This window comes from Lepisosteus oculatus, chromosome 14, assembly GCF_040954835.1.
Source record: "Lepisosteus oculatus isolate fLepOcu1 chromosome 14, fLepOcu1.hap2, whole genome shotgun sequence".
Classification (NCBI taxonomy): domain Eukaryota; kingdom Metazoa; phylum Chordata; class Actinopteri; order Semionotiformes; family Lepisosteidae; genus Lepisosteus; species Lepisosteus oculatus.
The window spans coordinates 2,577,961-2,866,318 of record NC_090709.1 but is presented as its reverse complement, the minus strand read 5'-3'; the positions used below and the strand labels follow the sequence as shown (position 1 = coordinate 2,866,318).

At 41.8% G+C, this 288,358-nt stretch overlaps 1 protein-coding gene, 2 long non-coding RNA genes, 1 other non-coding gene and 1 pseudogene across 8 annotated transcripts; 4 read left to right on the top strand and 1 right to left on the bottom strand.

The window, feature by feature from the left end:
• Positions 1–2,418: 2,418 nt before the first annotated feature.
• LOC138242694 (uncharacterized) lies at positions 2,419–5,419 on the top strand. The gene is made up of 4 exons (XR_011191655.1): positions 2,419–2,483; positions 3,782–3,882; positions 3,969–4,082; positions 4,782–5,419. It is a non-coding gene; the product is annotated as an uncharacterized lncRNA (long non-coding RNA).
• A 22,453-nt stretch (positions 5,420–27,872) lies between these two features.
• On the top strand, positions 27,873–46,326 carry LOC107075998 (uncharacterized). Of its 5 annotated transcripts, none has more exons than XR_011191652.1 (5): positions 27,873–28,236; positions 28,704–29,404; positions 29,584–31,112; positions 31,286–31,357; positions 46,188–46,326. It is a non-coding gene; the product is annotated as an uncharacterized lncRNA (long non-coding RNA). The 5 variants fall into 5 exon arrangements; XR_011191651.1 differs by lacking the exon at positions 46,188–46,326 and having other exon boundaries at positions 28,704–29,085; positions 29,175–29,404; positions 31,286–31,849; XR_011191654.1 differs by lacking the exon at positions 46,188–46,326 and having other exon boundaries at positions 29,584–29,870; positions 30,107–31,112; positions 31,286–31,849.
• Positions 46,327–53,195: 6,869 nt separating this feature from the next.
• On the bottom strand, positions 53,196–176,850 carry LOC102692793 (zinc finger protein 180-like; annotated as a pseudogene).
• Positions 104,479–104,560, top strand: trnas-acu (transfer RNA serine (anticodon ACU)). The gene has a single exon. It is a non-coding gene; the product is annotated as a tRNA-Ser (tRNA).
• Positions 176,851–257,590: 80,740 nt separating the features above from the next.
• Positions 257,591–274,679, top strand: LOC102693190 (uncharacterized). The gene is made up of 2 exons (XM_069198251.1): positions 257,591–258,328; positions 271,234–274,679. The coding sequence occupies exons 1-2, from the start codon at positions 257,959–257,961 to the stop codon at positions 272,946–272,948; spliced, it is 2,085 nt and encodes a 694-aa protein (XP_069054352.1). The 5' UTR covers positions 257,591–257,958; the 3' UTR covers positions 272,949–274,679.
• The last annotated feature ends 13,679 nt before the right edge of the window (positions 274,680–288,358 follow it).

The window sequence follows — 288,358 nt, the reverse complement described above, 5'->3', positions numbered from 1 at the left end:
CATAAAAATGCTCTTCATGCAGTAGAACAAAAAGTATTTTAGAATTTGGTGGTGTGGGTCCCGTTGTAAAATATTTCCAATCACCCTGGTCGTGGTACAAAATTTTAATAACCACCTTTAAATGTTTTTCAAAAGCGGTAATGTCTGACAAACTAATTTTCCGATTCTCTGGAAAACCCAACTCTTTGTGCATTCGTTTAGCACCCTGTAACATTTCCCCGTCGGTACAACCCTCATTCAACAAACCGTACACACTCCCGGCGAAACACAGATTACCGCCCGTGTAATGTAAGTCGATAAGGTGCGCTTTTTTCTGCGCAATTACCCGGCTGTACAGAACGGATTTAAATCTTCGGCGGGCACCCCCCTGCATATTCCTAACTATCGTCACCACTAAGCGGAGGGTGTCATCGGTGAGAACCTCTGTGTGGCTCTGTAAGAGGTCCGAGATGTGGCTTAAAAAATCGGCCGCATTTAATTCTCCGGGGTGTCTCCTGTGTGAGAACAAGGGTTTGTTAAAACCACCCGCTGTCAAACGCAGCTGTACAAAATCATTCGCCCCGATGTTTGGAGAAAGTTCATCCAATATTCTCTGGACTGCACCATGCACAGCGTCTATAGCCTGTACATACGAGGTTATTCTGTCGAGATTAACAAAACGAAATTCTTCATGGTGCTCTGTTGCTCTTAAAATTATTATAAGACCTGTTATAACGACGTATACACTCCAGGAAAACCATGGGGTCTCTATTCACCCCGGCACCGCCACCAACCTGATTCAGATCGTTCAGTACAACCGGTTCTGGGTTACCACCATCCTGTTCTGCCACAACAACCTCGGGCCTTAAGTTATTTTCTACCACTGCATTTTCATTGCGTGGCTCGGGCGACCCTTGGGAAATCTGATGCCTCGCTCTGAATCTTTGACAACGCAACAAACATGCTTTTGCCAGTTTAATTCTTGTATTTATGTACAAAAGCTTGCGGTTGGCAAGCGGTTGGTCTTTTAAGCACTTTTTAGACCGCATGTTTAGTCATTTATCACCGGGGATTTGCACCGATGAAGCATGAAATAGCATCAACAGGTTCTGAAATCCAGAGGTTAGATCGGCATCCTCTTTAGAAATTATATCTAAGAGGTTAGCGGTGAAAACCTGGATCAGTTTTGGAAACAAGGTCTGTACACCGGCTAAAACCGCTCTTAGACGCTCTAAAGCTCGTTTTTTGGTCACCTCACTAGTGATCGCCGTTGTTAGTGTCTGTGTAATACCGCGCACGGAATCTAGCACATCACCCAACACCAAGTCTTTAGGCGCGTTATTATTTCGCTCCGCAGGCTTGACATGTCTGGCTTTGGTCGACGTCTTAACAGTCGTCTCGGATGCAGTCACCACCTTGGGTTCCGACGTTTCCACCGCATTTGTTTCACCGCGCGTCGATACAGATGCTGTGTGAAAAAATAAGACTTTTTATTACCACGCCAATGCTCCACATCTCAAAATCTGAAAACAACACTGTGATAAAAATAAAAGGCTTTTCAACACAACAATCAATGAAATCTAAACTGTCAAAGTCAGAAAACTACGATAACTATGATAAAAACGCCACGCATATGGTGCATCCTTACACAAAGGGCTGTGGGTGAATGGAGCAAGATACCCGGCCATGTTGTTACACCGGTTTCCTTGACGTCGGTGGTGGCGCTACTGGGTCAAGCGGCGTGCTAACGGCCTGTAGACCCTCGCACACACCAGTCGCTTTTAACTTTAAAAGCTAGGCAGTTTTAAAATAAGGTTTTTTAACACCCCCAAACAGAAAACTCCGCGAAGTAGGATCTTTCAGCGAATTAACATCCTAACAAAAGAAGTAACGTTTACCGTAAGTGGATCATAACACATCTTGACCACGCTTAAATTATATTAACCTTTGCTTGTTGGTTTCAGCCGTTTTGAGCTCGATGCCCCAGTTAACTTGTTGGCGCGCCGCAGTTTATTTTTTGAAGGTCCGGGGTCTGCACGGAGTGGGAAAATACCATTAGTGAAAAATATAGAAAAACGGTATGTATTTTTATTATAGACACGTTTAAATGACCAGGCTAAAAGAATGTTTTATATAATACCAACCTCTTCTCTCAGGCGCTCTGATAATATCCACCGCACCGTCTGGTATGATGTGAACATCGGCCTGTGTCACCACAAGGTTTTGGGTTGGTAATGCAAACCCCAAACGGATTTTTTTAAATGTGTAGCGCCTTGTCCCCTCGCCCGCGTCTGTGGAATAGACACATACGCGTTTTGGTGCGGCGTATATACCCCTGTGTCTTTAAGACTCACATGGGCGTAAAGCGTTATTCAAAACATTGTCGTAATTACTCACCAGTGTTGGGTTGCGCCGTAACTGGTCTTTTTACACCCGTGGTTTTCGGGGCTATTGGAAATGAATGGATACACACAGTCACGACCACATTACGGCCCCAATCCCCGGTAATTCCATTATATTCATTCAATATTACCTAGTATACAAATATTATACAACGTTTTGTAACTATAGCTAACACGAGACATGCACCGCGACGTTGTAATTGTCTCACAATAAGCCAGATATACATACCGCTGAAATTCGTGGAATCCGCGGCTTCGTCTATCAAGTCGAACAGTTCTAATTCTGTAAACAGACTATCTTCAGACTGTTGCAATTGATCGGCGTGGTCCATTCTGACGAGTTAGGCGATAACGTGAGACTGTAGGAATTGGAATGCAGCTTAAACTTCGCCTGTTAAACCGCTGGTACTTATACTCAAGCCGCTAAACATTCTCTTCTAAGAAACACACATGGTCCCCCCATAAAACCATTAATCTTAGGTATCGTTGGGGGGTGCACGTACTGGTCTGTAGAAATTATTTTAAGAAGCATTTTAGAAAACGTTTTAGACCGTTATAATGTTAAAATCTATATTATTTTAAGACATACAACGGTGTCTAAAATTTCATAGCTGTTAAAACGTGGTGAAAACGTACCGCGATGTCTTTGTTTGATTCACCAACAGACCGCTAAGAATATTATCAAGCAAAATGTTTTTTATTATGTATCTTTATTCTTTATAGGGACGTGTTCACAAACCAAGCTTGACGTTTTGAGGTTTTATTTTTCCGCGCTGCGCTGTTAAGAACATTTTTGCGTGAAACACATGTGGTGCTTGTAAATTAGAAAACTTTACATGAATTTAAAATGTTTGTAAACTTTCACTGGTGTCAATTTTAGCACCCCCTTGGCATTCCGGAGCCTGTAACCCCCCCCCACTCGGCATTCCGGAGCCTGTAACTAACCCCTCCCCACACCCCGTCTCCAATATCATCACAAATCATCTCTACCGGGAAACAATTTTAAAACTTTAAGAACAATCCGTTACAGTCTGTAGAACAACACCCCACCATTTGTTGTCTGTTAACACCTTAAAGACTTTTATGCTGGCGCTGTGTGGAAATTTATCCCAAACTTTCGAAAAAGCTGTCGCGAATGTGTTATTAAAAATAAACTGTGTCTTATTACGTTATTTTAAAAACTTTAAGACCAACCCTGCGTGTTTAAAATTTCTTTTCGGGTGAAACACATCATTTGTGTTTGCGTTGTGTGTTTATACTTTAAAACTTATAAACTGATATGCGAATACTTTTCGCTCTCGATAAATCGGGGGGGGGTCATCACAACCAATTGTAAAATGTCTTGTAATGTAGGCGTGTTACACCATTGGCGCATATTCTTAAACGCTCCGACCTGACAGGGTCGCAGTGCGTGCTTGGAGCTGTCAGACACCACAGAGCTGCTGAGATGGCTTCTTTGTGTGGAGAAACAACGGGGTCCGCTACTCTACAAAGTGAAGAGGTAGGCGGCTAAAATATTTTTCGGCTCGTGGAATTGTTGTATCGGTGCTTAGCGTATGTCATTTTAATACTTGGTCTTCTTTTTAGCAAAACCCGAAACCACCCTCTGAACCCTGTGACAGCGGCGGGGGTGTGAGTTGAGCTGGGGTACCAGATGTTGAAGAACAGCCGGGTGCTAGCGATGATACCACGCTACAAATGGTAAATATTAACGAAAAACCTTAGCTCAAAAGTGTAAATGCTCGGTATTTTAGGTGCAAAGCATGTCTATTTTGTTAAGCCTTCCTTTTCTTTTTCCTTTAATAGAATAAAGAGGATGTGGACGGGTCAATCTTCAGCCTACCGACACATGTGAATGTCTCGTGTCTATGCTTGTGTGTTCGCCCAAATGTTAATAAAGCTGATGCCCCTGTCCCTAATGAACCCGATGTTATGCCCCAGATTGTGAAAGCAGTAGTTTATTGCATCTTCAAACACTGTTTAAAGGGGGTCCTGGTTGATGACTGCCCGGCCTGTTTGATTGACCATCCTGGGCAGCGGGGCCACACATGTCTGTCTGTCGGCTACACAGATGGGTTTGAAGATGTGACGTTTGCCGCTTTAGAAATTTATAAGTCTCTCAGTTTAGCCCGAATTTTATCGGTTGTTCTGTACACCGCCCGGTGTCTGGGTTCGTACACCATTACAAATGACACTGAGCGGGGCATAAAACAGTTGCTAAAAAATATAATTGAGGACCACTCCCCATACGAGCATGTACACGCCACCCTTGAACAGCTGGATGAAAAATTAGTAGACGTGACTTTTGATGTGTTGCAAAAGAAACACTATTCTTATTTTTACAGACGCAAAAAAAAGATCTATGTAAAATGTGAATACAGATTTCACTCTGTTTTACAGACCCGGGTGTGCCATCGACCGAAGAATGAAGAATTTCGAATGTATACGTCTGAATTCTTACTAAGATTGCTTTACACACTTCTCTCTACAAAGCTTGATATGCAAAACAAAGAGTCGAATGCTAATGTCCTTAAATTTGTTAAAGAGATAGATGCGTATGTCGAGAACTTGAGTGAAATTATTACAGATCTGATGTTTTCAGATCAGAAAAGGAAGCCTGGGGGGTTCTACAGTGTGTATTCCAAAATACAGCGTGTTTTGCACAGAACCTGTGGTAACACTATCCCGCTGGTTACACAGGCAAATATTTTTGCCCTGCTCGATCGGATCGCCCAGTGTGGTTCGCATGGCTTTAGACACGGTGAGCGGAAGGGGGTTATGAATGCTTTTTCAGATGCCTCTAAGTTTCTCAGCAGTGTGGGGGTGGTGGTTACGCGTACCGAACTAATTTTCCGCACCAACATTTAATTGTTGAATGCAAACAGGAGCCGGTAATGCATGTGTGCTGCGTTGTTTCACTGTTTGAAAACCCCTGTTGAAATAAAGCGGTTCACATTTCACATACTTGCAAACTGGAGTCTGTAACTTGTGTAAAAAGTGCTGCTGCGCTGTTTCTGTGTTTGAAACCCCACTGTTGAAATAAAGCGGTTCACATTTCACCTGGTGTTTGCCCTGCGATTTCTTTCCGTGAGACTTTACGCAGACAGTGTGTGTGTGTGCTTGCACCCCGGCTGTTTTGGAGACACGGCTTCTGCAGCATATAAGCAACCACAGCCCAAGCGTATTTAGACAGCATGTCTATACACATTAAGATGTAACAGAAACCGTCGTTGAACGCGTGGTGTTCTCTCATATCCACCAAGTCGGCCTGCCACTGCCAGTCCATTTCGGACACCAGCGTCCTGTTTCTCTTAAAACGTACACGCGCCGGCTTGTGCAGCGTATAAGCAGCCTGGCCGGACAGCCACTCGACCACCCGGCCGCGGCTGGCGCCGCGCACACCCCGGGATCTCGCGGCCCGCAACAGACCCCCTGCGCCGCCGTAACTGCCCGATTTCCTAGGGTTATAATAGAGCGCACTCAACCCCGCGGCAGACATGCTCCCCATTCCAAACCAATACACACTCGCACACACCCAGGGATGCACCGGCTGGGGGCTTTGGGACCCCGAGGCGCCGGGGCGACCGACCGGTGTGGGGTTCCGACCCACACCATTGGCTCCTGAGGGGGCGGGACATGCACAAATAACAACACGCCATTGGATGGCTGGGGGGCGGGACAACCAAACACCGCGGACGACCATTGGATGGAAAAGGGGGCGTGGTACCTGTCAAAAGTTTAACGAAAGGTGTCGCTTTATACTACTCAGGCTAATGCAACATAAATTGATACAGTATCTTTGTCTTCTAAGTATCTTAATAAATTTTCAGCATAGCTTTCTACCCGTCAAGATTTATATTTCTTGGGATTTTGGGATCAAACGTGGAAGGATGAGATTGTAATCGTTTTTATTTGTCAAATACGTGATTGTATTTCTGAATGTTATGTGACACCTACAGTAGTTCACTGCTTTAAATACATCGAATTAAGAAAGTTATGTGTAGCACTTGTGTAACCAGGGAAAATCTGATCATGTTTCTATATAACAATAATAAAAAACTTTGTTTTACATATTGCCTTTAAAAGTGGCATCTCAAAGCAATACAGTAGATCGAAAAACAGTTAAAAGGGACCAAATTAAATACCAGACAATCACAAACGCATTTTCAATAAAATTATTTTATTCATTCAGCAGAGAGTGAGAGGGACATCCAGCAGAGAGAGACACACACACCAGTTTTCATTGACAAAATTGTTTTTTTTCAATTCCTCTTGTCTAACAGGAATGTTTTGTTTGTGGACAGACTGTTAGACTAGAGGAAAAGAGCGCCATTAATCGTGTATCTAAGGAAAATTGCAGTATACCTTTGTTCATGCACATCATTATACAGTATCTCATTTTGTATTTCGATAAAAAAAATAGTTTGCCCAGCCACTATTGTTGTTATTGTTACATTATAATTTGGGTGTCTCCTCTTGCCAGAAAGCTCTAAATTGCAACGTAAATTGCAAAAATGCACTTGGAATCTGTTCAAGCCCTCATATGAAAATTATTTAAACTGCGACACTGATCATTCATCTCTATATAAACTTTATTTTATATAGCTTTTTAAGCGAATAGGTAATTAGATTGCTCATAAACCTAATCGCTTTTTCTACATAAACACAGCGTGATTGCTCTCTGAAAATGCTTTTCCTTTATATTTAGGCTCAGATTTCAACTATAGATCGTATTATTATAAACTTTCTTGGAAAAATGTATTTTATGTAAACCATGTTTGCTATTAATTCATTTAGGGCTAAAATACGTTCATTGTCTTCCAATCGAGTCAAGTTGACATTGGAAGCTTGCCACTCCCGGACTGTTACACCAATGCATTAGCATGTTAAAGCGATTCCATTGAGGAGCCCAGCTACCAGTTATCTGTACTTCCTACTTTGAAAATACCTGTGAAACCAGTTTAATTCGTCACAGCCAGCACTCCGGCAGAGAGGGGGTTGTACTCGTAAAGTAGAAGTAGGCGAGATTTCCAGCGAAAGACACCTCCCCCCCCCCCCTCAAAAACCCAGTAAGCAGTAATGCTTTAAGTTGAAAATCGAGGTAGATTTTGAGAATGATAAAGAGGATAAACTGGGATGGGAGGAGGGTTTGGTTTTGCATAGGGGCGGGATTATGATAATTGGAGGAATTTGCGAGAGTATAATTTGATTTTGTATTGTGGTCGTTATCTATGTTTTTGGTTGGTATTATGTTTATATGGTTGTTTTTGTTGGTTGGTTGTTATTATGGTTATTAATAATACGATCTATAGTTGAAATCTGAGCCTAAATAAAAAGAAAAAGCAAGTGATTAGGTTTATGAGCAATCTAATTACTTATTCGTTTAAAATGCTATATAAAATAAAGTTTATTATAAATTTGCTAGACAGAGCGGTGAACATTATTATGCATAAGACAAAGATAACGAAATCTGTGTACACTGTAAGGTTTTTACTTCTTAAACTTTTAAAATACATGTTTGGAACAGAAAGAAATCCTCTTCCTGGTACAGTACTGTATGTATAGCAAACCAGCATGTCTTTTTTCTCCAATCAGAGGGGTGTCAGATGGTGTCAGCCAATCATCATTCTGAAGCCCTACCATAATCTCTGGTATGGGGAGACCCCAGAATTCTGTCCCATAGTTTAGACAGATGATAGATACTTTTATCGATCCCGTGAGGGAAATAAAGTAAATCATTTTCATTTTAGGAAATTATTAAACGCTCGGTTAAAAGCAAAGGAGATTGTCTGTTATAGTGGACATAAAAACAAGAGTTCGCTGGCATTATATCCTAGAAGACACAGACCAGGAGAATGCCCGCAGCGTAAAACAAAATGCCAGATGAACTGGGCGTTTGCCCAGCGTAGTTATAGTGGACATAAAAACAAGAGTTCGCTGGCATTATATAATTATACGAATTACACGAATATAATTATATCTTATTAATTTCTTGAGATACGCGATTCTTTTAATACAGTCTTTGCTGTGCTCTAGAGGATCCTTGTGATATTTTGAGCTCTTGGTGAATGATAATTGTCGCAGTTTAAATCATTTTCGTAGTTAGAAATTATGAAAAGCCCTGTTAAAGGCAAGGAAGTTTTTATGCCCATTGAAGTAAAACAAAAAGCCTGACAAAGTATGGCTTGGACAGATTCCAAGTGCTTGTACAAATGTGCTAAAGAAATTATACTTTGAGTATACAGCTTGTCCAAAGTCATCCATTATTAATACTATTAGTAATATCTTCAGTAAAGTCTTTGATGCATAAATATTTCTGATAAAGGTAGGTTGTGTACTTTTGTCCAACTGAGCAATCTTGCTTTCATAAAATATACCAACATTTTAATGACTGATGATTAACATGCTGTAATACACAGTTCAAAATTAAAGGCTCAAATGCTGTACATGAGAGGTTAAGCTCCCCCTGGCGGTTTTACAAGGTGACGCCGGATAGTTTCCGGCAGAGCGTCAAATGACGCGCGATTAACCACGTGACACCACGTGACACTGCATGATACCGCGTGATACCGCGACACGCTCACCGGGGTATGCCGCAAAATACCTCACCCATTTTGAATGGCTGCATCTGTAGGTGGGCTTCAATGAGACTCTGATTTATGGGATCTAACAGCTTTTGTCAGGAACAGTTCTTTCCGGGCCCTATGCGGACGATCCGGAAGGTGAAGAAACAATAGGGAAAAATATCATGCAGGAGTGGGTCAGGAGACAGGGGGGCGTGTCCAAGGTGAGCAGGTGTCCAGGGGAAGTTAGTCCAGGGCGAACAATCCAAGCATAAATCCAAAAGGGAAATCTAATACGGGAGGCAGAGTCCAAGACCAGGGGATCCATCCAAAGTAAGTTAAAACCAGAACCGGGTCAGGACCGGCGGGGCAGGGAATCAGGAACAGGAAACTAAAAGCATAATGGAGCCAGATGCAGCAGGACCCCAGGCTTTCACGAAACAGGATTCAATGAGAAGCCTCTTGTAGTATTCTCAAGTGCGCGTTTCCAAGCCTTTTGACTGATCTCCTGTTACGAATCTTCTGCTTACGCCTCTTGACCTCGCCTTCTGGATTTTGACTTTTGGATTGTTTTTGGATATCTCTCGTTACTGGACCCTTTGCTTCCCTTATCGACCCAGCCTTTGGATTTCGTCTTTCGGATCGTCTCTTTGCTACTTGCATTCTGTGGGATTCCGGTCACGCATAAGGATCCTCTAATTCTACCTATAGGTTTCTTGACAGCTTTATTGGCTAATATTGATCTCTGCAGTTGGATTACTCGGGATAATCCCCATCCCTGAACTACCTCACCCACACTGAGCCCCCTGTCTGTAGCCCCCTTTCCCTGAAGTGGGGTCTCCCTCACTGTCCCCCACATCACTGTATCCAGAGGGTGTCTCATCAGAGAGGAGTCTCCCTGTAAACAGAAGAGCAGGTCCAATAAGAGACCTCTTCTCTTCCAGTTAGTGTTTATTTTCTGGTGTGAAATTAGTCTGAGACTCATTTCTAATGACAAAGGCTTATGCAGGCTGGTACTACTGAGTCTTATTTATAATAACTCACCTGACACAGTCTCTGGACTTTGGGGCACAGTGATGGCATCATCATAGCAATCTGGGGCCTCTTCTTCCACAGAGGACATCAGGTCTCCTGAACCACAAAGACAGTTTTACTGTCTCACATCAGATTTTAAATACAGACAATTAGGGAACTTCAGTATATATTACATTTCAAACTAATTCTAGTTCTTTTATTATTTATTGAGATGGAAACAGTGCAGCCTGTATCAGGACAGAGAGCACAATGCTGTGAACCCTTGTGAAATATATGAAGAGGAGCTGGACACCAGCAGCAGAATAACCCAGAGAATACTTCAGACTCAGTGTGATGTGCTGTGCAGTGCACAGAGGGAGAGAAAGAGAGACTCACTGGGTTTGGTGCAAGGTTTCTCTTTGGGACTGAAATGAAATAACCCACCTGACAACGTATCTAGGCTCAAGGGCACAGTTACAGCATCATCATAGTAATCTGGGATCTCTTTTGTCACAGGGTACATCAGCTCATCTGAAGAACACAGAGCACAGATTCACTGTCACACATCAGAACACTGACTCATGCTGGAGTTCCTCAGAACCCACTGATTAACTGAACATCTTGCTAGAACTAAAACATCAGACTTTAAATACAGGAGATCAAGGAACCTGATTTCCACTATTATTCACTTCTGTAATTAATTTAAAACTATGCCTAGATTTTGAACAGTGAATGATGGCTGTATTTGGACAGAGAGAGAGGTGTTGTGCGCACTGTGAGATATCAGAAAGGGAGCCGGACAGCACAATAACACAGACTGAGTATGCAGGGCTGAGATCACACAGATAGAGTCAGATTCAAATAACGGGTGCAGAATAACACACAGACTTAGTAATCAGAGGCTGTGTTCAAACTAAGAGAGAGTAGAGAGAGTCAGACTCACTGGGATGGGTGCAGAGTTTCCCCATTGCACTGGACTAAAATAACCCACCTGACAAAGCATCTGGACTCTGAAGTATAGTTATAGCATCATCATAGTACTGTGGGGCCTCTTCTTTCACAGAGGACATCAACTCTCCTGAATCACACAGATAGACAAAGAATTTACACTTTAGGACTCTGACTTACTTAACCACAGTGCTGCAATAACTTTAGTCTTTCATAACACTTTGATGTTCATGTGAACTAAAAAGTACTGTAACTAAAACTTGTTTTTTATTTGGTTATTGTAAAGTGCAATTTTAAATTCTTTGTAGTGTATAATTAAGGAAAGACTCCAGGGTTGTTGATTTAACATTTACTTTGAAAGACAATTTCTACTGCATAGCATACTACTCCCCAGTCATCATACTGGGACACTTCTACTGAACTTTGGACTCGAGGCTCCATCTCCTGCTCAATCAACACTATTAGAGAAGCATCTTGACTTTCCCTTAAAGGTCTCCATCCCAGTATTGACCAGGTCTAGTTTTGCTCAGCCTCTGTGATCTGCTGAGGCAACACCAAAGAGCAGAAGTTATAAGCTATCAAACACATGTGGTTATATTTGAAAGATTCAGGATTTTCTACAGGAGTTCCCTATATGACACCCTGGTTTGAGATGAGAGTGAGTACTGGACTGAAGATCCCCCATTCCCATACTGGCACCTGTGACTCCACCCCCTCTTACCTGCTACTGGGTCTCCCTCACTGTCCTCCATGTCATTGTATCCAGAGGGCAACTTGGCAGAGAGGAATGTCTCTGTGAACAGAAGGACACATCAGTTAAACTCACAGTCAGACTGCAGCCGCACTGTTCTGTTTACTTTTCCCACTGGGAGTTTGGGACTGATAATGCAGGTCAGGAGCTATTTTTGCTCACTGTAAGCAAACTAAAATCTCATATCAGCATGACATGAGGTCATGGCTGTACTTTACATGCTGTACTGGGTTTTTCCTGACTCTTTCCTCTGCTCGTTTCAAGAGCGTGGCTATAGAATTACTAGTGTGAGAGATGTGTGACTGAGAGGAAGGAGCAGCAAGAGACTCAGCACCTCAAAACTGAATTGTTTAATTAATTTAATTAATTTACATCTAGAATTGAGTAGTTTGTGATATTGAGGTGATTGTCCTCTGCATATGCAGTATGTGTCTGTATTTGACAGTCTTTGCTATGAAGGGCTATACAGACCCTCTGCTGGGACCAATCATGTCTTAAGACTCTGTCCACTCACCTATCCTGGGAGCACTGTAGGTTCCCTCTCTGGCCAGTTTGTACTCTATTTCCTCATAAAGAGCTTCATGCCCCCTTGTAGCTGTATTTGTGTTCAAGAACAGATATTTACCTTCCTGCTTTTAATTTTATCTTCTGTAATGTGGCTGATTAAGTGGAAGGACACTGAACCACCATCTAAAAGTTGTGCTTATAACTCTAAGTAAAATTTTATTTATGTTTCTTTTTTACAATTTTGTAAATAGAAATATTTTTTTCTTCTGTGGTGATTTTAGGTTTAACGAGTTTTTCTAGTGCAGGAATTGCTTCTGACTGTTCTAGAGTGTTCAGTACCTAATTTATCCATTTAATCTCAAAATTTGCTTTAATAATACAATGTTGTATTTTCTATCCACAGTTTTGATTAGTTCTATTTCCAGGATAAACATGGTTCAGGTTTGTTATTTCTCTACCTTTCCTCAGCTTCCTGTTCTGGATCAGCTGCCCCACTAACAGTAACAGCAGCACGAAGAACAGAGCCCCCAACAGCAGGAGGACCTCTGCAGTGACAGACAGGCCTGCTGGGAGCTGATGATCCAGGATGAGCATGATATGTTCAGAGCCAGGTTTTCAGCATGGATTAAATAACCTTGGCCTGGCACTGTCTCACAGGTGGTGTTAGTTTGTGCCTCAAAAGAAACAATGAGGTGGTGACATCCTCTGCCAGTGACACACTGAGCTTCACACAGCAGGAAGGAGAAACAAGCCCAGCATCTACAGTGAGAACCTGAAGCAGCACAATAATTTAACAATGAGGATAAATCAATTACAAAATAAGGAAAAATAAATTAACTATTTTATGTACTTGATCTCACTCCTGGATTGACTGTTGCCTTTGGCAAATGCGAAGAAGAAAAAATTGAGTATTAATTTATTTCCTTTGTTAAGGCTTTCAGATACATTTTAAAGGCAAATAAACCTGACAGGGTCTGACAGGGTAAGCCTCTCAAGAGCATTGATGGATTCTGGCCAGTGTCATTCAGCTAAAGTATAATAAAGACGGCAGCGTATTTTAGGTCAAATTAGTGTTCACTTTCATTAACCTGCTCAGTCAGATTAAATATAGAGGTAATACTGATAAAATGAAAACAAAAGCAAAGATGAACTACCATTTAGATAATGCTATTACCCAGAGATGTCAAGGCCTTTGAAACCAAGACTCCCTCACCTACACAGACAACCCCAGCATTTTCCTTGTGTCCACAGTTGGCCTCATTCAGAGGAAAGTGCCAGCAGTCACATAGGTGGTGCTCACTGACTGCCCCTGCAGTTCACCTTATATGGCCAGATGGTGCCACTGCCTTTTCCGAATTCAGCATTTCCAACTGCTTTCATTGCATCCCCACAGCCCAGTTGTCTGCAGACCACCTGGGCATCCTGCAAGTCCCAGGAGTCGTCACAGACTGTCCCCCAGGAGCCCTTACACCACAGCTCGACCCGGCCAGAGCAGTTAGTGCCTCCAGCCAGGCGCAGAGGCAGCGGGACTGAAAGACAACAGAGAGGTTATTGAGTGTCCTTGGCTCAGTGACTGTAGAAGAGAGCAGGGCTGTGGTGCGATTGACAGTTTTACTGGGTGAACTGACCTGAGCATTGCTCCAGATTAGGTAAATCTGGACATGGCCTTGGAGTTCTTTGGCTTGTGAAGAAAAAAAGTATCAATAAATGAAAAAAAATGGATTCCAAAGAAGCTTAACTCAATTTAATCTGTTTAATAAATAAACTTTGCTTAAACATAATTTGGCTACTGGTATGGTATATTATATACATGTTTTACACTTGCAGGAAGTATAGGATACAACTAATATTTCTGAAAAATAATGCGAAGTGCATACATGTATAATATTTCAAAACAAACAACAATAAAATTTTGTTCGTCTTAGTATTGATCATTAACATAATAGAACTTGTGTTTTTTAAACTTTAAAAAACTAGAAGTCAGAAATTTTAAAAAAGTTAATAAATTCAAGAACTGCAAAAGATATGGCCAGATGAGTGGCTGCTTGGCTGCTTCCAATACAACTAAAAGTGGCCTGTGAAGAAAGATTTCAGAAATAAAAATATTCAAGTCCAGAGAAACTGGAAACAGGGACATGACATTCTGGAAAAAAAAAATTGAAGAGATACCTCTCTCTTTGATTATATGTTCCTGTAATTTGCACCTGTTTCATATGAAATGACTATTTTCTATATTTTACTTTGTTAGAACATTTTGTATCCTTGGTTTAATACATGGTGCCTTTCAGTTATCAAGTGTGGAACTGTGGTCAATTGGTCTTGTAGCGAAAAGTTAACTTAATGTGTAGATTTCAATTAACCCATGCATAGTCCTAAAAAACATCTTTAAATGCAATATTTGAAATGCCAGCCTTGGAATACATCACTATAACTGACAGGGCATCTGAGGATAGCACTGATATAAATTGATAAACATTACATTATTTTAAAATAAAATACTTGTTTCAGTATACTGCTTGACACCTGACACATTTAAATGCCTGCATCAACATGTTAGCTTAATGTCATATAAAGCATATACAGTATTGACGTACTGTCTTTGGAATCCATTATTATGATTGACAAGGGCTGCTATCAAAGTGATGTGTGATTGTTAAATAAAACAAAATTACAAAGTAACAGATATCAGACACGGTTTTAAATTATGGAAAAAGTCCACAAACCTACTGTGGAAAGACAGAAGAAGCCTTATTCAACTTTGATCCCCCTGACTATCACTTAACATTTATTTTTGGATGTTTAACGACAATAAAAACTTTGAACTACTATCAGTGTTACACCAAACAATTACAAAAGCATTAAAATTAGAATTATTTTACCTGAACAGGTGATCTTAGCGGCTTCAGTGCTCCAGCAGTCATTCTGACCCCAGGGTGAAAAGGGACACTGCCACAGCGTGGAATCGTGCTTTCGACACTGAACGTTATCCAGCCACCGAGGGCCAGCACGGAGCCTGGACACCGTCTCTTTAAACTTAACCTTGTCTCCACAGCCCAGCTGCTAACAGATGATTGCAGCTGTAGTGTCTGTCATGTCGTTGGCACAGACGCTGCCCCAGGTGCCATTGTAGTAAACCTCTGCCTGGCCTGAGCAGCTTCCAGACAGCCTGAGCGTCTTGAACTCTGTTTAGGACATGGGATACTAAGAACAAGAAATTGCACAAAACCAAATAAATACCTTAATGTCTTTTCCTACAGCACATCCGCTGTCTGGGTTGGAAATACTCTCAAACCCCCAAAATACCCAGTGCCTGTCCATTACTAGACTGGATTTCCAAGGCTGGGAATCCAAGGCTGTCAAAGTCCCTAGTGGTGTGTTTTAGTCTAATGAGTTAAATGAAGAAAAAAAGCTACCTTCAGACACTATTGTTAACTGCATTAAGTAGATTGAAAGATATGAATGTCTAGAGCATTTAAACAACATAAAAGGAATGAACATAAGACACAACAACACAACGTCATTAGCATGTAAACTCCTTAGACAATGGTAGATTTTCGATGGAAATATTATGGTGTCAAAAGGGCTAGTTATTATAATATGCCACTGAGTTAAAGAATGTATATATACACTCATACCCCGGTATCCAAACCTTATTTGTTCCGGGAAACTGTTCAGAAGGCAGGAGATTATAAATTGAAAATTAAAATTCCATTATTTATTATGGGGAAAATCCCACCCCATTCCAAACTGAAGACATGTTCTCTCTAAAACCACCCTAAACATATAATACTATACAGACTTTTATAGCAAGCTTAGTGAACAACACGGTTCTACTCAAATAAGCAAACAATAGCTGTAAAAAAATTAATGATATCATATTCACATTTTTCATTCTTTCGTTATAGATCCTTATCCAAGCGATTGGCTAGAAGAATGTGTATACTGTTGTTGACTATTACGCTAAATAATCTTTTTCTCTTCCTTAAGACCCTATAATGAACTGCAACTACAAAACAAACACAAAAATAGTTTGAAAATGAAAGCACTGTGATTGAAAATGAACACACAGTGAGTTAAGACTGTAATTGTAAACAAAGCACTGCTGCTTCACGGTGTCCTTAACCACAGTGTCTTGCACCCACACAGAAACAAACAGCTGTCTGTTGACACTTAATTCAAATGTTCACAGAAGGTTCTTAGCCAAAATCAGTCAGTTTTGAGGTCTGCATTAGCAAAATTTAGTTCTTGCCACGCCTTCATCCCACCACATTCTCACACGGAAGCGTACTCGCACTAATCACACTCCAGCCCTGAGCACTTCTGCCAAACAGCCAATTACGACACTCCATCAATCAGTGCGCCTTCTTCCTCGCACAATACTTAAACCCTCCAGAAGCTCCTGTTCATTGTTTGGTTTTGGTTGTTTGTTCACCTACCTTGCCTTTGATTCTCTTTTCCTTCTTGCTCTTTGTTACTTACCTCAGAACTCACTTTTAACTCACTACTGTCTTGCCCCTTTGGATTTGGAAGCCTACTTTTATCTGCCTTCTTGACTACGACCTCAGCTTTGCCCTTCTCTGGATTGGAAACCTTCTCTCCTGCCTTTGCCTTTTCCTACGATCCTTGGAACCCAACTCGGACGTCTCCTCTTGCCTAGCCCCCTAAGGTACCGCATAGGGTCCATCCTCCCGTTTCTTCAGCGGGTCAATCCTGACAGTTCTTATTACAAATTAGAAGGTCCAAATTTTTCATGTTTGGATAAGCAAAAAAATCATATACCAAACATTCTTATACCAAGGTATGAGAATATGTACATTGACACCTGAAGAAGGCTCCATTGTCAAAACATTGTTTTTTCTTCTCTTTTCAGTATGAAACAAACATTTACTTGTCCCTGTATGTGTGTGTGTATATATATATATAACTTGTCATATCCAGAGGTAATATTTTTAAGTAACTTGTGTAACAATTGCCCTACAGTTATGGCAGATTCAATATTGGCAGGAACCTCTACTGAATACATCTATAATAATATTGCTCTGAAACTCCAAAAAATATACAAAAGTAAAGAATTATAATTGAGTCCAATATAGATTTTCTTATTTGGAAAAATCCAAATGATGTCCCTGCCCAAGATTTTTATTACAAAAACTCATGACTAAATTAACACTGCAGATAACGGTGAACAGGTGACACCAATTATAACCCAGTTTGTTGTCGTGGTAATTATTTAACCTTTAAATGTTGTTGATGTGATTTACTGCTTCTCTGGCAAGAACACAAATACAGGATGCACACATTCTCTGGTAAATTCAGCAGATGCTGTCTTATTGTCTCACTTGAGCCTTGGTCTTCCAGCTAGCAGTTATATTGTTTCTGCTTGATATAATGTAGTTGCTGTCAGATTGGTACAGAAAAGAAACTTTCTTTATCAGTTACATCACCGATACAATTTGTTCTTTGAAACTCCATTTTTTATTAGTACCTGAACACACTACTGTCACGTCCTCATTGTGTCCACAGTTGTGCTGTCCTCACCCTGCTGAGGGACACTCCCACAGAGACGACTCATTCCCCAGACAGCCCACCTCGTCCAGCCAGATGGGTCCAGTTCCCTGGGTGAAGCAGGACGGCACTGAGGGCCATCCCACACTGGAGCTGCCTGCATACCACCTGAGAGTCTGCCATCACCAACACCCTCCAGATCCTTGCCCTCACACTGTCTTTCTCTGCAGCAGAATATGTGCCCCAGTCTGGTCAAGATCATAGCATTTACTATTCACAGAGTAGGCTCCCTCCTGAGTGCCACCATGTGCATAATCGCTGGAACCCTACACTCCATACCCACTCCCCTGGAACCCTGTCCTAGCAAACATCGCTCTGCCACCCATCCGACGAGTCTCAATCACCCACAAAATGCTGAAAAAGTCCGAAGTGGCTCACCTGCCACCATACCCACATGACTACCTGCACAAAAACCAATCTGGAATAACCCTCCCCAGCAAGACTTCACTGTAGACTCCAACTGAGCTTAAGAACAGGAATCACAGGACTTCTCACATTCAGGGCTGCTCATGATCCATGTCTTCCCAGCCTCTATAGATGGAGATCAGCACAGCCCTCTACGTTCCTGTGGGATGGAGAAACTATGCAGCACATCCTTGAGGACTGCCCAGTCCACAGACTGAGGAGAGGCCTACACACCCTCAACTATGAATGCAACTAGGAAGGCCTAGAATGTATTGCACTGCTCAGAGAATTTACATTTGCTAAATAGTCATTCAGAATGTTTATTACAGCTTGGTTAACGTGTGTGTACGTATACTGAGAGGTAAGGAGAAAATATAGTAATGAGCGCATGTCATGCTTTTCAAGGATGTGTTTCAGGTGAATGGATTGCATGGTTTAAATAAATTCAGATATATTGTTTTCCTATGTATTCCTCTAGAGGATACTAAACTACAGGACTAAGTACAACTCTTGTTTTAGACTTAAAAATTCACAAGTCATAAACAGTGTTCCCGCAGTTCCAGTGGTGGCCAGGCTCCACAGAGGCAGAGCTTCTCTTTTTGGAGCAGTTCCTTTCATTCTTTGCACTTCACACTTTTGAGTGAATGTTTTTCTTGGCCTTATTTGTAAATACATTGTTGTCCTCTATGCTGTATTTTCATATAATATTTGTATTTATTATAAAAACAATAAACAGTCTTTCAAACAACTATTTTATACTTTTATCAAATATTACAACTTAATATTTAAAACAGTAATCAAAAACCAGAACACAACACCCCCTCCTACCGCACTCACCCATCCTCCTACATCAGTAACCCCCTGATGAAGAAAAATAACACATAATCGTAAAGCCCACTTCTGTAGCAATGAGAGGAACAGAATACACATAAAATGCATACTGCACATATAAAACTAAATGATTTGAATGATTTAACTAAGATAACTGCTGACTCCAATGATCTGATTGTCTGCATCTTAGGACCATGGATATGGGCTGAAGCCTGTCTGAACTGACTGCTTCTTCTGTGCTGATGAAGATAACTATGGAGGCAGCACAATGAATCTTGAAGTTTACCAGAGCTCATCTAGAGTCAATGACATGATCTCTATCCCTATCATATTATGTATTTTACACTAGGAGCTGAAAGTAGCTGCAGTAAAGTCTGGAGTCTGGTGAGCTGAATGAGTTGCAGATTTCATGAAGTTAACATCTTAAAGGAGTTTGTGCCAAATATTTACACTCTGAAGTTTACTTAAAAGGAACAGAATCCCAATACTTTTGGTGAATTAATCTCTGCATTAAAAATATAAACAAAAGAATTGCAGGTACAGATTGGTAAAAATGTTGACAGTAGACAGTGGGTCATGCAGGAGTATGTTTATTAAATAAGTAGAATAAGCACACTGAGCTATATTGTAACATGAAAAAAACAGTGTTCTTCCAAAAGCCTAGCCCTGTCCAAGCTACAAATACACGATAAGCAATTGCTCTACAAGCAACTGGGCAACTTTGACTGCCCCAAAGCAATTATAAAAAAACTCATTATCTCTTTGTGACTCTTGGAAAAATTCACATCACTCCATAGTCTTGTCCTTCACTCACTATCCTCCTCTTATAATCAGAAACAAACAAGATTATCAGTCCCTTTTCTACTACCCCATTGCTCACATGATGGCAGGTCATTGCCCATTGCACTCTGGGGAATGTGGTTCAAATCAGTGCCTCCATTTGTCTGAACCTACAGTCCTCTTATAATATTTTTTTTTACAAATAAAGAGCTCTGCAAGCCACTATATTCAGAGATATACCGTGTGACTTTATAAGGCTACATGCACCATTGTGACTTTTATCTGTACACATGTACTCTTATGATGGTCCAAACAGCTGCATACATGAGATACTGCTATAGACAGAGAATATACAATTTCTGCTCATAAATACAACAGCGGTGGATTTTTCATGCTAAATAGTATATATTGAAATCATTGTTATTCTTTTAAAAATAGTCTGTGAAATTATAAACGGCTGATTATTCAATGTGAGTTTTAAGGATGTAAAAAAAAGGTCAATCACACACTATTACACACACGGCTTCAGTTGATGAGCTGCTATATGTCCATGGGTGTATGCAATACATTATGCCCAAGTAGTGCAGTATGCTGAATACAATGAAAACTTTATGTCCATGTAGCCATTACGGGTGATTTGTTATTTAGCAGTTGTATTGCCTGGAGGTAGAAGCTGTGAAATAAATAGGTACAGTATGTGACCTCCTCTCTGGTGCTTCCTATAATCCACAATCATCTCCTTAGTCTTACTAATGTTCAGAGATAGTTTGCTGCCAGGGTTTCAACCTCCTCCCTGTACGCAGACTCTTCACCATCTGTGATCAGGCCGATGACTGTTGTATCATCCGCAAACTTGATGATGAAGTTTGAGTTATGCCTGGCAACACAATCATGGGTAAATAAGGAGTAGAGGAGAGGGCTAAGCACATAACCTTGGGGGGCTACATTGTTTAGAGACAGGGTAGAGGATATGTTGGTGCCCACCCTCACCACATTCGGACATTCCGTCAAGAAGTCCAGGATCTAATTACAGATGGAGGTGTTCAGTCCCAGGTCCCGGAGCTTGATGACAAGCTTTGAGGGCACTATGGTATTGGATGCTGAGCTGTAATCAACAAACAGCTTTCTCACATATGTTCTTTTCTTATCCAGGTGTGAGAGGGCAGTATGGAGGGCAGTGGCAATAGCATCTTCTGTTGACCTGTTCTGGTGATACGCAAATTGCAGTGGGTCTAGGGTGTCAGGCAGTGAGGAGGTGAAGTATGCTTTGACCAACCGCTCGGAGCACTTCATGATAACTGATGTGACTGCAATGGGGCGATAGTCATTCAGGCAACTGACTCTGGGTTTTTTAGGAACAGGACAATGGTGGTTTTCTTAAAGCAGGAAAGAACTATAGACTGAGCTAGAGAGAGATTGAATATGTCCAAGAAGACACCTGCCAGCTGGTCTGCACATGCCTTCAGAACACGGCCAGGGATAGCATCAGGGCCAGGAGCCTTGAGTGGATTGGTCTTTTTAAAAACTTACACACATCCGCTCTGGGTATGATCAGTGGGTATTCGCCCTGGATTTCTGGAATCCTCCTGGCTGGATCTGCGTTACAGACCTCAAACTGAGCATAGAATGAATTTAGCTCATCAGGAAGAGAGGCAGACTTTTGTGTGATATACTGCAGCTGGGTTGCGCTTTGTAGTCTGTAATTGTGCATATACCACTACAAATGGTATATCTTCCTACAACGCCATCTTCTTCCAAGTAGAGGTACAGGTGAGACACAACAATTATTGCTGACTATTAATTCCAATCTGATCTTTTTGTCTAATCTGGACAAGGAGCTCTTGCCTTCCCTCTTCTCCTGTTTTTCTTTACTCTTTCTTTAGTCTATACCCCCATCTTCTTCTGTAATTGTTTTAAGCTTTGTTCCTGGACTGTTGACAATTAATCATTTACCACAAACTTTATTTAATAGGTACTAGGTAAACTAGGTAAACCAAGGTAAACTTTATGATTGTTTTGGTCACTGAATTTGGACTCTAGCAACTATACTAGATATTACTACTACTACACTGCTGCTGCTACTACTACTACTACTACTACTGAAGTGACTGCAATGGGTAGTACTACTACTACTACTAGTAATAATAGTTTAGGAGGTCTTAATTATTAAAAAGAATTACATTCTGTTCTGCTCGCCAGACACCCAGCAACAACACAGCCCCCCGCCCCGCCAATCACACACAGCACTGCCTTTTCAGACTGACAGCAGGAACCTCTCACACAGGCAGGACGCCAATCACACAGGGCCCTTTCAGTCTTCTCCATATATATCAGAGACACATCACTGTTTCCTCTCCCTGAAGACACTCCCAGAGACAGGAGCAGCTCTGTGTCTCACTGGAGGAAACACACAAATACAGACAGCGGGGCTGCAGGTGCAACAGTATTAAGATCACTTACAGAGCTGTTTGTGTTACAGAAGTCAATATTTTCATAGACTAAACTAACATCATTAATATGAAACCATGCATTTCTAAAGAATGTGTGAAATTGTACATAAATGTAAATTCTGATTTTTAAGAGTGCCACTGTATTTCAAATGTACCTTTGTACCTTATCATAAAATTGCAAAGGGATGATGTTATTACTAGTTTTAATTAAAATGTAAATTTCTAAAGAAATAGGCATTTCTTATTCCATTAAAATTCAGATTCTTTTTTTTCCCATGAAAGACATTTTTACATGTTTAAACAAAATATGCCATTAAAACGATACACCATCAAACTAAGAAGTGCTACTTTGCAAAATAGAGAATATAAATGCATTCAGGTTTGGTGTTAATAGTCACACTGTACATAATTCTGACCAATCCATTAAATTCAATACCTCAAATTGACTTTAAGACTCCAAAAGTAGCATAGTACACATATATATATATATTTAATCAGAATTGGGTGGACTGTATTGGGATTACAGGTTGCAGCACTGATACATGTTCTTAATTTAATTGGATGATTTTATGGGAGGAAACTGGAACAGCCACAGAAACAAAAAACAGAAACACATGTGAAGAACATGCAAACTCCACACAGAAAGTGCATATATCAAGAAAACCCAGTCTGATACAAGAACATCGGAAACCCACATACAGTGAGAATTTTTGCCACTCATTAACACAAGGTACTCTATAATGTCAAAGAAAAAAAATATTCATACATTTTGCTAAATTAATTAAAAATAAAAAAAATGAAAATATTTTTTTCTCTTGAATTTTTTTTAATTATTATTTAAAAAGTCTGGATTTTTTTTACTTTGACATTAGAGTACTTTGTGTTGATGAGTAGCAAAAATTCTTAGCTAAATACATCATGGTGCCATGCTGTAACACAATAAAATGTAAAAAGGTCCAAGGGGGTGTAGACTTTATATAGGCACTGTAAAAGATGAACAGGAAACCCTATTCATGCAAACTCCACACAGAATGAAAGCAGTCTAGAATCAAACACATAGCCTTCAGAATATAGAGGCAGCAGTGTTAACCACAAGGCAAAGTCAACTCTCAACTCAAGTCAAAAAGAGTGCAAGAATTCTGTTTGCCTACAAGACATCAAACACCAGTTAAGCAGTAACCTGTAGCCTTAAATTAAACCAGACAGACGCACACAGTTACATGCTACTATGCAAAGAAAAAAAGATGTGTTTACACAAATACAACAATATCATATATATAATGCACACCAGTATTATTTGAAAAATGTTTTGAGAATATAACCTAAAAGTTTTTTGAGGAAAAGAAAAGCTGTCACAACTTAAACCAAAAAAAAAATATTTAATGTTTCCTTACATTTCTCTAGGCTAAAAAGAACACCATAAATAGTAGTATGTGAAGCACTACAGAAATGAGTTTGAAGACACTTTAGGTCTTAATTGTTAACAGTAAAGTAGATATATAACTATTTTATATGAAATAAAACAAATAATGAACACTCATATGAGATGATCAGTCATAAATAGTTAACCCATCTTCTAGAACATCGGGGGTGGCCTTTAAAAACACCCAGCGTCATTATTTTAATAAATTTTATTACTTGCTGGTCAATGTTTTTACTCCTGGCTATGGGTCAGGTATTATTAAAATAAAGCGATTTTGAAATGTTCTGGTCATGTACAGCAAAGCAGTGCCCGATTCAGTAAGAAATACACTGAAAGCTCTCTGCCTAATTCCTCGGTCCAGATGCCAGGAGTTCAGGAGGGACCTGAGGTCCTTAGTCTTAGCCCTTTCTCTGCTTCTCTCTCCTGCTGAACACTCAGAACTCAAGACTGCACTAATGAGCCCGGGCCTTTTTCCCGTCTCGCCGCTAGGCATATGGGTCTTTTTCTGCTCTCCTGCTCCCCACGGTTAGTCCCTTTGGACGTCCGTGACAGGCAGCTCTCCATTGTCATCAGGACAGAGCACAGCTGAGGCCCCTGTCTTCACCCCTGAGCCCACAGGGCAACTGAACTGCTGCTCCACACCCCAGACCCCCAGTAACAACACAGCCCCCCACCCTGCCAATCACACACAGCACTGCCTTTTCAGACTGACAGCAGGCGGGATGGCCAATAAGACAGGGCTCTTTCAGTCTTCTCCATATATATCAGAGACACATCACTGTTTCCTCTCCCTGAAGACACTCCCAGCAGCACAGAGGAGAGGAGAGACAGGTGCAGCTCTGTGTCTCACTGGAGGAAACAGAGATACAGATACAAACAACAGGGCTGCAGGAGCTGCAGGGGCAGGAAAGGATCAGATAAAAATAATTTGCACTTTTCTCTGATTTAGACAAGTTATGTAACTTTAAATAATTATCAAGTTATTCAATTTTAGATAGTCTCAGAGACTGAGACTATCTAAAAATACAGTGGAGCTGATACACCCCCAGGCTGAACAGAGTGAGGACACAGCTCACCTCCTCCTCCTTATTATTATTAAAGGTATTAGTAGTTATGCTGTATTACAAAAATCTCCTGTTCAATATAGCAGAGCTCCTGTGTTACAGCTTCACCGTAATAACTGCAGCATTAGGAGCAGCAGAGCAGGAGTCAGTTTCAAATTTGAAAAAGCAACAATATAATGAATTAAAAATAAACAGTCCTTCTTAATACAGCCTAACAGCAGTGATATAAGGCAGAGCTTTACTGGAGCCTCAGGTCAGACTCTGCAGTGAGTCTGAACTTTGCGCTCTTCCAGGACAAGAAGCCAGGCTGTACTGTGAGGCTGTGGGTGTGAGTGTGATGAGGCTGTACAGAGACAGGAGAGCCCACTGTTAAGAGATCTAGTGCTGTATAGGGGGACACAAAAGGAGTCATGTGTTCAAAGCTCCAGTGCTATACAGGGTGGCAGGTCCTCTCCCTACACAGCTCTCTCATAGTGTCTCTCAGGGCTGAACAGGAGGGGCTGTTCCTGTCAGAAAGGAAGCTGACTTTCAGAGCTCCAGTGTCAGTATGAGGAGAAGCCTCTGAACCTGAGTGGCCATGAGCACTGAGAAATGCCTCCTGTCTCCTGTGGTCAAAGTGTGGTTGAACACCTGCACTGTCTTCCTGCTCCTTCTCCTCTCTCTCTCCCTTCCTGTCTCTCTTGCTGTGTGTGCTCTTATCTCTCCATCTCTCTCTCCTCTTCTCTCACTCTGACAATCTGTGCAGAGTATCTGAAGGGGATGTAACATCACTTGGCAAAGGAAAAAAAATTATCAGAAGCAGAATAAAAAAAAAACTCTTCTCAGTCAGCTTCACAGCTCAGACTCACACACAGAGCTCTGGGTCCCTCAGTACTTTACCCAAACTCCTCTTTCCAGAACAAACAGAAGCTCATCTCCATCCTACTCTTTATCCTCACAATCCAGAACCAGATATTCAGACAATCAATGCTGCTACCTGAATAATATCAGACAGAACAGCCTGGACTCAGGTCACATCTCCCCCTTTTCTCCTTCCTCACAGCCTCTTAGAGACAGAGAAGAGCTCCTGGTTCTCCTCTCTGTGAACTGGGCTCAGGGGTCACTGATCTGGCAGCTGTGGGCTCCGTTCCAGGTAAGAAGCAAGAAACTTCTATTAACCCTTTCCAGGACCTCCAGCCCTTCAGTATTACTGCCCTGACTGATTGTCTTTACTGTAAGTCAGACTCCAAACATATTTTAGAAACGTTTTGACAAATAATTGAACAGCAGTCTGATTATGTAATTATTGTAAATATTTTGTACTTATTATTACTTACTTATTTCAACCTCCAAACATCTGTCAGAAATGTTCTGACTCACAATTGAGCAATATGCAATTATTATTACTTATGTAATGAACACCAGTATTGATACTCTGATCAGTGTATTATGATTCTCAGCAGCAGCAGACCAATGGTCGTGTCTACAATAGTGACTAGTTGACCAGTCTGTAGCTCTGAGCAGTGGGACTCAGATCACACAGAAGACCTGTCTGTGTGTGATTCCACACCAGCCCTGGGATTCAGCGTCTCTCACGGAGAGTCTTATAAATATACAGTTAAACAGAATCTGATAACAGTTATATAGATAATTAAATCATCAAATAGGTTGAGTAACTGAGTGCTTGAGTGGAAATAAAACCAGGAGATGCACTTCTACCTCCAGGATCAGGAGTCTAATCCTCCTGGCTTCTATTCTGTGGAGATTCGTGTAAAACGCTTAAAAGCGCTTATTACAGTGACTTGTGCTTTTTCTCTTCTGCTCTACGGGAGTACGCTATACGCTATACAACGCATTAGTCTGTGAAGTAAACTATTTTTTTTGTTTAATGAATTTAATTCCCGTCTGTCGCTGTACTTCTCCAACTGTTATGAATCGCTTCTCTTCACAGCCCGGTGTGTTTTTTTTTGGAGATGTTATATCTGTAAGAAAAGCCCCCCAGGCTCCGGACTGGAGTCTCCTCCAGCGGAGACGCGTCCTGCTCTGTCAGAAAGAGCGCTGTGACGTCACAGACACCAGCCAGAGCGCCGGGATCAGAGAGCGAGACCGCTGGAGGCGCGCAGAGCGCACGGAGAGTTATTGATCACTTATCTATCGACAACCAATGAATTCAACTGAATAATCGATTAACTTCACCGATTGGTGAGTACTGATTCTTTTCTTGACCCTGGTTTAAAAATCTAGAAAACAGTCAATACAGCCTGTATCGATCAATAAGGAATTGTATCCTAGAGCTAGAAAAGTATATTCCTAGTTGATAAATTTGTGTAGGCAACTGTTTACAAATCATAAGTATGGTAACCACAGCAACACGTGCCACATCACTGTGTCCGGCTAGGTCTCGACTTTGTCACAAAGAGTTGCGTGACGTCACGGACAGCAACTAGTACTAATGCTAGTGTATTCATGTTAATATTAGTGTGAGTACAACTTGTAGTTTTAATATTAATGCCAGTGTTCATGTGAGTATTAATGATGATAGCGCTACTGATTTTTTAATGCTAGTATTTATGTTAATATTAGTGATAATTATAGAGTTACTGTTAGAGTATTTACACTAGTCGTCATGTTAATTTTAGTGATAGCATTACTGTTATTAATAGTATTAGTAGTGTAGTAGTAGTTTGTGTCAGTTTTAGTGGTGATGACGATAGTGTAAGTCTTAGTGATAGTGTTACTGTTGTAATGTTAGTGGCATTTGTGTTAGTGTTAGTTATAGTGTATTATTATTAGTGTATTAACAGTGTTAGTGTGTGGGTGTGTGTCTGTTATACATGGGGGTGACCAAACTTGCCCAAACTTATATTTGCCCAAACGTGTTTATTTCTGCTGAAAATACTGTCCCATCAGATCATTAAGGAGACGATTATTATTAATCAAATTATTAATCTATAATTATATATATATATTAAGGAGATATATTTGCTATATATGTACATCCTGACATTTGTATATGTGTGTCTCGCCTCAGGATGCTGAGAGCTGTAAGTCTGTGAGCATGATGTGTCTGTGAAATCTGTCAAAAGTTTGCTCACAGCAGGGTACTGTGATTGCTGGGAGACCAGAGGCAGGGCCTTGTCCTCCTAGAGAAGACCCTCTCAGTTTTCTGTCTGTGCTTTCATGCGGTCTCTGTGCCCCTGTCCCCTCAGGCCAGCCAACAAATCACCAAGCAGGAGACCAAGACCCAGCCATGGGACAGCTCGAAGGGCATGGAGAGGGACAGAGGGACAGGCCATTGACCTCCTCCTTGGACATACCAATACTCCCTCATGTGCACCCTCTAGAGCACCCCCTCACCTACCTGCTGGCACGCCCACTCACCCCAGCCCGGCCCTGGCTGCCCTGTGGCGGCTCAGGGAGGACCTGCGGGTTGAGCTGGAGGGGCTGCTCTAGGTGGAGGAGAGCCGGGTGCGGACCTGGGCTCAGAACACGATGTCCTCTATCCAGCTTGACTACCTGGAGCTGTACGATGAGGTCCTGGCTGAGTTTGGATTGGAGGCTGCTTAGTGGGATTGGTGAGTCCCTGAAACCCCTCCCCCTTGTCCAGCTCGCACTGCAGTACGCAGGGGCTGGGACGACTCTCCTGTCCCCTTCAACTTTCTAAGATACCTCTATCACCCCACTCAACCTGGTCCCCAGGAAATCTTCCAGATCCAAGGGGAGAGAGACAGGAGCTGGGCTGGGACTCCAGCTTGCTGTTATATCAAGTGGTGAAAGACACACTGCTTACAGATCAACACTAGGGGGCATCATAGAGTAGGTGGTGAGACTCTAGGTCATCAATGGCAACAGCGGGGCTCTATTAATAGTGGGGAGACTTTCCAATTCTCCTTAGGCTCTATAAACAGTGGGGTGACCCACCTCCCCCCCTCTTTTGGCTTTAGAGACACCACAGTTCCACCCCTAGGTTGCATCTCCTGTCTGGCGCTGTAGAGGTATGATGATGATGGTTCACTGTCCTTGTTCTCCCTCTGTGGTACAGGAGTTGGTACTGAGTTAGTGGAGTTTCATGGAGGAGATGATAAGAAATTTGACCCAATCCCAAAATTAAAACAGTGAAGACAACAGGCAAAACGACGGGAGCTCTGATAATGGAGGTTTGGTTTGACAGCAGCAGACCTGGTCAGGAGATCTTGCCTGTTTCTCACTCCCCTTATTCCCAGGATTTTCCCTTCCAGAGCGCAGGAATCATGAAGCAGTACGACCACAAGGAGACACTGAAGTCCTAATTCGAAAACACAAAGGTCAGGTGTGACTTCTCCGAGGTGGACAAGTGCTTCCACCAGGTTGCAGCCAACGTCGATGTCGACCTCATCCTGCAGAAATACCTGGGAGACGCTGTGACCGAGATCTGTGAAAAGCAGGTTTATTTTTTCTCTTTGTAGTAGTCTTAGGACAGTCTGACCTGTTGTGGGACTCAGCAGGAACAGGAAGGTCTTCTGTGTGTCTTCAGCCTCCACAGCCCAGGAGGCACATTATCCAGGTGGACGAGGCTTTCAAAGAGAACCAGCTGTCCACCCCTTCCTTTCCTGGACCTCGGCGCCCCTGGGCCCTCCTTCTTCACTCACCTGTGACCCCCCTGAGCTCATTAAACTCCCTGCCGACTGCTCCATGCCGCCCCATCAACCCCCGAAAGAGTCCTCTCCTTTGAGGAACATCAGAGCTCCTGAGATTCAGAAACAGGTGAGATGAACAGAACCTCTGTCCTTGTTTAGAGTCAACTGTACAGACTCTTATTGGACACACTGTACAGACTCACCTGTACAGGATCTTATTACAGTCACAATGCATATACTGAGGGTATATTAAGAATAAGAAGTCAAGAACTGACCCCAGCAGCAAAGACCTGTGTCTGTCTTCAGTGTCCAGGTGCAAAGAGGCGTGCTTTCCAAGTCAGCCCTGAAAAGATGAAGAGGACAACATGTCCACCTCTTCCAATCCTGACACTGCCCCGTCCCAGGTCACTGCCCCACTGTCCAGCCAGCTGCCTGTCCACAGACCCCTCCATCACCTCCCTCCCATCACCTCTCAGTAGAAGACTGAGGTGAAGAAGACTAAGAAGAGGAAGAAGAGGCAGAGGAAGCAGGAGAGTCAGGAAGGTCCGAGTACTAAAGACAAGGCTCCAGAGTTGCTGAAAGTCAGAACACAGGTGCTGAGACACCTAGAGGACCCTGTAGCTCCTGTGATTCTAGGAGAGTTGAGGAGTGAACCTTTACTGTAGTGTCCAGTCAGTGTGTCTGTATGAACCCCTCTCTCTCTCAGTGCAGTGTTAATGTACTGGAGTGTCCAGTCAGTGTGTCTGTATTAACCCCTCTCTCTCAGTACAGTGTTAATGTACTGGAGTGTCCAGTCAGTGTGTCTGTATTAACTCCTCTCTCTAAGCAGGTCAGCTCCTCCCATTCCTTCACCAGGATGCTGTGCTGTTCCAGGGTCGATGAGTTATAAGAACAACACTACAGAGCTGAAGAGAAGGAAGGAGCCACAAGGGGGCAAGAGGACAGCGGCACCAGAGAAAGTCATGAGTGTCTGGGTCAGGAGGCACCGGTCCCTGAACACCCAGGGGGGGATGAGGAGAGGAGGCGGAAGCAGGAAGGGTGGTTGATGGAACGGAGACAGGAGGTGCAGGAGGAGAAGGAGAGGAGGAAGCTGGAGGAGGAGAGGATGAAGGTGGAGGAAAAGAGGAGGAAGGTGTTTGAGAAACAGGAGAGGAGATAGGAGAAGGAGGGGGAGGACAGGAAGAAGGTGCTGGAGAAGGAGAAGAGGAGACGGGAGAAGGAGGAGGAGAGGAGGAAGGTGTTTGAGAAACAGGAGAGGAGACGGGAGAAGGAGGAGGAGCAGAGGAGGAAGACTGAGGAGAAGCTGGAGAGGAGATGCACCAAGGCAGCAGATGCGATGAGGAGGATTGTGGACAAGGAGGAGAGGAGGCGGAGGAGAACAGGAGGGAGCAGCGGAGCAGGAGGTGAGATGGGAGAAGAAGGAGCAGAAGAGGTGGAAGGCCTACGCTCGGGGGCTGGAGAAACGCCTGCAGCAGGAGGAGGAGAGGAGGCAGAAGGAGAAGGAGGAATGGAGGTGAGCTCAGGAGGAGGAGAGGAGGAAGCAGCTGAAGGAGGAGAATAAGAAACGAGCAAAGGAGGAGAAGGAGAGAAGGAGATTTTGGGAAGAGGAGGAGAGGAAACAAGCGAAGGAGAGGAGGAAACTGTTGGAGAAGCAGGAGAAGAAACAAGCAAAAGAGGAGAAGGAGAGGAGGAGAGTTTGTGAAAAGGAGGTAAAGAAACAGATGAAGAAGGAGGAGGAAAGGAGGAGAGTTTTGGAGAAGCAACGATTGAAGGAGAAGATGGAGAGGAGGAGAGTTTTGGAAAAAGAGTGTGCCCCAGAGTCCAGACGCTGTCAGGTGAGTTATTGTAAATAAGATGCAGGAGTACACCCTGTACCAACCTGGATTAACCTTTGTCATTAGTTTCAACCTAATTTCACACCAGGAAATAAATACTGACTGGGAGAGAAGAGGTATCTGACAGGCCAATCTGTGTCAGAGCCATTACTGACCTGCTCGTCTGTTCACAGGGAGACTCCTCTCTGATGAGACGCCCTCTGGATACAGAGATGCAGTGGACAGTGAGGGAGACCCCACTTCAGGTAAAGGGGACTACAGACAGGGGACTCAGTGTGGGTGAGGTAGTTCAGGGATGGGATCCACATTGACACTGTGACCTGAGTCCTGAGACATGAGTCCACTGCACTCCACTGTTTCCACACTGACACTGTCTGTGACCTGAGTCCACTTCACTCCACTGTTTCCACACTGATACTGTGACCTGAGTCCACTTCACTCCACTGTTTCCACACTGACACTGTGACCTGAGTCCACTTCACTCCATTGTTTCCACACTCTCCTCAATGTCTGTATCTGCACCTTGTGTTCTACAAAAGGGAGGCTTGAACATCCCATTTCTTTTCCAAATTCTTTCTACAATTTGATGTTTCAGAAATAAGAAATGAAGCCATTCATTGATGTAAATTCTGAATGTAACAGTTTTGATGGGAACACTTTTTTATACATTTTATTGAAGTTTTTTTGCAACAAACTTTTTAGAACCATTTTATATGTGCTTATAATGTCTAATTTATGATATTAAAACTATCAATTAAAAATGAAGGAGCTCTTGGCAACTCACAATGAAAATATCAACCCCAAGGGAAAGGGAAACTTAAATGTTTGTTATCAATATGTATACATTGAACCACACAAAGGAGAAAAGCCACTGTGGACAAATCCAGACACAACATGAGACATCCTGAGTGTTATGTACATTTCCCTACAAATCAAGAGAAATTATGGGTCCTTGTCCTGCAAGAAGGGACGGCTTGTTGAAATATACAGCATCTCTAGACCTAGAACTGCAGAAATGTTATAGCTACAGACAGTTACAAAGGCATCTGGGTTCAAATGACAGGAAAGATGAAAGTTCAAACAATACACACTTTGACAGGTGTGACAAAATGACATTAGAAAACTCATGATCAAGAAATTCACTTCCTCAAATGATATCACAATGTTTTTGGGCTGTGGGAGGAAACTGCAGCACCTGGCGGAAACTCCAAACAAACATGGGGAGAACATACAAACTCCACACAGATAGAACAACAGGTCTGCATGGTAGCATTGTTAACCACAGTGTCACCTGTAAAATAAGTATACTTCCAAAACAGCAGCATATAGTTTAAAACAATATTCTATAAACTTTCAGTCTGGATCTTTAAAAATTCATATAATATTTTGTCTGCTGAAAATGTTAGGCTGCCTGCTTTTAGGGGGGGGGGGATATATTTTTTTTCAAATTTACATGTAGTTATTAAAATAACATATTTCCACATAAATACAATTATAATAAAATATACAAAAAAGCCTTATTTTCTTTAATGATGAGTTCTACAATACTGATACAATATTGTACAAAATGGTAGGATCTGAAGAATCGCCAGAGCACAATGTATCAATTTGGGTGACACTAACAGAAGAGGGACACAACATGGAAATCCACAAGGTTGATTTTCAACAACAAAAATGTGCTGGAAAATAATTTGACAAGGAGGAAACCTTACATGCATGGATACCAGTATTTCCCCAGTAGGTTAAAATGCAGAACAGTAAGACAGAAGGTCAGTGTCACTTGATATTGCATCACAGAGGCTGATCTCTTCTACATCATATCCACCACTTCCAGAAACCCAGTACACATAAATGTGAGGGTTTCAATTCAAAGAGGGAAAAACAAATTCACTAAATTACATTTTATGCTGCACAAAGAACCTCACATGTATGTGATCAGGTAGCTCAGTTGGATCGATTGTCGTGCTAATAATTCCACGGTGTCAAGGCGGGGCTGACTGTGTGGGATTGGGATCCTATGCGGTGCTCTTCGGTAGCCTAAGCGATAGCCGAAGGTGTAGACGAGGAAGCAGGCGCGGTTCAGAATCCGGGAAGGTGTTGTAGTAGCTTTGATGTTGAATCAGAAGGCAAAGGCATAGTCGAGGAAGCAGGCAGGTTCGGTATCCAAGAGAGCGTAGTAAGGGCGTAGGTACAAAGTCAGAAGGCAAAGGTGTAGTCGAAGAACAGCAGGGTCAAGATCCAGGAGTAACACAGTAGAGTCGCAGAATGAGTAAGTAGAAACGAAGCTCCGGGAGAAAATCTCAATCGTGAGCACTGAAAGAGGGTCTGGTGAGGGTTTAAATAGAGGAGAGATTGGTACATGCACGTTTGGTATGGGATGAGCTTGTGGGAATGCAGGTGCGCTTGCCTGCATGAGAGCAATTCATGACACACGGTTGTAAGTTTGATCCCTTACAGGCCAGAAGATCTCCTTATCTTTTGCCAAAACCATTTGATCTTTCAGTCCATGGTAAAATATATTGTGTTGAAAAGATGCCACAAACTGTAGACAAATGAGAGGGCTGCAGGTGAAGAGAAAGCATTCAAAGTTTCTTATGTGGAGCTAAAATAAAGTGTCACCATTTGCATATGTGAGGCTTCCAAATCAGCTCTCTGTAAAGACTGTCAAATCCAGCCTTAGAAGTCTTAGAACCTGATGATTGGTTCATTACCTAAGTGAAGATAACCAATTAGAGAACTTAGATATTTCTATTAGTATTATTTTAAAATACTAATAGCTGCTATTTACAGCATATTTTACACAAGGGTTTCCCTAAAACAAATGGCTGTAAGAATGATAAGAAAAGACATACAGAAGGTAATGAGAAGTTAATTGTATTCTAATAAAAGAAATATTATAAAATTTTCCCCCATACCACCTTTACTGTGACTTTGCAGGTCACATATTCTTTATTAAAATAATCTTTCATACACGATCAATACCCACTCCGGAAAAATATCAGAAAGCAATGGCCTGTGTCTAAGGAAATTCATGCAGTACAGGAGTGACATTATCACACAGACGACATACTCTGTTGGCTGTTTTTGTTAGTGTGGGAATGCAGGTCCTTGCAATAAGAGAAAAGAAGAACAGTGTAAAGACCACACAGCCTCACCATTCCGTGCGTGATGCAAGCAAAGTGTAGTCCCTGTCTTTATAGCGCACTTGTTAGACACTTAGCTGGCACCTAGAGTACTGCAGGGTCTGTTTACTGAGACTCAGTGGGTGTTCGACATCAGGACTGATCAGATCCTCAATCAAGCAAACTCAATAAGCAAGAAGCAGAAGTTTTAGATCTCTGCACACAAGATGACAGCGCAGTATTAGAATCAGTGTTTTCTTGACTGATTTAAACTCATTCTCAGGGGTCCTGATAACTTTGAAGCAGAGGAAAAGCAACACAGAAAGTACCCAACTCAATGAGCGAGCACGTTGTTGGCTCTTGCTCTTAAAGCAAGGAGTTGTATTTTTCTCTCATTAATCATTATTAACCATTAACAGCTAGAACAGCTGGTCACATTCGTAATAATGTCACTTCTGCACTTCAGAAGCATTGGAATAAGAGGGTCTTGAGGAAAAGAAGAGTCCAGTTTGTGATTCGGGCTGAAAAATGAAAGCAGCGTGTTAGACATGGACGCTACAGAAAGGAACAAATGACACTGTGGAACAAACTGCTAAAACTTGGTATTAAACCAGGTAAACTTAATATCTTCAATTTAACAGTCTTCCAGCTGAGCTATTTCAACTCTATGGAGAGTATCTCCTCCAGGATCTCAGCCTCTTGCAGTAGCCTTCCACTGTTCCAGCATGAGTGCACAAAGAGGAGTGGTGGAGTGTTACTGCAACATCATTCAGAAGGGATGTGATCCAGCTCAGCTCTCTGAGGTCTGTCAGATACAGTGCCTTGCGAAAGTATTCGGCCCCCTTGAACTTTTCAACCTTTTGCCACATTTCAGGCTTCAAACATAAAGATATACATTTTTTATTTTATGTGAAGAATCACCAACAAGTGGGACACAATTGTGAAGTGGAACGAAATCTATTGGATTTTTGAAACTTTTTTAACTAATAAAAAAATGAAAAGTGGGGCGTGCAAAATTATTCGGCCCCCTTGCGTTAATACTTTGTAGAGCCACCTTTTGCTGCGATTACAGCTGCAAGTCGCTTGGGGTATGTCTCTATCAGTTTTGCACATCGAGAGACTGAAATTCTTGCCCATTCTTCCTTGCAAAACAGCTCGAGCTCAATGAGGTTGGATGGAGAGCGTTTGTGAACAGCAGTTTTCAGCTCTTTCCACAGATTCTCGATTGGATTCAGGTCTGGACTTTGACTTGGCCATTCAAACACCTGGATACGTTTATTTGTGAACCATTCCTTTGTAGATTTTGCTGTATGTTTGGGATCATTGTCTTGTTGGAAGATAAATCTCCGTCCCAGTTTCAGGTCTTTTGCAGACTCCAACAGGTTTTCATCCAGAATGGTCCTGTATTTGGCTGCATCCATCTTCCCCTCAATTTTAACCATCTTCCCTGTCCCTGCTGAAGAAAAGCAGGCCCAAACCATGATGCTGCCACCACCATGTTTGACAGTGGGGATGGTGTGTTGAGGGTGATGAGCTGTGTTGCTTTTAAGCCAAACATATCGTTTTGCATTGTGGCCAAAAAGTTCGATTTTGGTTTCATCTGACCAGAGCACCTTCTTCCACATGTTTGGGGTGTCTCCCAGGTGGCTTGTGGCAAACGTTAGACGAGACTTTTTATGGATATCTTTGAGAAATGGCTTTCTTCTTGCCACTCTTCCATAAAGGCCAGATTTGTGCAGTGTAAGACTGATTGTTGTCCTATGGACAGACTCTCCCACCTCAGCTGTAGTTCTCTGCAGTTCATCCAGAGTGATCATGGGCCTCTTGGCTGCATCTCTGATCAGTCTTCTCCTTGTCTGAGCTGAAAGTTTAGAGGGACGGCCAGGTCTTGGTAGATTTGCAGTGGTCTGATACTCCTTCCATTTCAAGATGATTGCTTGCACAGTGCTCCTTGGGATGTTTGAAGCTTGGGAAATCTTTTTGTATCCAAATCCGGCTTTAAACTTCTCCACAACAGTATTACGGACCTGCCTGGTGTGTTCCTTGGTCTTCATGATGCTCTCTGCGCTTTCAACAGAACCTTGAGACTATCACAGAGCAGGTGCATTTATACAGAGACTTGATTACACACAGGTGGATTCTATTTATCACCATCAGTCATTTAGGACAACATTGGATCATTCAGAGATCCTCGCTGAACTTCTGGAGTGAGTTTGCTGCACTGAAAGTAAAGGGGCCGAATAATTTTGCACGCCCCACTTTTCATTTTTTTATTAGTTAAAAAAGTTTCAAAAATCCAATAGATTTCGTTCCACTTCACAATTGTGTCCCACTTGTTGGTGATTCTTCACATAAAATAAAAAATTTATATCTTTATGTTTGAAGCCTGAAATGTGGCAAAAGGTTGAAAAGTTCAAGGGGGCCGAATACTTTCGCAAGGCACTGTACATCTACCTCACATGGATTCCATCTTCCGAGTGAAGTCCTGTGATGCGTCTGTCTTTGGGCTCAGACGTGCACCACATCAACCTCGCTTTGCCTGCTGGGTGATGAGTAAAGTAGGGACAGCTTCTTCAGCCTGAAGGAGGGATTTGCATTTCGACAGCAGTATCTACTTGAACAGTAGCTTCAATGACCTGATTTTATCAGGTGGCTTTGAAAAGCATCAGAAGGACGTTTTTCTGAGTCTCACAGTTCAACTCTCCATTCAACACTGAACAACACTTAAACACTGAAATGGTTTGTCAGCTCCGCAGTTGTCTTTTCAGCTTCGATATAAAATCACAGCACTCTTAAACAGTGTGGCCAGGAAATAATTAACGTCTGTCTTGGCAAAACAGATCTCCAAATGACTAAGTAAGATCCTGCCACGGTATGAGGTCAGTGTGTTTGCTTTACTCAATTGTAAAGTGATTCCCCAAAAAGAAGCTTGTGATCAAGGTAGGAAGTACTTTTTGAATGCACTGAAAAACTGACTGACCACACGTTGTATCCTGTGGAAATATAAGAAATTATAAGGAAAAAAAAGTCGCATTCAAACTTCATGTCACTCTGAGCAAATTTATTGCCTATTTTTACATCGTTTTATACACCACCACACATGGAACAAAAGCACTGCTTAAGAGTGTCCTGAACCGATGGACAATTGTGCGTACATTTGTACAATGTACAATTGATGTACATTCCATCACATCACATCTTTTACAGAGAAAAAGGATAATGAAACACTTATTAGCAAGTGTGTTAGTGGTTTAGTGAGTAATTTCAATTATATGAAGCTTTATGATTTCAATACGTAAATACGTTAACTCAGTCAATTAAATAAAAACTTTGAATGAGCATTACGCAAAATAACAAGCTTGCGTCGTAAGTGCTTTGGTATAATAATGGTGAACATAGCTGCCTTCCAAACAGTGAATCCTGGTGCGATTCCTACCTGACGCATTGATAAACTTATTCCAATGAATAATTGACTGATATAAAAAACTCTTGAAGCGTGTAGCCTAGGGAAGAGGCACTGTTTGAGTGGACTGTGAAAATGCACTGTCGGGCTCCGTGCAGTTCCAGTAGAGCAATCGGTTAGCAGCGGTACTCATACCGCAGACGGCAGCGGAGTCATGCCGGCATTGTGAGATCGAGCTTCACCTATCGCACAATGGCTATGTTTTCAGCTAAGAAAACTTCCTGTTGACTTTAAGTTGGTCTTTGTGTTGCTTTTTCTGCTTGATGGAGCTGTATTAATTCAGGCAGACATGCTTCCACGGCAAGTTATTTTATTGCTGCTCACAAACCAACATACTGCAGACACCTCTGATACTGTCACTGCTTGTGGGCCAAGTGTTCCTGTTGTACTGAACTTCACAAGGGTGAGATTTACACCCACGCTTGCAAAGCACAATGGATTAGTAGTCCATCACCTTAACCACTCCACCATCTCGTCACGGAAGTTAGCCTCTCGACATGAGTTAGCGCTCAAGATGGTCGTCTTTCCTCTACTCAAGGATCATTTTCCTCTTCCACCTGTGATTTCACCAATTTTCTTGAAGATGTCAAACATAAAAAGCATGTTGAGCTCCTTGGACATGAAATTACCAGATAAAAGCCATTTCTCATCACTTGCTCAGCGAGCAGGCTCAGCGCACACAGAACGCAGGTGTCTCAGAGCGGTGTGTCCAAGTGGCTGTAAAAGGATAGCGCTCTGCCAGTGCTGTGGCTTAGCTGGTTAACGCATGTGTCTCATAAAGAAAAGATTCTGGGTTCAAGACTTCTTCTGTTGCCATGCAGAGTTTGTTGTCATGGACAGCAACAGGTGTCTGCCTTAACTTTAATGGAAGTGTTCATTTCTGGAACAACTTGTTTTTTCAAAAAAGCCACACATATTGCGGTAGATAGAATACTAATCTTCCCTGTTGGTGCAGAATAATTAGTGCCAGCTGGCAAGAAAATGACAATGATATTTTTTTGTCTTTAGCCTAAAACCTGTGAATGTAGAAGAAAAGATTATGTATGTCAGTTTTTATGGCACTGTGGGCGTGTTCTTCAGTCAACCACAACGTCCGTAATTCAAACACACCTAAAGACAAACATCAAATTAGATTTGACCTAAATACTATCTATTCTATATGTGATTAGGCTTCTTTCCACATCCTGATATATGCAGAGAATACAAGCTTTTGGCAAGAGTGAATATAAATATAAACATAAATAATATTCAATATATTGCAATTTTGTTGTATTTTAACAAATATTTTAGCTGGGGATCCTCAAATCACGAGTGTAGAAAAGAGCACCATTAAACACTGTCGTGAGTGCAGAACATGTGATAAAAGTGTTCTTTAAACAAAAAGTGAAAATACTGTATTTGTCTTTCACTTAGACTTTCATCGAAAGCTCAGTAAACGATAAAGCAGAGGCTTGTGTTCTGCATTCTGATCTGATCTGATTGTCTTGCTTTGACCTTTAAATTGTACACTGCGTTGACACTTCACTCTTCCTAACACAATTAAAGAGCTGCAGGCAAACGTACCTCTCAGGAGTTTAGTTCAGTGGTAGAGCACTTGCATCACATGTATAAGGCTTTGTTTTCTATCGCCACTCTGGATTTCTTTTTAAACGCGACATCTTATCTGTGATTATCTTTCGTGTGAGGTCCCCCGTGTGTGAATTTCAGCATGACACATAAAACCGTTTGAGATGCTTTTTTTAAAAAAGATCAAATGAAAGACCTAGTAGCTAAATACAAGTAGAAAACCCGTGAATCTAATTGAGAAAATTTGGACTGGAGCGATGTATAGTATTGTAACGCTCCGGGGTTCAGGCGGGCACCTTCGCCATTGCCACTTAAGTTGGCCCTCCACTGTTGGGAACTCAAACCCCCGACCGCCAGCATAGCTCAACAGGGACCCAGGCGCTTGAGCTTAAGTGCAATCTCCCTTTAGCTCAACGGGCTGGGTCCCTGTTGACTGATGCTGGAGGCCTGGGTTTGAGTCCCTGACAGTGGGGGGCTGACCTGATGTGGTGGTGGCAAGGATGCCCATGTGAACCCTGGAGCGTTACATTGGTGTTAGAGGTGGGATGGGATAGCCCTTCACTGAGGTTGGCGAGTTAAGCGGGGGAGAGTGTAATGCATACGGCCACCATTGAGTGTGTAAGAGCTGGCTTACCAAAGCGGTGATGTCACTGCCCTTCCCTGTAATAGCAGGGCCACAGCCGCTGGACTAAAGGGAGATTGTTCTTTAGCTCAACATTCTGGGTCCCTGTTCAGTGATGCTGGAGGCCTGGGTTTGAGTCCCTGGTGGTGGAGGGCCGACCTGATGCGGTGGTGGTGAGGGTGCCCACGTGAACACCGGAGTGTTACAGATTTGAACTCTGTCTGTTCCTGTTTAGTTTACCAAGACTTTCCTTTATGTAAGTCGTCAATTGTCTTGTAGAAATCTTTGTATTAAGAAGAAAAGAACTATCAGTAGTATTTATTAATCCTTCTGTTGTTCTAGCATAATCTTCCCTACTTTTGAGTTGACAAAACAACAGGTGCATTCAACACACCAGTCTCCACTGCATGTCAGGATGGCTGAGTGGTCTTAAGTGATAGACTCAATGACTCAATCATGTGTAGTGACAGTTTAATTTTGTTCACAACACGGATTTCCCTTCATGTTCATTAAGATGTGTAATTTGTATGTTGGTTGTATGAGAACAGTTTCTTCAAAAGTCCCATCAATTAACAGTGGAGAGCTAGCCGACGTACACCTTCATGAAGACTCTCTTTAAGGCGATTCCTCTTGAACAGTCTCTTGAACAAAACTGAGTCATATTTTTATAATAGTTTAGCTCAAGATGCAACTGGAGTATAAATGAATTATCCCCCACCCCATTCCAAGATAAATCTCCATGTGTGAATCTTATTTTTCTTGATGTTGGTCATTATTGGAAATGCCCGGTGATATCGCCTCAGGTACTCAGTTGTTACGTGCTGTAATTCGATACATGCAAAGCATTTGTATTCCCTCCAAGTATCGATAAGGTCAATGCTCCAATATTATCTGGTCTCACCTCGTATGTTGAGGATTCCTGGTTTTCATTTAAAAATGAGCAGTGCAAACACTTTAAAAAAACACTGAATGCAACACGTGTGATGAAAGAAATCTCCTGTTTCCCCCTTTTGTCTGACATTGGAATTTTTGAGTTCGACCGCCTGGTGCGTCTTTTTTGGACGCATAATGTTTAAATACTAAAAGAAGAAAAGACATATCTGATTACCAAAATATAGAGAAAGTGCTTGTGTTTTCAACGTTATATGAGCTGTGATGTACCAGACATATCTGTTATTATAAAAATACTATAATTACTACAGGAGTTTATTAGCCTATCTGACACAGTCTCAAGTAATACAAACCTACTGTACTACTTTACTGCACTTCTCCAGGAACCAGTTTAGCCTGGACAGTTGAGCTACTTGGACATGAATAGTGCCAGATAAAAGCCATTTCTCATTATTTCTCTTCATGTCGGTCATGCTATTGTAAAGGAGGCAACTTGCTTGGTGAGCAGACTCAGTGCGCACCGAACACAGGTGTCTCAGAGCGGTGGGCCCAAGTGGCTGTTAAAGGAAAGCAAGCTACAGGTGCTCTGGTTCAGTTGGTTAAAGCACCTGTCTCGTAAACAGGAGACCCTGGGTCTGAATCTCAGCTATGTCTTTCTTTCTGTCTTATACAGAATCCATTATTATGGACAGCAACATACGGCTTCATTTCCTTTATGGAACAGCTTGGTTTAAACAAAATCATATAGCTTCCAAAGATGAAAATCGAGCGAGGTTTTTTTTTCACTTAAAACTTTTAAATGGGAAAAAAACTATGTGTCAGAGTCTCTGGGGCGCAATTGGCTACTGCGTTCTGCTGTTAACCAAAAGGTTTATGGTTTGAGCCCACCCAGGAACCACCCTCTTAAAAGAGTAAACATCATCTATTGACATATACAGATATAACATCACAATTATGATATTTGCAGCAATCTCTAGCGTTTACACGTGCAGAATTGTAAGAAGTAACAATTGAGTACCAGAGTCAACATTACCGGTAATTTCCAATAATTACCGACATCAGCAACCTCCAAGAAAATCATATTCACCCTTGGAATTTTCTGTTCTAATGGGTGGCAGGATAATTTATACTCCCGTTGCATCCTCAGCTAAAGTATTTTAAAAATGCAATTCAAAATTGTTTGAGAACTAGACAAGCAAAAACGACATATCGCCGGCATTATTAGGTTAGTGCTGTGGAGTGTATTTTAATATGTTGGTATATTTACCTTAACTTTCATATAAATATTAATACTGTTTGACATGTTGTGATTTTGTTGTATTTTAAAATATTTTATATGTGGATGCAAGGGGAGTATAATATCTTGTGAAACATTCAAGACAATTGTAAAAGAGGCCGGTTTTGAATAAAATTGGCGATCAAAAGAAAACCACAATTTGCATGGCATTAGGGTCTATATCCCTCGATATTGAAATTCAGATGAAGAATTTGAAGAAAATATGAAAGATGCAACAGTAATATCAGAGAATAATCCATTTATTCTGGAACGAAGAAAAGGTAGGTATAATGGATGTAGCAATAATGAAAGTAAATCAAAGAGACATTTTACTTTCACTTGCAATTGATACTTATGAGCGCTGCTCTGTAGTAACATGAAGCTCATCTGTCCTTGCTTTTTGTCGTTCGTTTTTTGTCTTGTGTTTTTTTTTCCTTTCTTCTACTTTTTTTTGCATATCACTCATTTTTATTTGATGCTCTTAATTGCAAAATGAGCAGCAAATTCAAGATGATTAAACTCGCGGTGCTCGCTTTGCTGTTGCTGCTCTCTGTAGACTACCTGGCCCTATCTCTTAATTCCTCTTATCCTTAGGGTTCAACCATTTCCAATGAATGATTTAGGGAATCGAAAAAATCATTTTAAAATCTACAACAACTCATATGAAAAGAAGTTGGGTAAAGTCTCTTCGTTGTAACAACTATGTCAAAACTATTCAGGTACATCACTTGACTGGTTTGTATCCAGTTATGTGCATTGGGGAAGAAAGGGAAACATATGTAGATTTTAATAGGTTTTAGGAATCAGGAAATTTATTTTTACAAGTTGCTGCTTTGAGCAAAATCTTCAGGGGGTTTGTTTTTTCTGCTGGTGACCTAGAACAGAGAGACTCTGTACCAGTTCACAGAAATGTCCGGTAGTTTTCTCTGTTTCTGCAATTTAAAAAGGATGTTCGAAGGTTATAAAGGGGAGTTTATTTTTTCGCTGGGGGGTATGAAGGCAGTGTAGCGAGGCGGTGGTGTGTGAAGGGAGGAGACACGCAGAATGAAGCGCAGAGCAATGAGCCGCACCTGCTGCGCGCTGAGTCCTGTCCTATATAACCGCTGAGCCCGGACACAAAGAGTCTCCAGCCAGCGTTGGAGAATTACACTTCATTCTGAGTGGCAGGGAGAGCGTTTTGGCCAGAGGAGAGAGAGATATAAGCACTATCTGCTGTATTTAACTGCAGCTGAATCTTGGTTTCAGAAAGATTGAGCTTGAGAGGTTCTAATCTTCTCTTGTTGCGGAAGTTAAGGGGTATTGGTGTGAAAACAGTAGATTGGGTCTGACGGTGCATGTTATTGACCTTTTTCAAGGAAAGTGTACAGGTTTATATACTCGGGGCACCCTCAGAGGCTACGTGAGTTGAGGAAATAGTGCCCCCTTGTGGTGCATCAAGTATACACCACTGATTAGAACCATCTTCTTCAAAAATCACAGAACTGGAATTTGGGCAAGAGCAAATAATGGACTGTTGGAATTTATGGAGTGGGGTAGAATTGCAGGAGAAACTGGGAGAGGATTGTGGTTCAGGAGGTCTAGACCTCTACAGGAGGTCCAGCACATTCTCTGTTTCATCTCTTGTTACCACACCTTCCAAAGACAACAGTCCAGTCCAGGCTGGAGTGTCACAGACTGCTCTGTCAGAGACAGTGAGAGGCTTTTCTTTTGTCTCTTGTCCTGCCAGGGTGTAAGAGATGGTGATCCCTAAGTACAGGAAATTTTACCTTTTGTAGCTGATTACACCACCTGGCAATATTGAGGGGTGCTGGGGACCGTCAGTGTGCCCACAGTCTCACAGAGACACCGACCAGTTGAAACAAACCTGCAGTCAGCACAGCACTGACCCCTGTTGTATCACCCAAGTCTTCACTGTGAGACAAGGATTAATCCAGCTCAGTCTGCCATTTCTTGTCCAGATTCCTGTGTTACAAAATATTAATGAGGACCCTATGCAGAATAATCAGGACGAACTTCAGAGGCATAGTCGATTAAACAGTCTGAGGTCTAAAAGCCGAAGGCAAACAAGCTGGTGCAAAAGTACAAAATCAGAAGTGGAGCCGTGAGGAAGCTGAGAGTCTAAGCCAGAACAATAATCAAAACAAAACCAGAAGACGTAGTCGGAGAACAAACCAGGGTCAGGAAGCCAAAAAACCAAGACATAATTAATCACAGGAAGACGGGAAAGCTAATACTGAGCACTGGGGAGAGTGTGAAGCAACATTAAGTAGGAATGCTAAATCCTACGGGGGTGTGGTGTAACAGCCTGCTGTAAGATCACTGGATCAGTTAGCTGCCAGACATGGGATAAGAATATATTCAGCCCATCTAGCCTGTCACTCCCTCACCTCTCACTCTGGGGATAATCTCCTCAGGAGGAGGATGGGCCTCTGTACTCTGCAGACTCTTATGTCGGGACAGACGGGTTTAGAGATGAAGACAGGTACAGGAACTAACCTGTCAGTACCTGAGCAGGCTGTCTCTCCAGTGTCACTGACAGATAGATACTTTATTGATCCCGTGAGGGAAATTGCAGTGCAACAGCATCTTAACATAGTCAACACAGCACAGTGTAACAAATTATACAATTATAATACAATACAATCAGTACAGTCAGTGAGAAGTGCACTATGAAGAATTACTCACAGTCCAGAACATACAAAAAACAAACACAAAAAGTTGTATTGTGCAATACATTTTTATTTATATTGTGCAAGTCCCTGGCATATATTGCACAAAAACAGTTATAAACGGGAAAGCCAGATGTAGCAGAAAGTTTACTGTTTAGTCCAAAAACAGGTCAATGTCAATGTTCCCCTGTCCAGATGCAAAGTGGATGCCAAAGTCTTATGGCAGAAGGAAAGAATGACCTCCTGTAGTGTTCCCTATCGCCCCGCGGATGGATCAGCCTATTGCTTAATGTGCTCTTCATTTCCACAAGCGTGTCATAGAGGGGATGGGAGACGTTGTCCATGATGGCCTCTAGTTTGGACACCATTCTCCTCTTAGCCACTACCTCCAGGGGGGTCCAGGTCAGACCCAATGACAGAGCTTGCTCTCCTGATGAGCTTGTTCAGCCTCTTAGAATCCCCTGCTCTAATCCCAGAGCTCCAGCATACCACCCCGTAGAAAATAGTGCTTGCCACAACCGACTGATAGAACATATGTAGCATCTTGCTACATACATTGAAGGACCTGAGCCTCCTCAAGAGGTAAAGTCGGCTCTGACCCTTCTTGTAGATGGCCTCGGTGTTCTTAGACCATTCCAGCCTATTGTCAATGTGCACTCAAAGGTACATGTATGAGTCCACTATCTCCATGCCACTCCCATCGATGTAGACAGGAGTAGGTTGGACCCTTTTCCTCCTGAAATCTATCACCAGCTCTTCGTCTTTCCACATTCAATTGCAGGTGGTTCTCCACACATCACTCCACAAAGCTGCTGACATCCCACAATTGCAGAGTCGTCTTAGAACTTCTGCAGATGGCACGACTTTGAGTTCTATTTAAAGTCCAAAGTATAGCAATGCAATTCTCTTGTTTTGTTGATGTTACCCTATTTCAGCCCAGAAAACAATGTAATTGTTAGAGGAATCAGGAGCTCCTCTGTTTGCTTCTTCTTAGTCTCCTCTATCACACCATCTTTTGGAGAGGATAGCCCCGGCATCCAGCTGCCCCAAAAACACAGAACCAACGTGCTTCTGCCTCCCTCCACTATTTCTGTGAAAATTAGATTCTTCAGAAAGGGAGGGGCAGCTTGTGCTCCACTCCTTCCTGTGGTCCCTCTGTACCAAGAGCAGCAGAAGCTCCTCTCTCCTCATCAAGGCCTCAAGGCTGCAGTACTGGCAGCTATTCCACAGTCCTGGTTTCCCAGCCAGGTGTAGCTCTTGTCTTTTTGAAGAGGCTCTACTGACTGCACAGGCTTCTACACCATAGAGCTTCCCTATAGAGAGAGTGGAGAGTCAGACACCAGCCTGCACCAGTACTGCCCCCTACATGGTGGGAGAAGTAGCTCACTGTGCATTAGCACTGTTTTCTGTTAACATATGTGTGAACTGAGAGAATTGTGGCTTGTTAATACTATGCTTTGCTCCAGGGTCTCTACCAGATCTACCAGATGCCACAGCAGAGAGCTGCCCTCCAGTGGCAGAGACACCTGCTAACACATCCTAGAAATCATCACAGTCACAGGTTTTCTTTTGCTATGCATTTACTCTTAGAAATTAAAATGAAAAGGGCAAGTTTCTCAAATATGTCGTTTAAATCTTTTATAGCCTTTATTTATGCCTGATCCATGTTTTGTTCAAGTGGAAGGTAGTTAATGATGTCTGAATTTTCTGGTTGTTTAGTGCTCTGGTACCCCTGTTGAGAGCTGCCAGGCTTTGCCTCTCTTGCTGATGATTGTGTATGTCTTGCCTACAACTGTGTGCCAGGTGTTCAGGTGCTCAGTAAAAAAAAGAGCAGACCTTTTTTGCTTTATTTGTGTTAGTTGTGGTATTTTGAGGCTTTGGTGGGGGTCAACCCCAGACTGCTGTACAGTATATCTGTAGTTCAGTCCCCAAATTTGACTGAACTGAAAGAGGGGAATTGGCTCAGAACTGTTGTACAGTGCCCTTTGTCCAAAACTCATTTTAGTTTAATCAGACTGACTGGTCCCACCTCCTTATTTTCTTAATGCCTCTCCTGGTTCTTTGAGCAGCTGACCACAACTCACAAAAACTTAAAAAAAGATCTGATGAGGGCAAATTACATAATGACATTAGATTAATTCTCATGTGGAACTACTAACTAGTAAAAATTTCAGGGATTAGATACAGATTCCAAAATTCAAAACATGATTTGCATATTAGCAGTGCGTTCAGGTTTTTGCAGGAAAAAAAAAGTTGTTTACTTTAGATGCTTATAAAATAATTCTCAATATTGCAAATATTGATGGTAAAGATGTCTAATAAATGTCTGCATCACTCTGATGCCAAACATAAGCAATAAAAATGATTATTCTCAGGCATTAATATAACGCTTATTGTCTATCACTTATACCAAACTGCACATTTCCCTAGATATTTCTTTGGCTTCTCCCAGAAATGTACAAACCACACAAGTGAAACATGAAATACACATAAATTACATGAGACACATGAAATCAAAACAGTAGAAAATATGTAATGAGGGGGGATTACATTTGCATTAATTCATTGAGCAGTTTTATTGTAGAGGATACAAAGCATTTATTATAAATGTTTTTATTTGATACTTTATACTGTAGCGGCGATGCTTGTTAATAAGACTTAATTAAGTGTTGCTGTGCTTTCCCAAATGAGGCCCCATCTCTCTTTTCATCTCTGTGGTGCAGTCACAGAGAAGCTATTCATGCAGGCTGATTTGAGATGTTTTCCTTTGATAAGGGACAGCTCCCAAAGGGGGATGCACTAAGCTAAGCCTGGCTATCATGATCAATGGTCATCCATTGGTGCCTATCTGTCTAGGGAGTGCCAGATGGACATCTGGACTGCATTCCTAGGTGTCAGGAGTAAGTGACTCATATCTCACCTTGATCAACCAATCAGGGACTGGTAGGGCCGAGTAACCCACGTGGGACTCTGATGCCCATGGAACTTTCAGCCAAAGAATGAGCTGAAGTTCCTCCAGGTAAAAACAGGCAACACAGAGCTCCAAGACTTTTCGAAGGACTTTCTAAAGAGAATTCCAGGGGTGCGAGACAATTCCAGGGCAGGACGGCCCAGGAGCAGAAACGCTCCCAAGGGCAGGACATTTTCGCAGCGCGCCTCCTGACCATCCTGAGACTCAGCCCGGACCACCACGGAATGGCCAGTGTGTCCGAGTGCCAGAACTTTCCTTTGTTCTAAGAGTCTAGAGTGTAGGTTGCCAGAGAGTAACCCGAGGATCCACCCGAGGTTAGCACCAGCAGCAAGCCTCGTGAACAGGTCGGAACTGTGTACAGCTGAATCACTATTCAGAACTAGCGCTTCATCAGGAACGAACCGGTCCTCTTCCTGACCTGCTGGGACCCACAGTCATCTTTTCTCCTGTGCACAACTTTGCTAGTTAAAGCCAACACTAACTAGCGAGTCTTCAGAGAGCATCAGCAGCGCACTGTCGCAAGCCGCACAGCACAGCCTGGCACCGAGCCAGAGAGCGCGGATTGGACAGCAACAGCCTGCAACTGGTTCTTTGTGCCCGCAGGAGATCTGAATCCCCAGAGATTGGATGAGTATTCAACTTCAATGTATTACAGCTCGAGAATTCAATTGTTATCCCAACCAGTTGATATCAATGTAATTCCTAAGAGTTATGTACTTCTTTTGAGTATCCGATCTAGAAGTTATAACCAAGTTCATTTAGGAAACGGTCTAAATGAATGATATACTGAACGTATGTCCTCTTGATATATGTAACTCTTTGTAACTGATTGAATATATACCTTTTGTATTCTGATAACCCTCTCGATAAGATCTGTTAGGTTTATATGCACATTTTATGTATTAATAAATGTATCCTCGTGTATAAGTACCTTTGTGTTAGTGTGTTGTTTGAGTTATATCGCATGGTTGGATTCTAAAGCCATTAAAATAATTATTTTGTGATTTACGGCTACAATTAATAATTGTCCCCGTAAATGCCCAAACCCTACAGAACTAGTGCCTTCAGAGAGCACACTACAATACTGTCTCCCTGATGGGGACATTATGAATTGTGGAATCAGATGTGATGTTCCTTACCTTTCTGAGAACTGTATTATGATATAAATCAATGATCTTGGGACTGCCATTTTCACTATCCTGGACAGTTTAGTATGGAAACCTGGGATGGAAAAGTAAAATCAAATCGATATTAAATGCCAGGATGATATCATCAAGACATATGCCATCTCTAAGACAGTTTGATTAATGTGAAAGTTCTTTAGTCTTTGAATTAAAAACAGCCTCTACTTTGCTTTCTTGAAAGTAGTCTATATTCTCAGTGTAGCTCGACCTATGGTCAATATGTGTTCCCAAATATTTAAAACTCTCTACAACATCTACAGACTGATCATTGAGTACTATTGGCTGCATCAGTTGCAACATTGGAAAGAAACTCTTTAGTCTTGGTCACATTTATTTCCAGTACATGGGATTGGCACCAGTTAAGGACACTGATGTGTTCAAAGTAAGTTTCCTCACTTAGAGGTTGGTACTTGAAATGGTACCATAGTGGAATGGCCATGTTTTAGGGGCTTTGTGTTTTTTTGGAAGGAGGTAGAATATTCTCATTCTGGGTGATTCTTCTCCCCTTGTTTCTTTGTGAGGTATTTTTGTTCTATTCATATTTATAGGATTTGCTCTATCTCTAGTGCTGTTTTTTTGTATAGGGGTTCTTCTAAACTAGCATAATGTTCCTGATTATTTAATCCTCTGTGTGCCTCTGCAATGCATCTCTCCCTGTCCATGATGACAACTGCACTCCCTTTGTTTGCTGGTTTTATGACTGTTTATTTTCCTCCTTTATGGTTTCCTCCTTTGTTATGTTGTGTGAGTTTCCTTTGAATTCTTGTTGTCCTCTTGAACTATTTCCCAGATTTCTGTTGGAAGGTGGTTTTTGCATGGTTCTTGGCTGGATTTAGAAAGGAATGGGATTTTTTCTATGTCTTTATTCTCAAAGAAGGCGGTCAGTTTCAGCTGACGGTGTTGTACGATTATATTTTGCATATCTTATTCACTAATTTTGAGGCAGAAAAGGCTTGCTGTTCCTCTTCTTGACAAGAGTTCTTGGCTCCTCAGTCTCTTTCTCCAGGTTGTCTTCCTCAACTCTTTTTTTCTCCAGCTCCCTGCTGTATTATCTACCACAGTTTTCTGCCACCATGTCCTTCTTCAGCAACTCAGTGACCTGAGTGCGGACACCTCTGTTCTTGTTGTTGAGAACATGATACCTGTTTCCACATTTCTCCACTTGCCACTGAAGCTTCTTTCCTCCTCTCTCAATGTGCTGCTCAATGCCTGTGTCTCTCAGCTCATCCCCCCAGGTGAACAGCACTATTGTGTTTCTCCAGAATGACTCATTGAAGAGTTCCAGTTGCTGCTTCACTGATGTAACATGTTATTCTGTAAATGATGGGGCCAGTGCAGGAATCACAAGGAGGACAACATGAGGTCCTGGTGGACATAGCTGCACACTGTCCACAATCTGCTGAACCTGCTCTGGAGACCTTGAGGTACTGACCACAGTGACTTGCCTCCCAGCTACTTCATCCTGGCTCTTCACACACTGGACAGTTCCTGCTCCTCCAGTCCCAAACTCCTTTCTCCCCAGGCTGGTGTTTCCTGCAGAACTCTTTCCAGACCATTGTCCCCCGAGCAGCACAATCCTGACCTCTGAGATACACTGAGCCTCATGGGGAAACAGCCTGTGTATGTGAAGCATAGTAGAGCAGTTCTGAAACAAAAACATTTCCGAGGATTCACAAATAAATGATGTGACAGTCGAATTATATTTGTTATTTATTCTAAAATGCGACCTTTAAAATTAGTACACTATACAATTCATAACTTATAACTTATTAATATGCAGAAATGGATTGCAGTAAGCTTTTAGTATGGTAATTTTATAATTATATAGGGGTATATTCAATGGTTTCAGAAACCTGTAATTTCTGATAAAACAAAGCATTGTAACTCTGCAGAAGGGAGGATAAATGTGAATTACAGATCGCCTCAGAGTAGAATCACTATTGCTAGTGTTTGTGTGCTCAGGGATATTATTAACACAACCCCCACTTAAACCCTACAATTCTGTACTCTTCTTTCTGTACTGTGCTCAATTCCTCAAGGTTCTGACACAGGGACACAGACAATGAATATTTTAATTTGTAAAGGTTATATTTCTGCATATCCATTTGTTCCCAAATTCCACCGTGGATCTGCACTCCTGGCTCCAGTTCCACACGTGCGGTACTATCCATGTGTGTGGGTTTCTTCCCAGAGACATGCTGGTGGGTTAAATTGGGGCCTGGGGTGAGATGGTCTGTGTGTGTGAGTCTCTATGTCTCGTTGTTTCTGCCTCGTTTCTGTCCGTGTGTGTATGAGTCTCTGTGTGAGTCTCTTTGTGTGTCTCTTCGTTTCTGTGTCAGCCTGTGTGCCTCTGTGAGTGTGACCGTGGCAGTCTGTGCATCTCTGTGAGTGCGAGTCTGCGTGTGTCGAGATGTAGCTCTGGAATGGATGAAGCGGAAAATGGATGGATTTATTTAATCTCTTATCTGGGAGATGCTTCTGTGTCATTTGGTATAACAGTAATAGTATCAGGAAATCTTCATTCCTCCCTGCAGTCTCATTCTCTTACAATGTAAAATAAATGCATTATGACATTATTCATAAAAAATATATTTCTGGTAGTAGCTGATACATTAATGCTGCACACTGGTACCTTCCCAGGAGTGAATAAGATGTGCATATAAACTGGGCATCATGTGATACCTGTCAGTTACACCTTCAACAGGCTGACAGGGTTAGCTTGAGAATACCAGCAGTGTTAGAAGATGAGTGTTAGTTTTTGAGAAGGAGGGTTATGAAGTGGTTTAGCTTCTTCTACACTCTACAACAAGGTTGTGTTAAATCCTGCTGGACATTAAGATAGCTTTTGACTTGTGTTTTTGTGTGTGTGAATTCCCTGAATTAGGGTCTTGTTACAGAAGGTGAGTGTATATACAGTGCCTTCAGTAAGTATTCACCCCCTGGATTTTTTTTGCATTTTGTCCCCGTTATACCACCACATTTTAACACATTGAAATATTTTTCCTCGTTTCAAGAGCACAATAAATTCAGCACATTTATGAATCAAAAATAGTTTTTATTCAAGAAGATTCGTTTTTCCAAACTGAAAGATTTACATTTCTCATTTACAAAAGTATTATATAACAAGAGATTGTTCGTGTCTGCGGTTTCTCCCATTTCTGCCAGAGAGCTCTGCAACTCTGTCAGTGTTATAGCTGACATCTTGGTCACTTTTCTGACAATCACCCTTCTTGTCCGGTTGCTCAATTTGGTAGGAGGGCCTTATCTTAGTAGTGTCTGGGTTGAGCCATGTTTTTTCTATTTTGTTACAATGGGCTTTTACGGTGCTCCTAGGAAGGTTCAAAACTTTGCCAATCTTTTTATAACCTTCTCCAGGTTTTGTCCTCCTAACAACTTCATCTCAAAATTCCAAAGGCAGCTCCTCGGTCTTCATGACAGAAGGACTAATCTGATCTGCTGTTTCAGTTGTGAGACCTGACAGTGATAGCTATTGTGCAATCAAGCAATTGAACACCAGTGAATTTGAAATGAACACAGGTGTACCTTGTTAACATATTTAGTGTGATCTCTCAAGAATATTGACCCAAATTAGGTTGTTAAAACAAAGGGAGCGAAAACTTATCAATTACATTTCCATTTTTTTAAATAGATGTCTTCAGAATTATAAATACTTAATTTCATTTTAACATTATAGAGAATTGCTTCTACAGGAGTGGGAAAAAACATTTAAATATGATTTAATTTGACTTTGCAACACAGCAGAACGAGAAATAAACAATGGGGCGTGAATACTTTCTGAAGACACTGTATATATCGCTTGTCCTGTCTTGTTTAAAAAACAATAGTTGCATTGAAAAAAAAATGGAATTATTACTAACGGTGCCAAAATAGATTTTCTTATTAAAAGAGATTCATTAAGTATCTTATTCTTTATTATTATTCTTATTTACCCTTTAATGCATACATATTTCTTGTATTTGATATATATGCTCTCTTATCCACATAAATTAAACTCCATGACAAGAACTATTTCTGTTTTAGTCAACTGTAAATAAGAGTATGGTCAGAATGTAACTGACCAGAGGAACTCAAAAGTGGGTGACTACAAAGTGACTATGGCTAATCGACATTTTGGGAACAAGTAAAGGTTTGTTCCATGCTGAAAAGAGAAGAAAATAAACGTTTCGGCTGTGGAGCCTTCTATGGATGTCACATGCTGACGCATCTACCTACTTGAACTAAAAGACATTTAATTTGACTTGACTGGTGACTAAACTGGTGTGTTTTTAAGTTACCTGACTGGATAAAACTCTTCCACACTAACTGTAGCTGAACAGTGTCTCTCCTGTGTGAATGCACTGGTGGGCTATTAAGCTACTTGACCGACTAAAACTCTTCCCACACTGACTGCAGCTAAATGGTCTCTCACCTGTGTGTATCCACTGGTGGGCTATTAAGCTACTTGACCGACTAAAACTCTTCCCACACTGACTGCAACTGAATGCTCTCTCCTGTGTGAATGCATCGGTGGGCTATTAAGCTACTTGATTGACTATAACTCTTCCCACACTGACTGCAGCTGAAAGGTCTCTCTCCTGTGTGAATGCGCTGGTGGGTTATTAAGTTACTTAACTGACTAAAACTCTTCCCACACTGATTGCAGCTGAATGGTCTCTCTCCTGTGTGGATGCGCTGGTGTGACTGTAAGTGGCTTTTCAGACTAAAACCCTTTCCACACTGACTGCAGATGAACGGTCTCTCTCCTGTGTGAATGAGCTGGTGTGTTATTAAGTTACTTGACTCACTAAAACTCTTCCCACACTGACTGCAGCTGAATGGTCTCTCTCCTGTGTGAATGCGCTGGTGTGATTGTAAGTGGCTTTTCAGACTAAAACTCTTTCCACAATGACAGCAGCTAAACGCTCTCTCTCCTGTGTGAATGTGCTGATGTCGTTTTAAGTGGTGCGAGTGACTAAAACTCTTCGCACACTGACTGCAGCTGAAAGGTCTCTCTCCCGTGTGAAGGTGCTGATAGGGCTTTGAAATGCTAGACTGACAGAAACGCTTCTTCTCCCTGTGCCATAATATCAGTTTGTCCACTCCATCTGAGCAAGGCCTTGAGTGATTCTTCCTCATCCCCTGATCGTGCTGGGGTCTCTTATTCTGCAAATGCTCCATGGAATGGCCTTGCTCTGTGTGCTGAAACCGAGCTGTGTTTTCTCCACCGTGTCCTTCAGTGTGCTGCTCACCAGTGTGAATCATCTGGGGCTCCTTCTCCAGCTCTCTGAAACTAAAACCATCCAGTTCATTCAGTTGTTCCTCTCTTTGCCCAAGAACAGACATACTCTCCAGTTCGTTAAAACTTTCAACGATTTTCTCAGTAACCAGATTATTAAACCTGTGTGTAAAGCCATCAGATACTAAGGTATCATATGATTGTTTGAGACTCTTGAATGACAGTCTCTCCACTTGAACAGAACAAGGCCTAATTATTATCAAGCCCTGTAGGAGCTGCTGTTGCTCCTCCCTATACTGACTCTTCTCAGTGTGCTGTGACTCAGTACTGTTCTCTTCACCAGGTACATCAGTCTGCTGCTCTGCAGAGTCAATCAACTTGGGCTCCATGTCCTGCTCTGTAAGATTTAAAATATCCAGTTCTTCACTGTGCTCTTGTACAGAAACACAGCCCAGTTCATTACAACGCTGTGTAATATTGTTTGTGTCAAGATTATTAATCTTCTCTGTAAAATCATCACATACTAAGAGCCCAGGTGTCTCACTCTCAGGTTCTTTCTTCATCATGGGCACAGAGTCCAGATCTTTAACAATCCGTCTGCTCTATGTGTGCTGCTCACTGAGTGTCTCTTTCCCTTCTGCGGCAGTGAGCTCGGTCTCCTGCATCAGACTGAAGCCCCACTCCTCCTCACTGTGCTGCCGTTCGCCATAGTCAGAGAGAGCACTGGCCTCTGAGCCTGTAAACAAAGGACAAGAAGACAAGACCTTTATTATAATAATAAACTTTATTTTATATAGCACCTTTATAGGTGGCTTCTCAAAGCACTTTACAGAAGGCCAACAACAAAAAATACACAATATAAGCACGATGAGAATACACAGTTAGACGAGACAGCAGATGGTGGTACTAAGTACAGTAGGAGCAGAGGGGTAAAGAACAGTTAAATAAAGGCTCTTCTGAAGAATCTGAAGAACAAGGTTTTGAATCTGGACTTGAAGGAGTTTAGAGAAGGTGACTCTCTAATATCCTTGTGGAGAAAGTTCCAGAGCTTGGGGCAAAACAGGAGAAGGCCCTGTCACCCATAGAGCGTAGAGGGAATGGGGGGACAAATAGTTGAACACAATTAGAAGAGTGAAGGTTGTGAGGTGGGGAGTAGGGTGATAACTCAGACAGGTACTGAGGTGCCAAGCCATGGAGAGCCTTATAGGTGAGCAGGAGGATTGTTAAGTCAACACGAAACTTGACAGGAAGCCAGTGCAAGGAATCCAGGATAGGAGAAATGTGAACACTTGCACTAGACCTTGTCAGGATTCTGGCTGCCGAATTTTGGACATATTGGAGTTTGTTCAATGTGGATTTAGAAACCCCAGAGAGTGTAGTGTTACAGTAGTCGATTCAAGATTAGATAACACTTTTCAGCCACAGTTAGTGACAATATAGGGCATAGTCAAGCAATATTTCTGAAGTGAATGAAAGATGTTTTGACAACATGCTGCACATGTGGGTCGAATGTCAAATATCATCCCCATGTTTTTCCAATATAGACTGAAGCTCAAGTATAAGACAATCGATGGATAGTTACAGCATTGGTTTTACAAAGTTGATGAGTGGTGCCAATAAGCATGACAGTTGTAGTTCAGGTGGGTAGCTGCGTCAGCATGCGTAGGCTGCAAAGGAAAAAGTAATAGGTTTAATCCATGCTAAAAAAAAGAAGAAAGAGAACACAACGTTTCGGCTGTGGAGCCTTCTTCAGGTGTGAGCTCATCTTAATTTTCCAATTAAGATGAAGGACAATTTGAGTCATCCAAGATTTTATATCAGAGATGCAACTAAATAGAATAGAGACAGCCACATCAGCGTCAGGTTTTGTATGGATGTATATTTGAGTATCATCAGCATAGTAGTGAAAGCTGAGGCCATGTGATCTTAAAAGCTTTAAACTACACACATGTACTAATACACTCACAATCAATTTCGGTTGTTTAAACATAGCAGAATACATGGGTATAAGGGGATGTTCTGATTTAGATGGGTAAATACAGACACTGACTGGACATAACAGTACATTAACACTGTACTAAGAGAGGTATTAATAAATGCATACTGACTGGACACTGCAGCATATTAGCACTGCACTGAAAGGAGTTAATACATACATGTTGACTGGACACTACAATGCATTAACACTGCAATGAGAGAGAGGTGTGAATACAGACAGACTGCCTGGACACTCCAGTATATTAACTCTGCACCTAGAGAGAGAGGGGTTAATACAGACACACTGGATTAATATTCCAGAGGAGTTAATACAGACACAGACCCTGGAGGACGGTAATATCTAAACAAATCAAAATATTTTTTATTTACACAATCATTTGTATACATAAAAAATCTAGACCGATACAACGTGAATACAATATTTATAAATGGTGTTTCCTAATGACGTTGGATTACAAATTGATTGAGTGAAACAATTGTTGAATCTGAACGAAGTGTTTTCAGCACCGTAACCGGACAAAACAGTTCAGTTTCCACTCAAGAATCCCGTTGCTACATCACACATGTCTTTCCCACTTCACTCTGAATCTTTCCACTATACTCTCACCTCTTTCGGAAAGTTCATACACGATCGATCTGAGAAAAACCTGCATGAAAGAGTCAAGCTGGGTTTGCAGATTTAACAAGCACTCCGCCATCTTTCTTCAGAGTCGGTCAGAAACAAAGGCTGACTTGCGAAGTTTAAACAGAACAGCTTCTTTATTTTTATTCCTCACAGACTCTGTTATCAGGGCTGTGCTCTGTTCAAGCATAAACACAGCCGACGAGACGTTACGTATTCAGAACCTGAAGTCAAGAAAAACAACAACTTTCTTTATCTAAAGAAAAGAAAATGATTCAGTCAACCACATGTGGGTGAATTACACGCAGTATGATGACGTCATTCGTTAGCGCGGCTGCGGCTTCAAGACAACCGAGAAGCGGAGCTGAGAAAGAGGAATTTCTGCAGCCAGATATAAACTTCACTGCACCTCCTAGCGCCACCCAGAGGAGTGAATCACCTGCGACCTTCGCCGTTCGTAACGGAACAGATTCATTTTTTTGCCCTTTCACAACCCTCCTCCCCAACGAAAACGTCTCAAGCGGATTTTTGTTCTACATCTCCCTATGCAGGTTTTTGGTTAAAGAAAAAAAAATGCTGTCGTTTTCTTGCCAACTGGCAGTATTTCTCCTGCACCAATAAGCAAGATTTCTATTTCATATTTCACAAATTGTTTGAATTTTTCTAAAAACAAGTGGTTCCAAGAAAGGAAATAAATACTTGCATTTAACAAAATCGAGCCCTGTGATTGTCCTTAATGAAACATTCTGTATGACAAGACAGGAAGAAAGGCACCTCAAGATTTTGGACACAGGATCTCATTTACTTTTTAACAGTTTCAATAAGATCGATGAAAATTGTTGCCCTGCTTTTTGTCGTAAATACACAAGCTCTTTACGTCATGTGTCGGAAAAAAAAACTGCATGAAATTCGTTAAAGCAACAAAAAGCAAGCGCCACAAAGAGGTCAAACATTTGAGTTTATGGTGCAATATTATCTCGTGTCTTTAAAATGACTTTAAACGCAGTTTGTTTTTCTCTGTGGCTCTAAGGCTTTCTTATTTAGCTGTACTGTTTTCTTCTACATATTGTAAAAAAATCATACGAACAATAAAAATTCCAATTGTAAACAACTGACCATTCATATTCCTGAATTTTAAACCCATGGAGTATTCATACCTTGTCTTAGTATTTGTGAATATTACAGAGCTCCTTTTCAAAAATTATTTGAAATCTCTAAATCACCCAGGCGGACTGGGTTCGACTTCTGGTATAGGAGCGCGTCTGTTGCCTTTTGGATTTCAAACGAGCAGCTCAGTGCAGAAGAGAGCCCCGTAAAACAGCATGCGGAGTGCAAAAACGAGTAATAATAGTTATCGCTTTGGTGTGTTAAGAGAGATACATTGCGTGAGGAGGGGAGGGGTGACTGGCAGAGAGTGCTGACCTTCGAAAAAAGGACTCGTCTCTGTAAATATAATTCCTCATCCTGAAGAGGAGGTTATCCCCATTTCTCTAGTCGGAACGCCTCTATTGCTAGAGAGCTGTAGAATGTGGAGTCTTCTATCCTGCTCTGGGAGTAGGGTGTACTGTCGTTTCCGTAGCGTGGTGGTTATTACGTTCACCTCGTTTCTTTGGCCTTCTGATAGGCATGTTTTTTTTTTAAGAAACTCTTCTGTATAAAAAATAGAGAGGAGCTAAGATACCGATAATGGTTGCGATAATGAACAGTGTTTTTCTCATGCAATTTCATACTATAATGTGGCACATACTGTATTAACTGCGTTTATCTGTCCTAGTGTCTGGTGAAAATTTGTTGAGAGCAGAGTCCTTTATTCATCTACTAAAGGAAGGAAAGAGATTTGCTTCTTGATAATCATTAGTTGGACCAAATACATGCATTGCCATTTAGTGCTAGGTACCATTAAGGTGGTTAAAGACCAGCGGGAACTTGTGTAAGAAAATGACATACACTGCAGCCAACATGGGGCTGGAAACCACGACGCTGGGATTAAGAGTCTCAGGCTCTACCGATTGAGTTAGTCAGATGATGACGCCTGAGTGGATCTTCTGTCGTCACTTTGAAGAGGTAGCTGGCTTATAATTATGTGGTGATCGGGATTCTAGTGTCTCTCACGGTATGGTGTGTTGATTATTCAAAACAGAGCAAATGTCTGATTATTCAAAACAGAGCCAGCAGCTCTGCAACTCACCTTGCAACTCACAACTGGGAACCCACTGAAGCTAAGCAGGTGTGAGCCTCGTCAGTACCTGGATGAGAGACCTCCTGGGAAAAACTAAGGTTGCTGCTGGAAGAGGTGTTAGTGGAGCCAGCAGGGGGCGCTCACCCTGCGGTCTATGTGGGTCCTAATGCCCCACTATAGTGAGGGGGACACTATACTGTAAACAGGTGCCGTCCTTCGGCTGAGATGTAAAACCAAGGTCCTGACTCTCTGTGGTCATTAAAAATCCCAGGGCGTTTCTCGAAAAGAGTAGGGGTGTAACCCCGGTGTCCTGGCCAAATTTCCCATTGGCCCTTACCAATCATGGCCTCCTAATAATCCCCATCTATGAATTGGCTACATTACTCTGCTCTCCTCCCTACTGATAGCTGATGAGTGGTGAGTGTTCTGGCGCACTATGGCTGCCGTTGCATCATCCAGGTGGATGCAGCACATTGGTGGTGGTGGAGGGGAGTCCCCATTACCTGTAAAGGTAATTTGAGTGGAGTGTCCAGAAAAGCACTATATAAGTGTAAGCAATTATTATTATTAAATGTCAGTAGTCATTGAAATTAATGGTTGTAATCAAAAGCGGTTAATTCTTTCACACAGTAACAGATACGCATATAACGTGGGAAGGTCCTCATTGTGTTTTCTGTGTACGATACTGGACAAAATACCAAGAGGCAGCAGGCAATATGAGAAATACATTTTAAATACCGAAAGTATTACCCGGGTCACCCTGGTGAAATCGAGGAATACTAACCGCTAGACTATACGAGAGCACGCAGCCTCACCATGCCGTGCATAACGCAGGCAAAGTGTAATTCCTGTCTCTACGGGGTGCTTGTTAGAGAGCTAGCTGGCATCCAGAGGGCTGCAGGGTCTACTTACTGAGACTCAGTTAAGTACAATGTCAGGATTTTCCGGTTTTCTGTCACATGATGAGATCCCAGCATGTGTACAGTATGTCGGAAATCTCAGTAAAGTGCAGAAATTATAAAACCCTAAATATTTTTTGTACAACATACCTTTAAATAGATGTAACTGAAAATCAATGGTGCAAATTGGAGTGTAGTGAAAGATTTAAAGCACACTTTATAAAAAGTGATATACTAACTGCATGTTAAAAAAAACCTAAGTATAATTTAATAAGGTAAAAAATAGGTTTAAAATGTATGATCAATTATTAATTTATTATGATGGGTGTTGTTTGTGTTTCATGTGATTTAGATTAAAAACAATCATTAAGAAATACATTCAAAAGACAACAATGAAATGAAGTCTCTTAAAGAGACCTTCTCTTAACAACTACTCTTCTTCTAAATTTTCTCCATTCATTGGAAGTTTCATTTCACACCTCTCTACAGCCATTCTGACTTCACACCTCTTGATTGGCCTCTCTTTCTGTCCCCTGCTCCCGCCTCTCACTCCTCCTCCCTCCCAGCCTTTGTTCTCCCGCTGCATTACCTTTGCCTACTGCTTTGTCTCTCTCACACCTGAAGAAGGCTCCACGGCCGAAACGTTGTTTCCTTTCTTCTTTTTTTCAGCATGGAATAAACCTGTTACTTGTTCCTTTGCAGCCTACGCATGCTGATGCAGCTACCCACCTGAATTGTTACTGCATATATGACCTTCTCTCCTACTCTTCTTTTCTATATTCTAACATAGTGGGTCAATATCAGCTTAAGTGTACAGATGCAGCTATTCAAAATGGGTGAGGTATTTCGCGGCATACCCCGGTGGGCGTGTCGCGGTATCACGCGGTATCACGCATTTCACGTGTGTCACGTGACTAACTATCCGGCGTCGCTTTGTAAAACCGCCAGGGGGAGCTTAACCTCTCATGTACAGCATTTGAGCCTTTAATTTTGAACTGTGTATTACAGCATGTTAATCATCAGTCATTAAAATGTTGGTATATTTTATGAAAGCAAGATTGCTCAGTTGGACAACAGTACACAACCTACCTTTATCAGAAATATTTATGCATCAAAGCCTTTACTGAAAATATTACTAATAGTATTAATAATGGATGACTTTGGACAAGCTGTATACTCAAAGTATAATTTCTTTAGCACATTTGTACAAGCACTTGGAATCTGTCCAAGCCATACTTTGTCAGGCATTTTGTTTTACTTCAACGGGCATAAAAACTTCCTTGCTTTTAACAGGGCGTTTCATAATTTCTAGCTACGAAAATGATTTAAAATGCGACACCTATCATTCAACTAGAGCTTAAAATATCACAAGGAAAAATACACACCGGTATTCCATTTCTCCCTAAACATTGTAAGCTTCGAAGTCTTTAACTAACGTGATACCGGAGTCAACAAGCATACTTTTAGAATTTGATTAAAAGGGAATATAATATGGAATCGCGTATCTAAAGAATTTAATAACGGTATGATTATATCCGTGTACTGCGACAGGGCTGTGTAGGGCTGTTTCGCCTGGCTGATTATGCGAGCTGTCTTGTAGCCTACTGGTCTAGGTGCGTGACTACCAACTGGCAGGTTGTGTGTTCGAATCCAGCTGGTGCTGGACTTTTCATTTTTATTTATTTATTTTTTAATCCCGTAACATAAACATATTACCGTATGCAAACTGTACTGTATACAGTATGTATATGTATATTTAATGTCTTAACTGTGCCCATTTAATTGAATTTAAAAAAAATATTTAACACGAACATTAAGCTGTTTACATCTTCCGCCTGAGAACAGTTACCCGTTGCTACCCAACGCAGAATGGTGATTCGCTGACACTATCTGACACCCCTCTGATTGGAGAAAAAAGACGTGCTGGTTTGCTATACATACTGTACCAGGAAGAGGATTTCTTTCTATTCAAAACGTGTATTTTAAAAGTTTAAGAAGTAAAAACCTTACAGCGTACACAGATTTCTAAACTGATCAGGATCGTTATCTTTGTCTTATGCATAATAATGTTCACCGCTCTGTCCAGCAAATTAATAATAAACTTTATTTTATATAGCGTTTTAAACGAATAAGTAATTCGATTGCTCATAAACCTAATCACTTGCTTTTTCTTTTTATTTAGGCTCAGATTTCAACTATAGATCGTATAATTAATAACCATAATAACAACCAACCAACAAAAACAACCATATAAACATAATGGTGGTGCTGGACCTTCCAGTTTTATTTATTTATTTTTTAATCGCGTAACATAAACATATTACCGTATGCAAACTGTACTGTATACAATATGTATATTTATATTTAATGTCTTAACTGTGCCCGTTTAAGTATTGAATATTCATATCTAATTTTACCACTGAAGGGAAATCTTAACATAAACATACAGTATATGGCTTGTCTCGGTACTTTAAAGAAAAAAATACACACCGGTATTCCATTTCTCCCTAAACATTGTAAGCTTCGAAGTCTTTAACTAACGTGATACCGGAGTCAACAAGCATACTTTTAGAATTTGATTAAAAGGGAATATAATATGGAATCGCGTATCTCAAGAAATTAATAACGATATAATTATATTCATGTTGCAAAAGAACTGCAACGGACATAAAAACTCCCTTGCATGGTTTCATTATGACCAGAATTGGTCTTGAGATATTTTTAACTTGATTTACAGTATTTGAGAGGTATGTCTTAACACCGATACTACAGTGCTTAAGTACTGCTCACGTATATGTTTCTAGGTTTATATTATGCATTTCATACAGTCAAATTACTTTTGAGCAACTAATAAGAAGCGCCAAACGGTATACGTTTTAGTTTCGTTTTGTGCTGGGACCCGTGGATTGATTAGAGATATCAAGTACATACAAGTCATTTTTTAAATGTTGTAGTTCGTCTTGAAAAAATGTTACGAGTACATCATCTATCAACAATTACACAGGTTCTGTTTCCATATTGCCGATTTTGGTTACGTAATATTATTTTCTAGATTTCACGTTGTGAATATGATGGGATGTCTGATGGGATGTTTCTAAAAATCCATCCTCTGTAAAACGTCTTCTTTAGTTGTCCTCCATATGTATTCGCTAATGAAGCTGTGTGTTCTGAGCCTGGATCACTACATTTCTGTATGAACCAGCTTAGAGGGCTAAAGACAGCTTGTGTTTAAATTGAGTGTAAGGCAATTTATGCTTCTAAAGTCATGGTCAGCATTTATTTTTGTACTGTGCTGTAAACTTGTTCTGTGCCAAGTCACATTATTTTATAGCGTTTTTATAGCGTTATCAAATACGGTGTTACTGTAGTTTACTGAGTCCCATGTCACATGGTCTGTGATTGAAACCTGTAAAACCGGTTTAATTCGTCACAGCCAGCACTCTTCAGGTGTGAGGGTCTTCTGCTCAGAATGAAACGCTAAAATGTTTGTGTATATTCTAATGGTAGTGGGGGCGGGGTGTGTGGGAACAGGTTTGGTTGAAATTGCATTGGAGATCTATGTTCTTCACACCTGAAACATTTTCTCTGAAAGCATTTTCTTCGCAGTTTAACCGATCTTGTTACAGCATGTTACAGTTTACTATTATTAACCATATTAATTTTAAGTGCTTAATGTAAAATCTTGTAAAAATATATTTTCATTGTTCAAATATACATTAATATACATTAAGTCTGACTATCATATAATAAGTTAAATACAAAACTAAAGAAAAAATAAGGTTAAATATAATTCAAAATATTTTGCTAACAATGTTAACTGTTTATGAATAATAAAATGTATTAACTAAGGAGTAGGATGGCACAGTTGTTAGTATGTTTTTTGTTTTGTTTCTTTTTTCATAAATACAACAGTAGTACCTGATGTCTCAGTGGCTTTCAAAATTAAATTATGCATGCAAACCTGTGAACTAGAAAGATAACTAAGATATCCATCCATTATCCATAATATCCATGAAATATATGGCGCTGAAAAACAATATGTGTGACGCATAAAAGACACCAAGGGATTGGGTGAGCTCCCATCACAAAAAAAAAAAACTGCGAACCTGCACTACAGCGACCATAGTACAGTATGGAGACCAAGGCGTTTTACGGGAATAGACGGGGTGCTTCTGCTGCCCCAGCTTCCAAAGAGCGAAGGGTAAGCAAATACAGCAGACTTCATCTGAAATACACGATTACAGCGCATATTACAAGGTATTATTGCCGTTTTGAATTTTAAATTCAATTATAATTATTTCTTCGTAGCCTGTTCTTCAAGAAAACACCGCACGGACGAAACGATCTACCACCAGGAGAGTAAAAAAGAAAGCGGTAAGACGGAAAAAAAGAAAAGTTTATTTTGACTTCTGTTCCGCGACTGATGAGTACTACTGTGTGACTTTATTTCTTACATGAATTATGTTATTTTGCCACAGGCCGTGGGTCTCTGCTCTCGGCCACTGGCCAGGGTGCCAACCTGTAGAAGCAGCACCTGTATGGAGACATTTCAGCAGCAGCGGGAGCATTACGATGCATTACTGGGGAGGATTGGGAGGCTAGAGTTCCAGCAGTCAAACAGTTGAGCAGCTGTCTCCCGAAAAGTGCCTCTCCCCGCCGCGCAGGCTGCAATGCCTGGCGGAAGCTCTGCCCCCCGCAGAGCACACACCGCCTCAGGACACTCCATCCCGGCCTCTCAGTTCACCACCGCGCAGGAATCTGTTGATGCTGTCCCCGCCGGCTATCTCCCCCCAGGAAGCACAGCGGAATTCACAGATGCCTGTGGGACGAATAATTCTCCCAGATGTCCAACTGCTACCCATCACCCAGGAGATGGAGGGGGGGTTGTACTTGCAGTGCATCGGCATAGACGGGAAAGCAAGAGCCGACCGCTACGCCACCCTCGTGTTTCGAAATCTTGTGACTTTACTGGGGGTGGACCACGTCTGTAAATTTCGATGGGTCCAGAGGCAAAAGTGCCTTGCCTTGCAATCTCCGGGAAACAATTAGTACGATGGTGAATCGGAGATTCTCAACCCTTGCTGCGTACGACTGGAAAATAATTCGTGATCGGATCAACGAAATGCTTCGTAGGAGGAGGCGGTCTTTTCCTCTTGTCTAACAGTCTGTCCACAAACAAAACATTCCTGTTAGACAAGGGAAATTGAAAAAAAACAATTTTGTCAATGAAAACCGGTGTGTGTGTCTCTCCCTGCTGGATGTCCCTCTCACAAACTGCTGAATGAATAAAATAATTTTATTGAAAACGAGTTTGCGATTGTCTGGTCTTTAAATTCTTGAGATACGTGATTCCATATTATATTCCCTTTTAATCAAATTCTAAAAGTATGCTTGTTGACTCCGTTATCGCGTTAGTTAAAGATTTCGATGCTTAAAATGTTTAGGGAGAAATGGAATACTGGTGTGTATGTTTTCTTTAAAGTACCGAGACCAGCCATATACTGTATGTTTAAGTTCCAAAATTAATATCGTTTATGGGCTTCACACGCGTTGCAGTATGCTCAGGCACTAAGTAAAAGGAGATGCTTCGTATTGCTGGACTAATTTTAAAAACTAAGTTATAAATGCAGACGCTCCCTCGATGCGCTGCTCTAGTGCGTCGGCTCCTACACAGTGCCTGTCTGCCGTAAGCGTTACAATATACTAAATGCTAAATACTAAAGCCAATACTGGCTCAATGGGCTTTGACGTGCTAATGCGTTGGTTTAACAGTCCGGGTGTGGCAGGCTTCCAATGTCAACTCGACTCGATTGGAAGACAATGAACGTATTTTAGCCCTAAATGAATTAATAGCAAACATGGTTTACATAAAATACATTTTTCCAAGAAAGTTTATAATAATACGATCTATAGTTGAAATCTGAGCCTACTTTAAAAATAAAGGAAAAGCATTTTCAGAGAGCAATCACGCTGTGTTTATGTAGAAAAAGTGATTAGGTTTATGAGCAATCTAATTACCTATTCGCTTAAAACGCTATATAAAATAAAGTTTATTTAGAGATGAATGATCAGTGTCGCAGTTTAAATAATGTGAGTCAGGAAACTAACACAGCGCCACCGGATTTAATAACGCAATAAAAACGCTATAAAATAATGTGACACAGTACAGCACAGTACAATAATACTGACCATGACTTTAGAAGCATAAATTACCTTACACTCAATTTAAACACAAGCTGTCTTTCTGTATGAACCTCTAAGCTGGTTCATACAGAAAATGTAGAAATGCATTAGCCTGATAATGATTAAAAACACATAATTAAACACGCGTTTGCGATTTAAATCAGAACACGATTTAAATCAATATAAATGTTTATATTGTAACGCATACTGTCCAGCCTCCATTTCTCTATAAAAATTTACTGTTGCACACACACACACAATAGAAGCAGGAACCGCTGTCAGAAGGGAAGATATGTTCAAAATATCGCAAATATCGATCATGTTGCAATATATTGAAATATAAAAGTCAATTGATTGTCCATAATATCGCTTACCTATTTTTTCGAAGAAATGTTTGTTAAAATAAAAGTCCAGCACCAGCTGGATTCAAACACACAACCTGCCAGTTGGTAGTCACGCACCTAGACCAATAGGCTACAAGACAGCTCACATGATCAAGCAGGCGAAACAGCCCTACACAGCCCTGCCGCAGTACACGGATATAATCATACCGTTATTAAATTCTTTAGATACGCGATTCCATATTATATTCCCTTTTAATCAAATTCTAAAAGTATGCTTGTTGACTCCGGTATCACGTTAGTTAAAGACTTCGAAGCTTACAATGTTTAGGGAGAAATGGAATACTGGTGTGTATTTTTTTCTTTAAAGTACCAAGACCAGCTATATACTGTATGTTTACGTTCCAAAATTAATATCGTTTATGGCCTTCACACGCGTTACAGTATGCTCCTATTCTTTTTATGCTCAGCTACTAAGATTTCCCTTCAGTGGTAAAATTCAATATCTACAACGGGCCAACGTACCACGAGTGCCCCTGTCGGTCAACCAATCACGCACCGCGGTACCCCGTGTCATCATACCTGCGGTACGTGTCTGTACCGCTCACTTTGAATGGCTGCATCCGTATGTAAGGTTTTTTGTCAACTTCTCTTTAAGCACATTTTTGCAGTTGAAAATAAACCCTGTGGATTTCCAGGTTTTCTTCCTGTTTTGTTAGTGTCACTCATATTGATAATAATAATAATAATAATAATAATAATAATAATAATAAAAATAAACTTTATTTTATATAGCACCTTTAAAGGTGGCTTCTCACAGCGCTTTACAGAATGACAATAACAATAAATAAGAAGACTACAACAATAAATAAGAAGAATTCACAAGATAAGACACAATTACAATTACAACAATACAACAATAACAATATACAGATGCAGCTATTCAAAATGGGTGAGGTATTTCGCGGCATACCCCGGCGGGCGTGTCGCGGTATCACGCATTTCACGTGTGTCACGTGACTAACTATCCGGCGTCGCCTTGTAAAACCGCCAGGGGGAGCTTAACCTCTCATGTACAGCATTTGAGCCTTTAATTTTGAACTGTGTATTACAGCATGTTAATCATCAGTCATTAAAATGTTGGTATATTTTATGAAAGCAAGATTGCTCAGTTGGACAACAGTACACAACCTACCTTTATCAGAAATATTTATGCATCAAAGCCTTTACTGAAAATATTACTAATAGTATTAATAATGGATGACTTTGGACAAGCTGTATACTCAAAGTATAATTTCTTTAGCACTTTTGTACAAGCACTTGGAATCTGTCCAAGCCATACTTTGTCAGGCATTTTGTTTTACTTCAACGGGCATAAAAACTTCCTTGCTTTTAACAGGGCGTTTCATAATTTCTAACTATGAAAATGATTTAAAATGCGACACCTATCATTTAACTAGAGCTTAAAATATCACAAGGATCCTCAAGAGCACAGCAAAGAGTGTATTAAAAGACACTTGTATTTATCAACGCTTTCTTTTCCGTATACCAGATTTTATGGAACCACTTCAGAGGGGTGTCAGCCAGTCAGATTCCAGGAATCGGAAAAATACACACCGGTATTCCATTTCTCCCTAACGATTTTAAGCATCGAAGTATTTAACTTGCATGTGAAATAGCGTGTGAAAAAGTGGTAGTTTTAAGCTTTTCTGCTAATATAATATGGAATCGCGTATCTAAAGAATTTAATAACGGTATTCGTGTGCTGCGACAGGACTGTCTAGGGCTGTTTCGCCTGCATGTTCATGTGTGCTGTCTTGTAGCCGACTGGTATAGGTGCGTGACTGCTAACTGGCAGGTTGTGTGTTTGAATCCAGCTAGTGCTGGACTTTTCTTTTAACAAACATTTCTTTGAAAAAATAGAATAGCGATATTATGGACAATCAATTGACTTTTATATTTCAAAATATCGCAACATGATCGATATTTGCGATATTTTGAACATATCTTCCCATCTGACAGCGGTTCCTGCTTCTATTGTGTGTGTGTGCAACAGAGTAAATTTTTATAGAGAAATGGAGGCTGGACAGTATGCGTTACAATATAAACATTTATATTGATTTAAATCGTGTTCTGATTTAAATCCCAAACGAGTGTTTGGGATTTGAACCAGCTTAGAGGTTCATACAGAAAGACAGCTTGTGTTTAAATTGAGTGTAAGGTAATTTATGCTTCTAAAGTCATGGTCAGCATTTATTATTGTACTGTGCTGTAAACTTTTTCTGTGCCTAGTCACATTATTTTATAGCGTTTTTATTGTGTTATTAAATCCGGTGGCGCTGTGTGTTAGTTTCCTGACTCCCATGTCACATGGTCTGTGATTGAATCCCATGGAACTATGACTTTATTTTTTAACAAACATTTCTTTGAAAAAATGAAACGTTTCCCTTGGTCAGAGATTAAATAAAACCTCACTCGCACCAAACAAATTTATATTTCTAAATATCACAAAATACGTTCATTGTCTTCCAATCGAGTCGAGTTGACATTGGAAGCCTGCCACACCCGGACTGTTAAACCAACGCATTAGCACGTCAAAGCCCATTGAGGGTATTGAGCCAGTATTGGCTTTAGTATCGCCCCCCTCTCGCCTGAATTAAAATTCAATTCAAGGTGTTTTATTTGCATGACAAATGGGTACAAACAGTGTTGGGTATGTTTATTGTAACGCTTACGGCAGACAGGCACTGTGTAAGAGCCGGCGCACCAGAGCAGCGCACCGAGGGAGAGTCTGCATTTATAACTTAGTTTTTAAAATTAGTCAAGCAATATGAAGCATCTCCTTTTACTTTTAAGTCCCTTAAATACATTTACACCATTTCCTTTTTCTGATCACTCACTTTCTGGATACACATCTCCCCTGTCCTGTTCTTTGTTTTCCTGGTTTGCTGATTATGCCTGCTGCGGTCCACTCCTACCCTCACACCTAAAGAGTACTATTTTAAATTTCAGTTCATTAACCCTTGTATGTCCTGTCCACGCCCAAAATGCAATTAAAAAAAAGTAAAAAACCGCGCTCAAAATGCAATTTAGAGCTTAATAAGATACACTCCACAGGCAAAATTAAAGACAAAATTAAAGACGATTAAAATCTGTAATCTTTCCACTTGTACTGTGAGTCAACGGACAGTTTCTGCTTTGTGTAAGGATGGTGAGAAAGCTGTGCATAATGTATTTAAGGGACTTAAAAGTAAAAGGAGATGCTTCATATTGCTTGACTAATTTTAAAAACCAAGTTATAAATGCAGACGCTCCCTCGGTGCCCCGCCGGGTGTAAATATCAAAGTATACATTCCCAACAAGAATTGTACCCATCTGTCATGCAAATAAAACACCTTGAATTAAATTGAATTGAGGGAGAGAGTGGGGTAGTGGGACAGATATACTGTAGACAGACTCAAGGCAAATAAGATACTTATGGGTACGCAGGCATTCACCACAGCAACATACGAAACGTTTGCACGTACTGTATAGTTAAGTTATTACTTGGTTTTCAAAGTGCAATGAAATACAATATTGTTGTTGCTGCTGTTCTGGTTGTTTTTATCCCGTAAAGCGTTTTGAGAAGCCACCTTTAAAGGCGATATATACTGTAAAACCGCTGATTCTTATGGAATGTGTTCCGCAGGAGATTCAAATTTTTATTTATTTATTTTTTAATCGCGTATCTTAGGAAATTATTTATTGTCTTCATATTTGGCCAGGGCTTTAAAGAGAAGGCGCGCCAAAAAATGTCGGTGCCGTCGTCTCCGCTTTAAAGGTACCCCCGTGCTGGAAGAATTTGACCTCAGAACGTTTGCCCAGCGTAGTTATAGTGGACATAAAAACAAGAGTTCGCTGGCATTATATCCTAGAAGACACAGACCTGCGCCAGACCGGTAAATGCTTGGTGAACTAGGGATTGGACAGTTTCCAAGTGCTTGTACAATCGATGGAAATGTTCAAATAAATGTGCAAAAGAAATAAACAAAATAATCATTTATTTCTTTATCATATTGGCTAGCTAATGTCCTCTCTTTGCTAGTTAGTGGCTGTGTTTCCGCGTTGGGTAGCAACGGGTGACTGTTCTCAGGCGGAAGATGTAAACAATAATTAAATGTGATAAAGTATAGTTTGGATGTTTATACATTCATGTTAATCATATTCTTGATTTATTTCAATAAGTGTTCATGTTTCATTTGCTAACTTAGAGCATATTGTGCAATGAAGAATAAAATAGCTGCATGACAAGTGACTTCCTTCTCTCAGTGGAAATTAAAAGGTAGCCTGATAAATTATAAGACAGTAAGAAAGGTTCTAATCAGGAGGAGACAATTCTTTCCATTTTTTTTGTTTGATTGCTGGTAGCAAACTGATCTGTGGATATTCTGAGTGGGACAGATACATTATTTTATAGCGTTTTTATTACATTATTAAATCCGGTGGCGTTGTGTGTTAGTTTCCTGACTCCCATGTCACATGGTCTGTGATTGAAACCCATGGAACTATGACTTTATTTTTTAACAAACATTTCTTTGAAAAAATGAAACGTTTCCCTTGGTCAGAGATTAAATAAAACCTCACTTGCACCAAACAAATTAATATTTCTAAATATCACGACATGATCGAATTTAAGTCTTTTTAATAACAATGAATAGTCACCTATGCGTTACAAAATATACATTTTTATTGATTTGAATCGCGTTTTGATTTAAATCGTGAACGTGTGTTTAAATATATGTGTTTAAAGGCGATATACTGTATAAAAGCACTGAAGGTGTTTTATTTGCATGACAGATGGGTACAAGCAGTGTTGGGTATGTATATTGTAACGCTTACTCCCGACAGGCACTGTGTAAGACCCGGCGTACCAGAGCAGCGCACCAAGGGAGCATTTGCATTTATAACTTAGTTTTTAAAATTAGTCAAGCAATATGAAGCATCTCCTTTTACTTTTAACTCCCTTAAATACATTGAGCACAGCTTTCTCACCACTTAAGATTGTTTTTGATACCATCCTTACAAGGGAAATCTTCTGCCCCTTATGCAAAACCAAACCCTCCTCCCATCCCAGTTTACCCTCTTGTAGCGGCGAGGCTTATTAATAAGGCAGAGTTAAGTGTTTCTGAGCTTTCCCAAGTTAGGCCTCATTTCTCTGTTCATCTCTTTGGTGCAGCCACAGAGAAACCATGCAGGCTCATTTAGGGTTCCTTTGATAAAAGACAGCTCCCAAAGGGGGATGCACTTAGCTAAGCCTGGCTATCATGATCAATGGTCATCCATTGGCGCTTATCTATCTAGGGAGTGCCAGTTGGACATCTGGACTGTATTACTAAGTGTCAGGACTAAGTGACTCATATCTCACCTTGATCAACCAATCAGGGACTGGTAGGGCCGAGTAACCCACGTGGGACTCTGATGCCCATGGAACTTTCAGCCAATCAATGAGCTGAAGTTCCTCCAGGTAAAAACAGGCAACACAGAGAGCCTACAAGATTCAGATTCAACAATTCTAAAGGGAATTCAAAGGAGAATCCCAAGGGCAGGACATTCTCGCAGCGCGCTTCCTGACCATCCTGAGACTCAGCCCGGACAACCACGGAACGGCCAGTGTGTCCGAGTGCCAGAACTTTCCTTTGTTCTAAGAGTCTAGAGTGGAGGTTGCCAGAGAGTAACCAGCAGCAGGCCTCGTGAACAGGTCGGAACTGTGGAAAGCTGAATCACTATTCAGAACTAGCTCTTCATCAGGAACGAACCGGTCCTCTTCCTGACTTGCTGGGACCCACAGTCATCTTTTCTCCTGTGCACAAACTTTGCTAGTTAATGCCAACAATGAGCATCAGCAGCGCACCGTCGCAAGCCGCACAGCACAGCCTGGCACGGAGCCAGAGAGCGCGGATTGGACAGCAACAGCCTGCAACTGTTTCTTTGTGCCCGCAGGAGATCTGAATCCCCAAAGAAATGATGAGTATTCAACTTCAATGCATTACAGCTCGAGAATTCAATTGTTATCCCAACCAGTTGATATCAATTTAATTCCTAAGAGTTATGTACTTGTTTGAGTATCTAATGTAGAAGTTGTAACCAAGTTCACTTTACGAAACGGTCTTAATGAATGATATACTGAACGTACAGTATGTACTGACCAAGGGAAACGTTTCATTTTTTCAAAGAAATGTTTGTTAAAAAATAATGTCATAGTTCCATGGGTTTCAATCACAGACCATGTGACATGGGAGTCAGGAAACTAACACACAACGCCACCGGATTTAATAACGCAATAAAAACGCTATAAAATAATGTGACTGGGCACAGAAAACGTTTACAGCACAGTACAATAATAAATGCTGACCATGACTTTAGAAGCATAAATTACCTTACACTCAATTTAAACACAAGCTGTCTTTCTGTATGAACCTCTAAGCTGGTTCATACAGAAAATGTAGAAATGCATTAGCCTGATTATGATTAAAAAACACATATAATTAAACACTCGTTTGGGATTTAAATCAGAACACGATTTAAATCAATATAAATGTTTATATTGTAATGCATACTGTCCAGCCTCCATTTCTCTATAAAAATTTACTCTGTTGCACACACACACAATAGAAGCAGGAACCGCTGCCAGAAGGGAATAAGGTGACTATTCATTGTTATCAAAAATGACTTAGAATCGATCATGTTGCGATATTTTGAAATATAAAAGTCAATTGATTGTCCATAATATCGCTATTCTATTTTTTCGAAGAAATGTTTGTTAAAAGAAAAGTCCAGCACCAGCTGGATTTGAACACACAACCTGTGCATTGTTAATCACACACTTAGACCAGTAGGCTACAAGACAGCTTGGATGAACAGGCAGGCGTAACAGCCCTACACAGCTCTGTCGTAGCACACAAATATAATCATACCGTTATTAAATTCTTTAGATACGCGATTCCATATTATATTCCCTTTTAATCAAATTCTAAAAGTATGCTTGTTGACTCCGGTATCACGTTAGTTAAAGACTTCTAAGCTTAAAATGTTTAGGGAGAAATGGAATACTGGTGTGTATTTTTTTCTTTAAAGTACCAAGACCAGCTATATACTGTATGTTTACGTTCCAAAATTAATATCGTTTATGGCCTTCACACGCGTTACAGTATGCTCCTATTCTTTTTATGCTCAGCTACTAAGATTTCCCTTCAGTTGTAAAATTCAATATCTACAACGGGCACAGTAAAGACATTTACAGTAAGTCTTTCTACGACAGACCAACGGACCACGAGTGCCCCTGTCGGTCAACCAATCACGCACCGCGTCATGATACGCGATACCGCAGCCAATTACCTGCGATACGTGTCTGTACCGCTCACTTTGAATGGCTGCATCTGTAGGAGACCGTGGAAGGTGGTACTAAGAAGAGCAGAGGGGTGAAGAATGGAACCAGTTAAGTAAAGGCTTTTCTGAAGAAGAAGGTTTTGAGTCTGGATTTGAAGGAGTTTAAAGAAGGTGACTCTCTGATATCCTTGGGCTAAGAGTTCCAGAACTTGGGGGCATAGCAGGAGAAGGCCCTGTCGCCCATACAATGTAGACGGGCTTGGGGGACAGTAAGGAGGGCAGAATTTGAAGAACAGAGGTTGCGAGGTGGGGAGTAGGGTGATAATAGTTCAGACAGGTATTGAGGTGCCAAGCCATGTAGAGCCTTATAGGTGAGCATGTGGATTTTAAAGTCTACGCAGAATTTGACCGGAAGCCAGTGCAAGGACTCCAGGATAGGAGTAATGTGAACACTGGAGGCATTGCACAAGACCTGGTCAGGATTCTGGCTGCTGAATTTTGGACATAACTGCAGTTTGTTCAGAGTAGATTTAGATACCCCAGCGAGTAGAGCACCGCAGTAGTCAATTCGAGAGAATACAAATATGTTGATCAGCTTTTCAGCCACAGTTAATGATAGCATAGGGCGTAGTCTTGCTATATTTCTAAGGTGAAAAAAAGATGTTTTGACATAATGCTGTACTTGTGGGTCGATTGTTAAGCCAGAATCGAATATAACCCCAAGGGTTTTCAATTTTGATTGAAGCTCAAGTACAGAGCCATCTACAGATAGGGTTACAGGACTGGCTTTACGAAGTTGATGGGGGGTACCAATAAGCATGACTTCGGTCTTGTCACAGTTAAGATGAAGGAAGTTTTGAGTCATTCAAATTTTTATGTCAGAGATGCAATTAGAATAGAGACAGCCACATCAGTGTCAGGTTTGGTATGGATACATTGTGTTTTGGCGATTTTTCAGACTATAGCATTTAGAGGGGGTCAGTTGAATTAGTTTAGAGAAAGTGCTGGTGTTTTCATTGTAATAAGAATAACAATGCACAAGAAATGTTTCCTGTTGTAAAAATATTATAATAATAACAAGAAGTTATCAGCCATTCTGACACAGTATCAAAAACACAAACCTTCTCTCTTACTGTACACACACCACCAGGAGCAATTTCATCGCACAAGGATCTTCGATCATACAAAAGATTTAATTTATATCAGGTTGGCTCTGGAAAGGGAGTGGATCTGACATCACATTTGCCACAACACACTTCATCCCCACCTTGAGTGCAATCTCGGGGTTTGAACACAGAAACGAGACACACCCCCATATAGGATTGAGCCCCAAATTCCTGTCTTAAAAGGCTAATAAACCGCCATTCAGACATACTTTTTACATCTAAGTTCTCTGATTGGCTATCTTCACCGACGTAATGAGCCAATCAGCTGGTCCTAAATCTTAATAGGCTGGATTTGAGCTTCTTCACGGAGAGCTTCTTCACGAAATCTTCTTCATGATTTGAAAGCCTCACTTATGCAAATACTAACACTTTCTGTGCTCCACATAAGAAACTCTTAAAATATTTGGACACATTCCTCTTTACCTGCAACACTCTCGTTTGTCTGCAGTATGTGGTGTTTGCATCATATTTTACCAAAGAAAGATTAAAGGGTTTTGGCAGAAGGGAAGAAGCTCTCCTGATCAGTATGGGAATTGCACCTGCACCCTTGGTGTTACTAGCACCATGGTCTAACCACCTGAGCTAACCGGCCTCAGGAACGATGGTGCTTTCTGCGCATTTCTTTCTACTCTGAACTGTAACCCTCCTGATTAAATGTGCAGGCTCTCTGGAAGTGGACAAAATATTCTGAATTGGTGATTTTCTATCCCAGTCCTCCTTGGAAGAGGGAATAATTGCAGCTCACTGTGCAGCTTGAAAGGTATTTTAGAGCTTTTTTTCTAATAATTGATACCCTTGCAATTACGTACCCTTACTTCCTGGAGGTGGATACAAGTGGTCTAAGTTGCTTCCCTGTGAAGTGATTGGAGAAATAAAAGAAAAAATGGACACAAAACTGGAGCTGTAAGGTCAGTGTGTTTAAAAACAGTCTCTTTAACTTCCTCACTGGTGAGAATATAGTGTAGAGCTGCAGAGTGAAGTGGGAAAGACTTGTGTGGTGTAGCAACTGGATTCTTTACTGGAAACTGAACTGTTATTGTCTGGTTTTGGTGCTAAAAACATATGTAAATAACAGTAACAGGATTGAAAACACCTTTTCAAACACAATTACTGTATCAGCATTATAAAACTCAAATCATTAAATAATATTTGCATATGTTATTATTGTGTTGAAATATATTCTGTTAATAATTGCTAATTTCATTTAATTTGGAAAACTCTTTTCCCCCCAAAAGCTCGCAGCCTAACATTTTCTGCAGACAAAAGGTTAAATACATTGTTAAAGGTCCAGAGTGAAAATATATAGAATATTGTTTTACACAATCTCTTAGTTCTTCACAAATGATATTAATTTTACAGGTGGCAACGTGGTTAACATTGCTACCATGCAGTGCTGGAGCCCTGTATTTCATTCCTGACCTGTGTGCTATCTGTGTGGAGTTTGTATGTGTCCCCATGTTTGCATGAGTTTCCTCCAGGTGCTCCAGTTTCCTCCTTAACTCCAAAAACATTCTGACATTATTTTAGGAAGTGAGTTTAAAAGGCCCGTTCTATCATGATCATGAGTTTTGTAATGTCAGTTTGTCACACTCATCAAAGTGTGTATTGTTTGAGCAAACTTTTAACTCTCCTGTGTTCCTGTCATTTGAATCCAGATGCTTTAATAGATATCTGTAGTTATAACATTTCTGAAGTTTTAGATTTTGGGATTCTGTGCCTTCTTGTAGGGAAATTTCAATACCAGGTTGTCTCATGTTGTGTCTGGTTTTGTCTACAGTGTCCTTTGTGTAGATCAATTTATATGACTACGTTGATAAACATTAACATTTCCTCTTCCTGTGGGGTGGATATTATCACTTTGAGTGGCCAAGGGCTCCTTAATTTTTTATTGTTACTTTTAATATCATACATTAGAAATAACACACAGATAACAAAAATGGTTTTAAAAAGTTTATTGCAAAACATCATTTTAATAACATTTATAAAAAAATGTTACCATCAAAAGTGGTACATTCAGAATTGTACAGCAATGAATGGTTTTATTTCTAATTTCTAAAACATCAAAATAAAAAAAGAAGAAAGACTGAGGAGAAATGGGAAGTTCAAGCCTCCCTTTTCTAAAACACAAGCTGCAGGTACTGTAGACACAGACACTGAGGACAGTATGGAAACGGCTGAGTGAAGTGGACTCAGGTCACAGACAGCGTCAGTGTGGAAACAGTGGAGTGAAGTGGACTATGGTCACAGTCAGCGTCAGTGTGGAAACAATGGAGTGAAGTGGACTCAGGTCACAGACAGTGTCAGTGTGGAAACAGTTGAGTGAAGTGAACTCAGGTCACAGACAGTGTCAGTGTGGAAACAGTTGAGTGAAGTGAACTCAGATCACAGACAGTGTCAGTGTGGTAACAGAAGAGTGAAGTGGACTCAGGTCACAGACAGTCTCAGACAGTCTCAGTGCTCAGAGCTGCTCAAAGACTGTGTGACTCTGTTGGTGAAGCTAATCTGTGTCTAGACCTGCAGGAGGAGCTTCTCCCAGACAGCCCTGTCAGTGTCACAGAACCCATCCCTTCCCTGAGACTCGTCCCCAACATCATCATAGTCAGTCCTGTCTGGGGCAGGGGCTCCTTCTTCAGAGGGCAGTGTGGGCAGGACCCTGTCCACTCCAGGCAAGTGTGGGGGACACCTGACAGAGAGACAAGAGACAGGCAGTGGGCAGCTGATGGACAGGGTCGACACTCTAAGCTGATATTTTTGGTTTAGTAAGTCAATTTTTAATCATGGGTACAGTATGCATTTTTTTATTGTATATGTGCGATTTTAAAACCTATAGGAATTAATTGCCTATAAACAATGCTAGAAATAGATAGTATCCCAAAATTAATACTTTATACTAAATACTAAAATTATATTACAAATTACAAATAGGGGTTATGAAAATAGTGAATATCAGAAATGACAGAGTAGATAAATTAATAATTAAAAAAATCATAGCCCCCACCTTGTAAAAATTGTTAAAATTTTGCTAAGAATATACCCGAGCTCTTGGTATAGTTAAAGGCAGATGAGTTCTTTGTTCTTTGGTACAGCTTTGGGAAAGCAAGTTATATTTCAGACACAATGAGTTAAATATTTGTTAACAATGACAATACTCACACTAAACAACACACAGAATAAACATACATCACACACAAATTGTACAAATTTACTAACAAGGTGTTTTTAACAAATACATCTTAACCACCCAGAGAAACCACAAAGTGTCACCAAGTATTTAACTTTTACAGAACACCTACACAGGCCAAAAGAAGAGATATACAGTAGCCGCTTTTTTAAAAATCAAACAGAATATGACCTACAGTTAAATCTCTCTCTTTATGAACACGGATGCCACAAAATCAATGGCAGCCTATACCCCTGTTCTAAAATTGCTCCCACTAGTTGGGAGAGGCTGTGTTTAGCTAAGAGAATCTCTAAACAATAAATTAAAGTTTCTAAAAACAACAGAATGGCAAGCTCTCTTAATGAGGTTCAAATATTAAACTCCAACCTGGTCCTTCCAGTTGATCTACAGAAGGATTTCTTACCTTCTGCCTTTCCTGGACTGTTGATTGACACTTAATAATTTACCCGAACATAGTTAACTAAGGTAAAACAAGGTAAACTTTATGGTTGCTTTGATCATTGAATCTCACACTATATCTCAGCATACATCTCCTTTCTTTGAAGCCCCTGAGAACTGGAAGTGTTTTAAAAAATCTAGATACACCTGGCTATTGTCAACATTTCCAGTCACAATAGTATAGTGAATGGATGTCTTAACTTGCTGTAACAATTGGAAATTGTAACACTAAATTGCAAGTGTACTGGCTATCTTTTATTAACCACTCTAAATAAACAGTATACAATTTATTGATATAACATAACATGCAGAACAAACAACAAGCAACAATAGAATATATCTGAAGAATGATCTGATGTGATACAAATGGCTGTTAGTGGAGAAAGAGTTGGAATATACAGAACAGTTGTTACAATCATTTAGTCAAAAGCCTTGAATAGCACATTTTTCAAATCAAATTGTATTTTTTAGGAAGAGTTGGTGATTCGGTGCAGATTACAATTATGCTTTTTAAGTTCCAATGCTCTAAAACCAGTGAGGAAATCCTTTGACAGTATTTTCTGGACTAATTCTCTCTGCAGTCAGAGAACAGAATTCCTAGTCTTGGGGAATCCAGAGCTTTGCTCTGCCCAGACCTCACTATCTCATAATAGATCAGCAGCTGATCAATCACAAACATCTGATTGGCTGGGTGTGTCAGTTTTTGGGATTCAACGAGACTCTGATCTATGAGATCTAATCCTGTACCAGTACAGTCTCTCAGCCTGCAATGCCGAATATTGATCCCAAAATGCCTGATGCCCCCTTGTCTTGAATGAGAGTGTCACCGACATGGATTGCTGGGGGTCATCTTCCCCATCCCTGAACCACCTCGTCCATACTGAGCCCCCTGGCTGTAGTCCCCTTTACCTGAAGAGGGGTCTCCCTCACTGTCCCCCACATCACTGTACCCAGAGTGTGTCTCATCAGAGAGCAGTCTCCCTGTGAACAGAAGAGCAGGTCAGTAATGTCTCTGTCATTCTGACACAGACTGGCCTGTCAGAGACCTCTTCTCTTCCAGTTAGTGTTTATTTGCAGATATAAAATTAAGTTATTAGAGTAATTTCAAAAGACAAAGTCTACTGCGGGCGGGTACAGGGTGAACTCAAGAATCTTATTTATTTTAATTCACCTGACACAGGACTCTGGGGCACAGTGATGGCATCATCATAGTACTCTGGAGCATCTTCTTTTACAAGGGACATCAGCTCACCTGAAGCACACAGAGCACAGTGTCACTGTCACTCATCAGAACACTGACTCATCTAAAGTGCAGGACTGCTGGACCTCATCAGAACACACTGATTAACTAAACATCATCAATCAACTGATTAAAACACCTGATTTCCTCTCCTATTCATTTCTGTCATATATTTAAAATTAATCCTAGATCTTGAACTAAGATGTTGAGGGACAACAGGGCAGTGCGGATGTATTTGAACAGAGAGCAGTAATGTGAGCCCTATAATCCAGACTCTGTGTGATGAGCTGTGCAGTGCACAGAGAGAGGAGAGAGAATCAGGCTCACTGGGATTGGTGCAGTGTTCCTCTATGGGACTGGACTGAAATAACTCACCTGACAAGGTATCTGGACTCTGAGGTACAGTTACAGCATCATCATAGTACTCTGGGGCCTCTTCTGTCACAGGGGACATCAGCTCTCCTGAACCACAAAGAGCACAGATTCAGTGACACATATCAGAGCACTGAGTCATCCAGAGCACTGGACTGCTGAAGCTCCTCAGAACACACTGATTAACTGAACATCACATTGGAACTAAAATTCCAGACTAAATATAGGAGATCAGGGAACCTGATTTCTAATCCTATTCACTTCAGTGATATATTTAAAACAATTCCTAAATTTTAAAATAAGATGTTGAAGGACGACAGGGGAGAGAGGTTGGTTGTATTTGGCGAGAGAGTGACACTATGAGCAACTAAAGAGGAGCTGGACAGATTCATGTGACTGGTGCAGGATAACACAGACTCCGTATTCAGAGGCTGAGATCAAAGAGAGAGTCAGACTCACTGAGATTGGTGCAGAGTTTCCCCATTTGACTGGACTGAAATAACTCACCTGAAAAAGCATCTGGGGTTTGAGGTACAGTTACTGCATCATCATAGTACTCTGAGATCTCCTCCTTCAGAGAGGTTATCGAGTCTCCTGAACCACAGAGAGAGACAGAGAATTTACACTTCCGGACTCAGACTTACTTTGACCATATAGCTGCAAAGTTATTTTAAAGTGTGATTTTAAATGTTTTGTGGTGTATAGTTAAGCCAGAACTCTAGGGTCGCTGATTTATCTGATATGAAAGGCAGTTATTACAGCATGCTGTTCCCCAGTCTCCTTTTCTATCAAAACCAATTAGAGCAGCACCCTGTCTACCAGGTCTAGTTTTGCTCAGCATCTGTGATTTGCTGAGATAAGGCTAGTGTGAGGAAACACTGAAGAGCAGACTTTACAAGGTATCAAACACATATGGTTATATTTGTATAATTCAGGATTTTCTACACAAGTTCTCTAAATGTGAGCCTGTTCTGAGGTGACAGTGAGTTATGGACCGAAGACCCCCTACACCCACACTGAGCCCCCTGACTCCATCTCCCCTCACCTGATGCTGGGTCTCCCTCACTGTCCTCCTCATCATCGTATCCAGAGGGCAGCTTGTCAGAGAGGAATCTCCTTGTGTACAGGTGGACAGATCAGTAATACCTGCAGTCAGACAGCAGCCTCATTGTCCTCTACTGGAAGAGAAGCCAGGGTGTGTGTTTGTGTAAAGAAAACTCTACAAGTTTAAAAGTAAAACATACTTTTTTTATAAGACAGCACAGGGACAGCGATGTGATGATTTTCTTAACCTAACTTAACACACATCTTGAGAAAGAAAACTACTGTCTGAAACCAGTTGAGTGAGATATTCTAGTTTTAAGTCCTCAGATCTTCCTCAGAGGGTGGAGATCAATCACACCTGAAGACTCTCTCCACTCACCTCTCCTGGGAGCGCGGTAGGTTTCCTCTCTGGCCAGTTTGTACTCTATTTCCTTGTAGACAGCATCATAATAGGGGGAGAGTGCTCCCTTAGATAGGGCTGTGTGAGGAAACAGACACTCAGGGTTAACATGCAGGGAGAGGAGTACAAGATCAAACATTGACTACTAAACCTTCTTTGGACATTTGAGCACATAAATGTTATGCTTCTGGATTTCCAAATTTCCTGACATCTCCATCTGTAATTGTTGATAATCTTTCTTAAACTTCAAATGGTTTTCTCTACCAGGTTTATTCCTCACGGTAATTATATAAATATCGGTTCCATGTGAGTAACAGAACTGACCACTAGAGGTCACTATGTGGATGGAGAGTTCCCTCCCTACCTTTCCTCAGCTTCCTGTTCTGGATCCGCTACCCCACTAACAGGGCCAGCACCACGAAGAGCAGAGCCCCCAGCAGCAGGAGGACCAGGGGCGAGGCGGACAGGCATCCCAGCGGCTGTGTCTGGGGTGTTGTCCTGGTTCTGCCTGAGAGAGAGAGAGACAATGGATGAACAGGGACCAGGAGAGGTGCTCTTGGGCTCATGTACGCTTCGACAGATGGAATGTTCTGTCCTCCCCCATTTCCCATACGGTGCTATGATGGCTTCAGAATCAGGTGCGTAGGGGAAAGAGAGGCACTAGATCTACAATGGGAATCTGAAAACACTGATCTTCACTCTGAGAGAGGAGAGGAGATATTACAGCTACACTGGGAATCTGAAGAGACAGAAAGACAGGAGTTATCAATGACAAGGAGGATTTCTGTTCACCTGTAGCTGTTGCTGGACTGGATGTTCTCTCTGACAAACCTGTAAAAGAGATACAAGAACTGTCATTATTTTGTCTTTGGTTTTATAGCAAGCTGAATCCAGAGTGGTCTTAATAAAATAAAAATCTTTACATGTGTTCCTTGAGGTCAAATGTAGGATTGCAGGATGAATGGTGTCTTGCTCAGAATTAAAGTCTAGTGCTGTTCACATACACAGGGCTACACAACATCCGATCTTGTGACTGATGATCTTAGCTGGTTCAGTTAGATATTAAGCAGTCAAAGAATATGTGTAACAGTGTATCTTCTCCATCAATCTCCTACTTTGTTCATCTACAGTTCTAAGACTCTCCTCACCGTTACAGGTAACCCCTGCATCCTCCTTGTGTCGACAGTCACTCTGATTCAGTCCAGAGTGACAGTAGTCCCACAGGTGAAGCTCACTGCCTGTGCAGTCCAGCCAGATGGCGCCACTCCCTGGTCCGAATGAGGCCTCTATTGCTGCACTCACTGCATCCCCACAGCCCAGCTGTCTGCAGACCACCTGGGCATCCTGCAGGTCCCAGAAGTAGTCACAGACTGTCCCCCAGGAGCCCTCGTACCGCAGCTCTACCCAGCCAGAGCCGTTAGTGCCTCCAGCCAGGCGCAGAGCACTGAGATGAATATATCCCCATTCACTAGTGGAGGGGAATTCACGTTCAATGCCAAAGTTTCTTTCTTTCTTATTTTTGCTGGGATGTGAATATGTGCATTCCCAGCTGTATCATAACTATATCTTAGTCTCTTTTTACAAAGCTTTGCGTGATCTTGGCCCAAAATATTTGAGTGATCTTTTAGTCCCTTATAATCCCTCTCGTACACTTCAATCACAAGGAGCAGGTTACCTAGTTGTTCCTGGAATACGAATTGTTCTGGCAACAGAGCATTTTCTTATAGAGCTCCCCAATGATGGAATAGCCTCCTCGCAGATGTGTGGAATTAAGACGCACTCCCAGTGTTCAAATCTGGGTTAAAAACATTTGTTCAGTCTAGCCTTCGTATAAATATTTAGGAAAAGCAAGCCACGCAACCTACCAATTTCTGTTTTCATTGTCATTCACTAATACTTTATTTCTTGTCTATCCATCCATTCTGAGGTGGACTGTTAGGAAGCCGAGGCCCAGAATCCAGCTCCTTCTACCTGTCGAACTCAACTTCCCAGAGAAATTTCAACCAAAGGAAACTACTGAACATTCCAGACACTGCTGGACCTCACTACACATTACTGAAATAAAAATACTATCTTTTTCACCATGTCTGTTCATTTTAATTAACAGAGGAGAATAGGCTCCCCCTTTCGAGCCTTGGTTCTTCTCACGGTTTCTTCCCACTATAGTCTAGGGGAGTTTTTCCTTGCCACTGTCGCCTTAGGCTTGCTCACTGGGGGTTCAGGCCTGGAAATCTGTAAAGCTGCTTTGTGACAATGTCCATTGAAAAAATACAAATAAAACTAAATTTTATTGAATTGAATTTTCCTCAACAGGATATATTTAAGCACTCCAAATGCAAACCATATCCACGTTGTGGAATTCGAGAATATGGATGATTTTTTTTTTTGTTCGCTTACCTGAACACAGGATTCTCACATCCTCCTTGTATCCACAGGCATGCAGTCCCCACCCTGCTGAAGGACACTCCCACAGAGACGACTCGTTCCCCAGACAGTTCCTCGTCCAGTCAGATGGGTCCAGTTCCCTGGCTGAAGGAGGCCGGCATGGGGCACTGAGGGCCGTCCCACACTGCAGCTGCCTGCACACCACCTGAGAGTCTGCCAGGTCCCAGGAGTCATCGCAGACTGTCCCCCAGGAGCCATTGTGATAAGCCTCCCAGCACAATCGCCTCCTGCTCCAACCAGCCTTAAGGAGCGCTGGGCTAGGAGAGAGGCAGGACCAAGTGATAAAGACACATTCCTTTAAACATAGTAGTTCAGGTGGGTAGCTGCGTCAGCATGTGTAGGCTGCAAAGGAACAAGTAATAGGTTTATTCCATGCTGAAAAAAAGAAGAAAGAAAAACAACATTTCGGCTGTGGAGCCTTCTTCAGGTGTGAATTTCTATAAACATTGCTGATACAATTACCTCCTACTTTACCTCATCTAGCCTGAGGGAGTGCTGGGCTAGGAAAGAGACTTATATATATCATAATGGCTGGAGTGGTGCAATTCAAGCTAACGTTGACTCTTAAAATAAAGTTAGGAGTCTCAAAAATATTAGTTTACAAATCTGCAGAACTGGTAAGCACAGAGGAACAAAGTGAATCTTTTGGTTTACTCAAATTACCTCCTTATTAGAGTTGTCATCAGACTAAATTCACAGGATAAAATATAAACAAAGAGAAAGAAGAGAGAGGTAACTGAAGGAAGGAAGAGAGAGGAGGCATGTCAGACAAGAAGAACTGGAGATAAAATTCTAGTTAAATAATGTGAACCTTGTTTTAAAGACATTGCAGTCTTGTAATTTAAGAACATTAAAAAAAATTCAGGTTTCCTTTATTGTGCTATACTCAGGCTAAAGGCATTCTCTCCTAGTTGGAGGTTTAGAATAGAAAGTAGATTTTCATTCACGTTTCTGCATGATATTAGTGAGAACATATTCTGTTCATTTATGATGCAGGATAATTCTCTGGTTAGCCTGTTTATGCATCAAAGAGGATTTCAGATTATAGAGTTATAAGGGAAAAACATTTTATATAACAAGGGGTAAACTATGGATTTTTACCCTGTCTTCAAACTAAGTGTCTGTTGAAAACCTGAATAGAAATAGCTATTAGTCAATGAATTCTGACCATTCGGAGGCTTAGAGAGATATCATTGCTGTTTGTGCTGTTTGCTTAGAGAGATATCGTCTGCATGTCAGTAAAGTGAAGATCAATCAGATTCTTATTTGCTAGCAATCAGTTTGTAAGAAGTCTTCTTTTTTACTGCTTAAATCCTATATATAGCCTCTCTAGCACCGCCTATGTCACTAAGACATACGAGAAATGTGATGATTCAGGTTTAATATCCAAGGGTTTAGCTTCAATTCAAGCCTTGGTCCAGGCCTCTACTGTCCATACTTCACAAGATATGGCACCCCAAGATGTTTAAGGGCACTTTCTTCCAGGCGGAAATTTCCCCTGGATTCTGTGACAACCTGAGACTCCATCTCCAATGGATTTGTTAAGATTCTGAATGTTTTCATGTTTATTTTCTTGTTATATCAATGGAAATCCAGCTCATTCAAGATAAAACATTATATATCATTAACACAACTAAAAGATTGTTTTTATGGACCTAATAAATCAGTACTTTTCAATGCTTATGATGTAGTAAGTGCATCTACATCCATACTTTCCGGTAATGGCACCCGATCATTGTTTTAAAAAAAGAAATAGATAAAATGTTTGTTTCCTTAGGCTGTAGAGTTTCATTTTTCTTAATTAATCTATTGACTTGTCATGCAAATATTCTCAGTTTTCATCTCTGTTGCTCACAACTGCAAGAAAGGAGATCAGCAGTGCATTAACCTGATGACAAAACATTGCATCTCTACAGAAAGGGATGATTGGATCAAACAATATACAGAGCCTCTTCTACAGACATGCTCAAGTTTCAGGAAACATTTATCCCAGCTTTATTACCAGTCTATATTAATGGACCAAAGACTTAAAATAGGAACAAATATCACTTCATACAATATTTTAACTCTTAACAGGTCCAGCTGTTATAATTTGTGACAAATCTTTTAGGGTTTGTCTTTTATGTCCTACATATCAATCTGCATATGATAACAGTCACAAATACTTTGAATGGCTCCTACCTGAGCAGAGCTGGGCAACATCCTGTCCAGTGTTGCAGCTGATTGTATGTGGAGATGAAGCAGTTCACCAGGTGAGACTCATCCCCGGAGCGCTTAATACCTGTCAGACACACAGCACTGTCACTGTCCCATAGAGAGAGGAGTTATAAACTTGTACTACAGAGCACTGAATACCTGTCAGACACACAGCAATGTCGTCTGTCTCATACACAGAGGAGTGGTATATTTGCACCACTGAGCCACAGCCTAGCTCTCTGCAGACCATAGAGGCCTCTCTGTAGCCCCAGGAGTGCTGGAGGAGTGTCCCCCAGGTACTGTTGTAGTGAACTACCACCCGACCATCACAGTGACGCTCTCCTCCTGACAGCCGGACTCCACCATCTAGAGTTGACAAGGATGAATCTAAAAAAATGAATGAATATCACGTTTTATTGTCAGTCAGATATCAGTACCATAAAACCAACCCACGGAGATGGAGAATTTGTTTTGTCCAGGTGAAAGGATGGAAAATTTGTTCATACCTGACTGATTTCACCATTATCTTTTGGTAAAATTAACATGACACATCCATGTGTTCAACATCAAGAAGCATCGTTTTTAAATAATAATAACATCACTTTATTAACCCTTTACAATTTCTTGCATTAGGAATTATCTTTTCATATATCCCAGCTTACTCTCCATGAGACCTACAGACAGGGAGAGAGCATGGGGTCAGAGCACAGGGTCTGCCATTGTACAGTACCCCTGGAGCAGTTGGGGTTAAGGGCCTTGCTCAGGAGCCCAACAGAGTAGGATTCCTCTGCCAGCTACAGGATTTGAACCAACAACCTTCCAACCACAGGCAAAGAGCCTTAGCCACAGAGCCACCCCTCCACCCAATGTTAATCATTAACAGTTTTACAATAAAATGTTTGGACATCATGTTTCAGTTATTGGATGGCATTGTGGTGCAGTACTGTAGTTAACATTGCTGCCTCACAGCACTAATGACCTGCATGTTCTTCCCATGTTCACGTGGGTTTCCTACCACAGTCCAGAAACATTCTGACAGGTTAATTAGATTTTGGGATAACTGCCCCAGGTATCAGTGTGAGTTTGTGTCTGTGTGTGCACTGTGATGGACTGGTATCACTTTCTCCTGTTGCTTGCTTGTTTAGGCTCCAACTCCCCCATGACCCTAAATTGGATGAAGCTGTTAGAAAATGGTTGGATTGAATTTTAATTTAAAAGACAATTTTTCACTAGGATCCAACAGATTGATGGAAGGGGAGCACCAGCAATGTGTCAAAATCACATTTACATTCTGCATATAATGGCTGCATGTGCCGAGTTCATATATTTTTAGTAGTTAACATGTTTAATTATCAAGATGTAAATTGGTTTGATAGTTGCATTCTCACCAGAGCAGATGACTCCTGTGTCCTGTCCATGAAAGCACACTGCTCCCCCCCATGAAGAGACAGCACAGTGTGAGAGACGGCTCTCATTGCCCCGGCACTCAAACACATCAGCCCATACTGGTCCACTGCCCTGTCCAAACCAGGCTGTTACGAGTTTGGTAATAGGGACCGAACTAGTGAGTGAACCCACTTGCAGGAGCGAACAAAGCAAGTCGTAAACCGAAAGTAAACCGTAATCGTAGGAACGAGCCGAGAGTCCAGGGGGAGCAAGATATCCGAAAGGGAACGTGTACCGAAGCCGAAGTGTGATCCGAAGTCGTAGTCCGTAGAGCAATCCGAGAATCCAGAGGTAGCCAGTTATCCAAGACAGAGCGAAAGTACCAATCCAAGCCGAGATCCGAAAAGCCGAAGTCCAAGACAAACACAGAGTAGAAGAAGCGCAACCAGGAAGCTCGATAGGGAAAACCAATACTGAGCAACGAGGTAGGGAAGGACAGGTGTTTAAGTAGGATGAGACGGGGGTGTGGTGGTGAATGGGAAAACTGATAGGTGAACTGATGGATAGGGGCTACACCTACTTCTGCCTCCTCCGTTGCCGAGAGGCAGGGATCGTAACACAGGCCTGTCGTTGTGCTGCTACAGCCTTCCCACAGCCCAGCTGCTGGCAGAGAACACTGGCATCTTGCAGGTCCCAGTATTGGTCACACACAGTCCCCCATTTACTGTCGTACTGCAGCTCCACTTGTCCAGAGCAGGAGTCCGACCCATTCGCCAGCCTGAACCCTGTGTATTCCGCAGATAGGAAAGAACTTCATCAGCATGACACCATAACAGGGCACATGATTACAAGATGAAAAAACTATAACATCCAGCTCTCAGTGACCGAGAGACCAACAGAAAGCTTTGACTAAGAACACATATTGTGATGGAACAAGTAATAGGTTTATTCCATGCTGAAAAAAAGAAGAAAGAGAACACAACGTTTCGGCTGTGGAGCCTTCTTCAGGTGTGAGCTCACACCTGAAGAAGGCTCCACGGCCGAAACGTTGTGTTCTCTTTCTTCTTTTTTTCAGCATGGAATAAACCTATTACTTGTTCTTTTGCAGCCTACGCATGCTGATGCAGCTACCCACCTGAACTACTACCACATATTGTGATGCCATGTTAAGGCATCTTCAAGGCATGTTACTTTTCCCAGGGACTCCTTTATTTTTGCCAAGCTTTCCCAGTACCTAAGATAGTGATGTGAAGCTCACAAGAGACAATGTGCTCCCTGCTCCAGGCCTGATGAAACCAGGAAGGACAACCAGGAGAAGAAGACGCAGAACAAATATTGCCCGATCATCAGCCTCCAGGCTGAAGGCTTCCACTTTTATTTTTCATCACTACAACCTGAGCCTTAGATCTGAAGAAGAGTGTTGTTTTATGCTCTCACCTAGCCTTCCCAAAACTTAGAGAGTGTGCGGGTGTGCCCATTGTGGCTAACAATGAACCACAAAAAAAAAACAAACAGCACTTGTGCCTGTTTTTGAAAAAACAAACCAAAGTACTAGTTTATTTGACAATCTCAGGTACAATGTTAGTTAACTAGTATCAGTTACACGTGAGCTCCTATCAATAAGAAAAATAAAAAAGTAACTAGCTGTGAAACCAAAAACACTACAAACACAAAAAGGAAAGTCTTTGGCTAACTCCCTGTCCTAATCTGACTGACAACTACGAAAAACAAAACAACTAAAATGAACAAATCCAAGACATTAATAAAAATAAAAATAAAAACAAATCCGGAATACAACAAAAACAAAGTCTCAATAAAAAAAATGTCCTGGACACTGGTATTCTATTTTACTCCTCATGTCTCACTAGATCTCTCATTTACCTATATATAGGCCAACTGGAGGTCCACAGCTGATATTAATTAAGATGTGACCTACAGCAAATACCTAACAGATGAGAAAACAGACTGCAATACAGGCAGATAGCGAGATAAGGACGACCCACAAGTAACATTTGTATATACCTGTAACAGCCACTGCCATCACATAGACCTTTCTCAGCCTCAGGGCTGAAGAGCAGCTACCTGCTACAGCACCAGCTACTTATTTTTCCACCCACTTTGAGGGCTGAAGGACAGGCTGCTGCTATTAAAACAGACTTCAACACAGCATAGGCTTGGAGCTGTATCCAGCCTCAGGGCTGAGGGGCAGTTGTGGCTACAGCAGAGGTTGAATGTGTACACAATACAGCCTAGGGAGAAACTTCCATCACCTCAGCCATTATACTGTGCTATTTTCTTATACCCCTTTAGGGGTATACAAACCAGGCGGACTAATGGAACAGTGACACAGGGACTGTCCGACATCAGTGCTACACTAGTCCGACACAACTCTCATACACCGCCTCTCCAATACCCTGGGTTGTGTCACAAATGACAACAACCTCGCCTTTAGTCAAGTGATCTTATCTTACCTGTGCAAGTGAGACCCAGAGCTCTGCTCTGGGAGCAGCTCTGCTCTGGCCTGGCTGCAGTGGGGCAGTGCTTTAGCTTGGACTCTTGTCCTGTACACTGGAATTGCTCTGACCCGAGTGGACCCTGGCCCTGTCGGAAATGAGCCCCTCTGTGTATCACTGAAGGAGCCCCACAGTCCAGCTCCCGACAGACAACCTCTGTATCCTGCCAGTCAAAGTCAGAGTCGCACACTGAGGTCCAGGTGTTCTTGTGATTCACCTCCACTCTCCCAGAGCAGAGACTATGTCCGTTCACCATCCTCACAAAACCAGCAATAGAGAACTACAGGCTGTCAGTCTGAGCAGGTAATCTCTCATAGTGCAGCTCATTGCTCAGTGTCACTGAACGTGGTGTCTGTGAAAATTAAACTTACTACCCTATGAAAATAAATTAACTTCATGCAAAAAACAAATCTCAGTTTAAATCTTGACTTCTTATTGTTCCACTCATAAATAGATTTACACCTATGATTAGGCGTAGAATTACATTCTATAAATGCATATACTGTTACAATTATATGTACAATAATGCAGAGTGCTTTCAATAAGAATATAGATAATAGGATAGATATAGATAAGAAAGTAGATAGGCTATAAATAAAAATGAAATGAGAGAGGAGAGTCGGAAGAAAATCTGAAAGGTCAACATCAAATAACTAAACCAAAACCAAAACGTTGGGGCTGAATGTTTTTATTTAATGTAAAATTGATTAATTTCCTCCAGACATAATGTAGATACATGTTAATCTAATAATTTTAGATGAATGTTAAACTCTGTTGTGAGCAAAGACTCTAAATCATCAATCTCCACCTCTGTGCTTCAACATGTGCTTCTGAAGAAGGTGTTCAGTGCTTTATTAGCTGTACACTGGGGCAAATACTAGATACAAAAATCAGAGACAATAAATTGATCAGTTTGTCGAATATTACAAATAAAAATATCACCATCATTCCAGCTGTCCCACATGTTCATAGCAATAACCACAATGCTGAAGATGCCACCTGTGGAACACAACAGTGAGCCCACAATACCATTAACACACACCTGAAACTGGCCAGATCTACTGACGCCTGATACCAATATACAATTAGCACACACCTGAAACTACTGACCAGAAACCACTGACACCTGACACCAAACTACCATTAAATCACACCTGAAACTGGCCAGATCTACTGACACCTTACACTAAGGGTATGGGATGGAGTGTTTTATGTGGAATTGGAGAGTCACTGTATGATAACTTTCATTGATAATTTAAATAATATGCTGGAAATTTGTGAAAAAAACGGAGTAATTGAGATTTACAGTGTTTGTACTGCAAACTGTGACAGATTCTCAAGACTCTCATAGTTCATTGGTGCTCAAAAAATCTATCACACCACATAGACTCTAATTTCCACAAAGAGTCTCTGTTTCTCTCTTGGAAAAACCGGCTTCCTGTCATCAGACAGTTGTCCTTTAGGAACTGGTTAGGTGACTGACAGCTTTCTTGGAAAAATAGTTCAGGCCAGATCCTGAAACTTATGTCATCACAAAATACAAAAACATTTCTCACAGACAATACCCTAGTGTATCCTAGTTTACAATGATAGAAAAGAGGGAAACAGATGGATACATTTGGTGTCACAATTAATACTGTGAGATATATTTGGGTTAACACGTTCAGTGTTTTCTGTGTGGTCATGTGCTTGGAGTGAGTGAAGTTTTATTTGATCTCTGACCCAGGGAAAAGTGTGGACGGCTGAGGAGAGAATGCAGGCTTATGCAGGTGTCCGTTATTTTTTTTTCTTTTTCTTTCTTGGTTTGCTGGTTTTGTTTTGTTTTTATCAATAAAGCTTGATAATCGGCCAGTGAAAGCTCTGTTTTCCGTCACATGAATGCCTAAAACTCTAAACCGAACCCAGGATTTTACCATACTTATTTCGAATGAAATTAATGTACAGATGCAGCCATTCAAAATGGGTGAGGTATTTCGCGGCATACCCCAGTGGGCGTCGCAGTATCACGTGGTATCACGCAGTTAACGTGTGTCACGTGGTTAACTATCCGGCGTCGCCTTGTAAAACCGCCAGGGGGAGCTTAACCTCTCATGTACAGCATTTTAGCCTTTAATTTTGAACTGTGTATTACAGCATGTTAATCATCAGTCATTAAAATGTTGGTATATTTTATGAAAGCAAGATTGCTCAGTTGGACAAAAGTACACAACCTACCTTTATCAGAAATATTTATGCATCAAAGCCTTTACTGAAGATATTACTAATAGTATTAATAATGGATGACTTTGGAAAAGCTGTATACTCAAAGTATAATTTCTTTAGCACATTTGTACAAGTACTTGGAATCTGTCCAAGCCATACTTTATCAGGCATTTTGTTTTACTTCAACGGGCATAAAAACTTCCTTGCTTTTAACAGGGTGTTTCATAATTTCTAATTACAAAAATGATTTAAAATGCGACACCTATCATTCAACTAGAGCTTAAAATATCACAAGGATCCTCAAGAGCACAGCAAAGAGTGTATTAAAAGACACTTGTATTTATCAACGCTTTCTTTTCCGTATACCAGATTTTATGGAACCACTTCAGAGGGGTGTCAGCCAGTCAGATTCCAGGAATCGGCACTTTAAAGGAAAAATACACACCGGTATTCCATTTCTCCCTAACGTTTTTAAGCATCAAAGTATTTAACTAGCATGTGAAATAGCGTGTGAAAAAGTGGTAGTTTTAAGCTTTTCTGCTAATATAATATGGAATCGCGTATCTAAAGAATTTAATAATGGTATTCGTGTGCTGCGACAGGGCTGTGTAGGGCTGTTTTGCCTGCCTGTTCATGCAAGCTGTCTTGTAGCCTACTAGTCTAGGTGCGTGACTACCAACTAGCAGGTTGTGTGTTTGAATCCAGCTGGTACTGGACTTTTCTTTTAACAAACATTTCTTCGAAAAAATAGAATAGCGATATTATGGACAATCAATTGACTTTTATATTTCAAAATAGCGCAACATGATCGATATTTGCGATATTTTGAACATATCTTCCCTTCTGACAGCGGTTCCTGCTTCTATTGTGTGTGTGTGTGCAACAGAGTAAAGTTTTATAGAGAAATGGAGGCTGGACAGTATGCGTTACAATATAAATATTTATATTGATTTAAATCGTGTTCTGATGCGTGTTTAATTATATGTGTTTTTTAATCATAATCAGGCTAATGCAACATAAATTGATACAGTATCTTTTTCTTCTAAGTATCTTAATAAACTTTCAGCATAGCTTTCTACCCGTCAAGATTTATATTTCTTGGGATTTTGGGATCAAACGTGGAAGGATTAGATTATAATCGTTTTTATTTGTCAAATACGTGATTGTATTTCTGAATGTTATGTGACACCTACAGTAGTTCACTGCTTTAAATACATCGAATTCAGAAAGTTATGTGTAGCACTTTAGATCTTTTTTCTGAACCAGGGAAAATCTGATCATGTTTCTCTATAACAATAATACAAAACTTTATTTTACATATCGCCTTTAAAAGTGGCATCTCAAAGCAATACAGTAGATCGAAAAACAGTTAAAAGGGACCAAATTAAATACCAGACAATCGCAAATGCGTTTTCAATAAAATTATTTTATTCATTCAGCAGTTTGTGAGAGGGACATCCAGCAGGGAGAGACACACACACCGGTTTTCATTGACAAAATAGTTTTTTTTCAATTCCTCTTGTCTAACAGGAATGTTTTGTTTGTGGACAAACTGTTAGACAAGAGGAAAAGACCACCTCCTCCTACGAAGCATTAATCTAAGGAAAATTGCAGTATACCTTTGTTCATGCACATCATTATACAGTACAGTATCTCAATTTGTATTTCGATAAAAAAAATTGTTTGCCCACTCCACAGGCAAAATTAAAGACAAAATTAAAGACGATTAAAATCTGTAATCTTTCCACTTGTACTGTGAGTCATCGGACAGTTTCTGCTTTGTGTAAGGATGGTGAGAAAGCTGTGCTCAATATATTTAAGGGACTTAAAAGTAAAAGGAGATGCTTCATATTGCTTGACTAATTTTAAAAACCAAGTTATAAATGCAGACGCTCCCTCGGTGCCGCGGCGGGTGTAAATATCAAAGTATTCATTCCCAACAAGAATTGTACCCATCTGTCATGCAAATAAAACACTTTGAATTGAATTTAATTGAGGGAGAGAGGGGGGTAGTGTCTGTCTGTCTGTCTACAGAGATACTGTAGACAGACTCAAGGCAAATAAGATACTTATGGGTACGCAGGCATTCACGACAGCAACATACGAAACGTTTGCACGTACTGTTAAGTTATTACTTGGTTTTCAAAGTGCAACGAAATACAATATTGTTGTTGCTGCTGTTCTGGTTGTTTTTATCCCGTAAAGCGTTTTGAGAAGCCACCTTTAAAGGCGATATATACTGTAAAACCGCTGATTCTTATGGAATGTGTTCCGCAGGAGATTCAAATTTTTATTTATTTATTTTTTAATCACGTATCTTAGGAAATCTCAGTATAACTTTGTTCATGAACAGTGGCATGTTACATTATCATTTGTTTTTTTAACAAGGCTCGCCAGCTAATGTGAATCTAAACCTGTCTTGCTAGCTTTTAAATTCGTGCATGTGTAAACTGTACTAGAGGGCATGCAAGTTACTCTGCCCCTTACAGCTGCAGGGAGTCCCTCTGCTGCAACACACAGCAGACAGAACGGGAGACTATTGCCTTTCATATCTGACACCAGTGAAGTAAAAGGGGTGTCTAAAGGGGTGATTTCAGACCACATTTTAGTTACTTTATTTTGTTTACTTTTAACATTTCTGTAATTTACAGTAGATGTCACAATAGAAGCCCGAAGCCTATTATACTCAGTCTAGCCTTGGATCCTCTGAGTCCCATGACTGAGTCTTGTCTGCTTTCCTAGAATAAAACCAGTTAAGTCTTGTGTACTATGCAATTTATATTTTCCGATTCCATGCATTTCCAGTGAACAGTTGCTGTAATGAGTGCACAACTTCAGAGAGCTCTGGTGCTGAGATGCATTTGATGCATATATCCTCATTCTCTGTGTGAACTGTGAACAATGTATTTCTTGCCTTAACCTCTCAACATCTAAATTGAACACATGATTGTCTGATTAAATTATATTAAAGCACAACATTTTTCAACAATAGCAGTTAGGTTTAACACAGACACACATACTGTGACTATATTATTGTGATGTTGTCTTGAAAAACTGCTCAAAAAACAAGTCCTGTGGTTATGAATTTCTAAGGAAATCCTGTTTAATTTTTATATTTTTAAGTCATATGATATTATGTATTAATATTTAATTTGTATTAACCTTACTTAGGTACTTGCATTTTATTCATTTCTGATGCACACAACAAATTAGAAAACAAGTGTTATTAAAACTTCACAATTTACCAAAAATAAGCCTTGTCACCCTGTCTTTACGTAACTAAGACACATCTAAAACAAAAAATTAAATTATTTAGCTGTGAAATTGCAGTCAAATCCTGTATAAATATAAACCACAACTTCCATTTTTAAATTCTTGTTGTAATATGACATTGTCCAGCGACTGTTATATTATTCCTTTACACATCAGTTTCTTATAAGACCCCAGTTGCTAATAATACACAACTTATATTAAATTCCGTATTTTCTAACTTCTACACCAGTAAAGAATGTGACCTTTTTCAGTACAGCATGTCTCTTCAATGTCTTAACACAGCAAACCTTGTCTGCGTGAAGCAGATAATACTAATATCAATTTTAACAGTTTAAAAACTACAAGAGCCAATTGTCCTAAGATTCCACTATTTTATATTTTCAGTATTTTATATTTTTCATGATTATATATCTGTATAAGAAGGAATATACACTAATAACTTTCCATCACAGTGGAACACAAGTTTTTATATAACCTAGAGGAAAGGTTTCTTGTTTTCACAGCAACTCAATGTTCCACACCCACACCCCTCTCTATGTAAAGAAGTGCCTCCTGCTGTCATTTTTAAATGCTCTTCCTCAAGTGTTTAATACTGTTTGACTAAGAATAAACCTGTCCCGACACACATAAACTTGGTTGGCTTCTACTGGTGAGACTAAAGCAGTCAACTTGCTGACAGGTCTCAACAGAGACAGACGTGACCCTGAAAGGCCAGAGAGGGGCAACCGATACTGAGGCTGTGAGCAAAGACTCTTCCAGAGTAAGACAATCAGTGTGCTCTGCTCAGGATGATGATGGTGATGCAGATTATAGTGAAGATAATGAAGGTGATCTTGATGAAAAAGGATATGGTGATGAAGATGGTGGAGTTGATCATTTATTAGAATGGTGATGAAGATGATTGTGATGAAGATAGTAGAGATTGTGATGGTGGAGGTGATGATGAAGGTGACACAGTAATGGTTGTGTGCGAAAGGGGAGGTGGGGCTGGATGAGGTCTGTCGGAGGAAGAGGGAGAAGACTCCCCCTGTGTCTCTCCTCAGGATGCCGAGAGCTGTGAGCTGTGAGCCTGATGTGTCTGTGACATCTGTCAAAAGTTGCTCTCAGCTGTAATGATAGGGACTGTGATTGCTGGGAGACCAGGGGCAGGGTCTTGTCCTCCTAGAGACGACTCATTTGGTTTTCTCTCTGTCCTCCTCATGACATCTCTGTGCCACTTTCCCCTCAGGCCTGCCCAAAAAATCACCAGGCAGGAGACCAAGACCCAGCCAGGAGGGCCCAGAGACGAATCTCCAGAGGGACAGCCCAAAGACCTCCACCTTGGACACCCCAATACTCTCTCATGTGCACTCCGCACACACCCCCTCACACCCCCTCTTGCACACCCGCTCACCCCAGCCCGGCCCTAGCAGCCCTGTGGCGGCTGAAGGCGGGCCTGCTGCAGGTGGAGGAGAGCCAGGTGTGGACCTGGGCTCAGAACACAATGTCCTCCATCCAGCTCAACTGCCTGGAGCTGTACGATGAGGTCCTGGCCAAGTTTGGATCTGAGGCTGCGTACACAGGATTGGTGAGTCCCTGAAACCCCTCTCCCTTCTCCAGCTTGCACTGGTGTACCGGGGCGATACAGGAGCTGGGGTGACTCTCCTGTCTCCTCATCATCACCTTGTCCAGCTTGCACTGTGGTACGCAAGTCCTGTCCCCTTCAGCTTTCCAAGATACCTGCATCACCCCACTCAACTTGGTTCTGAGGAAGTCTCCCAGATCCAAGGGAAGAGAGACAGGAGCTGGGCTGGGACTCCAGCTTGCTGTTATATCAAGTGGGTGGGTGAAAGACACACCACTTACAGATCACCACTAGGGGACATCATAAACTGGGTGGTGAGACTCTTGGTCATCAATGGCAACAACAGGGCCATCCCTGGGTGGGCTCGAACCACCAACCTTTAGGTTAACAGCTGAACGCGCTCGCCAATTGCGCCACAGAGACTGATGAGAGAGGCTTTGCTCCATTCGCAAGTTTCCAATCAAAGAAAAAAAAATTGCTTGAATTTTCTTGCCAGCCAGCAATATATCTTCTGCACTGAGAGCCAAGAATTGAATTTCATTTTTCAAAAGCTGTATGAATTTCTTGAAAAACAAGTTGTTGCAGATAGGAAATTAATTAATGCGTTAAACTAAATCAAGCCCTATGTGGTTGTCCAAAATGGTACTTTCTCCACAACAAGACAGGGAAAAAAGCACAGCTGGGATTTGGAGCCAGGATCTCCCATTAACGAGACAAGTACTTAAAGCAACTAAACCACTTCGCCGGCAGAATTCTCCTCTTTTACAGCCGCTTGGACACACTGCTGAGACACCTGTGTTCAGTAAGCGCTGAGTCTGCTGGCTGAGCAAGTTGCCTCCTTTACACGGAAAAGGAGCCTCGACTGTAAGAGAAACAAAGAGAAATGGCTTTTATTGGGCACTTTTCATGTCCAATGTGCTTGACATCTCCCAAGGGCGATAGAGTTCATTTCCTTTCTTTCTTAGTTAACATGAAAAGTGACCTAATTTACCAGAGCAAATGCTCACCTAGCAAGATCTGCATTGCTACAAGAGCGAAGTAGAGTGAAAGACATGATAATTTCACGCAGTTGTGGAACAAAACGCTTTTTTCTTTGAATTCTAAATCAATTACAAATTCAGAGCGACACATAAACGCTTTGTCTGTTCAAAAGTGATGATTTTTTAAAACTGATAAAAATGTAGAAAACGCGTCTGATTTCGGTTTATAAGATTGTCGATTCGACTTCTACCGGGGTTGTGTGATTTAAATCAGGCTCCTCAGAAATAGTTATGTAAATGAACCGCACCTGAAAGCAAACGTTGGGTCTGGTTTCCTATCTTTCCTGCATGAAATAGCAAATCGTTACAAAAAACACCAGCTAATGTCCAATAGCGTTAGTCATTTAAGCAAACATGAATATACCGTAGGTCTTGGTACATGGGAGTGGATTTCAACCACAATTAAAAAAGGAAAAATTATAATTACAGGCTTCAGACACTTTTTCATACAAAAGTGACCAAATACTCCCTAACTTTCAGGTTTGCTTGAACCTGTAATAAGAAAGGGGTCTGAAAAATGTCCGTTCTCATCTCTAAAGTCGGACATGATGTTTCGCGGATCTGCAGTGTGCCTTTTCTCTTGTCGTGTTCAAGATGACAAAACAATCCCAGACATCTTTTCTCCACCATCAACAGACTGCTCAACCCAAACTGCCCTACCACATTACCTGCCTCATCACAACTTTGCAACACATTCTTAGATTTCTTTAGTTCTAAGATTGACAACATCCGGCATCACACTATCTCCACTACGGATATAATTTCCATACCTCCTCCCTCCTCATCCAACTTCTCTGGTTCCCGTCTATCCAGCTTCTCTCTTCTTGACTCAGCATCCCTAAACAAACTAGTTACTAGTTAATGACTCAAAACATCCTTCATCTTAACTGTGACAAGACTGAAGTCATGCTTACTGGTACCCCCCATCAACTTCGTAAAGCCAGTCCTGTAACCTTGTCTGTAGATGGCTCTGTACTTGAGCTTCAATCAAAATTGAAAAACCTTGGGGTTTTATTCGATTCTGGCTTAACATTCGACCCACATGTACAGCATACTGTCAAAACATCTTTTTTTCACCTTAGAAATATCGCAAGACTACGCCCTATGCTATCATTAACTGTGGCTGAAAAGCTGATCAACATATTTGTATTCTCTCGAATTGACTACTGCAATGCTCTAATCTCTGGGGTATCTAAATCTACTCTGAACAAGCTGCAGTATGTCCAAAATTCAGCAGCCAGAATCCTGACCAGGTCTAGTGCAAGTGTTCACATTACTCCTATCCTGGAGTCCTTGCACTGGCTTCCAGTCAAATTCTGCGTGGACTTTAAAATCCTCATGCTCACCTATAAGGCTTTACATGGCTTGGCACCTCAATACCTGTCTGAACTTTTATCGCCCTACTCCCCACCTCGCAACCTCCGTTCTTCAAATTCTGCCCTCCTTACTGTCCCCCAAGCCCGTCTATATTGTATGGGCAACAGGGCCTTCTCCTGCTACGCACCCAAGCTCTGGAACTCTTTGCCCAAGGATATTAGAGAGTCACCTTCTCTAAACTCCTTCAAATCTAGACTCAAAACCTTCTTCTTCAGAAAAGCCTTTACTTAACTGGTTCCATTCTTCACCCCTCTGCTCTTCTTAATACCACCTTCCACAGTCTCCTCTATTGTTATTGTTGTATTTTTGTAATTATAATTGTGTCCTATCTTGTGAAATCTTCTTATTTATTGTTGTAGTCTTCTTATTTATTGTTATTGTCATCCTGTAAAGTGCTTTGAGAAGCCACCTTTAAAGGCACTATATAAAATAAAGTTTATTATTATTATTATTATTATTATTATTATTATTATTATTATTATTATTATTATTATTATTATTCACTGCATAAGCTCCTGACTTTGTGTTCTGTACTGCTCTGTTATTTCGTTCAGATTACCTATGTAGTTTACCAGTAAAACACCGGGGTAAAGTTAGCTTGAAGTTCAAAAACGATTTTGGCACGCCTGTAGCGTTTACACGAAACCTCTTAGAGTTGTGAGAATACTTGCTTTGTGTATTAAATACATTGTGAATGCTTTCTCAGCCTTCACTTTGTTGTTTTTATGACATTTTTTTGACCACGCTCGAATACTCTTTTGTCCATACCTTCGCAATGGAGCCAAATGCATTTTAAATACCATGACTTGTGGCCTCTACATCAAACTATCAATGAGCTAATTATCTTTTTTTAAACCTCCGGTTTTTCATCGATGCGTAATTACACACTATCTGGAACCCGGGGGACCGCTGTGTGCACATGTTCACAATGCGAGAAATACTTGTAACGCCCTTGCCTGGTGGTGAGGAGGAAGCGCCCCTAGGTGTTCGTAGTACCGCTGGGCATGCTGGGAGTGGTAGCCGGGGAGAGTCTGAGGGTCAGCACGATGACCAGCAGCTGACCCTACCTGTGTAAATAATGTCCTAGTAGTTCTAGTGCCCTGTGTAGTCTTATAAGAGTATAGCGTGTTGTTAAGTAATTACCACCCTAAATACGTGTACGTGTTCCGTCAGTCTCCTCATGTGCGTGTATAGGTTTTGTGTGGTTGTTAATGAATAAAGCTAGTGTTTGAGCAAAAAATTGTCCCAGGCTGAGACTAATTATGATGTTAGAGACTGAGACCTACTGGCTATCAAACTCGCCCTGGAGGAATAGAGACACTGGTTGGAGGGGACTTTACACCCTTTTACTATTCTTACGGATCATAAAAATCTCTCTTACCTACAGACTGCCAAACGTTTGAACCAACGCCAGGCCCGCTGGTCACTTTTCTTTTCTAGGTTCCATTTTTTCATTACTTATACACCTGGATCCAAGAACATAAAGGCTGACGCCCTATCTAGCCTCCATGATCCTCCTGGCTTTTTGAACCTATTATTCCCCCTGAGAGAATGGTTGCTATTAGATGGGACCTGGAGAACCAAATCAAACATGCACTTCACAATCAAACCATTCCCCCCCAATGTCCTCCAGACAGACTCTTTGTTCCTGATACCATATGCTCCACTGTTCTTCACTGGGGTCATGACTCACTATTTGCAGGTCACCCCGGTGTAAACGTACCTTGGAATTCATATCTAGACATTTCTGGTGGCCTTCTATTCGGACTGATGTTACTGGGTACGTGCAGGCCTGTCCCATCTGTGCCATGTCCAAATCCTCCCGTCTTAAGAAGCCCGGTTTACTCCAACCACTCCCAACCCCTAGAAGACCTTGGTCCCACATCTCAGTTGACTTTCTTACGGATCTTCCTGAGAGTCAAGGCAAAACTACCATTATGGTCGTGGTAGACAGATACTCGAAGTCGGCTCATTTCATTCCTCTACCTGCCCTTCCATCTGCTCAAGACATGGCTGACCTCTTCATTCTTCATGTCTTCAGACTTCAAGGCATTCCTGCGGATATCGTATCAGATCGAGGACCTCAATTCATTTCAAGATTCTGGAGAACTTTTTGCAAATCTCTTGGGACTTCCACATCTCTCACGTCTGGCTACAATGAGCCTGAATCCAATGGACTGACGGAAAGAACCAACCAGGACCTTCTTACTTACCTTCTATCTTACATCTCTGCTTCTCAAGATGACTGGGTCTCTCTCCTCCCCTGAGCTGAATATGCCCATAACTCTCTCTCTTCCTCCACCACTGGGATGTCCCCCTTCTATTGCTCTCTAGGATACCAACCCTCTCTCCTCCCTGACTCTATCCCTGATTTGGATATTCCCTGCCTTCAGACGCGCCTCACTTTCCTCAGGAAATTTGGAGACAAGCCAGATCCGCCCTCCTGAAGACCTCCTTGCGGCAGAAGACCACTGCTAACCGTCATCGACAACCTGTGCCCAGATTACGACGAGGACAGTTTGTCTGGCTGTCTACTAGAAACTTACCCCTTAGACAGCCTTCACATAAGTTGGGACCCCGTTATATTGGACCTTTTTGCATCCTCTCCCAGCTCACCCCTGTGTAGCGGCGAGGCTTATTAATAAGAAAGAATTAAGTGTTTCTGAGCTTTCCCAAATTAGGCCTCATTTCTCTGTTCATCTCTGTGGTGCAGCCACAGAGAAACTATTCATGCAGGCTGATTTAAGATGTTTTCTTTTGATAAGAAACAAGCTCCCAGAGGGGGATGCACTTAGCTAAGCCTGGCTATCATGATCAATTGTCATCCATTGGCGCCTATCTGTCTAGGGAGTGCCTGTTGGACATCTGGACTGCATTACTAAGTGTCAGGAGTAAGTGACTCATATCTCACCTTGATCAACCAATCAGGGACTGGTAGGGCCGAGTAACCCACGTGGGACTCTGATGCCCATGGAACTTTCAGCCAATCAACGAGCGGAAGTTCCTCCAGGTAAAAACAGGCAACACAGAGAGCCTGAGAGATTCAGTGAGATTCAGTAAGATTCAGAGGGGATTCAGGAGAATTCTGTGGACTTTTCTAAAGGGAATTCAAAGGAGAATTCCAGGGCAGGATGGCCCAGGAGCAGAAGGCTCCCAAGGGCAGGACATTCTCGCAGCGCACCTCCTGACCATCCTGAGACTCAGCCCGGACAACCACGGAACGGCCAGTGTGTCCGAGTGCCAGAACTTTCCTTTGTTCTAAGAGTCTAGAGCGGAGGTTGCCAGAGAATAACCAGAGGATCCACCGAGGTTAGCACCAGCAGCAGGCCTCGTGAACAGGTCAGAACTGGGGACAGCTGAATCACTATTCAGAACTAGCTCTTCATCAGGAACGAACTGGTTCTCTTCCTGACTTGCTGGGACCCACAGTCATCTTTTCTCCTGTGCAAACTTTGCTAGTTAAAGCCAACACTAACTAGCCGGTCAGTGAGCATCAGCGGCGCACCGTCGCAAGCCGCACAGCACAGCCTGGCACCGAGCCAGAGAGCGCGGATTGGACAGCAACAGCCTGCAACTGTTTCTTTGTGCCCGCAGGAGATCTGAATCCCCAGAGATTGGATGAGTATTCAACCAATGCATTACAGCTCGAGAATTCAATTGTTATCCCAACCAGTTGATATCAATTTAATTCCTAAGAATTATGTACTTGTTTTGAGTATCTAATGTAGAAGTTATAACCAAGTTCATTTACGAAACGGTCTTAATGAATGATATACTGAACGTATGTCCTCTTGATATATGTAACTCTTTGTAACTGACTGAATATATACCTTTTGTATTCTGATAACCCTCTCGATAAGATCTGTTAGGTTTATATGCATATTCTATGTAGTAATAAATGTATCCTCGTGTATTAGTACCTGTGTGTGTGCGTTGTTTGAGTTATGTCGCATGGTTGGATTCTAAAGCCATCAAAAGAATCAACTTTGTGATTTACTGCTACAATTAATAATTGTCTCAGTAATTGCCCAAACCCTACAGAACTGGTGCCTTCAGAGAGCCACTACATTTAATTTTGCTATGGCTATGATTACATATTTGGCATCCCTGAGCTGTTTTTTCTTACACCTGTAACTTATCGTCTTGCTCTTCCTCCAACTCTCAGGGTGCACCCCTCCTTCCATGTCTCTCTCCTGAAACCCTACCACAGATTCCCCCTCTCCCGGCCTCGGCCACCTCCGCCCCCACCAATACTCATTGACGGTCTTCCTTCCTACACGGTCAATAAGATCTTGGATGCCCGCTGGCTCCGAGGCCGCCGACAATTTCTAGTCGACTGGCAGGGCTATGATCCTGAGGAACGTTCCTGGGTCTGTGAGAAAGATATTTTGGATCGCAGCCTCATCGATGACTTCGTTCGTACTCACTCTCTGGGGTCGTCAGGAGCCGACCCTAAAGGGGGGGGTACTGTCACGCCCCACACTCTAACTCGGAAACGCCGTTCTGTCCCTGTCACATTCCACACTCTCCTTCGCAAACAACGTTACATTCCCGGAACCTCTGCTTCACAATCTCATCCCTGATTGAACCCATCACATTCTCACATGCATCAGATTCTTCAAATTCTCAATCCCTAACCAATCATCCAATCACACCCCTTTCCTTTCAATATTTAAATCCCCTTCGCACACGTGGAGTGTGCGCTGAGCCTGCTCACCGAGCAAGTTGCCTCCTTTTCATGCACTAGCAGCCCCGGAGATTAAGAGAAAGGATTAGAAATGGCTTTTATCTGCCACTCCAAGGAAATAATGTGCTTTCCGTGTACAACAGGATGTCCTCTACACCTGTCACTGAAGCACAGCACACACTTGGTGGCTTGACATCTCCCAAGGAAAATAGTGGCAAGTGGAAGAGAAAAATGTCTGGAAGAGCTGACTTTTTCGACAAGGTGGCTGAGTGGTTAAGGTGATAGACTACTAATCCATTGTGCTCTGCACACGTGGGTTTGAATCCCACCCTTGTTGGTTTGAGCATTTGACTTGTGTTCTGTTTCTAAGTTGTGTTTGTGTTCTTTTGTTACTGTAGTAGAGCAGTAATATTTCTATGGTTGGCTGAACATGGCTGACAGCCAATAGTCTTTTAATATTTATGTTATTAATACATTTATGTTTTGTACTGCTTTCACCTGATATTAATAGTAGTCCATGGGACATGGTGCATATTGAAAAATGTTCTTGTTAATTTGAGTTTGGAAAAAATGCACTCACCAGAAACCGGAACTGGTCATGTTTACATAATGCGCAATGCCATAGCAACGTTTGGATTTGGAAACAAAAGTCTTGCTATGAGTCCTTACCTGTTACAGGAGGCATTTTAGGACTTTTTTAGATCAGATAAAGCTATCAATTCATCTTACATTTCTACTCCATCAATATTAGCAATGTTATCTTTCCTTATCTTTCCTTTCCTTAGCTCTAAATAAATAGAAATTTTAAAATATATTTTAAAATAAATGCTATTCCATATATTGTAACTTTGTGGTATTTAGTACAAAACACGTGAATCTAATTGAGAAAATGTGGACCAGGGCGATATATTACTAGAAACAGCTCTGAGCTCAGCGTGTGCAGTTGGGGAAGCTGATATGAGGTCCAGTGGTGCAATGGATAATGCATATGCTTACGGCGTATGTTTGACTAAGAATAAATAATACTACAAATCTATTGAGTTAACACCCAGATGTGGCAGAACACATGTAAGACTTACACCCCCTTTAAATATGTATTTCTTTAATATATGTTCTCTTCCCTCTCTAGGATACCTGATAATTCACTATCACATATTGAAGTCTGTGCATGCATTACCTGTAATAATACACTGAAGGACACCCTGATTGATTGTGCTAGAGAAACTGACACACATTGTCTCTTTTCTACATTCACAGGTTTTTGGCTAAAGACAAAAAAACATTATCATTTTCTTGCCAGCTGTCAGTAATTCTTCTGTGTTTTATCTTTCGCAATGTGTGGATTTCTTGAATAACAAGTTGTGCCAAAAACGAAATGAACACTTCCGTTAAACATAATGCAGAAGCATGGTGCTGTCTATAACTATAAACTGTACCGCAAGACAGGAAGAAAAGCACTGCTGGGATTTGAACTCAGGATTTCCTGTTTACTAGGCAGCTGATTTAACCAACTAAACCACAGCACTAGCAGAAAAAAGCCCTTTTGCAGCCACTTGGACACCCTGCTCTGAGACACCTGCGTTCAGTGTGCACTGAGCCTGCTCATCGAGCTAGTTAAGAAAGGATGTGAAATGGCTTTTATCTGGCGATTTCATGACCAAGGAGCTCAATATGCTTTTGATGTTCTTCAGGGTGTCCACGGTAGCATGACATCGCAGATGGAAGAAGAAAATGACCCTTGAGTACGGGGAAAGATGATCATCGTGAGGCAACTTATACCTGGACAGACTGACTGTGGTCGAGTACTTAAATCAATGGAATGCGAATGTATTGTACTCTGTACACGTGGGTTCCTATCCCATCCTAGTCAACTTCGGGTTTCGACAAATGTGCTTTTTTAAAGTGAGTGAGCTCTCGGTTTGTCTTTCGCTCCTGTACTGGAATTGGTAATGTTTGTAGACGTGCAAGAACTTGGTATAGTAGGCTGACAGCAGGAACACGTGGCCCACAAGCATTGACAGTTTCAGAGGTGCCTGCAGTATGTTGGTTTGTGAGCAACGATAAAATAACTTGCCATGGAAGCAAGTGTGCCTGAATTAATACAGCTCCGTCGAGTGCAAAAAGTAACACAAGAACTGACCTAAACGCAACAGCAACTTTTGGAAGACAAAAACACAGCCAATATTACTCCAGGCAAGACTCGAACTTACAACCATGGTATGACTCCACTGTGCACTGTTGTATAATTACCATAAATTGACAAATTGTGCTACTCAACACCCGAGCACATTTTCTCAGTGCACTCAAACAGCACTTCTTCCTTAGGCTACCCGCTTCAAGAGGTTTTTTTAAATCGATCAAAGACTCATTGGAAAAGGTTTGTCGATAGGTCAGGTGAGAATTGCACACGGATTCACTGCTTGGAAGGCAGCTATGTTCACCATTATACCCAGGGCTGGCGCCTGGGGAAAGCTCTGTAGGGGAGGTGTCTGAAATTCTGAGCGGGGCGGAGATATTTGGGTTGAAACGGACCCGTTACAACTACCCAAGCGATTTCTCGCAAGCATGCCAGTGATTAGTGTTTCATGACAGAAGATAATGACGAGCAATCTGGTATTTAGCGATGAAGTACAGTTTCACATTTATCAACACTCTAGTGATTATTATTGCCTGGAGAGACAAAATATCATACGTGTTCATTTTTGCAACTACATCGAAGTTAAAGAGGTTCTGAAAATAGTTGTAAAACCAACAGAAACACAAACTTCTGTAACTACAGTCCTAGTTATATAACGATTGTAAGTATAAGGATAAACTACTGCAAAGAATCAGTCCACCTGAGCAAACAAGTAATAATGTTGGCACCCAATAAGGTAGACACTATGTAACATGTGCCATTCCTGGACAGATAACCCTCCTGAACATCGAACAGTCCGATGTAGCAACTGTTTTAAATTTGTTATTCCTTACAAATTAAAATGAAAAAAGCAGAAGTCTTGCATTTGCAGCAGAAGAAAAGTTAAAAGATTCTTAAATATCTGGAGTGAAAGTATATAGAGCTTTGCATTTCACAATCTTTTACTATTTTGGAAACGCCATATTAACTCTAAAAGGGGCGACACAGAGGTTAGCATTGTTGCTCCATAGTGCTGTGGCTGTGGGTTTAAATGCCCACCTCGGTTTCTGTCTGTGTTTCTATTATCTCTCCAGGTTACCCTGATTCTTCCCACAGTCCCATACAATACTGACATCAGTTTGGGAGGAGAGTTTAAAAATATCTGATCCTTCAGGATCATAAGTTTTGTAAAATAAATGATGTCACAGTTCTCAAGGTGTGTTGTGTTTTAGCCAACTTTTATCTTTCCTGAGTTCTTTTTATTTGTATCCAGATGCCCTCTGTAACTATTTAGTGCTCTGTACTGGTCAGTCTGGGTGCTATAAAATACCTATGGTTTGAGGTGCAGTATAAAGTGAATATTGGGGTGTCTCTAGTGCTGTGGGATGCTGTGTTTTACATTAAGCAGCTCCTGACGGCAGGACAAGGGAAATGTAAATAACAGCCAGGTTGTCTCTTTGGTGGTGTTGTTCCTTGTGTGGATTAAGTCATACTTATGAATTGATCACAAACATTCAGGCATTCTCTCCTTCTGGGGTTGATTTTATCATTGTGAGTGGCCAAAGGCTCCTTATATATTTTATTAATAGTATTTTAATTGTACAAAATTAAGAAATTACAAATGAATGACAACATGGTTTTAAAAAAGTTTATTTTTAAAAACAAAACTTTAAGAAAATGTATACAAATTTCTTCCCATCAGAAATGTTACGTTCAGAATTCTACATCAATTAATAATTTTATTTCTGAAACATATCATATTGTACAATAAATAAGACTGAGGGGTATAGGGAACTTTAAGGTCTCTGTGTTATAAAACACAAACTGCAAGTCCTGTAGACAAAGTCAATGAGGATAGTGACTCATTGGTCAGAGCACTCAGGTCACAGACAGTGTCAGTGTGGAAACAATGGAGTGAAGTGGACTCAGGTCACAGACACCGTCAGTGTGGAAACGGTGGAGGGAAGTGGACTCAGGTCACAGACAGTGTCAGTGTGAAAACGGTGGAGTGAAGTGGACTCAGGTCACAGTGTCAGTGTGGAAACGGTGGAGTGAAGTGGACTCAGGTCACAGACAGTGTCAGTGTGAAAACGGTGGAGTGAAGTGGACTCAGGTCACAGTGTCAGTGTGGAAATGGTGGAGTGAAGTGGACTCAGGTCACAGAGCTGCTCTAAGACTGTGTGACTCTGTTGGTGAAGTTCTTCTGTGTCTAGATCTGCAGGAGGAGCTTCTCCCAGCCCTGTCAGTCTGACAGAACATATTGTCACGCCCTCTGCAGCCAGAGGGCGCTCCTTCTCTGTCCTGTCCCTAGGTTCCGGTCTGCTGTCCTTCCTGTCCCTCTCTTTCCCTTGGGCTATATATTTCCGGGTCTTGCACTCTGTCCTCGCTCAGCATTGACGTTCGGATGTCCTGAGACCCGCCTAGCACCAGGGCGCCCCACGTCCGCTCCCTGAGGGCATAGGTTTCTATACGGCATTCCTGAACTCTTTGCACTAATGAGCCCGGGCCTTTTTCCCGTCTCGCCGCTACGCATATGGGTCTTTTTCCGCTCTCCTGCTCCCTACGGTTAGTCCCTTTGGACGTCCATGATAGAATGCTGAGCCATCTTCTGACCCCGCGAGCGGCGCCTTTTTTTTATCTTGCCGCAGTTTTTTTTTCTTTTTTTCTCTGGGCTGTTTTTTTTTTTTTCAGTTCCTCTATTCTAATCACTGGATATCACTCCGACCTTCCGTGCCTGTGAGCGGGTCCTGCACCTGGCTTTCCTCGGGTAGATCACTTCGATATCAGTGATTGAATGTTAAGCTGGCTTGCCTATTCTTATTACTGGAGCTTCTGTGTCTGGAGCGGGTTCTCGTGCCTGGCTCTTCCTGGTCTTGCTCTCTCCGATATCAGTGATAGAATGGTAAGCTTTCTGCCGTTCCTCCATGCCTTTCGCTGGATATCACTCCGGGCATCTGTGTCTGTGAGCGGGCTTCGGTCTGGCTTTCCTCAGGTTGTCCACTCCGATATCAGCGTTAGAATGTGAACGTGCCATTTGCCCAGTCTGCGGTATTTTTCCCCGGGGTTTTTGTGTTTTTTTTTCTTGTTTTTTGCCTTTTGTTTTGATTTTTTTCTTCCTGGTTTCCCCTCCTTTTTGGTCCCCCCTGCTCTCTGTGTCTCGGAACTTTGGTTCCTATCTGTCTTGTGTGGTTTGTCTCCCTGGTCTTTCCCAGGTTTTTGTCTGTTGGGTTTGTGCTTGTGTACTTTTTTGTTTTTTGTCTCCGGAGCTCTTCTCTACCCCCCCTTCCTCCACCCAATAAAGGTTTATACCCCGGAGGAAGGGGTAGCTCTCAGCCGTGGATTCCCGGAGGTTTCCTTTCAGTTAAATGAGGTTTTTCCTCCCCCCAGTGCTGTGCAGCTTATTTATTTGTATGGGCGTCGGGAGCCACCCATGAAGGGGGGGGTACTGTCACGCCCTCTGCAGCCAGAGGGCGCTCCTTCTCTGTCCTGTCCCTAGGTTCCGGTCTGCTGTCCTTCCTGTCCCTCTCTTTCCCTTGGGCTATATATTTCCGGGGCTTGCACTCTGTCCTCGCTCAGCATTGACGTTCGGATGTCCTGAGACCCGCCTAGCACCAGGGCGCCCCACGTCCGCTCCCTGAGGGCATAGGTTTCTATACGGCATTCCTGAACTCTTTGCACTAATGAGCCCGGGCCTTTTTCCCATCTCGCCGCTACGCATATGGGTCTTTTTCCGCTCTCCTGCTCCCTACGGTTAGTCCCTTTGGACGTCCATGACACATATCCTCTCTCTGCGACTCGTCCCCAACATCATCGTAGTCAGTCCTGTCAGGAGCAGGGGCTCCTTCTTCAGAGGGCAACGTGGGCAGGACCCTTTCCACTCCAGGGCCAGTGTGGGGGACACCTGACAGAGAGACACAGACTAAGAGACAGGCAGTGGTCAGCTGATGGACAGGGATGACTCTCCTAGATGACATATTTGGTTTAGAATTGGACCCATGAATTTATATGCATGGGTACAGTATGTTTTTTGTATATGTGTGATTTTAACAACCATTAATTATATAAACAAATAATCTTAGACAGGATCATTAAATGTTATAATTAAGAAAGGTGAATATGATTTGCCAGATGAATCAATTATTGAAATTATATTATAATCCAAAGCCTTTATAGGAATTCATTTGAATTAAAATTAAAAATGTATCTTTAAGAACAAATTTATGATAACTTCAGATTTTACTTACCAACAATGTTCCAGTGTTCTAAAACCAGAGTGCGGAAAAGCTTTGACAGTATTTTCTAAAATTAGTTATTCTCTTTGGGTATCTGAAGACCTCTGTGGTCAGAGTACTCCTGGTACAGAGTGTACTCCTGAGTCTTATTTATAATAACTCACCTGACACAGTGTCTGGGCTCCGGGGCACAGTTAAAGCATCATCATAGTACTCTGGAGCCTCTTTTTCACAGAAGACATCAGCTCTCCTGAAGCACACAGAGACAGTTTTACTTTTACACATCAGATTTAAAATACAGGGGATCAGGCAACCTGATTATATAATACATTTCAACCCATTCCATTTGAGATAGTGAAAGACAACAGTGCAGCCTCTATCAGGACAGAGAGCGCAATGCTGTGAATCCTTGTGAAATATCTGAAGAGGAGCTGGACACTGGTAGCAGAATAATCAGACTCAGTGTGATGTGATCTGCAGTGCATAGAGAACGGAGAGGGAGTCAGAGTCTCTGGTCAGATCAGTAGGTGATCTCAGGCCTCTAGCAGGGCAGAAAAGGACAGGGAAACACTAGGCTGACATGTAGAGTTCAGGACTCCTAGTCTGGGATTGGCTGGACCATAACCAGAAAACACTGAAAGCATCCGATTGACAGGGTGTGACAGTGGGTGGGTTTTGCTGAGACCCTGATCTAAGTGTTTAAATCTTGTGGCAATCAAGACTCGTAATCTGTATTAGCTACTATTGGTCCCTGAACGATAAAGCACATTTTGAGCCAACGCTTAGACCTGGTGCCCTCTTGTCTTGGATGAGAGTGGCGCAGAGTTGTATTACTGGGGGTCATCTTCTCCATCCCTGAACTACCTCACTCATACTGATCCCCCTGGCAGTAGCCCTTTTACCTAAAGTGGGGTCTCCCTCACTGTCGTCCACACTGTATCCAGAGGGTGTCTCATCAGAGAGGAGTCTCCTTGTGAACAGAAGAGCAGATCAGTAATGTCTCTGTCATTTTGACACAGACTGGCCTGTCAGAGACCTCTTCTGTTCCAGGTATTGTTTATTTCTAATGACAAAGGTTAGTGCAGGCTGGTACAGAGTGTACTACTGAGTCTTATTTATAATAACTCATCTGACACAGTGTCTGGACTCTGGGGCACAGTTACAGCATCATCATAGTACTCTGGAGCCTCTTCTTTCAGAGAGGACATCAGCTCCCCTGAACCACACAGAGACAGTTTTACTGTTACACATCAGATTTAAAATATCAGTGATCAGGCAAGCTAATTATATAATACATTTTAAACCCATTCCATTTTAAATTGAGATGGTGAATGACAACAGTGCAGCCTGTATCAGGACAGAGAGCACAGTGCTGTGAATCCTCGTAAAATATCTGAAGTGGAGCTGGACACTGGCAGCACAATAAACAGACTCAGTGTCATGTGATCTGTAGTGCACAAAGAGAGGAGAGAGAGTCAGAGTCTCTGGGATTGGTGCAAGGTTTCTCTTTGGGACTGGACTGAAATAACCCACCTGACAAGGCATCTGGACTGTGAGGTATAGTTACAGCATCATCATAGTACTCTGGAGCCTCTTCTTTCACAGAGGACATCAGCTCTCCTAAAGCACACAGAGCACAGCTTCACTGTCACACAGCAGAACACTGAGATCAAAGATAAAGTAGAGAGAGTCAGACTCACTTAGATTGGTGCTGAGTTTCCCCATGTGACTGGAGTGAAGTAACTCACCTGACAAGGCATCTGGGCTTTGAGGTACAATTACTGCATCATCATAGTGTTCTGAGATCTCTTCTTTCAGAGAGGTTATTGAGTCTCCTGAACAACACAGAGAGACAGAGAATTTACACTTCAGGACTCTGACTTACATTGATGTACTTTGACCACAGAGCTGCAAAGTTATTGTTAAGTGTGATTTTACATGCTTTGTGGTGTATAGTTAAGCCAAGACTTTAGGGTTGCTGAGTTAACATCTGATCTGAAAGGCAGTTCTTACAGCATACTGTTTTCCAGTCATCAATCTGGACCTGAGGCACCACCTCCTTTTCTATTAAAACCAATTAGAGCAGCACCCTGTCTACCACCCCAGTATTGACCAGGTCTAGTGTTGCTCAGCCTCTGTGATCTGCTGGTTAGCGTGAGGCAACACCGAAGAGGAGAGTTTCTAAGGAATAGAACATATTTCGTAAGATTTGTAAGATTCAGGATTTTCTACTCAAGTTCTCTAAATGTCAGCCTGGTTTGGGATGAGAGTGAGTAGTGGACTGAAGACCCCCCACTCCCACACTGAGCCCCCTGACTCCACCTCCCCTCACCTGGTACTGGGTCCCCCTCACTGTCCTCCACATCATCGTATCCAGTGGGCAGCTCGTCAGAGAAGAATCTCCCTGTGAACAGGAGGACAGATCAGTAATACCTGCAGTCAGACACCAGCCTCACTGTTGTCCACTATGAGAGAAGTCATGGAGTGAACAGTAACACAGAGTTTGTGTTTACAAGGCAGATCAGCAACAGTGCTGAGCTGATTTTCTTTACTCAGTTTGTCATACCTCTTGAAAAAGACAGCTCAGCTGAAACTGGTATGGTGAGGGTTTCTACAAGTGTAAGTCCTCAGATCTTCCTCAAGGGTGAAGACTAATCACATATGAAGACTCTCTTCACTCACCTCTCATGGGGGCGCTGTAGGTTCCCTTTCTGGCCAATTTGTACTCTATTTCCTCGTAGACGGCATCATGATAGGGGGCGAGTGTTCCCTTAGATAGGGCTGTGTAACACTCAAGGTTACAGGGACTACAAGCAAATCAATTCACTGCTAATCGTTTTTGGACATTTGGATATATAAATATTATAATTCTACACATCTGAAATTTTCTTAATATCCCCATCTGCAATTATTTATTCTTTCCTAAATTTCAACTGTTTCTCTACCCTATTAAAAATGTTCACATTCGACATCCACATTAAATTAGACATACTCAAAATAATAATTTAGAGCAGATCTTTTCCTGAAGTTCAATATAGATCAGTTCTGTGTTACAGCAGTAACCACAGTAACAATTACAGCAGTATGTGGACGATGAATGCCCTGTCTACCTTTCCTTAGCTTCCTGTTCTGGATCAGCTGCCCCACTAACAGGGCCAGCACCACGAAGAGCAGAGCCCCCAGCAACAGGAGGACCAGGGGCGAGGCGGACAGGCCTCCCTGTGGCTGAGTCTGGGGTGTTGTCCTGGTGATGTCTGAGGGAGAGGGAGATGGAATGAACAGGAATAAGGAGATGTGCTCTTGGGATCAACAACAAATGGTTAAGAATTCCCAATCAAACCCATAAAGATTGTCAGTAAATCAGTAAATCAGTCAGGAAAGAGAGAAGGCACTGGCACTAGAGCTACACTAGGAACCTGAACCTGAAAACACTGATCTTCACACAGTAGAGAGGAGACACTACAGTTACACTGAGAATCTGAAGAGACAGAAAGACAGGAGTCGTCAATGACTGTTCACCTGTAGCTGTTGATGGAGTGACTGTTGTCTTTGACAAACCTGTAAAAGAGATAGGAGAACTGTCATTATTTTGCCGTTGGTTTTAGAGCAATTTGAAACCATAGTGGTCTTAATAAAAATCAAAAATTACATTTGTTCCTTGAGGTCAAATGTAGGTTTGCAGGACAAAAGATGTATTGTTCTGAATTAAAGGCTTGTGTCGTTTACACACAAGGAGCTACACAACAGCCCAATCTTGTGACCGATGATCTTAGTTGGTTCAGTTAGAAATTAACCAGTGATAAAATATGTGTAACGACAGTGTATCTTCTCCACCATTCTGCTACCTTGTTCATCTACAGTTCTAAGACTCCCCTCACCTGTACAGATAACCCCTGCGTCCTCCTTGTGTCGACAGTCACTCTGATTCAGTCCAGAGTGACAGCAGTCCCATAGATGGAGCCCACTACCACTACCTGTGCAGTTCACCTCGTCCAGCCAGATGGCGCCACTTCCTGGTCCGAATGAGGCCTCTATCTGTGCACTTACTGCATACCCACAGCCCAGCTGTCTGCAGACCACCTGGGCATCCTGCAGGTCCCAGGAGTCATCACAGACTGTCCCCCAGGAGCCCTCGTACTGCAGCTTCACCCTGCCAGAGCAGTTCATGCCTCCAGCCAAGCAGGAAATCCAGCTTATTTCCTTTAGATACCTTTCAGGTCAATAGAGTCAGGTGTGATTTATATAATCTGAATTCCATTGCCTCTACTAATAATAATAATTAAGTGAACCTTACTAGAACAGGTGATGTCAGCAGCTTCAGTGTTCCAACAGTCATTCTGACCCCAGGGTGAAGAGGGACACTGGCACAGTGTGGAATCATGTTTTTGACAGTGAATGTTATCCAGCCACCGGGGAGCAGCACTGAGCCCCCCTGTCTCTTTAAAGTCACCCTTGTCTCCATAGCCCAGCTGCTTACAGATCACTGCAGCTGTGGTGTCCATCATGTCGTTGGAACAGATGCTGCCCCAGGTGCTGTTTTAGTAAACCTCTGCCTGTCCTGAACAGCCTGCAGACAGCCTCAGCTGCTTCTGCTCTGGGAATGAAACAGGAAACTGTCAGAGCAACTGAACCATTATGTATGAAAGACAGTTGTTTAACATCCTTTCACAGAACACCAAGAACACAGCACAGACTGAATATGAGAAAGGTTATAAATAGGAGCCCTTCAGTTATTTCTGATCCTATACTTAGTTTTCATTTGTGTCCTCACATCCTTGATTTGATGTTGATTTCAGCACTTTGGGATATTCAGTAGTCAATACGTGAATCAACACTCCATATGTATTTCTACACTGCAGAGAAAAAGTTAGTGATAATGGGAATTATTAATTTCTTAATATCATATTTTTTATTTTATTATTTTTTTTTCTAAAACCTCAATTTTTTAGATTTATCAATTGATGTTTTTGTATAGAAGTGCATTGCTGCCACGAAGAAAAAAATGCCCTAATTAATTAATGTCATAATTAGAATTAAGGAATTATCTCTGAATTAAGAAAAAAAGTATCTAGTAATTTCGAAATAGTAATTCTCGTGTACTTTATGAACTACAGGCGGACTTACAGTTTTAAGCTGTGGAACTGACTGCAAGTAAATTGGATATAAAAAGTCTACACAACCTTATTGAAATTGCAGGTTTTTGTGATGTTAAGCCAGAAATCAAAATAAATAATGCCAGACATTATTCCATCTTTAATGTGACCTTGCACCCAACAAAATACAAGAGAAAAACAAATCGATAATTATTAGGAAAAATAATTGAAATAAAAAAACCTACAATACTCTAGTTGCATAAGTGTGCATATTCTTTTATTTCAATAGGGGTGTGTAGACTTTTTATATCCACTGTATAACTGTTCATAATCATCACTGCTTTTATCTCTAAACTCCACAAAACTGGCCCTTATGCTTAAAATTATTATGTTTTTCTTTGATAAAAATGGCAAGATTCCATTATGAGTAAACACCAGTCGAAAGTAAATCCATACAAATTCTGCAGTGCTGGACATTGACACGATCATTAAACCGAAAGTGCCAGCCAAGTTCACAATAGCTTCTAGATGGATTCACTGCACAATGAAACAGGTTGTATATACACTGAAGTAATCATTGCTGTAATTATGAGGTAATTCATTATCTCGTAATTATGAGATAAGGGGATATATTTTTTTTCCCTTGGTAGCAGCGATGCCCTTCCATATTTCTTAGATAAAATGGTGAAAAAAGTAGAAAACAGTGAATAATGAAAGGTCAAGCCTGTGAAATTAGTGTTACCTGAGTTTATTTGCCACAAAGGAATAATTAGAATCAGGTGGTTAAAAAATCAGGTAACAAGTAATAAAGCAGTTACATTGGACAGGACTGTCCAAACTATTGGACAAGAGTTGATATTTATCAGTCTGGACATGATTGCAAAACCCTTTCTAATCATTATGGACATATATTATTGACCACCGAGACACTACCCAGGAGCTACCAAGATATCCCCAAGAGTAGCCCAGAAAATCACCCAGGAGGCTTTTTACTCAAAGAACTCTAGAGTAGTATCTGAGGATCTGTAGGCCTCTCTCTCCTTGCGGCTAAAGTTAGTCTCTTCACCATCAAGAAAATTCTGAGCAGCAATGGTTTTTATGAAAGGATAGCCAGGAAGAAAACATCCATCCATCTTCCAAGTTTCCAACTGAGGGTTGCAGGGTGCTGGAGTCTATCCCTACAAGACACAGTACACCCTGAATGAGACACCAGTCCATCACAGGGAAAGGAAGAAAACTTTTCTCTCTAAAAAGTATGGTGCTGCCCATCTCAAATTCACTAAAGAGCACCTGGATTACATAAGACTATGGGAAGTATATTTTCTGCACTGAAATGTATGGACCCATTAAGAAATGTTTAGTGTATTTCATATGTGTCAAGAAATGTTGACTGTTGACTGACTGAAGCTGAGAAGAAAATGCGTCAAGAAAGGTATGCTAAACAAACAAGCAGACTTACGACACAGTGGCTAAAGCAGAAATGTCACGTTTCAGATCGGTCGAGTCAAAGTCTGGATAAAAATCTCTTTGAAAAGTTGTGGCAGGACCTGAACTGAGCTCTATAGGAAAGACAACTCTCAAACATCACTAGTTTGCCTGAAAGCCAATGAAAGAAACTGATAAGAGGTTGGTTATAAGAAACATCTAGATGAAACTGTTGCTGCTGAAAGAGGTGCCAGTAGTTACGGAATTTAAATGTTTGTAAGTGCGTTCACACCCAGATATTTACAATTGGATCATTTTGTTAAATAACTCAGATATTTTATGTCTTTGCATTATGTATTTAATTTTTTGTGAACATTTTTATACATACACACCTACACTACTTAATATACTCGATATAGACCTGAGCAAGATGGCCGCCAAGGAGAACCAGCTGACCTGCTGTTGGAAAAGGCCTGTGCAGTGAAACAATGAGACACAGGTGAGCTACATCAGGAAACAGAATATAAATGCCCCAGAAGCTGTGAGTCAGTGCGGAAGCCGATAAGGTTTTGCAGGAAGAAGAGCATTAGGATTGTGGTTGAAAGGGTTAAGGAATAACGGACTACGGTTTATGGTTTACGACTACGGTTTACGGATTACAACTTGATTACGGTATGGATTTGGGTGGACATACGGACTTTGGAATTTGGATTGTTTAAGGATACTGGAAACGGATTACGACTCAGAATTGGAAAACATACAGATAAAGAAACGGAGAAGATCAGTGTGGTGTGAGAAACATCCCTTTTACACCTGCTTTTCCCCCGGCGACACCACATCTGGAACAGCCTACAAGTACAATCAGATTTAATCTGATGCGTGCCAAACACCTCACACCTCTCAGGTCACAGTCATAAACCAGATGCCCAGACAACACTAGTTAGTGATCTTGGGATAATTGAGAGTTACATCACTATCAGGCCAGTTATATTGGAGCCTCATGTCATCAGAATCTCATCTCCTTGTTGAAATAAACCAGTTTGGTATTCTATACCTGAACATAGGACTGTCACGTCCTCCTTGTGTCCACAGTCATGCAGTCATCACCCTGCTGAGGGACACTCCCAAAGAGACGACTCGTTCCCCAGACAGCCCACCTCATCCAGCCAGATGGGTCCAGTTCCCTGGCTGAAGGAGGCTGCCATTGGGGCACTGACTGCCGCCCACACTGGATCTGCCTGCACACGACCTAAGAGTCTGCCAGGTCCCAGGAGTCATCGCAGACTGTCCCCCAGGAGCCATTGTGATAAACCAGCAGTCTCCCAGCACAGTCACCTCCTGCCCCAACCAGCCTGAGAGAGCGCTGAGCTAGGAGAGAGATTGCATCAATTGATACAGACACATATTTTAACATGCTGTGTTGTGTGTGTTAAGATGCTGTTGCATTGCAATTTCCCTCACGGGATCAATAAAGTATCTATCTATCTATATTTATAAACATGACTAACACGTATGTTTCCTGTCTTTACATTGTGCACCAAAGGATCACTGGAAAAGTGATTCTGACTCCAATACAGTTGTACACATATGCTTCAATACACAACTAAAACACCTGATCGCCATGGACCTAATAAAAAACTAATGAAAAAAATCAAATAGATTGAATAGCAGAGCAGAGAAGGGTCACATCCTGTCCAGTGCTACAGCTGAATGTCTGTGGAGAACTGCAGTTCACCAGGTGAGACTCATCCCCAGTGCACTGAATACCTGTCAGACACACAGTACTGTCACTATCCCATACAGAGAGGAGTGGTATACAGTATTTACACTACAGAGCCACAGCCCAGCTGTCTGCAGACCACAGAGGCCTCTCTGTAGCCCCAGGAGTGCTGGAGGAGTCTCCCCCAGGTGCTGTTGTAGTGAACCTCCATCCGGCCATCACAGTGACTCTCTCCTCCTGACAGCTGGACTCCACCATCTAGAGCTGACAAGGATGAATCTAAAAAAATGAATGAACATCACGTTTTATTGTCAGTCAGATATCAGTACCATAAAACCAGCCCACGGAGATGGAGAATTTGTTTTGTCCAGGTGAAAGGATGGAAAATGTGTTCATACCTGACTGATTTCACCATTATCTTTTGGTAAAATTAACATGATACATCCATGTGTTAAACATCAAGAAACATTGTTTTTAAATAATTATTAACAGTTTTACAACAAAATGTTTGGACATCATGTTTCACTTATTGGGTTGCATTGTGGTGGTTAACATTGCTGCCTCACAGCACTAATGACCTACATGTTCTTCCCATGTTCTTCCACAGTCCAGAAAGATTCTGATAGGTTAATTAGATTTTGGGATAACTGCCCCAGGTATCGGTGTGTTTGTGTCTGTCTGTGCACTGTGATGGACTGGTATCACTTTCTCCTGTTGCTTGCTTGGGTAGACTCCAACTCCCCCATGACCCTAAATTGGATGAAGCTGTTAGAAAATGGTTGGATTGAATTTTAATTTAAAAGACAATTTTTCACTAGGATCCAACAGATTGATGGAAGTGGAGCACCAGCAATGTGTCAAAATCACATTTACATTCTGTATGTAATGACTGCATGTCCCGAGTTCATATATTTTTAGTAGTTAACATGTTTAATTATCAAGATGTAAATTGGTTTGATAGTTGCATTCTCACCAGAGCAGATGACTCCCGTGTCCTGTCCATGAAAGCACACTGCTCTCCCCCATGAAGAGACAGCACAGTGTGAGAGACGGCTCTCATTGCCCCGGCACTCAAACACATCAGCCCATACTGGTCCACTGCCCTGTCCAAACCAGGCCTGTCGTGGTGCTGCTACAGCCTTCCCACAGCCCAGCTGCTGGCAGAGAACACTGGCATCTCTCAGGTCCCAGTATTGGTCACACACACTCCCCCATTTACTGTCGTACTGCAGCTCCACTCGTCCAGAGCAGGAGTCCGAGCTGTTCGCCAGCCTGAACCCGGTGTATCCTGCAGATAGGAGAGAACTTCATCAGCATGACACTATAACAGGGAAATACAACAATAAAAACATCAATAAGATGAAAAAACTATAACATACATATTCTCAGTGACCGAGAGACCAACAGAAAGCTTTGACTAAGAACACATATTGTGATGCCATGTTAAGGCATCTTCAAGGCATGTTACATGTTACTTTTCCCAGGGACTCCTTTTTTTTTGCCAAGCTTTCCCGGTACCTAAGATAGTGATGTGAAGCTCACAGGAGACAATATGCTCCCTGCTCCAGGCCTGATGAAACCAGGAAGGACAACCAGGAGAAGGACAACCAGGAGAAGAAGACGCAGAACAAATACTGCCCGATCATCAGCCTCCAGGCTGAAGGCTTTCACTTTTATTTTTCAGCACGACAACCCCAGCCTTAGACCTGAAGAAGAGCATTGTGTTATGCTCCCACCTAGCCTTCCCAAAACTTAGAGAGTGTGCAGGTGTGCCCGTTGTGGCTAACAATGAGCCGCAAGAAAAACAAAAACAAACAGCACTTGTGCCTGTTTTTGAAAAAAAACAAACCAGAGTACTAATTTATTTGACAATCTCAGGTACAACGTTAGTTAACTAGTATCACAGTTATATGTGAGGTCCTATCAGTAAAAAAAAATAAAAAATGTAACTAGCTGTGAACCTGAAAACACAACAAACACAAAAAGGAAAGACTTCGGCTAACTCCCTGTCCTAATCTGACTAACAACTACAAAAAACAAAACAACTAAAATGAACAAATCTAAGACATGAATAAAAAAAACAAAACAAAGTCTCAATCAAAAAATTTTCCTGGACACTGGTATTATATTTTGCTCCTCATGTCTCACTAGATCTCTCATTTACCTATATATAGGCCAACTGGAGGTCCACAGCTGATATTAATTAAGACGTGACCTACAGCAAATACCTAACAGATGAGAAAACAGACTGCAATACAGGCAGATAGCGAGATAAGAACGACCCACAAGTAACATTTGTATATACCTGTAAGAGCCACTGCCATCACATAGACCTTTCTCAGCCTCAGGGCTGAAGAGCAGCTACCTTCTACAGCACCACCTACTTATTTTTCCACCCACTCTAAGGGCTGAAGGACAGGTTCCTGCTATTAAAACAGGCTTTGGCACAGCACAGGCTTGGAGGTTTATCCAGCCTCAGGGCTGAGGGTCAGTTGTGGCCACAGCACAGGTTGTAGGTGTATATTTCACAGTACAGCCCAGGCAGAAACTTCCATCACCTCGGCCATTATACTACGCTATTTTCTTTAGGGTTTACACACCAGGCGGGCTACTGGAACAATGACACAGGGACTGTCCAGCATCAGTGCTACACTAGTCCTACATAAGTCTCATACACTGCCTCTGCAATACCCACAAATACTCACAAATACTACAATACTCACAAATGATAACAACCTTGCCTTTAGTTAAGTGATCTTATCTTACCTGTGCAAGTGAGACCCACAGCTCTGCTCTGGGAGCAGCTCTGCACTGAACTGGCTGCAGTGGGGCAGTGCTGTAGCTTGGACTCCTGTCCTTTACACTGAAACTGCTCTGACCCGACTGCACCCTGGCCCTGTCTGAAATGAGCCCCTCTGTGTATCACTGAAGGAGCCCCACTGTCACGCCCGACATCCCTCCCTAGAGGGCGCTCCACTGCTCTCATTATTGTTCGTGTCATTTAGCTCTCCAGGTTTACCCTTTTAGTTTTATTATTTAAAGACCAGCTCCTCCAGTCCTCGGGGCTCATCATTAGGGTAAGATGTCGCTAGGCTTGCCTAGCACCAGGAAACCCTACGTCCGTCTCCTGAGGGCATAGGCCTCATCCCCGACACCTCCCGTTTCCTGAGCCCGGGGTCTGGAGGATCTCGCCCCGTCACCCTTGGACCTCCATGTTTCGTTTGTCCGTGTGCTCCCCCCTCCCAGGGATTTTAACTTTGTCGCGTCCCAGGATGGATTTCCAGTTGATGGACTTTCGGACCGTGCTTTGAACTGCCCTTGGACCCGTTTGGATTTGGATGCCGTTTTGTCTTCCCCGTACACTGTCTCACGGACTGTCACTATTATTTTGTGCACTATTAAACCCCCGTGTGTTCCTTTTTACCACGCCTCCTGTTTTCTCCAGCTCTTACCGCATCGCATAGGGTCTTCTACAAGATCTGACACGGATTGCAGTCCGTGTCCGTTACAGAATGATGAGCCTACGCTAGACCCCGCGAGCAGTAATCTGGAACACCCTGACCCTCATCTGGACCTTTTTCTTTTCAAGATGCCCTTCCTGTTTTCCTGTCAAGATCCATTCCTGTTTCACTGGACAAGGTATTTTGTGTGGATTTTTTTTTTAAAGGAATTCTTGGATTTTTTTTTCCTGGACCGTTTTGTTTCTCCGTTTTTTTTCTTTCCCCGCTGGAACTATTTTGAGAGTGGACAGCCCTACCGTTTTGTATATAGTATTCTCCAGTTTTATCTCTTGTGTATATAGTGATTCTGAATTTCCTTCTCTGGTTGTATATAGTCTGTGCTTGTGATATTCTTGTTGATATTCACTGTCTCACGGACTGTCACTATTATTTTGTGCACTATTAAACCCCTGTGTGTTCCTTTTTACCACGCCTCCTGTTTTCTCCAGCTCTTACCCCATCGCATAGGGTCTTCTACAAGATCTGACACGGATTCCAGTCCGTGTCCGTTACACCCACAGTCCAGGTCACGACAGACAACCTCTGCATCCTGCCAGTCAAAGTCAGAGTCGCACACTGAGGTCCAGTTGTTCTTGAGATTCACCTCAACTCTCCCAGAGCAGAGACTGTGTCCGTTCACCAGCCTCAGGAAACCTGCAATAGAGAACTACAGGCTGTCAGTCTGAGCAGGTAATCTCTCATAGTACAGCTCATTGCTCACTGTCACTGAACCTGACATCTGGGAGAATTAAACTTACTACCCTATGAAAATAAATTAACTTCATGTGAAAAAATAAATATCATAGATTCTCAATTTAAATCTTGACTTCTTATTGTTCCATTCATAAATAGATTTACACCTACGATTAGGCATAGAAAAATACATTTTAGAAATACATACACTATTACAATCAATTGTACAATAATGCAGAGTGCTTTCAATAAGAATATAGATAATAGGAATAGATATAGATAAGAAAATAGAAAATAGGAAATAAATAAAAATAAAATGAAAGAGAAGAGAGTCGGAAGAAAATTTGAAAGGTCAACGTCAAATAGTTTAACCATAAAATCTTTTGGGGCTGAACGTTTTTACTGAATGTAAAATTTATTATTTTACTCCAGAAATAATGTAGATAGATAATTTTACATGAATGTTAAACTCTGTTACAAACAAAGACTCTAAATCATCAATCTCCACCTCTGTGCTCCAACATGTGCCTCTAAAGAAGGTGTTCAGTGCATTATTAGTTTTATACTGGGGCAAATACAAGATACAAAAATCAGAGACGCTAAATTGATCAGTTTCTGTCAGTGCCCAAGTGAGACAGTCCTGCTCCAGCAGTGCCAGTCTGTGACAGTCCTGGTCTTGTCCAGAGTGTCTGTTGGAGCAGGACTGCCTGACCTGGGCACTGACACACACTCTGGACAAGACCAGGACTTTCACAGCCTGGCAATGCTGGAGCAGGACTGTCTGACCTGGGCACTGACAGACACTCTGGACAAGACCAGGACTGTCACAGCCTGGCACTGCTGGAGCAGGACTGTCTGATCTGAACACTGACACACACACTGGACAAGCCCAGGACTGTCACAGCCTGGCACTGCTGGAGCAGGACTGTCTGACCTGGGCACTGACAGACACTCTGGACACATCCAGGGTTGTACTTCTTCAAATGAAAGCAGATCTCAGAGAATGACACACTCTCATGGAGTTCAGCTCCACGTACACACAGCTGGGTCTAGAGTCAGCTCCTGGCTATAGTGCATCACAAGAAAATACATGACCATCAGTGCCTTAAAGAAGGCAAAATATAGCAGAGCAGTTAAGAGGTGAGAGATCTAATGTGAAATATCAAACCTAACATAATTGTATTACATAGATGAGCCAACAGAACTATTCTCTTTCTTCTCTATTTATATCCAAAGCTGCATTGAAATCTCACATTAAATTATTAAATTCTTAAATTCTGGACTCATCTGAATCAGACTGACAGTCACTCCACCACCAAGAATCAACCAAGAACTCCACTACAGCACTGAGCCCCACAAGACCATTATAACACACCTGAGACTGACCAGATCCACTGACACTGACACCAACATACCATTAAAACACACCTGAGACTGACCAGATCCACTGACACTGACACCAAAATACCATTAAAACACACCTGAGACTGACCAGATCCACTGACACTGACACCAAAATACCATTAAAACACATGAAAATGAAAAGGCATTTCACCCAACAGCACAGTGGAACCACAGCAGATTGTCACTTCACCAGTGCTAAAACAGTAAAGACACAGTGAAGTAGATACAGACTCACTGAGCACAGCCTGCCTGTTTAAACTGAACAACACTGAAGTGCCTGGATAGAGAGGATGAGCTACAGGCTCAGTGAGACTGTATAAACACAGAGGAAACACAGAAACAAGACACTCTAATCAAATTAAATATATTATGTTTATAACATATATTGCTTTGAATTATTATTATCATCATATTATCAATACTAGATTTTAATTCTTTTAATTTTAATTAAATGGATCATGATTATGGACTCTAGATCAGTGGAGGAGTTTTCATTGTCCTCAGTGCTGGAGACAAGTCTGTGTCTCTTACCTGAATACCTCACTCCAGCATCATAGTCATGAGGAACGCTATACTGTTTCATTTCTTGTTTTTCACAGTCCCTCAGCGCAGACTCTGACCCACTGCACTCGATCCTGCCCAGCAGGACTGATCCAGACCCTGGTCAGAAGTGAGAGCTCTTTGGTGCTGAAACAGCAGATCCACAGCCCAGCTGTCTGCACACCACTGCAGCATCATTGAGATCCCAGCCACTGTGATAAACTGTCCCCCACTCTCCTTTATACTGGATCTCCAGTGTCCCTTCACAGGGACTGGCACCATTCACCAGCCTCACATCAACACTGCCTGTAGAGAGAGAGAAACAAAACTTATCGTCATGTCTACTGGATATTTTATTTTAAGACATTTTAGAAACACACCTGCTTTTTTTATTTTGTTTTACCTGTTTGATTGGATTGCTAGTCCCTTCCATGGGGAACAAGAGACAGTGGCGTGACAGGAAGTCCATCAGCAGCCATCTCACCTCTCCCTGCACACACCTGTGTCCAGATCATGTTATATATCTCTCTGTCCATATCACTGTGTGACTGCAGAGGGCTGTTCCGCTGTGGTCAGTACAGTGGACAGTGGCTGTAAAGACTGTGCTCATGTGTTTCTGGAAGCTGTGGTCAGTATAGTGGTCAGTGCCTGTAATGACTGTGTTCCTGTGTTTCTAGAAGCTGTGGTCAGTACAGTGGACAGTGGCTGTAATTACGGTGTTCCTGTGTTTGTAGAAGCTGTGGTCAGTACAGTGGACAGTGGCTGTAATGACTGTGTTCCTGTGTTTCTGGAAGGTGTGGGCAGTACAGTGGACAGTGGCTGTAATGACTGTTTTCCTGTGTTTCTGGAAGGTGTGGGCAGTATAGTGGACAGTGGCTGTAATGACTGTGTTCCTGTGTTTCTGGGAGCTGTGGTCAGTAGAGTTGACAGTAGTTGTAATGACTGTGTTCCTGTGTTTCTAGAAGCTGTGGTCAGTACAATGGACAGTGGCTGTAATGACTGTGTTCCTGGGTTTCTGGGAGCTGTGGTCAGTAGAGTGGACAGTAGCTGTGGTGCAGAACCTGGTTTGGTGTATCTGTGTCTCAGGCCCCACATGTACTTAACAGTGGACACTGACCACATGTCTGTATCAATTAAGAGATTTAAACACTAATAAGTCTTTTCAACATTCTACTTTGAAAATAAGTTATAAAATCCAGAACAGAATCAATAAAAATATTTTCTTAATAGATGGGTGCTTTACAAGCTGAAATATGTGAAGTGTGATGCTGCAGAAAGTTGGAAAATCTGTAGCAGGAGATATAATTGAAACCCAGGCGCAGGACTTTGAGCTCTTTCAGAGTTTGAATGATCAGGGAGTAACAGATCGAATGCAGGCTGCTGGGCTGAATGAAAAAGGTGAGCAGAAAGAAAACATAAAGAAGGAAGCCCATCTTCCAGCTGAAATAAAGAAAAGAGAGGCTGGCGAGTCAGAGCAGAAAAGGGAAAAAATTAAAACAGAGAAAATATTTCAGGATCGAAGAGTAGTGAGATATGAAAATAACAGAGTAATAAACTTGACTATGAGAGGAATGCAACCGCTAGGTTCGCAAGGTTTAGCTCTAACGATGGAGATTCAGTGTTCTGAACAGTTTCAAATAGAGAGGTGATTAGTGTGACTGGGAGCCTGATTGAAAAACTGAAGGTTTAATTGAAAGACATCCCGACCCAGTTTCAATGACAGGGTAAATGTCTGAAAGAATGTCCAGTTTGAATGACAGGGTGAGCGCTCAAGGGAATGTTGCTGTTGATGCGAGTCAGTCCCATCCCAGTCTGTACATGAAGTGTGTATACTTACTGTCCAGGGCACATTTACAGTACCTAGATTTACAGTACCTAGATTTGTTCTTTTTGATTAAATGTTCATCCACCGTCAGTTTGGAGTGTGAAATATTTTTTTCCATTACACACTAAAATTCATTTTAACACTACTTTTTATTCATACATGTTTTTAGCTATGATAACATGATAAATATGTGAAAAATGTGTTTTAGCTTTTACCTCTCAAGATCTTCATACATAATTTACTGATTGAATTATAGTTGCATTTAATAAAATATATTCTAAAAGCACACAGATAAAATTAAAGGTTGTTTTTATTAATCATTCTTTTTAAAATTCCATGATGTAAGAAAAATGACCCCTATTATTAGTTATCTAAGACTTAAAAACAACAACTCATTTACCTGTGAAATATCAGTCAAATGCAGAATAAACATGGAACAAGAATTAAACCTTTATCTCCTTACAATGAAGGACTTCCAGGTCAAATACATATTTCTTCCGACATAACAGACCAATTTCTCTAATAAAACTCCAGTCTGAACAGATCCCAGTATCTAGTAACTGCCAGAGGAAATATTTGTTTTCACAGCAACTGAGTCTCACACAGCTTGAGGAGAAAACTTTGGGCTGTGTGAAAACACAGGAGCAATAATCAGAGTTAATAGATCTTAAAACAGTTGTTTAAATAACTACAAGATTTGCCTCAGGACTCCTGTGTTGTTACTGGAACTGGACACTGTTGTCTAAAAGCATCCAGTTTGGATTTAGGTCAGCAAACTACAACACACTGCAATACAAATACCTATCACCTGAACTTGACGGTATAATATTTATAACAAATAAACACAACCATATGTCTTGTCCTCAGTCATGTTACAATTTTAGATAATTCTGCAATAAAATAACCATAGTCTCTAAAACTACTGTAATAAATAACCCTGGATAAAAATATTTGAACAATACATTTGCCTTCAATATTCCCATTTGTATTAGCACATTCACCTCCAATAGGGCCACACTTTCTAATATTATTTCTTAATCAGAAACTGTCTCAAACATACCTTTATCTCTGATCACCTGGCTGTAATAGTTCTTTGCGCTAAAAATGTCACCTTCTCTCAAACTACTGTAATCTTTAATAATGAAGAAGATAAGAGAGACAACAACATTTCCATCTCTAATAATAAAGTAAAAATAAACTTTGTCAATAATAATAATACTGGAGTCTCAATAATACTCCACTGTTTAATAATACTTATAAATTATTTTATTAATTCCTTTAATAAAACCTATAATTATTAGTATGTATAATAAAATATGAGTCTGATCAATACATTAGTGTTTAAAAACACACTGATCTCTGTTAACACACTAGTCTGTTATTATACCCTTTAGAGAGGGCAGAATTGAACACAATGGAATAAACAACCTCTGGTAAATATCGGTGAAGACGCTGTATTATTGTTGAAACATTTTTACTTATTTTTGTAAGTAAGAAAATTTCCACAAGTTCTAGCACATGACCCAAATTACAGCCAATAATTTTAATTTTATTATTATGGTTAAGGGGTTGTCAAGTTTTATAACATTTTTGTTAAGGCTTATCAATATCTACTATTATTTGTTATATTAATTATATGTTAGTACAAAAAACATTATCATACAGTAATACTGTATGTCTGCATATAACACTATTAATACACCTTTAATAGAAAATAATTTACAAACATATAAGCTGAATTGACATTATGATTATTTGTAGATTGTGGAGGTGAAATTCTTGTTAATACTACAAATTGTTGTTGTAACAGAAGAAATAAGGTTCTTGATGTGTTGATTAGCTTTTGAGTAATCAACTGTGAATCGCCATGCTCTGCTGGCTTTCTTTACGGGCCATATTGGACTGTTGCTTGTACTATGTGTTTTTCGTACAATGCCTTGAGTCAATAGTTTTTGTATTACTGGTCGAACCCCTTCCTCCGCCTCTTTGTTGATTTTATATGGCTTTGTGTATGGCAGGGATTTCCCAGTAAATGTGGCGGGTTCCATATCCAGAAGCCCGCATTCGTCCTTATCCATAGTCCAAATTGAATGCCCTTTTAGTTCGTCTTCTTGGAGGGACCAGATGTTTACCTCCACCCTCTCCTCATGTACGGTTAATGTAACCCCTTGTAGGTATTTCAGAGTATCCCATCCCAACAGATCTGGGGTAGATCCTACCCACATGACAGCATTAAATGTTACCTCCCCATCTCCTAGTCTAATCTTGAGTTTTTGAGTTTCTCTGAGTGTTATTCGATTACCCCCTACACCAGTGGCCTCCAGCTCCCTCCCTGTGAACATGACACCACACCGTTTGGGTGACTGTTCAGATAAACCCGATAATTGAGCCCCAGTGTCCCATAAAAGTGACATTTGAATCCCATTAATCGTGCATTGTAATTTGAGCTCTTTTTCACTCAGTTCCTGAGATAGGCGTAGGGAGGCCACTAGGGGGAGTCCTAGTTTAAAAGCTCCCTGATAGCGCGTTTGTCTGCTTCGCTCAGATCCTGTAATTGTGACAACAGTTTTTTTTGCCCCTCTCGATTCGAGGGATTGAAAGGGGGATCTCGGTATCTTCCAATCCTGCCCTCACTGGCTAATCGCTTTTTGCAATTCTTTTGCCAATGTCCGAAATGTTTACAATAATGGCACCGAGTTGTAATTTCGCCTTTTGGATTTCGTCGGGTGTCAGAGCCAGCTCTACCCTTCAGTATGGGGGGTGTCCACCCTGTTTGTATTGCCCGCACCTTAGCATACATATTTCTCTCGATTTGCCGTGCCATTTTAACTATTTCCTCAAATTGTTTAGTCGTATCTTGCCCTATTTCGGGCTCTTTTAACTGAAGGGCTTTGGCTATATCAGGCTTAAGACCGCCCAAATAAATTTGTTTAATCACAGCAGAGGCGTCGCTATTCACATCATCTTCGTCACTCAGTCCTGAGCATTCCAGCCAGAGTGTGACGAAGCGGTCAGTGAAGTCAGCCACATCCTCGCTTTCTTTTTGCTGACACGCTCTTTTTCCAATCTGTCTTTGGTGGATAATTTTGTTTAAGCCATCGCCAAACCCATTCCCATCGCCCTCCCCTGCCGTTATCCTCACACAATTGTTTAAGTTCTCCGACACGCTTTTCCCCTGTCCTTCTGAGGAGAATAGCGGCAGTCATGGGGGGAGATACCATAAGTATCTTTTAATTCCTGAAGCGCACTCCAGGTTCGCTGCATCCCTAATTTTGGGTGCGGTACTTCTCTAGCCCACCGGTCAATATCCTCCGGTTTTGGATTTGATCGTATTGGGGGTTCAGAGAAGGTAGGTGCGAGAACGGACCCCCTCGGCGGGGTGCGAGACGGAGTTAGAGTGGCGCTGTCATCAACGGCACCAGCCCCTGCTACATCAAGTCCTTTCCCACTTCGAGTGAGAGTACAGACCTGCGGGCGCCCTCCCTCTAACAGGGGAGACCCTGATCCGTCTTTATCACACTCATACCAAGTATTATCCCAATCAGACCCCCCATCTCCATATGGCCACTGTGGGAATTGATCCCAATTATTTTCGTTTCCTGCCTGTTTGTTCCCCTGTGGGAGAGCAGGATATAACTTAGTCGCCGGCTGTAGCACATTAACCAGTGCAGCGTGACCAGGAGTTAATTCCTTCTTTAGTTTCTCATTCTCCTGTACTGCCTCTTTTAGCTTTTTTTCTAGTACCTCTTTTGCCGCGAATAAATTATCTTTCCTCTCATTTAACGCTTTTATTTTTTCTGTGAACTCCTTCTCTTTTTTATCCCATTCTGATTTCTCCTTCATGCTAATCTGCCACCTCAGGTGTCGGCCGATCACCAGGGCTGCAGCTAAATCTTTGTTTTTGTTCCAATGTTCATACGCTCTTTTACAGGCATCTTCGCCCCAAACTCCTTCTGACAGACTCAGCTTCTTCCTATATTTCTCTTCCCTTTCAGTCAATTTACACTTTTCCGATATGTAATCAGATACTTCCACCACATTCTCAAACACCCAATTAGCACACATGTTTGGTTTCTTTAAGATTTACTTTTGTCGTGTGTGAGGTAACAGCTCATTCAGTAGGGGGATGTTTTCACTTGGAAAAACCTGTGCATTACTGCACTCATTCAGCTAAGGGCGTCTGTTACCTCCAGATCTAAATGCCTCTCCGAGACTTTAGAGAGGACTTACACCGCACTGTTCACAGGTAAGAAACGAGACCTCGAAAACCCCCTTTCTTGATCAGTAATTCACCATCCCCAGAACGCCAGCATCGCTGCTTTTGCCCCGGTGTGGACTTACGCACTGAGCTCAATCAGGGCGATTCTCGGGTCTCAACGTCCTTTAAATCCTGCTACTTAATGCTTCACTCTTTTATTATGAGGTGTGTTTATGTTAGTGTCGTGCGTGTGTATATGTATTTCACAAACAAGGAAAACACCAAAAACATACATACATATATCTCTTCTACTCCTGTTTCCTTTAAAACAAAAAAAAACCACGCCACGCCAGAAACCACGCCACTCCAATCTGTGCACGATCAAGGCGTAGCTAATCTCAGGACCCCGGGCGTAATTAAAGCCCACACCAATCCTGGATTATACGTGCATTTAATGCACCACTTGCTCTAGAACCCCGGGCCCAATTAAGGCCCACACCGATTCTGAGCCTCAGAACTCCGGGCGCAATTAAGGCCCAAACCAGTTCTGACCTTCAGAACTCCGGGCGCAATTAAGGCCCACACCAGTCCTGAACTTCACGGTAAGGTTCCAAAACCCGTTCAAAACTCCACGCATATTTAAGGCATACACCAGCTTCGAACGCCTGTACACAATACCGCGGAACCCCTGCCAGACCAAATTCTGGGCTTACAGCAAACAACCCATTACATACACCGGTGTCTTCCCCGGGCCAGAGGAATTCAGAAACTCACGTTTACTCCATCATCTCGGGCGATTCTCGCAGGGAGCAGAGATTTCCCAATCGATCAGGGAGAGTCGGGACTTTTAAATAAAAGAGGAGTCCTTACCTCTTAGTTATGTGCGCGCTGACCGTCTCTCCTGCCGCTGGGAAGTTCTGCGCCTTCTGGAGCATCCGCCGACTACGCCAAATTTGTTGTAACAGAAGAAATAAGGTTCTTGATCCCGAGATGAAGTAAAACAGATGAGTTTATTGCATGCAAGGAACAATAAAGCCGAAGTCTTGTTTCCCGCAAGAAACAACAAAACCGAAGTATTGTTCCACGTACTGTTACAAACTTTTGGGTTATATACAGTTTTCTTCTCCGTTTCTGACGTCACTCGGTCTGATGGTAAAGAGGGGGGTTCATGGTATTTGGCCAGTTTACGATGTTCTGGGCAAATGGTCAGTTTAACATTACACCCAGGGGGGTTCCTAGCTTGCATCTGCAATCCTTATCAGTTAACCCCCTTTCCTGCCATAAACCCCAGCTTGTGACTTAGAAGTCTAAACCCCCTACAGAAAAGATTAAATTCAAACCCCCATCTTCACATCTTTCTTCATTGTTTACTCATTATTTTTCCTTATTTATAGCACCAGAATAAAATCAATTATAATTTTAATGACATTATAATTTTATGGAATATCCATAAACCTGAGTTTTAAATTAAACAGAAAAGCACTTCTGGGTGCTGTGGTCACTACGTTGGGCAGTGGCTGTAATGACTGTAGAACCTCAGATGGCTGGTCCTGGGTTCCAGGATGCTGTGGTCACTATACTAGACATTGGCTGTACTAACTCCAAGTCCTGGAACCAGTGTTTCTGTGTTACTGGAACCTGTGGTCACTACAGTGTTTAGAGGCCAACATGTGCTTCACATATTGTGCTGAAATGTATGTGAGGTGTACAGTATATTCCCATTGTCTTAACACATGATTATCTGATTAAATCATATTAAAGGACAATATTTAAAAAAATACCAGACAGGTTTAACATATAGACACAAATACTGTACATTTATTGTGATGTTGTCCTAAGAAACTGCTCACAAAACTTGAGTCCTGTGATTACGAATTATTTTTTAAATATTGCATTTGTAATGATAATATGTAATTAAATATTTAAATTGTATTACTCATACATATAATTGCATTTGATAAGAATTAAAGATTTCTACTGTAGAAAAAAACAATAATGCATTCTTATTAAAACTTCACAATTTACAAAAAACCCTGTCATTAGATAACTAACCTAAAAACACTAATTAAATTATTTAGCTGTTAAATAATAGACAAATCCTGTATAAACACAAAACACAACTACCATTTTTAATTCCTCTTGTAATGGCACAATGTATTGTAGCTGTTAAATTATTAATGTTACACCTCAGTTTCTGATGAGACCCCAGTTAATAATAATACACCTACAATACTAAGAATTTCCACAATTGTGTTAATATTTTTCATTTTATAACTTATAAAGCAATAAAGAATGTAACCTTTATCAGCCAGTCCTTTTCAATGTGAAAACAAGCAAACCTGGTCTATATGAACCAGGTAATACATATATCAATTTTATTTTAACACTATAAAAATATAAGAGCTAATTGTCCTATGAATGAAAATGTTTTTTTCAAAATGTAATTGTAAGTCTTTAAAATGAAGAATTCACACTCATAACTTCCTATCATATTGGAACACATATTCTTATAACACCTAGAGGAACTACTTGTTTTCACAGCAACTGAATATCACACAGCTTAGCGATAGAAACCTGGACTGTCCGAATACACCAAAGATATAATGGCAGCATTAAAACTCCAGTCTTAATTATCACTTATATATAAAGTTTATTATTACAGTAACCAGTAAGTTAAATAACTTTTTAAAGATTTTATACACTTCATGTTTTCACAAATATGAATAGAGGGTGATAATAGCCAGCCTCCGCTCTATCCATCAAAAACATTATTATTATTATATAACATTTAGAAATCTTAATAATATTTTAATAAAATCCAATAAAAATTAAAAACAACTAATTATATTTCCTTATTTACAGACCAAGATAAAATACAGTTATAATATTTTTGATGAATACTCACAAAGCTGAATGTAAAATAAACATTAAAAATTGTTCAACCCACTTATTGCTCCATTTACATAAAACATCTAATTAATTTAATTCCAGTTGTCTGTCTGTCTGGACAAAAGAAGACTGGACACTTACTGGCTGAGCTGTGCAGCACCAGGACAGCGAGAGAGAAGATGGACAGGCAGCTCTCCATTGTCATCAGGACAGAGCGCAGCTGAGACCCCTGTCTTCACCCCTGAGCCCACAGGGCAACTGAACTGCTGTTTCGCATCCCGGACCCCCGGTAACAACACAGCCCCCCACCCCGCCAATCACACACAGCACTGCCTTTTCAGACTGACAGCAGGAACCTCTCACACAGGCAGGACGCCAATCACAGAGGGCCCTTTCAGTCTTCTCCATATATATCAGAGACACATCACTGTTCTCCCTGAAGACACTCCCAGCAGTGTGGAGGAGAGGAGAGACAGGAGCAGCTCTGTGTCTCACTGGAGGAAACACAGATACAGATACAGACAGCATTGGCCGCAGGTGCTGCAGGGGCAGGAAGAGGTCAGATATTGAACTAAAAAAAATTGTAGACAAGTATTATATTTTTAAATCAGTATCAAGATAATCAATTATGTATACATGGTCCTGTAATTCTTGCTGTCTGTACTAGGAAGTGTCTAGAATGTGGTCCTGTCTTGCTGTCTGTGTCAGGCAATGTCCAGTGACTGGTGTCCTGCAGTGACTCACAGAGTTGTTGTGTCTCCAGACAGTAATGTCTTCTGGTTCTGGTCAAGGACAGTGTGAGGAGAGCCTGTGCTCAAGGTGGCAGTGAGGTCACTCAGGTCAGCATAGGAATACAGAGACAAGGTGGACTGAATAAGAACTGGCTGTCCTGTGACTGTGATCAATAATTTAAATGAAAAAGAATAGCCAAGCAGTGACTGTTCCCTCTGTACTGAGCCTGTTGGACAGCAGCTCTTCCAGTTGGCTCCCTCAGACCCTGAGTCTGTCTCTGTGCAGCTACAATCCAAACAGGTGTTCCAACCCCTCCAGTTGTGACCCCAGTGTCTCTCTGTGTGGAGCCGACTGTGTGACTAAGACTCTCTAACAGCACAGTGGAGCTGAAATGATACTGAAAGACTGATGCACCACCAGGCTGAACAGAGTGAGGGCACAGCTCATATCCTCTTCCTTATTATTATAGGTAGTAGTAGCAGTAGGAGCAGCAGTAAAATAGTAGTAGTAGCAGTAGTATCAGTGGCAGCAGCAGTTGTGGTAGCAGTAGTAGTATTAGCAGTTATGCTGTATTTAAGCTCTCCTGTTCAATATAGCAGAGTTATTGTGTTACAGCTTCACCATAATAGCTGCAACAGCAGGAGCCTCAGAGCAGGAGTCAGTTTCAAATTTGAAAAAGCAACAAAATTATGAAAAAAAAGTTTAGTCCTTGTTAATACAGCAGTGATTTAAGGCAGAGCATCACTGGAGCTGCAGGTCAGACTCTGCAATCAGTCTGCGGTTTGTGCTCCTCCGAGCTCCTCCAGCACAGGAAGCCAGGCTGTACTGTGAGGCTGTGGGTGTCAGTGTGATGAGGCAGCTGAGAGCTGAGCAGTACAGAGAGACACACAGGGAATCCAGTGTTCAGAGCTCTAGTGCTGTATAAGGACACCCAGGGAGCCCAGGGTTTAGTGCTGTACAGGGTGACAGGTCCTCTCCCAAAACAGCTCTCTCACTGTGTCTCGCAGGGCTGAACAGGAGGGGCTGTTCCTGTCAGAATGGAGGCTGACTCTCAGAGGCAGCTGAGAGCTGAGTAGGGAGACATACAGTGCAGCTCCTTATTAGTAGTAGTGGTAGTATAGGAAGTGTCAGTAGCAGCAGAATTAGTAGCAGTAACAGTACTACTAGTAGCTTTAGAAACATTAGTAGTAGCAGTAGGATAGCTGTAAAATCTTATTAGTTGCTGTTGTATCAGTGGCAGCAGTAGTAGTAGCTGTAGTAGCAGTAGTAACACTAGAACCATGAGCAATAGTAACAATAGTAGTAGTAGAAGTAGTAGTAGTTATGCTGTATTTAAAATCTTTAGTTCAACAATATAGTAGAGCTGTGTTGGAGCTTCACTTTAATAAATGCAGCAGCAGGAGCAGAAAAGCAGGAGTCAGTTTCAAAGTCGGAAAAACAACAAAAAGAAAACATCAGTACTTGTTAATAGACCGAGGCTGAAAAAGTGAAAACACGGCTCTCATCCTCCTTTTTAATAGTAGTAGAGGTAGAAGCAGTGGCAGCAGTAGTAGCAGTAACAGTAGTACCTGCAGCAGTATTAACAGTAGTACTAATAGCTTTAGTAGTAGCAGTAAAATATTACTAGTTGCTGTTGTATCAGTGGCAGCAGTAGTAGTAGCTGTCATAGTTGTAGTAACAGTATTAGTAGTAGTAATAGCACTAGTAGTGTTTGTTGCAGCTTCACCATAATAACTGCATGAGTCTGTTTCAAAGTATTAAAAAACAACAAAATGAATAACTAGAAACAATCAGTTCTTGTTCATACAGCTGAACAGCTGTGATTTAAAGCCACAATTCCTGCTGGGCTAGCATGAAAAATGTTCATATAATGACATGACAGCATATTTTTAGAGAGGGACATATTATCTTCAGTAAAACTGCACTATCTCTTCACTCCCCTGTCTTTAGGAAATGGGCCTGTTGCAACAGAGCTTTGCTGGAACTGCAGGTCAGACTCCACAGTGAGTTTGTGGTTTGTGCTGTGATGTGCAGTGCAGTGTGATGAGGCAGCTGAGAACTGAGCTGTACAGGAAGACACATGGGGGAGCCTTCCTGCTTCTTCTCCTCTCTCTCCCCCTTCCTGTCTCTCTCGCTGTGTGTGCTTTTATCTGTCAATCTCTCTCTCCTCTTCTCTCACTCTGACAGTCTGTGCAGAGTATCTGAAGGGGATGGAAAATCACTTGGCAAAGGAAAATTATCTGAGACAGAATAAAAAAAAACATTCCCTTCTCAGTCAGATTCACAGCTCAGACTCACACACAGAGCTCTGAGTCCCTCAGTACTTTACCCAAACTCCTACCTCCTGAACAGACAGAAGCTCATCTCCATCATTCTCTTTATCCTGGTAATCCAGAACCAGAGGACATTCAGACAATCAGTGCTGCTACATGAACGATATCAGACAGAACAGCCTGGACTCAGGTTACATCTCCCCTTTTTCTCCTTCCTCACAGCCTCTTAGAGACAGAGCAGAGCTCCTGGTTCTCCCGTCTGTGAGCTGGGCTCAGGGGTCACTGATCTGGCAGCTGTGGCCTCTGTTCCAGGTCAGAAGCAAGGAGCTTCTATTAATCCTTTCCAGGACCTCCAGCCCTTCAGTATTACTGCCCTGATTCATTGTCTTTACTGTAAGTCAGCCTCCAACCATCTGTCAAAAGTGTTTTACTGAAAATTGAGCAATATGGGATTACAGATGCAGCCATTCAAAGTGCACGGTACAGACATGTACCGGAGGTAATTGGCTACTGCGTCGTGCATCGTGACGCAAGATGACGCGGGGTACCGCGGTACGTGATTGGTTGACCGACAGGGGCACTCGTGGTCCGTTGGTCTGTAGTAGAAAGATTTACAGTAAAAGTCTTTACTGTGTCCATTGTAGTATTTAATATTTATATGGAATTTTAACTCTGAAGGGAAATCTTAGTGCCTGAGCATAAAAAGAATAGGAGCATACTGCAACGCGTGTGAAGTCCATAAACGATATTAATTTTGGAACTTAAACATACAGTATATGGCTGGTCTCGGTACTTTAAAGAAAACATACACACCAGTATTCCATTTCTCCCTAAACATTTTAAGCATTGAAGTCTTTAACTAACGTGATACCGGAGTCAACAAGCATACTTTTAGAATTAGATTAAAAGGGAATATAATATGGAATCGCGTATCTCAATAAATTAATAACGATATCATTATATTCATGTTGCAAAAAAACTGCAACGGACATAAAAACTCCCTTGCTTTTAACAGAGCGTTCCATAATTTCTCACTACGAAAATGATTTAAACTGCGACACTTCTCATTCACCAAGAGCTCGAAATATCACAAGGATCCTCTAGAGCACAGCAAAGACTGTATTAAAAGAATCGCGTATCTCAAGAAATTAATAAGATATAATTATATTTGTGTACTGCGACAGGGCTGTGTAGGGCTGTTTCACCTCTGTCTTCATGTGACTCGATTCAAAAGCCATTTAGCAAAGAGGGGATGAGAAGAGTGACAAACTAGTATACGGTACAGTACTAGTATACGGGGAAAATCTGATCATGTTTCTCTATAACAATAATAAAAAACATTGCCACACCCAGACTGTTAAACCAACGCATTAGCACGTCGAAACCCATTGAGGAGCCGGGCGCAATAACTGTTTTGTCCCTTGATTTACTGATCTGCATTAATTACAGAAATCAAGTTCCTCCTCTTTGCAGAGGAACTGGTCCTGCTGTCGCCCAGAGAACAGAGGCTGGAGCAGCACTGTCAGACCTGGGCGCTGACAGTCAATCTGGACAAGACCAGAGTTATGGTTTTCCAGAAAAAAAGCCAGACCCCCATTAGTCTTCCTGAGATCGTCGGATTATGAATGAATAAAAGCATCTTATTAAAAACGCGTTTGCTTTTGTCTGGGTATTTACTTTGTAATAGGCTGGGCAAACGATTTTTAAAATTTAAAAAAAATAAATAAATAATGAGATATAATGATGTGTTCCTGCTTAACTTAGACATTGCACGACTTTAAAACACATAAAAACAGGTTTCGAGAGTGAAAAAACACTTTTTATGCGCAAAAAATGGGTGATTTTTCTTCCTCGTGATCAGCTCAGAATCTTTGTGTACGCTGTAAGGTTTTTACTTCTTAATTAAACATTTAAAATACACGAATTGCATAAAGACAACATATGTTTCGAAGAGAAAAAATCCCATTCTTTTCTCTTCCTGGTGTGTGAAACTGATCAGCAGGTCTTTTTTTCCCAATCAGAGGCTCTGAAAATAGCGTACCGCCCACTGGGCTCCGTCAGAGAGGGGCGCGGCACCGAGAGAGGGAGGAGGCGCGGAGCTCAGCAGTACAGAACGAACGTTCTACTGCCTGGAGCGCTTATGGCAGCAATCGCGTCTGCATTTATAACTTAGTTTTTAAAATTAATCAAGCAATATGAACCATCTCTTTTTACTTTTAAGTCACTTAATTATCATTAAGCACAGCTTTCTCACCACTTAGACTACTTTTTGATACCATCCTTAGACAAAGCAGAAACTTCTTGTTCTGTCTAATGACATTACAAGTGGAAAGATTACAGATTTTAATCGTCTTTAATTTTGTTACGTTATACATTTTAGAAAAGTTTCATCCATACAAACACCACAAAACTATTCTCGATTGTATTTCTGAATGGTATGTTACACTTAGTTCACTGTTTTAAATACATCTAATTAAGAAAGTTAGGTGTTAGCATAAACTATTAGCAATCAATATTAAATTTAGCACTGTAATAATTTGTTGCACTTTCCCCCGCATCTTGTAAAAATATATTTTCATTGTTCAAATATACATTAAATCTGACTATCATATAATAAGTTAAATACAAAACTAAAGAAAAAATAGGGTTAAATATAATTCAAAATATTTTGCTAACAATGTTAACTGTTTATAAATAATAAATTGTATTAACTAAAGAGTAGGATGACACAGTTGTTAGTATGCTTTTTGTTTTGTTTCTTTTTCATAAATACAACAGTAGTACCTGATGTCTCAGTGGCTTTCAAAATTAAATTTTGCATGCAAACCTGTGAACTAGAAAGATAACTAAGATATCCATCCATTTATAATGGTGGCAAAGTGGTTAGCATTGCTATCATGGAACACTGGGGTCCTAGGTTCAATTCCTGCCATCCTATGTGTGTGGGGTTTGCATGTTCTCTCTGGGTTACATGGTTTTTCTCCATATGTGTGATATGACTCCCTCTCGCACTCCAAAACATACTGGTAAGTTAATTGGTTTATGGGAAAACTGTCCCTGGTATGTGTGTGTTTGTGTCTGTCTGTCCTGTGATGGACTGGCGCTACAGATGCAGCCATTCAAAATGGGTGAGGTATTTCGCGGCATACCCCGGTGGGCGTGTCGCAGTATCACGCGGTATCACACAGTTAACGTGTCACGTGGTTAACTATCCGGCGTCGCCTTGTAAAACCGCCAGGGGGAGCTTAACCTCTCATGTACAGCATTTGAGCCTTTAATTTTGAACTGTGTATTACAGCATGTTAATCATCAGTCATTAAAATGTTGGTATATTTTATGAAAGCAAGATTGCTCAGTTGGACAAATGTACACATTCTACCTTTATCAGAAATATTTAAGCATCAAAGCCTTTACTGAAGATATTACTAATAGTATTAATAATGGATGACTTTGGACAAGCTGTATACTCAAAGTATAATTTATTTAGCGCATTTGTACAAGCACTTGGAATCTGTCCAAGCCATACTTTGTCAGGCATTTTGTTTTACTTCAACGGGCATAAAAACTTCCTTGCTTTTAACAGGGCGTTTCATAATTTCTAACTACGAAAATGATTTAAAATGCGACACCTATCATTCAACTAGAGCTTAAAATATCACAAGGATCCTCAAGAGCACAGCAAAGAGTGTATTAAAAGACACTTGTATTTATCAACGCTTTCTTTTCCGTATACCAGATTTTATGGAACCACTTCAGAGGGGTGTCAGCCAGTCAGATTCCAGGAATCGGCACTTTAAAGGAAAAATGCACACCGGTATTCCATTTCTCCCTAACGATTTTAAGCATCGAAGTATTTAACTAGCATGTGAAATAGCGTGTGAAAAAGTGGTAGTTTTAAGCTTTTCTGCTAATATAATATGGAATCGCGTATCTAAAAAATTTAATAACGGTATTCGTGTGCTGCGACAGGGCTGTGTAGGGCTGTTTCGCCTGCCTGTTCATGTGAGCTGTCTTGTAGCCGACTGGTCTAGGTGCGTGACTACTAACTGGCAGGTTGTGTGTTCGAATCCAGCTAGTGCTGGACTTTTCTTTTAACAAACATTTCTTCGAAAAAATAGAATAGCGATATTATGGACAATCAATTGACTTTTATATTTCAAAATATCGCAACATGATCGATATTTGCGATATTTTGAACATATCTTCCCTTCTGACAGCGGTTCCTGCTTCTAGTGTGTGTGTGTGCAACAGAGTAAATTTTTATAGAGAAATGGAGGCTGGACAGTATGCGTTACAATATAAACATTTATATTGATTTAAATCGTGTTCTGGTTTAAATCGCAAACTCGTGTTTAATTATGTGTTTTTTAATCATAATCAGGCTAATGCATTTCTACATTTTCTGTATGAACCAGCTTAGAGGTTCATACAGAAAGACAGCTTGTGTTTAAATTGAGTGTAAGGTAATTTATGCTTCTAAAGTCATGGTCAGCATTTATTATTGTACTGTGCTGTAAACTTTTTCTGTGCCTAGTCACATTATTTTATAGCGTTTTTATTGCGTTATTAAATCCGGTGGCACTGTGTGTTAGTTTCCTGACTCCCATTATTTAAACTGCGACACTGATCATTCATCTCTAAATAAACTTTATTTAATATAGCGTTTTAAGCGAATAGGTAATTAGATTGCTCATAAACCTAATCGCTTTTTCTACATAAACACAGCGTGATTGCTCTCTGAAAATGCTTTTCCTTAAAGCGATTCTATTGAGGGAGTAGCCCAGCTACCACTTAACACTGTACTTCCTACTTTGAATACCTGTGAGACCGGTTTAATTCGTCACAGCCAGCACTCCGGGAGGGAGGGGGTTGAGTAGTGGAGGCAGGCGAGATTTCCAGCGAAAGACACCTCCCCCTCAAAAACCCAGTAAGTAGTAATGCTTTAAGTCGAAAATCGAGGTAGATTTTTAGGATGATAAAGAGGGTAAACTGGGATGGGAGGAGGGTTTGGTTTTGCATAAGGGGCAGAAGATTTCCCTTGTAAGGATGGTATCAAAAGCAATCTTAAGTGGTGAGAAAGCTGTGCTCAATGTATTTAAGGGAGTTAAAAGTAAAAGGAGATGCTTCATATTGCTTGACTAATTTTAAAAACTAAGTTATAAATGCAAACGCTTCCTCGGTGCGCTGCTCTGGTACGCCGGAGCCTGTCAGCACAGTGCCTGTCGGCAGTAAGCGTTACAATATACATACCCAACACTGCTTGTACCCATCTGTAATGCAAATAAAACACTTTGAATTGAATTTAATTGAGGGAGAGAGGGGGGTAGTGGGACAGATATACTGTAGACAGACTCAAGGCAAATAAGATACTTATGGGTACGCAGGCATTCACGACAGCAACATACGAAACGTTTGCACGTACTGTATAGTTAAGTTATTACTTGGTTTTCAAAGTGCAACGAAATACAATTTTGTTGTTGCTGCTGTTCTGGTTGTTTTTATCCCGTTTTGAGAAGCCACCTTTAAAGGCGATATATACTGTAAAACCGCTGATTCTTATGGAATGTGTTCCGCAGGAGATTCAAATTTTTATTTATTTATTTTTTAATCACGTATCTCAGGAAATTATTTATTGTCTTCATATTTGGCCAGGGCTTTAAAGAGAAGGCGCGCCAAAAATATTGGTGCCGTCGTCTCCGCTTTAAAGGTACCCCCGTGCTGGAAGAATTTGACCTCAGAACGTTTGCCCAGCGTAGTTATAGGGGACATAAAAACAAGAGTTCGCTGGCATTATATCCTAGAAGACACAGACCGGCGCCAGACCGGTAAGTGCTTGATGAACTAGGGATTGGACAGTTTCCAAGTGCTTGTACAATCGATGGAAATGTTCAAATAAATGTGCAAAAGAAATAAACAAAATAATCATTTATTTCTTTATCATATTGGCTAGCTAATGTCCTCTCTTTGCTAGTTAGTGGCTGTGTTTCTGCGTTGGGTAGCAACGGGTGACTGTTCTCAGGCAGAAGATGTAAACAATAATTAAATGTGATAAAGTATAGTTTGGATGTTTATACATTCATGTTAATCGTATTCTTGATTTATTTCAATAAGTGTTCATGTTTCATTTGCTAACTTAGAGCATATTGTGCAATGAAGAATAAAATAGCTGCATGACAAGTGACTTCCTTCTCTCAGTGGAAATTAAAAGGTAGCCTGATAAATTATAAGACAGTAAGAAAGGTTCCAATCAGGAGGAGACAATTCTTTCCATGTTTTTGTTTGATTGCTGGTAGCAAACTGATCTGAGGATATTCTGAGTGGGACAGATACATTATTTTATAGCGTTTTTATTGCGTTATTAAATCCGGTGGTGCTGTGTGTTAGTTTCCTGACTCCTATGTCACATGGTCTGTGATTGAAACCCATGGAACTATGACTTTATTTTTTAACAAACATTTCTTTGAAAAAATGAAACGTTTCCCTTGGTCAGAGATTAAATAAAACCTCACTCGCACCAAACAAATTTATATTTCTAAATATCACGACATGATCGAATTTAAGTGTTTTTAATAACAATGAATAGTCACCTATCATTCATCTCTAAATAAACTTTATTTTATATAGCGTTTTAAGCGAATAGGTAATTAGATTGCTCTAAGACCCGGCGTACCAGAGCAGCGCACCGAGGAAGCGTTTGCATTTATAACTTCGTTTTTAAAATTAGTCAAGCAATATGAACTCCCGGAGTGCTGGCTGTGATGAATTAAACCGGTCTCACAGGTATTCAAAGTAGGAAGTACAGTGTTAAGTGGTAGCTGGGCTACTCCCTCAATAGAATCGCTTTAAGGAAAAGCATTTTCATAGAGCAATCACGCTGTGTTTATGTAGAAAAAGCGATTAGGTTTATGAGCAATCTAATTGCTACAGATGCAGATGCAGCCATTCAAAATGGGTGAGGTATTTCACGGCATACCGCGACACGCCCACCGGGGTATCACGCGGTATCACGTGTGTCACGTGACTAGCTATCCGGCATCGCCTTGTAAAACCGCCAGGGGGAGCTTAACCTCTCATGTACAGCATTCGAGCCTTTAATTTTGAACTGTGTATTACAGCATGTTAATCATCAGTCATTCAAATGTTGGTATATTTTATGAAAGCAAGATTGCTCAGTTGGACAAAAGTACACAACCTACCTTTATCAGAAATATTTATGCATCAAAGCCTTTACTGAAGATATTACTAATAGTATTAATAATGGATGACTTTGGACAAGCTGTATACTCAAAGTATAATTTCTTTAGCACATTTGTACAAGCACTTGGAATCTGTCCAAGCCATACTTTGTCAGGCATTTTGTTTTACTTCAACGGGCATAAAAACTTCCTTGCTTTTAACAGGGCGTTTCATAATTTCTAACTACGAAAATGATTTAAAATGCGACACCTATCATGAAAAGAAAAAAATACACACCAGTATTCCATTTCTCCCTAAACATTGTAAGCTTCGAAGTCTTTAACTAATGTGATACCGGAGTCAACAAGCATACTTTTAGAATTTGATTTAAAGGGAATATAATATGGAATCGCGTATCTCAAGAATTTAATAACGGTATGATTATATCCGTGTACTGCGGGAGGGCTGTTTCGCCTGCCTGCTTACATAAGCTGTCTTGTAGCCTACTGGTCTAGGTGCGTGACTACACACTGGCAGGTTGTGTGTTCAAATCCAGCTGGTGCTGGACCTTTCAGTTTTATTTATTTATTTTTTAATCGCGTAACATAAACATATTACCGTATGCAAACTGTACTGTATACAATATGTATATGTATATTTAATGTCTTAACTGTACCCGTTTAAGTATTGAATATTCATATCTAATTTTACCACTGAAGGGAAATCTTAACATAAACATACAGTATATGGCTGGTCTCGGTACTTTAAAGAAAAAAATACACACCAGTATTCCATTTCTCCCTAAACATTGTAAGCTTCGAATGAAACCACTAAATAAAGACATAAATATAGAAATCTTAAGATTTGTTTTATTTAATGTTGGTAGCAGGATGAACTGTCAGAGTGTATATTTTGTCGCAAAGTTGCTACAAGATGTTAACAGTGAAAAAGGTATTTAGAAATGAGTTATTTCAAGATGAAAAAGAAAACATACACGAAACATGGTTTCATTACGACCAGAATCGGTCTTGAGATATTTTTAACTTGATTTACAGTATTTGAGAGGTATGTCTTAACACCGATACTACAGTGCTTAAGTACTGCTCACGTATATGTTTCTAGGTTTATATTATGCATTTCATACGGTCAAATTACTTTTGAGCAACTAATAAGAAGCGCTAAACGGTATGCGTTTTAGTTTCGTTTTGTGCTGGAACCCGTGGATTGATTAGAGATATCAAGTACATACAAGTCATTTTTTAAATGTTGTAGTTCGTCTTGAAAAAATGTTACGAGTACATCATCTATCAACAATTACACAGGTTCTGTTTCCATATTGCGGATTTTGGTTAGGTACAGTATTATCAAATCCAGTGGCGCTGTGTGTTACTTTACTGAGTCCCAATCTGTGATTGAAACCTGTAAAACTGGTTTAATTCGTCACAGCCAGCACTCTTCAGGTGTGAGGGTCTTCTGCTCAGAATGAAACGCTAAAATGTTAGTGTATATTCTAATGGTAGTGGGGGCAGGGAGTGTGGGAACAGGTTTGTTCTTCACACCTGAAACATTTTCTCTGAAAGGATTTTCTTCGGAGTTTGACCGATCTTCTTACAGCATGTTACAGTTTACTATTATTAACCATATTAATTTTAAGTGCTTAATGTAAAATCTTGTAAAAATATATTTTCATTGTTCAAATATACATTAATATACATTAAGTCTGACTATAATATAATAAGTTAAATACAAAACTAACGAAAAAATAGGGTTAAATATAATTCAAAATATTTTGCTAACAATGTTAACTGTTTATGAATAATAAAATGTATTAACTAAGGAGTAGGATGGCACAGTTGTTAGTATGTTTTTTGTTTTGTTTCTTTTTCATAAATACAACAGTAGTACCTGATGTCTCAGTGGCTTTCAAAATTAAATTATGCATGCAAACCTGTGAACTAGAAAGATAACTAAGATTTAAATACTAATTAAATGACCGCGGGCTCTTCCCACCCCCTCTACATTCTCAGAGTAGAACAGACTAACCTTCTAATGAAAGACGGTCCACCCCCCACGGACAGGAAAAGTGCCCACAGGCACAGTAACATGGTAAGAAGGAGCACGTACAAACGTTTTCGAAATAACCACATGTAAGACTCTGATCCTAAAAATGTTTAGGGAGAAAGTGGAATACTGGTGTGTATTTTTTCTTTAAACTACCAATACCAGCCATATACAGTCTGTAACGTAGGGATTTCTATATGTCTTTATTTAGTGTTTACATTAGTGACAAAGGCTAAACTTTTAGCTTCAGTAACGTGTACATATCTCCCCTTTTTATAAAACGACTTGGCTGAAAACTGTTCCAGAGCCACTGTTGTTTCATCAGTGAAAAGTACATCATGAAATGCCTCTCCCTGTTCAATCCACTGGAAAGTGTTTTTTTTTTACTCCCTGGCAGAAACTGGCTTCCAGAAGAATCAGTATGGCTCAGAGATTAAATAAAACTTCACAGACATTAACGAAGAGCATAACGCGTGTACTGTATACACTGCAAGTACAACCCAAATCTCTGCAGGAGTGCTGGCTGTGACGAATTGAACCGGTTTCACGGGTATTTTCAAAGTAGGAGGCGAGATTTCCAGCGAAAGACACCCCCCCCCCCTCAAAAACCCAGTAAGTACAGTACTTACTAGTTAAAGGCTAGGCTCCCGACTACGGCAAAAGGAACCCTTCTTTCATTAGAAGACAATGAACATATTTTAGCCCTGAATGAATTAATAGCAAACATGGTTTACATAAAAGACATTTTTCCAAGAAAGTTTAGCCTTTGTCACTAATGAAACCACTAAATAAAGACATATATAGAAAAATCTTAAGATTTTTAAAATACATGACTTTGCTAAAATTTATTTGAAAATAAAAACAATTACAACCGCCAGGGGAGAGAGAGAACAGGGGAGGGATGTTGGTTTTGCATAAGGGGCGGGGCTATGGAAAGTAGGTATGTTTGGGAATGTGTAGTTACATGTTCTGGCTGTTTGTGAATTATCGTTGTTGAGTATGGAGTGTTGAGGTATTGATTTTGTGTAATGCTTTATGTTGAAAATTGAGGTGGATTTTGTTTATGATAAACAGGATAAACTGGGATGGGAGGAAGGTTTGGTTTTGCATAAGGGGCGGGATTATGATAATTGGAGGACTTTGCGAGTGTAAAATGGTTTGATTATTTGATTTTGTATTGTGGTTGTTATCTATGTTTTTGGTTGGTATTATGTTTATATGGTTGTTTTTGTTGGTTGGTTGTTATTATGGTTATTAATAATACGATCTATAGTTGAAATCTGAGCCTAAATAAAAAGAAAAAGCAAGTGATTAGGTTTATGAGCAATCTAATTACTTATTCGTTTAAAAAGCTATATAAAATAAAGTTTATTATTAATTTGCTGGACAGAGCGGTGAACATTATTATGCATAAGACAAAGATAACGATCCTGATCAGTTTAGAAATCTGTGTACACTGTAAGGTTTTTACTTCTTAAACTTTTAAAATACACGTTTTGAATAGAAAGAAATCCTCTTCCTGGTATAGCAAACCAGCACGTCTTTTTTCTCCAATCAGAGGGGTGTCAGATGGTGTCAGCCAATCACCATTCTGCGTTGGGTAGCAACGGGTGACTGTTCTCAGGCGGAACATGTAAACAGCTTAATGTTCGTGTTAAATATTTTTTTTTAATTCAATTAAACGGGCACAGTTAAGACATTAAATATACATATACATACTGTATACAGTACAGTTTGCATACGGTAATATGTTTATGTTACGCGATTAAAAAATAAATAAATAAAAATGAAAAGTCCAGCACCAGCTGGATTCAAACACACAACCTGCTGGTTGGTAGTCACGCACCTAGACCAGTAGGCTACAAGACAGCTCGCCTGATCAAGCAGGCGAAACAGCCTTACACAGCCCTGTCGCAGTACACGGATATAATCATACCGTTATTAATTTCTTGAGATACGCGATTCCATATTATATTCCCTTTTAATCAAAGTATGCTTGTTGACTCCGGTATCACGTTAGTTAAAGACTTCGAAGCTTACAATGTTTAGGGAGAAATGGAATACTGGTGTGTATTTTTTTCTTTAAAGTACCAAGACCAGCCATATACTGTATGTTTACGTTCCAAAATTAATATCGTTTATGGCCTTCACACGCGTTACAGTATGCTCCTATTCTATTTATGCTCAGCTACTAAGATTCAATATCTACAACGGGCACAGTAAAGACGTTTACAGTAAGTCTTTCTACGACAGACCAACGGACCACGAGTGCCCCTGTCGGTCAACCAATCACCCACCGCGGTATCGCGTGTCATCTTACCTGCGGTACGTGTCTGTACCGCTCACTTTGAATGGCTGCATCTGTACCTATTAGCTTAAAACGCTATATAAAATAAAGATTAGAGATGAATGATCAGTGTCGCAGTTTAAATAATGGGAGTCAGGAAACTAACACACAGCGCCACCGGATTTAATAACGCAATAAAAACGCTATAAAATAATGTGACTAGGCACAGAAAAAGTTTACAGCACAGTACAATAATAAATGCTGACCATGATTTTAGAAGCATAAATTACCTTACACTCAATTTAAACACAAGCTGTCTTTCTGTATGAACCTCTAAGCTGGTTCATACAGAAAATGTAGAAATGCATTAGCCTGATTATGATTAAAAAACACATAATTAAACACGCGTTTGCGATTTAAATCAGAACACGATTTAAATCAATATAAATGTTTATATTGTAACGCATACTGTCCAGCCTCCATTTCTCTATAAAAATGTACTCTGTTGCACACACACACACACTAGAAGCAGGAACCGCTGTCAGAAGGGAAGATATATTCAAAATATCGCAAATATCAACCATGTTGCGATATTTTGAAATATAAAAGTCAATTGATTGTCCACAATATCGCTTACCTATTTCTTCGAAGAAATGTTTGTTAAAAGAAAAGTCCAGCACCAGCTGGATTCAAACACACAACCTGCCAGTTGGTAGTCACACACCTAGACCAGTAGGCTACAAGACAGCTTGCATGAACAGGCAGGAGAAACAGCCCTACACAGACCTGCCGCAGTACACGGATATAATCATACCGTTATTAAATTCTTTAGATACGCGATTCCATATTATATTCCCTTTTAATCAAATTCTAAAAGTATGCTTGTTGACTCCGGTATCACGTTAGTTAAAGACTTCGAAGCTTACAATGTTTAGGGAGAAACGGAATACTGGTGTGTATTTTTTTCTTTAAAGTACCAAGACCAGCTATATACTGTATGTTTATGTTCCAAAATTAATATCGTTTATGGCCTTCACACGTGTTACAGTATGCTTCTATTCTTTTTATGCTCAGCTACTAAGATTTCCCTTCAGTGGTAAAATTCAATATCTACAACGGGCACAGTAAAGACGTTTACAGTAAGTCTTTCTACGACAGACCAACGGACCACGAGTTCCCCTGTCGGTCAACCAATCACGCACCGCGGTACCCCGTGTCATCTAACCTGCGGTACGTGTCTGTAACGCTCACTTGAATGGCTGCATCTGTATGTCCAGGGTGTATTCTGCCTTGTGTCCGTTGCTTACTGGGATAGGCTCCAAATCCTCTGTACTGGATAAAGAGATTAGAAATGGATGGAAGTAAAGGCACTGTGTGGATGGAACTATACACAGTGTTAGAAACCCACTATGAAATGGCAGCATCTCACTGAGAATAAAATATTTTATAGTGCTGGCTTAAGGAAACAGCCTTTCCACCTCTCTTGCACATCAGTATCCATACCTAGTTATTTAAACAAATTGCCTCTAATTATAAACATTTTAATATGCTGGCTCTGTGGATCCGCATCAGCTATGTTTGCCCATTCCTTCAATTCATGTGCATCCAACACACAGTTCAATGCTAGCAACTACACAGAATCTAAAATACAATCCTCATTTCAGTATCTATGTAAACATACAGTCTGTTAACTTCATCATCTTCGTCAAAAGTATGCCTAACCCCATTAGGAAGTGTTCTTGTTATCAGTGTATTCCTCAGCTATCCCAAAATGATCTTCTTACCAACATCTCTAGTTTTTTTTTTCCTGCAATAACTCAGCCAACACTTAAATCTCCAAAAGCTGCTTGTGTTCATTTCTTTAAATCACAAATATCATGTGTAAATACTGGCTATGTAATACTCTGCATTGTGGAATAATAGTTTATTTTAAAGGGAACTAGAGAAACTAAGAACTAGAGAAATCAAGAAAGGCTTTTTTTTCTAGAATTAATAAATGCACATCCTGTTCACTGGGGAAATTAAATCCATACTGAGCAATCTTCAATATGTTCAGAATATGACAGCGAGAATCCTATCAGGGATGCATTACACCTGTTTTCAAGTCCTTGCATTGGTTACCTATCAGGTTTCGAGTCAACTTCAAAATCCTCATCCTCATTCAGTGCCTACAGTATATGGCTTATTATCTGTCTACTCCCCAGCTTTGTCCGTCTGACTCTGGTCTTCTAGCTGTCCTCAAGAACATCTACATTCTGTGGGTGACAGGGACTTCTCTAGCTGCACCCCAGAGCTCTAGATTTGTATCCCCAGTGATATCAGAGTCACCTACCCCTAGTGCATTTAAATCTTACCTCAGAACCTTTCTTTTCAGAAGACTTAGTGTCTGTATCTGCTTCATTTTCTAATTTTGGTAGCACCTCTAACTGCTTGTCTTTCTTATATGTATTTACTTTGTAATCTGTGGTCCTTTTATCTGTTTTTACATCTACTGTATTGCTTTGAGATGCCACCTTTAATGGTAATATATAAAATAAAGTTTTTTATTATTGTTATAGGGAAACATGATCAGATTTTCCCTGGTTCAGAAAAAAAGATCTAAAGTATACTAGTTTGTCACTCTTCTCATTCCCTTTGCTAAATGACTTTTCATACTAATCTGATCAATCTAACTGCCAGTTTTCTGTGCTTTCTCTATCCTGCTAGATTTGCAATTATTCTGAAAATTTTCATCTTGAAATAACTCATTTCTAAATACCCTTTTCACTGTTAACATCTTGCAGCAACTCTGCGACAAAATATACACTTAGCTCAACCTGACAGTTCATCCTGCTACCAACATTAAATAAAACAAATCTTAAGATTTCTATATTTATGTCTTTATTTAGTGGTTTCATTAGTGACAAAGGCTAAACTTTCTTGGAAAAATGTCTTTTATGTGTTGCGGAAAAAACTGACTTGCTTTAACAAAATATGTTTACAAGTCCCTTCACCTGGCAGTTTACCTAAATGCCCAACTATCTGAGAAGCCCTCCATGAAACAATAGTAGCTATTAATTCATTTAGGGCTCACTGACAGAATTGCTGTTTTTTATGCATGCTAATTTCTGATTCCTCACTCTTCTTTCATGTTTAGAGATAAGACTATTGATCGCGAAGGGAAATTGATGTACATGTTTGCATGTTCTTTTGTAACATACACCTTTTTGTGATTTTTTTGTATATCTAAGCAAGTGTTCCTGCATCCCTCTTCTGCACTATAGGCATGGCTTTTATTCTGTTTGCTCCATTTCTAAAACTTTTTGCTCATGTGCATTTTTGTATTTTTTTACACCTCTAGCACTTTAACGTCCTGAATTTTCATTTGCCTTAATTTGTAGAATGAATTTGAGTTTTAGCCTTAAAAATCTTAAGTTTTCACTATCTTTTGTTTCTTAATTTGTAGAATTTTCATTTGCAAATTAATGCAAATTTGAATTTTCATTTGCCTTAATTTGTAGAATGAATTTGAGTTTTAGCCTTAAAAATCTTAAGTTTTCACTATCTTTTGTTTCTTGTCCTACAACTGTTATTATTGATCACCGAATTATTGTACTTGACATGACTTCATTCAGCCTTTCCTTAACGTCTATGACAGGCAGAGAGAGTGCTGTTTCTGGTGTGATCTTTTGCAGCTGACATTTCACTGTTTAAAACGAACAAGAAATTAGATTGCTCATAAATCACTTATTCTATATAAATACAGCGTAATTGCCCTCCGAAAATCCTCTTTTTCTTGTTCGTTTTAGAGACCTTGACCGAAGCTGATTTTAGATGTCAGAAAGGATTTATTTTCTCTGTATTTCCTACATTACTTTGTCGACATTTTAACTTTATATTTAGGCTCAAATTTCAACTATAAATCGTACACTAATTAATAGCAGTAAATACTGATGTTTTGCTCCCTCTTACCACAAAAATATATCTGTTTTGTAGCTGGGATGAACTTTATTTCGTAGGCGTAGCTTCTGCGATTTGGACACGAAGCGGTGAAAGATGGCGGCAAATCAGACACCCAGAGAGGGGGGGGCGTCCTCTCGTCTCCATAACTAAAATGCCAAATAGGAGTGGCTTAAGCGACATACACAGTCATGTAACTGACAGTTTGAGGTAGCCTATCGTGTAAATTTCGCTTTGTTGCTGATAGGTTAAGCTTTCGAAACTCTGCCCCAAAGTCATGTGACTGATTTTTCGCCCTGTTTAGTTGGTTAAACGCAATGATCACAAGCACCACCATGGTAACTGGGATGTGTAGTTTTTAATTCTGGGACATAACTGTACGTACTGTCTTCATATTTGGCCAGGGCTTTAAAGAGAAGGCGCGCCAAAAAATTCCGGTGCCGTCATCTCCGCTTTAAAGGTACCCCCGTGCTGGAAGAATTTGACCTCGGAAAAACAGATTCACAACGCAAAGCTGTATCGCTGTGTAAAAAAACCCGGTTTGTAATGAGCTGCTGAGCTAAGAATAGGAATGTTCTTGCTGGCAGAGGGGGTGGAAAGTGCCTGCGGTCATTTAATTAGTATTGCAATTCGCACTGATTCCCTTGCGAAAATATGGACTTAAGAATATTCGTGCCTGGTCAAAAAATGGCATTAAGCACTTAAAATTAATATGGTTAATAATAGTAAACTGTAACATGCTGTAACAAGATCAGCTAAACTGCGAAGAAAATGCTTTCAGAGAAAATGTTTCAGGTGTGAAGAACATAGATCTCCAATGCAATTTCAACCAAACCTGTTCCCACACACCCTGCCCCCACTACCATTAGAATATACACAAAGCACTGAAATCTTTCGAGCTAATGATCAGGTGACCTGAGAGAGAGCGAGAGAAACACCAAGGGGTGCGGAACCAGGGAACTATTTACATGGAAAACGGGCGATCTCCCCAGACTGTCTGCCCGTTTCACTGTTACCTGGATACCTCTTTATTTAGAACTCACTAACACTGATTTTTAGTTTAGAAGGATTCAAGTAGGGTTTTAGATGAAAGGCAGCGACCTTAATCTCTGACTAAGGGAAACGTTTCATTTTTTCAAAGAAATGTTTGTTAAAAAATAAAGTCATAGTTCCATGGGATTCAATCACAGACCATGTGACATGGGAGTCAGGAAACTAGCACACAGCGCCACCTGATTTAATAACGCTATAAAAACGCTATAAAATAATGTGACTAGGCACAGAACAAGTTTACAGCACAGTACAATAATAAATGCTGACCATGACTTCAGAAGCATAAATTGCCTTACACTCAATTTAAACACAAGCTGTCTTTAGCCCTCTAAGCTGGTTCATACAGAAATGTAGAGATCCAGGCTCAGAACACACAGCTTCATTAGCGAATACATATGCAGGACAACTAGAGAAGACGTTTTACAGAGGATGGATTTTTAGAAACATCCCATCAGTGACATCACTGAAGTCAACTCCTAGGTACTGTAACTGTCGTGTGGATAGTTTCACAAGAATCAGACAAAGGTTTAAGCATCGCTTGTTCTAGATAAAACTGCAAAAAAAAAAACAACAACAACAACCCATAATGTACTTCTTTGTGGCTCTGTTTGCCCAAATCATATATTCACAACGTGAAATCTAGAAAATAATATTACGTAACCAAAATCCGCAATATGGAAACAGAACCTGTTTAATTGTTTATAGATGATGTACTCGTAACATTTTTACAAGACGAACTACAACATTTAAAAAATGACTTGTATGTACTTGATATCTCTAATCAATCCACGGCGACATTGTTAAAAGCAGAGTCCCAGCACAAAACGAAACTAAAACGCATACTGTTTCGCGCTTCTTATTAGTTGCTCAAAAGTAATTTGACCGTATGGAATGCATAATATAAACCTAGAAACATATACGTGAGCAGTATTTACGCACTGTAGTATCGGTGTTAAGACATACCTCTCAAATACTGTAAATCAAGTTAAAAATATCTCAAGACCGATTCTGGTCATAATGAAACCATGTTTCGTGTATGTTTTCTTTAAAGTACCGAGACCAGCCATATACTGTATGTTTATGTTCCAAAATTAATATTGTTTATGGCCTTCACACGCGTTGCAGTATGCTCCTATTCTTTTTATGCTCAGCTACTAAGATTTCCCTTCAGTGGTAAAATTAGATATGAATATTCAATACTTAAACGGGCACAGTTAAGACATTAAATATACATATACATACTGTATACAGTACAGTTTTCATACGGTAATATGTTTATGTTCCTAAATCAATCTCTTTTATGAGCATGTGAAAGGCATGGTGAATCGGAGATTCTCAAAAATTACTGTACTTTGCATTTGGAAACAAATGCGTGATTGCGAAATGCCGTGGTGTTACTTTTACAAAGACGGTCAATGAAAAAAAGAATGTTGACCAGGGCAATACTTTGAGTTTACACTTACAGCTTGTCCAAGGTCATTCATTATTAATACTATTAGTAATATCTTCGTTAAAGACTTTGATGGCCACAGCTCAAATATGAAAGGTTGAGCTGTATTAGCTCCACCATGCGGAAATTCCAGCCACTATTTTTACTTATTTAATGAACAGCAATGAACAGCAGTATTGCCACTCTTATAAGTGTAATATGATTATCAGCAGCAGCAGACTGATGGTCTTGTCTACAATAGTGACCAGTTGACCAGTCTGTACCTCTGAGCAGTGAGACTCAGATCACACAGAAGACCTGTATGTGTGTGATTCCACATCAACCCTGGGATTCAGCATCTCCCTCACATCTCTCACAGACAGTCTTATAAATATACAGTTAAACAGAGTTTGATAACAGTTATATAGTTAATTAAATCATGAGGAACCGAGAACTCGAGTGGAAATAAAACCAGGAGATGCACTTCTACCTTCAGGATCAGGAGTCTGATCCTCCTGGCTTCTATTATGTGGAGATTCGTGTAAAACGCTAAAAAGCGCTCAGTACAGGGACTTGTGCTCTTTCTCTTCTGCTCTACGGGAGTACGCTATACAACGCATTATCTGTGAAGTAAACTATTTTTTTCTTTTTAATGAATTTCATTTCTCGGTTTGTCGCTCTCCTTCTCCAACTGTTATGAATCGCCTCTCTTCTCAGCCCGGTATGTTTTTTTTTTGGAGATGTTTTATTTGTAAGAAAAGCCCCCTGGGCTCCGGACAGGAGTCTCCTCCAGCGGAGACGCGCACTGCTCTGTCAGAAAGAGCACTATGACATCACAGACACCAGCCAGAGCGCCGGGATCAGAGAGCGAGACCGCGGGAGGCGTGCGCGTGGAGTGCACGGAGGAGAGTTATTGATCACTTATCTATCGACAACCAATTAATTCAACTGAAGAACCGTAGAATAAACGATTAACTTCACCGATTGTTGGGTACTGATTCTTTTCCCGTTATTGACCCTGTTTAAAATATCTAAAAACAGTCAATACACCCTGTATCGATCAATTACCATAGTGTGTTTAGTGTGAATAATATTCAATCCGAAATTAAATAATTATTATTCAAATTACTATTTAGTAATTGTATCCTAGAGCTAGAAAATTATATTCCAGGTTGATAAGTTTGTGTAGGTAACAGTTTAAATGTATTTTCCCACTGTTTACAATCATTAAGTATGAATCTTAATGATACATAATCAATCATTATGTATCATTAAGCACTGCAACAGGCGCCACGTCACTTTGTCCGGCTAGATGTCCCGCCTTCGTCACAAAGAGCGGTGTGATATCACGTACAGCAACTAATACTAATGCTAGTGTATTCATGTTAATATAAGTGAGAGTACAACTGGTAGTTTTAATATTAATGCCAGTGTTCATGTGAGTATTAATGATGATAGCGCTACTGATAGTTTTAATGCTAATGTATTCATGTTAATATTAGTATAGCCCGGGAAAGAACACACCGTACTACAATAAACTTAAATGAGGATTATTTTTATTCTGGATCTGCATGAAATCATACAAATGAGTGGTTGTATTATTTTTTGTTACAGAACTTAGATTGGATGCAGTATAACCTTTAACCCGAAAGATTCACATATATATACATGGAGATATACACACACCAAGATCTACAAAGTGCTACTAAAATAACAGACAAAGAAAAAAATATGGTAGTGGCAATTTCCCTAAGGAAAGAAATACTCCACATTAGTCTGAATGCCACATTCTTCACAGAAATATAAAAACAAAACTACTCACTTTAATCTCGTCTAACCCAAGACACAGAATATCACAGTCTTCTTTTAACATGCTCTGAACAAATTAAACAGAATAGGGTCATCCTCAAAGAACAAAACAAATAATTTTCTCCACAAACAATGGTTAAAGAAATGCAAACTAACAAAAATGTATGACCATTTACCGTTACGGACATTATTCCCGCAAACCCGCCCACACAGCACTGGAACCTCATGGGAGTCGGGATCACTCCATCTCTAAACATCCATCAATTTGGCTAACTAATATGTCACCCTCCCCTCATATATCAACAATATACATCTCTTTCAAGGATATCCAAACTTCATTTTTGATAGCTACACCATCAACTAAATTCTGAACATTTACCTCTGCATTCACATCACACGGAGCCACACACCAAGCTCAACTTTATGATGTCCACTTCCACAATTACTGGTGCACTGACATCACTCATACGTGCGTCTTAAAGCGACAGCTACCAATTTCAGTGTCAGATTTAAATATCCACTCCGTAACCACCTGGTTACATTAGTGATAATTATAGAGATAAGGTTAGGTTATTTACACTCATAGTCATGTTAGTTTTAGTGACAGCATCACTGTTGTTATTAGTATTATTAGTGTAATAGTAGTTTGTGTCAGTGTTAGTGATGATGATAGTGTAAGTCTTAGTGATAAGTGTTACTGTTGTTATGTTAGTGGAATTTGTGTTAGTGCTAGCTATAGTGTATTTGTAGTTATGAGTGTATGTGGAGTGTGTCTGTGTGTGTGTGGTGTTTGTGAGTGTGTGGTGTCTGTCAGTGTGTGGATGTGTGTCTGTGAGTGTCTGTGTGTATAAATGTGTGTGGTGCCTGTAAGTGTGTGTAATGTCTGTGTGTGCATCTGTCAGTGTGTGATGATGTGTGTGAGTGTGTAGGTGTATATCTGTCAGTGTGTGTGTAGGTGGGCTTGGGCTCCACTGTTGAGTCTGACAGAATTGACTCATCAACAGGTGTTGAGGTCCAGAGTCGCCTGCGAATGGAACCACTTTCTAGAGTCCAGACCAACGTCCAGAGATCTGTGAGTCCTCTGTTTTTATCACTATCAGTAGTAATGACAGCAGTAGTAGTAGCAGGAGTATTAGTATCAGAATTAGTATTATAATTTGTAGACATGGTCAAGTAGTAGCTCATAGCAGCAGCAGCAGTAACAACAGTGGTATTTGGGTTATCCAAGCAGTTACTTCATAAACTACAGTATTACACATTTATACTCTTTTTTTCTAGGCATGTTTTGTAAAGTGCGTTGATGCTCTGGATTAAAAGGCAAAATATAAGTGTGACAGTGGAACACCTCTCCAACTGCACTTTCTACTCAGCGGCGCATGGGAATGTGCAGCTTCCACACCTGACACCCATCAGTGCTGCGATTTCAGATCCCCACGTGCCCACAGCCGGCATTCACGATAGAACCGAATGTGTTCCCTTCACAGGTGACACAAACTAATTTCTCCTTAGAGAAAGATCTCCCTCCTGTACGAGAGAACCGAAATCTCTGCAGATGACTACACACCGGAACACCACAGGGAAGACATCACATGCTCTGCCTCCTAAATCTACCGACACTATTACATTTGGAGCCCAACGTGGGGCTACCTGGTTTTGTAGCCATCATGGCTGATTGTCTGACCCTCATGGAAGAGGCAAGCCGAGCCCTAACTGCCTCTGTAACAGTACAATGGGAAACCAATGAGTTACAGCGACAAGCCCAGGGCACCCTCCAGGCTCAGATCTCCACCGTCCAGGAGTGAGCTTCTGCTCGGACCAGATATTTACAGGACCAAGTAACTGCTTTACAGGATCTTTGCCGACAGATGGGAGACCGAATTCAGATTTCACCCCCCCACCAGCGCCCGCATCACCGGCACCAGCCCAGGTCCAGCCCAGTCATATCCTGCAGAAGATGATGCCTGAAGACAATGTGGAGGCTTACTTGAGAGCCTTCGAGCAGACAGCAGAGTGCCTGCAATGGGACCGCAACCTACGGGCCAGCATCGTGGCTCCCTTTCTTTGTGGTAAGGCCCAGAAGGCATATTACGATCTGAACAGCGCGTCTGCCTCTGACTGTACCCGCCTGAAGGCAGAAATTCTCGACCGGGAAAGGGTCATGACTCGCGTCAGAGCCCTGCGGCTCCATCAGTGGTGCTATGATCCCCGGGTTTCCCCCCACTCCCAGATGTACTTGATATATCTGGCCAAAAAATAGCTCGAGCCAGACACCCTGTCTCCGGGTCAAATAGTCGAGTATGTTGTCCTAAACGTGTACCTGCAGCAATTGCCCCCCAAGCTGCAACGTTCAGTGGCCCAGCGTGACCCACAGACAGTGGACGATTTCATGACCTCACTGGAGAAACACCTGGCTGCAGCCAATCTTGCAGGGCGGGATGAGGATGCCACCATCCTCAGGTGCAGGTACACAGCAGGAGGGGAAAACATTAGAAACCTACTGAGGGGTCCGCCCCAAATTCAAAGTGCACTCAACCCCCGCGGACCGGGCCACCAGGAGAATTCAGGGGTCATCTCTCTATACCCGATGTGCCATAGAGGGACACGAGTCTGATCAGTGTCTTGCTGAAGATACAAACCTGGACTGTAATATCGTCCACTCCTCCCGTAATTGGCATAAGGGGACGGTGCATACGAATCCTCCGGTAGAACTCATCCTATTTAATGGACAGTCCCTCCTAGCCCTCGTCGATTCTGGAAGCGCTCTCTGTTTGGTCACCCCTGATGTAGTCCGACCACACCAGGTCGAAAAAAATCATGAGATCTCTGTCGGCTGCATTCATGGGGAGCAACGAGAACACCCGGTAGCCCGCCTACGGCTTTGTCTTAGAGGGCCCACAGTAGTGATCACAGCTGCAGTAGTACAGGGCCTGCCACACCCCCTACTTCTCAGAAGGAATTTTCCCCTGTTCGCTGAGCTGTACTCTGGAAACAGCTCTGAATCGAACTGCGACTCCGCAAAGAATCAAAAACGCCAACAAAACTTCAAGCCAGATGTAGGCATTTGTGCCCTGGGGAAGTGCAAAAGGAAAGGAGGCGTTACCCAAATTAATACTAATGCATCTGCCTTGCCGTCTTTGCCCCCCGGATCTAAGCAAGCTGGGCCGTCTACGGACCCCCTTGACAACTGGGAGATGGGCATCCTCACCACAGACTTCCCCCGGAGGGGATCCCTACCCTGACCCATGCCCGAGCCCAGGCAATTGAATTGAAAGGTTAACCGGTGGAGGCTCTTCAGGGACGCCAAAATTCTTTTATTATAAAGAATGACCTGGTATACCAATGTAATGGTCTCAATCTGGAGTGTCTTCTGGTTCCTTCGAAACACCTGGCGCGCACACATCTGCTGGGGGCGCACTTGGGCGTAGACAAAACCCAGGGGTGGGTCTGGAAAAGGTTCTTCTGGCCAGGAGTATACACTGACATCAGGCGCTTTTGTACATTTTGCCCTGACTGTCAGCTAAACTTCCTGAAACTGCAGTTCTGAGCACCATTACAGCCCTTGCCTATCATTGACGAGCCCTTCGATCGCATCGCCATGGATATAGTAGGTCCCCTTCCTAAATCCGCCCGGGGACACGAATATATCCTAGTGATTGTGGATTACGCTTCCAGGTATCCAGAGGCGATACCACTACATAGGGCCCTCAGCACCAGCATCGCTTAGGAGATGGTAAATCTCTTCACCCAATTTGGCTTACCAAGGGACTCCGTTCACTTCACGCCTGATGCAGGAGATAGCTAAACTCCTGAACATAAAATTCCTGAGAACTTTAGTGCAGCATCCACAAACAGACGGGCTGGTGGAAAGATTTAACAAAACCCTGAAGCAGATGCTGAAAAAGGTCTCGCAAGCCGACAGGAAAGATTGGGACTTAATCCTCCCTCTCCTGATATTTGCCATCCGAGAGGTATCCAAAGCCTCCACAGAGTGCTCCCCTTTCGAGTTATTATATGGGCGACAACCCCAAGGAATCCGCTTGTCTTCCCACAATGTGCTAGACTATGTCCATTCCCTTCAGGACAGGCTTGCACAACTGAAGCCACCAGTGGGGGAACACGTACAGTGAGCTCAAGACAGACAAAAGGAATACTATGATCGTACAGCGCAGCAAAGGATCTTTCGCCCTGGGGATCCCGTAATGCTGCTACTGCCCTCACCAAAATGTAAGCTTTTCGCGAGATGGCAGGGACCCTACGAAATCTGGAAATGAACAGGGCCAGTCACATACAAGGTATACCATCCAGACCACCGTAGAAAAGAAAAGATATACCACGTGAACCCCCTGAAACCTTGGAGAGAGCCCCTGTCGGAAGAGGCCATCCCCGCATTACTGTCCAGCAACACTTCCTCTTCCTCCGTGGACCTAATTTCCCTCTCTCCAAACCTCTCCCCCCCTCAGATCAAGGAAGCCCAGACACTCCTACACTGGAACCGTCACCTCTTTTCAGATCTGCCCAGGCGGACATGCTTGGTACCGCATCATGTGGAGACGCCCCCTGGAGTTGTTGTACAGGTGCCCCTTTACCTGGTACCTGAAGCGAAGCATGAAGAGAACCACAATGGTTCAGCCCCATTGTGGTCATCCCAAAACCTGACGGCTCCTGGCGTTTCTGCATGACTTCACAAAACTCAATGACGTCTACCGTTTTGTTGCCTACCCGATGCCCCGGATAGATGAGCTCCTGGAGAAGCTGGGCAAGGCCAAATTTATTACCACCTTAGACCTTACAAAAGGTTATTGGCAAATCCCCGTCTAGCCCGACAAAGCCGAAGACCGCTTTTTTGACTCCCATAGGGTTTTACCAGTACAAATTGCTGCCCTTCGGACTCCATGGAGCCCCCGCCACCTCTCAATGCCTGATGGACTGGCTTCTGAGACCCCATCTCCACTATGCGGTTGCCTACCTGGACGACCTGGTAATTTTCAGTGAAACTTGGCTAGTGCATTTCTCAAGAAATTAATTCAACTTCCCAAAGATAAAATACAAATCAATGCAGAAGATATATTGTCGATTGGCAAGAAAATGCCAGCTATTTTATTTTTCTTTGAACAAAAGCCTGCGGATTGAGAAGCCCAGCCGTGGAAGTCTCTGTTGTGCAATCGGTTAGCATGTTCAGCAAAATGTATAGTTTGTATAGCAGGAAATGTGTGTCCAACTACAAGAAGTAAATAAATAAGTTCAGACATCACCAGGAATGCCAAATAATGTCCCAATATTGGTATCCTCTAAAAAAAATCATACTTACCTATGTAATTTGATCTTCGAATGGGGCACAGGAGAATTCATTTCTACTCACGTTGCATCCTCAGCTAAAATATTTTAAAATTCTTTGGGGAATTCGACAAACATGAATGTAAACATGAATGATGTTCAGTATATGGTAATTTTGTTATATTTTTTATATGTATCATTGATGAAATTGAAAATAATCAAAGAGCAAATTTCTTTCTTTGTTTGAATAGATGAATCAAAAACTCTGCATTCAACATATTCGCAACAGGCACTCAGACACAGATAAACCCAGAGAAAGTCTTTCCGCATTTTAATCTGTAACTGCAAACGTAAACAAATTGTTAATGATCTCAAACATCAGACTTTACTTACAATTTCTCTGCTTTGGACGACATTTGACTCTGGCACCCCACAACGCTAGTTATTGAAACTCAGCTATTAAACCTTTACAAAGTGACGATAACACCTGCCAGCCAGCACTCAACTGGCTCATTTGTTGGAGCTTGAGGCTCTGCATCTCATGGATATGGATTTGAACCATTTACAACAGACTAAATTCTTTCTTGTACGTACTACATCTTAATAGTACCTGGCACTACATCACAAGACACCCACTGTGACTCTGTGCACAATAAAGACACAACAGGCACTTGGGTACTGAAAAACACAGTGAAAATCTTCCCCCATTATAGTATGTTACTGCGTGAGGGCATTAGGACCCACCTCTTGCTGGCCCCACTAATACCTCTTCCAGTAGCAACCTAAGTTTTTCTCCCAGGAGGTCTCCCATCCAGGTACTGACCAGGCTCACAGTTGCTTAGCTTCAGTGGGCTGCAGAGTGATATGGGTGCTGGCGATAAGAAGCTCTAAACATTTTTTTTTTATTTCAGGAAGTTTTTCAAGTCTTGCATTAGGTTTGTTTTTTCTAGCTTTTAAATCAGAGATACGAAAATACTAAATAAGTGCTTCGACCCTATTAATTCACAGCTTTACAAACTAGAATATTGAGGAAACACCCATACAAGCTGTGCAATTGGGAAGAAATCAAAATCCTTGTCTGTGTTGTGAAGGAGATTCTCAAATGCTTCCATCATATTGTTTTCACGCTAGGACACGAGTGTGCATATGTGTTTGGTTTTCATTTTACCGATTCTCATTGAAGATTTGGAGATTTAAAATTAAAGAATCGGTAGGCTAGGAAAGTTAAACTGCAGGACTTGAGGTTTTCTTTTCATTGCGGTTGTAAGAGCATAAGTCAAATCAAAGGCAATCCCTGCCTCTAACATGACTATAAATGCTATTCAAAATACAGCAGCTTCTGAACACTTGTCCACATTTCTCCGTGGGTGACTTTTTTCTAACAAAGTTCCATTTTCCATTTCCGAACAGAGAGACTTTATCATTCCAACTGTAAAGAACTTTAAATCCTCTGGAGCGTCCATCTGTTAGCATGTATTTTGTAAACATTTTTTTTTTTTAATGGAAAGCGACTTTGAAAAGTGTTTCCGTCACCACCTCGCACTCCATGTTAGATTGTAGCAAGCACTTGCTGTACACATGGTTGAGTGGTTAAGGTAATAGCCTAGAAATCCTTTGGGTTCTCCTTGTACAGGTCTAAATCCTGCTAACTCCTAACCCAGCAGCCATATCACTGCAACTCACAACTGGCAGCCCACTGAAGCTAAGCAGGTGTGAGCCTGGTCAGCCTGGATGGGAGACCTCCTGGGAAAAACTAAAGTTGCTGCTAGAAGAGGTGTTAGTGGGGCCAGCAGGAGGTGCTCACCTTGCAGTCTGTGTGGGTCCTAATGCCTTAGTATAGTGACGGGGACACTATACCGTAAACAGGTGCTGTCCTTCGTATGAGATATAAAACTGAGGTCCTGACTCTCTGTGGTAACCCCGGCATCCTGGCCAAATTTCCCATTGGCCCTTACCAATCATGGCGTCCTAATAATCCCCATCTATGAATTGGCTTCATCACTCTGCTCTCCTCCCCATTGAGAGCTGATGTGGGGTAAGTGTTCTGGCGCACTATGGCTGCTGTTGCATCATCCACGTGGATGCTGCACATTGGTGGTGGTGGAGGGGAGTCCCTATTACCTGTAAAGCTCTTTGGGTGGAGTTTCCAGAAAAGCGCTATATAAATGTAAGCAATTATTATTAACTTCAGCAGCCTTCTCAAGGTGTTGTGTGGCTCCACAAATAAGGAAAAGCGCCCTTTCTCTTTTCCTGGTCCTTTTAAAATGCTAAATTGTTTGGATCTGCTGCCTTGGAAATAAATTCTTCACCATCTACGAACAACATTTCACAGCTGAAAGGAGATAACAACACTTTTTGCGTCTGTGTGTCTGGTGCCCTACTTCCAGCCTTTGAAAACCTAATTAATAAATCTGAAAGAACCAACTCCATAGGTGTTCGTAGAGCACAAGGAGGAGCAGTGACAACAGCAGAGGAAGAGTGGGGATGGCACAGATGGAAACTTATTTTCTTGCACTCCTCTGGAAGGAATGAAAATGAATTTTGAAAACGAGCTGTACGAGGAAATGCTTCCTAACAGCAAGCAAGTGCTCCTTGTTAGTATAGTGGTTAGTACCACAGCTGACATGTGGGAGACCAGGGCTTGACTCTCTGATAAGGAAAGGGTAGCTTTTCTCCAATCAGATTCCCATCTCTCATGTGGTATGTAAGAGCTTTTTTTGTTTTCCTTTCCCGTCATTATCTGACAGGTGTTCCAAAGGGGCAACCTGTCAACTACTTGCATGACTGGAACTAATTCCATTTTAGTCAAACACAAGAGTAATTATATTCAAAATTTATTTCACTAGACTCAAAAGTAGGTGACTACAAAGCTACTATGACTACTAGACATTTTAGTAACAAGTAAAGGTTTATTCCATGCTGAAAAGAGAACAAAGGAAACAATATTTCGGCTGCGAAGCCTTCTGTGTGTTACATGCTCGCTCAGCTACCTACTTGAACTAATAAACATTTTAGGTGACTTGACTAAGACTATGATTAAATGAAAAACTGGTGACTAAATTGGTGTTTTTAAGTCACCTGGCTGGACAAAACTTTTCCCACGCTGACTGCAGCTAAATGGTCTCTCTCCTGTGTGAGTGCGCTGGTGGGTTCTTAAGTTACTTGAGCTACTAAAACTCTTCCCACACTGACTGCAGCTGAATGGTCTCTCTCCTGTGTGAATGTGCTGGTGGGCTCTTAAGTTACTTAACTGACTAAAACTCTTTCCACACTGACTGCAGACAAATGGTCTTTCTCCTGTGTGAATGCGCTCATGGACTCTTAAGGTGCCTGATTCACTAAAACTCTTTCCACACTGACTGCAGCTGAATGGTTTCTCTGCTGTATGAATGCGCTGGTGGGTTTTTAAGTAATTTGACCGACTAAAACTCTTCCCACACTGACTGCAGCTGAACGGTTTCTCTCCTGTGTGAAGGTGCTGGTAAGGTTTTGAAATGCAAGACTGACAGAAAGGCTCATCCTTCCTGTGCCATAATGGCAGTTTGTCCACTGCATCTGAGCAAGACCTTGACTGATTCTTCCTCACCTTCTCATTGTGCTGTGTTCTCTTATTCTGCAAATGCTCCATGGAATGGTTTTGCTCTGTGTGCTGAAACTGAGCTGTGTTTTCTCCATCGTGTCCCTCAGTGTGCTGCTCAGAAGTCTGAATCATCTGGGGATCCATCTCCAGCTCTCCAAGACTAAAAGCATCCAGTTCATTCAGTTGTTCGTCTCTATGACTGTTTAAAACTCCTCTGCAATGACAGTCGCTCCACTTTAACAGAACAAGGTCTTGTTATTATCAAACCCTGTACTTGTCGCTGTTGTTCCTGCCTGTACTGACTCTCCTCTGTGTGCTGTATCTCAGTACTGTTCTCTTCACCAGGTATATCAGTCTGCAGCTCTGCAGGGTCAATCAACTGGGGCTCCATGTCATGCTCTGTGGGATTAAAGTTATCCAGTTCATTACAACTGTTTTTGAAAAGGTTTGAGTCCAGATTATTAAACTTCTCTGTAAAACCCTCAGCTACTAAGGGCCCAGGTGTCTCACTCTCAGACTCTGTCTTCATCATGGGCACAGTTTCCAGATCCCCCACACTCTGTCTGCTCTCTGTGTGCTGCTCACTGAGTGTCTCTTTCCCTTCTGCAGCAGTGATCTCTGTCTCCTGCATCAGACTGGAGCCCCACTCCTCCTCCTCACTGTGCTGCTGTTCAAGATGAGCCCTTTCCCCAGCATCAGGGAGACCACTGGCCTCTGACCCTGCAAACACAGGACAAGAGAACAAGGCCTTTAACAAGGGTTTTGAGTAGAGTTCTCATGAAAAAAGAAAATGTAAAGTACCATCATTGTAAAAAAAACAGTCTGTTCACCACGTTCTAGCAATAATTTTCAATTCTGAATAATAAAGTACTTCAGAAATCGTGATGATAATTATGAGTGATAGAAATTTAAAAAAAATTCAAATCTTTCAACTGACAAGTCAGCCAAATGTCAATCAATACCCGGGTTATCTTAGAAAATGGAACAAATACAAATGCAATACATGCATTCGCCTGCATTCATGGATCCTCACCAACTTCTACAGATGTACAGTGGAGAGCATACTGACCAGCTGCATCACAGGCCGACTGTAAGGCACTGCAGCGGGTGGTCAAAACTGCCCAACACATCATCGGCAGTGCCTTACCATCCATCCAGGAAATCTACAACACCAGGAGTCTGAAAAAAGTCACCAAAATTGTCTTACCCCACTCACCCCAGTCATAACTTGTTTGTCCCCCTACCATCTGGAAGAAGGTTCCAATGCTCCAGTCGCACACAACTAGACTCCAAAATAGCTTCTTCCCCAGAGCTGTCAAACTGGTGATTCCCCCACTGCCTCCCATCATACTATGATCTGTTCTCACTTCTTCTTGTACCCACAATGACTGTACTCCAACACCACTACATACACAACAACTGAATGTAAGCCATAATTGTACAAGTTGTACTATTTAATAGTCATATTATTTTGGCATTGTCTTTAACTAAAGAGATACCGGAGTCAACAAGCATACTTTTAGAATTTGATTAATAGGGAATATAATATGGAATCGCGTATCTAAAGAATTTAATAACGGTATGATTATAGTCGTGTACTGCTACAGGGCTGTGTAGGGCTGTTTCGCCTCCCTGTTCATGCGAGTTCCCCTGTAGCCTACTGGTCTACGTGCCTGACTAACAACTCGCAGGTTGTGTGTTCAAATCCAGCAGGTACTGGACTTTTCTTTTAACAAACATTTCTTCGAAAAATAGAATAGCGATATTATGGACAATCAATTGACTTTTATATTTCACAATATCGCAACATGATCGATTCCAAGTCATTTTTGATAACAATGAATAGTCACCTTCTTCCCTTCTGACAACGGTCCCTGCTTCTGCTTCCTGCTTCTATTGTGTGTGTGTGTGCAATAGAGTAAATTTTTATAGAGAAATGGAGGCTGGACAGTATGTGTTACAATATAAACATTTATATTGATTTAAATTGTGTTCTGATTTAAATCGCAAAAGCGTGTTTAATTATATGTGTTTTTTAATCATAATCAGGCTAATGCAACATAAATTGATACAGTATCTTTGTCTTCTAAGTATCTTAATAAACTTTCAGCATAGCTGTCTACCCGTTAAGATTTATATTTCTTGGGATTTTGGGATCCAACGTGGAAGGATTAGATTGTAATCGTTTTTATTTGTCAAATACGTGATTGTATTTCTGAATGTTATGTTACACCTACAGTAGTTCACTGCTTTAAATACATCGAATTAAGAAAGTTATGTGTAGCACTTTAGATCTTTTTCTGAACCAGGGAAAATCTGATCATGTTTCTCTATAACAATAATAAAAAACTTTATTTTACATATCACCTTTAAAAGTGGGATCTCAAAGCAATACAGTAGATCGAAAAACAGTTAAAAGAGACCAAAGTAAATACCAGACAAACGCAAACGTGTTTTTAGTAAAATGCTTTTATTCATTCAGCAGAGAGTGAGAGGTACATCCAGCAGAGAGAGACACACACACACCGGTTTCCATTGACAAATTTTTTTTTTTCAATTCCTCTTGTCTAACAGGAATGTTTTGTTTGTGGACAGACTGTTAGACTAGAGGAAAAGAGAGCCTCCTTCTACAAAGCATTTCGTTGATCCGATCACGAATTCTTTTCTAGTCGCACGCAGCAAGGGTTGTAAAGCGCGAAGTAAAGCGCTGATTCTTATGGAATGTGTTCCACCGGGGATTCAAAAAAAAAAATTTTTTTAAACGCGTATCTAAGGCAAATTGCAGTATACCTTTGTTCATGCACATCATTATACAGTATCTCATTTTATATTTCGATAAAAAAAAACATTTGCCCAGACACTATTGTTGTTATTGTTTTTATCCTGTAAAGCGCTTTGAGGACCGCCACACCATCCTTACACAAAGCAGAAACTGATTGTATTTTCCGATAACATACAAGTGCAAAGATTACAGATTTTAATCGTCTTTTTTATGAACCAGGGAAAATCTGATCATGTTTCTCTATAACAATAATAAAAAACTTTATTTTACATATCGCCTTTAAAAGTGGTGTCTCAAAGCAATACTGTAGACCGAAAAAACAGTTAAAAGGGACCAAAGTAAATACCCGACAATCGCAAATGCGTTTTTAATAAAATGCTTTTATTCATTCAGCAGAGAGTGAGAGGGACATCCAGCAGAGAGAGACACACACACCGGTTTTCATTAACAAAAAGTAATTGTTTTTTTTTACATGTTTTGTTTGTGGACAGACTGTCCACAAACGTGAGTCTGTCTTTCTCTGACTTACATTCCCGAATGTCCCCCGCCCCGGTCAACAATCCTAGGAAGAACACGAAACAACAGCCTGTTAATTGTTGTAAAATTGTTACAATTTTGTTCGGTCAGTTCTTCCTCCCAGAATTTATAGATCGCATCGATCAGTTCCTGCTTTGTGACGGGCTTAGCAGTTTTCCGAACGTAGTCTTTCAACGAATGCCAAACCATCTCTATCGGATTTAGATCTGGGGATTCGGCTGGAGTTTTCACCCAGTTCACTCCTTCTGCTATAAGCCTCGCCCTTGCTGCTGTGTGTTTCGGATCGTTGTCTTGAAAGAGACGGTGCCTTGATCCAAACTGCTCCCTGATACATGGGGCAGCATGCTGTGTGACCACGACTTCCTCGAAGAATACACGGTCCATAATTCCTTCGAAAATAAGAAGTGGTCCCGGGCCTCTTCTAGATATACCCCCCCAGACGTGAACCTTCAGTGGATGTTTGGGCTTCGGCTTGTCCACATGTCACATGTCCCCTGTTCAATCCATTGGAGCGCTTGCTTGAGTCTTTCCTCTTTGTTTTTTAGCCTTATCATGGGGCATGTGTTGGTTTTTCTGTATCTCCATCCAAGCCTCCTGCGTACTCTTCTTATCGATGTCGGGCTAATATTCACACCGAGGTCAGCCCATAGCCATCTTTGGACTTGCATCGCCGGTAGCTCATCATTTTCATCAGTCAGTTTGTCGATAGCTCGCACAATAGGAGTTGAAAAAAAAAGAGATCAGCAGTTAGTTTTAAAAATAATGTGCGTAGTTGTATTTACATGCAAGAAAGGTATTTTTAGAAATGTATTTACCTTTGAATCGTCCTTGGTTTAGATTCTCTTTGCCTCCTCTCCCCTTTATAATGCCGTCTCACTGTGCTTTCACAACTGAAGATGTCCATCAAAGCCAACTGCTGTACAATGTCCCGTGTTGACTTTCCGTTTCTTTTCATCTTCATTATTTGGTGTGAGAGAGTCTTCGTGATTTTGGTCATTGTCCGTCCCCTTACCGAAGCGATACAGTGGTGCAGCTTGAATTCTGTACCTATATACTGTATGGTATGGTACAGATAAAACTTACACCATACCAATGAGCTAATGCCAGGGAAAGACACTCCTATTTTATGTAAAACACAATACGCCCGGAAATGTGTATGATGCATTAGCAAGTTAAAACAATTGGGTCGAAAACCTGGGCGTAACACCATTTCCTTTTTCTGATCACTCGCTTTCTGGATACACATCTCACCTGTCCTGTTCTTTGTTTTCCTGGTTTGCTGATTATGCCTGCTGCGGTCCACTCCTACCCTCACACCTAAAGAATACTATTTTAAATTTCTTGGCGCAGTTCATTAACCCTTGTATGTGCTGTCCGCGCACAAAATGCAATTTAAAAAAAGTCAAAAACCGCGCTCAAAATGCAATTTAGAGCTTTCTGGCAAATAAGATACACTCCACAGGCATTCACAACAGCAACGTATGAAACGTTTGCACGTATAGTTAAGTTATTACTTGGTTTTCAAAGTGCAATGAAATACAATATTGTTGTTGTTGCTGTTCTTGTTGTTTTTATCCTGTAAAGCGTTTTGAGAAGCCTCCTTTAAAGGCGATATATACTGTAAAACCGCAGATTCTTATGGAATGTGTTCCGCCGGGGATTCAAATTTCTATTTATTTTTTAATCGAGTATCTAAGGAAATCTCAGTATAACTTTGTTCATGAACAAACAGTGGCATGTTACATTATTATTAGTTTTTTTTGTTAACAAGGCTTGCCAGCTAATGTGAATCGAAACCTGTCTTTCTAGCTTTTAAAGTCGTGCGATGTGTAAACCACAATTCAAATAGAGAAAAAAAGACCTGACTGACAAGATTTAAGATGTGGCTGTCAATGTTGGATTAAAAAAAACACATTGCCCGACGTTTGTTGCATTGCTTGAAAAATAACTATTTCGAGAGACTGGATAAGTAATTCAAGTGTTTTTTTAACTTCCTGAAAAACAACTAATAATTTAACTATATGTGCAAACGTTTTATGGTATGTCGCTGTTGTGAATGTCTGTGGACATGTGCTGGCTGGACAGGAGGCTCCACTGTACACAGAGAGGGGCGGGAGGAGGGGACAAGCCGATACATACTCTTAGAGTTTGATTAATAGGGAATATAATATAAAAATATAGTACTAAAAATAAGATACACTCTACAGACATTCACAACGGCGACTGTCAGAAGATAGGACACAGCGCCTCAGGCACCTGCTGAATGGAAAAGGGGCACTTTAATGTTCTGTATGGCTAATACTAAAACCAATACTTCAATACTTTAATATTCTTTTCTGTATGTTTAACAATAGTGGGTACTGGCCTAATTCGTCCCTGCTCCCGTTGTTAGGTGTTAATGTGTTGTTAAGTGTGAATTTGTACCTGTTTCCCTGAAGTCTGGCTTTTTTTCTGGAAAACCATAACTCTGGTCTTGTCCAGATTGACTGTCGGTGCCCAGGTCTGACAGTGCTGCTCCAGCAGTGCCAGGTTCTGGCGCAGCCTCTGTTCTGTGGGAGACAGTGGGACCAGGTCTTCTGCAAAGAGCAGGAACTCAATTTCCATAATTAATGCAGATCAGTAAATCAAGGGACAAAACAACTATTGCCCGGGTCCTCAATGGGCTTTGACGTGCTAATGCGTTGGTTTCTGTTCCGCAACTGATGAATACTACTGTGTGACTTTATTTCTTACATGAATTATGTTATTTTGCCACAGGCCGGGGGTCTCTGCTCTCGGCCACTGGCCAGGGTGCCAATCTGTAGAAGCAGCACCTGTAGGAGACATTTCGGGAGCAGCGGGAGCAGTACGATGCATTACTGGGGAGGATTGGGAGGCTAGAGACACTCCTGAAAATGCAGAGGAAGGAGACAGTATGTTCCAGCAGTCAAACAGTTGAGCAGCTGTCTCCCGAAAAGTGCCTCTTCCCGCCGCGCAGGTTGCAATGCCTGGCGGAAGCTCTGCCCCCTGCAGACCACACACCGCCTCAGGACACTCCATCCCGGCCTCTCCGCTCACCACCGCGCAGGAATCTGTTGATGCTGTCCCCGCCGTCTATCTCCCCCCAGGAAGCACAGCGGAATTCACAGACACCAGTGGGATGAATAATTCTCCCAGATGTCCAACTGCTACCCATCACTCAGGAGATGGAGGGGGGGTTGTACTTGCAGTGCATCGGCATAGACGGGAAAGCAAGAGCCGACCGCTACGCCACCCTCGTGTTTCAAAATCTTGTGACTTTTGAAATTTACTGGGGGTGGACCACGTCTGTAAATTTCTATGGGTCCAGAGGCAAAAGTGCCTTGCCTTGCAATCTCCGGGAAACCATTAGTAGCATGGTGAATCGGAGATTCTCAAACCTTGCTGCGTACGACTGGAAAAGAATTTGTGATCGGATCAACGAAATGCTTTGTAGAAGGAGGCGCTCTTTTCCTCTAGTCTAACAGTCTGTCCACAAACAAAACATTCCTGTTAGACAAGAGGAATTGAAAAAAAACAATTTTGTCAATGGAAACCGGTGTGTGTGTCTCTCTCTGCTGGATGTCCCTCTCACTCTCTGCTGAATGAATAAAAGCATTTTACTAAAAACACGTTTGCGTTTGTCTGGTATTTACTTTGGTCTCTTTTAACTGTTTTTCGATCTACTGTATTGCTTTGAGATGCCACTTTTAAAGGCGATATGTAAAATAAAGTTTTTTATTATTGTTAAAGAGAAACATGATCAGATTTTCCCTGGTTCAGAAAAAAGATCTAAAGTGCTACACATAACTTTCTTAATTCGATGTATTTAAAGCAGTGAACTACTGTAGGTGTAACATAACATTCAGAAATACAATCACGTATTTGACAAATAAAAACGATTACAATCTAATCCTTCCACGTTTGATCCCAAAATCCCAAGAAATATAAATCTTAACGGGTAGAAAGCTATGCTGAAAGTTTATTAAGATACTTAGAAGACAAAGATACTGTATCAATTTATGTTGCATTAGCCTGTTTATGATTAAAAAACACATATAATTAAACACGCGTTTGCGATTAAAATCAGAACACGATTTAAATCAATATAAATATTTATATTGTAACGCATACTGTCCAGCCTCCATTTCTCTATAAAGATTTACTCTATTGCACACACACACACAATAGAAGCAGGAACCGCTGTCAGAAGGGAAGAAGGTGACTATTCATTGTTATCAAAAATGACTTAAAATCGATCATATGGTGATATTTTGAAATATAAAAGTCAATTGATTGTCCATATCGCTATTCTATTTTTTCGAAGAAATGTTTTTTAAAAGAAAAGTCCAGCACCAGCTGGATTTGAACACACAACCCGTGAGTTGGTAGTCGGGCACGTAGACCAGTAGGCTACAGGGGAAGTCGCATGAAGAGGGAGGCGAAGCAGCCCTACACAGCCCTGTTGCAGTACACGGATATAATCATATCGTTATTAAATTCTTTAGATACGCGATTCCATATTATATTCCCTATTAATCAAATTCTAAAAGTATGCTTGTTGACTCCGGTATCTCTTTAGTTAAAGACTTCGATGCTTAAAATGTTTAGGGAGAAATGGAATACTGGTGTGTATTTTTTACTTTAAAGTACCAAGACCAGCCATATACAGTACTGTATGTTTATGTTCCAAAATTAATATTGTTTATGGCCTTCACACGCATTACAGTATGCTCCTATTCTTTTTAAGCTCAGCTACTAAGATTTCCCTTCAGTGGTAGAATTCAATATCTACAACGGGCACAGTAAAGACGTTTACTGTACTGTAAATATTTCTACGACAGACCAACGGACCACGAGTGCCCCTGTCGGTCAACCAATCACTTACCGCGGTACCCCGCATCATCTTGCGTCATGATGCGCAACGCCGCAGCCAATTACCTCCGGTACGTGTCTGTACCACTTACTTTGAATGGCTGCATCTGTACATGAATATAAATAAACAAAATGAGAAATTTCAATAAATGTTAACTTTCAGGTAATTGAAAAACCATAGATTGCCAAGTTTAAAGTGAAATGATAACAAATGAAGACACAAAATGTTTCTACTGAGTCAATGTTAAAAGTATGCATCCAAATATTCACTTCCCATTCAAAAGTAAAAATAAAAGCCATACTGAATCGAAGACACAAATTGTATTTAAAAGCAATTTCAATTAAATTACAATGCAATTGCATAATAACACATTTATTACACATCATCATACATCAAATACATCAAAGCTGATTTATTGTATACCAATTATTTTAAGTTGTTTAAACATCTACAGATATTACAAAACACAACGACAAACAGAACATCTACAAAGGTAAATCACACATAGACAGAAGAATACGCTAACCTATTACGCACTGGAGCAACTCAATTTCTTATTAAATAATAACTGATACTGATACTTGCACACAGTCATTACAGATATACTGACAATGACACAGAATGAAGGACTGGTGGGAGAGAGATGCGAACAGCTGTAGGAGTGTTGTATACAGGCTAGTGACGTGGAAGAGAGATGGTGAGGGCTGTAGGAATGTTGTATACAGGGTGGTGAGGAGTGAGATAGATGCTGAGCACTGTAGTATTGTATACAGACTGATGGGGTGCGTAAGAAACGCTGAGGCCTGCAGGATTGTTGTATACAGGGTGGTGAGGAGTGAGATAGATGCTGAGCACTGTAGTACTGTATACAGACTGATGGGGTGCGTAAGAAACGCCAGCAGGATTGTTGTACTCAGGCTGGTGAGGTATAAGAAAGACGCTGAGGGCTGTAGGAGTGTTGTAGACAGGATGGTGAGGAGTGAGATTGATGCTGAGCACTGTATTGAATACAGACTGGCTGGGTGCGCAAGAAACGCTGAGACACTGAGGGCTGTAGCAGTTATGTATACAGGCTAGTGAAGTCTGAGAGACGATGAGGGCTTTAGGAGTGTTGTATACATAATGGTGAGGTGTGAGAGAGATACGGAGGGCTGTAAGTGTGTTGTATACAGGCTGGTGAGGTGTGAGAGGGATGCCGAGGGCTGTAGAAGTATTGTATAGAGGCTAGTGAGGTGTGAGAGAGATGCAGAGGGCTGTAGGGGTGTTGTAAACAGGCTGGTTAGGTATGAGAGACATACCGAGGGCTATAGGAGTGTTGCATACAGGCTGGTGTGGTGTGAGAGAGATGCCGAGGGCTGTACTAGTCCTGTATACAGGCAGGTGAGGTGTAAGACAGACGCTCAGGGCTGTAGGAGTGTTATATACAGGCTAGTGAGGTGCGAGAGATGCTGAGGGCTGTAGGAGTGTTGTATACAGGCTTGTGAGATGTGAGAGATGCTGAGGGCTCTAGAAGTTTTGTATACAGACTGGTGAGATGTGAGAGGGATACTGAGGGCTGCAGGAGTGTTGTACACAGGCTGGTGAGGAGTGAGAGAGATGCTGAGCGATTTAGTATTGTAAAATACTAATGACCTCTAAAATCACTAGAATCATGAGAGCAGCTCAATCTCACCTTCAGAGTCCTGGACTGTCACAGTGAGAGACACGACTGCATGTTCATGACTGTTAATAGGCCTTGTTTCACCTGGGACAGCGGTAAAGTCATAATCTGTTAGGTTTAGTTTCGCAGGAGAAACTCCTTTCTTTTTTGTAGCGTCAGGTGGAAATATCACACGTCATTCACATTTTTTCCAGTTTCTTCACTAGACAATATTCCTCTTGACAAAAAAAAGGATTATTGCTCACTTCATAAATGGCTTAGACATTTTTGTTATTTAATCACGGGCTAAAAACACAAAAGTTATATCACATGTTCACAGGGTAATGAGTTCATTTTGCTGGTCATTCCGTGTCGAGTGCATATCGGATCCGTTAAAAAAATAAAACACCAATAATGCCCCAAAAAATCAAATACATTTTATATTCGTTGATATTTTTACAATTACATAACCTGGACCTCAAAAAAGAGAGTTTGACACCCCTGATTTGCAATGCTTCGCTAATAAATAAACATTTCAGTTAAGCCAATTTAAGTCTGAAGAGGAGTTTGCAGAACTGTTGCTGTATCACAGTTGGTGTTTTGCACCGTAAGCGAACAACAACAGTGAGGAAGTTTCAAACACTATTTTTAAACAGGGATATTGAAAACTCTACAAAAAAAATTGGTTAGCAATATCTAGATTATTTCTGATATTTATGCCCTGTTCGAAGTACGTTTATCTCTAAACTAAACCACCGTAACGAGAGTTTGAAACGCCTGATTGAATTAATAAACACCCGGTCATTGTGAATATAAAGAAGGTGTTTTCAGCCCTTCTGTAATTGCATGTGTTTTAAGCGCCATAACCAGACAACAACAGTTTTGTTTCCAGTAAAATAATCCTATTGCTACGTCGCACAAGTCTTTCCCACTTCACTCTGCATCTCTCCGTTATATTCTCACCAGTGAGGAAGTTAAAGACACTGTTTTTAAACACACACTGACTCCATACAGGACACCCCACTTACCTAATAGCCCCAGTTTCGTGTTCATTTCTTCTATTTCTCCAGTCACTTCACAGGGAAGCGTGTGTCCAACACGATCTGTTTGTCCCCGATCTCCTGCTCCCGGCTCCTTCTTCCACAGCTGCAATCTCCACTTCAAACTCTCGTTTTCCTTCTTCAGCTGCTCCATTTCACTCCCGACACTGTCCTCCACACACTGTGTGATTTTAAACTCGGCCCGTCTCACCAGGATCTGGGAGACACCGCGGAGTTTCTCTTGAAACTCGTCCTCAGAATCACACATCGTGTTTCGGAAAACGTCTGACACTTCACGCACGATCGAATTGAGCAAAACCTCTAGGAAACAATTAAGCTGGGTTTGCAGACAGTCAGAAACAAAGTCTGACTTGTGGAGTTTAAACACAAGACCTTCCTTCTATATTTTTTATTCTTCACCTGATCAGTCCTGATCAACCGGCAATACAATTATTTTTTAAACAGAATTACTTTCTTCTTTATTATTTATCTGAAGAAACCGGTTCAATCACCGCAACACGGGTAAAATAACTTCACAGCCGCGCAGCATGATAACGTCATTCCTCAGTGCCGCCGCGGCTTCAAAACAACTGAGGAGCAGAACTGAGAAAGACTTTCTGCAGCCGAATATAAACCTCACCACAACTGCGAGCGCCACCTAATCAAGAAAAGTGAATAGTCTGCGAGTTATGCTGTTTGTTTGAATTTTGTACAAATTCAAATTTATTTCTACGTTTTACTTACAGGACATAATAATGCACGTTCTGAACAACCCAGGATAAAATCTTCGTTCCAAATCTAAAATAAAATCTTAAATCAAAGCACACATCACTCACCAGCTGCTCTGCTCAGTTTTGTAATAATCAAATATCAGTTCAGTTACAGGTGAATACAGTCTCTTGAAGAAACACTACTGTGTGCTGCTCGGGATCAGATAAAACAGTTAAATTAGCACCAGGGCTGAGTTAGGGGTGGAGACTGTGGAGAAATTGCAACTGGTTCACATCATGCTGTATAAGGAAAGTGTTGGGCCATGGAAAACCAGGGACTGAGGTGGACCGATTTCACAGACGTCTGCTCTTTATTTTGCATAACTCGGCACTGACACAGAATGGCAAAAAAAACACCAAGGCATCCAAGTGCTGTAAAGTGGCAACAGCATTGTAAACCCCAAACGGACGCTGTGTGCGCCATAACATCCCCCCTTCAGAAAATCAACAGTTTTTCCAGACAGCAAAAAGCACTGCTTGAAGTAGGGCACAATAAAAGCATCATAAAGTCTTTAAGCCAGGCTGGTCTGGATCTGACACTGGTTGGCCATGGAGAAGGGACTATGGGCTGCTCTCACACAGGACAGGACAGCTCCACCAGGAATTCGACCTCGCCGCGATCCCAGGCGGCTTCACCCTGTGCAACCTGTCATACCCCCTTTTCATCTGATGCTAGCTGCACAGCACTGGGGGGAGGAAAAACCCAATTTAACTGAAAGGAAACCTCCAGGAGTCCACGGCTGAGAGCTACCCCCTCCTCCAGGGTATAAACCTTTATTGGGTGGAGGAAGGGGGGGTCGAGTAGAGCTCTGGAGACCTAAATCAAAAAAGTATACAAGCACAAACACAACAGACATAAACCTGGGAAAGACCATGGAGACAAACCACAAAAAACAGATATGAACCAAAAAACAAAAGGCAAAAAACAAGAATATAAAACAAAAAACCCTGGGAAAAATACCTCAAACTGGCAATAGGCATGTTCACATTCCAATGCTGATATCGGAGAGGACAACCTGAGGAAAGCAAGACTGCAGTCCGCTCACAGACACAGATGCCCGGAGTGATATCCAGCAAAAGGAATTGAGGAACGGCAGAAAGCTCACCAAACTAATGCCGATATCGGAGTGGACAACCCGAGGAAAGCCAGGCACAGGACCCGCTCACAGGCACGGATGACCAGAGTGATATCCAGCAGTTAGAAAGGAAGAGGAAAAAAGCTCAGCATCTTATCACTGATATCGGAGTGATCTACCTGAGGAAAGCCAGGTACAGGACCCGCTCACAGACACGGAAGACCAGAGTTACAGTGCCTTGCGAAAGTATTCGGCCCCCTTGAACTTTTCAACCTTTTGCCACATTTCAGGCTTCAAACATAAAGATATAAATTTTTTATTTTATGTGAAGAATCACCAACAAGTGGGACACAATTGTGAAGTGGAACGAAATCTATTGAATTTTTGAAACTTTTTTAACTAATAAAAAAATGAAAAGTGGGGCGTGCAAAATTATTCGGCCCCCTTGCGTTAATACTTTGTAGAGCCACCTTTTGCTGCGATTACAGCTGCAAGTCGCTTGGGGTATGTCTCTATCAGTTTTGCACATCGAGAGACTGAAATTCTTGCCCATTCTTCCTTGCAAAACAGCTCGAGCTCAGTGAGGTTGGATGGAGAGCGTTTGTGAACAGCAGTTTTCAGCTCTTTCCACAGATTCTCGATTGGATTCAGGTCTGGACTTTGACTTGGCCATTCAAACACCTGGATACGTTTATTTGTGAACCATTCCTTTGTAGATTTTGCTGTATGTTTGGGATCATTGTCTTGTTGGAAGATAAATCTCCGTCCCAGTTTCAGGTCTTTTGCAGACTCCAACAGGTTTTCATCCAGAATTGTCCTGTATTTGGCTGCATCCATCTTCCCCTCAATTTTAACCATCTTCCCTGTCCCTGCTGAAGAAAAGCAGGCCCAAACCATGATGCTGCCACCACCATGTTTGACAGTGGGGATGGTGTGTTGAGGGTGATGAGCTGTGTTACTTTTACGCCAAACATATCGTTTTGCATTGTGGCCAAAAAGTTCGATTTTGGTTTCATCTGACCAGAGCACCTTCTTCCACATGTTTGGGGTGTCTCCCAGGTGGCTTGTGACAAACTTTAGACGAGACTTTTTATGGATATCTTTGAGAAATGGCTTTCTTCTTGCCACTCTTCCATAAAGGCCAGATTTGTGCAGTGTAAGACTGATTGTTGTCCTATGGACAGACTCTCCCACCTCAGCTGTAGTTCTTTGCAGTTCATCCAGAGTGATCATGGGCCTCTTGGCTGCATCTCTGATCAGTCTTCTCCTTGTCTGAGCTGAAAGTTTAGAGGGACGGCCAGGTCTTGGTAGATTTGCAGTGGTCTGATACTCCTTCCATTTCAAGATGATCGCTTGCACAGTGCTCCTTGGGATGTTTGAAGCTTGGGAAATCTTTTTGTATCCAAATCCGGCTTTAAACTTCTCCACAACAGTATTATGGACCTGCCTGGTGTGTTCCTTGGTCTTCATGATGCTCTCTGCGCTTTCAACAGAACCTTGAGACTATCACAGAGCAGGTGCATTTATACAGAGACTTGATTACACACAGGTGGATTCTATTTATCACCATCAGTCATTTAGGACAACATTGGATCATTCAGAGATCCTCGCTGAACTTCTGGAGTGAGTTTGCTGCACTGAAAGTAAAGGGGCCGAATAATTTTGCACGCCCCACTTTTCATTTTTTTATTAGTTAAAAAAGTTTCAAAAATCCAATAGATTTCGTTCCACTTCACAATTGTGTCCCACTTGTTGGTGATTCTTCACATAAAATAAAAAAATTATATCTTTATGTTTGAAGCCTGAAATGTGGCAAAAGGTTGAAAAGTTCAAGGGGGCCGAATACTTTCGCAAGGCACTGTATATCCAGCAATAAGGATGGGAGAGCCAGCTCAACATTCAATCACTGATATCGGAGAGATCTTACCCGAGGAAAGCCAGGTACTGGACCCGCTTACAGGCACGTAAGATCGGAGTGATATCCAGAGTGATACAATAGAGGAACTGAAAAAAAAGGCCCAGAGAAAAAGAAAAAACTGCGGAAAAGGTGCCGCTCGCGTGGTCGAAAAGGGCTCAACATTCTGTCACGGATGTTGGAAGGGACGAACTGTGGAATGAAAGGAGAGCGAAAAGACCCTATGCGTAGTGGCGAGACGGGGGTTAGCCTGGACTCAGCTGTTAGGGAATACCATATAGAAACCTATGCCCTCAGGTAGCGGACGTGTGGCGACCTGGTGCTAGGCAAGTCTCAGGACATCCGAACGTCAATACTGAGCCAAGGCAGAATTAAAGACCCAGAAATATATAGCCCCAGAGAGAGATAAACACCGGAAGGAGAGCAGAGAACCGGAAATGAGAGACAGGACAGAGAAGGAGCCGGTCCAGGGGCAGTCGTGGTGTACTGTGTGGCACTGGGATAAATGTGAGGAGGAGCTCAGCTGAGAAGGAACAGCCCTCGGACTGGTGGGCTCTGATGCCATTTTTGAGAGTTTGCTTCAGTTGTTCCACAACCCCATTTGCCTATGGGTAATAGAAAGCAGTACAGATGTGTCGAATGCCTCGTTAGGCAAAGAAAGACACAAACTCACAAGACACAAACTGTGGCCCATTGTCAGTGGTGATGATGGTTAGCAGCCCCCAGTGGGCAAAGAGGTATTCCAGGAAGTCTGTGACAGCTTGAGTAGTGACCGATCCTGTGGAGGCTTCTTCTAGCCATTTTGAATGGAGGTCATAGGCCACTATGTGAAAGCGCTGATGGGGCAGGACTCTGTGCAGTTCCCCACAGATGTTCAGCTGGAGGTGATCACAAGGGTTTGCCAGCCATTCTAGGAGCTAAAGAGGAGGACCTCCTGTTTTCCTGCTAAGGAGGCAAGCATTGCAGTTTCTGACCAGTGCCTCTATGTCCCATTCAATTCCTGGCCACCACACCAGATCCCAGCACTGTTGCTTGACTTTAACAATGTTCAGGTGGCCTGCATGTGTCATGTGTAGGACATGTGCTTGGAGGCTGGACCGTACAGGTCCACCCGGCATCACAGGAGTCGTTCCAACAAGAAAGCTCATCTTTAATGCAAAGGAAGAGGACCAGTTTGGCAGAGACTATGGAGGGCTAGCCTGAGCATTTAAAGGTGCAGGGCTGGGAAAGCACTGGGTCCTGTTCTGAGGCCCCCTGTAGGTCCTGGAGAGAGACTATGGCCTGAAGTGAAGTGTAGAGCATTTGGATGAAGTTGGGCTTGAGTGTGTCCGAATCAGGGCCTCCAGGTGGGTAGGGAAAGTAGTAGGACAGTAGTGTAACTTTAGTGTAAATTGGTATTGATGGAGCCTCAGACCAGCTGTGGTGTAGGCTTGGGCGATGCCCTTTTCCTGAAGTGGCGAGCAGTGTGGTGACGGCCTCGTGGTCCATCCGTAGTGTGAACGCATGACCATACAAATACATGTGCCACCTCTCACATGCCCAGACTCAGGCCAGGGCCTCTTGCTCCCCCACAGAATACTTCTGTACCATAGGTCTGAGAGCCCAGGAGTCAAAGGCAATAGGCTGTTTCATCCCATTGTGAAGCCAGGCAGTACAGCTCCCATGGCAGTGATGGGGGTGTTGCAGGTGACGAAGGTGGGGCTGGAGAGGTCAAAGTGTGTCACAACAGGCGAGGAGGTGAGCTGAGCCTTCAAGAGACGGACGGCTTTAGAGCAGGCAGGATTCCAAACCCAAGAGGCTTCCTTCTGCTGCAGCTGATGCAATGGGTCTGTAGTGGCTGAGCAGTGTGGCTGAAACTGGAGATAGTAGGCAGTCATTCCAAGGAAGGAGGTGACCTGAGCTGGTTTGGTAGGATCTGGGATGCGGTAAAGGGCCTCGATGTTGGACTGCAGTGTGGTGAGGCCAACAGCTGTAAGACGAAAATCCAGAAACTCAATGGTGTCAGCGGCAAACACAGTTCTCTCCATTGAGGGTGAGGTAGTTGTAGTGAAGCACTTTGAACATCCTGTGGAAGCGCTCATCATGGCTGGCAAGGGTCGGGCCATGAACCACAATGTCATTGAGATAGATGACTACTCAAGTGATTCCAGCGAAGATAGTGGACATCACTTTCTGGAAACAGCTGGAGGATGGAGCTCAATCCAAAAGGCACCCTTGTGTAGAGGAAGACACTGATGTGTGTGATGACAGCTGTCAAGTTCTGGCTATCAGGGTGGAGAGGAATCTGGAGGTAGCCCTGTTGAAGGTCCAATTTCGTAAACACAGTGGAACCAGAGGACTACGAGGTGAGCTTTTCCACTGTCGGGAGGGGGAACTTATCTGGTATTACAGGCTTAGTTCACTGCCTTCAGGTCCATGCAGACTCACTAGCCCCCGGACTTCTTCTTCTCAACCACCAAATTGGACACCCATAGGGAGGCATTGACCAGTTCAATGATGCCCCCCACCTGAAGTCTCTGGAGTTCAGCAGTGACCTCATCGCGGAGGGCCAGCAAGTTGCAGCGCATTGGCTGGATGACTGGGTGCATGGTGGTGTCAGTCAGGGGCTTGTGGTTAAAAGCAGTGATGCAGCTGAGACCATGGAATGCCACAGGCCACTGTGTCTGACAATGACTTGAGCCGCTGTTATCAAGCAGAGTGAACCAAAGGTGAGTGAAAAGGTCCAGTCCCAGGAGATTGGCCCTGTGGCAGAACACATGGAATTTGAAGGCAGAGAGAGAGACCTGGAGCCATAACACCTGTATTTGTTCCTGTTCCCGTTCCCGTGCCGGTCCCGACCTGGTTCCTGTTTTTATCCTGTTCATCTTGGACGGACCGCCCAGCTTTGGACTTTTGCTCTGTCGCGGATTCCCCTTTTTAGACTCCTCTCTGGATTGTTTGGCTCGGCCACACCTCCCCCGACCACCAGCACACCTTGGACACGCCCCCCTGCTTTCATTCCCGACTCCCTCATGCTTTCTTCCCCGTGTTTCCTCACTCTACCCCAGACTGTTTGGTCTGCATAAGTCCAGAAAGAAAGCTTCCCTGACAACAACAGCGTCATAAATACCAAACAGACACTGTGTGCGACATAATACCAAATTATCTCCTAATTACGGTTCATAGATTATCTCAGAATTACAAGATGGCAACATTCCTGTATGTATGAACAACCTGTTGTATTTGCAATGACAGTACCTCCAAGATAGCGATAGGTTTGGTGTTCCTGACAATGTGCACGCTGCCAAATGCGCACAGACGGACTTTCCCCTTGGGTTTATTCTGAACAAAATGTTTCCATCTGGAACTCATGTAAACACAGTTTTAACTATTGGCACACTCACGCATATCCTGAATCAAGAACAAATGTGCCCTGGAATCCATTGTACTGCTTTAAACTAAAAGTCAGATGTTAAGATAATTTAGAATCTCGTAACTCAACATTGGCTTCCATAATTTAGATACTTAGACACAGAAAGACGCTTTTTAATAATGTTCAGATGGACCTGGATTATCATTTAATTGCTAGGTACCATTAAATTGTAAAATGGTCAAGGATGAACGGGAAGTTCCTTCAACTAAGAAAACACACCGCGCCCAACGTGGGACTCAAACCCATGACCCCAAATCTCATGCTCTACCAACTGTTGGGCTAGTTGGGCACAACTAATGATGCTGATCATCTCTGCTGATGTCTCCTTGATGAAGTATAATGGCTGGCTTTGAATTATGTGGTGATACGGAGTCTAGTGTCGCACACTGTGGTGTGTTCATTATTAAAAGCAAGGCAAATGTCAGTAATCATAGATATTTGTGGTTGCTATAAAAAGCGCTAAAGTCTTTTATGCAGTTACAGATTAGAACATATAACGTGTGAAGGTTTTCACTGTGTTTTTTTTTCTGTGTCTGAAGGCCATTGAGGAGCTTTCTTCAGAAGCGACAGCACCACTCCCACTAGAATTGGAGACAAATACAGCATGACATGGGTAGTCAAGGGGCTCACTTGCACAAACCCTGTGTGTTTTACCCTGTGTTTGTGCATGTCTTTAGCTACTGAAAGTAACTGCTGATTTTACGTCAGATCTCCATACTCTTTCTGCTTGAAAGAACTGTATTAATGCAGGCACACCTGTTTCCACAGGAGAGGACTGCTGCTCCTAAACCAATACACTGCATCCACATCTGATACTGATACTGTCTCTGCTTGTAGGCCATGAGTTCCTGCTGTCAGCCTGTGATACCATGTTCAGCCACCGTTAGAAATATTACTGCTCTAGTACAGGAGCAACAGGAGCAACACAGGGAAAGGACACATACCAAGTTTACAAAGGGGCCACCAGTCACACACTGATCACGATGAGGATGGGATTTGAACCCATGCGTGCGGAGCACAATGGATTAGCAGTCTGTCTGCATTTTTTCTCCATGGATCTTATATGCTTCCTTATATATGAGTATTTAGCGGCACAGTTTATTTTACATATTGTTAGCATTTTAATATGATTTTTTAAATTATTAATAATTCACTAAATCATATGAGACATAAAAACACAAAGAAACACACATTATACACGACTGTATAATTCCTGAATTATAGTTAATTCCTGAACTTTAAACACATGGAGGTTTTATTTCTTTCTTTTTTTCATATTTGTGAATACTACAGGGCATGCTGTAGGACACGGGAATCACATTGAGATCCTTGGACCTACCAAATAAAAGCCATTTCTCATCCTATGTAAGGAAATTAATACTTTCTGGGACAACTTTTTTTTCTAGAAAGTCATAAAACACGTAAATGAAATACTGCAATTTTTTTTCTTTTCTTTAAAAAAAATGTAAAAACCTGCAAATGGAGAAAAGTGATGTGCGTTAGTTGCTGGGGGGGCAATCAGTTAGTGCATTTGGCTATGTTGGTGGGTCCACCCAGGGACACAGTTCTCATTATTCTGATGTAAACACCATACAACATACGAGTGTTTTGCACATGTCAAACTAAAAGAAGTAAACAATTGAGTACCTAAGTCAATATCACCGGAAATGTCCAATAATGACCAACATCGGCAACTTCTGAGAAAATCATTTTCACCCATAAATTCTGATGTTCGAATGTGTGGCGGGAGAATTCCTTTATAGTCCCATTGCATCCTCAGCAGTTGGCGATCAAATGAAAACTATCATTTGGATGATATTATCATGTCACAGATGTTGGAAAGGACGAACCGTGGAGTGGCAGGAGAGCGAAAAGACCCTATGTGTAGCGGCGAGACAGGGGTTAGCCCAGGCTCAGCTGTTCAGGGAATGCCGTATAGAAACCTATGCCCTCAGGTAGTGGACGTCGGGCGACCTGGTGCTAGGTGGGTCTCAGGACATCCGAACGTCAATTCTGAGCACAAGCAATGAGTAAGACCCAGAAATATATAGCCCAGGGAAAGAGAGAGACCGGAAGGACAGCAAAGCAGGAAACTAGGGACAGAACAGAGTAGGAGCGTCCTCTGGCAGCAGAGGGTGTGACATATCATCAATATTCCTTGGCATTGACATTCAGATGAAAGATTTGAAGAGACTATGAAAAAAAACATCAGCAAGAGAAGAGCATTTTGATTTTGAACCGTTTGCATCTCAATAATCCATTCATTCTCGAAAGAAGAAAAGTCAGCTGTTTTGAATCTCATGATGATCCTCTTCTGCATCCCAAAGAAACGATAAAGTTGGGTCTTTCCATTGTGTTTTGAGTGTAGGTATAACTTCCCTCATAGAGAGATTTTAGCAGTTAAATGCAGTTGCTATTTTTTTTAAGATTTTGGAAATATTAGAAAACAGGTTTCTAATTATTCCTGGCATGCCCTTTGTCATTGCTCTATCATCTTATATATTATATTTATATAAATCTTATATTTATCTGTATTTCTAATGGTAAAAAAAAATCTTCTCACAATGCTCTTTGTTTCTGAAGGAAATTCTTCAAAACCTAAAGCAATAAGAAGACAAATATTAAGCGTTACAGCAATGATGATTGATCGTGATTTCTTTAGACCCTCAAGGTTGCCTCACTTTGTCAGCTTTGCGCAGTGTCTGCATTGTATCTCATTTGAGTTGTACAGGACAAATGTGCATCAGCTCAGAACCTCATCAGCGCTGCTGTTTTTAAATTCGAGGTCATGTATAACAGAATATAAAAATGACTGATTAATTTGGGACATCTGACTGGAAGCTTTTATGCCATGGTTTTTGGCTCTGTGGCTAAGGATCTGCGCCTGTGGCTGGAAGGCTGCAGGTTTAAATCCCACAGCCGGCAAAGGAATCCTACTCTGTTGGGTTCCTGAGCAAGGCCCTTAACCTCAGCTGCCCCAGGGGTGCTGTACAATGGCTGACCCTGTGCTCTGACCCCTAAGCTTCTCTCCCTGTCTGTGTTTCTCTGTGTGTCTCACTTTCTGCATGTCCCCGCATTGGTTCCGTACTCCCAACCCACACTGACAGCTCACCCGATCTGTTTGTGATCAGACCACAGGACACACCTGTTGATCCTCCTGATACCAGTTTTTCAGTGCACTCAAACAGTACTTCCTCACCAGCTTTTTAAACAGACCACAGATTCACTGGTAAAGGGCTGTCGATCCGTTAAGTGGGAAGCACAGCCGGGTCAAATGCCCGGAAGGCATTTTAAGAAGTGTTGCAGTTCCTTTTAACTATAGAGGCTCCTACAATGCAGGGTCCGAACCAGGGAGCTTCGGTTTACGAGGCTAATTAATTATTCTGAAATTGGTTTCAATCGCACACAGGCAACAACAACAAAAAGTGATTTTCAACAAGTAGATATTTGGCAGCGGTGGGATTCCAATTCATGCCCCTAGAGAAACTGGAGCTTTAATCGAGCTCCCTTGAACGCTCGGCTGGGTTACCCTTGATAGCAGCTCTTCAGCTCTTGTCATCCAACCTAGTGGTGTTTTGACGGTTGGAAGCGACTGCACCTTCGTTTTCTGAGATGTATTCTGCTCACTTGGAGAAATCTCTAGTTCTTTAGCAGCTCTGGATAAACAGTGCTTTCAGAAAGTTTTCACCTTCCATTGATTATCGTCACTGGGGACCGGACTTCAGAGGATTGGGATGCTATACGAGGCTCTACACTAAGGTAGGTTTGGAGTAGTGGCGGGATGCAAAGACGTGGTCAAGTAAGTAAGCAGGGTCCAAAATCTGAGAAGGCGTCTAGGGTGCGTTGGTGCCAAATCGGGAGGCGAAGGCATAGTCAGAGGGGAGTGTAGGGTCAAATTGCCGGGACTGTAATAAGTAGTTTTTGAGGAGACCTCAATCGTGAGCAAGGAAAGGAAGACTAGTGAGGGTTTAAATAGTGCTGAGAAGATTGGTGCGTGAACATTTTGGGAGAGAAGAGCTCGTGGGAGTGCTTGCATGCGCGAGTGCGTTTCGTGACAGTTATTTCTCATTTTGCTGTGTTGCAAAATCAAATTAAAGCATATTTAAATGGGATTTTTTTCCTCTTCTGTAGAAGTAATTCTCTATAATGTTAAAATGAAATGAAGTATTTAGATGTCTTCAGAATTATATTAAAAATAAAGATCTAAAAAAACTTAATGGATAAGTATTCACCCCCTTTGTTTTAACAACCTAAAAAGGGTGAGGTGTTCAATTATCTTGAGAGATCACACTAAATACACCTGTGTTCATTTTGAATCTACCTGTGTTCAATTGCTTGATTACACAATAAATATCACTGACTTTGTGAGGTCTCAAACTAATACAGCAGATCAGATCAGTCCTGCTGTCATGAAGACCAAGGAGCTGCCCGTGGAACTTTGAGATGAAGTTGTTAGGAGGTAAAAAGCTGGAGAAGGTTCTAAAAAGATTGGCAAAGCTTTGAACCTTCTTAGGAGCACTGTGAAACCCATTGTAACAAAATAGAAGAAACATGGCACAAGCCAGATACTACTTAGATCAGGCCTACCTACTAAATTGAGCAACCAGACAAGAAGGGCAATTATCAGAGAAGTGAACAAGAGGCCAGCTATAACACTGATAGAGTTGCAGAGCTCTTTGGCTGAAACAGGAGAAACTGTCCAGACATCAACGATCTCTTCAGCACTTGACAGATTTGGCCTCTATGGGAGAGTGGCTAGAAGAAAGCCACTTCTGAGAAAGGCCAACATGGACTCACGCCTGGAGTTTGCTAGAAACCATGTGACAAAAACTGAAACATTTTGGAAGAGAATTTTGTGATATGATGAGACTAAAGTTAAGCTCTTTGACCTGAAAGCAAAGCGCTATATTTGGCGCAAACTAAATACAGCCCCACACCCAGGTAACACCATCCCATCCCTGGTGGTGGCAGCATCATGCTCTGTGGTTGCTTTTCAGCAGGAGGAACTGGAAAGCTTGTTACCATCAAGGGCAACATGGCTGGAGCCAAATACAGGCAAATCTTTGAGGAGAACCTGTTTCAGTCAGCTAGAGATCTGTGTTTAAGGTGAGGAATCAAATTCCAGCACAACAATGACCCAAAGCAAACGGCAAAAGCGATCAAGGAATGGTTTTAAAAAAGGGAGACTGGTATTCAGGAATGGCCCAGCTGTGTGCCTATGTCTCATGGAGAGTAAGCTGGGGTATGCAAAAGGACAAATTCTTAATGTAAGAAATTGTATATGACCAATAAAGTGATCTTATCTTAACTGTAGTTCTTCTGTGGAACAGTCTTCAGACCTCTGCTTATAGAAGTCTTGAAGTCATTTAATTTTCACGGTAAGACACATTCCAAACCCGTTTTCCTCTGTTTTAAAAATGCTTTGAGTGACATGTCTTGTACAATGCTCAAACAGTTTTCTAATAGTAGACTGCAGATCTGTGCAGCAATCGTACTGGATTTGACTGGGCTTCTGAAACATTTTTTGCAAAGGTATTCAGGTTTCCTTAAACCTGTAATATAAAAACTCAATACCTTCCAGTCTCTCTCGTCATTGTCTATAAACTCAGACGTGATGTTCCACAGATGTAAAGTGTGCTTTTACTCTTTTCGTTATCAAAACAACCTCAGTTGTCGGGAGCAGTTGAAGTTGACTTCATGGAAAAATACAGAATGATAAAATGTTTCTATGGCTCAAAATGTACCTTTAGACCACCTTGTGGGCAAACTATGGCCTGTTTTAACTGGCCCTTGAGGTAAAAATAAACGAGTCAATGTTAGCCATAGTCCACCATGTTCGGTGCTATTTTTCTTACATTTCACTATTCTTGCCGTTAGATGGTGCACGAACGCAAAGGAAAAAAAATATTACAAGCAAAACCCGCTGTTCATGCACACAGGATGTACGAGTGGCGTGATACCTAACTAGGTTGTGTCACATGACCCTAGGCAAGAGAGTCGGCAGCCTGTAAGCAGCGTACCAATTTACCACAGCTTCAGTGTTTCATGGTTCTATAAGTGGTTATTTTGTGAGTTTTTTGTTACCTTATTTGAATGGAGAGGTTTTTAGATATGAGTACAAAAACGTGAAGGACATGGAGTAATGTAGCAAATGGGATTTTTACCGGAAACCGAACTGTTGTTTCCCAGTTATGGTGCTGAAAACCATTGTAATTTCAGGGCTAAAAACTCAAATCTCTCTACTCTGAGGTACAGGATAAAGTGAATGTTAATATGTCTCTAATGCTCTCTACTGGTCAGTCTAGGTGTTATAGAATCTATGTCACTTTTAGTTTGAGGGATGCTGTGTTTTACATGGAGCAGTTCCTGATTGCAGGACAAGGAGTCTTTTGATTTGTAGGGAAATGTAAATAACAGCCAGGTTGTCTCTTTGATGATGTTGTATCTGGCTTTATCTACAGTGTCCTTTTGTTCCTTGTGTGGATTAAGTCATATGTATGAATTTATGATTAAAGTATTCTCTTCTTCTGAGGTTTATTTTTATCATCGTGATGTACAAATACTCTCTTAATCTCACACATAAGAAATTACAACTGAATGGTTTTAAAAAGTTTATTTTTAAAAACAAAACTTTAAGAAAATGCATACAAATTTCTCCCCAACAGAAATGTTAGATTCAGAATTCTACATCAGTGAATAGTTTTATTTCTGAAACATATCAAATTGTAGGAAAACAGAGACCTTGAAGATACCATATCTGCTCAGTCTGTGTTATAAAACCTAAACTGCACTTCCTGTAGACAAAGTCATTGAGGACAGTGAAATGCAGCCAGGCTACAGACATCATCAGTATATAGAAAGAGTGGAGTGAAGTGGCCTCAGGTCACAGACAGTCTCAGACAGTCTCAGTGCTCAGAGCTGCTTTAAGACTGTGACTTGGTGAAGCTCTTCTGTCTAGACCTGGAGGAGGAGCTTCTCCCAGACAGCCCTGTTAGTCTCACAGCACCCATCCTCTCCCTGAGACTCGTCCCCAACATCATCATAGTCAGTCCCATCGGGGGCAGCTGCTCCTTCATCAGTGGGCAGTGTGGGCAGGACCTTGTCCAATCCAGGGCCAGTGTGGGGGACACCTGACAGAGAGACACAGACTCAGGGACAGGCAGTGGACAGGAATAACTCTCCAAGCTGATATTTTTGGTTTAGGAATTCATTAAGATAGGAGCCATGAATTTTTAATCATGTGTATAGTATGCAATTTTAAAATTGTATGTTATTTTAAAATGTATAAGAATTGTTTATAAACAATGGTAGAAATATATAGTATCACAAAATTAATGTTTTAATTAAGAAGATCACTTTATTAGCCAAGTACAATTTCTTGAGACACACAAATATGGAGAGAAGCATGGGATCAGAGCACAGGATCAGCCATTTATATGGTGCTTCTAGAGTAGCTGGGGTTAAGGGCCTTGCTCAGGGACCCTAGTAAAGTAGGATTCCTCTGGTAGCTATGGGATTTGAACCAGCAACCTTCCAACCAAAGGCACAGATCCTTAGCCACAGCCCCACTGCTCTATCCAAAAAAATGGTCCTTGACAAATATGGTTTATCAAATGAGTCAGTTATTAAAATAATATTGTTACAAACAAGGGTTATGAAAATGGTTAATATCAGAAATGTCTGAGTAGATAAATTAATAATTAAAGTAGTCTTTACAAGCCCCCAACTTGTAAAAAGTTTGCCAAGAATATACCCAAACGTTTGGTATAGATAGAGGCAGATGAGTTCTTTATTCTATGGCACAACTTTGGAAAAAAAATTTCAGGCACAATGAGTTAAATATTTGTTACAAATGACAAAACACACTAAACAACACGCAGCGTAAACATACAGCACACATGCACAGATGTACAAGGTGTTTTAGAGATCTACGTTCTAACCACCCAGAAAAATACCAAACTACAACGAAGTATTCAATTTTGTGAACACCTACACACACCAAAAGAAGAGATACAGCTGCTTTTTTATACCACACAAAATGCGACCTATAGTTTATGGTCTCTCTTTGTGAACTATTATTATTATTATTATTATTATTATTATTATTATTATTATTATTATTATTATTATTATTATCATTGAAGGTTCCAGTCTTTCTGTCTCTCAGATTCCCATTGTTGCTGTAGTCTCTCCTCTTCTCCCTCAGTGATTTTCTAACAGTCTTGATGCGGGAGCTTTTACTATTTTGTTGATATTGGGTTAACACTGGGTTCCCTGGCAGGGAGAGGCTGTTTTAACCCAGGGAATCTCAAAACAATCAATTAAAGTTTCTAGAAACCACAGAATGGCAAGCTCTCTTAATGAGGTTCAAATCCTAAACTCCAATCTAGATTTTCCGGCTGATCTGGACAAGGATTTCTTGCCTTCTGTTTTTCCTGTACTATTGATTGACACTAACCTGGAACATAATTAACTAAGGTAAACCAAGGTGAACTGATCACTGAATCTTGCACCCCTTCATCTCAGTAAAGATATCCTTGCTTTGAAGCCCCTGAGAATGGCAAATGTTGACACTAGCCAGGTGTATCTAGATTTTTAAAAACACTTCCATAGTCACATCAGTATAATGAATTAACATTTTAATTTGTTGTAACAATCGGAAACTGTAACAGTAAATTGCAAGAGTACTTGCTGACTTTTATGAACCAATCTAAATAAAAAATATACAATTTACTGATAGAACCATGACATGCAGAACAAACAACAAGCATATAGAACATATCTGAGGAGTGATCTGCTGTGATAGAAATGGCTGTTAGTGGAGTAAGGGTTTGAATATACAGAATAGTTGTTACAATATTGTAGTCAAAAGCCTAGAATAGGAATTTCTTCAAATAAAATTGTATCTTTTTAAGAAGAATTAATGATTCAGTGCAGATTTCACCTATGCTTATGACGTTCCAATGCTCTAAAACCACAGTGAGGAAATCCTTTGACAGTATATTCTGGACTTATTAATTCTCCCTGAAGTCAGAGAGCACAATTCCTGGTCTTGGGGAATCCGAAGCTTAGTTCTGTTCAGAGCTCAATCTCTCAGAATTGATCAGCTACTGATCAATTTAAATCATCTGATTGGCTGGGTGTGACAGAAGTTGGGTTTCAATGAGACTCTGATCTATGAGGTGTAACCTTGCACCAGTAAAGTCTCTCAGCCTGTATTGGCTAATATTGATCCCTGCAGTACAGAGCAGTGTACCCATTGCTACTGCAAAACATCTGAAGCCCCCTTGTCTTGGATGAGAGTGGCACAGAGATGGATTACTGGGGGTTATCTTCCCATCCTTGAACTACCTCACCCACACTGAGCCCCCTGGCTGTAGCCCCTTTTACCTGAAGTGGGGTCTCCCTCACTGTCCCCCACATCACTATATCCAGAGGGTGTCTCATCAGAGAGGAGTCTCCCATTGAACAGAAGAGCAGGTCAGTAATGGCTCTGTCATTGTGACACAGACTGGCCTGTCAGATACCTCTTCTCTTCCAGTTAGTGTTTATTTGCAGATATAAAATTAGGTTACTAGAGTAATTTCTAAAGACAAAGTCTACTGCGGGCTCAGGATTATTATTTATAATAACTCACCTAACACAGTGTCTGGACTCTGGGGCGCAGTGATGGCATCATCATAGTATTCTGAAGCCTCTTCTTTCACAGAGGACATCAGCTCTCCTGAAGCACACACAGAGCCCAGCTTCACTGTCACTCATCAGAACATTGACTCATCTAAAGCAGAGGACTGCTGAAGCTCATCAAAACACACTGACTAACTAAACATCATGTTACAATGAAAACACCAGACTGTTAAGTATAGGATATTGGGGAACCTGATTTCATCTCCTATTCATTTCTGTCATAAATTTTAAAATTAATCCTAGATTTTGAACTAAAATGTTGATGGACAACAGGAAACTGCCATATGGATGTATTTGGACAGGGAGAGCAGTGATGTGAGCCCTATAATGCAGACTCAGTGTGATCTGCTATGCAGTGTACAGAGAGAGGGGAGAGAGTCAGAGTTGCTGGGTTTGGTGCAGGGGACTGGACTGAAATAACCCACCTGACAAGGAATCTGGACTCTGAGGTACAGTTACAGCATTATCATAGTACTCTGGGGCCTCTTCTGTCACAGGGGACATCAGCTCTCCTGAACCACAAAGAGCACAGCTTCACTGTCACACAGCAGAGCACTGATTCTTCTATAGCACAGGACTGCTGGGTCCCCTCAGAACACACTGATTAACTGAACATCACACTGGAACTATAACTCCAGGCTCTAAGTACAGGAGAACAGAGAACCTGACGTATAGTCCTATTCACTTCTGTAATAAATTTAAAACAGTTCCTAGATTTTCAACTAAGATGTTGAAGGACAACAGGGCAGAGAAAGGTTGGCTGTATTTGATCAGAGAGAGTAGTGATGTGGACACTATGAGAAACTGAAGAGGAGCTGGACTTGGCAGCACAGTGACCCAGACTGATTCACTGAGATTACACAGAGAGAGAGAGTCAGATCCATGTGACTGGTGCAGAATAAAACAGACTCTATTTGGAGGCTGAGATCAAAGAGAGGGTAGAGAGAGTCAGACTCACTGAGATCGGTGCAGGGTTTCCCCATGGGACTGGACTGAAATAACCCACCTGACAAGGCATCTGGGCTTTGAGGTACAGCATCATCATAGTCCTCTGAGATCTCATCTTTCTGAGAGGTTATCAAGCCCCCTAAACCACACAGAAAAACAGATAATGTACACTTCAGGATTCTGACTTTCTTTAACTTACTTTAAACACAGAGCTGCAAAGTTATTGTAAAATGTGACTTTGAATAGTTGGTGGTAAATAGTTAAGCCAAAACTCTATGGTTGCTGATTTAACATCTGACCTGAAAGGCAGCTTTTACAGCAAACTGTTTCCCAGTCATCATTCTGGACCTGAGCATTTCCTTTTCTATCAAAACCAATTAAAGTACCACCTTATCTACCACCCCAAAATTGACCAGGACTAGTTTTGCTCAGCCTCTGGGATCTGTCGAGATAAGGGTAGCGTGAGTCAACACTGAAGAGCAGACTTATAAGCTATCAAACATATATGGTTACATTTTTAAGATTCAGGAGTCTCCTTGCTCCATCTTCCCTCACCTGGTACTGGGTCTCCCTCACTGTCCTCCACATCATCGTATCCAGAGGGCAACTCATCCAAGAGGAATCTCCCTGTGAACAGGAGGACAGATCAATAATACCTGCAGTCAGTCAGCAGCCTCATTGTCCTCTACTGGAAGAGAAGCCACAGTGTGTGTTTGTGTAAAGAAAACTCTACAAGTTTAAAAGTAAAACATACTTTTTTTATAAGACAGCACAGGGACAGGGATGTGATGATTTTCTTAACCTAACTTAACACACATCTTGAGAAAGAAAACTACTGTCTGAAACCAGTTGAGTGGGATTTTCTACTGGGAGAGAATCCAGGGTATTAACAGTAACACATAGTTTATGTTTATAAGGTAGATCTGGAACTGAGCTGTGTTGATTTTCTTCATTTTGACACAAGTTGAGAAAGAAAACTCTACAGGTGTAAAACCTATTTGGTGAGATTTCCTACACATGTAAGTCTTCAGATCTTCCTCAGAGGGTGGAGACTAATCACTTATGAAGACTCACTTCTCCTGGAGGCGCTGTAGGTTCCATCTCTGGACAGTTTGCACTCTATTTCCTCGTAGACGGCATCATGACAGGGGGCCAGTGCTCCCTTAGATAGGGCTATGTGAAGAAACAGACACTCAGGGCTATTATGCAGGGAGAGGCGCACAATAAATCAGTTCCCTTCTGAAGTATTTTATATTTGACCTTTTGCGCATTTAAAGGTTTTAAACAAATCAGCAAAGTTGCATCTGTTTTTGAGGAGAATCTGTTCTAAAATTCTACTAGATTTCTTTACCCAGTTAAAACTGGTTCTATCCAATACTGTATACCAAGAAGGAACTTCTACTTTGAAACACCTTGGCTCATCACCATCAGTTTTGTCTTTGAAGTTCCATATAGAAATCTCAGCTCTGTGTGATTGACAGTAATGACCACTAGAGGTCACTATGTGGATGGTGAGTTTCCTCCCTACCTTTCCTAAGCTTCCTGTTCTGGATCAGCTGCCCCACTAACAGGGCCAGTGCCACGAAGAGCAGAGCTCCCAGCAGCAGGAGGACCAGAGGCGAGATGGACAGGCCTCCCAACGGCTGTGTCTGGGGTGTTGTCCTGGTGCTGCCTGAGAGAGAGGGAGACAGGGGGTGAACAGGGATCAGGAGATGTTCTCTAGAGCTCATACAGGCTTTGACACATAAAATGTCCTTCTCCCTGCGTTTCCCTTCAGGAGGTGGAAGGGAACCCAATGTTAACCCAATATCAACAAAATAGTAAAAGCTCCCACATCAAGACTGTTAGAAAATCACTGAGGGAGAAGAGGAGAGACTACAGCAACAATGGGAATCTGAGAAAGACTGGAGCCTTCAATGATAGTAATAATAATAATAATAATTATAATAAACTTTATTTTATATAGCGCCTTTAAAGGTGGCTTCTCAAAGCGTTTAACAGAATGACAACAACAATAAATAAAAAGAATACACAAGATAAAACACAATTACAATATACAGAGGAGACCGTGGATGGTGGTACTAAGAAAAGCAGAGGGGTGAAGAATGGATCCCAGTTAAGTAAAGGCTTTTCTGAAGAAGGGGGTTTGAGTCTGGATTTAAAGGAGTTTAGAGAAGAGTTCCAGAGCTTGGGGGCATAACAGGAGAAGTAGTTCAGATGGGTGGCTGGGTCAGCATGCGTAGGCTGCAAAGGAACAAGAAACAAGTTTATTCCATGCTGAAAAAAAGAAGAAAGTAAACACAATGTTTTGACCGTGGAGCCTTCTTCAGGTGTGAGCAGGTGTGACACCTCACACCTGAAGAAGGCCGAAACGTTGTGTTTTCTTTCTTCTTTTTTCAGCATGGAATAAACCTATTACTTGTTCCATAACAAGAGAAGGCCCTGTCACCCAAACAATGTGACAATGATGAGGAGCATTCTTATTCTACTAGCGCTGTTGTCGGACTGGCTATAGAAACCCTCATCATCTTGCTTTTAGTTGCAAAGTATGTCAAACCCACAGCTGTCTATAGCTGTCTGAATGAATAAAATACCTCTACTTGAATCCCTAGAGGGAAAATCATAATTTCAGAGGTAAAAGCCATCATGTCCTGATTCAGATACTAATGTTGTTTACACAAACCAAAAACCTGTGACTGATGATCTTCGCTTATTCAGTCAGAGTGTAACTAGTGATGGAAGATATATACAGTAAAATCAGTGTATCTTCTCCAGGGATCTGATATCTTCTTTATCTACAGTACTAAGACTCCTCTCACCTGTACAGATAACCCCTGCATCCTCCTTGTGCACACAGTCGCTCTGATTCAGTCCAGAGTGACAGCAGTCCCACAGGTGGAGCTCACTGCTTGTACAGTTCACCTCATCCAGCCAGATGGTGCCGTTCCCTCTTCCAAATGAGGAGTTTCCTATTGCACTCACTGCATCCCCACAGCCCAGCTGTCTGCAGACCACCTGGGCATCCTGCAGGTCCCAGGAGTCATCACAGACTGTCCCCCAGGAGCCCTCGTACCGCAGCTCCACCCTGCCTGAGCAGTTTGTGTCTCCTGCCAGTCGCAGAGCCAGGGGGACTGAAAGAGAACAGGGAGGTTAGAGGATCGGTTCGGCTCAGAGGTTCTGGATGAGAAGTTAGTGGCAGATTTGGAGTGCATGACATCACCAGTTCATATTACTGAAAACAAATGAGACCTTAAATAATGTCTGTTATTGTTGAGTGTCCTCAACTGTCCTCAACTCAGTGACTAGATGAGAGAAGTGAAGGTACTGAGTGTCCTTAGCTTAGTGACTCTAGAAGAGAGCAGTGAGGTTACTGAGTGTCCTCAGCTCAGTGACTAGAAGAGAGAAGTGAGGTTCTGAGTGTCCTCAGGCTACTGACTCTGTGTGACTGGCAGTTGTACACAGTGAGCTCACCTGGACAGTACTGTTGAGGTTTCTCTTCCTGTGGTGATGGCTTGAGACCATTGTCTCTCTTTGGACCTATCAAGAAATGTTCATTTTTCAAAAAGTCTCATATAATTAATGATGCCCTAAAATTGACCGAATTGAGGAAATGTATCCTAATTAAGGTAAATTATTTTGTCTGCTGTTTTACAACATGGTTGTGACGATATTCTGGTCAGTATCCAGAGGTCAACTCATCCTGCAATATCCTGCAGATGTGACTCAGCTCCAGTGTCCACTGTGTGCAGTGATTAAAGAGAACATTATTGACACTGTAGTTCAGGTGGGTAGCTGTGTCAGCATGCGTAGGCAGCATGCCCACACCTGAAGAAGGCTCCACGGCCGAAACGTTGTGTTTTCTCTTTTCTTTTTTTCAGCATGGAATAAACCTATTACTTGTTCCATTATTGATACAGTTGTTGCACTCATTATTTCCTGTAGGTGTCTCTCAGGAATAGAGACATACTGTATGTAATTTATAGAATCTGATTTCCATTGCTTCTACTGCTAATAATAATGAAGTGAACCTTACCAGAACAGGTGATCTCAGTGCCTTCAGTGCTCCAGCACTCATTCTGACCCCAGGGTGAAGAGGGACACTGCCACAGTGTGGAATCGTGCTTTCGACAGTGAATGTTATCCAGCCACCGGGGGGCAGCATTCAGCCTGGACACTGTCTCTTTAAAGTTACCCTGGTCTCCACAGCCCAACTGAGTACAGATTACTTTAGCTGTGGTGTCTGTCATGTTGTTGGCACAGATGCTGCCCCAGGTGCCATTGTAGTAAACCTCTGCCTGTCCTGAACAGCCTGCAGATAGCCTCAGCTGCTTGTGCTCTGCGAATGAAACAGGAAACTGTCAGAGCAACTGAACTATTATGTATGAAAGACTGTTGCCCATTCACAGAACACTGAGAGCACAGCACAGACTGAATATAAGAAAGATTACAGATTCAGCTATCCTGATACCTGAATGCTCAAAAACTTAATTTTCCATTAGCGTCCTCATGACTTTGAGTTGTTAATTTTAACTTTGACCCTTTAGAACAGTGGTTCTCAAACTATGGTATGCGGAGTGCCGCTAAGTGGTATGCAATATGACCCTGGAACTTTGTTGTGTGCCCTGAAAAAATGGGACGTGTTTTTCTATTTTAATAAAATAAGTTTGTGTCAAATACGCAACCTACGTACTACTATTCAGTGCACGCTAATACTTGAGTGGACACAAGAGCTACAATGTAATTCTATGCCATTCTATGGTAATGCATGCTACTAATGTAAGTGACCAATTGTATTTAAAAAAGTTATCTCCAGCAACTACCGAGGTAGGAGAATGTGCATGATTTTGGAATAATGCCAATGTTGTAAGCACAGGAAAGCATAGAAATTCATTCTACGAACGCTGACAATCTTGTGAGCACAGGAAAGCATGATAGATAACAGAAAAAGATTTAAGAACTGTATGAAAGATAGTTGTTTAACATCCTTTCATGGAACACTGACAGCACAGCACAGACTAAATATGAGAAAGGTTACGAATTCAGCTATTCCTGATCCCTGAATGCTCATAAACGTATTTTCCATTAGTGTGCTCAGGACCTTGAGTTGTTTTGACAGCTCAGCATATTCAATGTATGAATCAAGCCTCCATGCATATTAATACAGTGCAGAGAAAAAAAGCTTGTGATTATGGGAATTAACAATGTCTTACCATTATATTTTTTTTATTTGAAACTGTTCATTGCTATTTTTTCTACAACCATAATGTTTAGATTTATCAGTTGATTTCTTTTAGATAAAATGGTGCAAAACATAGAAAACAGTGAATAATTAAGCATCATCACCTGTGAAATTAGTGATCCATCAGTTTAGTTTATTTTAATTAAAGGAATAATTAGATTGTTAAATAATTCGGTAACAAGTAAACAAGCATTTATATTGGACAGGACTGTCCAAACTGCTGGAGAAGAGTAGTTGCTTATCAGTCTGAACATGGTTGCAAAACCATTTCTAATCATATGGGGCAAATATTTATGTCAATGGAGACTCTACCCAGGAGCTAACAAGATAACCCCAAGAGCATCCCAGAATATCACCCAGGATGTTTTTTACTCAAAGAACTCTAGAGAAGTATTTGAGAATCTGTGGTCCTCACTCTCCGTGTGTTAGTTGCTTGACCTTCAAGAAAATTCCTAACAGCAATGGTTTTCATGCAAGTATAGCCAGGAAGAAAACATCCATCCATCCATTTTACAGATGTTTCCAACTCAGGGTTGCAGGGTGCTGGATTCTTACTGCAAGACAAAGTAAACCCGGAATGGGACACCAGTCCATCCCAGGTCAAGGCAAAAAACCTTTCTCTCCCAAAATAATGGTGCCTCTCATCTCAAGTTCACCAATGAGCACCTGGATGATCCACAAGACTCCTGGAAGTATATTGTCTGCAGAGATAGGTCAAAAGCTGAACTTTATGGACACATTGATAAATGTTCTGTGGTTTTCATTTGTGTCAAGAATGTCAGGCCATGTTGACTGACTGAAGCTGAGTAGAAATGGGTCATGCACTAGGACAGGTATGCTAAACATACAAGCAGATCTACAACAGAGTGGCTAAAGAAGAACTGCCATGTTTCAGATTGGTCAAGTCAAAGTCTGGATGTAAATCTTTTTGAAATGCTATGGCAGGACCTGTATTGAGCTATTCAAGCAAGACAACTCTCATATGTCACCAGTTTGCCTAACAGTCAATGAAAGAGACTGATATAGACAGACCATGTCACTCTGCAACTCACAACTAGCAACCCACTGAAGCTAAGCAGCTGTGAGCCTGGTCAGTACCTGGATCGGAGACCTCCTGGGAAAAACTAAGGTTACTGCTTAAAGAGGTGTTAGTGGGGCCAGCAGGGGGTGCTCACTCTGTGGTCCATGTGGGCCGTAATGCCCCAGTGTAGTGATGGGGACACTATACTGTAAAACAGGTGCCATCCTTTGGATGAGATGTAAAACTGAGGTCCTGACTCTCTGTGGTCAATAAAAATCCCAGGGTGTTTCTTGAAAAGAGTAGGGGTGTAGCCCTGGTGTCCTGGACAAATTTCCTGTTGGCCCTTACCAATCATGGCCTCCTAATAATCCCCATCTATGAATTGGTTTCATTACTCTGCTTTCCTCCCCACTAAAAGGTGATGTGTGGCGAGCGTTCTGGTGCACTATGGCTGCCGTTGCATCAACCAGGTGGGGCTGCACATTGGTGGTGGTGGTGGGGAGTCCCCATTACCTGTAAAGCATTTTGAGTGGAGTGTCCATAAAAGTGCTAAATACTGTAAGTGAAATGAATTATTATTATATTGGGAAAACTAGGAAATCAGGAAATATGCAATCACAAATGTCTTCACATTCGGATCTTTACTATTGGATCATTTTGTTAAATAATTCAGTTATTTTATGTCTATGTTAACTTTTTGTTAACATTTTTATCTGTACGCCTCCAGCCATTTTCATTTTTCATTACATAGAGAAATCAGTATCTTTGCTTATAAGTCCTTACAATAAGACTATGGATTTAATCTGATGTCTATCAGACACCTCCAACCTCCCAGGGTCACACAGTCACAAACCAGAATCCCAGGCTGCAACAACACTCGTGAGTGATTTTGGGAAAATTGAGAGCTACATTACTATCTGGCAAGTTATATTGGACCCTTATGTCATCAGAATCTCATCTCCTTGTTGGAATAAACCAATTAGGTATTATGTACCTGAGCACAGGACTGTCACATCTTCTTTGTGACCACAGTCATGCTGTCCCCACCCTGCTGATGGACACTCCCACAAAGACGACTTGTTCCCCAGACAGTCCATCTTGTCCAGCCAGATGGGTCCAGTTCCCTGGCTGACGGAGGCTGGTACTGGGGCACTGAGGGCCGTCCCACACTGGAGCTGCCTGCACACCACCTGAGAGTCTGCCAGGTCCCAAGAGTCGTCGCAGACTGTCCCCCAGGAGCCATTGTGATAAACCTCCAGCCTCCCAGCACAATCATCTCCTCCCTCAACCAGCCTGAGGGAGTGCTGAGCTAGGAGAGAGATGGTATCTAGTGATACAGACACATATTTGTAAACATGACTGACACATATGTTTCCTGTTTTCACAATATGTACCAAAGGATCACACACAACTAAACACTTGCTCTCCAATAACTTAATAAGAACTAATGAAAAAAAAATCAAACAGATTCAATTGCTCTTACCTGAGCAGAGCAGGGCCACATCCTGTCCAATGTTGCAGCTGACTGTCTGTGGAGAATTGCAGTTCACCAGGTGAGACTCGGCCCCAGAACAATGAATACCTGTCGGACACATAGCACTGTCACTGCCCCATACAGAGAGGAGTTATAGTCTTGTACTGCAAAGCACCAAATACCTGTCAGACACAGAGCACTGTCACTGTCCCATACAGAGAGGAGTTATAGACTTGAACTTCACAACACTGTCGCTGTCCCATACAGAGAGGAGTTATAGGCTTGTCCTACAGAGCACTGAATACCTGTCAGACACACAGCACTGTTGCCTGTCTCATACACAGAGGAGTTGTATATTTGCACCACTGAGCCACAGCCCAGCTGTCTGCAGACCACAGAGGCCTCTCTGTAGCCCCAGGAGTGCTGGAGGAGTCTCCCCCAGGTGCTGTTGTAGTAAACCTCCACCTGGCCATCACAGTGACTCTCTCCTCCTGACAGCCGGACTCCACCGTCTAGAGCTGACAGGGATGAATCTAAAAAAATGATTAATTATCACATTTTATTGTCAGTTAGACATCAGTACCATACCATAAAAGGGTTATCAGGAACAACATTGTTTTTTGTAAATTTATCATGACAATCTTTTATTTACAAGAATATATTGTTTTACACATATTTATAATAATGTTCAAAATGGTTTAAGGTGTTTGGTAGGATATCAAATTCTAATTTCACACTTTCTTTATTTTTAGTATAAATACTGGCTGGCTGCCTTCTTCATTTCTAGCTCCACGCCCCCCATTCACCTCGACTGCAACCTTGCGGCAGCTCCCTGGCTCATTCCTTGTGAATAAGTATTGTGGCAGGCACCCACAGAACAGCATGTAGCAGTGAATAGGGCAAGGCATGGAGACAACAGATGAATAGGGAAGGAATGGATAGAATGGAGGGCAGGATGGAGAGTGGTCTTAGGAACATGGTTGTGGTGGACCTCTTTGGAGATGAGAGAGGACTATGGGAATAGAGGCTGATTGAGAGGTGATCATGGTGGTGTTGGAGCTCTGTGGATGCCAGGGCAGTTTGAAAAGGGAGGGATGCTTGGTGATTCCAGTGGGAGGACTGCTTTCAATGGCTGACTTGGGAACTGTAAATGGCTTAGGCTGCCTCATGAGAATGTGGGAGGGATTCAGATTTGACCACCTACCAATCTTTTATTTAAAGCTTTATTCTGAAAATGTAAAAATGTGTTAGTTCTTACTAGAACAAATTACTCCAACATCCTGCTTGTGAGAGCAACCAGCTCTGCCCCATGAAGAGACAGCACACTGAGAGAGATGGGTTTCATTGCCCTGGCAATCAAACACATCAACCCCCGTTGATCCATTGCCCTGTCCAAACCAGGCCTGTCCTGGTGCTGCTACAGCCTCCCCACAGCCCAGCTGCTGGCAGAGAACAGTGGCATCTCTCAGGTCCCAGTACTGGTCACACACTGTCCTGTCTTCACCGTGGTACTGCAGCTCCACCCGGCCGGAACAGGAGTCAGGGCCGCCCACCAGCCTGTAGCCACTGTATTCTGAAGAGAGGACAGGTAAGTCAGGAGCCGTAGAGCATTAACACCACTCTAGTATTTATATAAAGGACAGGGGAATCAGCTGTACAGCATTAACATCACTATAGTCTTTATACAAGGGACAGAGGAGTCAGGAACTGTACAGTATGAACACCCTCTTCTCTTTATACAGAGAGTCAGGGGAGTACTGTATGAATGCAGTGTTATAATGGTTGATTTTACAGTGTGTTCATTGTACAATAACTGTTCATAGTTACACTGATTAATTGAATATTTAACTTCAGTACACAATAGTAATTATCAGTCATATTGTGAGAAACAAAGATGAATTATGTAATGTGGAAATCACATGACCACAAGACCACTGCTTGCTGCAGCTCACTGACTGATCCAAAGATATTAGTTTGGGGTGCTATATATGGTGTTCCGAAATGCAAAAGACAAGCAGACAGGGAAGTCAGGAGCCATAAGCATTAATCACTCTAGTCTTTATACAAAGGACATGGGAGTCAGGAGCTGTACAGCATGAACACACTGTTAAAATGGTTGATTTTAAAATGTGTTCCTTGTACAATACCTTGCCACACTTTTACATACTTTGAATATTTAACATCAATACATAAGAGTAATCATCTTTCTCACTGTGACAAACAAAAACAAATCAAGCAATGATTCAGGGAGGCTCTGAGTGAGATACTGAAGTGTTTATACAGCTGGGGATCAGTACAGACAGTAATGCTCTCACCTGTACAGACCAGGCTGATGTCATTGCTGTGAGTGCAGCTCAGAGTGAGATACAGAAGTATTTACACAGCTCGGGATCAGTACAGACAGCAGTGCTCTCACCTGTACAAACCAGGCTGATGTCATTGCTGTGAGTGCAGCTCTGGTGCTCCCTGGTTGAGGTGGGACAATCATGGATTCTGGTCTCATTTCCCTGACACTGGATCTCCTCTGTCCTGATCACCCCCTGCCCCTTTCCGAATTGAGCCCCTCTCAGTAGCTCTGCTGGAAATCCGCAGTCTAGTTGGTGGCACACGACCTCCGCGTCCTTCGTGTCAAAGTCGGCCTCACAGATCGTACCCCAGGATGAGCCATGTAGAACCTCGACTCTGCCAGAGCAGAGACTCCTGCCCCCTGCTAACCGCACTCCTGTACCTGAAGAGAAGTTGACACTTCATTTTCATGAACTGAGGTTCTTATGAGCTCCCTTTCTTTCTAGTCTTTACTGAATTGAAAGCACCAGAGTGAACTCTTTGTGTGTTTAATGTGTCTGCCTTGGCATAACTGTGTTGCCTGCTAGTTGTCACCTCAGTCTAGATTTACAGTCCCACATCCATCTTATCTGTGTCCCGTACAATAGACTTGGCACAGGTATACACAACGCATCTGGCAGTTTGTAGCGGTATTAGAGCACATTAACAGTGTGCTTAACATCATACTGTAAATGTAAAGAGATAACTATGTGTAGAGTTTCTATAGCACTTCTAAATGCTCGGACACATAAACTGTTAAATTCAACTCAGTTTTTAATTTTAGATAATTTTATATAAGCAGGTCAGTATAGTCAATATATAAGTATAAAAATGTTTATTATTAGATTCATTATATTAATTGTTTATAAGTGTAATAGAGAGAGGGAGTTGTAACACTAGAGAACAAGACTTATTGAAAAATGAAAGGGATTGATCATTTACATGGTTTGGTAGACAGACTGGATATTTAATACACTTCTCTGAAACCTTTGACATACAGATCCAGGGTCTGGGATTCTGAAGTGTTCAGTTCAGATTGGTTCGTGTGGTTCATTTTTCTGTCTTATGATTTGAAATTCTGGGCTATCTCATGTCTGAAAGTTGAGTGTAAAACTGTCACCTGCCTCCTGACAGACAGCACACAGCAGACAGGAGGGGTTTGTCCTCCCATTGCTCTCAGACAGATTCTCCTGTCTGTATTTGTACCTCTGATCTCCACACAGGTAGAAAGATATTCAGTGACAGGGAGGAGTGATGTCACAGCTCTAGGCAGGACAGGAGCAGTGGGAATGGGAAGATGGACAGATGGATCATGATGATGGACTCTAGATCAGTGGAGTTTTAATTCTCCTCAGTGCTGCAGACTGGAGAGACTCTGTGTCTCCTACCTGAACAGATCACTCCAGCATCATAGACATGAAAGTAGCCATATTGTTTCACTTCACGTTTTGTACAGTCCCTCAGCACAGACTCTGACCCTCTGCACTCGACCCAGCTCAGCAGGACTGATCCAGCCCCTGGTCCAAAGTGAGTATCTCCTGGTGCTGAAACAGCAGATCCACAGCCCAGCTGCCTGAACACCACTGCAGCATCATCAAGACCCCAGCCAAGGTCATAAACTGTCCCCCACTCTCCACCATGATACACCTCCACTGTCCCCTCACAGGGACTGGCACCATTCACCAGCCTCACATCAGCGCTGCCTGTAGAGAGTGGAGAAAGATAATACTTATTACCTTGTATACAGCATACTTTTATATTTATACATATAAAGAAATACACCAGATATTTATATTTTCTTACAAGTCTGTCTGGATTGCTAATCCCTCCCACGGGGAAGTAGAAGCACTGAATGCTACAATAAGTCCATTATTAGTCATCTTACCTCTCGCTCCACACACCTGTGTTCACATACTGACTGTGTGTGAGATACTGGAAAGTCTAGCAGCAGATTGACTGTGTGTGAGATATTGGAGAGTCTACCAACACAGTGACTGTGTGTAAGATATTGGAGAGTCTAACAGCACAGCGACTGTGTGTGAGATACTGGAAAGTCTAGCAGCAGATTGACTGTATGTGAGATATTGGAGAGTCTACCAGTGTAACGAACAGTTCTTTCCGGACCCTATGCGGACGACACAGTCCGACGGAGTGGGGAAACACTAGGGAAACGTCATGCAGGAAAACGGGGCTAAAGACAGGGGGGCGTGTCCAAGGTGCGCTGGTGCACGGGGAGGCGTGGCCGAGGCGAACAATCCCAGAGAGTAATCCTTAGAGTAATCCAAAAACACATGAGTAAGTCCAAAACCAGGAGATCCATCAAAAGAAGGGAATTAAAACCACGAAGGCCGGGTCGGAACCGGCAGACAAGGAACAGGAACAAGGGTTAAAACCTTAACGGGACCAGGCGCTTCCAGGTCCCGGACTCGCATGATATGGAAATCAGATGCAGAGCCTGGAATAGCGTCAGCGCCTGGCTTTTAAGGTGGGCTGGGAATAGCGAGCAGGTGCATAGAATAAAGTCTTGAGTGATAGGGCTGGAGCACCCTTAAGGAGGGGGAACTAATATTGTGACAGTACGCCCCTCCTTTACAGGGCGGCTCCGAAGCCCTAAGAAAAAAAAAAGGGGAGAGAAAAAAAAAAACGATGGAATCCGGGCTGCCAGGGTGCCGTCTGCGGGGTCCAGGTGTAGGCTCTGCATTCTGTAATGAACAGTTCTTTCTGGACCCTATGCGGACGACACAGTCCGACGGAGTGGGGGAACACTGGGGAAACGTCATGCAGGAATACGGGGCTGAAGACAGGGGGGCGTGTCCAAGGTGCGCTGGTGCACGGGGGAGGTGTGGCCGAGGCGAACAATCCAAAAGAGTAGTCCTTAGGGAATATCCAAAATGCAAGAGTAAGTCCAAAACCAGGAGATCCATCAGAACAAAGAATTAAAAACCACGAAGGCCGGGTCGGAACCGGAGGACAGGGAACAGGAACGGGAACCGAGGTTAAAACCTTAACGGGACCAGGCACTTCCAGGTCCCGGACTCGCACGATATGGAAATCAGATGAAGAGCCCGGAAGAGCGTCAGCGCCTGGCCCCCAAGGTGGGCCGGGAATAGGGAACAGGTGCACAGAACAAAGTCCCACGTAAAAGGGCCGGAGCACCCCCAAGGAGGGGGGACCAATATCGTGACAGTACGCCCCTCCTTTTCAGGGCGGCTCCGAAGCCCTAAGAAAAAAAGGGGAGAGAAAAAAAAAAACGATGGAATCCAGGCTACCAGGGTGCCGTCCGCGGGGTCCAGGTGTAGGCTCTGCATTCTGTAACGAACAGTTCTTTCCGGACCCTATGCGGACGACACAGTCCGACGGAGTGGGGAAACACTAGGGAAACGTCATGCAGGAAAACGGGGCTAAAGACAGGGGGGTGTGTCCAAGGTGCGCTGGTGCACGGGGGAGGCGTGGCCGAGGCGAACAATCCCAGAGAGTAATCCTTAGAGTATCCAAAAACACATGAGTAAGTCCAAAACCAGGAGATCCATCAAAAGAAGGGAATTAAAACCACGAAGGCCGGGTCGGAACCGGCGGAGAGGGAACGGGAACAGAGGTTAAAACCTTAACGGGACCAGGCGCTTCCAGGTCCCGGACTCGCACGATATGGAAATCAGATGCAGAGCCCGGAAGAGCGTCAGCGCCTGGCCCCCAAGGTGGGCTGGGAATAGGGAACAGGTGCACTGAACAAAGTCCCACGTGAAAGGGCCGGAGCACCCCTAAGGAGGGGGGACCAATATCGTGACAACCAGCATAGCGACTGTATGTGAGATATTGGAGAGTCTACCAACACAGTGACTGTGTGTGAGACTGTGTAACTTCTGAGGGCTGGGACTTGTTTTCTTGTGTTTCTTGGAGCAGCAGTCAGTATAGTGGTCAGTCTCTGTGGTGTGAGAAAGCTGAATCACTGATAGGCGGTCTGTTGTTTCTGTACATCAGGACCCCGTATGTAAAATGTTTACATAAGTGTTTACAACTGCATAAGAGTGTTTCTGACTGGTAGTCCATATCAGGTAAGAGATTTAAACATTGATGAGCCACCTTACTCTGAGTGTTTTTTTGAGAAAATAAAATAAAAAATTGTAACAGTTCAAACAGCCTATCACAAGTGCTTCACAGATGCCGAGTAATCATTCACCTTCAGTTTGGAATATATAATATTGCTTCCATTATAGATCACAACTCATTTTTATACTGATTGTGTTTTTACATTTATACATTTATATTTCTGTTGAAATATTATGTTTTTAATTTATTTTTTGCTGTTACCTATCAGAATCTTAATATTAAATTCACAACTGAATTATATTTCACACACTGCACATTCAGTTACGTTTCAAATTTTCTGCTTATCCACTGTGTTGTGAAGTTGTTCTGACACATTCTGATAAGCAATTACGAATGAAAACCCTAGAAAAATTAGTAGGATACGTTTATACACCCCTCATTAATGGTTTGTGCTGATTTAACCATTTCCCTTCCAAATGACACAATAAGTTAACTGTTCAGTTAATTGTCAATTGATAATTGATGATTTCAAAATAAAATTCACTGTCCCCCTGCTTCTCAAAGCACAGACTCAGTCATTTCAGGTTTTGTTTAATTCTACCTGGCTTTAGTTTCGCTTTTGTCTGTTTGCTCAGTCTGCTTTACTCAGATCTACTAGATCAGTGCAACAGGTGCAACAATATTCAATTCAACTTCAATTTGTCATTATATTTACATGAGTGTATAGATTAGAAAAAAGTGTTTCTCATTAGTCACTCAGGTGCAATATATGAATAGAACAGAAGAGAAGACAATAAACAGTAACTCAATAACAATAACAGTGTGATAAAAGCAGCCATATCACCCTGACAACCCACTGAAGCTAAGCAGGTGTGAGCCTGGTCAGTACCTGAATGAGAGACCTCCTAGGGAAAAAAAAGTTTGCTGCTAGAAGAGGTGATAGTGGGGCCAGCAGGGGGAACACACCTTTTGGTCTGTGTGGGTCCTAATGCCCCAGTATAGTGATGGGGATACTATACTCTGAAGAAAGATGTGAAGACGGGGGTTTGAATTTAATCCTTTCTGTAGGGGGTTTAGACTTCTAAGTCACAAGCTGGGGTTTATGGCAGGAAAGGGGGTTGACTGATAAGGATTTCAGATGCCAGCTAGGAACCCCCCTGGGTGTAATGTTAAACTGACCATTTGCCCAGAACATCGTAAACTGGCCAAATACCATGAACCTCCCTCTTTACCATCATACCGAGTGACGTCAGAAACGGAGAAGAAAACACTATATAACCCAAAAGTTTGTAACAGTACGTTGAACAATACTTCGGTTTTGTTGTTTCTTGCGGGAAACAAGACTTCGGCTTTATTGTTCCTTGCATGCAATAAACTCATCTGTTTTACTTCATCTCGGGATCAAGAACCTTATTTCTTCTGTTACAACACTCTAAACAAGCGCCGTCTTTCAGATGAGATGTAAAACTGAGGTCCTGACTCATTGTCTTTAAAAATCCCAGGGTGTTTCATGAAAAGAGTAGGGGTGTAACCTCGGTGTCCTGGCCAAATTTCCTATTGGCCCTTACCAATCATGGCCTCCTAATAATCCCCATCTATGAATTGGCTTCATTATTCTGCTCTCCTCCCCACTGAAAGCTGATGTGTGGGGAGCGTTCTGGTGCACTATGGCTGCAGTCGCATCATCCAGGTGAATGCTGCACATTGGTGGTGGTGGAGGGGAGTACCCATTACCTGTAAAGCGCTTTGAGTGGAGTGTCCAGAAAAGCGCTATATACAGATGCAGCCATTCAAAACAAGTGGGGAATACTGCATTATTTTGTGGTGCGCTTGTCGCGGTGTAATGCAAGTTACTGTATCAATACCGTATATTCTCACATAGTATCGCATGATACCGCTTGATACCGCAAGTAAAATAATAGTATCTGGAATTCCCGCAAGGTGGAGCTAATAAAGCTCAACCTCTCATGTTTGAGCTGTCGCCATCAAAGTCTTTACCGAAGATGATACTAATAGTATTTATAATGAATGACCTTGGAGAAGCTGTAAACTCAAAGTATTGCCCTGGTCCACATTCATTTTTTAATTGACTGTCTTTGTAAAACTAACACCACAGCATTTCATTGATCCAATCACACATTTGTTTCCAATCATGCAAAGTACAGTAATTCCGATTCAATCTCCAATTCACCATGCCTTTCACATGCTCATAAAAGATATTGATTTAGGAACATAAACATATTACTGTATGCAACCTGTACTGTATACGTTATATATATGTATATTTAATGTCTTTACTGTGCCCTTTAAAGTATTGAATATTTATATGGAATTTTACCCCTGAAGGGAAATCTAAGTAGCTGAGCATAAAAAGAATAGGAGCATAACGCGTGTGAAGGCCATAAACAATATTAATTTTGGAACATAAACATGTTATGTAAACTGTATACTGTATGGCTGGTCTCGGTACTTTAAAGAAAAAATACACACCAGTATTCCATTTCTCCCTAAACATAATTCTCTTTGTTATATTTGAGGAAAAAAATGTATTTATTTAGCTGGAATTAGCAAGCTAATTCCAACAAAGCAAGCTCTCATAATGAGAATAAACAGCCATCTGAGGATAGTAAATTAAATGCATGTGTTATATAAAAAAATGTAATCTATCTACTTCCTTTTCTTGTCAAAATGGAATATTTCCACCCTTTAGTAACGGATAAGAGCTGTTACAACTGCTGTTAAAAGCCACACCTTCATACATATTGAGAGCAGAATATCTTTCCCTGAACTGATAATAGCGTTGATTGATGTGGTATAGATGGATATCCATAAATATTGAGAACAAGTGACCATGCCAATTTTACCAAGCAAAGCGAAATATACTGTAGGCTATTCTGGCGAGTTCTGGGCGAGTAGCTCCTGGAGCCGCTGCCGCTGGTCCTGATCGAGGCCCTCGCAGCTCCGCTGGCAGAGGTCCTCAACGGCGTGCCTTGCTTCCACGCAACGCTCGGCCCCCGCCGCCACCGCCTCGTCTGGCCCCCCGGCCGACTCGGGGGCAGGATCCGGCACACTCGCTCCCCGGTTCGCGGGCCGGTCTGCCCCGGTGACTGCTGCCGCCGCCGCCGCCGCCGCCGCCGCCGCCACTGCCTCTTTTTCCCCCGGCTCTAGCAAGCCAGCGTCCCTCGGCCTTCACCGGACCTGCCCTCCACCAGGTGAAGTCGCTCCCCCTGCCACACCAACTCCTGCCGGTCCAAGTCCAAACTGGCCCCCACTCGCTGCAGTAGGTCCAGCCCCAGAATGCAGTCCTCCTGAATGGGTGCGAGGTAGCAGGGGTGGTGCACCGTCGCTGTACCGAGATGGAAGGCAAGCACCTGTTTCCCCCGGACTGCAGCTGTCTGTCCCGTCACAGTCCTCATCCACAGGCTGGAGGCCTCCCATCCTGGGGGGTTGGTGCCTTCGGTGTCGGGGAGGACGCCCGGCCGGAGTAGGGTTACCGATGAACTGGTGTCGAGTAGGGCCAGGCAGGGTTGGTCCTCGATTTGGCAGTGGAGGTACAGGCCCCGGCTACAGCCGACTCACCCCACGGTGGCGTGAGGGGCGCCGGTTTTTACAGCGCTCTCTGGGGGTTGAGGTGTTCAAGGGCGGCCTTCCCCGCGCTGAACCCCCCCGTTCCCGTTTCCCGACGCCGATCGAGGAGTGCGAGGTTCGGGTGCCCGGCAGAACCGGGCTCGGTGTCCTCTCTTCCCGCAGCGGTTGCAAATCAGCGTGCGGGGCTGTTCCGCGGGGGTCACTGCACGGGCTGGCTCCTCTTCCCCCTCGCTGGATTCCTCTGTCGCCGCCTCGGTCAGCCGGCAGGGCGCACTGCGTACTGCGTCTGCTGGCGCTTCCAGCCACCCCGAACACGGCCTCAACCTGTGTAGCAAGGGCGCACGTGGCGCCGCAGCTCTTCGGGTGAGAGGGCTGTAGTGGCGAGGCTTAATAATAAGGCAGAACTAAGTGTTTCTGAGCTTTCCCAAATTAGGCCTCATTTCTCTGTTCATCTCTGTGGTCCAGCCACAGAGAAACCATTCATGCAAGGTGATTTAAGGTCCAAGGACAGCTCCCAAAGGGGGATGCACTTAGCTAAGCCTGGCTATCATGATCAATGGTCACCCATTGGCGCCTATCTGTCTAGGGAGTGCGAGTTGGACATCTGGATTGCATTCCTAAGTGTCAGGACTAAGTGACTCATATCTCACCTTGATCAACCAATCAGGGACCGGTAGGGCCGAGTAACCCACGTGGGACTCTGATGCCCATGGAACTTTCAGCCAATCAATGAGCTGAAGTTCCTCCAGGTAAAAACAGGCAACACAGAGAGCCTGAGAGATTCAACAAGATTCAGACAAGATTCAGAAGGAATTCAAAGGAGAATCCCAAGGGCAGGACATTCTCGCAGCGCGCCTCCTGACCATCCTGAGACTCAGCCCGGACAACCACGGAATGGCCAGTGTGTCCGAGTGCCAGAACTTTCCTTTGTTCTAAGAGTCTAGAGTGGAGGTTGCCATAGAGTAACCAGCAGCAGGCCTCGTGAACAGGTTGGAACTGTGGAAAGCTGAATCACTATTCAGAACTAGCTCTTCATCAGGAACGAACCGGTCCTCTTCCTGACTTGCTGGGACCCACAGTCATCTTTTCTCCTGTGCACAAACTTTGCTAGTTAAAGCCAACAATGAGCATCAGCAGCGCACCGTCGCAAGCCGCACAGCACAGCCTGGCACCGAGCCAGAGAGCGCGGATTGGACAGCAACAGCCTGCAACTGTTTCTTTGTGCCCGCAGGAGATCTGAATCCCCAGAGATTGGATGAGTATTCAACTTCAATGCATTACAGCTCGAGAATTCAATTGTTATCCCAACCAGTTGATATCAATTTAATTCCTAAGAGTTATGTACTTGTTTGAGTATCTAATGTAGAAGTTGTAACCAAGTCCACTTTACGAAACGGTCTTAATGAATGATATACTGAACGTATGTCCTCTTGATGTGTAACTCTTTGTAACTGATTGAATATATATCTTTTGTATTCTGATAACCCTCTCGATAAGATCTGTTAGGTTTATATGCATATTCTATGTATTAATAAATGTATCCTCGTGTATTAGTACCTGTGTGTGCGCGTTGTTTGAGTTATGTCGCATGGTTGGATTCTAAAGCCATCAAAAGAATCAACTTTGTGATTTACTGCTACAATTAATAATTGTCTCAGTAAATGCCCAAACCCTACAGAACTGGTGCCTTCAGAGAGCCACTATGATTACATATTTGGCGTCCCTGAACCGGTTTTCTCTACAGGGCCTTGAGAAAGGCCTGGAGAGGCATCTCCCGCTGCGCCTCCCGGGGGAAAGTTGGGTATCCTCGGCGGGGGAGGAACATGACATCCGCGGCAACCGGGCCCAGTCGCTCTCCTGGTCGGCGCCGCCGCAGGGCCAGCCTCTCCCGCATCAAGTCCGGCGCCTCCTCCACAACGAAGCACACCTGGAGAGCTGCTGCCAGCGCCGTGTAGTCGCCTCTGTCCTCCTCCAGGACATCCAGGAGCACCTGGCAGGCAGCTCCTTCCAGCGCCACCGCCAGGTGGCCGGCCATCTCCGCCCGGCTCCAGCCATTCGTCCGGGCCGCAAGCTGGAACTGCGCCTCGTAGGTTTCCCAAGGCGCTTCCCCATCATAGCGACCTGGTTGCACCCGCGCCGATGGGTGTGGGAATCGCTGATCGGCTCCGGTGGGGAGGGCATCCTCTCTGGGGCAGCCACATAGCCTACACCGGGAGTAGCGGCCAGTAGCCCCAATTCTACCGGCTGGACCACTACTGGTTAGCCCTGGTAAGGGCTGTGGCCACCTGTCACACCCAGGAGTTGCTCAGGCTCCCTATGTGTGCTGCCGATGGGTTCTGTTTCTTTCAGCGTCAGCTGGCGCTTAACAGAATCGGGTAGTGTCTGCCACGATTTGTTCATCCTGCCCGCTTCTGACACCAATGTAGCGTTTACAAGTTCTTTTCAGAACAAAAGACCAGTGGAGACGCAATTAACAAACCAAGCGCTAGCTTTATTCATTAGCAACCACACAAAACCAAACACAGGATATACACGCACATGAGGAGACTGACAGAACACGTACACATCTTTAGGGTGGTAATTACTTAACAACACGCTATACTTTTACAAGACTACACAGGGCACTAGAACTACTAGGACATTATTTATACAGGTAGGGTCAGTCGCTGGTCATCGTGCTGACCCTCAGACTCTCCCCGGCTACCACTCCCAGCATGCCCAGCGGTACTACGAGCACCTAGGGGCGCTTCCTCCTCACCACCAGGCGAGGGTGTTACAATACACAAACAGCACCATTGTTTGAGAGCTAATGAAGCTGCTGCGTCCATGCGCGCCACCATCTTGTTGTCCAAGTCATGTGAAAAAGAAAGTAAACCCTCTTTCCATTCAATGGTTTTACGTGTCAGGGCATAAATAACAATTGTCTGGTCCTCACCAACTTCTAGAATTAGACAAATCTAGCCTCAGGTAACAGACAACACATAACAGATTTCACTTTTTCATTATTTATTTAACAAAATGCGGAAATCACATCACATCCACCAGCAACCGTAAATGACCTTTTGCTAAACCAACCACAGCTATGGGTAATTCCAGCAAGCGCCAGCACACCGATCAATTATCCAAACATGACACCACACTAATTTCCAAACCCTCCACCTCCCGGGATATTTAAATCCTCATTACCCTCAGGTCTGCGCTCGGTATTAGCCTCTATCCTTGGAACACCTACCTCGCTGTTGCTATTGAGACATTCTCTTTCGGATTGATACGCAGGTCTTTGAATATTCTACCTTTGTCCCTCAACTCCGACTTCAGCCCCGCGATTTGGATATCTAGCCTTAGACATCTTACCTTCGTCCCTTGACTCCGACTTCAGCCCAGCAATTTGGAAAAATAGCCAACGATCTACTGAAACTCTCAGAACAATGCACAGGGTCCTTTCTCTACCTCATGGACACAACATTTGTTCCACCATGTGGGAAAAATTAAGTACACCCATACCGCTTCCATATGAATCAAGAAGGTAGTTAGCAGCCAGGTGCTGCTAATCAAATGCACATGATTAGTTGATCATCAGTAAGTGTGACCACCTCTATAAAAGCAGAACTATTGGCAGTTTGGTGGTCTGGACCATTCGGTGTGTGTTAACAAAATGCCAAGGAGAAAAGACATCAACAATAAAACCAGATAAGCAATTGTTGCTGCTCATCAATTTGGAAAGGGTTATAAGGCCTTTTCCAAACAATTTGATATCCATCATTCAACATTGAGAAGAATTATTTACAAATGGAGAACATTCAAGTCAGGTGTGGGCGTCCCAGCAAATTCACCCCAAGGTCAGATGATATATTGCTCAGAGAAATCGCAAAGAACCCAAGACCTACATCTAGGGATCTAGAGGCCTCGGTTTACATGTTAAATGTTAAAGTTCATGACAGTACGATCAGAAAAAGACTGAGCAAGTATGGCTTTCATGGAAGGGTAGCCAGGAGAAAGCCCCTTCTCTCCAAAAAGAACATGACAGCACGGCTTAGGTTTGCACAGCTGCATCTGAACAAACCACAAGATTTCTGGAACAATGTCATTTGGACAGATGAGACTAAAGTGGAGTTGTTTTGTCATTATTCACAATGCCATGTTTGGTGAAAACCAAACACAGCATATCACCATAACTTTCAAGCACGGTGGTGGAGGGGTGATGATTTGGGCTTGTTTTTCCACAGGATCAGGGCACCTTGCAGTCATCGAGTCGACCATGAACTCCTCTTTATACCAAAGTATTCTAGAGAGAAATGTGAGGCCATCTGTCCTACAGCTTAAGCTTGGCCAAAATTGAGTCAAGCAACAGGACAATGATACCAAGCACATTAGGAAATCTACAACTGAATGGCTGAAAATGAAAATTATCAAGGTATTCAAATGGCCAAGTCAAAGTCCAGACCTCAACCCCATTGAAGGACCTTAAGAGAGCTGTGCATAAACAAATGCCCTCAAACATAAAAAAACTAAAGTAATGTTGTCAAAAAGAGTGTGCACAAATTCCTCCAAAACGATGTGAGGGACTGATAAACTCATAGAAAATGATTATTTCATGTTATTGCTGCTAAAGGTGGTTCTACAAGCTACTTAATCATGAATCATGGGGTGTACTTATTTTTTCACACATAGTGGAATCTGTTATGTGTTGTTTGTCACCTGAGGTTAGATTTACCTAATTTTAGGACCTGGTAAGGACCAGATCATTTTTTATGTCCTGAAATATAAAACCATAGAATTGAAAGAGGGTGACTTTCTTTTTCACATGACTGTCTGTATTCGGTTAAACTAATGAACAAAACTTCAAGTAGACCAAATGGCTCCTACCTGAGCAGAGAAGGGACACTTCCCGTCCAGCACTACAGTTGACTGTCTGTGGAGAACTGCAGTTCACCAGGTGAGACTCATCCCCAGAGCACTGAATACCTGTCAGACACACAGCACTGTTACTGTCCCATACAGGGAGTAGTTATAGACTTGAACTACACAACACTGTCACTGTCCCATACAGAAAGGAGTTATAGACTTGTCCTACAGAGCACTGAATATCTGTTAGATACACAGCAGTGTCACTGTCCCATACAGGGAGGAGTTATAGACTTGTCTTACAGAGCACTGGATACCTGTTAGACACACAGCACTGTCACTGTCCCATACAGAGAGGAGTTATAGACTTGTACTGCAGAGCACTCAATACCTGTCAGACACATAGCACTGTAACCTGTCTCATACACAGAGGAGTTGTATATTTGCACCACTGAGCCACAGCCCAGCTGTCTGCAGACCACAGAGGCCTTTCTGTAGCCCCAGGAGTGCTGGAGGGGTCTCCTCCATGTGCTGTTGTAGTGAACTTCCACCCGGCCATCACAGTGACTCTCTCCTCCTGACAGCCGGACTCCACCATCTAGCGCTGACAGGGAGGAACCTATAAAAATTATTAAGTTTTGGTCAACTGCACACCATTACCAGAAATGGGTCCACAGACATGGATGTTTTGAATTTTGACCTGCATTCATAACTTAAGAGGATTCATCTTGAACAAAGACATGTTCACAGCTTATTGATTCTACTTGTTTTATTGAAGCTCACAAGAACAATTCAATCAGAAAATACTGTTTTTCAATATTAACAGTTATACATCACAAATTTACAATCTCAGCTACATACACTTTGGTTTCAATGCAATACTGAATAACTGAATACACTGATAGACACTGCCAGAGGATGTTTTTTAAATCATGTCAAGGCTATGCTAGCTAGAGACTCAGAACAAATGTTTGAACAAATATCTTATTTGAATGATTTGGGGGATTGTCTCATCACTCCAAATTGAATTCATAGAACCTTCTTCATACCTGCAGTTCATAACATTCTTGGTAGGATTTAACATCTTTAAAGATGTAAATACACTGAAATGCATTAAGAATATTATCTGTGCATCTCTGTCCTTTAACTGGTTGTGTGTAAAAGAGAAGTCCTTCAATCATGAAGACAGTGTGCTGCTGTGTGTAAGCAGAGTGGGTGTCACTGTGTTTTATCACATGATTCTCACCAGAGCAGATGACTCCTGCTTCCTGTCCATGAGAGCACCCTGCTATCCCCCATGAAAAGGCAGCACAGTGTGAGAGACTGGTCTCATTGTACTGGCAGTCAAAGACATCAGCCCTTACTGGTCCACTGCCCTGTCCAAACCAGGCCTGTCCTGGCGCTGCTACAGTCTCCCCACAGCCCAGCTGCTGGCAGAGAACAGTGGCATCTCTCAGGTCCCAGTAGAGATCACACACTGTCCCCCAGTCCCTGAAGAGCCACTGTAACTCCACTCGTCCAGAGCAGGAGTCTGAGCCGTTCTCCAGCCTGAACCCTGTGTATCCTGCAGACAGGACAGGGGAGAGAGCAGAGACACAGCGTCACAACACAACAACCAGCAATAACCCTCAACGGCACCTTCAAGTATATTACAAACTTGATCTTTAGTTAACTCACTAATATGTTACTGTTGATCAGGAGGCTGGTCTATTAAAATGTTGTTGTGTCCAACAAAGGAAACACAATCCGGGTGTGTATGAAGCAGCCATTACCTTTATTACATGTGCACACTGGAGCCAGAGCCGATGAAGCACTGACTCAATTCATATAAACAAAATGTATGCAAAATCACAAAGAGAAAACCCACCCAGAACAGTTCAAGTACAATTCCAAGTAATATGGTGTACAAATACAAGTATATGGTGTAAAGCCAAGGCTGCTAGCTTTGGTACGTGATAAACTGTAAGAATTTTACATAATGTTTTTGGGTCCTTTTAATCATTGTTTAAGCAGACATTATATACTTGGAGTTTTATTAATTATGGCTTAAGCAGATATCAGGCGCTCTCAGTTCTGGTCAGGCTGCCTGAAGCTGGCTCTGCCCTTCACTTTCAGGGCATGTAGCCAGTTCACACTTAAGTTGCAGTTAGTAATTTGTCATAATTCTAGCAGGATAGTTAGTAAAATGATGTTAGTAAATGATTTATACAGTAAAAGCAAACAAGTGAAATACAGTAAGAGAAATAAATCCTTGGCCCTTCAGTGTCATGGTTTGGCATTCACAGATACAGACACAGACAGAGTTATAGCAACACTCATCAATGGGAGCTGGGCCTGTTGATGTTTTCTCATTTTAATGTGAACGTCCTAGATATCATGTCTGTGTGGGACTATCCATGATCTCACACTTGGTTAACTGAGTCCTTTTAGCACCTCCCAGTGACACTGCTGCATAAGACTGTCCATGATCTCTCATATTCTGAACTGAGTCTTTGAATTTTTAAAAAGCTTTTGATTTTGGAATGCAGCACTAAGTACTGTACTAAGTCACCGCCACTCTGTTTAATGGGCTAATGACCCATTTATGGAGTTTGTAATGGAAGTTCAGTAGGGATGACAGCAACCATGTTCAATCAGCCTTGGGTGTCAGTAATTAGCAGTCACTCCCAATGTCATTTCCTCTCCTAAAACACTATAAATATTGTACACAATCCCCTTTTTTCCCCTGTCTACATCTTTAGTATCTCCACCTCTGCAGCTGCCCCTTGGTCACTCCTCACTCATCACTCTGCAAGGGGTGTCCCAGCCCAGGTGTCCTCTGACTAGGAGGTCAGCCCCCAGCCAAGTGGATTAAGCCAAAGTTTCACTAAACACTCCATTATCAGGACATTAATTCTTGGGTGTGTTTATTCCTAGTGAAGTGAGTTTTCTGATCTTTTCTCTTCAAGGATCTCACAGAGGTGTGCAAGATTTTGCACTATTTTAGATCTGAACTCAGGTCACACTGAAGTCTCATCACTGACCTATGACCTTGAGCCAGAGAGGAGAGGGGGCAGAACTGCCCGGGTGTCACAGAGAGGGCTGGAGGAAATGCCAAAGTGAGCTCTGTGCCCTCAAGAACAAAATGATGGCTCAGCAGCAATTACACAGGTGCAGAAACGATGGATTGTTTTGATAGTGCTCCCACAAACCAACAATTATATGTATAGCTCAAAACATGAACAGACTAAGCAAACATTGCATTAAAGAATTTCCAGATAGTTGTAAAATAAGGTCCTATAAGCTGACTCCCCCTAATAGCTAAAGCTCTGCCCCCCCTCAGAACCTACCATTGTCCCATTAAAATTATCCAGCTCCATATTTCACAAGAAATGCCCCCATAACAATCTATTTATAATTAATAAACAAGAGAATATACATACAATGTCAGAAGAAACTTCTAATTTTCTTAAAAAAAACATTTCCTTTCCAATAGCATTGACCACAAAGTGCTTCCTTTCCCTGGAGAAGTGCACATGCTTTATATGCACGAGGGGCCCTAGAGCAAAGACTGCTGAGAAGAATGGGCTGCAGGTTTGTACCCTAGTGAGCAGGTGACTGGTTGGAGCTGAGGATGGTCTCTCTCAAAATACTGTATTTTAAACTCAGGGCTACATTAATAAAATTCCTGCTCTTACCAAAACACTTCAGTCCCACGCCATTCTCATGGGTGCAGTTCTGTGATTTTGTGGTTGAGTTTGGACAGGAGAAAATCCGAGATTCGTTGCCCTGGCACTGCAGCTCCTCTGTCCAGACCTGTCCCTCTGCCCTCCCGAAATGAGCCCCTTTCAGAAACAGTGAGGGAACCCCACAGTCCAGCTCTCGACAGACAACTTCTGCATCCTGCCAGTCGAAGTCAGAGTCACACACTGAGCCCCAGGTGTCTCCATGCTGAACTTCCACTCTCCCAGAGCAGAGTCCAATGCCTCCAACCAGCCTGACCCCTCGATGAGCTGAAATATCAGAACAGACTTATAGATCATTGTCCCTGACCACTCAATATGCTTGAATATCAAAACAGAGAGAAAGAGAGAGAAGTAGTAGTGAGTATTCATTATTTGATCACAATTCTGAGTAATCTGAGCAAAAACTAATTTGCAAATTATCAAGAACACATTCACTGCAGATCAAGTCACCTTCATAGATATTGAGAGATCTAGAAAAATAATTAAAATGACAAGAACCTCTGGACAGCCCACTGTGTGACACAAACTGACACCACAGAACTCTGGGTTTCAAAGTGGGAATTTGGACACGAACAGTAGGGCTGGGCAACATTTAAACCCAATACCTCCTGAAGAAAACCTGGAATCTGAATACTGTCCTTCAATATCAAGCAGAAATGAACACTTAAATATAAAAAGTACTGAGAATTGGATAAAAAAATGAAATGAGTTCCATTTAGTTGTTTTAGACTAGCACTGTTCCTTGGTGCAGCACCAACACACTAACAGCTATGTTCTTCTAGGGTGCTCTTTGACTTTGTGTTAACATACAGCAGTCAGCACCTCTACCCTGTGACAGCGGACCGAGTCTCACACAAGTATCAAAGGCTACGACTCACTCTAGCAGTGCCTGACTCTCACTTGTAGAAGCTGCCAACACTCATAGACCTCCCATCACTGTAAAGCCGCTGATGTCTCTACGTCGCGTGACCTGGCTGTGTTAACTAGCAGCTGCCAGAACCTCCCTTTAAATTGCTGTCCTTTAAAGCCACTTGCTCTCTGGTCTTCACTTACACGAGATAGAGGATCCACCCCCCCTCTATCCAGGTTAAAGTGCACCCCTTCTGGGGCACAGCCTGCTGTCTTTGTTTGTCAGAACCAAATACAAGTGACAGAAGCTGCTATATTAGTCATAATTATAGCTCTTTACTCTAAAGGTAGTAGGAGTCTGATACAAGCTACTATTTTTTTAAGCTGAAGCCCTGGCTTAATTTAACAAATCAACAAGAAAGAAAGAAAAATAAAATGCTAGATAAGATTAATTAACTCCTTGCATTTATAAATATTATCATGTTATGTCATTGTTTTTTAGGTGTTATTCTTTAATTCAGTTTTATATGTATTTGTATATGTTAATACTTATTGTTGATGGCAGGTTGTTACCTGAACAGATTACCCCAACATCATATTCATGGGAGTAAACAACTGAACTTGATCCACACTCCCTCAGTGCCGACTCAGTCCCTTTGCAGGAAATTTCTCCCATCAGGACTGATCCAGACCCTGGTCCAAAGTGAGCCCCACTTGGTGCTGATACAGCAGATCCACAGCCCAACTGCCTGCATACCACTGCAGCATCATCCAGATCCCAGTCAGTGTCATCAATAGTCCCCCACTGTCCCTCATGATATATCTCCACTGTCCCCTCGCAAGGACTGGTACCATTCACCAGCCTCACATCAGCACTGCCTGGAGAGAGAGGAGAGACAGAAGGATTAATAAACACATTGACAGTATCCAATAACCCAGTCATGGAGAGAGAGAGACACATACTGATTAATGCACACACTGACAGTACCTTATAACCCAGTGTCTGGAGAGAGACACCGACTGATTGATACACAATATTTAGTAACCCAGTGTCATAGAGTCATGAATATTCGTGACACTAGGGTCAAAGGCTGAATAATAAATATGAACACAGGTAAATATTACTATATGGTTTTGTATTCTATAAGCTGTTGTCCTGACAGTGGAAAGTGACAATAATGACTTTCTGACATCAGAGGGCATGTGTTTTGGGAGCTATGGTCATTCCACTGGTCTGTGGCTGTAATGACCACATGTCACAGATGACTGAGACTTGTGAGAATTTTGTTTTCTGGGAAATGGACAGTGGTTATGATGGCCGTATGACTTCAGAGGGCTGGAATGTTTCTTTGTGTTTAATAATCTTTGGTCACTACTGTGGTTGTAATGACTGTGTTCCTGGGTTTCTGGAAGCTCTAGTCACTATGGTGGCCACTGGGTGTGAAAACTACATGATTTCAGAGGGCTTGGACTTGTGAGAGTGTTTTTAAACTATGGTCTGGCTACAATGAGTCTGTTTCTGGGTTTCAAGACGCTGTGGTCACTATAATGGATGGTGGCTGTAATGACTGTGTTTGTGTGAGCGGAGGTCTCTACAGTGGGATGTATTAACAGTTTTCCTGGGATTTGTGATCACTACATAGTAGACAGCAATTGTAATGACTGTGTTTCTGTTATCTGTGGTCTATAAGGTGAACAGAAGTATGTATGTAATGGCTGTGTTCCTATGGTTTTTGGAGCTGTCGGTACTAAAAAGGACAGTGGCTATATTTCTGTTTTTCTAGGTCACTACAGTGGACAGTGACTTTAATAATTGTATAACTTCAGAGTTCTGGGACTTTTGTGTGTATCTGAGAGCTGGGTCAATGTAGTGGTCAGTGGTTTTTGTTGGATCTGTGGTCACTGCAGTGAACCGTGGTTTTAAAGACTGTGGGACTTCGTTTTTTGTGTTTCTGTGAGCTTTGGTCACAGTGGACAGCGGCTGTAAAGACGGTGTTCCTGTGTTTCTGGAAGCTGTGGTCAGTACAGTGGACAGTAGCTGTAATGACTGTGTTCCTGGGTTTTTGGGAGCTGTGCTCGGTACAGTATACAGTGGCTGTAATGACTATATTCCTGCGTATCTGGGTGCTGGGGTCAGTACAGTGGACAGTGATTGAAATGGGCGTGTTCGTGGGATTTTATGCTTGTACATAAATACTTAAATACTTGCATTTGACACTAATTTCTGATTTCCAATGAATACAGAACAAACAAAAAATAATTCTTATTAAAACTTCGCAATATACAGACAATAATCCATATCATTATGTAACTGAGACAAAACCAAAAAACACAAATTAAATTATTTAAAGTTGTGAAATAGCAGACGAGTCCTTTATAACCATAAGCACAATTGCCTGTAGCTTTTAAATTCTTGGTGTAATGTCATGATATCCTTAAATTAATGCAGTTACTCTCAGTTAATAAGAACAAGTTACTAATAATAAATCACCGATACTAATTATTTTTGCAATTCATGTTAAAATCTGTATTTTCTAACACAACAGTACAGCTTGTCCTTTTCAATATCATAATACAGCAATCCTGGTCTACATGAACCAGAAAATACTAATATCAATTTTATTTTAAAGCTTTAAAAACTACAAGGGACAGTTATCTTACAATTCCAGTGTTTTACATTTTCAAAACATAACTGTATTTCTTTAAATGAAATATTTCACACAAATAACTTCCTATCATAATGGAACACCTGTTCTCTTGACACCCTAAACACACTAAACAAGTGTGAAATGACTTTGAACTGAATCGCAGAAAGCTGGAAATTAAGAGGAATAATGGCAGCATTAATACTATAGTCCTAATACTCCAGCATCAATACTGCAGTCATTAATAACACACTTATCTCTTAATACATCAGTCTGAAATAAAATTACAGGGTCTCCATAATACTCTAGTCTTTAAAACACTGATTTTTATTAATACATCAGTCTGTAATCATTTATGAGTTTTAATGTATTAATAAAATGTTTGTAATAATAAATAAAAATAAAATAACACATTAAAATAAAAATCCCAGCGTAAATACGACAATTATTTGTGATTCACCCAAATATTACACTATTATATAATACTTTTTTCTACATTTCTTATACTTCTCAATTTCCATGAGAAACCGTATATATATTTTTTATTTTTATGGTGACAGATTAGGAGTTTTACCTACTTTATATAGAAGTTTTATACATGAAATATGTTTAGAAAGTATCAGTAGAGGGTGATAATAACTAGCCTCTGCTGTAGATTGCTTACCTGAAAATTCCAAATCCTGATATAGTTCATTAATGTTTATGGACTGAAACATGGACTGAAGATAAAATGCTTCCTCTAGCAATGTATAACTGCTGAAGTTGGTGTACAAAGGTAGAGGAAGAATTTTATCAATGCTGTGTTTTTTTTATCTGATCCACACATGCAGAAATAGACAGAAGTCAATTGGTTATGATTTTTATTAATACCTTTAAAGCTGAATTTAAAACAGAATATTAACATTTTTCAATTACTTTTTGTTCTTTTCCATGTACAATTTTGATTACAATTTTATAGAAGAAAACTGAGAGATCTTAAATTATTATCTGTTAATAAGCCATTAAAAAATACAATTGTTTAAAGCAACTATTTTTTCTGTCTCACAGACTCCCCTAAAATCATTTGCAATAATTTAGGATAAAACCAGACAGAATTGAATTTAAAATACAACATTAAAACCTTTCAACCCAAACTATTGCAAAAATACTTTTTCACTCCTTTTTCATTTAATTGCAGTTGTTGTTTTCTGTCTGGACAGGAGAAGACTTTACACTTACTGGCTGAGCTGTGCAGCACCAGGACAGCGAGAGAGAAGATGGACAGGCAGCTCTCCATTGTTGTTAGGACAGAGCACAGCTGAGACCCCTGTCTTCACACCTGAGCCCGCAGGGCAACTGAACTTCTGCTCCGTACCCCGGACGCCTAGTAACAACAAAGCCCCCTGCCCCGCCAATCACACACAGCACTGCCTTTTCAGATTAACAGCAGGAAACTCTCAAACAGGAGGGATGGCCAATCGGACAGGGCCTTTTCAGTCTTCACCATATATATCAGACCCACATCACTGTTTCCTCTCCCTGAAGACACTCCCAGCAATGCGGAGGAGAGGAGAGACAGAAGCAGCTCTGTGTCTCATGGGACGAAACACACAGATACAGACAGCAGGGCTTGCAGGTTCTACAGGGGCAGGAAGAGATCAGATATTAAACTAAAAAAATCTCTGTAGTACTAAATAAGTAATATAATTGTAAATCCATGTGAAGTTAATCTATTAGTGAAATAAAAAGTTCGGGCAGTGTGTCCTGAATATGGTCTTGTGTGTCTCTTACTGTCTGTAGTAGTTCAGGTGGGTAGCTGCGTCAGCATGCGTAGTCTGCAAAGGAACAAGTAATAGGTTTATTCCATGCTGAAAGGAGAAGAAAGGAAACACAGCATCTTGGCCGTGAGGAGCCTTCTTCAGGTGTCATCCTTATTATTATTGTTATTAGTAGTAGTAGTTGTTGTAGTAGCAGTAGCTTTAGTAGCATTAGTAGTAGCAGTAGCTGCTGTAGCAGTAGTAGCTTTTGCTGTCTGTGTCAGGCGGTGTCCAGTGACTGGTGTCCTGCAGTGAGTCACAGAGACAGCAGTGTATTCTAGTCCTGGTCAGGGACAGTGTGAGGACAGCCTGTCCTCAAGGGGGTAGTGAGAACACTGAGGTCAGCACAGAAATACAGAGACAAGATGGACTGAATAAGAACTAGCTGTCCTGTGGCTGTGATCACAGATCAAGAATTTAAATGAGAGAAAAGCCCAGCAGTGACTGTCCCCTCTGTACTGAGCCTGGTGGACATCGGCTCTTCCACTTGAGTCCCTCAGACCCTGAGTCTGTCCCTGTGGAGCTCCACTCTATACAGTTTTTCCAGCCCCTCCAGCTGTGGACCCAGTGTCTCTCTGTGTAGAGCTGCCTGTGTGACTGAGACCATTTAACAGCACATTAAAGCTAAACTGATACTGATACACTGATACGCCCCCAGGCTGAACAGAGTGAGAACACAGCTCACCTCCTCCTCATCATCATCCTTATTATTATTGTTATTACTAGTTGTTGTAGAAGCAGTAGCTTTAGTAGCATTAGTAGTAACAGTAGCTGCAATAGCAGTACTACCTCAACTAATAGTAGCAGTATTAGCAGCAGTGGTTAGTAGTTACGCTGTATTTGAATTCTTACATTCAACAATATAGCAGAGCTACTGCGTAAAGCTATAAAGCTTCACCAAAATAATTGCAGCACAAGGATCAGAAGAGTTGGATTCAAACTTGAAAAAACAACAAAATGATTAATTAGAAACAATCAGTCCTATCAGCCTATCAGTCCTATCAGCAGAGATTTAAGACAACAATCCCTGGCCAGGGTGGAAAATATTTGTTTGGTAACATGGCAATATAATTTTACAGAGGGACATATTATTTTCAGTAAAACTGCAGTTTCTCTTCACCCCTTTGTCTTTAGGAAATGGGTCTGTTTCCTCAGAGTTGTACTGGAGCTGCAAGTCAGACTGCAGTGAGTCTATGGTTTGTGCTCCTCTGAGATCTTCCAGCACAGGAAGCCAGGCTGTTCTGTGAGGCTGTGGGTGTCAGTAAGATGAGGCAGCTGAGAGCTGAGCTGTACAGGGAGACACACAGGGGAGCCCAGTGTTTAGTGCTGTACAGGGTGGCATGTCCTCTCCACACACAGCTTAGTGTGTATCTCAGGGCTGAACAGGACGGGCTGTTGCTGTCAGAATGGAGACTGACTCTCAGAGCTCAAGTGTCAGTATGAGGAGAAGCTCTCAGACCTGACTGCTGCCAGAGCCTCTGAGCCTGAGTGGCCATGAGCCCTGAGCTCCTCAGCAGCTGAGGAAAGCCTCCTGTCTCCTGTGGTCACAGTGTGGTTGAACATCTTCACTGTCTTCCTGCTCCTTCTCCTCTCTCTCCCACTTCCTGTCTCTTTCGCTGCGTGTGCTCTTATCTGTCAATCTCTCTCTCTGCTCTTTTTTTACCCTGACAGTCTGTGTGAGGTATCTAGAAGGGATGTAACATCACTTGGCAAAAGACAAGGTAAAATAAACAAAAATCTCTTCTCAGTCAGATTCACAACTCTGACTCACAGACAGACTTTTCACTCTTGACAATCCAGAACCAGACGACATTCAGACAATCAGTGTTGCACCATGAATAATATCAGACAGAAAAGCCTGGACTCACGTCACATGTCCCCTTTATCTTCTTCCTCCCAGCCTCTTAGAGACTGAGAAGAGCTCCTGGTTCTCCTCTCTGTGAACTGGGCTCAGGGGTCACTGAGCTGGTAGCTGTGGGCTCTGTTCCAGGTCTTGATTCATCATCTTTACCGTAAGTCTGCCTCCAAAGATCTTTCAGAAATACTTTAACTGACTCATGCCTTCTCCCGTAAGCACCCTGGCATTCCCACACATACTAAATTCCATACACTGTCATCCAGGAACTACTTATCCAACCACGTCTCTCTCTTCAATATTTAAGCACTCTTCATCGGCTTACCTACTCTCACTATTGAGAACTCCTCCACAGCTTTCTCTTGTGCGTTCTACTATTCTCAACCTGTCTCCTTTCATTACCCAACCTGGTTCTCCTACTTTTGACATTGCTCTTGCCTAACGACTTGGATTTGGAATCTTGGAATCTTGGATTTACTTTTGCTCGAACTCCCTTCCTCACGACTTTGCACAGGGGTCCAACAACTCCCCCCCCTTCAGAAATCCTGACACACCAGCCCTGGGATTCAGCTGCTCTCACACGTCTCTCACAGAGAGTCTATAAATATACAGTTAAAGTGTCTTAAAACAGTTTACAGTTAATGAAAATATCAGACCAGCTGTGAGACTGAAAGCTTAGCTGGAAATAAAACTAGCAGACGCAGTCCACTAATAATTGCTTACACTTATATAGCACTTTTCTGGACACTCCACTCAAAGCACTTTACAGGTAATAGGGGTCTCCCCTCCACCACCACCAATGTGCTACATCCATCTGGATGATGCAATGGCAGCCATAGTGCGCCAGAACGCTCACCACACATCAGCTATCAGTGGGGGAGAGCAGAGTAATGAAGCCAATTCATAGATGGGGATTATTAGGAGGCCGTAATTGGTAGGGGCCAATGGGAAATTTGGCAACGACGCCGGGGTTACACTCCTACTCTTTTCAAGAAATGCCCTGGGATTTTTAATGACCACAGGGAGTCACAACCTCGGCTTTATGTCTTATCCACCTTTTTACAGTATAGCATCCCCATCACTATACTTGGGCATTAGGACCAACTTGGACCACAGGGTGAGCGCCCCCTGCTGGCCCCACTAACACCTCTTCCAGCAGCAACCTTAGTTTTTCCCAGGAAGTCTCTTATCCAGGTACTGACCAGGGTCACACCTACTGACCTTTAGTGGGTTGCTAGCTGTAAGTTGAATGGTGATATGGCTGCTGACATAATGCCTAATATATATTATGACATGTCATTTACCAAATTGCTTTATACCATATGGTGTCACAGGAAGCCTGAAGCCTACATGGCAAGCAACGAGCACAAGGCAGGGTACACCCCGGATGGGACACCAGTCCATCGCAGGGCAAGTGCAAGCTAAACATACATGGGGACAATTTAGAGGCCACAGTAAAGGCTGAGGGGGGGAATCTGGCCTGCACACTGGGCTATCTCCCTACTCTTATCGAGAAATGCCTAGTGATCTTTAATTACCACTGAGAGTCAGGGTATGTCTAATATATTCTTTATATAATTAAAATCTTGAAAAAAACTCATTAATAATAATAAAATAGTTCATATGCATACTATATTGAAAACAATTAATAATTTATATATCACAGTATGTTAAATATAAACTTTACATTCACAATTTCCTAAAATCCCTGTGGGCTTATCTGGTGTGATTGACTCTTTACAACCTCAATATATTGTGGTGTCTCTGGGGGAGAGTTTATGTAAACGAAGGTAGTACTTACACCACACTTTTCTTTTCCTCAGATCCGTGGTGTTTCTTCCAATAACTGTCTTCCTAATACAGTCCGTAATCCGTTCCCTTAGTCCTGATCCGTTCCGAGTTCCAAAAGTCCGTAATAAAGCCAATCCGCGATGTATCCTTAACCAGTGTCCGTAATCCAAAACCATAAACCTTTTCTCCTTGCAGGAGTCCGTTATTTCTTAGCCCGATCCTTAACATGCACCACTTTCCACTCTTTTCCTCCGAAACGCATTCACTTACCGGCTTCCGCCCTGTTCACTGCCTCCGGGCACTTATATTCCGGTTCCTGATGCGTCTCACCTGTGTCTCATTGATTCTTAAAGTAGACCCTTTCCATCTACTGGTCAGCTGATTCTTTTTGTCCGCCATCTTGCTAAGGTCCATCTCTAGCATTTTCAGTGTTTCGTTTCGGAAATACCTGTTAGAGATGACCCTTCCCCGGGTCCTCTTACAATATATAAAAAAAAACACCTGCTGGGCATACCATGATACAATACGATACGAATACGATAGGGGTTTAAAAGATTTCAGATTTTAAGTTTTTAAGTTTGTATTTCTTGTAACTGTTAATATAATGGCAAATGTAAATGCAATATTTATCACCTAATATTGTGAGTCTTAAAAATCTGCATGAGCTGTGTTCAAATTAGAGGTTTTGTAACAAATACAAATATACATATACACATATACATTTTAATAAGTATAGCATAATTTGTCTTACATATTGTTACATCACATTGTTAGACAGTTTCTCTTTCCAGGCTGATGTCACTGAGTTTGAATTCTCTGGACAATCAGGTCTGCCTAACCTCTCTGGTCTGTGTCCAGTTCCTAATATCAGTCTGTGGTCACCAAACCTTTCCTTTCTGGATAGTCAAGTCTGTCTGTGTCCAGTTTCTAAAAACAAGCACTTATCACTGAGCTTAAACTCTCTCTACAGTCAGGTCTGCCTGTGTCCATTTTCTATGTCCAGGCTGTTGTCACTGAGCTTGTCCTCTCTGCACAGCCAGGTCTGTCTGTGTCAACTTCTTGGACCAGGCTGTGGTCACTGAACCTGTCATCCCTGGTAGTGAGATCTGTCTGTGTCCAGTTTCTATACCCAGGCTGTGGTCACCAAGCCTGTCTTCTCTGCAAAGTTTGTGTCCTGGTTCTATGGCCTGGCTGTAGTCACTGAGCTTGTCCTCTTTGGACAGGCAGGTCTCTCTGTGTCCATTTTCTATGTCCAGACTGTGGTCACTGACCCTGTCTTCTCCGGACAGCTAGATCTGTCTGTTGCATTTCTATGACCAGGCTGTGGTCCCTGAATTATCTTCTCTAGACAGTGAGGTTCATCTGTGTCCAGTTTCTGTGGCCAGGCTGTGAACACTGAGCCTGTCCTTTCTCGGCAGTCAGGTCTCTCTGTGTCCATGCAGACATGCTGAACGGTCTGAATCTCTGTCTTAAGGAATATTGTTCACTGGCAGCCTAAAGACACTTAATCTCTTTTGTCTTGAACAAGTAGATCTTATACGAGTATATAAGAACTTCAAAACCAGAGAGATAGTCAACTCAGACAACTTTTTCACAACAAACAATGACACACAAACCAAGGGTTTGCAACACATGCAACACATTTAAAACTAAGATGAGGCAGTTTCTTAAAAAAATGACAAGAGTGGACACCATGACATCAATATCAAAATCTGACATGATCCTTTTTCCTCTTACTGCTTTTCTCTTGCTTACTTATCTTTAATGTTGAATAATTAATTGTGTGGTTAACCATGGTTAACGTAGTGCATTTCTACTGACATCCAACACTAGTCTTTCATTGGATTTTAACCTTTAAATCTGTAGTAAACTACAAGGTCTGGTTTTCTGAAACTGTGACCTTCACATGGAGATTTTACTTTTTAAATGTGAACAAAGGTATCCGTCTGCCTTTTCATACCACAGCTAGTTCTATCATCGAACGAATAGCTAAACTGAAATCATAATTAAATGCAAAAGCATGGTATAAATTGAATGGTATAAAGCGTAATGCATTTCTTGCATTTCATAATGAGGAGTGTTTGTCTTAACTGTTTTTAAACAGGGCTGTAATAGGAAAGAATGTTGAAATATTCTGTGTGAAAACACTTCCATTAATAAATTAGCTTTTTTTTTGCATTCCAGGAGTTAAATGCTCTGTTAACTGTTCTCTTGCATTTTAAGAAAAAAAAAACTACATCTGGACAACTGATAAAAACAATGTTATAATTAATGATATACATTTAGTTCATTGCTAATTGTATATAATTAGTATTATCTGCAAAAGCTGCAAAATGCTGTGAAAAGAGCAAAGGGCTAGAACACAATAAAACAATGATGAATTATTATTTTATATATAACACATAAAGTCAAATGAAATACATTTGTCAATATAAAATGTGTAGTTGCATGTTGTGTAATGTTTTGATATCTTCCTATAAAGTTAAATCTGTGTTATCTTTAAGTAGTGCAGTTGGAATTTAACACCTGAGGTCTTGTAGAGGTTCAACACAAAAATCATTTCACAGACACTTTACACATTCAAATATACTAAATCATTATCTGCATTAATTTAAAACCAGACCTCTATTCAAAGATCAACTTCTGCATTATTTGTATTGGTATCCGTATTAATTGTATTAGTATCCGTAATTGAAAGAATAGTGAGTAAAAATTCCTAATACTAGAAATATTATATTATTATTTTGAGCTCTTCTGATTTTTTGTATTTGGTTTGTGTCTTTAAAATGACTTTTAGAAAATAGTCATACTCAGAAAATTTAAATTAGAATTAATAGCAAAGTAGATATGTCTTGGATCATATATAAAAAATATAAAAACAACATCTGTCTTATCTCCTCACATTGTCTGATATCATGGAAGCTTTCCTGCTGATTCTCTGTTAAATTAATTCAATAATTTAGAAAGTTTTACCCAAGTATACAGACAGTAATACATCAAATGTATCCTAAAAAAATGGAACACCAACCACCTATGACACAACCTCTGGAGCTCCTCATTCTGACTGTCTGTCTGAAACAGAATCAGTGCCTCCTTCTGACCAAGCTGGGAGGAGAAATAATAATGGGACACTTACTGGCAAGAGAGAAGATGGACAGGGAGCTCTCCATTGTCGTCAGCACAGAGCGCAGTCGAGACCCCTGTCTTCACCCCTAAGCCCACAGGGCAACTGAGCTGCTGCTCCGCACCACGGACCCCCAGTAACAACGCAGCCTCCCGCCCTGCCAATCACACACAGCACTGCCTTTACAGACTGAAAGCAGGAACCTCTCACACAGGCGGGACGGCCAATCCGACAGGGCCTTTTCAGTCTTCTCCATATATATAAGAACCACATCACTGTTTCCTCTCCCTGAAGACACTCCCAACAGTGAGAGCAGAGCAGGGAGAGCAGATACAGGAGCTGCTCTGTGTCTCACTGGAGGAAACACAGATACAGATACAGATATAGACAGCAGGGCTGCAGGTGCTGCAGGGGCAGGAAGATCTCAGATGTTACTAAAAATATATCTTCCATTCTAGTTATGCAATATAACTGTAAATCTGTATGAAGTTAATCAATTATATACAATAAAAAACAAAACACAATTTTTATCTACTCAGAAGTTTCCAGTAACTGCTGTCCTGAATATGGTCCTGTGTGTCTGGCTCTCTATGTCAGGCAGTGTCCAGTGACTGGTGTCCTGCTGTGAGCAAAACTGAGGAGCTGATTGTTGATTTCAGGAAACTGCAAACCGGACATGCCCCTATCCACATCAACGGGACTGAAGTGGAAAGGGTCAGTAACTTTAAATTCCTTGGTGTCCATATCACCAAGGACCTCACATGGTCTCTCAACACCACCTGTCTGATCAAGAAAGTGCAACAGCGCCTGTACTTCCTAAGACGGTTGAAGAAAGCCAAGATATGTCCCCAGATCCTCACTACCTTTTACAGATGCACTACAGAAAGCACACTGACAGGCTGCATCACAGTGTGATATGGCAACTGCAGTGCTGCTGACCGCAAAGCCCTACAGCGGGTGTTGAAAACTGCCCAGTCCATCAATGGGGTTACCCTCCCATCTATCCAGGACATTTATGACAGACGGTGCTTGAGGAAAGCTCTAAGCATAATCAAAGACCCCACACACCCCAGCTACAGACTTTATGATCTGCTACCATCTGGAAAACGGTACCGGAGCATTCGGGCCCGGACTACCAGACTCAGAGACAGTTTTTACCCCCGCACTATCAAACTGTTAAATTCCCAGCCTCTCTCACTCTCACTCTCACCTCACCTCTCACCTATGATCTGAATCTCACAGTGCCTTCTTCCTTTCTTTCTTTCTTACCAAAAACCCAAACACACATTGAAAATCTACCTCTACCATACATGTCAAAAGCTCACTCCCCATAATTTCTATCCCTTTATTTTATTCTGTTGATGCATATTTTTGCACATAACCTGTTACCTTTTTGTTGTTTTGCACATTGCCTGTTGTTTTTTGCACATTGCCTGTTGTTGTTTTTTGCACATTGCCTGCTGTTGTTTTTTTTGCACATCATCTGTTGTTGTTTTTTGCACACTGCCTGTTGTCTCTGTCTTTCTTTTGCTACACAATTGTATTGTTGTTGTTGTTGTTGTTTTGTTGTTGTTTTTTTTTCTCTTTGTACTACTTATGTCCGAGAGCTAGCTAAATAGCATTTCGTTATACCATATACCATGTATATGAGTGTAATGACAATAAACTTGAACTTGAACTTGAACTTGAGTCTTCTGGTCCTGGTCATGGTCAGTGTGAGGAGAGATTGTGATTAAGGTGGCACTGAGGTCACTCAGGTCAGTACAGAAGCCAAATAATTTTAAAAAGAAAGAAAAGCCCAGCAGTGACTCTCCTCTCTGTACTGAGCCTGGTGGACAGCAGCTATTCCAGTTGAGTCCCTCAGACCCTGAGTCTGTCCCTGTGTACTGTATCTCCAGTCCACACAGATGCTCCAGCCCCTCCAGCTGTGGACCTAGTGCCTCTAAGTGTGGAGCTGACTGTGTGATTAAGACTCTCTAACAGCACAGTGGAGCTGAACTGATACTGACACACTCCCAGGCTGAACAGTCTTAGTGGTAGTCGTAACAGCAGTTAAATATTGGTAGTAGCAGTAGTGTCAGTGGCAGAAGTATTAAAAGAAGTAACGGTAGCTTTAGTATCATTAGTATTAGCAGCTGGATGGGTAGCTACAGTATAGTAGCTATTGTAGCAGTAGTAGCTGTATTTATAGTGCGAGTATTAGCAGTAGTAGTAACAGAAGTAGTACTAGTGGTAGCAGCAGTAGTAGTAGCTATAGTAACAGTAATAGCTGTACTAATAATAACAGTATTAGCAGTAGTAGTATTAGTAGTTATGCTTTATTTAAGCTCTTAAAGCTTAAAGCAGGAGTCAGAAGAGCAGGAGTCATTTTCAAAGTGGAAAAAAGAAACAAATAATTAACAAAATGAATTAACAATTTTTAATATAATGACATGACAACATGCTCAGTAAAACTGCAGACTCTCTTCATCCCTCTGTTATTAGAAAATGGCCTGTTGCCTCAGAGCTTTACTGAGCTGCAGGTCAGACTGCAGTGAGTCTGTGGTTTGTGCTCCTCTGAGCTCTTCCAGCAGGCTGTACTGTGAGGCTGTGGGTGTCAGTGTTAAGAGGCAGCTGAGAGCTGAGCTGTACAGGGAGACACATGGGGGAGCCCAGTGTTTAGTGCTGTACAGGGTGGCAGGTCCTCTCCACACACAGCTCAGTGTGTCTCTCAGGGCTGAATAGGAAGGGCTGTTCCTGTCAGAATGGACCTGACTCTCAGAGCTCCAGTGTCAGTATGAGGAGAAGCTCTCAGACCTGACTGCTGCCAGATCCTCTGAGCCTGAGTGGCCATGAGCCCTGAGCTCCTCAGCAGCTGAGAAAAGCCTCCTGTCTCCTGTGGACACAGTGTGGTCGAACACCTGCACTGTCTTCCTGCTCCTTCTCCTCTATCTCCCCCTTCCTATCTCTTTCGCTGTGTGTGGTCTTATCTGTCCATCTCTCTCTCTCCTCTCCTCTCGCTCTGACAGTCTGTGCAGAGTATCTGAAGGGGATGTAGTAACATCACTTTGCAAAAGAAAAAGACTTCTCAGAAGCAAACTAAAAAAAATGCTTTATTCTCTTCTCAGTGAGATTCAGACTCACACACAGAGCTCTGGGTCCCTCAGTACTTTACCCAGACTCCTACCTCCTGAACAGACAGAAGCTCATCTCCATCCTTCTCTTTATCCTGACAATCCTGAACCAGAGGACATTCAGACAATCAGTGCTACTACATGAATAATATCAGACAGAACAGCCTGGACTCAGGTCACATCTCCCCCTTTTCTCCTTCCTCTGTCAGGAACTGAGAATTGTCTGATTATTTCATCTCATTATTACTTATGTAATGATCACCAGAATTGATCAGTGCATTGATTCTCAGCAGCATCAGACCTATGTCTACAATAGTGACAGTTGACCCGACTGTAGCTCTGAGCTGTGGGAAGAAGACCTGTCTGTGTGTGATTTCACACCAGCTCTTGGATTCAGTGGACATATTCTCACACGTCTCTCACAGTCTTATAAATACACAGTTAAACAGAGCCTCATAACAATAGTACAGATAATTAACTCCTCAGACCAGCTGTGGAACCGAGAGCTCAGGTGGAAATATAACCAGGAGACGCACTGAATCAGCTTTGTAAAGCATTAGTCTGTGAAGTAAACTAATATTGGTCTGTTAAATGAATTTTATTAATCAGTTTGTCACTCTCCTTCTCCAGCTGTTATGAATCACCTATCTTCACAGCTGGTATGTTATTTGTGGAGGTGTTATATCTTCTAAAAAGAGGACATTTTTGGAATGATTTTGCTCAACATAGACCCAGCAAGCAACGCAGAAGTGGGTGAAAGACAGATTGCCGGACGATGGAGAAGAAGAGGTAGAGGAGTTCAAATGGTTGGTGGCATTCACCACAGAGGAAGACCACGAGCTATTGTGTCTGGTAAGATTAGAGCTACCATAATAGACCATATTATAAATCATGGTCTACCATTGAGAGAGGCTGGTGTTACGAACCCTGCCTCCCGGCAACGGAGGAGGCAGAAGTAGGCGTAGCCCCTATCTATCAGTTCACCTATCAGTTTTCCCATTCACCACCACACCCCCGTCTCATCCTACTTTAACACCTGTCCTTCCCTACCTCGTTGCTCAGTATTGGTTTTCCCTTTCGAGCTTCCTGGTTGCGCTTCTTCTACTCTGTGTTTGTCTTGGATTTCGGCTTACGGTTTTTCCCTTAGGACTTCGGCTTTTCGGATCTCGGCTTGGATTGGTACTTTCGCTCTGTTTTGGATTACTGGCTACCTCTGGATTCTCGGATTGCTCTACGGACTACGACTTCGGATTACTCTTCGGCTTCGGTACACGTTCTCTTAGGATATCTTGCTTCCCCTGGACTCTCGGCTCGTTCCTTCGATTACGGTTTGCTTTCGGATTACGACTTGGCTTAGTTCTCTCCTGCAAGTGGGTTCACTCACTCGTTCGGTCCCTATACCGAACTCGTAACAGAATACTGAGCCATTTAACATGGACCCAGCGGAGCAACAGGAGATCCGCTCGGCTTTGGATCAGCACGGACAAGCCTTACTCCAGCTCCAGGCTTCTGTCCAACAGATCTCTGCGCACCTGTCTGCAATGCCGCCCATCAGCAATCTAGGAAGCAATGCTGGAGCTGCCGCTTCGGCTCCGCCTCCGCCAGCTGCTACACCTGCCCCTCGACCTCTTCCACTAACTCCACCTGACAGGTTTGACGGCAACCCTACCAAATGTCGGGGCTTCTTAGCACAGTGTGCGCTGGTTTTCAGGCTCCATCCGGAACCTTTTTTTTCTCCTCAGGACAAGATCGCCTTCATAGTTTCACTGCTAACCGGCCGCGCTCTGGAATGGGCTACTGCTCTGCTTGATCGCGGGGCTCCTGAAATTCAGGATTATGATTTTTTTTTAGAAAAATTTAAGGGGGTTTTTTGTCGCCCCGTAGTTGGCCAAGACTCTGCATTCCGCCTCTCCTCCATCCACCAAGGCCGCCAGTCTGTACATGATTATGCTATTGATTTTCGAGTAGCGGCAGCAGAGACTCACTGGGACGATGAGGTCCTTATTTTTCTTTTCCGTCAAGGACTCAGTCAAGAAATTAAGGACCATCTGGTAAATATGCCACAATTGGGCAATACCTTGGAGGAAGTTATTTCACAGGTTTTGCAATTAGAACTCAGAATTCGTCATAGGAGTGCTGAGAGATCCCGGTCCTCTATACTAGAGGCTCCTCGGCTATCACCTTTCAGATCTGCTGACTCGGAACAACCTATGGAAATAGCCCGCACCCGGTTAACCCCTGAAGAACGTGAGAGGCGCCAACGAGAGGGTCGCTGCCTGTACTGTGGGAAACTTGGACACTTTAAAGCGGCCTGCCCTGCTGCATACTCGTCCTTGAGGCGCCGCCCACCTTCTCGGAATCCTAAGGTGAGTGAGACTACTCAATTCCCTCAGTTTTCCTCAGGATTTTTTATTTGTTCTACCCTATTCTGGGATAATGAAAGGAGACCTCTTGTTGCTTTTATTGACTCGGGGGCGGCAGGAAACTTTATAGACGCCTCTGTCGCTCGAGCTTGGAAATTACCCTTGACCCTGGTGTCCACCCCTCTTCGTGTCCAGTCTATTGATGGCTCCCCCGTATCTCCAGGACTTATTAGGTGGCAAACGGAAATTATAAGCCTGCAGATAGGCGCCACCCATGTCGAAGACATCTGGTTTTATCTCCTGGAGACTCCAACTCATCCTCTGGTACTAGGATTTCCTTGGCTACAGCAGCATGACCCACACATTTCTTGGTCCCGTAAAGAGATTGTAGCTTGGGGACCCAGATGTATTAGAAAATGCTGTCACCTACCAGTGAAGATAGCACTCATGGCGACGTCCCCTTCAGGGGTTCCTACCATACCCCCTCAATACTCTGATCTTCAGGAAGCCTTTAATGAGCAGGAGGCCTTGACCCTCCCCCCTCATCGACCATACGATTGCGCCATTGACCTTTTGCCTGGTACTATCCCTCCCAAAGGTCGTATTTTTCCACTCTCCAATTCTGAGTCTGAGGCCCTGAAAGTCTATATACAAGATTCTCTGAAGGCTGGGCTTATACGTCCATCCACTTCACCAGCATGTGCCAGTTTTTTTTTTGTGGAGAAGAAGGATGGTGGGCTCCGTCCCTGCATCGACTATCGTGGCCTCAATGAGATCACCATCAAGAATCGGTACCCTTTGCCTTTAATTCCAGCAGCACTTGAGTCGGTGCATGGAGCCAAGATCTTTACTAAACTGGATTTACGAGGGGCCTATAACCTAATCCGCATTCGGGAGGGGGATGAATGGAAGACGGCATTTATGACAACCCATGGACATTATGAATATTTGGTCATGCCCTTTGGTTTGGTTAATGCTCCAGCAGTGTTTCAATCTTTTATTAATGACATCTTTCGGGATCTCCTACAAAGATTTGTATTGGTTTATCTAGATGACATATTAATTTTTTCTGATTCCTTCCAGGATCATGTTCTCCATGTCAGAGAAGTACTCTCCCGGCTCATTAAGAATAAGCTATATGTCAAACTAGAGAAGTGTACCTTCCATGCTTCGAGGATTCACTTTTTAGGGTACGTCATCTCGCCGGAGGGGGTGGAAATGGATTCGAGTAAAGTCTCGGCGATTACTGATTGGCCCACTCCCAAGAATCTAAAACACATTCAACGATTTCTCGGCTTTGCTAACTTTTACAGGAAATTTATTCGAAATTTCAGCTCAGTGGTCACTCCCATAACCTCTTTGACCCGTAAAGGACCTAAACAAGGCAAATGGACCCCTCAAGCCGAAGAAGCATTTCAGCGTCTGAAACACCTGTTCACTACAGCCCCCATCCTAAAACACCCTGATCCAACTTTGCCCTTTGTGGTCGAAGTGGATGCTTCTGGCCATGGTGTGGGTGCTGTTCTCTCCCAACGTCATGGAGAAAAACAGATTCTTCATCCCTGTGCCTTCTTCTCTAAGAAGCTATCCCCTGCCCAAATGAACTACGACGTCGGTAACCGTGAGCTCTTGGCCATTAAGCTGGCATTGGAGGAATGGAGGCACTGGTTAGAGGGTGCTCATCACCCTTTTTTAATTTACACTGATCATAAAAACCTGGAGTATCTGCAGTCGGCCAAACGTCTTTGTCCTCGCCAGGCTAGGTGGTCCCTTTTTTTTTCCAGATTTAATTTCTTGATCACCTACACTCCAGGTTCCAAGAACGTCAAGGCAGACGCCCTTTCACGGATCCACGACCCCCCTGAGGCCGAATTGATTCCAGAACCCATCATCCCGTCTGGTTCCTGGCAGCTGTAAGGTGGGACATTGAGGTAATTGTTCGACGAGCCTTGGTAGGACAGACGGTACCTCCTCAGTGCCCTCAGGACAAGTTATTTGTCTCTAATTCCGTCAGATCGGCAGTTTTACAATGGGGACACGACTCCCGCTTCGCCGGACACCCTGGATTCCACCGTACCTTGGATTTCATCTCCAGAGACTTCTGGTGGCCATCTATGGCCAAGGATGTCAAGGAATATGTCCAGGCCTGCTCTATCTGCTCCCAAATGAAGTCTTCCCGGATGAGGGCAGCGGGCCTTCTTCAACCCCTACCCATCCCGGACCCACCTCTCAGTAGATTTTATTACTGACCTTCCACCCAGCCATGGACACACAACTATTATGGTGGTGGTAGACCGTTTTTCCAAGTCCGCCCATTTTATTCCCCTACCATCCTTACCGACAGCTCGAGAACTAGCAGAATTGTTTGTACAACATATCTTCCGACTGCATGGCATCCCTAAGGATATTGTTTCTGATAGGGGCCCCCAGTTTGTCTCCCGATTTTGGAGGGCCTTCTGTAAGTCGCTGGGCGCCTCAGTCTCACTTACCTCAGCTTATCACCCTCAGGCCAACGGTCAGACTGAACGAATGAATCAGGAACTGCTGACCTATTTACGGACTTATATCTCCTCTACCCATGACAATTGGGTGTCTTTGCTCCCATGGGCAGAGTATGCACACAATTCTCTGTATACCACAGCTACCGGCATGTCTCCCTTTAAGTGTGCTTTAGGTTATCAGCCTCCTCTTATCCCTGACTCCCACCCCAACACAGAGGTACCTTCGGTTCAGGACTACATCTCGAAACTGAAGACCTTCTGGAGGAAGGCCAAAGCCACCCTTCTTCGCACCTCAGCTCAGCGGAAGAAGGTGACTGATCGGCGCCGTCGTATCCCACCCAGACTTCGACGCGGTCAGTTTGTTTGGTTATCTACTCGTAACCTTCCTCTTAAGCAACCTTCTAGCAAGCTTGCTCCCAGGTACATTGGTCCTTTTCGTGTCCTCGCAAAGATCACCCCTGTGACTTACCGACTGGCCTTGCCTCCTACCCTTCGGATCCACCCTACTTTCCATGTTTCCCTCCTTAAACCCTTTCACAGATCCACCCTGTCTAAACCGCAAAAAAAAAACCCACCGCCTCGAGTGATTGATGGACTCCCTGCTTACACGGTCAATAAAATCCTGGATTCCCGATGGTCTCGTGGAGTCCTACAATATCTCGTCGATTGGGAAGGCTACGGTCCGGAGGAGCACACGTGGGTCTCGGAGAAGGATATTCTGGACCCCAACCTCATCCAAGACTTCCACCTTAACTTCCCGGATCGTCCCTTTAGGGCGTCAGGAGCCGCCCGTAGAGGGGGGGGTAATGTTACGAACCCTGCCTCCCGGCAACGGAGGAGGCAGAAGTAGGCGTAGCCCCTATCTATCAGTTCACCTATCAGTTTTCCCATTCACCACCACACCCCCGTCTCATCCTACTTTAACACCTGTCCTTCCCTACCTCGTTGCTCAGCATTGGTTTTCCCTTTCGAGCTTCCTGGTTGCGCTTCTTCTACTCTGTGTTTGTCTTGGATTTCGGCTTACGGTTTTTCCCTTAGGACTTCGGCTTTTCGGATCTCGGCTTGGATTGGTACTTTCGCTCTGTTTTGGATTACTGGCTACCTCTGGATTCTCGGATTGCTCTACGGACTACGACTTCGGATTACTCTTCGGCTTCGGTACACGTTCCCTTAGGATATCTTGCTTCCCCTGGACTCTCGGCTCGTTCCTTCGATTACGGTTTGCTTTCGGATTACGACTTGGCTTTGTTCGCTCCTGCAAGTGGGTTCACTCACTCGTTCGGTTCCTATACCGAACTCGTAACAGCTGGTCTAAGAGTTCAGCCAAATCTCAACCGTTCAGCTGTCGCACCTATAGTAAGATATTTCCGGCAAACCAACAGGTAAGTTATGCATTTTACAAAGGCTTACACTGAAATGCATACAGTAAATATTAGCCTCTAATACCATAAATTGTATTTGTTCTATAGGACCCAACAACTACCTCCCTCAGGGGGAAGAGGAAAGAGGTTCAATACTGAGCAGGAAAGGGCCCTTGTGAACATCATCATTGCTGATAATGCAATCAAACGTCAAGAAATTTAGGCCAGAGTGCAGACAACACTGTTTTTCGAAATGTTCAAAATGTCAGCCTCACAACGATAGTTCAGACCCTGATGAAACATCACATCAGCATGGAGCAGTTGTACACTGTTCCTTTCGAGAGGAACAGTGATCATAACAAGGAGGTGCAGGTTTGTGCACAGACATTACTGTCTCTTTAACAGCAATTGTTTTGAAAAAAACAGGGCACTGTAGGACACGGCCTTATTATTTTTACTGTAGGTAATCTGTTTGATTTCTGCTAGAGAGTCATGGAGCTGCAGGTCAGGCCGACACCCCATGAAATAATTTATGTGGATGAGACTGGCCTCAATTTAGCAAAAAGGTGCCGGCATAATAATTAGACAGAGGGCCACAGTGGATGATCTGGGTCAGAGGGGGGGCAATATCATTATGGGTGCAGCTATGTCATCCAATGGGTTACTGTTACACAGGTCCCCAATTGGGCCATACAACGCAGAGCACCTCATTTCATTCCTGGATGAATTATATGGAAGGTTTGGGTCTGAGGAGGAAAGGGGACAGGTGAGGCTAAACATGCAAACAAATGAGTTGTGATGTAGATGAGAACATGTGGCCAATTGCAGAAGTGTCAGGAGAGTTCTTTCTGGACCCTATGCAGACGACACGATCCAGGAATAGTGAGAAAACACGAGGAAAAAAGCCATGCAGGATACGGGAATGAAACAGGGGGGATGTGTCTATGGAGTGCTGGTGATCGGGGGAGGTGTGGCCGAGGCAAAAAATCCAGGGATGAATCAAACAGGAAATCCAAAAACAGGGCGAAAGTCCAAAGCCAGGCGATCCATCTGAGACAGACGATTAAATTCCAGAACCGTGTTGGGACCGGCAGGGGGAATGGGAACGGGAACGGGAACAAGAACAGAAGCTAAAACCCTAACGGAGCCAGGTGCATCCAGGTCCCGGGCTCGCATGATGCGGAAACCAACGCAGAGCCCTGATTAGCGTCAGCGTCTGGCTTTTAAGGTGGAACTGAAAAGGGTCTGGAACAGGCAACAGGTGCGGGAGATAAATCAAACAAGGAAGGGCTGGAGCGCCCTTAAGAGGAGGGGTTTGTGATCGTGACAAGAAGAACAGGGAGACTAAAACCTGCATTACTGTACCTGCAACTGATAGTTTTTTTCAGTACTACAGTACAGTTTTTTATGTCAATATTGCTGTACTACCATTTTGTCATTTTTGTCTCTTTTCATTTGTCTTTGATTTTTTCTTCTTGCATGTACTGTGGTGGTTCATCGTATAGAGTTGAGCCTGTGCCATCCTGTCTTGTAATGGAAAGTGTGTTAAAAAAGATTGTGTAAACAAAGAACAAATAAAAACCTATAATTACAATAAAGAGAAACTCGAGAGCACAACATTGTTTGCTACACGGGAGCCTGACGTAAAATAAACCATCTACTGTAACGCAACCCGTCTTTTGTGTTTTTCAGGTCATTGTGCCGTGATGGACAAAGTATTCTTGTTGGAATAAAAAAGACAAGTTTCGATTGTCTCAAAATTGAAACACGTTGGCAGTGTTTTGATAGCTTTTGTGCATTTTGGTGTGAAACGAACAGTTGTACCAAGTTTCATGCTTGTGTAGAGAGTTTTGAAAAACTGAACTTAGTATTGTAAAAATCTGTAATGCTAGTATTCATGTTAATATTAGTGATAATGATAGTGTTAGTGTCAGAATATTAACTGTCTTTGTCATGTTAGTTCTTGTGATAACATCACTGTTATTATTAGTATTAGTAGTAAAGCAGTAACAAAATCCATAATCCAAAGTGGCAAGACAATCAGGCGGCGAGAAAGATTTCGCTCAGGCAAGTAGAATTCAATAATGAGCTTTGAGAGGCGCGGTAGTGAGAAAAGGGGAAAAGTGGTTGGACAATAGGTTAATTGTGGTGAACAGAGTGCGTGGGAATGTGGCGGCTGTCACGATTGTAGCCCCTCCCCCTTAAGGGCGCTACGGCTCTTTCATTTCTGTGTTGATTTTGTGCACCTGTTCCCTGTTCCTGCCTTCCTACTTAAGCCAGATGCTCACATCTAACATCTGGTTACATTCTCCTGTAACGTTGCCATAGCCAAAATGTAAATGTAGTGGCTCTCTGAAGGCACCCGTTCTGTAGGGTTTGGGTATTTACTGGGACAATTATTAATTGTAACAGTAAATCACAAAATTGATTCTTTTGATGGCTTTAGAATCCAACCATGCGATATAACTCAAACAACGCACACACACAGGTACTAATACACGAGGATACATTTATTAATACATAGAATATGCATATAAACCTAACAGATCTTAGCGAGAGGGTTATCAGAATACAAAAGATATATATTCAATCAGTTACAAAGAGTTACACATATCAAGAGGACATACGTTCAGTATATCATTCATTTAAACCGTTTCGTAAATGAACTTGGTTATAACTTCTACATTAGACACTCAAAACAAGTACATAACTCTTAGGAATTAAATTGATATCAACTGGTTGGGATAACAATTGAATTCTCGAGCAGTAATACAGTGAAGTTGAATACTCATCCAATCTCTGGGGATTCAGATCTCATGGGGGAACAAAGAAACAGTTGCAGGCTGTTGCTGTCCAATCCGCGCTCTCTGGCTCGGTGCCAGGCTGTGCTGTGCGGCTTGCGACAGTGCGCCGCTGATGCTCACTGACCGGCTAGTTAGTGTTGGCTTTAAATAGCAAAGTTTGCACAGGAGAAAAGATGACTGTGGGTCCCAGCAAGTCAGAAAGAGAACCAGTTCGTTCCTGATGAAGAGCTAGTTCTGAATAGTGATTCAGCTGTCCACAGTTCCGGCCTGTTCACGAGGCCTGCTGCTGGTGCTAACCTCGGGTGGATCCTCTGGTTACTCTCTGGCAACCTCCGCTCTAGACTCTTAGAACAAAGGAAAGTTCTGGCACTCGGACACACTGGCCGTTCCGTGGTTGTCCGGGCTGAGTCTCAGGATGGTCAGGAGGCGCGCTGCGAGAATGTCCTGCCCTTGGGAGCCTCCTGCTCCTGGGCCGTCCTGCCCTGGAATTCTCCTTTGAATTCCCTTTAGAATTGTCCACAGAATCCCCTCCAGAATCTTACTGAATCTCCCAGGCTCTCTGTATTGCCTGTTTTTACCTGGAGGAACTTCAGCTCATTGATTGGCTGAAAGTTCCATGGGCATCAGAGTCCCACGTAGGTTACTCGGCCCTACCAGTCCCTGATTGGTTGATCAAGGGGAGATATGAGTCACTTACTCCTGACACTTAGGAATGCAGTCCAGATGTCCATCTGGCACTCCCTAGACAGATAGGCGCCAATGGATGACCATTGATCATGATAGCCAGGCTTAGCTAAGTGCATCCCCCTTTGGGAGCTGTCCTAGGAAACCTTATCAAAGGAACCTTAAATCAGCCTACATGAATAGTTTCTCTGTAGCTGCACCACAGAGATGAACAGATGGGGCCTCATTTGGGAAAGCTCAGAACACTTAATTCTTTCTTATTAATAAGCCTCGCCACTACACTCCCCTTCCCCCCCCCCCCCCCCCGACCCTCCACCAGATCCTGCTCCAGTTTTTAATTGTGTTTGTCTTCGTCTTGGATGGACCGCCTGGCTTTCGACTTTTGCCTCGTCTTGGATTTTCCTTTGGACTCTCTTTTGGATTGTTTGCCCCTGACTCACCACCCAGAACACCCACACACCATGGACATGCCCTCTGTTTTCATTCCTGACCCCTGCATGATTTTTTCCCCCTTGTTTTTCTCACTTATCCCAGGATTGTGTCGTGTGTATAGGGTCCCGAAAGAAAGCTTCCGTTACAGCAGTGAGTGCATGGTTGTGTGGAGACTCTGACAGTGATGTCTGTGAATGTGTGTAGTATTTGTGTGTGTGGATGTGTGTGGGTGTATATCTGTCAGTGTGAAGGTGTGTGTAGATGTGCTTGGGCTCCACTGGTGTGTCTGACAGTAGGGACACATGAACAGGTGTTGAGGTCCAGAGACGCTTGCGAATGGAACCACTTTCTAGAATCCAGACTGTCACCAGGTGAGCAGGTTTGGCTCAAAAGAAAAGAAACTCCCAAACAGCAGTCTTCAAATGCAAACTAAACTAGATTTACTGCCATCAAAATAGGGATAACAAAAAAAAAACACCCTCACAAGAGTCCTCTCTGCACACCTTCCCTCCAAGGCACCCTCTCCATACTGAGCTCTCCCAGTCCCCTTTATAGCCCCTCCTCTTCAAGGACCATCCTCTTAAAGGGACTCGCTCACATTTTTTAATAGACATTTAATAGAGATGGGCAATTTGATCAAAATAAAGTATTTAACCATCCATAAAAATGTATACATTTTAACAGAGTCATACAACAGTTACAGTGGTGTAAAAAAGTGTTTGCCCCCTTCCTGATTTCTTATTTTTTGCATGTTTGTCACACTGAAATGTTTCAGATCATCAAACAAATTGAATTATTAGACAAACATAACACAAGTAAACACAAAATGCAATTTTTAAATCAAGGTTTTTATTAAGGGATAAAAAAATCCAAACCTACATGGCCCTGTGTGAAAAAGTGATTGCCCCCTAAACCTAATAACTGGTTGGGCCACCCTTAGCAGCAACAACTGCAATCAAGCATTTGCGATAACTGGCAATTAGTCTTTTACAGCGCTGTGGAGGAATTTTGGCATTCATCTTTGCAGAATTCTTGTAATTAATTCAGGTCAGGACTTTGAGTAGGCCACTCCAAAGTCTTCATTTTGTTTTTCTTAAGCCATTCAGAGGTAGACTTGCTGGTGTGTTTTGGATCATTGTCCTGCTGTCCACAACAGCTCAAAATATCACAAGGATCCTCAAGAGCACAAAAATACTTGTATCAGATACATGAGAATCCAAGCTTTTTTATCTACGCTTTCTTATCTACGTTAAGAAGTAGTCTTTAAAATTTATCACACAGTAAAAAGTCAAATTTCTGGGGTGTCCGTATACCAGAGATTATGATAACGTTTCAGAAGGGTGTCAGCCAGTTAGATTCCAGGACTGAAATTATCTGTTTTATAATTGAGAATATAATATGTAATCACGTATCTAAAGAAATTAATAATGATATTAATTTAAGGATCGTAAATATCTAAATCTATGTATCTATATAGCTGGTAGTATTACTGTATTTCATTTTCTTTGTACACATATTTTGTTAACACCCGAATTGCAGGTGGATCCTGTTTTTTGGTCTGTTATGGTCTGTAGCTCAAATCCTGCTTAACTAAAAATTAGACACAAGAAAAGTATTATTGGACAATGTTGTGAGGCTCTGGTGGAATTTCTCTGTAAACTGAAGAGTTATAGAGGAGACAGTTTGTGTATCGCTTCTTTTGACACTTGTAAAAAAACATTCCAATGTTAATGCGACATGGAAGATAATGTGGTGTATTGGTCGTTAGTGAAAAGATTAAATCATTTAATCACTTTACTGTGCACATTTTAATCTGCTTAGTATGGAATTTTACCACTGAAGGGAAATCTTAGTAGCTGAGCATAAAAAGAATAGGAGCATACTGTAACGTGTGTGAAGGCCATAAACGATATTAATTTTGGAACATAAACACACAGTATATGGCTGGTCTCGGTACTTTAAAGAAAAAATACACACCAGTATTTCATTTCTCCATAAACATTTTAAGCATCGAAGTCTTTAACTAACATGTGAAATAACGTGTATAAAAAGTGGTAGTCTTAAGCTTTTCTACAAATAAGCTCGATACCGGAGTCAACAAGCATACTTTTAGAATTTGATTAATAGAGAATATAATATGGAATCGCATATCTAAAGAAATTAATAACAATATAATTATATTCATGTACTGAAACACAGTAGTACACGCTGTACAATGTCTGTTGATTCTGTATGTGTAGGGCTGTTTCACCTCTCCTCATGCGACCTTGCGGGTACGTTCCCAGCTTATAAACCAGAGGTTGTGTGTTCAATTCCAGATAGTGCTGTGACTTCTCTTTTAACAAACATTTCTTTAAAAAAATAAAATAGCAATATTATGGACAATTAATTGACTTTTTATATTTCTAAATATCAAAACATGATTGAATTTAAGTCATTTTTAATAACAATGAATAGTCACCTTCTTTCCTTCTGACAACGGTCCCTGCTTCTGCTTCCTGCTTCTATCGTGTGTGTGTGTGGGGGGGATCCCTTTAGATCTCCCTTCAGATTTAAAAGGTTATTAATCATATCTTCGGTGTCTAATCTTCACAGTGTAGCTGATCTTTTGCTGCCTGGGTAAACTATCACAAAGCTTTAGAGAACTTAACAGTTCTATTATCAACAAATTGTAAATATGACGTTTACATTGGCATTATTAATTTTTCACTTGAGTGTATGGAGGATTGTCAGCTGTCACTGAGAGCAGACCCCCCCTCTTAGGCTGCGCATACGATCTTTTGAATTTTTATAGCGAAATGGAGGCTGTACAGTATGCGTTATAATATAAACATTTATATTGATTTAAATCGCATTTTGATTTAAATCGCAAACACGTGTTTAATTAAATGTATTTTTTGATTCACAATCAGACAAATGCAACATAAATTGTTATCTTTGTCTTCTAAGTATCTTAATAAACTTTCAGCATAGCTTTCTCCCCATTTAGATTTATTTTTCTTAGGATTTTGGGATCAAACGTGGAAAGTTTAGATTGTAATCGTTTTTAGTTTTTAAATACATTTTAGAAAAGTGTAATCTATACTAAAAAGCTGTATTTATTTAACACCACTCGATACTTATATAAATGGAGTTTAGTTGATAATGTTTAAACTTTTATTTGAAATTGTATTACAGCACTGTACACATGCTTAAAAGAGAAGAGAGAAAATGCAAGCCTTCTTCAGGTGTGAGGGTTTCTGCTCAGAATGAAATGCTAAAATGTAATGTAAGCTCTGAATGGGTTCAATTCAGTGCCAATTGTAATACTAATTAAATGACCGCGGGCACTTTCCACCCCCTCTGACAGCAGGAACTCCTATTCTTAGCTCATTACATTATAGGGTGTTCAAACCATTTTTTTTACACAGTGACACAGCGTAGCGTTGTGAATGTGTTTTACCGGGTCTAAATATCTAAATGTTTAGATATTTAGACCTGGCGCGGCAACCGAGAGAGGGAGGGGGCGCGGAGCTCTGCAGTACAGAATGAACGTTCTGCTGCCTGGAGCGCTTAATGGCATCAATCTCGTCTGCATTTATAACTTAGTTTTTAAAATTAATCAAGCAATATGAAGCATCTCTTTTTACTTTTAAGTCCCTTAATTATCATTAAGCACAGCTTTCTCACCACTTAGACTACTTTTTGATACCATCCTTAGACAAAGCAGAAACTTGTTGTACTTTCTAATGACATTACAAGTGGAAAGATTACAGATTTTAATCGTCTTTTTAATCGTAATTTTGTTAAATTATACATTTTAGAAACGTTTCATCTATACAAACACCACAAAACTATTCTTGATTGTATTTCTGAATGTTATGTTACACGTAGGTCACTGTTTTAAATACATCTAATTAAGAAAGTTAGGTGTTAGCATAAACTATTAGAAATCAATAATATTAAATTTAGCACTGTATTAAGTTGTTGCACTTTCCCCCAAATCTTGAAAAAATATATTTTAATTGTTCAAATATACATTAAATCTGACTATCACATAATAAGTTAAATACAAAACTAAATATTTATTTATTTTGCTTACAATGTTAACTGTTTATAAATAATAAAATATATTAACTAAGGAATAGGATGGCACAGTTGTTAGTATGCTTTTTGTTTTGTTTCTTTTTCATTAATACAACAGTAGAACCTGATGTCTCAGCGGCTTTCAAAATTAAATTATGCATGCAAACCTGTGAACTAGAAAGATAACTAAAATATCCATCCATTTCTAATGGTGGTGTAGCGGCGAGGCTTATTAATAAGAAATAATTAAGTGTTCTGAGCCTTCCCAAATGAGGCCCCATTTCTCTGTTCATCTCTGTGGTGCAGCCACAGAGAAACTATTCATGCAGGCTGATTTAAGGTTCCTTTGATAAAGGACAGCTCCCAAAGGGGGATGCACTTAGCTAAGCCTGGCTATCATGATCGATGGTCATCCATTGGCGCCTATCTGTCTAGGGAGTGCCAGATGGACATCTGGACTGCATTCCCAAGTGTCAGGAGTAAGTGACTCATGTCTCACATTGATCAACCAATCAGGGACTGGTAGGGCCGAGTAACCCACGTGGGACTCTGATGCCCATGGAACTTTCAGCCAATCAACGAGCTGAAGTTCCTCCAGGTTAAAACAGGCAACACAGAGAGCCTGAGAGATTCAGTAAGATTCAGAAGGGAGATTCAGAAGGGATTCAAGAGAATTCTGTGGACTTTTCTAAAGGGAATTCAAAGGAGAATTCCAGGGCAGGACGGCCCAGGAGCAGAAGGCTCCCAAGGGCAGGACATTCTCGCAGCGCGCCTCCTGACCATCCTGAGACTCAGCCCGGACAACCACGGAACGGCCAGTGTGTCCGAGTGCCAGAACTTTCCTTTGTTCTAAGAGTCTAGAGCGGAGGTTGCCAGAGAGTAACCAGAGGATCCACCCGAGGTTAGCACCAGCAGCAGGCCTCGTGAACAGGTCGGAACTGTGGACAGCTGAATCACTATTCAGAACTAGCTCTTCATCAGGAACGAACCGGTCCTCTTCCTGACTTGCTGGGACCCACAGTCATCTTTTCTCCTGTGCACAACACTAACTAGCCCGTCAGTGAGCATCAGCAGCGCACCGTCGCAAGCCACACAGCACAGCCTGGCACCGAGCCAGAGAGCGCGGATTGGACAGCAACAGCCTGCAACTGTTTCTTTGTTCCCGACTGAGATCTGAATCCCCAGAGATTGGATGAGTATTCAACTTCACTGTATTACTGCTCGAGAATTCAATTGTTATCCCAACCAGTTGATATCAATTTAATTTCTAAGAGTTATGTACTTGTTTTGAGTATCTAATGTAGAAGTTATAACCAAGTTCATTTATGAAACGGTCTTAATGAATGATATACTGAACGTATGTCCTCTTGATATGTGTAACTCTTTGTAACTGACTGAATATATATCTTTTGTATTCTGATAACCCTCTCGATCAGATCTGTTAGGTTTATATGCATATTCTATGTATTAATAAATGTATCCTCGTGTATTAGTACCTGTGTGTTTTCGTTGTTTGAGTTATATCGCATGGTTGGATTCTAAAGCCATCAAAAGAATCAATTTTGTGATTTACTGTTACAATTAATAATTGTCCCAGTAAATGCCCAAACCCTACAGAACTGGTGCCTTCAGAGAGCCACTACATTTACATTTTGGCTATGGCAACATTACATATTTGGCGTCCCTGGGCCGGCTATGATTACATATTTGGCGTCCCTGGGCTGGCTATGATTACAGTGGCAAAGTGGTTAGCATTGCTATCTTGCAGCACTGGGGTCCTAGGTTCAATTCCTGTCGTCCTGTGTGTGTGGGGTTTGCATGTTCTCTCTGGGTTACATGGTTTTTCTCCATATGTGTGATATGACTCCCTCTCGCACTCCAAAACATACTGGTAAGTTCATTGGTTTATGGGAAAAACTCTTCCTCCTGAAGTCTATCACCAACTCCTTAGTCTTTCAATTGCAGGTGGTTCTCCTCACACCACTCCACAAAGCTGCTGACCAGTCCTCTGTACTCTTCCTCCTGCCCACCCTTGATACATCCCACAATTGCAGAGTCATCTGAGAACTTCTGCAGGTGGCATGACTTTGAGTTGTATTTAAAGTCTGAGGTATAGAGGGTGAAGAGGAACGGAGAAAAAACGGTCCCCTGAGGAGCCCCTGTGTTACTTACTACCTGTTAAGTCTCACAGACTGTGGTCTGCCTGTCAGGTAGTCAGTGATCCACAAGGTCATGGAGGCATCGACTTGCATCTCCTCCAGCTTCCTCCTTAGAAGTAAGGGCTGGATGGTATTGAAGGCACTGGAGAAGTAGAAAAACATAATCCTTATGGTGTTGCCAGCATTGTCCAGGTGTGAGTAGGCCCTTTGCAGCATGTAGATGATTGCACCCTCCACACCAACACTGGGCTTGTAGGCAACTGTAGAGTGTCCAGTGATGTGCTAACCAGGGGTCTCAGGTGGGATAAGACCAGCCTCTCCAGTGTCTTCATGACCTGAGAAGTCAGTGCAACTGGTCTGTAGTCTTTGAGGAGAGAGGGGTGCCCTTTCTTTGGTACCGGGACGAGGCATGATGTCTTTTAGAGCACAGGGACTTTCTCAAAGCGCAGGCTCAGGTTGAACAGTCGTTGGAGCACTCCACTCAGCTGATCAGTACAAGCCCTCAGAACTCTGGGACAGATGTCGTCTGGTCCTGTGGCCTTACCCTGGTGCAGCTTCTTCAGCTCCCTCTTCACCTGGTCAGCCATGATGGTCAGCCTGGCCTGGGGGACGGTGCTCATAGCGCTTTCAGTGCTGCAGGTGTTGATGGCGGAGGTGTTGGAGAGTGGCAGTTGTAGGGGATGGGGGGTGAGTAGCTCTCGGGGGTTGTAGCTGTAGGCGGCCATGAATGTGGAGGAGGTGTTGGGGAGTCACAGCTGTGAAGGGTTAGGGAGCGTGTAGTTGTGGGGGGATGGGTGTCGACCCACAGAGGACCCTAAATCAAACCTGTTAAAAAACGGGTTCAACTCGTTGGCCATCTCCAGGTTCCCCTCCATTGCACCCCCAGCCTGTCTGAAGCCAGTGATCTACAGTAGGTACTGAATGAGGATGAGGATTTTGAAGTTGACTCGAAACCTGATAGGAAGCCAGTGCAAGGACTTGAAGACAGGTGTAATGCATTCCTGTTAGGATTCTTGCTGTCATATTCTGAACATATTAAAGATTGCTCAGTGTGGATTTAATTTCCCCAGTGAACAGGATGTGCATTTATCAATTCTAGTAAAATAAACCTTTCTTGATTTCTCTAGTTCCTAGTTTCTCTAGTTCCCTTTAAAATAAACTATTATTCCACAATGCAGAGTATTACATGGCCAGCATTTACATATGATATTTGTGATTTAAAAAAAAATTAACACAAGCAATTTTTGGGGATTTAAGTGTTGGCTGAGGTATTGCAAGATAAAAGACTAGAGATGTTGGTAAGAAAAAGATAATTTTGGGAAAGTTGAGGAATACACTGATAACAAGAACACTTCCTAATGGGGTTAGGCATACTTTTGATGAAGATGATGAAATTAACAGACTGTATGTTTACATAGATACTGAAATGAGGATTGTATTTTAGATTTTGTGTAGTTGCTAGCATTGAAATGTGTGTTAGATGCACATGAATTGAAGGAATGGGCAAACAAAGCTGATGCTGATCCACAGAGCCAGCATATTAAGATGTTTATAATTAGAGGCAATTTGTTTAAATAACTAGGTATAGATACTGATGTGCAAGAGAGGTGGAAAGGCTGTTTCCTTAAGCCAGCACTATAACATATTTTATTCTCAGTGAGATGCTGCCATTTCAAAGTGGGTTTCTAACACTGTGTATAGTTCCATCCACACAGTGCCTTTACTTCCATCCATTTTCTAATCTCTTTATCCAGTACAGAGTATTTGGAGCCTATCCCAGTAAGCAATGGACACAAGGGAGAATACACCCTGGACATAGTGCCAGTCCATCACAGGACAGATAGACACAAACACACACACACCAGGGCCAGTTTTCCCATAAACCAATTAAATAACCAGTATGTTTTGGAGTGCGAGAGGGAGTCATATCACACATATGGAGAAAAAACATGTAACCCAGAGAGAACATGCAAACCCCACACACACAAGATGGCGGGGATTGAACCTAGGACCCCAGTGCTGCAAGATAGCAATGCCAACCACTTCGCCAACATTAGAAATGGATGGATATTTTAGTTATATTTCTACAGATGCAGCCATTCAAAACAAGCGGGCGATACCGCATTATTTTCCGGTGCGCTTGACACAGTATACCGCAAGTTAGGGTATTAATACCGTTTTGCCTCGCATAGCGCCGCATGAAACCGCATGATACCGCATGATACCGCAAGTAAAATAATAGTATCCTGAATTTCCGCAAGGTAGAGCAAATAAAGCTCAACCTTTCATGTTTGAGCTGTCGCCATCAAAGTCTTTACCGAAGATATTACTAATAGTATTTACAGTATAATGAATGACCTTGGACAAACTGTAAACTCAAGGTATTGCCCTGGTCCACATTCTTCCATTCACCTTTGTAAAAGTAACACCACAGCATTTTGTTGATCCAATCACGCATTTGTTTCCAATCATGCAAAGTACAGTAATTTTTGAGAATCTCCGATTCACCATGCCTTTCACATGCTCATAGAAGATATTGATTTAGGAACATGTATACTATACTGTATACAGTATGTATATGTATATTTTATGTCTTTACTGTGCCCGATTAAGTATTGAATATTTATATGGAATTTTACCATAATGTGTGTGAAATCCATAAATGAAATTAGTTTTGGAACATAAACATACAGTATGTAAACTGTATATGGCTGGTCTCGGTACTTTAAAGAAAAAATACACACCAGTATTCCATTTCTCCCTAAACATTTTAAGCATCGCAGTCTTTAACTAACATGAAATAACGTGTATAAAAAGTGGTTGTTTTAAACTTTTCTGTGAATATGTTCGATACCGGAGTCAACAAGCATACTTTTAGAATTTGATTAATAGGGAATATAATGTGGAATCGCGTATCTAAAGAAATTAATAATGATATAATTTGGTTTCTGTCAAAGCGCAATGAAACCTATAACTTGATTCTTATGGACACCCGGTTCCGCCAGGGATTCAAAATAAAACATGGAGTCACGTGTCTAAGGAAATAGCAGTATAACTATATCCATGCACAAACAGTAGCATGTTACATTATTAATTTGGGTGTCTCCTCTTGCCAGAAACTCTAAATTGCATTTTGAGTGCGGTTTTTGACTTTTTTAAAATTACAACCCATACATAAGCTGACACTGTTTAGACTTTTAATTATTTTAAACTGTATTACAGCAGCACAATGTGCTTTTTCACAAAACCTAGAGTAACGAAATGTCTTGCGTTGTACAACTTTTCAGCTAAATATATTTATCGCTTACACCTGACACTTGAGGTGCCCGACAAAAACTGGTTGAACAGCTCTGTTGGAGGTTTGCAGATTAGATCAGATTCCCTTCCCCCCACAGAAAGACAGACTTATTAGTCGCTATTCACTGCGCGGTGAGCAGCTCCAATTTCAGGCGTAAGCGATAGATCCCAGTTTAGCTGATCTTGTTACAGCATGTTACAGTTTACTCTTATTAACCATATTAATTTTAAGTGCTTAATGCCATTTTTTGACCACGCATGAATATTCTTATATCCATATCTTCGCAAGGGAATCAGTGCGAATTGTAATACTAATTAAATGACCGCGGGCACTTTCCACCCCCTCTGACAGCAGGAACATAACCCATTCTCAGCAGCTCATTACAATATAAGGTGTTCGAATCTTTTGCTGCCTTTTGCTGCCTCACAAAGCTTTAGAGAACTTAACATTTCTATTATCAACAAATTGCAAATACGACGTTTACATTGGCATTACTAATTTTTCACTTGAGTGTATGGAGGATTGTCAGCTGTCACTTAGAGCAGTTAATTAAATGTATTTTTTTATTCACAATCAGACAAATGCAACATAAATTGTTATCTTTGTCTTCTAAGTATATTAATAAAACTTTCAGCATAGCTTTCTCCCCATTTAGATTTATTTTTCTTGGGATTTTGGGATCAAACGTGGAAAGATGCGATTGTAATCGTTTTTATTTTTTAAATAAATTTTAGAAAAGTGTAATCTATACTAAAAAGCTGTATTTATTTAATACCACTCGATACTTATATTAATGGAGTTTAGTTGATTCTGTTTAAACTTTTAATTATTTTAAACTGTATTACAGCATTGTACACATGCTTAAAAGAGGAGAAAACGCAAGCCTTCTTCTGGTGTGAGGGTCTTCTGCTCAGAATGAAACGCTAAAATGTAATGTAGGCTCTGAGTGGGTTCAATTATGATTTGGGCTTGATTAAGGTCGCTGCCTTTCATCCAAAATCCTGCTTGAATCCTTCTAAACTAAAAATTAGACACAAGAAGGGGCTCTGTTGAAATATCTCTTTTTTTAATTTCTCTTTTTTTCTTGGAAAAAGGAGGTCGTGTTAAATATTTTTGAACGATAAGAAGATATAGATTTTTCAGAAGGACTGTACAAAAGTAATACACTAAGGGTGTCGTATTGAGTACTTTGTGCATATTCTTGGTTGTATATATGGTTCAGTTACAGAAACATGCCTTCTTATTATTATTCTTATTATTGTTGTTTTGTTTTTGTTTCTGAGAGATCTTGGTACATAGTATATATAATACTATTTTACGTTGTACTTCAAGGTTCTGGATCATACAAATTTTACGTTTCCTTGCTGAAAGTCTAATGAGAGAATGGTGATATACATAAAAACGTGGTACCAGATTATAATTTCTAGCAGCTTCCTGAATATTTGTCCCACAATAGACAATTTTTTTGGGGGAAAAAAAACATTGTGCTATCATGTGTACTCTTGCTTCTAAGATGGAAAGAGATTGCATTTGGTATTGCATGTAATTAGATGCTAATTATTTTATTTATTTTGCGTTACATTTAGTGTTACATCAGGAAAATAAAGTATCTGCTCAGTAGAGGGGGGTGTAATATTTTGTCTGTTAATCAAACATAATCAGCAATTATGGACAACCATTTTGTGGCAAGGTTGTGAATATTATAATGTCTCTGAAGTCACATTTAAACTTCCTGTAAAAAACACAGAAATACAAGCAGGCACTGATTTGTGTCCAGGATACTCAAATGTATCAAATCCTGCTCCGGAAAGTGTCTTTTCTCCCTTTTTGAGCTACTGACAACCAAAAGCTCTCTGCCCGTCTCTGTTTGGGAGATATCAAGATGCTGAGCCTGTGCTGTGCTTCAGTGGCGGGTGTAGAGGACACACTGTTGTACACGGAGAGCACTTTGAGCTCCTTAGACATGAAAACTACCAGATGGTTAAAACGTCTCTCAATAAACAGGAGATCCTGTGTCCCAAATCCTGAGATGCGTTTCTTCCTGTCTTGTCATACAGAAGTTATCATTAAGGACAATCACATATGGCTTGATTTTGTTAAATGGTAGTATGTCTTTCCTTTCTTGGAACAACGTGTTTTTCGAGAAATGCATTTGCGAAATATGAAATACAAATCTTGCTTATCGGTGCAGAATAAATACTGCCAGCTGGGAAGAAAATGACAGCATTTTTTTTTCGTTAACTAAAAACCTGCATAGGGAGACGTTTTCGTTGTGGAAGTGCAAAACAATAAATCTGTTCCGTTTCACAAAATTCACACTTACGAACGGAGCAAGTCGCAAGTGATTCACTCCTCTTGACTAGGTGGCGCTATGAGGTGCCGTGTTTATATCCGGCTGCAGAAAATCCTCTTTCTCAGCTCCGGTTCTCAATTATTTTGAAGTCGCGGCCGCGCAAAGGAATGACATCATCACACGGCGCGACATAGCATATTGTTTCACCCACGTGAATCATTTTCTTTAGATAAAAAAGAAAGTTCTTGTTTTTTTTAATAACTTCAGTTTCTGAAAACGTAGCATCTTGTCGGCTGTGTTTATGCTTGAACCGATCACATGTTCCTGACAACAGGATCTGTTTAGAATAAAAATAAATAAGTTATTCTGTTTAAACCGCAAATCAGCCTTTGTTTCTGACCGACTCTGAAGATGGCGGAGTACTTGTTAAATCTGCAAACCCAGCTTGACTCTTTCATGCAGGTTTTGCTCAAATCGATCGTGTATGAAGTGGCAGAAGTTTTCCGGAACAGGATGTCTGACTCTGAGGACGAGTTTGAAGACAAACTCCGCAGCGTCTCCCAGATCCTGGTGAGACGGGCCGTGTTTAAAATCGCACAGTGTGTGGAGGACAGTGTCGGGAGCGAAATGGCGCAGCTGAAGAAGGAAAACGAGAGCCTGAAGTGGAGATTGCAGCTGTGGGAGAATGAGTCGGGAGCAGGAGGAGATCAGGGTACCCAGACGCTTCACTGTGAAGTCACTGCAGAAATAAAAGAAGAAATTGACATGAAACGGTTGTCAGGTCAGTGTGGTGACTTATATGACGTCAGAGCGTTTGTGTTTACAACCAGTGTCTTTAACTTCCTCACCGGTGAGACCTTAAATAACAAACTTTATTTCAAAGAAAACATCTCACAGTACTGCCCTGTCTCTCTCACACCTGAAGAAGGCTCCACGGCCGAAACGTTGTGTTCTCTTCTTTTTTTTCAGCATGGAATAAACCTATTACTTGTTCCTTTGCAGCCTACGCATGCTGACGCAGCTACCCACCTACCCATCTCACAGTAGTACACATTCTCATTAACAGTACGCGTTCTAACAGACTATGAAACTGTCATCAAATAAAAATCTTTCTGAAACAGGAGGGAGTATAGTAGAGAGATGCACTTACAGTGAAGTGGGAAAGATCTGTATGATGTAACAACGGGATTCTTTACTGGAAATTGAACTGTTTCGTTCGGTTACGGTGCTGAAGACACCTCGTTCAGATTCAACAGTTGTTTCACTGAATCAATCTGTAATCCAAAGTCATTAAGAAACAACATTTATAAATATTGTATTTACGTTGTATTGGTCTAGATTTGTATATGTATACTAATGATTGTGTATATAAACATTATTTTAATTGGTTTAAGTATTACAATCCTCAAGGGTCTGTGTCTGTATTAACTCTGTATTGACCCCTCTCTCTCAGTGCAGTGGTAATGTACTCTCGTGTCCAGTTAGTGTGTCTGCGTTAAATGCACTGAGAGAGGGGTGTTAATGTCTTGTAGTGTCCAGTCAGCATGTCTGTTTTAACCCCTCTCTCAGTGCAGTGTTAATATGCTGTAATGTCCAGTTTGTCCGTGTCTGTATTAATCCCTCTCTCACTGCAGTAATGTCCTGTAGTGTCCACTCAGTGTCTTTATTAACCCCTCTCTCTCATTACAGTGTTAATGCACTGCAGTGTCCAGTCAGTCAGTGTGTCTGTATTAACCTCTTTCTCTGATTGCAGTGTTAATGTCATGTACTGTCCTTTCAGTCTGTATTAACCCCTCTCTCAGTGTGGTGTTAATGTACTGTAGTGTCCAGTCAGTGTGTCTGTATTAACCCCTCTCTGTCTCAGTGTAGTGTTAATGTACTGCAGTGTGCAGTCAGTGTGTCTGTAAAACCCCTCTCTCTCAGTGCAGTCTTAATGTACTGTAGTGTCTAGTCACTCTGTCTGTATTTACCCCCCTCTCTCTGAGCAGTGTTAATGTACTGCCATTTCAAGTTTGTCCGTGTCTGTATAAAGCCCACTGTCACAGTGTAGTGTTAATGTACTGTAGTGTCCAGTCAATGAGTCTGTATTCATCTCTCTCCCTCACTGCAGTGTTAATGTCCTGTAGTGTCCTGTCAGTCTGTATTAACCCATCTCTCAGTGCGGTGTTAATGTGCTGTAGTGTCCAGTCAGCATGTCTGTATTAACCCCCTCTCTCTCAGTGCACTGTTGATGTACTGTAGTGTCCAGTCACCATGTCTGTATTACCTTCTCTTTCGGTATAGTGTTAATGTACGGTAGTGTACAGTAAGTGTGTCTGTATTAACCCCTCTCTCTCTCAGTGCAGCGTTAATGTACTTTAGTGTCAAGTCAGCGTGTCTGTATTAACCCCTTTCGGTGCAGTGGTAATGTACTGTAGTTTCCAGTCAGTCAGTCAGTATGTCGGTATTATCCCCTCTCTCAGTGTATTGTTAATGTACTTTAGTGTCCAGAAAGTGTCTGTATTAACCTCTCTGTCAGTGCAGTGTTAATGTCCTGTAGTGTCCAGTCAGTCTGTCTGTATTTACCCCCTCTCTCTGAGCAGTGTTAACGTACTGCCATTTCAAGTTTGTCCGTGTCTGTGTAAAGCCCTCTGTCTCAGTGTAGGGTTAACGTACTGTAGTGTCCAGTCAGTGTGTCTGAATCAACCCCTTTCTCTGATTGCAGTTTTAATGTCCTGTAGTGTCCAGTCAGTTTCTATTAGCCCCTCTCTCAGTGCAGTGTTAATGTACTGTAGTTTCCAGTCAGCGTGTCTGTATTCACCCCTCTCTCTCACTGCAGTCTTTATGTCCTATAGTTTCCAATGTCTGTATTAACCCCTCTCTCTCAGTGCAGCGTTAATGTACTTTAGTGTCAGGTCAGTGTGTCTGTATTGACCTCTCTCTCTCACTGCAGTGTTAATGTCCTGTAGTATCCATTCAGTCTGTATTAACCCCTGTCTCAGTGCAGTGTTAATTTACTGTAGTGTCCAGTGTGTCTTTGTAAACCCCTTTCTCTGATTGCAGTTTTAATGTAGTGTCCAGTCAGCATGTCTGTATTAACCCCTCTCTCAATGCAGTGTTAATGTACTGTACTGAGTGATCTGTCAGCATGTCTGTGTTAACACCTTTTAGAGCAGTGTAATGTACTGCAGCTTCCAGTCAGTCAGTGTGTCTGTATTAGACCCTTTCTCTGATTGCAGTGTTAATGTACTGTAGTGTGCACTAAGTGTGTCTGAATCAACCCTTCTCTCAGTGCAGTGTTAATCTACTGTAGTGTCCAGTCAGCATGTCTGTATTAACCCTGTTTAGTGCAGTGTAATGTACAATAGCTTCCAGTCAGTCAGTGTGTCTGTATTAACCCCTTTCTCTGATTGTAGTTATTGTCCTGTAGTTTATAGTCAGTCTGTATTAACCCCTCTCTCTCAGTGCAGTGTTGATGTACTGTAGTGTCCAGTCAGTCAGTGTGTCTGTATTAACCCCTTTCTCTGATTGTAGTGTTAATGTCCTGTAGTGTCCATTCAGTCTGTATTAATCCCTGTCTCAGTGCAGTGTTAATGTACTGTAGTTTCCAGTCAGTGTGTATGTATTAACCCACCTCTCTCTGTGCAGTTTTAAAGTACTGTAATGTGCAGTCAGCATGTCTGTATTAATCCCTCTCTTTCTCAATGCAGTGTTAATGTACTGTAGTGTCCAGAAAGTGTCTGTATTAACCTCTGCACTGAGTCAGTGTTAATGTCCTGTAGTGTGCACTTAGTGTCTGTATTAACCCCTCTCTGTCGGTGTAGTGTTAATACACTATTTGTCTGTGTCTGTATAAAGCCCTCTGTCTCAGTGCAGTTTTAATGTACTGTAGTGTCCAGTCAGTCTGTATTAACCCCTCTCTCAGTGCAGTGTTAATGTACTGTAGTTTCTAGTCAGTGTGTATATATCAACCTGCCTCTCTCTGTGCAGTTTTAAAGTACTGTAATATCCAGTTAGCATGTCTGTATTAACCTCTCTTTCGGTACAGTGTTAATGTACTGTAGTGTCCAGAAAGTGTTTGTATTAACCTCTGACTCAGTGCAGTGTTAGTGTCCTGTAGTGTGCAGGTATTGTGTCTTTATTAACCTCTTTCTCTGATTGCAGTTTTAATGTCCTGTATTGTCCAGTCAGTCTGTGTTAACCCCTCTCTCAGTGCAGTGTTGCTGTACTGTAGTGTCCAGTCAGTCAGCGTGTCTGTATTAACCCCTCTCTCAGTGCAGTGTTAATGTCCTGTAGTGTCCTGTCAGTCTGTATTCACCCCTCTCACTCTCTCTGTGTGTTTGGGTGAGTGAGTGGGCGGAGCTTCGGTGTGTTTGAATCGTGTGGCGGTGTTTCTTCACTGGTTTTGTGTTTTTCTGTCTATTTTGTGGTAAAAGTGGGGTTTATTTTCAGTTCATGGCCAGTTCTGGAGGCTCTGATCCTCCAGACCTCTCATTTGAGAAATTAACTTGATGCCATGGTGTGAATTTTTTCCCTGCGGAGTTCTGTCCACTGGAGAGGTGCGTTCTTGCAGTCGGGGAGGTCGTGGGCTGCAGGAACATCAGGTCCGCTTCCCGCATGAGTAGAGGTATAGTCATTTTCCTGCAATCTACCGATCTGGGAAACGCCCTGGTGGAGAAGGGTGTTCTCCTGGACGGCACCTCCACCCCGGTGCTGCCTCTCGCGGCCCCAGCTTGAAAGATCACCCTCTCCAACGTGCCTCCGTTCATGAGGAACAAGCTGCTGGAGAGAGAGCTGTCCTGGTATGGACAGGTGGGTTCTCCGATCAGGAGGGTCCCTCTGGGCTACGAGGCACCGCAGCTGAAGCACGTCGTCTCTTTCCGGAGACAAGTCTACGTAATCTTAAAAAAACCCACAGAAGAGATCAATGTGGCCCTTAAATTTTGCATTGACAGCTGTGATTATGTTGTATTCGTGACTTTGGAATTGATGAAGTGCTTCAGGAGCAAGAGGCATGTGGTGAAGAAGTGCCCCAAGGTGGAGGATGAGATGGGCCGAGAGCATCAGCCTCAGGGCGCACAGGAGTCCAGCAGACAGCGTCAGGCAGCGGGGAGCAGAGCAGCACAGGGAGGCAGCGGGAAGTCAGAGCCCGCGGCCGGGGTGCAGGAGAGGAGATCGCTGGAGGGAGCAGGTGAGCCCGAGCTGGTGGTGTCCCAAGCAGGAGAACAGATAGCAGTGAGTGGACCACCGCAGCCCTCAGAAGAGCAGGGAGTCCCCCACACAGGACAGCAAGATACGAGCGCTGGCAGAGCAGGGGAGCTGTGGAGCCCCACTGCTCAGGAGAGTCAGGGAGAGAGAGAGCAGGCAGTGACATCGATGGAGGAGAACTCGTCTCATGTGCCAGCGAAAATTGTTGACACGGTGTGGGGAGGAAATGAATTATCATCTGGAAAAATAGGCGATGGTTTTAAGATGCCGCGGAGAAAGCACACGAAACAATCTGTGCTGAGTGCAGTGGAGAAAAAGCGCAGCACAGAAGGCTCGGTGGAGGGCAGCTCCGTTGCCTGCCTGGGGGCCGCGAGTGATTCCGACACCAGGAGAGTGAGGATGTGCTGGAGTGTCCTCGCCGCTGCCGCCCAGAGCTCCTTGGAGTCCGGGAGCGACGACGAGGGCGGCTTCATTGATTCCTCTCTTGCCTCTGGCTCCTTGGCCTGGCAGACTTGTAGAGGAGGCTACAATTTCCAGAGCATCAGGGAGTTCTTAGAGAAGACAAAAGGTAAGAGGGGAACTGTGGTTGAGGATTTTTTTCCCGACATCAAGCTCTTTGTCCTCTCCGCGACGTTCCATCTGAAAAGGGGCTCGGGTGCGAATGACTTCAGTGATCAAGAAAGATGGCACCTGCTACTCGTGCGAGTAGTTCTTGGGAAGAAAACCTTTGTTTTTGTTAACATTTACGCACCCACTGACTGCGGGGAGAGGGTCACCTTCTTCAGAGAGCTTGAGAATGCACTGGCGACCTGCCAGCCTGAAGAGCTGGTCTTCCTGGGGGGTGATTTTAACTGCACAGAGAGCAGCACACTGGACAGGAATCACGCAGAGCCACATGGCCCGTCGGCCAGGGAGCTGCGCAGGATCCTCGTCAAGTCTGACCTCACTGACATTTGGAGGAGATTTCATGGGGACACGATGCAGTACAACTGGGCCCAGGTCAGGGGGAATACCCTCTCTCTGGCCAGGCTAGACCGATTCTACTGCCGTTAACATCATTACAGCATCGTCAAGCAGTGCTCCATCTGTCCAGTGGGCCTGTCCACACAATCCAAGAATGGACATAGAACCGGGCCGCTCCTTGGACTTTACCAGCAGACTGGTCCACGCCAACATCACACAGCTCCACCACCTGGTGGACGTGAATCAGGGCTGCTGCTGCAGCGTGGAGTGGGCGTGTGATGCGCTGGGACTACACTCGCGGCGGTGTGTAGACAGGTTTCTTAGTCAGCTTCGCTCTGCTCTGCCTCTCGAGGAGATGCTGCTGGTCCAGGGTCTGTTCGAGGACCATCGCCTTCCAACCACACAGCCTCCTTTCCCTGGTCTTTTAGTGTCTCCTGCGCTCAGTCCCGGACCGACGGGATCTCTCCTTGAGCCCCTTGCTTCAGAGGAGAGGTCACTAGCTGGTGTTGGGGGGAAATGTCTGTACAGACTAGTCGTAACATCTAGACACCAGGCCCAGCTGTCAGCACTACCTGACACTGGAGGGCTCGTCTGGGAGTGCCGGATGATGTCCGGCCTGCCTGGGGTAGCCTCTACGGATTTCCCCTCAACAAGAGGGCTGATGATCTGCAATGGAGGGTCCTGCACACCATCCTGGGGGTCAACTCATTTGTGTCGGTTCTGGACCCGGCGGTGTCTGACGCCTGTCCCTTCTGCGCTCAGAGGGAGATAGTGTTCCACTGCTAAAGCGCCTGCCCCCGCCTGTCGACCATGTTTGCCGTACTGATCCGGCTCTTCACCAACCTTGGCCTGGTCTTCAACAACGTTATTTTCGTGTTTGGGGTGGGTTGTACAAAAAAACGGAAAACTCAGACCCTCCTCGCCAATTTTCTGCTGGGCCAGGCCAAACTCACCATCTACAAGATTTCTGGTTCCGGGTCTGTAGACTTGGTGAGGATGTTTGAAGGGTTGGTGAAGAGCAAGATATTGTTAGAATTTTTGTTTTATAAATCTCATAATGACCTCGGAATGTTTGAAAAGCATTGTTTTTTTGGAAATGTCCTGTGCAGGATTGTAAATAATGAAAGATTATTATTCCAATTATGATTTTATTTTCTTAATTCTTAAGATGGGGCTTAAAAACTCAAGATTAATACTTTGTTTTTGTTTGATTGAACACTCTCTCTCAGTGCAGTGTTAATGTACTTTAGTGTCAAGTCAGTATGTCTGTATTAACCTCTATCTCAGTGCAGTGTTAATGTGCTGTAGTGTCAAGTCAGTGTCTGTATTCACCCCTCTCTCTCAGTGCAGTGTTGATGTACTGTAGTGTCCTTTGTCTGTATTTACCCCTCTCTCTCAGTGCATTGTTAATGTACTTTAGTGTCCAGTCAGTGTGTCTTATTAACCCCCCTCTCTCTCAGTGCAGTGTTGATGTACTGTAGTCTCCAGTCAGTCAGTGTGTTTGTGTAAACCCCTATCTCAGTGCAGTGTTAGTGTACTGTAGTGTCCAGTCAGTGTGTCTGTGTTAACCCATTTCAGTGCATTGGTAATGTGCTGTAGCTTATAGTCAGTTAGTGTGTCTGTATTAACTCCTCTCTCAGTGCAGTGTTGCTGTACTGTAGTGTCCAGTCAGTCAGCATTTCTGAATTAACCCCTCTCTCAGTGCAGTGGTAATGTATTGTAGTGTCCAGTCAGCATGTCTGTTTTAACCCCTTTTAGTGCAGTGTAATGTACTATAGCTTCCAGTCAGTTAGTGTGTCTGTATTAACCTGCTCTCTCTCAGTGCAATGTTGATGTACTTTAGTGTCCAAATAACGTGTCTGTATTCACCCCTCTCTCTGAGTGCGGTGTTGATGTACTGTAGTCTCCAGTCAGTCTGTATTAACCCCTATCTCCTTGCGGTGTTATTGTACTGTAGATTCAAGTCAGTGTGTCTGTGTTAACCCCTCTCTCAAAGCAGTGTTAATGTACTGTAGTGTCCAGTCAGCATGTCTGTATTAACCCCTTTCAGTGCAGTGTTATTGTACTGTAGATTCAAGTCAGTGTCTGTATTAATCCCTGTCTCAGTGCTGTGTTAATCTATTGTAGTGTACAGTCAGCATGTCTGTATTAAACCTTTTTAGAGCAGTGTAATGTACTATAGCTTCCAGTCAATCAGTGTCTGTATTAACTCCTCTCTCAGTGCAGTATTAATGTCCTGTAGTGTCCAGTCAGTCTGTGTTAACCCCTCTCTCAGTGCAGTGTTAATATATTGTAGTGTCCAGTCAGCATGTCTGTATTAACCTCTTTTAGTGCACTGTAATGTACTATAGCTTCCAGTCAATTAGTGTGCCTGTATTAACCCCTCTCTCAGTGGAGTGTTGCTGTACTGTAGTGTCCAGTCAGTCAGCATTTCAGAATTAACCCCTGTCTCAGTGCTGTGTTAATCTATTGTAGTGTACAGTCAGCATGTATTAACCCTTTTTAGAGCAGTGTAATGTACTATAGCTTCCAGTCAGTCAGTGTCTGTATAAACCCCTTTCTCTGATTGCAGATTCAATATCCTGTAGTGTCCAGTCAGTCTGTGTTAACCCCTCTCTCAGTGCACTGTTGCTGTACTGTAGTGTCCAGTCAGTCAGCGTGTCTGTGTTAACCCCTCTCTCAGTGCAGTGTTAATGTACTGTAGTATCCAGTCAGCATGTCTGTATTAACCCATTTTAGTGCTGTGTAATGTACTACAGATGAAGCCATTCAAAATGGGTGGGATATTTCGCGGTATACCCCGTTGGGCATGTTGCATCAAAACGCAGTATCACGCAGTATCACGAGGGATATCGCGTCATTTGACGTCATGCCGGAAAGTATCCGGCATCACCTTGTAAAACCGCCAGGAGGAGCCAATAAAGCTTAACCTCTCATGTACAGCATTTAAGCTTTTAAATTTAAGCTGTGTATTACAGTATGTTAATCATCAGTCATTACAAAGTTGGTATATTTTATGAAAGCAAGATTGCTCAGTTGGAAAAAAGTACACAACCTACCTTCATCAGAAATATTTATGCATCAAAGCCTTTACCCAAGATATTACTCATAGTATTAATAATGAATGACTTTGGACAAGCTGTAAACTCAAAGTATAATTTCTTTAGCACATTTGTACAAGCACTTGGAATCTGTCCAAGCCCTACTTTGTCAGGCATTTTCTTTTACTGCAATGGACATAAAAACTCCCTTGCTTTTAACAGAGCGTTTCATAATTTCTAACTACGAAAATTATTTAAACTGCGACACTTATCATTCAACCAGAGCTCAAAATATCACAAGGATCCTCAAGAGCACAGCAAAGACTGTATTAAAAGATATTTGTATCAGATACATGAGAAGCCAGGCTTTTTTATCAACGCTTTCTTTTCCATATACCAGATATTATGGAACCACTTCAGAAGGGTGTCAGCCAGTCAGATTCCAGGAATCGGTACCTTAAAGAAAAAAAAAACACCGGAATTCCATTTCTTCCTAAACATTTTAAGCATCGAAGTCTTTAACTAACATGTGAAATAGCATGTAAAAAAGTGGTAGTTTTAAGCTTTTCTGCTAATATAATATGGAATCGCGTATCTAAAGAAATTAATAACGATATCATTATATCCGTGTACTGCGACAGGGCTGTGTAGGGGTGTTTCACCTCTCTCTTCATGCGACTTCCCTAGTAGCCTACTGGTCTACGTGCCTGATTACTAACCTACAGGTTGTGTGTTCAAATCCAGCTGGTGCTGTGACTTTTCTTTTAACAAACATTTCTTCGAAAAAATACAATAGCAATATTATGGACAATTAATTGACTTTTATATTTCTATATATCACAACATGATCGAATTTAAGTCATTTTTGATAACAATGAATAGTCACCTTCTTCCCTTCTGACAACGGTCCCTGCTTCTGCTTCCTGCTTCTATTGTGTGTGTGTGTGGGGGGGATCCCTTTAGATCTCCCTTCAGATTTAAAAGGTTATTAATCATATCTTCGGTGTCGCATCTTACCAGTGCAGCTGATCTTTTGCTCCCTGGGTCAACTATCACAAAGCTTTAGAGAACCTAACATTTCTATAATAAAAAAAAATGTAAATACAACGTTTACATTGGCATTATTAATTTTTCACATGGGTGTATGGAGGATTGTCAGCTGTCACTGACAGTGGACCCCCCTCTTAGGCTGCGCACACAATCTTTTAAATTTTTATAGAGAGATGGAGGCTGTACAGTATGCGTTACAATTTACAAAATCGGGTTTTGATTTAAATCGCAAATGCGTGTTTAATTATATGTGTTTTTTGAATCATAATCAGACAAATGCAACATAAATTGATACAGTATCTTTGTCTTCTAAGTATCTTAATAAACTTTCAGCATAGCTTTCTCCCCATTTAGATTTATTTTTCTTGGGATTTTGGGATCGAAAGTGGAAGGATTAGATTGCAATCGTTTTTATTTTTTTCATACGTTTTAGAAAAGTGTAATCTATACTAAAAAGCTGTACACCACCTGCTATACAGATACATATTGTAATACTTTCGGGTTTGGATAGGACGGACACAAGAACTCAGACTTGCGGAGTTAAAGCAAGTTAAAGCCTTTATTTTTCTTCTCCGTCGACACCTGCTAGCCCGGCTCTCCCGCGCCCCCACCCGCCAACAGCGTGAGCCAACAAACCACCCGCGCGCCCGAGAGAGAGAGAAGAGAGAGAGAGTAAGACCCAGGGGTGCAGAAGCAGGGAACTATTTACAAGGAAAACGGATACCTCCCCAGACTGTACGTCCGCTTCACTGTGGGACAGCCGCACTGGTCGGCGGCCTTCCTAAACCCTGCCCTGACCACTTTCACTCCTGTCCTGCCTTTCCCCGCGCACCCCAGCCGGGTGCTCTTCGGCCTCTCCCCGTGGCGAATGTATATTTAGATATTTAGACCCGGCGCGGCACCGAGAGAGCGTCTGCATTTATAACTTAGTTTTTAAAATTTGTCAAGCAATATGAAGCATCTCCTTTTACTTTTAAGTCCCTTAATTATCATTGAGCACAGCTTTCTCACCACTTAGATTACTTTTTGATACCATCCTTACACAAAGCAGAAACTTCTTGTATTTTCCAATGACATACAAGTGGAAAGATTACAGATTTTAATCGTCTTTAATTTTGTTACGTTATACGTTTTAGGAACGTTTCATCTATACAAACATGACAAAACTATTCTCGATTGTATTTCTGAATGTTGTTACACCTTCAGTAGGTCACTGTTTTAAATACATCTAATTAAGAAAGTTAGGTGTAAGCACTTTAGATCTTTTTTTCTGAACCAGGGAAAATCCGATCATGTTTCTCTATAACAATTATAAAAAACTTTTATTTTACATATCACCTTTAAAAGTGGCATCTCAAAGCAATACAGTAGATGTAAACCACAGATTACAAAGTAAATACCCAGACAAACGCGTTTTTAATAAAATGCTTTTATTCATTCAGCAGAGAGAGCGTAAAACCTGGGCGAAACAGCTGTTCCTTTTTCTGATCACTCGCTCTCTGGATACACGTCTCACCTGTCCTGTTCTTTGTTTTCCTAATTTGCTGATTATTCCTGCTGCGATCCACTCCTGCCCTCACACCTAAAGAAGACTATTTTAAATTTCTTTGCGCGGTCCATTGTGCAATTAACCCTTGTATGTGCTGTCCTTAAGGTGATATCACATAAAGATGATATGTAAAATAATGTTTTTTATTATTCTTATAGAGAAACATGATCAGATTTTCCCTGGTTCAGAAAAAAAGATCTAAAGTATACTAGTTTGTCACTAGTATACTTTTAATACAGTATTTGCTGTGCTGTGCTCTTGAGGATCCTTCTGATATTTCGAGCTCTGGTTGAATGATAAGTGTCGCAGTTAAAATAATTTTTGTAGTTAGAAATTATGAAACGCTCTGTTAAAAGCAAGGGAGTTTTATGTTAGTTACAGTAAAAGAAAATGCCTGACAAAGTAGGGCTTGGACAGATTCCAAGTGCATTTTTGCAATTAACGTTGCATTGTGCATTGTGCTGCTGTAATACAGTTTAAAATAATTAAAAGTCTAAACAGTATCAGCTTTATTTATGGTTTGCAATTTAAAAAAAGTCAAAAACCGCACTCAAAATGCAATTTAGAGCTTTCTGGCAAGAGGAGACACCCAAATTAATAATGTAACATGCCACTGTTTGTGCATGAACAAGGTTATACTGCTATTTCCTTAGATACGGGATTAAAAAAAAAAAATTTATCCCCGGCGGAACCGGGCATCCATAAGAATCAAGTAATAGGTTTACTAACGCTTTACAGGATAAAAACAACAATAACAACAACAACAATATTGTATTTCATTGCACTTTGATAGATCGTCCTTAAATCAATTGTTGACTCTTCTCTCTTTACTACTTGTTTGGAGTGACTAAGCTCCACTCTGTACCACACAATGATCCCCCCAGAGTCTCTGGTGATTTAGGGTTTTTTGACAGAGGGCAAAAAACTCTATCTCTCGCTTGCCCTCTCCCCGTGTATTGTCTGTTTTTTTGTGCTGTCCTTTGACAAAACAAGGCTTGCCAGATAATGTGAATCGAAACCTGTTTTTCTAGCTTTTAAAGTCGTGCGATGTGTAAGTGGGAACACATCATTATATCTTACATATGAAAAATAAATAATATAGCTCCCAAACAAACGCAGACGTGTTTTTAATAAAATGCTTTTATTCACTCATAATCTGACAATTTCAGGAAGACTAAGGAAGGACTAAGGGAATTGTCATCTGTTGTTGAAGCTCTGTGAGCTCGGTGACTTTGAGACCACTTGTTATCCCAGGTTGTTTGAATCACCACAATTCAAATAGAGAAAAAAGAGCTTTCTAAAGAGTTTCTAAATCCCACATTGAAAAAACACCAGTATGTCCAAATTTCAGCAGGCAGAATCCTGTCCAGGTCTAGTGCAAGTGATCACATTACTCCTATCCTGGAGTCCTTGCACTGGCTTCCTGTTTTGTGTCAACTTAACAATCTTCCAGCTCACCTTTAAGGCTCTCCATGGCTTGGTACCTCTCTGAGTTATCGCCCTACTCCCCACCTCACAACCTTCGCTCTTCTAATTGTGTTCTCCAATCTGTCCCCCAGTCCATCTACACTCAATGGGTGACATGGCCTTCTCCTGTTATGCATCCAATGCTCTGGAACTCTCTCCCCAAGGATATCTCTGAACTCCTTCAAATCCAGACTCAAAACCTTCTTCTTTAGAAGACCCTTTATTGAACTGTTCCTTACCCCTCTGCTCCTACTGTACTTAGTACCACCATCTACTGTCTCCTCTAACTGTGTGTTCTCATCGTGCTTATGTTATGTATTTTTTGTTGTTGGCCTTCTGTAGAGTGCTTTGAGAAGCCACCTTTAAAGGTGCTATATAAAATAAAGTTTATTATTATAAAGGTCTTGTTTTCTTGTCCCGTGTTTACAGGCTCAGAGGCCAGTGCTCTCCCTGATGCTGGGGAAAGGGATCCTCTTGAACAGCAGCACAGTGAGGAGGAGTGGGGCTCCAGTCTGATGCAGGAGACAGTGCTCACTGCTGTAGAAGGGAAAGAGAAACTCAGTGAACAGCACACAGAGAACAGATGGAGTGTCGAGGATCTGGATTCTATGCCCATGTTGAAGACAGAACCTGAGAGTGAGACACCTGGGCTCTTAGTATGTGATGCTTTTAAAGAGAAGATTAATAATGTGGACACGAACAGTATTACTCAAGGTTGTAATGAACTGGACTGTGACTCTGTGCAAGAGTACAAAGAAGAACTGGATGACTTTAATCTTACAGAGCAGGACATGGAGCCCCAGTTGATTGACCCTGCAGAGCAGCAGACTGAAGTACCTGGTGAAGAGAACAGTACTGAGTTACAGCACACAGAGAAGAGTCAGGACAGGGAGGAGCAACAGCAGGTCCTACAGGGCTTGATAATAATTAGGCCTTGTTCTGTTCAAGTGGAGAGACTGCCATTGCAGAGTCTAAAACAATCATATGATACCTTAGTATCTGATGGCTTTACACACAGGTTTAATAATCTGGTTACTGAGAAAATTGTTGAAAGTTTTAATGAACTGGAGACTATGTTTGTTCTTGGGCACAGAGAGGAACTGAATGAACTGGATGGTGTTAGTCTCAGAGAGCTGGAGAAGGAGCCCCAGATGATTCACACGGCTGAGCAGCACACTAAAGGACACAGTGGAGAAACCCAATCTCAGTTTCAGCACACAGAGCAAAACTATTCCATGGAGCATTTGCAGAATAAGATGTCCCAGCACGATCAGAGGATGAGGAAGAATCACTCAAGGCCTTCCTCAGATGGAATGGACAAACTGCAATTATGGCACAGGGAGGAGCAAAGTTTGTGTCAGTCTAACATTTCAAACCCCTACCAGCGCATTCATGCAGGAGGGAGACATTTCAGCTGCAGTCAGTGTGGAAAGAGTTTTAGTGGGTCAAGTAAATTAAGAACCCACCAGCGCATTCACACAGGAGAGAGACCATTCAGCTGCAGTCAGTGTGGGAAGAGTTTTAGTCAGTCAGGTACCTTAATATCCCACCAGCGCATTCACACAGGAGAGAGACCATTCAGCTGCAGTCAGTGTGGGAAGAGTTTTAGTCATTCAAGTGCCTTAAGAGCCCACCAGCATATTCACGCAGGAGAGAGACCATTCAGCTGTAGTCAGTGTGGGAAGAGTTTTAGTCAGATAAACAAATTACAAACACACGAGCGCATTCACACAGGAGAGAGACCATTCAGCTGCTGTCAGTGTGGGAAGAGTTTTAGTCAGTCAGGTAACTTAATAACCCACCAGCGCATTCACACAGGTGAGAGACCATTCAGCTGCAGTCAGTGTGGGAAGAGTTTTAGTCAGTCAAGTATCTTAAAAACCCACCAGCATATTCATGCAGGAGAGAAACCATTCAGCTGCAGTCAATGTAAGAAGAGTTTTAGTCGGTCAAGTACCTTAATAATCCACCAGCGCATTCACACAGGAGAGAAACCATTCAGCTGCAGTCAGTGTGGGAAGAGCTTTTATCAGTCAAGGACCTTAGTAACCCACCAGCGCATTCACACAGGAGAGAGACCATTCAGCTACAGTCAGTGTGAGAAGAGTTTTATCCAGTCAGGTTACTTAAAAATGCCCATTTAGTCACCAGTTTTTGATTTAATAGTCTTAGTCAAGTCAACTAAAATGTATTTTATTTCAAGTAGGTAGATGCTTCAGCATGTGACATCCGAAGAAGGCTCCACAGCTGAAACATTTCTTTTTTTCTCTTTTCAGTATGGAATAATCCTTTACTTTTTCCCCAAAATATCTATTAGTCATAGTCACTTTGAAGTCACCCACTTTTGAGTTTGTCTAGTCAACTAAATTTGAACTATACTCTTACGGTTGACTAAAACAGAAATAGTTCATGTCACAGTTTAATTTATGTGTATAATAAAATGTATACAGATTTTTGTTTTATTCAATTTTTAAAAAATGGCCTAAATTGAATTAATTTGTTATTCTTGGAATGTTAAGTTTAGTCCTGTTTAATTTACAGCTAAGACTCATTGGATAGGCTTGACATTGTGTAACAGCTTTTAACTTACCATGTTAAGCAAGAAATGTGTATAAAACAGATTAGGATCCTTAACTGTCACTCTTAAGAAATAAAAACACACATCTGATTAAATTCTATCAAAAAGCTCAAAGTCTTTCTTGCACAATCTAAAGTTTATTTATCCCCAGAGAGGATAAGTATCAAATACAATAAATAATTATGCAATAAAGGGTAAAAAATAAAGAATAGGATCTGGATGAATACTGGAGTGAAAGGAAAAAAAAGTCACACATTTGATTGAATTCAACAAAAAAGCTCCATGTCTTTGTTGCACAATCTAAAGTGGAGAGAGGATATATATCAAATAGAAGAAATATTTATGGAATAAAGGGTAAATTAAAAAGAATAAGATATTGTAGGAGCATCATGAAGTCCATTGTAACAAAATGGAAAAAACGTGGCACAACCCAGACAATACTAAGATCAGGCCCTCCTACCAAATTGAGCAACTGAACAAGAAGGGCAATTGTCAGAAAAGTGACCAATAGGCCAGCTACAACACTGACAGAGTTGCAAAGCTCTTTGGCTGAAATGGGATAAACTGAAGATATCAACCGTCTCTTCAGCAGTTCACAGATTCGGCTGTGACTTTGGGAGACTGGCTAGAAGGAAGCCACTTATGAGAAAGACCAACATTAAGTCATGCCTAGAGTTTGCTAGAATCCATGTGACAAAACCTGAAACTTTTTGGAAGAAAAGTTTGTGGTCTGATGAGACTAAAGTTGAGCCCTTTGACCTGAAAGCAAAGCGCCGTGTTTAGCGCAAACCAAATACAGCCCCAAACCCAGGTAACACCATCCCTGCTCTGGGGTTGCTTTTCAGCAGGAGGAACTGGAAAGCTTGTTGACATCAACGGCAATATGGATGGAGCCAAATACAGGCAAATCCTTGAGGAGAACCTGTTTCAGTCAGCCAGAGATCGGCATTTAGGGCAACAAATCATATTCCAGCACGACTATGACCCAAAGCACACAGCAAAAACTATCTAGGAATGGCTTGAAAAAAGAAGGTTAGTATTCTGGAATGGCCCAGCCAGAGCCCAGACTTGAATCCAACTGAAAATCTATGGTATGACCTGAAAACTGCTGTCCACTGATGCTCTCTTAATTTTGGAATTCGGAAAAATTTGCAAAAATTCCACAATCTAAATTTGCAAAGCTCATACAGACATACCCAAGAAGACTCACGGCTGTAATTGGTACTAAAGGACTATGTGCAAAGTATTGACTCTGGGAGTGAATACTTGTGTAAATGAGAAATGTAAGTCTTTCATTCTGGAGAAATTAATGTTCTTGAATAAAAAAATATTTTTGGTTCATAAATGTGTAGAATTTATTGTGTTAGTGAAAGTAGAAAAAATAATTTCAATTTAAAATGTAGAGGCGTAACAGGAACAAAATGCAAAAAAAATTCCAGGAGGTGAATACTTTCTGAAGGCACTGTATATATACTCACCTACTGTGACAAGACCCTGCTGACACTACCTTGACTCATGGAATTCACACCCACAAAAACAAGACAAAAGCCATTCTAAGGTCTAGCAGGATTTAACATAACCTTTCAACATAACATTGTATAAGAAGCTGCATGATCCTGCTTCTCAGCAACTAACACTTCTAACCCTGCTGGCATTCTCAAGCTAACCCTGTCAGCCTGTCGAAGGTGTAACTGACAGGTATCACATGATACTGTAGTGGCAGGGCTTATTAAAATACAGGAATTAAGTTTTCTGTTCCCTTGCCAGTCCCTCTCTCCTTCATCTCAGTGGTGCCTGATACAGTTCACAATTAAGGTGTTTTTCTAGCTGATAGTGTCCTGATAAGGAGCAGCTCCCAAAAGCTTGTACCCATCAACCACCTTAACAAATGTCATTTCGGCGCCTAAAAGTCTGAGATTCCAAGGGAAAGTGTTATTCAAAGATGGTTACAACCCTAAGGTCAGAGTGCATGGTTACTCGTCACCAGCCAATCAGGAACTGGTAGGGCAGGTTAACCCCACGTGGGTCTCTGATGCCCATGAAACTTTCAACCAATGAACGACCTGCAGTTCGTCCAGGTAAAAACAGGCAACAGAGTGCCTGTGGGATGGTTCCGAAGGGGGGAACGGTTCGCAGGGCAGAACAGTTCCCAAGGGAACACAGTTTCCAAGCGCAGGACATTCTCGCAGCGCACCTGCAGGACATTCAGCTTCAGAGCACCTCCTAAACATCCCCAGACTCAGCCCGGACCACCACGTAACGGCCAGTGTGTCCAAGTGCCAGAACTGTGTTGGGACCCACAGTCACTTCTCTCCTGTGCACAAACTCTGCTAGTTTCAGCCAGCACTAACTCTTCAGTCTTCAGTCTAACCAGTCTTCAGTGAGCACGTCACAAGCTGCACTGAGCCAGAGCGCGCCGATTGTACAGCAGCAAGCCTGCCACTGCTTCTTTGTGCCAGCAGGAGATCTGACTCCTCAGACGGATGAGTATTCAACTTCCTACATTACCGCTCGAGAATTCAATTGTTATCTCAACCTGTTGATATCAATTGAATTCCTATTTGATGTACTTGTTTTGAGTATCTAGTGTAGAAGTTGTAACTAAGTTTGTCGCACATTGTCCTGAGCAAGGCCAAAATAGGTCCGTTTTATCTCAAACTGGCTCCACGACAAAAGGACCCAAGCAAACAAGTGCAGTCTATTTACAGTGCTCCCAGGCCCCCACACCAGAAAACAACCCCCCCCCCCCCACCAAAAAAAGAAACCAAAACTAATTATTCAAATAAAGTTAAATCTTCCTCTTCCTCTTCCTCTTCCTCTTCCTCTCTCTTCCTCTCTCTCTCTCTCTCTCTCTCTCTCTCTCTCTCTCCAACAACCAACCAACCAAACTCTTAGGCTGAGGAGCCAACTTAAATATCTTGTAAGCCCCTCCCCCTCTGGAACAAATCGTTTCTCTAATTCAAAGTGGTTTTTCCCCTTTCCATAAATAACTGAGGTTACGTTTGGCCTTTTGAGGCCACCATAGGCTGACTCACCCCAGAAGTACTGACACCAAACAAACAGTGAGTACCATCCATTTTGAGAGCGCTCTCCATTCACACCACAATACTCACTCATACCTGTGTTTAAGTATTTGAATGTATGTGAAATTAGGTATGTTTATGTATGTGAATGTATATGAATAGCAGTTACTAGTCAAGCCCTGAGTGTGCACCCTCAGGAACTTATCTAGCAACCACTCAATGGAAGGTGTATGAATGTTGTATTTTTTGTGCTATCTGTACCCTGTGACAGACTCCTCTGTCACAAAGTTCATTTACAAAACGGTCTAAATTAATGATATACTGAATGTATGTCCTCTTGGTATGTGTAACTCTTCGTGACTGAATGAATATGCCTTTTGTATTCTGCTAACTCTCACAATAAGATCTGTTATGTTTATATGCACATTTTATGTATTAATAAATGTATTCTGGTGTATTAGTACGTGTGTGTGCGGTGTTTCAGTTATCCCGCAAGGTTGGATTCTAATACTATCAAAAGAATCATCTTGTAACTTACTGCCCCAATCAATAATTGTCCCAGTCAGGCACAACTCCTACATTTACTGTGTAGCGGTGAGGCTTATTAATAAGAAAGAATTAAGTGTTCTGAGCTTTCCCAAATGAGGCCTCATCTCTCCCTTCATCTCTGTGGTGCAGCCACAGAGAAGCTATTCATGCAGGCTGATTTAAAGATGTTTTCTTTTGATAAGGGACAGCTCCCAAAGGGGGATGCACTTAGCTAAGCCTGGCTATCATGATCAATGGTCATCCATTGGTGCCTATCTGTCTAGGGAGTGCCAGATGGACATCTGGACCGCATTCCTAAGTGTCAGGAGTAAGTGACTCATATCTCACCTTGATCAACCAATCAGGGACTGGTAGGGCCGAGTAACCCATGTGGGACTCTGATGCCCATGGAACTTTCAGCCAATGAACTTTCCTTTGTTCTAAGAGTCTAGAGCGGAGGTTGCCAGAGAGTAACCAGAGGATCCACCCGAGGTTAGCACCAGTAGCAGGCCTCGTGAACAGGTCGGAACTGTGGACAGCTGAATCACTATTCAGAACTAGCTCTTCATCAGGAACGAACCGGTCTTCTTCCTGACTTGCTGGGACCCACAGTCATCTTTTCTCCTGTGCGCAAACTTTTCTAGTTAAAGCCAACACTAACTAGCCGGTCAGTGAGCATCAGCAGCGCACCATCGCAAGCCGCACAGCATAGCCTGGCACCGAGCCAGAGAGCGTGGATTGGACAGCAACAGCCTGCAACTGTTTCTTTGAGTCTGCAGGAGATCTGAATCCCCAGAGATTGGATGAGTATTCAACTTCACTGCATTACTGCTCAAGAATTCAATTGTTATCCCAACCAGTTGATATCAATTTAATTCCTAAGAGTTATGTACTTGTTTTGAGTATCTAATGTAGAAGTTATAACCAAGTTCATTTATGAAACGGTCTAAATGAATGATATACTGAACGTATGTCCTCTTGATATATGTAACTCTTTGTAACTGACTGAATATATACCTTTTGTATTCTGATAACCCTCTCGATAAGATCTGTTAGGTTTACATGCATATTCTATGTATTAATAAATGTATCCTCGTGTATTAGTACCTATGTGTGTGCGTTGTTTGAGTTATATCGCATGGTTGGATTCTAAGGCCATCAAAAGAATCATTTTGTGATTTACTGCTACAATTTATAATTGTCCCAGTAAATGCCCAAACCCTACAGAACTGGTGCCTTCAGAGAGCACACTACAACTGGTTTCTCATGAGAGAATGTTATAGTCTGTGGAGCTCCCCATGCTTACTTGTACCAAAACCCGATGGAACTTATTGTTTTTGTACTGATTATCGTAAACTCAATGCATTGACAATTTAGATTCTGCTCGTTTCGTAAGCAAAGTTTAATTTATTAAAGGGGTACTGACAGGTTCCACTAACTCCCCACGCTTCTGAAATTTCTGCAAATACTCTTGTTTTCCCTCATTTGTATTCGTAGCTAAGGTTGATGGGTACATTGTGCACATGTAGTTGATCTTTGTATTGGAAACACAAGTTTAGGATGGGTGAGTGCCTTTTGCCTTTTGTCTTGTATGGTTTTGGGTAGTCAATGAAGGTTAAGCTAGGGCGTTAGAAGACTTCCGAAGACTGAATATTTTGGGTTTTGTTTTGGTAGTTAGGTCAGCTTCTCCTCACTTTATTAGCCAGCTCCATTTTTGTTTGTTATTTTCGTTCCTTTGGCACCGCTCAAGTTCCTTTTCCCTGTGTCTTATTGTGTTCTGTATACGTACCAGTCACTTATTCACTTTTTAAAAATAAATCACTTTTGAACCAAACTTGTTATCACCAGAAACTTACCTGCATCCAAATCCATCCTAAATGTTACACCTCTTTACCCCTAGACAATTGGGGTTGTAACACCAGCATTGTGAAGTTAGGATTATAGAGCTCAATTTTAATATATTATTAAATTGACCTAAATTTTAAATTAATGTGAACATGAATGCTGTTCAGTATAGTGTAATTTTGTTATATTTTATATGTATTGTTGATCAAATTGAAAACAATCAAAAAGCAAATTTCTTTCCTTGAGCAGATCAACCAAAGTCTCTACCTTCAACATATTGTAATGCTATGGAGTTCATGTGGGCACCCTTGCCTCTGCCACCTCAGGCCGGCCCCACACTGTCAGGGACTCAAACTCGGGCCTCCGGCATTACTCAACAGGGACTCAGCCTCTTGAGCCAAAGGGAGATCTCCCCTCAGCCCAGCGGCAGCAGTCTTTGCTATACACAGGGAAGGGCAGTGACATCACCATGCTGGTTAACCAGCTCTCACAAGCAATGGAGGCCATATGCGTTACACTCTCCCCCGCTTAACTCACCATCCTCAGCAAAGGGCTATTCCATCCCACTCTGACACCAATGTAACACTTTGGGGTTCACATGGGTGCCCTCACTGCTGCCACATCAGGTCAGCCCCCCACCATCAGGGACTTGAACCCAGGTCTCTGGCATCACTCAATAGGGACACAGCCTCTTGAGCCAAAGGGAAATCTCCCCTCAGCTTGGCGGCTATGGTCCCTGCTATACACAGGGAAGGGCGGTGACGTCACCGCGCTGGTAAGCTGGCTATCACAAGCAATGGAGGCTGTATGCGTTACGATATTCACACCAGGGATTCAGACACACATAAACACATAAAGGAAATCTTCCCACATTATAATCTGTAACTGCAAGAGTGAACAAATTGTTAATTATCACAACAATAAGTTTCAGTCTTTACTTACAATTTCTCTCTGGCACATCACAACACTGTATTGGACTAGGTAGTTATTGAAACTCAACTATTAAGCCTCTAAAAAGTGAAGAAAACACCCCAAGTCAGCGCCTACATCTCGGAGATGAGAATTTGAGCCCCATGTTGAGCTGTGTGCATCTTATTTACAGTAAAGCGAGTTCATTCTTGTACAAGAGTGATCAATTTGAGACAGGTAAAAGTCACAATTTTATTTAACAAAGATTCACATTTGCTAATGCTGCCTTCATTACAATAGGAAGTTTATTTCTCGAAAGCTTGTCATGTAAGAAGAAAAAATGAAAACATATGGATAACAATGTTTCAGAGCTGAAGATTTTACTTTTGAGAAATGGACATTTTATGATTCTGGGTGCTTTTCAAATGCCGGTTTTAGAACTTTGCTGTGCTTCAAGCATCATTTACCAACTTATAAACTGGGTATTGAGAGTTAGGGTTTTTTATTTTAATGCATTTACTAAGATGTCTGGAATTTTTTCACTTTGATATTATAAAGTACTTTGTGTTGATGAGTGGAAACAATTCTCAGTTAAATACATGATGGTTCTATGCTGAAACAATAAAATGTGAAAAGGTCCAAGGAGAGTGAATGATTTTTATATGCACTATATGTATTACAAAAATATTGCTTCATTTTATCTAAACTTTTTTACTATAACCACCAATGCACTTGCTTTTTAAGCAAAGGTTGTTTTGCAATCCTCTTTCTCACCGGTAATGTTATATACAGGAAAAAACACAATTGAAAATGGATTTCAATCACTCAAAGCTAATAGTTGTCACACCCTCTACAACTAGAAGGCGCTCCCACTCTGTCCTGTTCCTAATTTCCCTGTGCTTTTCTTGTCCTTCTGGTTTGTCTTTGTTTGGGGCTAAATATTTCTGGGTCAGCCTTTCCTCGTTGTTCAGCATTGAGGGTTCAGATGTCTTCAGACCTGCCTAGCAACAGGCTGTCTCCTCTGCGGCCTGATGGCATAGGTTTCTACTCAACATTGTCTGACCTCATGAGCCTCGTGAGCCTGGGCTAACACCTGTTTTGCCAGACGCATAGGGTCTTTCTTGTTCTCCTGGCCATTCAACGGCATGCCCTTTTAACATCCGTGACAGTAGTTCCATCGCTGTGCTGTCCTTTTAATTACTATAACAATGTGTTGTTTTTGTCTCTTAAAGGGTCGGCTCCTTCATTCCATCTTGCCAGTGTCATATAGAATTGAGTACCTGTAAAATCTGAGACCCTTTTCAAAGTCTGCATGTGCAGTGGACATAAGAGGCATTTGTTGCAATTGTTGCCCTAAGTACTAAGCCTTTCCTCCAAGTTTGCACTTCTGTGATGTAGTCCCACAGGCCCGAAAGACATAGATTCCACACATGTGATTACTTATAAAAGCCAACAAACCTTTTCTGAGTGGGCTAAGGCTCTGTGTTAAAATTGCAGTCCCCCCTGAAAGCTGGGGTTTGAATCTGACGTCTGACCATAACTTTTCTTATATTGCCAAGTATTGCCAAATATATTATATCGCAACTATATGATCATGACAAGCTTCCATCCGTCTTGCCATGCCTGCGTGGAAACGTGTTATCTCATCGTGCGCCAATAATCTGAAAAGTCCTGACGTTGTACTTCAACTAATTCTCAGTAAATTTATCCTGCAGTATTCTGAGTGCCAGCTAGCTCTGTAACAAGTGTGCTGTAAAGACAGAAATTACACATTGTTTGTGAGGCTGTTTACTCCTGTATAGTCTAACGGTTAGGATTCTGGGTTTTCAATCAGGTGGCCTGCGTTAGACTGACAATAAGGGAATCTTTTTCTCTTGTCTTTTGGTTTCCAAATAAGCAGCTCAGTGTAGGAAAGAGCCCTGTTAAGCAGTATCAGGAGAGCAAAACTTTTGATAAAAGAGATCGCTTGTTTCCTCCTGCTTTCGAACTGAAACCCTTCGGTGGGGAGGAGTGAGGTGGGGAGGAGTGATTTGCAGAGAAAAGGACTCATTTCAGGAAAATATTTCCACATTCTGAAGAGATTTTATCCATTCCTCCACTTTTGCAACCTGACCTCCTCTATTTCTAGAGCCCTGTAGAATGAAGAGAAAATGTTTGAAGTTGTTTCTGCTACCTACCGTCCCTTTGAACAATGTGTGGAGGTGTTTGGGGCAAAAAGAGTGAACATTCTGGCTCTTGGGAAGATCCATATTCAACTGTGCATGTTGTTTTGTTCTCAGAGTTTGCAAAGGTGGAGTACATTCGCACCTGGCTTAGCCAGTATTCCACAGTCCTTCATGGAACCGAGCTCAGAGATGCTAACGGAATAAAAACAGAAACAAGGAAGATTCACTTGCTACCAGACAATGTACAGATGCAGCCATTCAAAATGCGCGGGCGATACCGCATTATTTTGCGGTACGCTGTACGCAGTCTACCGCGAGTTACCGGTAAATACTGCGAGTTACTGTAAATTCTCCTATAATACAGCAAGCAAAATAATAGTATCCAGAATTTCCGCAAGGTGGAGCTAATAAAGCTCAACGTCTCATGTTTTGAGCTGTCGCCATCAAAGTCTTTAACGAACATATTACTAATAGTATTAATAATGAATGACCTTGGACAAGCTGTAAGTGTAAACTCAAAGTATTGCCCTGGTCAACATTCTTTTTTTCATTGACCGTCTTTGTAAAAGTAACACCACAGCATTTCGCAATCACGCATTTGTTTCCAATCATGCAAAGTACAGTGATTCACCATGCCTTTCACATGTTCATAAAAGAGATTGATTTAGGAACATAAACATATTACGGTATGCATACTGTACTGTATACAGTGTGTATATGTATATTTAATGTCTTAACTGTGCCCGTTTAAGTATTGAATATTCATATCTAATTTTACCACTGAAGGGAAATCTTAGTAGCTGAGCATAAAAAGAATAGGAGCATACTGCAACGCGTGTGAAGGCCATAAACGATATTAATTTTGGAACATAAACATACAGTATATGGCTGGTCTCGGTACTTTAAAGAAAACATACACAAAACATGGTTTCATTATGACCAGAATCGGTCTTGAGATATTTTTAACTTGATTTACAGTATTTGAGAGGTATGTCTTAACACCGATACTACAGTGCTTAAGTACTGCTCACGTATATGTTTCTAGGTTTATATTATGCATTTCATACGGTCAAATTGCTTTTGAGCAACTAATAAGAAGCGCGAAACGGTATACGTTTTAGTTTCGTTTTGTGCTGGGACCCGTGGATTGATTAGAGATATCAAGTACATACAAGTCATTTTTTAAATGTTGTAGTTCGTCTTGAAAAAATGTTACGAGTACATCATCTATCAACAATTACACAGGTTCTGTTTCCATATTGCGGATTTTGGTTACGTAATATTATTTTCTAGATTTCACGTTGTGAATATATGATTTGGGCAAACAGAGCCACAAAGAAGTACATTATAGGTTGTTGGTTTTTTTTTGCAGTTTTATCTAGAACAAGCGATGCTTAAACCTTTCTCTGATTCTTGTGAAACTATCCACACGACAGTTACAGTACCTAGGAGTTGACTTCAGTGATGTCACTGATGGGATGTTTATAAAAATCCATCCTCTGTAAAACGTCTTCTCTAGTTGTCCTGCATATGTATTCGCTAATGAAGCTGTGTGTTCTGAGCCTGGATCTCTACATTTCTGTATGAACCAGCTTAGAGGGCTAAAGACAGCTTGTGTTTAAATTGAGTGTAAGGCAATTTATGCTTCTAAAGTAATGGTCAGCATTTATGACTGTACTGTGCTGTAAACTTGTTCTGTGCCAAGTCACATTATTTTATAGCGTTTTTATAGCGTTATCGAATCAGGTGGCGCTGTGTGTTAGTTTCCTGACTCCCATGTCACATGGTCTGTGATTGAAACCTGTAAAACCGGTTTAATTCGTCACAGCCAGCACTTCGGTTGTAAAGTAGAAGCAGGCAAGATTTCTAGCGAAAAACACCTCCCCCTTCTTCAGGTGTGAGGGTCTTCTGCTCAGAATGAAACGCTTAAATGTAATGTAGGCTCTGAATGGGTTCAATTATGATTTGGGCTTGATTAAAGTCGCTGCCTTTCATCTAAAACCCTACTTGAATCCTTCTAAACTAAAAATCAGTGTTAGTGAGTTCTAAATAAAGAGGTATCTAGGTAACAGTGAAACGGGCGGACAGTCTGGGGAGATCCCCCGTTTTCCATGTAAATAGTTCCGCACCCCTTGGTGTATCTCTCGCTCTCTCTCGGGTCACCTGATCATTAGCTCGAAAGATTTGAGTGCTTTGTGTATATTCTAATGGTAGTGGGGGCAGGGTGTGTGGGAACAGGTTTGGTTGAAATTGCATTGGAGATCTATATTCTTCACACCTGAAACATTTTCTCTGAAAGCATTTTCTTCGCAGTTTAACCGATCTTGTTACAGCATGTTACAGTTTACTATTATTAACCATCTTAATTTTAAGTGCTTAATGTAAAATCTTGTAAAAATATATTTTCATTGTTCAAATATACATTAAGTCTGACTATCATATAATAAGTTAAATACAAAACTAAAGAAAAAATAGGGTTAAATATAATTCAAAATATTTTGCTAACAATGTTAACTGTTTATGAATAATAAAATGTATTAACTAAGGAGTAGGATGGCACAGTTGTTAGTATGTTTTTTGTTTTGTTTCTTTTTCATAAATACAACAGTAGTACCTGATGTCTCAGTGGCTTTCAAAATTAAATTAAGCATGCAAACCTGTGAACTAGAAAGATAACTAAGATATCCATCCATTTATAATGGTGGCAAAGTGGTTAGCATTGCTATCTTGCAGCACTGGGGTCCTAGGTTCAATTCCTGCCATCCTGTGTGTGTGGGGTTTACATGTTCTCTCTGGGTTACATGGTTTTTCTCCATATGTGTGATATGACTCCCTCTCGCACTCCAAAACATACTGGTAAGTTAATTGGTTTATGGGAAAACTGGCCCTGGTGTGTGTGTGTTTGTGTCTATCTGTCCTGTGATGGACTGGCGCTATGTCCAGGGTGTATTCTGCCTTGTGTCCGTTGCTTACTGGGATAGGCTCCAAATCCTCTGTACTGGATAAAGAGATTAGAAATGGAAGTAAAGGCACTGTGTGGATGGAACCATACACAGTGTTAGAAACCCACTATGAAATGGCAGCATCTCACTGAGAATAAAACATTTTATAGTGCTGGCTTAAGGAAACAGCCTTTCCACCTCTCTTGCACATCAGTATCCATACCTAGTTATTTAAACAAATTGCCTCTAATTATAAACATCTTAATATGCTGGCTCTGTGGATCCGCATCAGCTATGTTTGCCCATTCCTTCAATTCATGTGCATCCAACACACAGTTCAATGCCAGCAACTATACATAATCTAAAATACAATCCTTATTTCAGTATCTATGTAAATATAGTCTGTTAACTTCATCATCTTCATCAAAAGTATGCCTAACCCCATTAGGAAGTGTTCTTGTTATAAGTGTATTCCTCAGCTTTCCGCAAATTATCTTCTTCTTGCCAACATCTCTAGTCTTTTATCCTGCAATAACTCAGCCAACACTTAAATCTCCAAAAGCTGCTTGTGTTAATTTCTTTATATCACAAATATCATGTGTAAATACTGGCCATGTAATACTCTGCATTGTGGAATAATAGTTTATTTTAAAGGGAACTAGAGAAACTAAGAACTAGAGAAATCAAGAAAGGCTTTTTTTCTAGAATTAATAAATGCACATCCTGTTCACTGGGGAAATTAAATCCACACTGAGCAATCTTCAATATGTTCAGAATATGACAGCAAGAATCCTATCAGGGATGCATTACACCTGTTTTCAAGTCCTTGCACTGGTTACCTATCAGATTTCGAGTCAACTTCAAAATCCTTATCCTCCTTATATACTGTCCTACAACTGTTATTATTGATCTCCGAATTATTGTACTTGACATGACTTCATTCAGCCTTTCCTGAACGTCTATGACAGGCAGAGAGAGTGCTGTTTCTGGTGCGATCTTTTTCAGCTGACATTTCACTGTTTTAAACGAACAAGAAATTAGATTGCTCATAAATCACTTATTCTATATAAACACAGCGTAATTGCCCTCCGAAAATCCTCTTTTTCTTGTTCGTTTTAGAGACCTTTATCGAAACTGATTTTAGATGTCAGAAAGGATTTATTTTCTCTGTATTTCCTACATTGCTTTGTTGAGATTTTAACTTTATATCTAACTTTATATCTAGGCTCAGATTTCAACTATAAATCGTACAGTAATTAATAGCAGTAAATACTGATGTTTATACATAAAAAAGTCATGCCTTGGAGTATAGACCCCCAAAGGAATGCCATAGACTCAAACTGCAAAATAAACACATACAGAAAGAAAGTATTTGTATTGTAATTGCAAATCCTGGTACTGTATGAGTGATTGGTATGACTTTCCTCATTACAAATCTCTTATTAGAATTTAAATTTCTCTGTAACTCCAAGTCAGAACAGAGAAAATGTAACTGCCTTAAGGAGTTTACGATTATGAAAAATAGAAGGATAAGCATGATACGTATGTCTTCTGTCATTTTCTAAGTCATGTTACTGAGCACCAAATCTTATTGAGAATATGAATCCATTTAAGGTTTATACCATTAAAGTAACGGTATATTCCATGCTGAAAATGTTTGTACCAGACTTTTTTGAGGCCTGTTTAATTGTGTCTGAAGTCTGATAAATTTTATTGTTAAAAAGATCCATGAAAATGTCACTACTAAAGTTAGCTGGTACTGTTGGTATTGTAAGTGGCAAGTAGAGCTCATATTTTAGATTTTGTGTAGTTGCTAGCGTTGAACTGTGTGTTAGATGCACATGAATTGAAGGAATGGGCAAACATAGCTGATGCAGATCCACAGAGCCAGCATATTAAGATGTTTATAATTAGAGGCAATTTGTTTAAATAACTAGGTATGGATACTGATGTGCAAGAGAGGTGGAAAGGCTGTTTCCTTAAGCCAGCACTATAAAATGTTTTATTCTCAGTGAGATGCTGCCATTTCATAGTGGGTTTCTGGGTTTCTTCAGTGCCTTTACTTCCATCCATTTCTAATCTCTTTATCCAGTACAGAGGATTTGGAGCCTATCCCAGTAAGCGACGGACACAAGGCAGAATACACCCTGGACATAGCGCCAGTCCATCACAGGACAGACAGACACAAACACACACACACACCAGGGCCAGTTTAAATCTAACCTCAGAACCTTTCTTTTCAGAAGACTTAGTGTCTGTATCTGCTTCATTTTCTAATTTTGGTAGCACCTCTAACTGCTTGTCTTTCTTATATGCATTTACTTTGTAATCTGTGGTCCTTTTATCTGTTTTTACATCTACTGTATTGATTTGAGATGCCACCTTTAATGGTGATATATCAAATAAAGTTTTTTATTATTGTTATAGGGAAACATGATCAGATTTTCCCTGGTTCAGAAAAAAAGATCTAAAGTATACTAGTTTGTCACTCTTCTCATTCCCTTTGCTAAATGACTTTTCATACTAATCTGATCAATCTAACTGCCAGTTTTCTGTGCTTTCTCTATCCTGCTAGATTTGCAATTATTCTGAAAATTTTCATCTTGAAATAACTCATTTCTAAATACCTTTTTCACTGTTAACATCTTGCAGCAACTCTGCAACAAAATATACACTCTGACAGTTCATCCTGCTACCAACATTAAATAAAACAAATCTTAAGATTTCTATATTTATGTCTTTATTTAGTGGTTTCATTACTGACAAAGGCTAAACTTTCTTGGGAAAATGTATTTTATGTGTTGCGGAAAAAACTGACTTGCTTTAACAAAATATGTTTACAAATCCTTTCACCTGGCATTTTCGTAGTACGAAATTATGGAACGCTCTGTTAAAAGCAAGGGAGTTTTTATGTCCGTTGCAGTTCTTTTGCAACATGAATATAATTCTATCGTTATTAATTTCTTGAGATACGCGATTCCATATTATATTCCCTTTTAATCAAATTCTAAAAGTATGCTTGTTGACTCCGGTATCGCGTTAGTTAAAGACTTCGATGCTTAAAATGTTTAGGGAGAAATGGAATACTGGTGTGTATGTTTTCTTTAAAGTACCGAGACCAGCCATATACTGTATGTTTAAGTTCCAAAATTAATATAGTTTATGGACTTCACACGCGTTGCAGTATGCTCCTATTCTTTTTATGCTCAGGCACTAAGATCTCCCTTCAGTGGTAAAATTCCATATAAATATTCAATACTAAAACGGGCACAGTAAAGACATTTAAATCTTTCTACGACCGACCAAAGGACCACGAGTGCCCCTGTCGGTCAACCAATCACGTATCGCGTTTTTTTGCGTCAACGCCCGTCACGATGTGAGAGGCCATAGCCAATTACCTCCGGTACGTGTCTGTGCCGCACACTTTGAATGGCTGCATCTGTATAGCTTATAATAAGTTTATAATAATACGATCTATAGTTGAAATCTGAGCCTACTTTAAAAATAAAGGAAAAGCATTTTCAGAGAGCAATCATGCTGTGTTTATGTAGAAAAAGAGATTAG

Excerpts from the sequence above, each read along its gene's own strand:
- LOC102693190 (XM_069198251.1), top strand. The coding sequence starts at position 257,959 with ATGGCGGAGTACTTGTTAAATCTGCAAACCCAGCTTGACTCTTTCATG. Across the intron at positions 258,329-271,233 it reads TGACATGAAACGGTTGTCAG|GCTCAGAGGCCAGTGCTCTC; the intron begins GTCAGTGTGGTG and ends CCGTGTTTACAG.